Below are 284,966 nucleotides of genomic sequence, written 5' to 3' on the forward strand. Positions count from 1 at the left end.
GAGAACAAACAACACTCTGACAAACACAAGACAAACAACAAGGCAATATGTAGGGAAAGAGTAATGAGTAGCAGCTGGTGATCATGAACGTAACGGAGATGTCCACATGAAACAATCAGTGCTAATGCAAGACGCACACTCACTCCACCCACATAGTGCAAAACCCGAGGCCACGGTTTACCAACCGTGACAGTACCCTCCCCTCTAGGAATGCCTCCTGGAGTTCCCAGACAGGCCTACCTGTTGATTGTACTCATCAATCAGGGAGTGATCCAGTATGTCCCTAGCAGGTACCCAACTCCTCTCCTCCGGACCGTAACCCTCCCCCAGTCCACCAAGTACTGGAATCCTCGTCCCCTCCGCCTCGAGGCCAGAATACGGTCAACGGAATAGGTGGGTTCCCCATCTACGAGTCGCGGCGGTGGGGGAACCGGGGTAGGCGGGTTTATACGTGAATAATACATGGGTTTGATTTTGGACACATGGAAGGCGGGATGAATCCTCCTGTACGCCTGAGGTAGTTTGAGGGCGGACTGTCACTGGACTAATGATCTTGGTGACAGGAAACGGGCCAATCAATTTAATCACATGAAACGCATTTTGCCAGTCATGGAATTCCCTTCATTGTGCAAAGTGATAATGGTCCTCAGTATAGTAGTCGTGAATTCAGACTGTTTGCAGAACAGTATGGCTTTAAGCATACAACGTCGAGCCCCCTTTATCCAAAGGCAAATGATAAAGCAGAAAAAGGGTTGCAGATTGTAAAAAGGCTGTTGAAAAAAGCAGCTGCAAGTAATTCGGATGAATATCTGGCGTTGTTGAATTATCGTTCCTCCCCACTTGGTTGTGGGTTATTTCCTGCCGAACTACTGATGAACCGTAAGTTGCGTGATACATTGCCAAAGTTGTCTTTCAAAAGAGAAAACAAAAGTTTGACATTGAAAGAGATGCAACATCAGAAAAGGAAACAGAAAGAATCTCGGCAACTGATACCTCTTTCTGAGCAGGATGGGGCTTTAACCTCTTAGCCTGCACCCCGACGCCCTCATCCTCAAAGCCACTCAACTCGCACGTGTCAGTGTTTATGAATAGATTAAATTAAATGGGACAAATTTAATCTTGACAATCTATGTATCATTATAAAAATCTAAGCCTCAAGCATCGACAACGGATTGCTGTTTTTCAATGAAAAGCTTATAAAGACTGTATTTGCTACATTTGTGTAAGCAGTACACATACAAGCATGAACAAAGGGAACGCTGTACATACCAGATCTGTCGTAAAAACGAGTCATAAACACATCCACAGCTGTAAATCCCGGTTTACTTAGAAAGGTAAGGGTCCACTGAACGTCATTTCATGAAGCATGTTTAGTCCAACGAAGCAATAACGTTGTAATATGGATCATAATTCCTTTGTTTACGTTTCATTCCTTCAGCGACAGAACTGTTTGCGTCCATTATGAAATAACTCACGGTCGGAAACTGCGTCTTGGTAGTAAAAACACGGCATGGTTTTGCAGCGTACAGTGTCACAAACAGAATGAGGCGATCCACCGGAAAAAAGAATGAATGCAAAAATAGGTGAAAGATAGTTTATTTGAATTTGGCGCTTTCTCCTGTGGGCTCGTGACGCGCTCTGACGCACCTGTCAGCTGATGGAGGCGGAACTTACAGCGATCGCCTTTTCCTGTTTGTTTTATTTTTCAACAGTTTTTATATATGTGAGAGTGTGTTTTATGTTGAATGTCAATGTATCTACACGATTACCATCTGTTTGAGTGCAAATCAGCTCAAATCAGCTCGCCATTACTGTATGATCACAGCTATCAAAGTGAACGTGTGTATATGAATAGAGAGAGTGGTCCAAATGTGTTTGATAAATTCAAATGTTGAATTTAGCAAGAGACAGGCACGCTCAGAGCTGTCATATATCACAACTTTTCAGTGTTTTCAACCACATACTGTTTATTTTAGGTTTCAAACATATAAATTCACATAAGAACTAAAAAAACAATACATTTAGAGTTTGTAAAATATTTATATATATAACGGAAAACAAAATCAACAAACAAACCCCTCCTCCCAAGCTGTCTGACCCGGAGAGGGGTGGGTCTATGCTGACGTACACATCAACCCACACACAGTCTTAGCACTTTCCTGCTGAGTCACTTTTGCACTTTCTGCACATGCAGACATGTCAAAGGCAGCACGCGCACAGACCCGACCTTTCTAACAGACCTGGAATAACAGAGAAGTAAGAACCACTGGTTGTGGGAGGGGGTGTAAAACATTCAAAGTTTTTGCAAAATCATTAAATCTATACAAAACAATTCAAGAAAATGCTGTTATCATGGTTAACAATACAAATGCAGATCTGCTCATTCTACAGAACCAGGAACTCTCAATAAATTCACAATTAAATATCAGCTACTAGTAACAGTATTAGACCATTGAGACAATATCTGTTAACAGTTTATGATGCTCCTTCAGCTAACATACCACAAACTACAAAGTCTGCAAGTACAAGTCAACTTGTTCTTACACTAACCCTGATCAAGTCTCATTCTCTAAGAGTTGGCTGACATCTGGTTACAATGTTACCTTTAGTTACTAGAAAAAAAAACTCCCAAAAAGTTGGGACACTGTACAAATTGTGAATAAAAACAGAATACAATGATGTGGAAGTTTCTTGTCATTCTTGTCTAATACAGGCTTCTAGCTGCTCAACTGTCTTAGGTCTTCTTTGTCACATCTTCCTCTTTATGATGCACCAAATGTTTTCTATGGGTGAAAGATCTGGACTGCAGGCTGGCCATTTCAGTACGCGGATCCTTCTTCTACACAGCCATGATGTTGTAATTGATGCAGTATGTGGTCTGGCGTTGTCATGTTGGAAAATGCAAGGTCTTCCCTGAAAGAGACGATGTCTGGATAGGATTATATGTTGTTCTAGAACTTGGATATACCTTTGAGCATTGATGGGGCCTTTCCAGATGTGTAAGCTGCCCATGCCACATGCACTCATGCAACACCATACCATCAGAGATGCAGGCTTCTGAACTGAGCGCTGATAACAACTTGGGTTGTCCTTGTCCTCTTTAGTCCGGATGACATGCCGTCCCAGTTTTCAAAAAAGAACTTAAAATTTTGATTCGTCTGACCACAAAACAGTTTTCCACTTTGCCACAGTCCAAATTAGCCTTGGCCCAGAGAAAACGCGTGTGCTTCTGGATCATGTTTAGATATGGCTTCTTTTTTGACCTATAGAATTTTAGCTGGGAACAGTGAATGGCACGGTGGATTGTGTTCACCGACAGTGTTTTCTGGAAGTATTCCTGAGCCCATGTTGTGATTTCCATTACAGTAGTATTCCTGTATGTGATGCAGTGCCGTCTAAGAGCTGAAGATCACGGGCATCCAGTATGGTTTTCTGGCCTTGACCCTTACACACAGAGATTGTTCCAGATTCTCTGAATCTTTAGATGATAATTATGCACTGTAGATGATGATAACTTCAAACTCTTTGTAATTTCTCCTTTCTGATATTGCTCCACTATTTTTTGCCGCAGCATTGGGGGAATTGGTGATCCTCTGCTCATCTTGACTTCTGAGAAACACTGCCACTCTGAGAGGCTCTTTTTATACACAATCATGTTGCCAATCATGTTGTCATGTTGTCCTTATGTGTACATTTACCTTTTCTGGCCTTTTATTGCTACCTGTCCCAACTTTTTTGGAATGTGTAGCTCTCATGAAATCTAAAATGAGCCAATGTTTGGCATGACATTTCAAAATGTCTCACTTTCAACATGTTATCTATATTTTATTGTGAATAAAATATAAGTTCATGAGATTTGTAAATTATTCCATTCCTTTTTTACTCACAATTTGTACAGTATCCCAACTTTTTTGGAATCGGGTTTGTATACGGTAACACTAGAATACTGTTTCTTACTTACTGCATGACTAATTACTGCATAGAACTAACAGGTAATTATCAGTTAACACTTAACTCACTACTGTTAACTAAAAAAGGAAGATGTGTTAACTAATCAATATGTAATATAATATTATGATTGTGTTAAGTAATAATTCAAATTCAATTCAAGTTTATTTTTATAGCGGTTTTTACAATACAAATCATTACAAAGCAACTTTACAGAAAATTAAGTTTCTACAATATTTAGTAGTAGCTTATAAGTGGTGGCTGTAAGTTTGTGTACGTATGACAGGATTTGTAGAAAAATGTATACAAGACGTAGTCAGCCAGATGATTAACATTATTAACATTATTTATAATTAATAATTATTATATTATGCAGTCACACTTGTAGCAATATTTGTTAGTTCTGTTGTTGATTCAGGGTTAGCATCATCTGAGGTCCTCTGAGGGTCAGCATCATCTCTTCTCAGGTGTTCTGGATCCAGACTGGAGCTTGTGTAAATCCCGTGGCAAAACAGAGAAACAAATAGAGACATCATTAGCATAGCTGCTGATCCAACAAAGTAAAATTAATTAACCCAAGCTAAAGAATAAAAATGAGCATTTGCTCAGATGCAACTACACTCACAATTTAAGATACATTATTCAAATGCTTGGTTGGGGGGTTGTAGTCCGTAATGGTTAGTTTTATTGGATCTTAGTGCTGCGTTTGACACAATTGACCACAACATTCTTTTGCATAGACTTGAACACTTTGTTGGCATCAGTGGACCGCCATATGACCGCCATCAGTTCGTAGCAGTGAATGAAGATGTATCATATCGATCACAAGTGCAGTATGGAGTAACTCAAGGCTCAGTACTAGGGCCGCTACTCTTCACGCTTTATATGTTACCCTTGGGAGATATCATCAGGAAACATGTTGTGTTAGCTTTCACTGTTATGCTGATGATACTCAGCTCTATATTTCTTCGCGGCCTGGTGAAAAACCCCAATTTGAAAAACTAATGGAATGCATAGTCGATATAAAAAATTGGATGACGAGTAATTTCTTACTGCTAAATTCAGAAAAAACAGAGGTGTTAATTATAGGACCTAAAAACTCTGCTTTGTAATAACCTAGAACACTGTCTAAGACTTGATGGTTGCTCTGTCAATTCTTTGTCATCAGTTAGGAACCTAGGTGTGCTACTTGATCGCAATCTTTCCTTAGAAAGCCACGTTTCTAGCATTTGTAAAACTGCATTTTTCCATCTCAAAAATATATCTAAATTACGGCCTATGCTCTCAATGTCAAATGCAGAAATGTTAATCCATGCATTTATGACCTCAATTTTAGATTATTGTAATGCTTTATTGGGTGGTTGTTCTGCACGCTTAATAAACAAACTACAGCTAGTCCAAAATGCAGCAGCAAGAGTTCTTACTAGAACCAGGAAGTATGACCATATTAGCCCAGTCCTGTCCACACTGCACTGGCTCCCTATCAAACATCGTATAGATTTTAAAATATTGCTTATTATTTATAAAGCTCTGAATGGTTTAGTACCTCAGTATTTGAATGAACTCAGGCAATTTGATAATACCTAGAATATCAAAATCAACTGCGGGCGGCAGATCCTTTTCCTATTTGGCGCCTAAACTCTGGAACAACCTGACATTGTTCGGAAGACAGACACACTATTGCAGTTTAAATCTAGATTAAAGACCCATCTCTTTAACCTGGCTTACACATAACATACTAATATGCTTTTAATATCCAAATCCGTTAAAGGATTTTTAGGCTGCATTAATTAGGTAAACCAGAACCACAAACACTTCCCATAACACCCAATGTACTTGCTACATCATTAGAAGAATGGTATCTACGCTAATATTAGTCTGTTTCTCTCTTATTCCGAGGTCACCGTAGCCACCAGATCCAGTCTGTTGCCAGATCAGAGGGTCACTGCAGTCACCCGGATCCAGTACGTATCCAGACCAGATGGTGGATCAGCATCTAGAAAGGACCTCTACTGCCCTGAAAGACAGCGGAGACCAGGACAACTAGAGCCCCAGATACAGATCCCCTGTAAAGACCTTGTCTCAGATGAGCACCAGGACAAGACCACAGGAAACTGCAGCCTGGAATTGAACTACTGGTTTCGTCTGGTCAGAGGAGAACTGACCCCCAACTGAGCCTGGTTTCTCCCAAGGTTTTTTTCTCCATTCTGTCACCGATGGAGTTTCGGTTCCTTGCCGCTGTCGCCTCTGGCTTGCTTAGTTGGGGTCACTTCATCTACAGTGATATCGTTGACTTGATTGCAAAAAAATGCACAGACACTATTTAAACTGAACAGAGATGATATCACTGAATCAATGATGAACTGCCTTTAACTGTCATTTTGCATTATTGACACACTGTTTTCCTAATGATTGTTGTTCATTTACTTTGACACAATGTATTTTGTTTAAAGCGCTATATAAATGAAGGTGACTTGACTTGACGTCTGTCAGAATCACTCCACTCCGCTCATACTCTGCTCAGCAGCACGTCTCTGTGTCAGACTCGCTCCAGTCAGAATCACTTCGCTCCGCTCATACTCTGCTCGGCAGCACGTCTCTGTGTCAGACTCACTCCTTGCTCCAGTCAGAATCACTCCACTCCACTCATACTCTGCTCGGCAGCCTGTCTCTGTGTCAGACTCGCTCCAGTCAGAATCACTTCACTCTGCTCATACTCTGCTCGGCAGCACGTCTCTGTGTCAGACTCACTCCTTGCTCCATTCAGAACCACTCCGCTCCACTCATACTCTGCTCGGCAGCACGTCTCTGTGTCAGACTCACTCCTTGCTCCAGTCAGAATCACTCCGCTCTGCTCATACTCTGCTCGACAGCACATCTCTGTGTCAGACTCACTCCTTGCTTCAGTCAGAATCACTCCACTCTGTTCATACTCTGCTCGGCAGCACGTCTCTCTGTCAGACTCACTCCTTGCTCCAGTCAGAATCACTCCGCTCCGCTCATATTCTGCTCTGCAGCACGTCTCTGTGTCAGACTCGCTGCAGTCAGAATAACTCCGCTCCACTCATACTCTGCTCGGCAGTACGTCTCTGTGTCAGACTCACTCCTTGCTCCAGTCAGAATCACTCCACTCCGCTCATACTCTGCTCGGCAGCACGTCTCTGTGTCAGACTCACTCCTTGCTCCAGTCAGAATCACTCCACTCCGCTCATACTCTGCTCGGCAGCACGTCTCTGTGTCAGACTCGCTCCAGTCAGAATCACTTCGCTCCGCTCATATTCTGCTCGGCAGCACGTCTCTGTGTCAGACTCACTCCAGTCAGAATCACTTCGCTCCGCTCATACTCTGCTCGGCAGCACGTCTCTGTGTCAGACTCACTCCTTGCTCCAGTCAGAATCACTCCACTCTGCTCATACTCTGCTCGGCAGCACGTCTCTGTGTCAGACTCGCTCCAGTCAGAATCACTTTGCTCCGCACATACTCTGCTCCGCAGTACGTCTCGGTGTCAGACTCACTCCTCGCTGCAGTCAGAATAACTCCGCTCCACTCATACTCTGCTCGGCAGTACGTCTCTGTGTCAGACTCACTCCTTGCTCCAGTCAGAATCAGTCCACTCCGCTCATACTCTGCTCGGCAGCACGTCTCTGTGTCAGACTCACTCCTTGCTCCAGTCAGAATCACTCCACTCCGCTCATACTCTGCTCGGCAGCACGTCTCTGTGTCAGACTCGCTCCAGTCAGAATCACTTCGCTCCGCTCATATTCTGCTCGGCAGCACGTCTCTGTGTCAGACTCACTCCAGTCAGAATCACTTCGCTCCGCTCATACTCTGCTCGGCAGCACGTCTCTGTGTCAGACTCACTCCTTGCTCCAGTCAGAATCACTCCACTCTGCTCATACTCTGCTCGGCAGCACGTCTCTGTGTCAGACTCGCTCCAGTCAGAATCACTTTGCTCCGCACATACTCTGCTCCGCAGTACGTCTCGGTGTCAGACTCACTCCTTGCTCCAGTCAGAATCACTCCGCTCCGCTCATACTCTGCTCAGCAGCACGTCTCTGTGTCAGACTCACTCCTTGCTCCAGTCAGAATCACGCCGCACCGCTCATACTCTGCTCGGCAGCACGTCTCTGTGTCAGACTCACTCCTTGCTCCAGTCAGAATCACTCCACTCCGCTCATACTCTGCTCGGCAGCACGTCTCTGTGTCAGACTCGCTCCAGTCAGAATCACTCCGCTGCACTCATACTCTGCTCGGCAGCACGTCTCTGTGTCAGACTCACTCCTTGCTCCAGTCAGAATCACTCCACTCCGCTCATACTCTGCTCGGCAGCACGTCTCTGTGTCAGACTCGCTCCAGGCAGAATCACTTCGCTCCGCTCATACTCTGCTCGGCAGCACGTCTCTGTGTCAGACTCGCTCCAGTCAGAATCACTCCGCTGCACTCATACTCTGCTCGGCAGCACGTCTCTGTGTCAGACTCACTCCTTGCTCCAGTCAGAATCACTCCACTCCACTCATACTCTGCTCGGCAGCACGTCTCTGTGTCAGACTCGCTCCAGGCAGAATCACTTCGCTCCGCTCATACTCTGCTCGGCAGCACGTCTCTGTGTCAGACTCGCTCCAGTCAGAATCACTCCGCTGCACTCATACTCTGCTCGGCAGCACGTCTCTGTGTCAGACTCACTCCTTGCTCCAGTCAGAATCACTCCACTCCGCTCATACTCTGCTCGGCAGCACGTCTCTGTGTCAGACTCGCTCCAGGCAGAATCACTTCGCTCCGCTCATACTCTGCTCGGCAAATGCACGGGGGAGGGTTGAGCCCAACCGGAACTACGAGAGCCCTGAGTGGAGCATCAGTGGATGTTAAAAAGAAAGCCGATTTTCATTCAAACAAAATTATGTTAAGTAGATATTCGAGTTAATCGTTAAAATCGATTTATCGCCCAGCCCTTCTTGATTTCCTAATTTTTTTTAATATACTCTTTATTTGCCATTTTTCTTATTTACAACACAACATACAAGGACAAAAAACAAGGGGCACTATAAATTATATAGCAGTGAAATAAAGTATTAAAATAAAGTATTAAAATTGTTCTGCTTCTTTATATGCAAACCATTTTGACCAGCGCTTAATATATATATATATGTCCTTTTATACGTAGAAAGTATGTCATCTTCTCCATTGAGTGTATTTCCTCTACTATTTCTTGCCATTGTTCAGTACGCGGTGGGTCAATCTTTTTACCAAGACTGAGTGATAGCTTTTTTATATTCAATCATTAGAATTCTAAAAAGATAAGTGTCTTCTTTTTGGACCACCTCACCCGGTAGTAAACCTAACAAGAAAATCAAAGGGTCTTTAGGGATGACATAACCCATTATCCTTCCAGTAATTGGATACAGTCCCAGAATTGTTCTAACTTTGGGCACATCCAAAATATATGGGAGTGATTGGCTTTCCGAAGTCCACACTGTCGCCAGCATTGCTGTTGTTCACCCCTTTGTTTATTAATAATATGAGGTGTAATGAAAAATCTAACCAAACTCTTCCACCCAAATTCCCTCCATCTTTTAGAGCTAATAGATTTTCTTGTGTCACACACATCGAAAGCCAATCACCCTCTGACACTTCCATAAACAGTTCCTTTTCCCATTTCGACTTATTATACAAGATATTATTTCCATTTTGTTTCTGCAGTGCTTTATACTGTATAATTTAGAGACAGTTTTACTTGGCAAGAGCTCATAAGCATCACTAAAAACGTTAACAATGTCAATGCCCTCAGGAGAGATACCTTTTCTTACCTTTTACTGTTGTAGAAATGTCTCACTTGAAAATATTTTAAAAGATCTGTTGTCTACTTTGTATTGACTCTTGAGTTGTTTGATTTTTTGAATGTGCTTTTTTTTTTTAAACTAACATAGGGTCATGGGGCCTCGATCTTCCCAATTCAAGAATGAAGAGTCTATTTCACTTAGTCGAAAACTCGGGTTGAGGGAGGGGCTTTCATATAATTTAAAAAAAAAAAAAAAGCATTTAAATGGAGGTGTGTAAAATGTCAGTTCAAGATTTGCGTGGCGCGTGTGATGCTGGATGTGCAGCATTTATTCTTATTTGTTTTATCTAAATTAAGTTTATTTTGGATAATTAGCATGTACAAAATAATTTACACCCTCTCGATCACTTGATAATTTAAAATTGGGGTGTCTCACATATATGAGAAATATATCTACAGAAAGCTTGAAATTTCTTTTAAATGAAAATGAAAGCATTATGTACTCTGTGAAAATTGCATTTCTCTTTAAAGGTGTGTTCATATGGAGAGAGTCAGCACTGTGAATTTCATCTTGCAGCTGACAAGAAAACATTGGTTTATTAATAAATAATTAAAATGTCTCCTTTTTCACAATTATTAGGCTACTTCTGTCACGGTTTTCGCTGCCTGAAGGAACACGGAGCCGAGGATAAACGAAATAAGGCTTTTATTATATACAACACAGGAGATATCCAACATGGAGCACAGAGGTAGGCACACGTTAGTAGCAAATGAAGCATCAAGTTGCAAGTGAGGAGACCCGACAAAACAGAACTGAAAAGACAAGGCTTATGTACAAAATGATAATTGGGGAAACACAGGTGGATGGCATAACTAAATTAACAGGGACATGGAACACATGAGGAAGATAATAGACACACCTGGGAACTAATCAAACTAAACACGGAAAGACAGAAACTGGGTCACGGGCAAAAACACACTAAATGAGTCCAGGTGTGACAGAACTCCCCCCTCCCGGTAGGTGCGTCCTCGCACCGTAGAAACAACCGAGGGAGGCGTGGGTGGGAACTTGGGAGGAGGTTCCGGTGGAGGACGGACTCCCAGGAGGGGGCCAGCAGACAGGGACCACGGAGGAAGGAGCCAGGGAGGAGACAGGAGCAGGAGGAGCCAGATGGTCCACCAGAGACCAGCCAGGACGGAGATCCAAGGTGGAGTCGACGGCGGGAGGAGCCATGGTGAAGGAAGGGTCGACGACACCAGGGGGCCGACAGGCGGAGACTGCACCGGTGGGTGAGGAGCCCTAGATGGAGCAGCACAGCCGCAGAGCCAGGGTGACGACGAGGATCCGGGGGCCTAGGTGGAGCTGAAGGCTCAGGCGACCAAGGTGGAGGCGGGGTCCTGGCAGACCGCTGTGGAGCCGGAGTGACCGAGGATGGAGGTGGAACCGGAGGGAAGTAGGAGCCTGACAAAGCCGGAGGGATGGAGTGACGAGGTGGAACCAGAGGAGAGGAGTCCCGATGCAGCGGATGGTCGACGACTGACCAAGGTGGAGCCGGAGGGACGAGGGAGCCCGGTGGAGCAGGGGGGATGACAGGCCACGGTGGAGACGAGGGAGCTAAGAGCCAAGGCGGAGCCGCTGGGTCGAAGGACCGAGGAGGAGTCCAGGGCTCGGAGGCTGGAGGCGGAGACGGGGCCTTAACGCGCCAAGGCGGAGCTGGAGACTGGCAGTCCAGCGGCGAACCATCGCGCCCCGATGGCGCGGACTGAGGGTGAGCTGCGGGACTGACTGGCACCAGCAGGGATGGCGAGGAACTGGCTGGTCTAGGAGGAGGAGAGAGGAGAAGGATGGGAGGAAGGACAGGAGGATCAGGACTGGACGGAACCAGCGAAAGAGGAGTAGAGGGACCAGCAGGTTTGGGAGGAGGCGGGAGAGGGAGGCTGGGAGGCAATACAGGAGACACAGAAGATTCAGGGCTGGGTGGAACCAGCGGAGACACAGATGATTCAGGGCTGGGCGGAACCAGTGGTGAAACAGAAAAATCATGGCTGGGCGGAACCAGCGGAGACACAGAAGATTCAGAGCTGGGCGGAACCAGCGGAGACACAGAAGATTCAGAGCTGGGCGGAACCAGCGGAGACACAGAAGATTCAGAGCTGGGCGGAACCAGCGGAGACACAGGAAACTCAGGGCTGGGCGGAACCAGCGGAGACACAGGAAACTCAGGGCTGGGCGGAACCAGCGGAGACACAGGAAACTCAGGGCTGGGCGGAACCAGCGGAGACACAGGAAACTCAGGGCTGGGCGGAACCAGCGGAGAAACAGAAAACTCAGGGCTGGGCGGAACCAGCGGAGAAACAGAAAACTCAGGGCTGGGCGGAACCAGCGGAGAAACAGAAAACTCAGGGCTGGGCGGAACCAGCGGAAATGGAGCAGAGGAAATGACTGGAGGAGGTAGGAGTGGGAGACTGAGAGGGTATACAGGGGACTCAGGGCTGGACGGAACCAGCGGGGAAACAGGAAAATTAGGGATTACCTCCATAGACCAGTCCATCAGATCCAGAACTTGCTCCATATGATCTTCAGAGACTGCATACAGCTCACCCTCAGTCGCAGGAGTGTGGGCAGGGCTTTCCTCCACGCCCTCGATCTCCACGAGGACTCCCACGATGCACGGTGTGCCCGGCTCACACACCTGGTCAGTCGCGCTCTCGAGATCCTGTTCCCAGTCAATGGATTGCTCGGGCTCTGCGGCTGCGGTGGGCTCTGGCTCCGTGTAGCGAGTTGGTGGCTGGCTGGTCTCTGGGTAGGGAGTGGGACTGGCGAGATCCTCTATGGGGCTGACGGTGAAAGATGAGCCATTTCTCGCCAGAGTCCACTCCACGTATGCGGCGAAATCCTCCCGAGGACCATCTTCGGGCGACAACGCTCTGCACTTGGAGTTCAGGCTGGTGTTGTAGAAGGTGCAGAGCGCGTCGTCCGGGTAGCTGGTGGCATTAGCTAATAGCAGAAACCGTCTGGTGTGGTCCTCGAGAGAGCGTCCTTCCTGCTCCAGCATGAGGAGGAGGAATCCGGGGCTAGAGAGGGGATCCATCAAACACTACAAAACAAAAAGACTGAGAAAAAATGAAAGCAAAACGGAGGGAAAGACGCAGTTTTAAACTTTCTTTTTTATGGTCGGGTCTTCTGTCACGGTTTTACGCTGCCTGAAGGAACACGGAGCCGAGGATAAACGAAATAAGGCTTTTATTATATCCAACACAGGAGATATCCAACATGGAGCACAGAGGTAGGCACACGTTAGTAGCAAATGAAGCATCAAGTTGCAAGTGAGGAGACCCGACAAAACAGAACTGAAAATACAAGGCTTATGTACAAAATGATAATTGGGGAAACACAGGTGGATGGCATAACTAAATTAACAGGGACATGGAACACATGAGGAAGATAATAGACACACCTGGGAACTAATCAAACTAAACACGGAAAGACAGAAAGTGGGTCACGGGCAAAAACACACTAAATGAGTCCAGGTGTGACAACTTCTGCATGTGCTTTGTGGACAACTTAATGCCTGTACTTGAGTGTGGAATTTATTAAGACTTAATTATGTAAATTTAATATAATCTCTGATTACTTTAATAATGACAAATGAACGATTAGAACTAGAAAAATCTTACGTGGGGGCAGACGATTGTTTAGTGTATAAACAACATGACGAGTCCTATCTAAACCTGCTCAGCAAGTCTGAAACCGTCATAAGACACTGTCCATATGAAAGAACAAGAGATTCACACCATCTCGACCCCCACAAACTACCCCCAAAAAACCCAGCCCCCTCCAGGTAGACTGAATTCTGTGAATGTGCTGTGGCGCTGGGCCGGTGGCCATCTTGGGATCTGACGCTGGGCTGGCGGCCATCTTGCACCGTGGCGATGGGCTGGCAACCACTTTGTGCTGAGGCGCTGGGCTGGCGACCATACTGTGCAGTGGTGCTGGGCTGGCGGTCCTACTGTCTGTAGACCCCGGTCTAGAGTCGGCCATCCCACCGAGAGAGACAGATGTGGCTGAGTCATCCCATCAAATTCGATGCTATAGTTAACTGGTGAACTCCTAAAATTCCAGTATCTCCAGCCCCTTCATCTCCCACCCAGGTAAAGGGTCATCCAGGCAGTCGTGGAAAAGGTCCTTCAGGGCCTCATCGTTATACCCCATCCCCACTGCCACTGTCCAGAACATTTGCGCCAAGCCCCGACCTCACTCCCCTTTTGACGGAGAGTGGTTAGGTTAGAAAGTCTCCCCATCTGCTCCTCTATGGTGGCTGGGGAACGTATATGAAATCCCACACCACTGGATCTTAGCATGATGGAGTCCTTCTGTCACGTACGGGAACACAGGAGACAAGAGATCCAAGTGCAGTGTAGGTTTAATAGGGTTATCCAAAATCAGAGTGAAAACAAGCCGGGGTTGTAATCAAACATCAGTCCAAACAGAAACAAACAAATAAACAAACAAGATCAAGAACAGGATCTAGAATCTAGGCACACGAGGAAACTTGGTGACGGAAAGTAAGGAATCCATCCAGACAAATGGAAACAGCGCAGATATATAGGCAGGGTAATGACCGGCAAGTGAAGACACCTGAGTGCAATTAACAGGAGTGCAATTAGTGTCATGAAGGGACAAGGCTTGTGGGAATAGTAGTGCCTGCAGTGAGGTGCCAATGGGGAAGTGAGACCACTAGTGGACACCCAGGGAAACAGAGACCAGACAGCGTGACAGGCGGTGTAAAGTGCATTTGCAGCTTTTGACCACTGAGTGGCGCTTTAACCACAAGTTATCAAACAAGCGAATCAAAGCACATTTTCGCAAATAGACGTCAGTTTTGCCTCGATGATGTGTTACATTTCACTGCTTCAGTCACGGAAAATGAAAGAAAAAAACTATAGTTTAAATATTTAATATATTTAATATCCACAGATGAAAGTTTGGTATTGATGACATTATGTGCATTTCTTAGAACGAATTCAAGCAGGATAAATTGTCACGATCCTGTATTCTTCTCTTACTCTCTTCCTCCCTCTTCTGGTCACACTTATTATTACTTCCTTCCGCGCACACACATCCTCGCTCATTATCCCATTCATCCTCAGCTGCTTCCCATCATCTCATCTCCACACTCTCTCCACACCTGTTTCCTACCTTCTCTGATTAAACTCTCTATTTCTAGGCTTTCCTTTCCTCTGTTCTTTAGCCCTATTTGGACGGGACTAGTTTTCTAAACTACGTTTGAGTTTCGATTCTTAACACCGGATGTCTGAGATTTTAATGTACCAATTCGGACGGGACTACATCTCCGTGTTTATTACAGAGGTGGGAGGGTCTGATTTGTGCATCTGGGCGTCACAGAGATCACGCGCTCTGTATGCGTGCATTGCATTCATTCAGAATGATTGCCATTAGTATTATTACATAATAAATACTAAATGGCTAGTATAACAAAACCATGTTAATGTGTGATTTCTTTAGTTTAACTTGTTTTCCTTTTTTGTGTAGTAGGCTAAACCTACCGTATGTTTAATTTTCATAAAGGTACATATGTAATTAAAACATTATGTAACATTATGAGTGCATAAATGAACGTGAGTATTCTTACCAGATGCTAATATTACAATAGCCGGTATTAACAGTTTACGTGATCTTGCTCTTTTTATTCGTGATCTTGCTTCATATTTTATTATATGTATTATTTTTTTATTATTATTTCTTTGCCGGTAAGCAAATATATCAAACATGTGCGCGGTAAGAGCATCTACGGTAATTCACGTTGGCCAAAGCACACAAGGAAACGCGTTGTGAAATAAAATATCACCGGCAATCACAGACATTCGCATTCGGACGGGATTAGTTTTCTCAGAGGATCACTGAGTTTGCTGAAAAATGGTAGGTAATTTGCTCTGGAATTATCACAGAGGTTGTCACCTTTCAATCAATCACCTTTATTTATATAGTGCTTTAAACAAAATACATTGCGTCAAAGCACTGAACAACATTCATTTGGAAAACAGTGTGTCAATAATGCAAAATGATAGTTAAAGGCAGTTCATCACTGAATTCAGTTATGTCATCTCTGTTCAGTTTAAATAGTGTCTGTGCATTTATTTGCAATCAAGTCAATGGTATCGCTGTAGATGAAGTGACCCCAACTAAGCAAGCCAGAGGCGACAGCGGCAAGGAACCGAAACTCCATCGGTGACAGAATGGAGAAAAAAACCTTGGGAGAAACCAGGCTCAGTTGGGGGTCAGTTCTCCTCTGACCAGACGAAACGGTCTCAGGTTACGTATGTAACCATGGTTCCCTGAGTAGGGAACGAGACACTGCGTCCTCTAGGGGGCGCTTTGGGGAACACCTCGTCGTGACCCGTGTCTGAAGCATACAATGAAAAAACACCAACTTGTTGGCCGTCGACAGCCTCCGACGTCACTACCGGCGCGACTATAAATCAGCACCGGGAGAGCACGTCATTATCTTCTTCGTCTGAAGCTTGCGTCCGAAGCATGGCAGAGAGCTAGAGGACGCAGTGTCTCGTTCCCTACTCAGGGAACCATGGTTACATACGTAACCTGAGACCGTTCCCTTTCGAGGGAACTTCGAACTGCGTCCTCTAGGGGGCGCTTTGGGGAACAGTATACCCACGCCGCCATGCTGAGGGGAATGCAGGCCAGAATCATGGCGAACACTAAGTACCAACTCTACCATTACTATGGGAGTTGCCCCTGGGACGTTTAGACGGCTGTCTGTGACAGTACCCCTCATGGCCAAAAGGCCTAAGCTACATACCCAACTTAATTGTTAGGGCCTCGGCCCTGGGTAGAGCTGAAGGCTTGGAATCAGGAAAGATTCCTTTAAAGGGATACGGCTAAGAACCTAGCATTTGTACCAAGTCCTGCCTGTCACACAGGGGCTACCGCTAGCTTACGCATAAGCTTGCTGAAAGAGCTGTCTCAACAGTTCTCTAGTAGCAACACCCTGTTTAGATAGGTATCCGAGGATACATAGGTGGAGTGGCGCCCAAGATGAACGGGGCTTTTACCAACTCAAGAAAGGGCACGAAGCAACCGCGCGAAGCCCTCACCATATAGGATTTTAGAAAGAACGCAGAATACTAGCGTGCAAACTTACCACAGTGTGGATTTCAGAAAATGTGCAAAGACTACACGTGCACACTTACCATAGCATGGATTTTCAAATACTGTTCTAAGGAGGGGCTCTCGTGGCACTCGGATAGAGCAGCTCATAGATGGAATGTTGCATCTTAAAACAGTATGATTGAGAGTAGGGGTGCTCCGATCACGATCGGCCGATCGTTAATGCACATCTCGTCAGTAAAGCCGGTTTTCTAATCAGCGGTTAATTGCATCAGGTGCGTGGTTTCACATAGAGCAGCTGTTACTACACAGAGCCGTTGTTAATAGAAAAGATGCACCAAAAAACGCTAAAAATGAAGTGGATTTGCGCATCTTCTCTATTAACAACGGCTCTGTGTAGTAACAGCTGCTCTATGTGAAATCACGCACCTGATGGAATTAACCGCTGATTAGAAAACCGGCTTTACTGACGAGAAGCGCATAACGATCGGCCGATCGTGATCGGAGCACCCCTAATTGAGTCATCAACTCGATCTATGGAAACAATACTGGAGCGCTCTGGGAAAAAAAACAGAGAACTCCGTCTCGTACGAGAGGAGAACTCCGAGCTCAGAGTAGCGCACTCATAGGTGACCCATTTTTTGGAAAAAGGGGAGCGCTGCTAAATTACCACGAGAATCAATAGCCCCTCATGTTGAGAAAAGCGATGCTTGAGGTGTATAAACAAATACACACTGGCTGAATGGAGCCCAAGGAACCAAGGTCTAATCATCTCAAGAAAGGGAACAAAGCGTTACCCCTCATCGTACAAGATTTCAGAAAGTTTGCAGAGTCTTGCATGCAAACTTACCACTTGTGGATTTTTAGAAAGTGTGTTCACATACACACTGACCACCATGTGGTTTTGAGAAAGTACACAAAGCTTAGCGTGTGTACTTAAAGGTTCCTAAGCATCGTAGAGGAGCTGAATCTCACGGGAGAGGCAAGCTCAATTTTACAAACCTCGGGTGAGGGGAGCATCACCTGAGGCAGCATATACAAGAAGACTTCTGTAACTGCCACCTCCACTTCCCGGTAGATACGACAGCACCCCTAAGCGGCCAGGAGACCCCTCGGGGTGACCTGGCCAGACATCCATGAAATTCCCTGCAGTGCTGTGCCAGGCCTGATGATCAAGGAGGCTCCCTCAGAAACCTGTGATCTCAGCCGCCTAATACCGGAACATGAAACCGAATGGCTGCTGCTGACGAATGTTTAGTAAACACTGTAACTGAGCACTGCAAAGGAAACTCAGACAGAGTTTATTAGTAGACACGTAACCACCAGCAATTAAATACACATAAGTATATACAGAGAGGGTTACATGTACTCACTCACCCTCCTACGCCGGAGCCCCGCTCAAGGGGTACCTCCTTTTAACCTGGACCATCAGTTTCAGGTTGGTTGCTATGGACATAGAACCATAAAAAAATATTATAGGTCCAGCATAGGAGACTGTTATGCGAGAGGTTTCCACCTAACCTCGATCAGGTGGAGAGCTGGTGGTTACAGGGGAATTAGGAAGGGGAGTATAAAAGCAGAAGTTAACCTTTCGAAGTCGATTAACGCATATACGCGTTTGTCTTTTCTTTTAGTAGATACCTCGGTATCATTCTGATTTGGACGAGAACGCTGCCTCGTCTAGATCATACCTCTTAGGTTCTGCTTACCTCCTCATGACCCACGATTCCTCTAACCCCTGCCCGCAGGTGGGGGAGGAGCGCGAGTTGCGACACTAGCCTTCTGTGCCCATCTTTGATCCTCAGATCAAGACAGGCCAGGACCCCTATGTTGTTTGGGCTCAGACCTGGACCTTCGTGGGACGAAGGATCTGAAAGCAGCAGAGCGCGCCTTCGTCTCCCTGAACTTTTCAAATCGCCGCCTCAACGGAAATACCGAAAAGTTCAGAAGGCGAAACCTGAGCATCGGGCAGAAAGCATTTTCTTTCCTCCCGATGTCTGTTCATCCACAGATGTCTCTCCGCTGCCACCATGGCCGCCATAGTCCTGCCCCATGGCGGAGGCGGCCTGCTTGGTAGCATGGAGAGAGATCCATGGTGTGGCGCAGCTCAGCTACCAGATCGGAAAAAGGCCCCAGCCTCTATCCAGGTCTCTTAGCAGATCAGTCTGATATGCTTGAAGCACCAGCATTGTGTGTAATAAAGCCTCAGCCTGACCTGCTACTGCGTATGCCTTGCCATTTAAGCGAGATGATTTTCTGAAGGGGCTTAGATGGCAAGGAGGGAGAATAAGAGAGGAGGTTTCCCCTGCAGAAAGAAAACATTTTTCACATATAAAAATTTATAAATTATTTATAAAATTTTTAGCTCTTTCTACAGGGGCATTCCCTCCTAGCCGCTTTCACGCATCACCTCGATGTCGGCAGATTACTTTAATGCCGAAACCGATGGATGCAAAAAGAAAACGGCATCTTTCATTTCTTTTTAATCTCTGTATGGAGATCATGCACAAATGAAAGGCTCACCTGAGCTGGAGGGTTATGGTCAAAAGGTAATTTTCGCTCAATAACCTCCAACAGCTCTACATACGCAGGGCAGGAGAATTGAGAAGGCTCAGCCTCAGCTTCTTCACCATCCTCAAATATCTCCTGCTTTTCCTGGGTAAAAACCCAGCAGAGCACTAACCTCAGTATGAGAAAGTGTTAAAGATATAACATCATCCTCCCAAGGCTCTCTCTCGTCCGCCGCTCCTTTTTTTTTTTTTTTTACGATCTCGAAAGGGAAAGTCCCTCTTTAAACCATTCAGACAGATCCATATGTATTCTCACGAGCTCATTTTCTTTACTGCCTCAGCGTGGACAGATCCTGAACCGCGGGAAGCAGATGGCTTGCCTTTTTTTTTTTTTTAGAAGAGAGACGAACGAGAGCGGAGCTTTTTCCATTGAAAAAACGCTCATAGTGCACGCAGATTGCCTCCTCAAAGACATCGCGTGCGTGCTCTTCACCCAAACAAATGACTCAAAGGTGTCATCGGGTGTCAAATAACGCCGACACGGATGCACACATCGTCTAAACGCTTGCTAGTTGTCGCCATGATAAACAGAGAAAGATCGCCCTTACCGGTTCTTTCAGATGCACGCTTCAAACAAAACAGTCAGTTGAAGATGAAGAAGATAATGACGTGCTCTCCCGGTGCTGATTTATAGTCGCGCCGGTAGTGACGTCGGAGGCTGTCGACGGCCAACAAGTTGGTGTTTTTTCATTGTATGCTTCAGACACGGGTCACGACGAGGTGTTCCCCAAAGCGCCCCCTAGAGGACCCAGTTCGAAGTTCCCTCGAAAGGGAACCAGTAGTTCAATTCCAGACTGCAGCAAAGTCAGATTGTGCAGAAGAATCATCTGTTTCCTGTGGTCTTGTCCTGGTGCTTCTCTGAGACAAGGTCTTTACAGGGGATCTGTATCTGGGCTCTAGTTGTCCTGGTCTCCGCTGTCTTTCAGGGATGTAGAGGTCCTTTCTAGGTGCTGATCCACCATCTGGTCTGGATACGTACTGGATCCGGGTGACTGAAGTGACCCTCTGATCTGGACACAGACTGGATCTGGTGGCTACGATGACCTCGGAATAAGAGAGAAACAGACTAATATTAGCGTAGATACCATTCTTCTAATGATGTAGCAAGTACATTGGGTGTTATGGGAAGTGTTTGTGGTTCCGGTTTACCTAATTAATGCAGCCTAAAAATCCTTTAACGGATTTGGATATTAAAAGCATATTAGTATGTTATGTGTAAGCCAGGTTAAAGAGATGGGTCTTTAATCTAGATTTAAACTGCAAGAGTGTGTCTGCCTCCCGAACAATGTTAGGTAGGTTATTCCAGAGTTTAGGCGCCAAATAGGAAAAGGATCTGCCACCCACACAAAGGGCAACGCTTTTTAGCTTTGTTAACTAGATGTTAGGGCTGTGCAAAAAAACGAATGCGATTTTCATGCGCATCTCATCAGTAAAAACGCTCATGTTATTATAAGTACATCTCCAGCACGTGCGTTCTAGCCCAATCGCGTTACCAGGAGGTCAGCCTGCTCTAAGCTGGTGTCGAATCACAGCACAGGAACCACTGACACAATCAGAACTCGTTACATTATTTCTGAAGGAGGGACTTTATGGAACAAGGAAGTCATCAGCCAGTTTTTGTGACAGTGAAAACAGCGGTATACAGATGGGTGAATTGTTTGAAAAATATCTGTGATTTTTTACACGCGAAACATGAACACGTTACATTGCACACTGTAAACACAATCAAAACTTCAAAAAAGCGTGAAAAGTGGGACCTTTAATAAATATAATATTCTTGATATTAAGCTGTTTCAGTGAGTCTCTAAAACTGGCTCTTCTTCATCCCGGTAAGATGATATGGTCGCTCGAACACAACAATATTCAGATTAGTCTCAGTGGCTTGAACTTCTCCTGCTGCTCTCAATCCGGGAATAATAATATAAAATAAAATAATATAACTTTACTTTCTACTGTTTGAATTAAATCGACTTTATTCTCATAATATTTCGACTTTATTCTCGTAATATTTCGACTTTATTCTCAATGTATTTCAAGTTTATTCTCGAAGTACATTAAAGGCCATGTTGCAGGTTAACCACTTTCGATTAATGGGTACATCAATCACTCAAGATATGTATATCATTTTTAAAATGTCTCAAAAATGGTCTTAAAGACCTAGTTTTTAAGTTTTTGGTATTAACTTTTTTTTTACGCAACTCGGTGATGACGTCACGTTGGGGAGAAGTGGAGGAAAGGTAGCCTCATCCTAGTATGATGCCGTGTTCCAGGCAACCCGTAACCCGTGTTTTTCCAACCTTAAACCCATGAAAGTGCACTGGAACGGCAGTCAAACCCGTGACTTCCCACCCGTGAACTCGTGTCTCATACTAGATCGATGTACTCCGAGGTCACACAGCACGTGAAACAACGATGACAGCCCCTACGAATAATAATGCCTACGGATGCAGTGTTTATGCAAGTGGTACACGTTGAAAAAATGATTTTAGGTCAATGCAACATTGCATTAAAATAAATAATCTAGTTATAATTCCTTGCGCTCAGAAAGTTTGGCATAACTTGCCTGGAACGGTACAAAGTCGTTAGTAGTGGTATGAAATAGTGATTCCGAGCTCAAAAACATGCCTAGAACGTGCGCAGCATCAGAACTAACATTATAGAGTCTGACTGGGATGAGGAAGAGGTGGCAAGAGCAAACATGTATGATGGCCCGCAGCCATGTAATTTCAAACCAGCCAGACGTGAGAGGGCAAATGAGGAATTGCCAAGAACTGATGTCCGTCAAAGCCTATGCATGGTCCGGGGAGAATTAGTGGAGAGTTGGTGAAGTGTATTTATATATATTACTGTCATTGAGTAGTACCGAGTGGAAAAACAATCAACGTTTGCTTTATTTCTAGTGGCAGTGATCATGACGTTAGTTCAGATAAGTACCGATAACCTTGATCTAGAAATCGTCATCTAGAAATAAAAGGCGTCATGCTAGCTATATGGACGTTTCTAAGCGTTTATCTCTTCCTCCGGTGAAAATGTTGTTGCAAACGTAGCCGTGTGTGTGTCGCTGTGTTTGACAGGAGCTTGTGTGGGTGCTGTCCCATGGAAACTGCGCTGGAAAGCTTGTGCTGTAGGGAAGCGAGCCCGTTTGGGTCGATGTTGGTCGATATCTCTCTATCTATCTCTCTGTCTATTTATCTATATATGTAGTCTATATATCTATATATATATCTATGTATTTATCTATTTATCTATATTCTGCACTATCTGAATACTCTCGTCTACTACTCGTCTCTCTAGTCACTCTCAATGCTCTCAAGGCAGGCTTTGGTCAATTCTCTCCCCAACGTGACGTGATGCAATGCATTGTGGGGGAAAGGAGACCGCTGTAAGATAGTACCTACTTTTTCGTATTATATTCCGTTTTGTGATACCCAACAACATAAAATACAATGAATAACAGTTTAAATGTTTATTACCAACAAGCAAATTGCACAAATTCGTTAAAAAATGTACTTTGCAACACGACATTTAAGTACATTAAGGAATAAAACATTTACCGTTTTTTGTAGTATTGTTTTGAATTTATCTCATCAGTGTTTAAAACTGTGTTGAAGTGTGTATGTTCTTGACTGTTTGTGTGTCATATCTGAGAGCAAATTTTGTTTTTCAGCAAGATTGAGTTGTTTTGAGTGGAGAGCTTAATTTTGAACTGAATATAGGAATCTTGGTGAATTGAGTTTTTCATAACAATACACACACAATGAAGGACAGATTTATTCTGGTTCATCAGTGCTTGTGTGAACAGGTTTGAGCTATCAGCTCTTTTATTGACTAGAACTCAGCTTAGACTCATTACTAAAAGAATGAACAGTAAACTTACATAATAAAAAATGAATTTGAGATTCAAAAGTGTATAATTAAACTTAAACTCTGTGTGAATGTGAACTGCAGATTTCACATTCAGATACGGTGTATAATTTGGGCATTGAAACTGAAGCTAGTCTTGGGTTATGCCTAACTCTGTGTTTGTCTGGTTTTAGGGTTACACATCAATTTAATGCGGGAATCAGTTAATGTTTCTTATATTGTTCAGTTTCTCTTATGCAAAATAAAATCTGCATGACATAACTGAATATCTCTCAGCTATGAGCATATAACATTAATAAATAAATTACTGGTTTTGTATCTCTTTGAAATAACTTTTAGTATTTTCGGCTATGCTCATAAGTAAAAAGAGAGTTTTCTTTGCTTACAAAGGCAGGTGATAAGCTCATTCAACATTCTTCGAGCGAGTCCTAGATATGTGTCTGCACCAAACCAGACCTTGACGAGTTCTAGTGTTTATGCTCCACAAAATCAGATGAAATCAGTCTCTGTCCTCATGCTGTTATCAGCTGAAACGGGGGGGGAGGGGGGCACTTTTTGTCAAAGAGATTCACCCTGAATGCATGACACATTTCCACATGATGGGCTCTGGTGGGCGGGGCTATAGCTGTGAGGGCGGGGCTTGTTCTGAGCACCTGATGCAGGTGAAGGCATTCAGATATACTTCAGCCTTCTGAATTCTATGGATCCCCGCACATGGCATGCAGGAAAAAAATAGTAGGCTAAATCGTGTGCATGATTTACTAATTCATTACCTCAATTTGCTAAATGTGTGAGATGGAAAGTGTGAGTGTGTGTGTGCATGTAGATCTCACATGCACACTTCAGAAGAATTCAGCTATTAGATTTAATTAATTCAGTCATCATTAATTTCAGCTTTTTGTGTTTTCCCACAGTTCACTGGAGTTCGTCTCAGTGTGTCTGGACTGTGGATCCATCTGTGATTTACGTCCTACATTCCACCGGAGTCTGTTGGAACAGATCAGATTTCAGTGGAATGAAGAACATGACACATGGAGAACAACATTATGGAAAAACACAGCGCCCTTCCTGAAAGAGTCAGTCTGTGGACGAGAACACATTCTTGTCCTGTATGTCATTCAAAATCAGTTAATGTTCAAAAAACTGTTTGTGTAAACGTAAAGCCTGGATTACAAATAAAATCATCTGGAAATGAGTATGACAAAGATATTAATTTCCATACAGTTAGAAATTAAGTTAGTTTATTATGTCTGTCGCAGACACATACACCTGACAGATACAAGTACATTCCCTTACGAAAAATAACCATGGTTTTATTATAGTAAAACTGTAGTAACCCATGGTTTTTTGGCGTATTGACTGCCATTTGTAAAACCACAGATTTACTACAAATACCATGGTTAAACTATGGTAAATATAGCAAAACCATGGTTAATTTGTGGTTACCATGGTTTAACTACAGTAACCATGGTTTTTTGGTTTTATTTGTAGTAAAACCATGGTTAATTTTCGTAAGGGCATAGAAACCTAAGCGTTTGTTCCTAGCAGATGTGAACTGAAGCAGGGGCTCCTTATTAGTGTAAAGTCTATATCCCTCCATCTAGAAATGAATCTCTCTGTCCATAATGACAAAGGATTACAAAAAAAATTAAACAAGGGTTCATAAAAATCATTTAGTCTGCAACTGTCCATCACTGGGCTGAGCTGCGTCCAAGAACGTCTTTGGCTCTTTCCCACAATTCAACTGTTTATTGACTTTCCTGTTAGAGATGATGATCACAATGGGACTGAGGACAGCATACAGAGACGACAAGAAGATCCTCACATCTGTGATCAGCGAGGAGTCAAGCATCTTAGGCACGGTCAGCGTATAAACCCACAATCCATTGTCCACTCCATAAATAATCACGTAGATTGTGACTAGCGTGACGACGGTGAGGGCAGCACGGCGCTCTGCAGATGGACCCTGCCTCGCCGCACCGCCCTGCAAACCCTTCACCCGCCGTCTGCGGCGGAGCAGGAACACCAGCAGGACCAGGCTGGCCGTTGTCATCAGAGATATTGGCACCACGTCTCGTCCTAATTGCGCCCCGCCATTGGCATCCATCGCCAGCTTGGACGGGAAGCTCAGGATACAGAACTTGACGTTGATCCCATTCTGCAGGAGTCTGGAGTCGTTCTGGGCCCTTACAGCGTAAAGCAACGTGGCGGCAGTCGTGGAGGTGTTGATTAGCCATAGAGCCAGGAAGAGGACAGCCAGGTACTGGGCGAACAGAGCACGGGCGACGGCCAAACGCGAGCCCGGCGGAGCCACGCTCAGGCACTGATACACGCTCAGCAGGAACGTCAGCCAGATGGACAGAGATCTGGACGTGCGATAGATGAAGATGACCACCTTGCAGCCGGTGTCATCAAACACATTGAGGATCTCAAACGTGGCTAGAACCTCCAGCAGGCAGCGAACGCCCACCACCATCAAGTTAGAAGACGCCAGGTGCAGCACGATGCTTTCTGTGGGCGAGAGACGGCCCTCGTGATACACCACCGAGAGGAAGGCACAGATGACCACGATGTTGCCTGGAACACCAGTCACGGCCAGAGACAGGTAGAGCAGGCCACGCGTCAAAGTGTCCGAGTTCATCTCAACCGCTTCTGATCTCTTGCAGCTTCTCTTGAAAGATTCCCTTCCCTTCAGAATAAGCTTTCGTTTTATAGTCTGACTCGGGCCACTGGGATCTTCCTGTGCGGGACGGTCCAGCGACTTCAGAGCTGAGCTCAATTATCTGAATGATGTGCAGTTGACTGATTCTGTCACAGATGCAACACTCTCTCGTGAAAATATTCCAGTGAGTGTCAGTTTGTGCCTGAAGGACAGCGAGTGCTTTAGCTGAGACTCTCTCAGAAACACTTGACTCGATCCTGTAAAACTCAATATTGCCTCACTGTCTCTCGTTTCCATCTCTGATCAAGTCTCTATTTCTCTGAACAAATTTAGGACTTAAGGACTGTATTGTGAGTCATTCAGATTAAAATCAATAAATGCAAACTAAATCTTAATGTTTGAGCTTATTGGTTGACTTAATATGAAACCAGGGATGGGTTTGAGCTTCTGTCATTCAATTAGTCATGATTTATGAAATTGAGAAATAAGAGCGTGCATCAAATGATGGCACATGTTGACTAGAGGAAACTGTGTAGTTCAAGTATCAACACAGTTCTGTTGACGTGTGCGTCTGGCCCGAGGGAATCCTGGGTCACTGATATCACATACATGAAGAACTCATTAACACCACATGAGAAAACAGACCAGCCCAGACCTGCTGTAAAGCGTCCGCTCGTCCCAGACCTCCTCATTACAGACCGTGTTTGCAAAGATTTATCTATCTAATGCTCCTAATGTTTTCTAATTCTCTCATGAGGGACACCATTAGTGGAAAATTAACAGCTGCTCTCACAAACGAAAAACCTTAAGATTTTTTTGCTTCAGAAACAGTGTTAGTTGATTAAAAATAGACCATATTTTTCCACATATCTAAAATAGATAGACCACATTAACCAATCATCAGAAATATAAACATGAACACAATGAAAAACGCAAACATGGACAGAAACAGAAGAAAAACGGAGAAGAATATTCAATTGTGAAAAATGTAAGCAAAATCTAAATCATCCACTGAGGGGAATGTCTTCTGTTTTCTCAGCTTGCCATTGAAACACTAGCTCTTTTAGTCATGGAGTAATTAAGATGCCCCTCAGGTGGACACTTTGGTCTCCTTCGTGTCTTCTTTTGGGTTTTCGGGTCCCTATCGGCTACCACGGGGGCATTAGAGGCTTTATATTCAGACATGGACTTCAGAAAGCCCTTCAGACAGAGCATTCACACTCAATCTCTAAATGGATCTATGCGTCACCATCAAAGGGGTCTCGTTCCTGCTGCAGGCGGGTCTGGGGATCCGGGCCAACACGGTGGTCCTGCTGGCCTATGTCCACATCATGCTGACCGACGCTCAGCCCGTTCCTCATCATCTCGTCTAATAAGAAGGTCAAAGCCAGGATGGTGTGTGCGACCTCGTCAGACCAGGAGCGGCAAGCAGAGGATAGCAAGGACTCAAAAGCTGCCAAAAACTGAGCTTAACAAAGATTTGTAGTTTTGCAGTAAAGTCACAAATATGTGTCCCTGGAGCACAAAAGCAGTAATAAGTATCACAGGTATATTTGTAGCAATGGACAACAATATATTGTATGGGTCAAAATTATACATTTCTCTTTTCTGCCAAAAATCATTAGGATATTAAGTAAAGATCATGTTCCATGAAGATATTTTGTAAATTTCCTGCAATAAATATATCAAAACTTATTTTTTGATTGGTAATATGCATTGCTAAGAACTTAATTTGAACAACTTTAAAGATGATTTTCTCAATATTTAGACTTTTTTGCTCCCTCAGATTCCAGATTTTCAAATAGTTGTATCTCAGACAAATATCGTCCTCAGACACTTAAAGACTGTTTTTATGGTCTAGAGCAGTGGTTCCTAACCACGTTCCTGGAGACCCTTAACACTGCATGTTTTCCATGTCACCTTAATCAAACACACCTGATTCAGATCACCAGCTCTTTAGTAGAGACTCAAAGACCTGAAATGAGTGTGTCAGACAAAGGAGAGATGCAAAATGTGCTGTGTTGGGGAGCCTCCAGGAACGTGGTTGAGAACCACTGGTCTAGAGTAACATATTATAAAGATATTATATTACAATTTTTAAAAATTAGATATTGTATTCAATATAACAAAGTATCTGATATTATTAAGCCTGACCGTGTCTGTATTTGAGTGGCACCTAATAAATTATTTTGACGAGTTGTTGTTCAGTCGCCATCTTGGCTGGTTGTGTCTGGCTTCAGTCGCGCGCTGAACAGATCCGGAAACCTCTGTCCGAGATAAACTGACGGTGAGTTCGCATTTAATCTGGTTTTCTCTCGATTACGCTTTTGGAAGATCAGCGACTGTAACTACCCAGCCGGCATTTCAACGTTGATTCAACGTTGAAACAACGTCAGGTCCATGGTGAAATCACGACGTTGATTCACCGTTGAAATCGTGACGTTGATGTACGGTTGAAATCACGACGCTGATTCACCGTTGAAATCACGATGTTGAATCAACGTTGAATAACCTTTCGATTTTGCAAATTGGATCAACGTTGAAATCACGACGTTGATTCACCGTTGAAATCGTGACGTTGATGTACGGTTGAAATCACGACGCTGATTCACCGTTGAAATCACGACATTGAATCAACGTTGAATAACCTTTCGATTTTGCAAATTGGATCAACGTTGAAATCACGACGTGGATTCACCGTTGAAATCGCGACGCTGTTTCACCGTCTTACCTGCATTATGGGTGAATTAGGGTCGGGCTGCAGCCCTGGGATGAAAGCTGAATGAGGTGTTGATTTTGAAAAGTTAATCAGCGTTGATAACACAACGTTGTTTCCCCCGTCGTACCTTGCACCGTGTATAAATACACCTAGATTCTAGTTGGCATTTAGATCAACACGGTACATGCAAGGCTAAAAATCTAATGACTGGCAGCAATGGCTTTACAAATAACTTCAATAAACTACCACATGCTCAAAATTGTCAAACAGCAGTTAAATTTTGGAAACATACTGAATGAAACAGATGAAAATAATCCCACACTTTATTATGCAGAGTATGCATGGAGGTAATGCTAAAAACAGGTAGTAGAACAATCCAAATACAATAATATTTAAAGGTTTTTGTAAAATAATTTGGCACAAAAATGCATATTTTTTGCAGCACTTACAAGACAAACCCTTGTACCTTTAGGACTGAAACCAGTGGATCTTTTATTTTGGTGGAAAACTACAGTTTCTGTCAAAAACATGTTTTAGTAATGTGTCTCATTTCAAGTTGTGCACATTTGTGCCGTGAAAATGTGTTGCACAGTACGAGCAGGGAACCTTCAACCAGGTGATTTCTAACGGGAACCCCCCGGACTGTGTCTTCTTTACCGTGGGGAATGCAGAATGAGATTTCTACCGCAGGGCACTCTAAAATGTTAGAACCAGCAGCCTTAGTGTATACAGTGTGGTTGTGCTTCGGGTGATCCTTGAAAGTGTCCCAGCGCTAGGTTCATTCTGATGCTCCACTCTCTCCCACTTGTGCACTTTCTGTACCGTCCTGTATAAACATTTACATTTAATCATTTAACAGACGCTTTTATCCAAAGCGACTTACAAATGAGAAGAACAGAAGCAGTCAGGTGTACAAGCGAACAACAACAGTATACAAGTGCCATGACAAGTCTCAGTTAGTCTAGTACAGAACGCATAGCCAGGTTTTTTTTATTTATTTTTTTAATATGAAAGACAAGAAAAGAAGGAAAAGTGCTAGCATTAGTTGGTTAAGTTCTGGTGAAAAAGATGAGTCTTAAGATGTTTCTTGAAAATGAGTAAAGACTCAGCAGTTTGGATTGAGATTGGGAGGTCATTCCACCAGCTGGACACAGTCCAGGAAAAGGTCCGTGAGAGTGATTTTGAAGCTCTTTGGGATGGCACCACAAGGCGTCGTTCACTTGCAGAGCGCAAACTTCTGGAGGGAACATAAGATTTAACCAGTTTGTTTAGGTATGTTCACAATGTTTGACAATAACTTTGATATTGTGAAATATATTTAACTGAAAACTGAATGCAAAATAAATCACAATATTTTCACTTTACAGTTCAGTAACAGTGATGTTGGAAACAAAGTGGACAACACTATTCATTAAACACTTATTTAATGTATTCAGATGAAAATTTACAATATTAACAAATTATTCACAAGCAGTGTTTTCAGAACCCCCAGTTACACTGTTTTAAACAGAACACTAACATTACAGTGTAGTAAAACAAGTCAAATCAAATTCAGTACATTTTTAATAAACTAAGTACAATCAAAACCTATCACAAAAGGTCAAAGCATCTCTAGCAGAAGTGACAGTGCAATGTAGCAGAAGAACAATTTCTTACCAATGTTTCAAGAATAAACTGGATCCTCGATGACTCTACAAGGGGAAAGAAGAAATGGTTTACTGAAAAGTTCTTAAAAAGCAGGATTTCATATTATACCATTTCTTTAAACCACTGGTTCTCAAACTTTTTATACCAAGTACCACTTCAGAAAATATTTGTTATTAAATATTAAGTTGCACCATAATGACCAACATTACATTTCAGCAGCGTAGTAGGCCAAACTATTCAGCTACAGGTCTACAGTTAAAAAATGAGGCAGTTTTATTCTAATAAGAATATTTATTGTTGTCAGACACTTTACCATGTTTGAACATTAACACTACAACTGTGCTTACATACACAGGTAAATAAAAAAAAAGTTTAAATTAAAATGAAATTTTAAATGTAATTATGTAACTAAAGTTACAAAACTGTACTGTACTTTAACTGTAACATACTTAAATGTGCAAACTTACTCAAAGATTAAGTTAAAATATATTAACATTAATTAGTTTAATTTAGTGATTCACCTGCAACTAGAGGGGGCCTGACACTTTGAGAACCATGGCTTTAAACAATCCTTTTATTTATTTATTCATTTTCATTAATTCATTAAAATTATATTATTTAAATACCGACATTTGCACTTATATGTTTCAGAAAACATTTTGAAACTATTATAAGAATACAAACATATATAACACACCTAATGCATGGGATTCATATCAGGAAAATCTCTAAAAGACAGACAATAACACATAACTTACCAGCAACACATTAGGTGAGCATCTAACTTGATCATCTGTGATTGTTAGTGAGGTATTCTAGCAGGGCTAGTTCGTCAAGGGTTTTAGCCAGTAAACAGGATGGTGTATCGATCAGGACACAGGAATGAAGACGAGGAGATGTAATTTCTTTGATTAACTGTATTGAGATCCAGCAGTATTCATCAGAACATTCCAATATCCAGCATTGTCAATATAGTCTGATAAGAAACAAATAAATCACCATTAGGTACTGATTACAATGCAACATAAATAATAAATCCGCACAAATTATACAAATCAGGATCATCAAACATAAATATATCAATAAACATTGCTATGTCCCTTTAAACATAATATACAATTACATAATGAAGATATTACTTCCTTCACATAATAGCTTCACCTCCTATATCACTGACCAGTTTACCTAAACTATATTAAAAAGGGATTTACAGAAGGAGAAATGGCGACATCCTCTGGCCAGAAAGGCTACTGCACAACAGCGTCTGCAAGTGGTCTGCTGAGCACGATATTAACTCTTCTTAATTCAATGTTATAAATGTTACTATGTAATTTACACATCAGGAAGCTCACATCAGTTAAATTAGTATTTCCTACAGTATTTTACAGCATAAACATTGTTCTATCGCTATACATCTCACTCATCACGCTTGGCATGGTAATGCATTGTAATTCTACAGTGTAGAAACACGAACACAAAATGAAGTGACCACTTACTTTTTGTCATGAACTTAACACATAAATATTGGAAGCTGGATCGTTCAGAACAGATAAAGGAAACTACACAACACAGGTATGTAGGCTGAACTATGCTGCTGAACTTGAACACTTTCCCGAACTCACTATAACCACACTAACTACACACATCCTCCTCATAATCACCGAAGAAGAGTCTTAAAGCGGCAGGCACCCAGAAACATCAGAGCCTTTTATACAGTGATAAAGCAATGCAATAATAGACACACGGGTATTTATTTATCTGCAAGTTACATGTCCTTTAAACTACCCATTTGTAAACTCTGGTAATACTTTACTATTTTCAAAAGATAATAAAGATAACGTTAGCGATTTTCTTACCTCATTTTGCCAGGATGTTTTGACCCTTCTTGTGTTCACAGTTTGTGTTCTCCACTGACAATATCACGACTCAAATTCGCTCAAAATAAATAAAAAAAAATGTACAGGCAAATATGAAATAATTCGGGACCGACCGAGCAGTCAGTTATAAGGAGCAGCAGCTCACAGTTAGCCGCCTCACTCACAGAAAGACGACAATAACGGTCATATTTTTAAATGTAGAAAGGCGCGAACCGATTCATTGTCCAGTTTCCTGAATGACAGCCAGATTAACCAATCATGATAGAAGTAATAAAATACAACTACTAATGGGAGTTGTTTCAGTGTGATAAAGCAGCGAAATGTATATAGTTTTATTGTTGTTAATGATGATAATATTTAACATATACCTTTAGAATAGGTATCATGACTTAAATATTTTAAAATGCTATTAAAATAATAAATTAATTAATTTAAATAATTTTATATAAATAATTTAAAAGCTTGTTAACCTTTTTCTACCATTTAGCATTAAACATTTTTTATGTTGTTTCATTAAAACAACTGACCTTATTTCAACCATATTTCAACATTGAAAGTTGGTCATGTGCTGGATGTTTTTCAACCATTCAGCTTTAAACGTTGAATCAACGTTGTTTCAACGTTGAAACCACAACTGACCTTATTTCAACCATATTTCAACATTGAAGGTCGGTCATGTGCCGGCTGGGTAAACTTCCCTTGACAGACAAAGTCAGTCGGGCTCTTTCAGTTTGGGTATTTTGATTTCTTTAGCGAGAGGAGTCACTTCACTTCCGTTAGCCTGCTAACTGCTAACATTAGAATACATTCAGACTTTTAGAATCAGGATTGTTTTTATCTACAAAAGGAATAAATCTCTGAATGTCGTGATGATCACTGACTTCACTCTTCTGCTGTAAAAGCGTCTGTATTTAAGTTTTAAAAAGAGCTTAAAGAGTGTTCATGTTTATATGAAACTCTTTATTCGCGATTTAAAGTTTTGTATTACAGTTTTTTTTTTACGTTTCAGCATTTAGTATTTTGAGGTTTGAATGTAATGAAATCTAAATGATACAGTTTCACTGAACCCAGTGAAAATGAAGCTATTCTGAATTGAATCTCTGTAAGACACTTTTACAATTCAGTGTTTTATTTAGCTTTATAATCCGTTACTGTGAACACCGTTTAACGTAGACTAACCATGTTCCGTACACTTTTCGCTATTCACCGCACGCCAGTGACCACTCCTCCGTTGTAAAAAGACATACAAGCATGCTTGTGTGCTCATTCTCCGGGGGAATACCTATTACACAGTCTACACTTTGATTGATGTCTTTAGGACCAATAGTTTTTGAGAAAACTGGGGAAAAGTACCACCTCCGCCAGTGTACGGAAGATGATAGGGGTTAACGGTGTTCCGTACAGGCTCATAATGATGTTCCGTACATCGCTTATTACTTGATTTTATTGGCGAAAATGGACATTTAACTTATCAAAAGTGAGCTGTTTATTTATTTTAACTGCAAGAAAACATAATTCCAATAAATATCAAAGATTATTACCTTTTTATTTGATCAAAATACAAGTTAATGGCTGCTTTAATAAAGGGCGCATGCGAGTTTGGCATGATTGTGTCGTGATATTAATTATGACATGTGAGTTAAGCATGAACTATGTGAAAGGTTAGAGAACATAATTTCCTTATCTTTCTGAAGATGCAGAAAACGAGAAGGGCACTGATTAATTAAAAAAAAGGTTAACCAATGTGAAAACTTCATAAAGTAAGAGATCTCTGCCGCCAGTCTCAGGTGAAGGTGACGCTAAGTGGTTATCGCCCGCAATCGATGCTTAAACACACCCATTTCAAAGCATTTATTCAACAAAAAGTAATATATTTAATAATTTGTGATAACATAATTTTCATTTAATGAAGGCTGTAGTACTGTGAGAAACATAAGTGGAATAGAAATGTACATTTTCGCTGCTCTAGTTGTCTTCCTCCCAAGCTGAAGTTTTGAAGTAAATCTTCCCCACTGTCCATTTACAAGCGCGGTGGGCGCAACGAGCAAACTTACTCAAATATTACTGAAACAAACAGCGGATTGGTTTCTGTTTAGATCGGGAGTGAAAGAGAGAAACATAAGGATGACACAGATATATAGTTTATGTACGAACTGTAATTATTTATTCTGCAATCGGCGCTAAAACGTCACCTGTACGGAACATCGTTTTGTACGGAACATGGTTAGTCTACGTTACTTGTTTTATTTATGTTCTTTAATAGTTGATCTTCTCTTAACTTTTAATTATTATTATTAATATTATTATTATTATTATTATTTAGAAGCTCTTCATGAATTCGTGTTAATTATCTATTATTTGAATACATGAATCTCATGAAAACAAGACTGGCACATCATTTCATCCCAAATCTCTCAAAACATTTTCCAAACCGTGTTTTTAGCTTGTCCTGAATCACTAGGGTGCACCTATAATAAGTGTTTATATTCGGACTATTTTAGATTGCTTCGGGGGTACCGCGGCGGAGTAACCCAGTACCTTTGTGATTCTTCATAGACATAAACAGAGAGAAGTAGTTCCGGCTACGATGTTCTTCCGCAAGACGTATGTCCAAAAGAGATGGGTAACAGAGCTCTCTACAGATTTACACCGATCACATGTATGGGAAAGGGTTGGAAAAATCCTGTGTAATTTAGATTTTAAATGGTGCAATTTATGCATCACCTTAAATTGAATTAACTGATGCTTATGTCACGGTGTGACAAAAGAGAAGCGGAACTAAGTCCCGCCGGAATTTTGTGTTCCCCTCGGGACGGTGTCGCGGTAATACCGGTCCACTTCCGGGTTGCGCCCGATGTCACAATAACAACGCTAATGACAGATTGACATCTGGTGTGGGGAGTTTGATGTGGCGATCTGTGAGAGGATTATGGAGGCGGAGTAACCACATAAAAAGAGAAGTGCAGAGACCATGAGGAGGGTGGTGGATTCTATTTGGTCGTTCGTTCTCCCGGCTATTCTTCCTGGTTGGCTTGCCCCCGTATGTGGTTCTTCTCTTTGGATGTGTTCCCCTAGGAGAGGTGAATTCCTGGGACGTTTGGGCTGGCGTGTGGAGGTATTTGAGGACTATTGTGGGGTTTCGGCTATCTGGCTGTGCAACAGATATATCAGCGATCGAGTGGAGATATTCAGGACAGAAGGAGTGTGAACTCTGGAAAGCAAGTGAAGACCAGGCCGCGCCATCACTATCGGAGGGAAGTTAAGAGACCTGATCTGGGACTTCGATCAATTGTATACATCTGGACTGGGAGTGATAACGTTGTGAAGTGGACGGAGCCATCGTTGGGTGAGTGCTGGCTCTATTTGCACTAAGAGTGGGTATGCCGTGTCTGAAGTGGTGTGTTTGCACAATAAATCGTTTGAAGTGAAGTTACAGAGTGTGGGGAAGATATATAGAGTTAATGCCGGACGCTCACCACCCCGAGAGCCCACCACCGTCACCGTAATCCACCCCCAGGCACTCAACTGAAGTATCCCCCAGCCGTAAGCCCCACTACTTATTCAAGAACACATACTTACTGTTGATTACTTACTCTGCTGTGCAGATCGCAGGATCCTCTGGGCCGAACGCCGCATGTGATGTCCCTATGAAAAGAGGTGGACACAAGAATTATTCCTTTCCCGGTCACAACCGAAGCATCTCCCAGCCGTAAGCCCCATTACTTATGCAAGAACACATACTTGCTGTTGATTACTTACTCTGCTGTGCAGATCGCAGGATCCTCTGGGCCGAATGCTGTATGTGATGACCCTGTAGAAAGAGGTGGACACAAGAATTATTCCTTTCCCGGTCACAACCGAAGCATCTCCCAGCCGTAAGCCCCACTACTTATTCAAGAACACATACTTACTGTTGATTACTTACCCTGCTGTGCAGATCGCAGGATCCTCTGGGCCGAACGCCGCATGTGATGTCCCTATGAAAAGAGGTGGACACAAGAATTATTCCTTTCCCGGTCACAACCGAAGCATCTCCCAGCCGTAAGCCCCATTACTTATGCAAGAACACATACTTGCTGTTGATTACTTACTCTGCTGTGCAGATCGCAGGATCCTTTGGGCCGAATGCTGTATGTGATGTCCCTGTAGAAAGAGGTGGACACACGAATTATTCCTTTCCCGGTCTTAACCGAAGCATCTCCCAGCCGTAAGCCCCATTACTTATTCAAGGACACATACTTACTGTTGATTACTTACCCCGCTGTGCAGATCACAGGATTCTCTGGGCCGAATGCTGCATGTGATGTCCCTGTAGAAGGAGGTGGACACGAGAATTATTCCTTTTCCCGGTCTCGACCGAAACATCCACGAGCTCTACTTACCCGGATACCCCCCCTCACTCCGGGACGGGTGACAGACTATCCTGGCTCTTGCTGGCCCCGTACAGGCACGAATTGCCGACGACTCCACGCCTTCCCGGCGTCCGAGGTCTGGCTCCGTTCTGGTCGGGAGACACGGAAGGAACACTGAACTTTTAAATTGCTTTTAACCAAATAAAACCTTGTTCATTTTTTTATACTCTCGTCCGTCTGGTTCTTCTGGTACGCTCTCCGAGGTGATCCTGGGTTTCAGGGGTGGGTGCAGTCTGGCTTGGCTCCCCCGACCTGTGACAGATTTGGCGTAGTCGGCAGGGTTTCACCTCGGGTTGAGCGACCAGGGATTCTCAGATGGCCGACGACGAGGCACTGGGGGCCCCACCCCGAGTCATGCCAGTGTTCATGGGAAAACCCTGGGTCCAGAAATATGGAGGAGATGAGTCAGAGGTACGCCTCTCCGAATGGCGGGCTCAGATCGAATATCTGGCCGGGCTACAGGGACTGAGCGCGACCCAACAGCTACAGTTTGCCCTCAACTCCCTTGACGGGGAAGCACGGCGGGAAGTCCAAGCCGCCCCCGAAGCTGTCCGAACCACCGCCCAGTCTGTGTTCAGATTCCTGACGGAAAGGTATGGTGACGCCACTCCAACTGCGGTTCTCCGGGCCCAGTTCTTCAGCAGCAAGCAGGGCCCCCGCCAATCCGTCAGAGCTTTCGCCCTCCAACTACGGGAGCGAGTTACCAGGCTGCAGGGACGCCCAGACCATGGTCTCGGAGATAGTGAGACTCTGTTGAGGGACCAATTCCTGCTGGGGCTAAGGGAAGGCCCGGTACGCCAGGGACTTAGAGTCCAATTCAGAAGGGAGCCGGAACTCACCTTCGAAGACCTAAAGAAAGAAGCGGTGGCATTGGAGAACGATCAGGTTGAGGTGAAAGAACCCCCTGTGTGTGCGGCCGTAAGTAGCTCCGCAGGGCTGTCCCCGACATGGCAGAGTGGAAACAGACTCTGAAGCTCGAACTCCTAAAGGATGTCCGGGAGCAGATGGCGGAGCTAACCAAGACGCTTGTGGACGAGCTGCGTTCTGAGGCTACCAGGCCAGAGGTGAGGCCCATCTCGCGGGACCGGGTGTACTCGGACGGGAACAGGGACGCAGGGAGGCGACCTAACCGGCCCAACCGGCCCCAGTTTGAATGGGACGAGCAAGGACGACCCATCTGCAACCGCTGTGGCCAACCAGGCCATTACAGCCGACAGTGTGGTCCTCGAAGAGGTTCGGAGGGGGGTTTTTAGGTCGACCGGCCACAGTGGGTCGTGTGGTCGGGACCCCCTTAGATGACCCACCCATCGGAGCAGGCTCCAAGGACAGGCTGGTCGGGCATAGCCCAGTGGTGGAGGTCCAGGTGTGTGGTGTGAAGGTGCCCTGTCTCGTCGACACCGGATCCCAGGTGACCCTATTCGCGGAGAGCCTGTCGCAAGAGCTGTTTGGAGATCAGAGGATGCATGGGACGGAGGCTCCCTGGCTCTCCCTGAAAGGAGCAAATGGTCTGGACATCCCCTACATTGGCTACAGGCTGACGGACTTGGAGATCCACGGAGTGATCGTGCCCCAGAAGGGAGTGATCATCGTAAAGGACCACTGTCTGGGGAGTCACCGGGCCTTGCTAGGTATGAATGTATTATCTGCATGTTGGGAAGAATTGTTTCGGGCAATGCCCGCTCGAGGGATCTCGCTGGCCGAGCAACAGGAATGGGAACGTGTCGCCGCTGACTGCAGACGGATCCAGATGTCCCGGGCCCGGCAAGGCCGCGAAGGGACAGGTCGGGTAGCGTGCCGTTATGCCCTGTCCGTGCCAGCGAACAGCGAGGCCCTAGTATGGGTGCGAGTCCTCCAGCGGGACGTGGGAGTGGAGGAATGGGTGTTGGTGGAGCCCCACTGGGATGGCCAGCAGGTAGAAGTCGCCAGAGGTTTGGCCGTGGCACGAAGAGGACGGATCCCGGTGAGAGTTCGGAACGGGACGCCCCATGTTGTGCACCTACATAAACATCAGCGGCTGGTCAAGGTAACGCCGGTAGAATCCCATCAGGTGCGGGAGGACCAGGACGTGAGCTTTCGCCAAGTACACCCCGCGGTGGTGGAAGTGGCCCTTACCCAAGCGAGCTCGTCGCCCCAGAGTCTAGGGGAGGAGGTGCCCGGCCACTTGAAGGGAAGTTCCCTGCAAGGGGAGGAGCTGGGACCGACACAGGCCAGGAAGCTGCGAGACCTGCTGAGCAAGTGGCAACATGTCTTCTCGGCACACGAAGAGGACTACGGCTGCACCAACGTCGTGCAACATCGGATCCCCACCGGAGATGCAGAGCCCAGTAGAGAAAGGTACCGACCCGTCCCACCTACCCTGTACACGGAGGTCCGTACACTGCTGCAAGGTATGCTCAATCGAGGGGTTGTTAGAGAGAGCAGCAGCCCGTGGGCAGCTCCCATCGTGTTGGTACAGAAGAAGACTGGCGCATGGAGGTTTTGCGTCGACTACCGCAAGCTGAACCTGGTCACTAGGAAGGACGCGTTCCCCCTTCCCCGGATCGAGGACTCCCTGGCTGGCTTGACACGCTCGGCATGGTACTCCACGCTGGACTTGGCAAGTGGCTACTGGCAGGTACAAGTGGCCGAGGCCGACCGGGAGAAGACCGCCTTTACCACCCCGTTCGGTCTCTTTGAGTGGGACCGGATGCCCTTCGGCCTCTGCAACGCTCCTGCCACCTTCCAGAGGCTGATGCAGCGGTGCCTGGGAGGTCAGTTGATGGAGTCCGCCTTGGTATACCTGGACGATGTGATTGTCTATTCCCCAGATTTCGACTCCCACTTACAACACCTTGAGCAGGTCTTCGGGGCCATGGAGAAATATGGGCTGAAGCTCCAGCCGGACAAATGCCATCTGTTACGGCGGGAGGTCAAATTCTTGGGACACTGTGTGGGCGCGGCGGGAGTTTCGGTCGACCCGGAGAAGGTGTCGGCGGTGCGAGAGTGGGCTGCCCCGCAGACGGTGAAGCAGGTCCGGTCATTCCTGGGCTTCGTGGGGTACTACCGCCGCTTTATCAAGGACTTCTCCAAGATCGCAAAGCCCCTATAAATCAGTTGCTGGCTGGGACAGGACGCCCCCGAGGTCGCGGATCGCCGGCTATCCTATGGAGCCCCGAGTGTGAGGCTGCGTTCCGGCGACTGAAAGACGAGTTGCTGCAGGCGCCGATTCTGGCGTATGCTGACTTCTCCAAGCCCTTTGTCCTATACACGGACGCTAGCAACCTGGGTTTGGGGGCCGTGTTGGCCCAGCAACAGGACGGTGTAGAGCGGGTCGTAGCCTACGCAAGCCGGAGCCTTCATCCAGCAGAGAGGAACGACGCCAATTACAGCTCCTTCAAGTTGGAACTGCTGGCGCTGAAATGGGCACTCAGCGAAAAGTTTAAAGATTACTTGTGGGGTGCCCAGGTGACGGTAGTAACTGACAACAACCCCCTAGTACATCTACAGACGGCGAAGTTGGGGGCAGTGGAACAGCGCTGGGTGGCCCAGTTGGCCAATTACAACTACCAGCTCCGATACCGGCCAGGACGGGAGAACACCAACGCTGACGCCCTGTCCCGACTCCCGGAAGCTCAAGGTCCGAGGGACCCACCGGAACCCACGCCAGACCCCGAAGGAGAGGAGTATATGGTGGGCATTGTGGAGGCGCCGGGGACTCAACATGAGGGGATGCCTGTGAGTTGGGGATGGGACCCCTGCCGCTGGAAAGAGCGACAGCAGGCCGACAGGGAGATCAGTGGCTTGATGCGATGGCTGGAACGGGGCCGAAAACCGACGTTGGCCGAACAACGGGCCCAAGGGGGAACAGGAAGGAAGCTGTTGGGACAATGGGCCAGACTACAGGTGAAGGAGGGAGTACTCTGTAGGTCTGTCCGAGATCCGGGGCTGGACGAGGAACTCCGACAGATCGTTGTCCCCGAAGGCCAGGTACAAGAGCTCTTGATAGCGTACCATGATCAGCTGGGCCACCAAGGGCACGAGAAAACGGTCTCTCTCTTGAGGCGACACTTCTACTGGCCCAACCTAGAAGCAACGGTACGTACCTTCGTTCAGGCCTGTCCTCGTTGCACCTTGTTCAAAGCCAGGAAGGAGGCACGAGCACCGATGGTCCCCATCCAGGCAAAGGCTCCTCTCCACATAGTCGCAATGGACTTCTTGACTTTGGGTCGGCCGGCAGACCGCTATCAGAACATCCTTGTCATTACCGACTTGTTCACCAAGTACTCCTGGGCCATTCCTACTTTGGACCAGACGGCGAACACCACCGCCACTGCTCTGTGGAGAGCTGTCTTCCAGCCGTTCGGTTGCCCCGAGTTCCTACACTCGGACCAAGGGCCAAACTTCGAGTCTCGGGTAATCAGAGAGCTGTGTAAAGTGTATGGCTGCACCAAGACCCATACCACTACTTACCACCCCCAGGGAAATGGCGGATGCGAGCGGTTCAATCAGACCCTATTGAACTTGCTCGGCACGCTAGACCAAGAACATCAGAGCGACTGGGTGAGTGCGCTACCAAATTTGGTTCAGGCCTACAATAATAGTACGCACAGTACCACGGGCTACGCCCCCACTTATTTGATGTTTGGCAGGCATGTGCGGATGCCCACCGACTTATTGCTGGGGACGGCAGCAACCGAGGAGGAGGGGAACGTAACCGAATGGGTAGGGCGCCACCACCAACGCCTCCATTTTGCATACGAGCAAGTCTCGGGACGGATCCGAGCGGCTGGGAAGAAAAACAAGAGGCTGTACGACCGGACGGCTCGGGAAGCCCCCCTTCTCCCAGGAGAAAGGGTCCTGGTAAGGGACAACCGGCGACAAGGGAAGGGGAAGCACAGTGACCGATGGGAGAATACACCATACGTGGTCGAGGGCCAGCAGCGGCCTGGACAGCCAGTATATACAATTCGGCCCGAAGGAAAAGCCGGGCCCGCTAGAGTGGTCCATCGGAACATGATCCGCCCCTGTCCGAACTATCCCAGCCCCGTAGAGGAGGCGCCAAAGGAGCCTGAAGCTGTAGCCCCGTGGATAGCAGGATGGGCCGTGATCCCAGGAGAACGGGGAAATGTCCCCGCAGAAATGGCCCCCAGAGACCCGATGGATATGCCTGCGGACATCGACCCTGTCTCGCCACCACGACGGTCCCAGAGGGAGAACCGAGGTCGGCCCCCGGCACGCTATGGAGAATGGGCGACTGAAAGGCGTTCTAGGGACTAGAACGGTTTGGCAGGGGGGTATGTCACGGGGTGACAAAAGAGAAGCGGAACTTAGTCCCGCCGGAATTTTGTGTTCCCCTCGGGACGGTGTCGCGGTAACACCGGTCCACTTCCGGGTTGCGCCCGATGTCACAATAACAACGCTAATGACAGATTGACATCTGGTGTGGGGAGTTTGATGTGGCGATCTGTGAGAGGATTATGGAGGCGGAGTAACCACATAAAAAGAGAAGTGCAGAGACCATGAGGAGGGTGGTGGATTCTATTTGGTCGTTCGTTCTCCCGGCTATTCTTCCTGGTTGGCTTGCCCCCGTATGTGGTTCTTCTCTTTGGATGTGTTCCCCTAGGAGAGGTGAATTCCTGGGACGTTTGGGCTGGCGTGTGGAGGTATTTGAGGACTATTGTGGGGTTTTGGCTATCTGGCTGTGCAACAGATATATTAGCGATCGAGTGGAGATATTCAGGACAGAAAGAGTGTGAACTCTGGAAAGCAAGTGAAGACCAGGCCGCGCCATCACTATCGGAGGGAAGTTAAGAGACCTGATCTGGGACTTCGATCAATTGTATACATCTGGACTGGGAGTGATAACGTTGTGAAGTGGACGGAGCCATCGTTGGGTGAGTGCTGGCTCTATTTGCACTAAGAGTGGGTATGCCGTGTCTGAAGTGGTGTGTTTGCACAATAAATCGTTTGAAGTGAAGTTACAGAGTGTGGGGAAGATATATAGAGTTAATGCCGGACGCTCACCACCCCGAGAGCCCACCACCGTCACCGTAATCCACCCCCAGGCACTCAACTGAAGTATCCCCCAGCCGTAAGCCCCACTACTTATTCAAGAACACATACTTACTGTTGATTACTTACTCTGCTGTGCAGATCGCAGGATCCTCTGGGCCGAACGCCACATGTGATGTCCCTTTGAAAAGAGGTGGACACAAGAATTATTCCTTTCCCGGTCACAACCGAAGCATCTCCCAGCCGTAAGCCCCATTACTTATGCAAGAACACATACTTGCTGTTGATTACTTACTCTGCTGTGCAGATCGCAGGATCCTCTGGGCCGAATGCTGTATGTGATGTCCCTGTAGAAAGAGGTGGACACAAGAATTATTCCTTTCCCGGTCACAACCGAAGCATCTCCCAGCCGTAAGCCCCACTACTTATTCAAGAACACATACTTACTGTTGATTACTTACTCTGCTGTGCAGATCGCAGGATCCTCTGGGCCGAACGCCGCATGTGATGTCCCTATGAAAAGAGGTGGACACAAGAATTATTCCTGTCCCGGTCACAACCGAAGCATCTCCCAGCCGTAAGCCCCATTACTTATGCAAGAACACATACTTGCTGTTGATTACTTACTCTGCTGTGCAGATCGCAGGATCCTTTGGGCCGAATGCTGTATGTGATGTCCCTGTAGAAAGAGGTGGACACACGAATTATTCCTTTCCCGGTCTTAACCGAAGCATCTCCCAGCCGTAAGCCCCATTACTTATTCAAGGACACATACTTACTGTTGATTACTTACCCCGCTGTGCAGATCACAGGATTCTCTGGGCCGAATGCTGCATGTGATGTCCCTGTAGAAGGAGGTGGACACGAGAATTATTCCTTTTCCCGGTCTCGACCGAAACATCCACGAGCTCTACTTACCCGGATACCCCCCCTCACTCCGGGACGGGTGACAGACTATCCTGGCTCTTGCTGGCCCCGTACAGGCACGAATTGCCGACGACTCCACGCCTTCCCGGCGTCCGAGGTCTGGCTCCGTTCTGGTCGGGAGACACGGAAGGAACACTGAACTTTTAAATTGCTTTTAACCAAATAAAACCTTGTTCATTTTTTTATACTCTCGTCCGTCTGGTTCTTCTGGTACGCTCTCCGAGGTGATCCTGGGTTTCAGGGGTGGGTGCAGTCTGGCTTGGCCCCCCCGACCTGTGACACTTAGCATTAATAGAATAAGAATGAATACTGCTAAGGCTCTCCTCCCACACTTCAGTTCCTATCTGTATACCTAATTCTTCCTCCCAGTCGTTTTTTAAGAATGCAAAGCAAAACTAACTTTCTCAGAGAACACAATTATGAAATCTCAAATGAATCAGGTGACCCCAACAGTAGTCTATCAATCTTTCTTTCCTCCTGCAGAGATTCAAAACTAGGCACTGCATGATGTACACAATTTCTAATCTGTAAGTGTTGAAAAAAGTGTTCAGTGGGAAGAGAAAACTATCATTAATTTAATAACATTATAGTTTGTTGATACTGATTTCATTTGATTAACTTGTATTTATCTTTTTTTTGCTTTAGAGCTGCTGGTGCTTAAAGAGGAGAATCAAGATCTGAATGCAATAGAAAAGACAGATCAGTATGAGAAACACCATGCTTTAATAACTGGTGAAAAATCCACACAGACTAAAACAACATCTTTACGAAAAAGAGCTCAGAAAACCAAATCTTAACAGCTCTTTCACCTGCCATCTCTGTGAGAAAAGTTTCAATGAAATACATCAACTTCAAATGCACATGAGAGTTCACACTGGAGAGAAGTCATTTCCCTGTCAACATTGTGGAAAGAGCTTTCCTAAACCAGGAGCCCTGAAAAGGCACGTGAGAACTCACACAGGAGAGAAACCTTACACCTGCCATCTGTGTGGAAAGAGTGTTACACAGAAAAGCAGCCTTAAATCTCACATGAAGATTCACACTGGAGAGAAGCCTTATACATGCAAGTTTCCCTGGAAAACAAAACCTTAAAGTGCACATGAGAGTTCACGCTGGAAAGAAGCCATTCCCTTGCGATTATTGTGGGAAGAGTTTCACAAGTGCATACTCCCGTAAATGCCACATGAGAATTCACACGGTTCATTCAACATTTAACGGTAAGTAAAGTTATCCATGCAAAGAAAAAGGCTCAAAGCTAGTTCAGCACACAAAGCAAAAGAAAAAAATCGGCAGTTATGACAGTTTATGAACAACAGGTGCAACGTCACATAAATTCTGCCAAGTTTTTTAATGGTGGTTATTAAAACATGACAATTCGTCCAGTTTTTGCTAGTGAACTTTAAGAAGTTTTCTTAGTTGCTGTATCTCAGTCACTGCTCACAACCATCTTATGTGATGTGTACATGCCATGTTGTGACAGATTGCTAGATCAGGTACACGGGAAAAAGTTTCATTTGACATACATCCTGGAATATATAACAATATATAACTGCATGCACACTGTAAGAACTGTAAACGTTCATAGTCATGGGAAGGAGGCGCGAACCGGCCAACACCTAAATAAAACTTTCATAACAAAATAAACATAAAAAAGTGCGACAGAGCCTCGCGGACGACTGTCACGCACCAACTGAACCAAAACACCAAATAAAAAGGCCTGGTCCTCTCTCTTATCCAACACTGTTGACACTCCTCCTTTTATCCTTCCAGAGCTCCTCCGTGCTACTGGAGACCGATGAGTGGTGCAGGTGTCACGCATGCTCATTAGCTCCACTGGCCTCGCTCGACTCTCCACGGCTCTTAAATGCCTCTCTCGTCACACATTACATGTAAGGGATAATCCACATCTACCATATGCCTTAAAATATCTTAATATTGGACTTGAAGGTAACAGTAAAAAATACTGTAATTTTCATTAGTTATGGCTCGTTACCATTCTGCTATAAATCAGACACAGAGAAGATGTAGTGTGGTAAGATCACATTTATTTGAATTAATTATTTATTTGAAATAATTAGTGCATGTTAGAGAGCGAGGGATAAAAGTTGCACATTTACATTACCTGTATCTGCACATCACTCTCTACTAGCAGTAAAGCTTAGTTGCTTCAAAAACAGCAAATCCCATAATTGCTGAGAAATGTAATATAGCGAGTCATTCTAAAAGCTTTTATTACTGAAAGTTTATGTGCGCCACACTGTTTCTGTTTCTATAGGGAAGTCATGGCTTAGTGGTTAGAGAGTTTGAATCCTACCCTAGGGTTGTTGGTTCGAGTCTCAGGCCAGCAATACCATGATTTAGGTGCCCTTGAGCAAGGCACCGAACCCCCAACTCCTCCCCGGGCGCCGCAGCATAAATGATGGACACTGCTCCAGATGTGTGTTCACAGTGTGTGTGTGTGTGTGTGTTCACTGCTCTGTGTGTGTGCACTCTGGATGGGTTAAATGCAGAGCATGAATTCTGAGTATGGGTTACCATGCTTGGCTGAATGTCACGTCACTTTAAATGCTTTTATCCAAAGCGACTTAACAATTGGGGAATACATAAAGCGATTGTTCTTAGAGGAACACTCCACTTTTAAACAAATAAAAATAGGCTAATTTACCAACTCCCTTCGAGTTAAACAGTTGAATGCTACCATTTTTGAAACTAATCTGATTACATGGTTAGCATCTCACTCAAAATGACCAAAGAGTTTTGATATTTTTCCTATCTAAAACTTCTGTAGTTAATCGTGTACTAAGAATCTGAGAATTAAAATTGGTGATTTTCCCGGCCGAGTATAGTTCCTAGCCATATTTGCCGAGAAAATCACAACTTTTCATTTTCTGTCGGTCTTGGTACATAATGTAGCTACAGAAGAGTCAAGTTTTAAATAGGAAAAATATCAAAACTCTTTGGTCATTTTTGAGTGAGATGCTAATGGTCAAATCCGATTAAATGATCTATGCTAAGCTAAAAGTGTTACCTCCAGACCCAGAGATAAGCTGAATGGGTTCAAAAATGGTAAAAATTAAATGTCTAACTCTAGGGCAGAGTTTTAAATAAAAGTGGGCTTTAAACTGTGGTTAATTTATATTGATCTTTTTTGCTTTAGAGCTGGTGGTGCTGAAAGAGGAGAATCAAGATCTCAATGAAACTGAACAGACAGATCAGTATGAGAAACACCATGATTTCATAACGCGTTAAAGAAGACAGGCAGATTAAAGCTGCTTCTATACGAAAAAGAGCTCAGAAAACCACATTCAACAGCCATCACACCTGCGATCACTGTGAGAGGAGTTTCGTTGGAAAACAAAAACTTAAAATGCACATGAGAGTTCACACTGGAGAGAGACCATTCCCCTGCCAACAGTGTGGAAAGAGATTCACCCAAAAAGCAAACCTTCAAAATCACATGAGATCTCACTCGGGAGAGGAGCCTTACTCTTGCAAATATTGTGGGAAGAGGTACACTCATGCATACACACTGAACCGAAGCTGTTCACATGTGATCATTGTGGGAAGACCCTCACAACAGAATATAGCCTCAAGTGTCACAAGATCTTGCACAGTGGAAAGAAACCCTTTAAATGTGATCAGTGTGGAAGGCGTTTCATATGTAAGGTAAGCCTTAATTTCCACATGAAGAGCCATTCAGCTGAGGAATGCTGTAAATGTGCTCCGTGTGGAAGGAGTTTCAGGAATAAATGTACCCTCAGTGTTCACTTCAAACAACACACACGAGAGATGCCTGTGAGAAGAGCATCCCACAAATAGAAAATCTTAAGATTCACATGAAATATGTGTGGTATTGTTAAGAAACCCACAGGAGTTTTCATTCTGGGGAGAATTATTATGCCTTCATTGTTCAAAGGAAACCTAAAGATGTCATCTAGCGTCATTTAGCTACTTTTCAAACTGGTTTTATTTCCTTTCCATTGAAAGAAGTTGCCAATATTCATACACGATAGATGCACCTAAGTCATAAAAGTGAGACAGTATTTTTATGCTTTGTTGGAGAAACTTAAAATGATAAACCCGACTTAAAAATAACCCGACCCGCACATTAGGCTGCATGTGCGAGCACAAGTGATACTGTGGCCGGCGGTCCATGGCTGGTAGAAAAAGATGACGCTCAATAAAGATGACGCTCATTAAAGCTCACTGGAAGAAAAGGTTGCACAACTGACAGAAGAAGTTAGAATATCTGAGCTATTGCTGCTAAATTTTATTTGTTTTTTTTTTTTTTACTTGAATGGCATTGCTTAAATTGATATTTATCTTTTGACATTTAATCTTCTGAGTTCAGAAAACATTGTTTAATATAATCGCTGTTCATATTTTTATTCAAAGTTCAGAATAAAGATAAATTTATTACTCATGTTTCTTATGATAACTGAGATAATGCTGCTAAATGTATTTTTTCTTTACCTTGAAATGTCATTGCTCTATTTAATTTTTTATATTTTGATATTTCATATTTTGTTCAAATGTTTAATATATCTGCTGTTCATATGTTCGTTTATTAGTGTGTTATATGATTAGAATGTTGTCCCGGTTTTAAAATAAAGCACAGCAATGATATTTGAGAATGTATTTTCCCTTTTCAGAAAAAGTATCGAAAAAGTATCGAAATCACAATTCTTGACTAGGTATCGGTATCGAAACAATAATTTTGGTATCGTGACAACACTACATTACAGTAGACATGCTTTAATTTCGATTGTATGGAGACATTATGCCATTCAGTTTACTGGTAACATGGATCCAAAATATACAATTTCTGTTTTACTGCAAAATACCAATGTAACTGATTATTAATAAAATTGCAAACTGCATAATGAGCATTGCATTTAATTATTGATGCAAAAGCAGTGTTGGGCATAATTTGTTATAGTTACCCTCTCAAGGCAGGCGTTGCTGATTTGCAACAGTTAAAAACTAACTACCTTATTACTCCAGATATATATTTTATGAGTTTTTTTTTTTAATCAGAAGTACGTACCACTGCAGGACTTGGTTGTCCATTAGCAACAAACAGTTTCCCACTTGCTCACCAGATGGCAGTGTAGTCTCACTTCCAACATGTCTGTTTCCATGGGTTCCCTGAATCTGATTTTCTTGGCATCAATTTCGTGTAAGTATCACTATCAATCTCCATTAATTTGAAACTAAAACTTCATAAGAAGAATCGTAAGTAGGGATGCACGATAATATCGGCACAATATCGGTATCGGCCGATAAAAGCTTAAAATGACCATTATCGGTATCGGCCGATATGAATATTTCTGCCGATGAGCCAAACCGATATTCTCCAAGTGAAATAATTGACCTGTTTTTCAGATGTGAATGTCTGTCTACATTTGTAAAATAATAAATTTATGGTAGAATCAGTACAGAAGAGATACATGGATTTCTCTTCAGTAAAAATAAAGTTTAAATATATCAGTATATATTTGTATATATATCGATATCGGTATCGGCATCGGCCAAAATTATTTTGAAAATATCGGCATATCGAATATCGGCCAAAATCCAATATCGTGCATCCCTAATCGTAAGTGTATATAGACACAGTAAATGCCAATTAGTAGATTTTATCTTTTCTGGATTTTTCCCCTGGTGCAGCTCTATTTCAACGTAGCAGATTTGCAACGTGTGGCCAGATAGGGACCCCTGGATACCACATGCTTTATCTACTAGTTTGCCTAAATTTTGAGCAACAGTTTATACTAGGGTTATTTTCCTATCACCAGGAGCGTGTTTACTATTACTTTGAGGTGTCACTGAGGGTATATCATATGGAAAATGTAATAATTTGGAGTGAAGTTACAAACAATCAGAGTCAGATTTGATCAAAAGCAATGGCGCACAATACCATGTTCAATCGACTGTGCAGTGAGGAAAACTGATGTAGCCTAAATTCCATGGCATTTTTATTAGTACAGATCATTGTGTCAAAGTATTTTTTGGCAAACTTTTTTGGAGTCTGACTCCAGCTTTGATGATGATAAGCCACTGGCAGCAATACCAAAAGCAAATCTCAACCACCTTGATGTTGAAATTTATAACATACATGCAGACAGTGACACTGAGGTCCCAGATGACAATGAACCTCAGCCAGGCCCAGCTCCAGTCAACAAAGAGTTTTCTTGGAGGCAGAGGAAACCCCCAGCAGCTGACAGTGACTACGTTTACATGCTGTTAAAATTCGGGTTAAGGTCACTATTTGGGTTTCTTAAACATTCGGGATAACCCGTTTACATACGTGAGCAGAGAGAGTTACTCCTGTATACATGGAATGTGTAATCAGTTGCCAATATCCCAATGTAAACAGCGACGCACGGTTAGCGTCTGGACGTAATACGCAATATGCGTCATTTCCGATTCTTCTTCCTGTATCCAAAGACTCAAAAGACCAAGATTCCTTGTGAATAGAACATGCGCAGAACACACATTTTGATGGGGATATGCCGAAACGCGTTTACAAGACCAAATATTCGGGTTAGAAAAGGGGTACCCCAGGTATAATATCCCGGTTTTTAAAAACCGGGATATGAGCATATCCGGGTTTTTGCCTGTGTTTACATGGCCGTGCGCGACCGGGTTATTGCTAATATCCTGGTTTTGAACGGGTTATTGGCTGCATGTAAACGTAGTCACTGACTCTTCATTCCGAGGACCTGCATTCTCACCTCCCCCAGACGAAATTGTCACCGGGTGACTAATCCGAGCTGAACTTTTTTTTTTTTCGGGCGGAACTGAAGTGTGGGAAATATTTCCGCCCGGAAACACGAGTTCTGTTCCGGTTGGCCCAAGGCGGGGAAATTATCCAAGATACACATCAGGTGTGGGAAGAGGACGTGTCGGATACCGATCGGAGGATCGGGGAGGAAGCAGAGATATAAAAGGGGCTGGTTTATGAACAGGAAGCGGGTAGTTTGTTCCACTGTTGTTCCAGACGATACAGAAGTGGCTGGTGTGGCGTGGCGTGGATGTTGTGATTTATGGGCTGCAACGGAGAATCCAAGGAAAGTGGATATTGGAAGTGTGGAGGAAGTTAAGTGATCAACCTTTTTTTTTATGTTGTTTTTACATCTTTTTGTGGATTGAGTTGAAGGAGCGATCCTATGCTTGGAAGGCCCCTGAGTGAAGGAGATCATTGAATTCGTATTGGGAGAGGACAACACTGTACTGGTGGGTGAAGACTTTATGAACTTTCCTTGTATATTGTGGAGAGTGGATGACGGATGTGGAGGGAGACTAACTGCCTTTAAGAAAGGGTTCCGACTGCATATTTCTCAGTAGCCGTGGGTAATCCCCCCCCCCTCTCTTGTTGATCTAATAATCCTCAGTGCTTGTGTGTTTACTCCATGTTGATAGTAGTGCCTTGCGTTGGAGATCACTGGGAAAGACGGAGAGACTCTGGTGTACGATATATACGCCTGCTGTGGTCCGCCCCCTGCCTTAGTCCATCTGACACGCCCCGCCAGGACTCTGAGCCCGAAACGGGAATACACCACGGATCTTCTTTCACTGAGTGTGTGGAGTGCGGTGAGTGCTGTTATATTGAGGTGTACACACGAGAAGAATTGTAGTGCCTTTATGGTGTGTGGTGTTTGTCCGTGGCTGTGTCCCCGGTCGTAGGAAGAGGCCTGACGGAGAGGAGCAGTGTATTGGTGGCGACCACAGTCTTTACCTTAAGTAAGCTGGAGCTTGGACGTGTTGGAGGCGCCTCTGGAGGAGGTTGGATGACGTCGCACACGCAGCGATCTCTGTAAGCTTTAAAATCAAAGCCTTACCCTTCCATCCACGTGACGTTGTGTCATTTGCCTTGTCAGCAACCACCGGCCTTGTGCGTGTCGTCTGTGCTGTCTCTTCGACGAGGGAAGCGAAAGACAACAGCCGATCCTCCCCTGTGTGCCCCCTTGCCAAGCTGGGCAGGAAGCCCAGTATTGTTTGCAGTCTCACCTGTAAGGCCCACCAGCCGTCAGTCATCGACCAAACCCGTATCTGCTTGGAATACTGACCTCTGAATATCTTCAGTGGTGAGTAGCCAGTTAACAGCCCAGCCCTGTGAATACTCACCTGTGTATTGAACTCTGTACTTACCTGAGAGCTAGAACCCCTGCACGCTAACAGCTCGGCCCTGTGAATACCCACCTGTGTATTGAACGCTGTACTTACCTGAGAGCTAGAACCCCTGCACGCTAACAGCCCAGCCCTGTGAATACTCACCTGTGTATTGAACGCTGTACTTACCTGAGAGCTAGAACCCCTGCACGCTAACAGCTCAGCCCTGTGAATACCCACCGGTGTATTGAACTCTGTACTTACCTGAACGCTAGAACCCCTGCACGCTAACAGCTCAGCCCTGTGAATACCTACCTGTGTTCTGAACTCTGTACTTACCTGAACGCTAGAGCCCTGGTGAGTTAATAGCCCAGCTTGTGCTCATCCACCTGTGTATGGAACTTTGTACTTGCTTGAGGGCAAGGACCCCAGTAAGCCAACAGCCCAGCCTTGGGTCTTGAAGTCCAACCACCCCCCCCCCCCCAGAGCCAGAAAGTCCCTGCACGTCAACCGCCTAGCTCTGTGAGTATCTACCCATATATTGCGCTCTGTACTTACCTGCAATTGGAGTCCTAGTGAGTCTGCAGCTCCCGCTGTATGTGTGCATCCCCTTGTCCACTAGTGCTTTAAACTTACCTGGAGTGGAGTCGGCTGTAAATTAAGGGCTGAAGTGGAGTGTTGTCGAGGAAGGGCTGAAGAGGAGTGTTATCGAGGACTGGAATCCGTATCTGTGGACAAAAATAGTTTGAATCATTAGTAGTTTTAAAGTTTCTCTTTCCCCAAACTTTTAAATAAATAAAATTGTTACATTTTAACCTTGGTTGTCTGTCCGTTTATTGTGGTGTTGTGGGACCTCCTCGAGGTGGAAGTTAGAGGGAGGAGCGAGACACGTTAAATTGGTGGTCCGCTCTGACTTGCGACAAAGTACCAAGTCCAAAGTAGTATTTTGATCAGTTCATGGACAAATCTGTGTTTGAACATATTTCTAACCAATCTAACTTGTATGCAGTTATGAAGAATGGCCCAGAACCTAAAACAACCCCTTCTGAAATAGAGCAATTCATTGGTTTACACATCTTGATGACCGTAGTACGTATGCCATCGTACCGCATGTACTGGCAGACGGCAACCCGCTACGACCCAATTGCGACAGTCTTAGGACGTAAGCGATTTGATAATCTGCGTACATACATCCACATGAACGACAATAACAATGTGAAGCAAAAGGGTGAGCCTGGATACGATCCATTATTCAAGGTGCGTCCAGTTCTTGAGAAAGTCTGGGCCAACTGTTTGAAGGTTGAACCAGAAGAAAACCACTCCATTGATGAGCAGGTGATCCCCTTCAAGGAAAGATTGAAATGAAACATTATATCAAGAACAATCCGCATAAATGGGGAATCAAGGTCTTTACGTGTGCAGGTGTCACTGGACTAGTCTATGACTTTGAAGTATACACTGGAAAAGGGACCGTGACCAATGAGTGTGGACTTGGTGTTGCCGGAGAAGTTGTGCTTCGTCTCATATCAGAAATTCCAAAAGGACTAAACTACAAGTGCTTCTTCGACAACTGGTTCACTTCCCCTGAACTCATTGTGGAACTGAAGAAAATGGGAATTCTAACAGTTGCTACCATCAATCATAACCGTCTCTTTGTATGTACCCTCAAGAGTGACAAGGAGCTCTCAAAGGCCGGGCGTGGTGCGTATGAAGTGAAATATGAAAAGACAAGTTGGATGTCCATCGTGAAGTGGTATGATAACAAGGCAGTGTTGCTGGCATCATCCTTCATTGGCCCTGAACCTGTTGAGAGATGCAGAAGGTGGTCGAAAGAGAAGAAAGAATATGTGGAAATGGACAGACCCCACATTGTCATATTGTACAACCACAACATGGGAGGAGTAGACTTAGCAGATATGTTTGCAGCTCTATATCGCATTGACATGTGCCCACGTCGTTGGTATCTGCACATCTTGTACTACTTGATTGACCTATCACTGGTCAATGGTTGGCTCCTCTATCGCCGTCATCTCACCCAGAAGCAGAAGAAGAAGTATATGCCACTTTTTGACTTCTGTGTTCAAGTTGCAGATGCCCTCATCAAGGTTGGCAAACAGGCTGACTTGAACAGTAGGAAAAGAGGACGACTGTCATTGGAAGATGATCTACGTCCCATCGAGCTGCCCCACCTCCACCTCTGCACCATCAGTTAATGTCAGATTAGACCGATGTGATCATTTCCCCATCCATGCTGAGAAACGTGGACGATGCAGACTGTGCAAGAATGGCTACACGCAAATGGCCTGTCTGAAGGGCAAAGTGCTTCTGTGCTTTACAAAAGACAAAAACTGTTTCTTGGAGTACCACATGACAAAGTGACTTGGAAATATGCCCTACTCAATGAGGATTTGAGATATTGGATTTAGATCCCATATTGTTTTTGTTGTTGTTCTGCCACCGAAAAGCACTTTGTTACATTTTTTGAAAAGTTGTTTATAAAAAGTTATTGTTCATATCATATTCAGTCGTCAGTGTCTAATTACCACACTGGGCCAATGTTGCAAATCTGCAACATCCCAGAACGCCTTGCATGTGAAGGTCTCTCTAAAAAAAGTCAGGATTCTATTGTACTACCCCATATGATAATTTTCCCCAAATATCAGATTTTTCCTGTTACTTAAACTTAATTTGAGCTTGAGAGGGTTTTAATAGTTTCTTCTCATAAAAAGTAAATGCTAGTTACTGAGTTACACCATCATAAAAGTAACTAATATACCAGGGAAACTATTGTGTTACTTTTAAACATAATAATAATTCAAATGTCAAATAACTTGGTTTTCCCCGATATTATTTTTTTATTGTGGCATGTGATTATGTGAGGTGCTTCATTATATTATAATTTCTTGCCACTGATATGGATAGACTCAAATGAAAACGGTTTCAGTGAGCTCCATTATAGTAACACCATGTTTTATTATCAGTAATGGTAACAGTTTTGTAATGGGGGAAACAATAATTAGTTAAAAAAGTAACACCGTTAGTAACGCCATTTATTTATAATAGCGTTATACCCAAAACTGATCTTAACCTGTTAACTGTCACTCACGTTTTTGAAGATAGACTTGAATGTGCATGATACAAACCTAAATTTTTATAATTCATGACTGAAAACATTTTGTAACATGATTTTGATGTACCATTTACATGGTAATGCAATGTTTGATTTTAAAATGGGTTTTGAAGGATGAATTTTGAGATTTTATGTTTTCAAGTGATATATAACTTCTGATGATTTCTAAAAAGTGATAGGGAAAAAGGCAACGAGGAAGTCTTTTTTTTAAACAAAGGTTATGGCTCCTTTTGTAATGTAGATTTCTGAGGGTGCACTCTTGTCATAAATTCATCTATTACTTTTCCTAAGTAAGTAAATTTTATTTATATAGCACCTTTCACAGATATAAATCACAAAGTGCTTTACAAAGTGCAATAAAAGAACAATAAAACTAAGAGAATAAAAATTAAAACCACAAAATATTAAAAACATAAAACATAAAAGCCCAATCAACTAAAAGCTTGTTTAAATAAAAGTGTCTTCAGCTGCTTTTTAAAAGAATCAACAGAAACGTCCACTCGCAGTGACAGGGGCAGGGCGTTCCAGAGTCTAGGGGCGACTGCTTGGAAAGACCGGTCTCCCCGAGTTTTAAAGCGGGTTTTGGGGACCGTTAGAAGGTTCTGACCAGAAGACCGAAGAGCGCGGGAGGAGGAGTAAGGGGTCAGCAGGTCAGTAATGTACTGGGGGGCCTGTCCATGCAGGGCTCTAAAAGTCAAGACTAAAATTTTAAAATCAATTCAGAATTTGACTGGAAGCCAATGTAATGAAGATAAAACCGGGGAAATGTGCGCCCTTCTGTTGGTTCCAGTTAAAAGCCTGGCTGCAGCATTTTGCACCATTTGTAGTCGACTCAGAGACAATTTGTTCAAACAAGTAAAAAGAGAATTACAGTAATCAAGACGAGAAGAAATAAAAGCATGAATAATCATCTCCAAGTCAGTTTTAGACAATAACACTCTCAATTTAGAAATATTCCTCAAATGACAAAAACAGTTTTTGACCAACTGTCTAGAATGACTGTCCAGAGATATCGATTGGTCAAACAGAAAACCAAGGTTTCTGAGGCTCGACTGGACGGAAGAACCCATGGAAACAAGGTGTTGTTTGATTTGAGGTATTTTTTGGTCTGGTGCAAAGATTAAAGTTTCAGTCTTTTTTGTATTCAGCTGTAGGTAGTTATTGTATAACCAGTTCTTTATGCAAGACAAGCAGTCCAACAAATCAGTAAGTTTATGAAACTCAGAGTCTTTAAAAGAACAGTACAACTGAATGTCATCAGCATAAAAGTGATAAGAAACATTTTTAAAACCGTTAATTATTTCACCAAGAGGGCGAATGTACAATAAAAACAAAAGAGGACCTAGGACTGAGCCTTGAGGAACTCCATATGACAGAGGGGTCACTTCAGACAGAATATTGTTAATAGAGACACAAAATGATCTGTCATTCAGGTAGGAGGAAAACCACTTTAGAACTGATCCAGAGAAACCCGTTTCATTTTGCAGACGCTTTAACAATACATTTTGGTCCAGAGTATCAAAAGCAGACGATAAATCCAGTAGGATCAAGACAGTGTACTGCCCAGAGTCAGCCGCCATCATAATGTCACTTGAAATCTTCAGCAGGGCAGTCTCAGTTGAATGACATTTTCGGAAGCCTGACTGAAATTTCTCTATAAAATTATTTTCATTAAGAAACGCAGTCAGCTGCTCCGCCACCACTCTCTCCAAGATTTTAGATAAAAAAGGCAATTTAGAGATTGGCCTGTAGTTGTTTGGTTCAGAAGAATCCAAATTGGGCTTTTTCAGAATGGGGCTGATGACCGCTTGTTTAAAAGAGCTGGGCACAGAACCAGTTAAGAGAGAAAGGTTGATCAGTTTAACAACATATGGACCAACTAAATCAAATACATTTAAAAGCAGTGAAGTTGGCATTACATCTAGAGGGCTTGATGATGGTTTCACCTTTTTTAGTAGACCCTTAATGTCCTCTTCAGTGACAGGTGAGAAGGTGGACCAAGAGCTCTGAGGAGATAAACCCCAAGATGTGTTGACAGATAATGGGTTTATAGAGGCTCTTATATCATGCACCTTGTTCACAAAGGAATGTAAAAACCTGTTGCAGTCAGATTTTGAGTGGACTGGTACATGAGGAGCTGAAGGAGAGACAATTCTTGATATTGTGTCAAACAGGACTTTAGGATTTTTCTTGTTCATAACAACAAGATTAGAGAAATAGGCAGATCTGGCCTGTTTTATTTTATCATTTAGTGACACGATGAGGTCCTTCAGGTGCAGTCTGTGGACTTCCAAACTTGTGCATTTCCACAAACGTTCTATTTTACGACAGTTTCTCCTGCAAGATAAGATTTCCTCATTTATCCAAGGGCAGGGATTTTTAGGGAAGGTGCTTTTACTTTTTAGCGGAGCAACCATGTTTAAAACAGACAAACAGTGGTTATTAAAAGACTGCATAAAAGATTCAGGCTCACTACAGCCATCAAAAACACTGGGTTCAAATAACTCTGAAAATTTCTCCGCTGTGGATCCATTTATGATGCGTCTTTGTGACATCGGTTTGGAAGGAAGATAGTCCACATTGGAAGACAAGTTAAAAAATATACAACAGTGGTCTGTCACATTAATGTCTGTAACACTCAACTGGTCAATGTTCAGGCCTAAAGTGAAAACAAGATCCAAAGTGTGGCCTTTTGTATGTGTAGGACCAGAGCCATGCTGTGTCCGCGGTGTCCCAAACACAGAACAGTCCGGAGGGCACAGCTCGTTCAGATGAGTGTACTCCATTTCACGCTGCCAGGTCTCTGTTAAGAACATAAAGTCAAGGTGTTCCTTTGAGAATAATTCGCTGAGGAAGAAGGCTTTGTTTGCAATGGAGCGAGCGTTGAGTAGAGCAATCCGAGTCGGTTGTGCCAGATCCAAGGCCGGTGCGCGCTGATCATCAGGGCAGCGCTGCGGTGACAGGATCCGGCATGTAACAGGACACAGGACCCGCTCACGCAGAGGGAAATCTTGGAGCCGCCGAGTCGGAAAAATCCGGTCATATTGGAGGGACGGAGACGCTCCGGACGAGTTCCCGCCCGATTCACGGACCGGGACCGACCGCAGGCACCGCTCGTCCCAGACAGATCCGGAGCCGCTCGGACATGGTAGTTGCCCACGGTGTTTCCTCAGCCTGGCCCCGACTCCAGCCCTCGATCCCCGCTTCCTCCTCTTGCCGCGGGGCTTAGCTAGCAACAGGTACTCCGGTGATGACGTGGAGCACTCAAAAACTGGAGGGAAAAACTCTGCGTACCTGGCCCAGGTAACACAAAAGTCTTTCATCTGCTCATTGATTCGGAACAAAGTGTGTCGATCATATTTAAAAGTAGCTGAGACACAGCTACTAGTTGTAAGGGCTGATAAAGCAACAAACAGCACTAAAAAATCCAAAATTACATTTGATAACAGAGAAGGAGCAGAGGCAAAGCCGAACACAGGCGCCATCTTCATGTCCTGTATGTCCTACATAATTTTTAACAAAAAATATTGGTATAATATATATTTGGGAGTCTTAGACCTTTCCAACGATATATAGTTTGTCAAGATTAGATTAGATTTGATTGTAATATAGTATAGTCAACGTAGGTGTCCCGTATACGGGACGGGGTGACATTTAACAGGTTAAGTGAGAGAGTGAGAGTGAGCATGAGCTTTATTGCCAGGTACGTTTACACATACAAGTCATTTGTTTTTAGTGACAGAAGCTCCATTAGTGCAACAGAAAGACAGACATAATAAAGAGAATAATGTACAAATATCAAAAACACACTATACAAAATAGACAATTTTGTATGTACTGGTAAGTTATGTGCAAATTTGAAATGTAAAGTGTGTTAAATGCATGATAGTGTGTTCCTCATCTTATTGTCAAGTGTTTAAAACTGTTCCTGTGTCTGGTCATTCTGGTGCTCAGAGCTCTGTAGGGTTGACCAGATGGCAACTGTTCAAAGAGGGAGTGTGCTGTGTCATAACCCGGCTCAGGGTTTATGATAAAGAAATAGGACGGAGACATTTACTCAAAAGGTGCTCTATTTATTTACCAAACAAAAACACAGGTAAACGCAAAATGCAGGCAAAAACGAAAACATAAAGGAGAAGACACACCAGAGAAAGACACCTCTCTCTCTACCCTGAAGGCAGGAAGTAGGGAGCTTTAAACAGGAAAGGAACATCTGAACACAGGTGTCCTCCATCCACCCTCAGGTTCGCCCTATTGAAACACAAAATTACTAGAGACAGGTATGCAGGCTGTCACAGCTGGATGCCTGCCCTTTTACTCACTCTGGATATGTACAGTTCTTGGAGAGTGAGGAGGGTTGTACCAGTGATTCGCTCAAAGTCGCTTAAAGGTGGAAGTCATTTCCTAGTGGTTAGAGAATCGGACTCACAATCGAAGGCTTGTGAGTTTGAGTCTCGGGCCAGCAGGAATTGTGGGTGGGGGGAGTCCATCTCTCCACCCTCAGTACCACGACTTAGGTGCCCTTGAGCAAGGCATCGAACCCCCAACTGCTCCCCAGGCGCCGCAGCAGAAATGGCTGCCCACTGCTCTGTGTGTGTGCACTTCGGATGGGTTAGATGCAGAGCACAAATTCTGAGTATGGGTCACCATACTTAGCTAAATGTCACTTCACTTTTCACTCAACAGTCTGGGCTATCCTCTGTAGTCTTCTGAGGTCAGATGTGCAGTCATTGGTGTAGAGGAAGAAGAGCAGTGGGGAGAGAACACAGCCCTGGGGGGCGCCAGTGCTGATTGTACGGGTGCTGGATTGGATTTTTCCCAGCTTTACTGGCTGCTGCTTGTCTGTCAGGAATTTGATGATCCACTGACAGATGGAGGTGGGCACGGAGAGCTAAGATAGATTAGACAGGAGGTTTGGAATAATGGGCCGAGCTGAAAACCACAAACAAGTAACCATTTTTTGCATAGCAATTTTTATAATTCAGATTGTGCCAAAGCAGCTTTACAGTATTAAATGGAAACTGTGTGTCGAAATAGTGTGGCGTTCTCTACTGGCCAGAAAAAACCAGAAGTTTAATTCTAGGTTGCCACAAAGTCAGATTTGTCAGACAAATCAGACAAAATGCAGAGTATTTGGTTTCCTGGATCCTGATTGCCTTCTAGATGACGAGGTTGTCTTGAGGGGATCTATCTCTTGGGCTCATTTAGTTGTCCTGGACATTTAGGACCTGTAGAGGATGTCTCTAGGGACCAGTTGTTCAAAAAGTTTAATCTGGATCAAAATGATCCTGATTTGGAAATCCCTTTTTTTTTTTCATATTCAAGTTCAGGTAATACGTTTTACTTTTATGTCAGTTTTTCAAAGCAACATTGGACTGGATCACCCTGATCCAGAAACACAGTTTTCAAGATTACCAAAATGAAAGTGGCTGAGAGCTACACTTGTTATACAGTACTTATATATCTTAAATAATGTGTCATAATTATTAAATGAACAACAATCCAAACTGTTACATGTTTTTATATACACATCACCATTTAATCTCAGTGGGGGAAAAACAAAATCAGAGAATACAGTTCTTCATGGGAAAAACACAGTAGTATGCAAATCATACTGTAGTTGTATAACAGTTAAAAATTACTTGCATATTTATAGTGCATCAAAACTCTAAAATGAGCTGAAATATAATTTTCAAAACAGTAACTAGAGTATAGTTACAAGCCAAGGTCTCAATACATTACTACCATGTCACATTACTGACAGAATGCAGTGTTTTATAATCTAGATTGTAATAGCACAATGGATTAGAGAGCTGCACTCCCGCGAGACACGATGCAACAGAGTGTGAGTGCGGGAGAATAAAATTAATCACGGGACTCCCACAGGATAGAAATATCTGAACATAAAATATCTAAAACAAATAAATTGTTATTAATCTATTGCACAAAAGCAGCAAGAACTATAAAGAATATAAAATAAAAACAATTAACTATAAGTAACGCATGCAGTGTTGAGCAATGTTGATTTTGGGAATGCAATGGCCAGCAGGAGTGCAGTGCAGTGCTGAAATGTGTGTGCTCACGAATCCTCTCATTATAGCACACAAATTATAGACATTATGAAAAATTCATGCAAATATTAATTGTGTTATAACTGAGCTTTGTGATATTGCGATGAACTGAGGAGGCATCTTTTTAGAGATTATAAATGCAGTGCTATTTGCAGGTATTCTGCCGTGCCAAACCATGTACGCAGCAGCCTAGGCTTGCTTTGGTTACAAATAAGTGTTTTGTGAATGTTAATGCTTTAATAACAAATATTTATCAGGAGTGTTTATGCTGGGATTTCATGTAAATTTCATGGCCACAGATAAAAGTAATGTAACTATTTATGTAATGTAACATTACTTTTGAAATAAAGAGATCGATACAGTAACGTGATTACTTTTAAAAGGAATAATCAGTAATTTAATTACATTTTCAGAGTAACGCCCCAACACTGCTTATACTTCTGTTACACATCTTGGCGCGTGTGCTCAATGCATCCTTTAAAATCTACAGCTAGCCGTTAAAGGCCGATGTTTATAGGCAGACAACTGTTCTAAAGGGGAGTTGGATTTATTTATTTGGCTGTTTTGGAGAAGTTTTCATGACTGCTTAAGAAAGCCTGCAGTTATATAATATCATCATCATCATCTGTTTTTATTTGGGCATCAGAATTCCACAAAATCAACATAGTAACAACTAACAAGCCTCAACACAACAGGCGAAACCAAAAAGGATACATGTGCAAATGATCAAGTACATTAAAACAAATAAATAAAACCGTGGATCTGATGCTCAAAAGGAGTAGGCAGAAGCTTAAGCTTATTGACGCCTACCCCCTTTTTTACATTTAAACCGTAGGTATCTACTATAATCGATAAGACAGTTGCCACATATTAGTGTTGTCCTATTCCAGTGACAGTACAATCAACATTAACTCACAATCATTCTGCTAATTCCAAAAATAAGAATCTTCAATAAGTACAAAAAAAACACACACACAAAAAAAAAAAAAACACCTCATTGCCAGTAACAACTCGCTAGTCACCAATCTTTTAATTTGATCTTTTTGTTCCTTACTTGTTATGAGTTCAATACATTTACTGGCCACAATTGTTTATAATTATAAATAGTTTAATTATATTATCTTGATTAACTTATATTATCTTTTTAGTTTGTCAGTCAAAAAAATCCAACATAAATAGATTGCTCTGCAGCTAATTACATTTCTACACCTAAGGACATTCTTCTGTCCTGTACTTAGACAGTATAACTTGTTTATACTTTGATTTAAATTGATAAATGAATGGGCACTGCTTGAGTTGGGCTCTCAGGTTATTCCAGAGCCTGGCACCACACACAGACACACACATACTTTTCTTCGTCGTTCTGAAAGCCGGTACTTTAAAATGACCATAACCTCTCAAATTGTAACAGCTATCTCTTTTTATGAGTAGTTTTTGAATATTTGCTGGTAGTAGGATCCAATTTACTTTATACATTAATTGTGCAGTATAAAAAACGACTAAGTCCATGAATTTAAGCATATTAATTTGTAAAAACAGTATATTTGTATGTTCTTGGTATCCTACCTTATGAATAACTCTGATTGCTCGTTTTTGGAGAGTTACAAGGGAATGCAGGGAACTCTTAAAATATACCTGCAAGAGTAAATATTTTTAGTGGCAACTGAATTCAAATGTAGGCTAATGAAGCAAATAATTTAGTTTTATTATGTCAAATATTTAAACATGCTTTGTTTCGCTCCTAGTGATTCATTAATCTTACTCGAACAGCAGGTCTCATTGTACCTGCGGGTGATTAATGCCATGTTTGTGGACACAAGTAAAACATGGGTTATTTACCAGACTATATAAACATGGAAACATCTAGGGAGAAACAGTTCTGGTAAGCATCAGTGTGCATTTATATTTAGATTATTTAATGTAGCAGATCTACTTTAGTGTCACAACAGCCAATAATCACATACCAATAGATCTGTTGCATGCTAATCATGCTAGAAACATGCTAACGACATGTTAGCTACATGTTTATCATGTTAACAACCTGCTAATCATGCTAACATATATTAATTTTCAAACTTCACACTTTTACAATGCTTTTAAACTTTCAAGCTAGGCTTTCTCTAGCCAATCCTTAAATTTGTCTTGACGAACCTCTTTATCTAGTTCTTCATTATTGTCTTTTTTTTTTTTTTTTTTTTTTACACAATATTACACTCTTTATTTTTTTGTACACAGCCTTGATATTACATGTTCTAACTGCTATTATTAATAGATATTCACTTATTTATTATGGAATAATACATATATTTGCTGTTAGAAAGCTATTGCTCGCTATTATATTTTTCACTTTACTACAATTTGAACTGCATATACTATTTAATATTACATCTAATATGCACTGATACAGTACACAGAGGTGTGTCCAGGTACTTCTTATATCTGGTGGAATCATGAAATTTGTATTCGATCCAAAATAAAGTAGGTATGGAAAGTAAGAAAGGGAATAAATGGAGGAAACAAGTCATAATTAGTAGGTTGAGGATTGGGCATTGGCAAGACTCTTCATGTGTTGAAGGATCAGCTAAGGGAAATAGATATGGAAGAATATAATCTAAAACTACTGTAGAATGTGCAAGTGGTGACCAAGGAAGGACATTATTGATTCATTTCTTAAGAACTGGACTATAATAAAATTAGAGTATCAAGTTCAAATGAAAACAGCAGGTGGCAGTAATGCAACATTAAGGGTGTGTGCTGCCATAAAACACAGAAGAAGAGGACCTTTATTTTGATATGACATTGTGACGTAATATGTCTGCGCAGTACTCCTGCATCTGTTGATTCTGTTGAAGGTTTGTGTGTGATTTGTTTGTGTTTAAATCAATGCAAATCGTTCAGTCTGTTTTATAATTTTACAAGAGGTGTCAAGTTAATTAGTTAATATTAATTGTAACGTTGAAATACTTTATCTAACGTTAATATCCTTTATTTTGTGAGTAAAGTGCATCCACACGAGTAAAGGCCCCTTCACATGGGACATTGCCATATTTACAGTCATTTAATTTGTGTTTACTAAAACCTAAATAAAATGCAACGGAAATTGTGTTTGTGCCATTAGTGGAGTTGTTTTTAGAGCGTCGCCTGTGAGGTCAGGATTTCAGAAAATATTTGGGGGAAATACAATCCTAAAGGAACATTTAGAAGATTAATTGAACCTAAACGATGCATCGCAGGTTCAGGGCTTTGCTGGAAATGCAAAAATGTCTTATTGATGTGCTCGTGCTCAAAAGAAAAAAAACGAGGAAGATAAAATGTGTACATGAACTACCGAGAAGAGCAGGGGTACTATCATCATTTTGTTCTAGAAGTTTATAATGACCCTCTCAGCTTCAAGAGCTGCTTCAGGCTAACCCTTGAACTTTTTGAACTACTGAACGAGAAGGTGCCAACAAGGATCACAAACATGAAGAAACCCATCCATTCAAAAGAGCAGCTTTCAATCCGTCTCGGGTAAATAGAAGAACTTCATTACAGATTGATAACTCTTAAAAAAAAATTTTGTAAAATTTGTATAAATAATTTGTAAAAACATAACTATTTTTAACTATTTTCAAAAATCATGTTTTTTCATTGTGCATTCCAATAAATCTCTATCAAACTGCAGTTGGGCTATTTTGGTCGGGTTACATATAACAAATCAAAAGCAGTTGTTATATTAAACAAAACAAAATAATTATTAAATAAAACAGATTGATTATTCTTGATTTTCAAGCCTTTTTGAACCCTGATGCACTCCACCTTTCAAAAGCTTGAAAAAATTATCTTCTGTTCCCCAAGGCTCTGTTGATTTAATCGAAATTATTAACAGAAAAAAATGCTTATTTGCTGCTCAATTACACACAATCTTCCACATTCTGTATTTTTTTTATTCATGTCTCTGTATGATAAATAATTAAAATGTCTCATAGAGGCTCCGCCTCCACGTCACCAGTGAAACCACCCAGGTTTTGTCCCTTTCCGCATTTCTCATTCCGCATTGAAAGCTAACTAGATACTCACGCCTCAATGTCCTTTGTGAAATGGCCTTGACAGAATCATGAATCAGTTTATCATGAACACGAATTCAGTTATTGACAAGTAATGATGGACCAACAGAAACTGAGTCAAATTAATCAAATACCTCTGAATCCATAATTGTTTCAAATCGCTCGATTCACCGCTCGCTGATGACACACATGGATAAAACAGTGTAAATACTTGGGGTGCGACTATAAATCGATTTGTGGATCGATTCTGGGATTTTCAAGTAGGTATCGCTGCAGCCCGGAGACCTCCAAGTGGGAGGAGCTTTAGCCGCAAGTGGGCTGGACTTCAAGGAGACCTCCAAGTGGGAGGAACTTTTGCCGCTAGTGGGCTGGATTTCAGAAATGGGCGGGGTTTACACGGAAATCTAACACCACGTCATTGCCGGGATGCGCAGCTAATGAGGATGACAGGAAGTAGCGATACTAATGAAAACCACATTAAATGTTTTTCATCGTAGTTTAAATTGTATTTATTACCAAGAGGTTGTAATATATATTTTTTTGACAACTGTAAAAACTCAAGTATATTGCTGGATATTTATTTTATAATCAAATAAGTATAAGTATTAAGAAAATGATAATTACATAGAGCAATAAAATGTTTGCTTTAATGTAAAAATGTTGTCACCACCAACACCATAATGTATGTTTTTTTTCCTCTATCAATTGTCTTTTAATGAAAGTGAATGGCAGAATAAACATTCTTCCTTACATGGTACACAAGTTTGAAATCTGATAGTTAATTATTTTTCGTTTAAGATTGTTACAACCACCTTGCTCTAGGTGAAACAACATTATAAAGGGGAGGCCACACATGGAAGTAACTTTAACAAATAAACATTTAATCTGAACTAAATCAAATTGGAAATACAAGCCAACTTAAAACAAAACACAAAAAAATAATTCCAAGACTGAAGAGGAAAAGATTGATGGTACCATGGTCCAACTCCTTTCTCAATTCTGATGGATGGTGCAATGCATTCTCTATGTATATTTAAACTACTCATTAGCACATTTGGCTTGCATACACGAGAGACTGCAAAATCCTGGATGGAAGGCTTCTGAGTAGATCCCACGTAACTCACCTCTTCTGCCCTTCCCAGCATAACCTGGTAGATACACAAGCACATTAAGTATATGTTTACTTCTGCCGTTAAAGTAATACCTGACCCCAAAAATTAAAACGGTCTCTTCATTTACTTCCCACATGCCATCCTAGATGTATATGATGTATATTTCTCATGTTAAACATATTACACACAGACACACACACACACATATATATATATATATATATATATATATATTCAAGAACGATTTCTCAGCTCTGTAGGTTAATGCAAAGCAAGTGAATTGTGACCAGAAAGTTTAAACCCCAAGAGATGGCATGATGCCAAGTAAATTAAATTTTATATTGGAATGATATATTCCTTTTAAATTCCACAAGTAGACAGAAAGCTAGAGTTTATTTACCACCAATTTACACAAAACGTACCAGGTGTGCAGCTTTTGTAATCATCATAGCACTCCAAACAAGTGGAGATGGAGTACATTCTCCAGAAGTCTTGTTTGTACTCTGCAGTTTTATCTTTCCAACAAGCAACACCTGATTGGGGGGAGGTAAAAACCTTGTTCATGGAGAAACCCAAGACAAAACAAATGAAAATTTTAATGTCAATACTTACTTTGTAGCCACAAAAAGTGTGCCTGCTGTTTGAAGCTTTTTTCCCCAACTAGGTTTCTGAATCTGGTGCAAACCAATGCCAATTTCATGTAGGCAGCATCTCCTTCTTCAAGAATAACTTCAAGCAATATGTTCCTTAACAATGCTCCTGATAACTGATAATAACACTTAGCACAGGCATTAGAACAAAAAAAAAGTGTAAACTACATTACTGCAGTACCTTGAAGATGAAGCATGTTGGAGGGTCATCTTCTTTTAACAGGTCATACTTATGGGAAAAAAAGTGGATTCAAACCAATGGAACACATTTGAAATCATCATAGGTATTAAAAATGGATTATGCTTACCGTGCTAAAAACAGAAGGTACAATTGGTGATTGGGCTGCTGAATTGAAGTAATTTGGCACTGAAAATTAGCTGAACAATATTATTTACAAATTAAAATTCAAAACACAAAGTTCATAGTACACAACATACGTTCATATCCATGTTCTGCTTTCCTCTTGACAGAAGTTTCAGGTAGTACAGAGTTTTCTTCTTCTAGAAAAGGATAGATGAAACATCTATCAATGTTTAATTGTAGGGTTTGACAAAATATATCTGCAAACCAGAAAAATATGATACCAGCTACATCCGCTCTTTTTCTCTTCCTTCCATGTCTTCCAGAATTTGATTGTCATGCAACAAAACCAAATACAGTAAAAATAAATAAATATTAATGACAAATTGAAAAATGGGTTGGGGGCAGGGGTGTAAGTATGAAGCAGCCACTGCTTTGATAAATGTTTCTAGAGCATCAAATCAAAATATTAGAACGATTTCTGTAGGATCATGTGACACTGAAGACTGAGTAAAAAATTCATCTTTGCCATTACAGAAATAAATTACACTAAAACACAAGCAGAAAACTAAATGAAATATATTTAGAATTAACAATATTAAATACTGAACAAATAAATGAAGCCTTGGTGAGCATCAGACTTCAAAACCAGCCCAAAATGTACTGTAGAAAAGATATGTAAGGAACCCGAGGTTGAGAATACAAGTGTTTCATCTTGCTGATTTTTATCAGCATTGGAACACTTTGCTGCTGCTTTTCAACCCAACCCAATTTTTACTGTAATGAAGTGTCATTAGTCACTAAACATTCAGTACAATGACATCCTAAAACAATTCACTGTTGACGAGTTAACAGTCTTCACTTTACAGATTTTTTTTTTAAAGCTGCACTTTCATACTTATGGCGTTTATCAAATCACTTACTCTAAAGAGAAATTGTCAAGCAGTATGGCATACCACCATTTTCTTATGTTCCTCATGTTCAGCTGTGTAAATAAAAATGCATAAATTAGTGTAATATTTAATGGAAAATGTATACAGCTACAAACATCTATAAAAAAAAGAAAAAAAAAGAAACTTACTTCAGTGAAGTCAAACTTTTCTCCCAGAACAACATACAGTGCATACTAAAATATTCAAAGAAACAAAAATAAAATAGGTACTAAATTGCAATTGATCACACTTCCCTGTTAGTTATTTAAATATACTTGCCATTAAGACAAATATGCCACAGTTGTTTGACATCTTTTGTCTTGCATTGTCCTAGGGATGACATCAAATACACCACATATAATTTGCATGCAGTTATAGTTGTGTTTTTCCACAGCAATTATTAACTTTTAACATTTTAAAAGCAGCTGTGCTCATGGTCTATGTGGGATGTCTACAGAAAAATCTCACCGTAATGTCATCTAGGACAGTCTCTGACCATATTCCTGGTGCAATTTTTGGGGCAAGCGCTCTATCAATTACAGGGGGAAAAAGTGTATATGAACACAGAACAAAGACGAGCAAGAAATATCTTTCTTTAAGGTAATAATAGCAGTGCTTGCAAGGCAGTGTTAATGAATTAATGGCAATTTCACAACAGTGCTGGCTTGCAAGCACGCTAATGAATTAAACATTTTGGTTTAAACATGAATAAACAGAACAAAGAAAAAAAAATGTATGGCATAGAACAGAACTACCATACATTTTGATTTCAACATGAAATCGAATTGCCCCAGTTTAACTTTTCTTGTTGTGAGCAATTGATCAGTGCATTAAAAAATTATTTTTAGTTTTTAACTCGCATCCCAAAAGTAAATTGAGTTTAAATTCCGTTTCATGTTCACCTTCAAAAAAGTAAAGTAACATAGTATCATTGGTCTACTCCTTAAGGAGTAAGACAACAAAACAGCAGTAGGGTTTTAAACAGAACTGGCAACACTGCTGCTGAACATGTTAACTGTTGAAAGACCTGTACAAATGCATGTATCTGGCATCACTTAAACCAGAACCGCAGATAGAGTCAAGAAAGAACAGCTGTCTTTGCTTTGGCTTCATAATCTGAAAAATGTCCCAAAATACTTTTACCATACAAATTATTGCTTAAACGTTAACTTTAAAATAAAGCAAAATAATATGATTGAAACGGTGAAAAAAAAAAAAAACTGGTGACAAAAACATGGCTTTAAATATGATTACTTTAATAAACTTACAGCAATCATCCAATGGCCTTCTTTCCAAGATGGAAGTAAAATAACATCAAAGTTGGAAATGTCCACCTTTAAAGTATGAACAATTTCTCCACACATCCACCAACACACTTCAGTAAAAATCGTCAGAAACAAAGTATACATCTTAGGGAAAAGTGATCCATTGGGTTTGTAGAAAGAGGTGGTAACCAGGTCACTGAAACGTAACTTCTGGCCACCCAGACTTGAACGTTCTGTGACACAAAGTTTACAAAGAATGTTTTTGTTTAACAAATTAAATTCTGCACCTCATACTGTTAATATGTAGGGCATGGTAGTTGACACTGCAGTTACCCTCATAGATCCAATATGTGCAGTTACCCTAAGACAGGAATTCAGAATCTGCAGGACACACAAACATAAAATCCATGACCAAGAAAATTACACAACTGATATGAGAATGCATATTACTCCATTGTCTTACCATGGCCTCAGTGTCGTTCTGTAGTCCTAATGTCAAAAAGTCTTCACGGGTTAGTGTTTCACCATAAACACGTACAATGTGCTCTTTATGATCCTTGGCTGCATCCAGCACATGTGAAACCTGAAAAAAAAAAGAAGAAAAACATGACTACAACATGCATTTTATTAAAGGGGTCATATGATCAATTAAAATTTTTCCTTTTTTCCTTAATGTACATTGTGGAAAATAATTTTTTAAAAAGTTTTTTGAACCTTATACCACATAAAAATAGCATTAAACCAAATAATTTTCTTTTTAGCAACATCATATGAGCCCTTTAAGCACAATTATTTAATAGTCTATAGCATATCGCTCAGCCCTAAAAACGCTCAGAGTAAACTTTAAGACATTACAGACAGAATAATTTACTGAAAATCGTATTTGAAACTGTACAATATTGTGAATACTACTATACAAATAAAGCTGACTTGATTTAATACCTTTTCCTGTAGTTCAGCTCTTAATGGATACTGCCAGCACCTACAGGTAGCACTCACATTCTGTAGTTTAGTAACAGCCTCATCTTTGTGCAGATTATCTGCAAGTTCAAACTGTGACAATGTTAAGGTTCTATCTTGAGAATGACCTGAAAGAAAAAAGAAAAAGAAAATAGTACACTTGCTCTAGCACAAACATTTTTTAAGGTTTTAAACCAATGTGTGTTACCAATGACAAGCTGTCCGTCCTTGTTCATGGAGAATTGTCTGGCCCCCATTGACTTCTGTATTTTCTCTAGCCTTGATTGGTTAAGCAGAATGTTGTGATGGTGAACTATATTTCGAATAAGAAAGATCTGAGAGCTGGGAGACATCATGTTTAGAAAGTAATTGTTCTTCTCCATTTGGGCAAAAAATTGTTCTGCCACTTGTGTATTAACCTTTCCAGCCAGTTCTGGCACCAAAGCAGTTCTTCTTAAAAAGTCTTTGGGATCTTTGGCATTTGTTTCGTGCAGTTTGTCATAGAGCACATAATGCTCTGAACTCCCTGTTATAGGATGTCCATTGATATCTGGAGGATTTTGTGGCTCTGTTAACCAGGGAAGATTAACCTTGACCTTGCCTTCTTTGGCTAAAGAAATGTTTTCAACAGTAGGGCTAAGAAGTCTTCCCTCGTTTGGAGAAAATGTCAACTTTAATGGGTCCCTCAGATTTCCATGTGTTGCTAGACCTCTTGCAAAATCATAAATGGTAACATTTGGTAAATGTTGCCATGACTGTAAAATATCAATGTAGTCCCTTGGACTTTCCGCTCTCATGTTAAATTTAAGGGTGTATACCACTCCACATGGACACATAACTGTAGACCAGCCTCCTAAAAACAACAACAATAATAATAATAATAATAATAATAATAAGTAAATTATTTGAAGCTTCAATTGATTGACATAATTGGAGTATGGTTCCATACCTGATGCACCCCAGACTTTTTGAAAAATTTTATCATAGGTGCTCCTGCTCCTAATTTCATTATGAAGCCTGAGAATAAGGTCTGTTTTTGAACCACATGGATTAACCCCACAAGCTTTGCACAGGTTCTTGACGTCATCAACCTATACCATTCATACAATTTTCCATACTGTAAAATAAGGATACATAAAGCCACATAGACAAAATTAAATAAGTAATCCTAACCTTCATTTTCATGACTTCCTCAAGAAGTCTATCTTCAGATATATCCACATCTGCCTGCTCTTTTGGTTTTGCTGGGCGATGTACCTTTTCCCACTCTGTGTTTAGAACCAAATCAGATTTTCGAGTTTCTGGTCCAATCCATGGTGCCCAAAAACCGAATGTTGGCTTAACAACAAATGGATTCTCTTCTCCAACTACATGAGAAAACAATAAAGTAATGACAACAAAGCCTCAGTGACACGAGGGTGAGTACTTAATGACAGAAACTAAATTTTTGGGTGAGCTAACACTTTAATCACTTTTTAATTTTTAACTGGACTACAACATACCCTAGATATTGATTGAAAATGTTCTGATTCTTAGTTCAATGGTAAAGGAAATCCATGTCTTACCATTTACAAACCCGAGGGAAATTATATTTAAGGACACGGACTCCCAGAAGTCTTTCACATTAACTTTCCCAGTATACTCAGCTGGATCTGGTATCTCACTCACTGTAAAAGTAAAAGGTAACAAACCTTTTTTTTTCCGACACCATAAAAATCAATTTTTCAGAATAGCTTTTATACGTTGTCTTACCTGGCATGCTAAACACTCCCTTTTTATGAAGATCCATAATAACCACAGGAGGATGAGAGCCACAATTGATGCATGAATATTTGTAGTCATGTTGCACCAATGCTTCAAAATGTAGGTAGCCATGAAACAGACGGTTGTGTGGAGGTAGCTTCAAACCAGATGCAAGTTCCATTGCTTTGAAAACTCTGCCTGCTGCATTATGAGTCTATTGGCAAATATAAACAAGTGTTATAATTTGTTACAGGTATTAACATCAAACACTGAACAATTAACTTGCATGAAAATAATTCATTTTCACTGATGTATCAGTCCACAACATGAAGCAGAATTATATATCTGTAATAATAATAATAATAATTCAATATGCTGTAAAGTTCTGTGTCTAAAGAGATATTTAATTAGTTTAAGACCCAAAAATATTTGTGTTGAAATACTTGTCACTAATTCAGCATTTTGTGGAATAAAGGCTCATTTAAAATGTTCAAGTATCATACCTGGAGTGATGCCCTTAAATACAAACATAAGTGGAAACCCATGAGAATGTGATTGTCAAAGTTGTGGATTCCATCCTCCCAGTCTTGGTAACGGTACTCCATTCCACATCTTAGACATTTCTTGAAGTATGTGCTTATTCCTGAATAAAATAAAATTATTAGATACATAGATGGGAATATACCAACATGCTGTAATATTTAGTTAGAAAGATATATTTTACAATACTTACCTTCATAGACACATGTCAGTGTCACAATTTTAGCTTTTGCTGTGATCAGGATGGGGTCACTTAGAGGCAAATTATGACAGCATTCAGTGCAAAACTTCTCTGATGGCACAATGTGTTTTGGTGGGGGAGGATCAAACACTGGTTTGCAAAGATTTTCAGGAAGGTTTGATGGATACTGCTTCTTATCCAAGACATACTTTAAAATTCTTTGCAAAAGTTCTTTTCCAAGTCCAAACGGCTTTTCCTTGCTGTTTAATTGATGTTCATCCAAGTTGTCTTCATCTGGTCCAGTTGATTTAACAGATTTAAAAAGCAGTCTATTCGTTTGAAAGAGAAACCACTTCGCCACACACTTATGTGGACATGACATCCGTGCATTAACACAGGGACAATGCCAGCTGTTTCTCTGGGCATCATACATAACCATCACCCTTCCCAACCGACTGTAGTATGAAGATTTGTTCTCCAAGACAGACACATAATGCTTTTTGGGTGGTCCAATATCAACACCCACAGCAAGGGGGGCACTTTGGTCTGCTGCCTCCTTTAGTCGGGCAAGACACATTTCTTTCTTGTTTTCTGTAAACCATCTCTGCTTTACAAGCTCAGTCAATGTGTCTTCCTCAAGATGACAGGTGTTTGAGGGTGTTGAACAATAGTCAAGCGACCTTAGGTGAGAACATCTAAATGCTTGATGCCCACTCCTACCTGCTATGTCATAAAACAACGAGCAATCATCCACCTCACATTCATTTGGACCTCTCAGTTTTTGCTTTACATGGACAGGAACAGGTGGCCCACGAAAAGTTTTGGCAACTGCAAAAATACCATTCACTGCATCTATACACTGACTCGCAAGATGACAGTCAGCACATATGTCCATTTTTTCAGTTGCATGCTTTCTTTTTATGTGTCGTTGCAAATTTTTCAAGTATAGATTAACATTACATTTAGAACATGAAACTAATTTCTGACTTGTTTTAAGATGTCTCAGCTCCTGCTCCACAGATGGTAGAACCCAATGTTTTTGGTTCATTGTGGATGGCTGGTCAGTTGATACATGGGCCACAGTTGATGGCTGGTCCCCATGTTCGTAGTCCATGGTGGATGGCTGGTCAGTTGGTACATGGGCCACAGTTGATGGCTGGTCCCCATGTTCGTAGTCCATGGTGAATGGCTGGTCAGTTGGTACATGGGCCACAGTGAATGGCTGCTCCCCATGATCGTAGTTCATGGTGGATAGCTGGTCAGTTGATACATGGGCCACAATTGATGGCTGGTCCCCATGTTCGTAGTCCATGGTGGATAGCTGGTCAGTTGGTACATGGGCCACAGTGAATGGCTGCTCCCCATGATCGAAGTTCATGGTGGATAGCTGGTCAGTTGATACATGGGCCACAATTGATGGCTGGTCCCCATGTTCGTAGTCCATGGTGAATGGCTGGTCAGTTGGTACATTGGCCACAGTGGATGGCTGGTCCCCCAGTTTATTGGCCACGGTCAATGGTCTGCTGATGTGCTGCTGTTTTTCAGCCATGCAGGATTTATGGAACCCTGTTGCACTGGCCACAGTAGAAGGTTGTTGTTTATGTTGTGCGATTGTCCTGGTTGAATGTCTTTCTGCACTTATATTTGTGGTGTGTCTAAGGAGGTGTTTTTCCAAGTCTGTCCGACGTAATATTGGTTTGCCACAGTAACAACAATGATAATGTGCAGCTTTGTGACACAAGAGGTGGCATTTATATATTTTGAAGCCTAAAAAAAGTATTTTAAAAATATTACCTTTTGTCAATATTTACTGGCTATTAATGAACACCAATACATAATTATTGTAACAAATAAAATTATTTGGTCTACTTACGGCCATGTACAACCACCCAGGATAAATGGGACTGAAGATGGCCTGTTGCTTGGAAGCACTCCTCAAATTTTATTTTGTCCTTTGGACAAATGGGGCAGTGAAACTTTGTGCACTTGAGGCACTGGTATGCCTCAAGAGTGTCAAGCACATTTTTCACTGAAACGTGAACCTAAAAAACACAATAATGCGTGTTTAACATTTACCTCCAGTTTTCAGAGAAGGCTTAAGCTAGTTCTAGACTAAAATGTATATTTTAGTTGTCATAACTGAAAGCAAATCAGTGCAATTGTTTTGTCTCAAAATGCCCATTGGTAATGTTTTTTTTTTTCTAGGTTATGTTTTTAAAAGCTACTTAAATGTCCTAATAAGCCCCTTCCTGTTAAACCAAGCCAATTTACTTATTATTTAGTTATGAGTATTAAATTGGAAAAAAAAAGTTTCAACTGCATGACAAATTACATGTAAAAAAAAAAAAAAAAAAAGAGCAGGATTTCAAACAATGACCAGTTTTGTTAGAATCAACAATAATCAGTTAAGAGTTTTAACTAAGACTTTTACAAATTTACATCATTCTTTAGGAAAACTGTACCAAATCTATTAAAAAAGTTTGAATTTATCTCAGTGCAGTCATAACACATAACGTACTTTTTTTCTTAGTCACAATAACGTTAACTTACCTGCTTATGGTCTCCTCCGGTGTCCATTATCTGCAGCGTAGAAATGGATTGCAGAAATATTTTGCAAAAAAAAAAAAAAGGGTATTGTAAGACACTGTAATGCTGTAATTTGTCTGTATTGCCAATGCTGCAGTCACGTGCTGTCCGAGTAATCGTAAATATTACTTTCCTAGTTTAAAAAAATGGCAAATGAACGCCCTTCCAATGAGCTAGTAATCACGACTTCAGACGTGGAAATCATCAAATTTCCGACAGCACAAGAAGGCAGCATACGAACACACTTGTCTCAATCCTTTCAAACTACGTGAAAACTAAAACATCAACCGCCAAGATGATGTACTTTTTACAACTTGTAATACGTTGTACAAGTCTTAAGACTATTTAACAAACTTACCCCTTCAACTCATCGTACATGGAGCTGAAAATCTGTCTGGTTCTTCTTTGTTTTGGCGGTTCGCAGCGTGCATTACCGCTGTGACATTCAATAAACCAATCAAAAGCCTCTGAGGGTTTGTACAGCCCACTTGGAGCTGAAGTCCAACCCATTTGGAGCTGACCCGCCCATTTGGAGGTGGCTCCGACCTCCGTTTATACCTATCTCGGGATTTTCCAAATACATCACGATTCTCTCTGGAATCGATTCTGAGCTTAGTTTTTAACAGCAGATGGTGCTCTAGGCTAGTTTTTAATCTGCACACTCAGATCCTCATGAAGAATACTGCTTTTACTGTACGTTCAACTGAGTAATGTAAGTGGTTAATTTACTTGCACCTCAAACCCATGTTTTCACTTTGTCAAACTGAAAAGATTCATCGGACTGGTTTGCATTTATTTTTATTTCTGTTAATTCTTCTCATCTCAATCATGACAGAGTGTCCAAACACAGAGAAAGACTCCTGCTGAGATCCACAGACTATTATAAAGATAGCGGCCATTAAAGAGGAGAGTGAAGACGTGAAGATAGAAGAACCGTTCAGAGTCAAACATGAAGATACTGAGGAACAAACTGGTTGGTTTTCATTCGTATTTGATCCTTATTAAAAGGTCAATCACTACAGAAGTGTATGATGTTTATGAAGCATTTCCAGAGGTTTTAAATACTTAGAGAAACTTTGCTAGATTACTGTACTTATTAATTTGGGATATTTCAATACCTGAAAAAACTAAACAAAAACTCCAAATGCCCCAAATAAATAATTAAATGTCAATTTTTGTTTCAGACATGCATTGAATACATAACACAAAAAGTGGCGTCCCAGATGTCAGCATTGTGTATTTTAATGCTGTCACTCCTCAACGAACGAAAAACCACTGTGTGTTGAGTGTGGTGAGGTCTTAGCAAATGAGTCCATTGAAGCCACAGATTAAACATCCACACTATATGTTATTGAACCATACTACAGTAAAAGTAATAGAGTAAATTCAGGAGAAAAAAAACACTATAGTATTATTATATATTATAGTATTATGCATATAATAAAATTAGGTGATTTTACAACTTTTCCAAAGTCAAATTCAAGCTCTTTCAAGGTGCATTTTCAGGTTTTTCCAGCACTTTACAACTGTGTTAATTTATGTTTACATATTCAATTCAATTCAATTTTATTTGTATAGCGTTTTTTACAATACAAATCATTACAAAGCAACTTTACAGAAAATTACGTTTCTACAATATTTAATAGTAGCTTATAAGTGGTGACTGTCAGTTTATGTGCATATGACAGGATTTTTCAGAAAAAATATAACAAGATGTAATCAGCCAGACGATGAACATTATTAACAGTAATTATTATATGATGCAGTCACACTTGTAGCAATATTTGTTAGTTCTGTTTGTTGATTCAGGGTTAGCATCATCTGAGGTCCTCTGAGGGTCAGCATCATCTCTTCTCAGGTGTTCTGGATCCAGACTGGAGCTTGTGTAAATCCTAGTTACCACGGGATGAAGATCCCAGCAGAAACAGAGAAACACATAGAGACATCATTAGCATAGCTGCTGATCTAACAAAGTAAAATTAATTAGTTTAACCCAAGCTGAAGAATAAGAATGCACATTTGATCAGATGCAACTACACTCACAATTTAAGAGATACATTATTCGAAAGCTTGGTGAAAGATATGCGTTTTTAATCTAGATTTAAATTAAAATTAAATTAAAATTTATGCATTTAGCAGACGCTTTTATCCAAAGCGACTTACAGTGCATTCAGGCTATCATATTTTACCTATCATGTGTTCCCCGGGGAATCGAACCCCCAACCTTGCGCTAGCTTGCTTGCTAACGCAACGCTCTACCAGTTGAGCTACAGGAACACAACAGATTCAAACAGAGAGAGTGTGTCTGAACCCCGAACATTATCAGGAAGGCTATTCCAGAGTTTGGGAGCCAAATGTGAAAAAGCTCTACCTCCTTTAGTCCTTTTTCTATCCTATGAAATACCAAAAGTCCAGTGTTTAGAAGGCTAGTTGGGTACGCAGGAGCTAAACCACTGTAAAAGTTTTGACTCTAGAGGAAGTAAAAGTACATCCGTCTAGTTGCAGATTGTAATGTACAAGATCCTGTGTATTATTTTTTTTTTGGTCCAATAATTAATATCTCTGTCTAATCCGAATTTAATAGAAGAAAAGGATTGGTCATCCAATCTTTTACATTTTTAACACACTCTGTTAGCTTAGATAATTGGGAAGTTTCATCTGGTCTCGTTGAGGTATATAGCTGAGTATCATCAGCATAACAGTGGAAGCTAATCCCGTATTTTCTAATAATATTACCAAGGGGCAACATGTACATTGAAAATATAAGAGGACCTAGGACAGATCCTTGTGGCACTCCATATTTTACTGGTGATAAATGAGATGACTCGCCATTTAAGTAAACAAAATGGTAGCGATCGGACAGGTAGGATCTAAACCATCTTAGAGGCTGCCCTTGAATACCTGTATAGTTTTGTAATCGATCTATGAGTATGTCATGATCTATGGTGTCGAACGCAGCACTAAGATCAAGTAAGACTAGAAATAAGATGCAGCCTTGATCTGACGCAAGGAGCAGGTCATTTGTAATCTTAACGAGCAGTTTCTGTGCTATGGTGGGGCCTGAAACCTGACTGACATACATACTTGAGTTATTCACTTTAAATCATGTTATTGTGCTATTAAAACCCCCCTTTCTGGATTGCATTTAAGCCTCACATACTTAATTCAGGTGTGTTTAATTAGGGTTGAATCTAAATTATGCAGGAATTGAGTTTGACACTCCTGGTTTAGCTGGTCAAAGATATCTGACATGTATGCCAGTTTCACAAACGATTCAGCTTCCAAATAATGCTTTGCCAGGGGAGAGTGTTTCTCCTCCAGAAATGTGTGCAACTGCTTGATTCTGATGCATTTTGCTAACAGGCGATGGCTGCGTACAGTATAGTAGGTCTGGCAAAGCAATGCATTGTAAAAAGAGCAAATTAACATTACATAAAGAGAGTAAGACCTTGTCCAATAAGAGCCGTTCATGGCAGCATTAAATTATTGTGATAGGACAGTTTGGAAATAGAGTTAGAAAGTTACGGCAATAATTATTCAACATGCAACATTCGAAAATACAGTTTGTTGGATGTCACTGTTGCAATGAGCCTTTTGTGAAGTGCATTTACTGGCTGTGCTGCTGTCACACAGAGAACACAGAGAAAGTCTTGCAACCCTGTATAGAATGATCCACGACCCACTGATTAAGAAACATTGTTCAAAGCGATTGAGGCTTTCTATTGTTGGATGTAATAATGAACATAGCAATCGTTATTTACTCCCAACGTCTGAGCCGTTGAAGACAAAGTGGAATACATTTGTTTTTGAAGATAATGCACCCTGATCTACCCAAATGCATTTGTTTGCACGAATCATTTGTGATCCAGCTTTACCTACAGAAGAAATGAGTGTAGTTTTTGCTATTAATATGCTAGTTAGCAAGTTTTGTGGCTAAATGCAGTTAAAATAAACAGTCTCAGAGAACTGCTTGCCACCCCATGGAAGAAGGGCGGAGCTCATTAGCATTTAAAGAGACATGCACTAAAATGGCTTGCTTTTTTAACCAAAGTATGTTATAGACCAGTGATCCTCAAATCTGGCTCGCGAGATCCACTTTCCTGCGAAGTTTAGCTCTAACCCTAATCAAACACGCATGAGTTTGTTAATCAGTGTCTTCAGGATCATTAGAAAATCACAGGCAGGTGTGTTTAATTGGAGTCGGAGCTAAACTCTGCAGGAAACTGGATCTCGCGAGCCAGATTTGAGGATCACAGTTATAGACTTTTCATTAATTTCATTCAATTTGGGATAAAAACATACAGAAAACTAGCAACAATTCCCTATCACTGAAATGGATGATTTCAACACTTTTCATTCATTTTCAGATTTCATGTTAATTGCAACAGTATTAAAGGGGTTATATGATGCCGCAAAAAAAACATTATTTAGTATATTTGGTGTAATACATTGCGTTTATGTGGTTTAAGGTTAAAAAACATTACAAAAACACATTGTTGAGTTGAGTTTGGGTTGTCACGGTATCAAAATTTCAGTATTCGGTACCGATACCAGTGAAAATCCACGGTTCTCTGTACCGATTTCGGTACCAAAGCAAAACACAAAAATATGCTGATAAAAAAACACATACTTTTTATCACTAAAAATGAAACCAATGCCATTTTTATACTTATTTAAAATTGTTTAATTTTTTTCTACAATTAATATAATGATGAAAAACAGTAAACAAGTTTCACCCAAATTTAATTTGTCTTTTAATTTATTAAATTTAAACACATTTTATTTTTTGGTAAATAAAGGGGATTTGCTATTAAAATTAAAACATGGAAGAAATATTGTGTGATTTATCTCTTTAAAAAGTTTCATTAATTTTTTCAACAGTAGTAGCAGTTTCACATACATTCTACTAAATAATGGTAAAATATCTAGCACAGTGCCTTTATGTAAAAATTAACTTTTATTTTGACGAGATGCCGTGAATACCTTTAAATTGACACTAGTTTTACTCAAATGAAATGGTAAAATGCTTGTGAAATGACTAAGAACAGTTCTGGTGATGTTGTTTATGTATTTATGTCCATATTGAGATGGCAGATGCTGACAATACTGCAAGTGTCACGCACTTCAGTCAATGTAGTAAAAAAACCATTCATTCATTCACACAGAGACATGCAGAACATACAAGATTCATATTTCAACCAACTTTTACAAATACTGGTCCATATGGAGATTTGATTTGATTAATTTATGCTAACTTTGACAAATTCCTTGACTGTCCTTATTAAAATGTAAGTTTCATTTTCATGACTGGATTTTGAGATTCCGTCCTCGTTTTGTGCTTCATGGAATTCATAGCACTGTATGCGTCAAGAACCGGGTTTGAACGGGTACCAATTTTTACAAAGCTCATCATTCTGAAAAGCGAGGTGTGCTGTGATTGGCCAGCTATCTAGTGCATTGTGATTGCCTGAATGCCTCAAGTGTGTGATGGAAATGTTATGCCCCTTAACATACAGTGATGCGATCTCCCAGCACGAGACTCAGTCCAGCGGCTCTGATTGTGCACATCATTTTGTTGCTTTTTTCTTAGCAGTTCAGTCATTGTATTGTTAGGAGTAACTGAATAACTTAGGACATTGGTTTATTTCACTTCTGAGGTAGTGTAAGGCACGTTTCTAAACCGAATAACTTAGGATATTTGTGGAGTAGACACAAACAGTTTCCAACCATTCAGATATATTTCAGATAGAACTGGTTCGACCGGTATAAACATAAAACCATGTCTGCATTTGTAATCTAAGAAATAACAACTCATATTTGCTCAAAACTCATATTTGAATCATCAGTGGCAAATTATTTATATATAAAAAACGTACTTACAGGCTGTGAGTCCGAAGCACCAAACTGTCCTTGCAAAGTTTGAACTTTAATGTTTGAAGATCATGCAAATCTTCCCACATAATGATGTAGAGATGTGGGGGCGTGTTAGAACGAGGCATTTTAGGAGTTTGTGGTTGACTTTTGTAAAAAAAAAAAAAATTCTTTGAAACTTTACAGATCTTGTTTATGCACTAAGAGCTTGTAACACTTGAAAGAGAAAGGAACAAATGAAATTGCATCATATGATCCCTTTAAAAGATTAAGTTTAACTGAGCGGGGACATTTTGATTTAAGATTTTATATGGCTTGAAAAAACAGAATCTTCTATGGGGAAAAAAAGGACTCAAGTATTTAATTGGCTTTTACCAAAAAAAAAAGTATTTGTCATTTTCAATGCTGACTGAAGCAGCAACTGCTCTGCATGATTTTATCTCTGCTATGGGTTGCATTTCCCAAAAGCAACTATGGTAGCAAGTTCCTTCGTTACCAATATATTTCAATTGAACTAACTACCATAGTTAGCTAACAATGCTTTTGAGAAACGCACCCCTGTTCCATCTTAGGGCATACATCAATAAAGACCAGCAGATCATCTTATAATCACACCAGCTAACACGAGTTGAGCTGTTTTTGTTTTATACGAAGTAATTAGGCTTATTCAATGTAAAATTCTTTAAAGATGATTCTGTAAGAAAGCAAATTATTATAAAACCAATGCAACTGCATTTTCAAGCAGTTTCAAGCTCTTAATCCCAAATCCAAGCATTTTTAAACCTTGGAAACACTTCATTAATATTCATGCATTTTCAAGGAATCCAAGCACCCGTACGAACACATGCATATACTGCATGTACTATCTAGCATACGTTTGTTAATGTATTGATGTCTGTTAATCTGGAAGTGACTTTCATTTGTCTTTTTTCACCTTAGACTTGAAAGGGGAGTGCAAAGTACTGAATGAAATTGTAGAGGAAGAACAGTATGAAAAGAGCTTAAATGAATATGGAAATCTTAAAATCGACATGAGAATTCACTCTGGAAAGAAGCGTTTCACTTGCCAACAGTGTGGAAACCGTTTCACTCAAAAAGGCATCCTTAGCAGGCACAAGAGGATTCACTCTGGAGAGAAGCCTTTCACCTGCCAACAGTGTGGAAAGAGTTTCAATAGGAAAGAAAATCTCAATTTGCACATGAGAGTTCACACTGGGGAGAACCCTTTCACCTGCCAACAGTGTGGGGTAGGTTATACCCAAAAAGTAGGCCTTAAAAGACACATGAGAATTCACACGGGAGAGAAGCCCTACACCTGCCAACGGTGTGGAAAGAGTTTCAGTGAGCATGGAAGCCTTAAAGCTCACATGATGATTCACACTGGAGAGAGTCCATTTACCTGCCAACAGTGTGGAAAGAGTTTCAATAGGAAAGAAAATCTCAATTTGCACATGAGAGTTCACACTGGGGAGAACCCTTTCACCTGCCAACAGTGTGGGGTAGGTTATACCCAGAAAGGAAACCTTAACAGGCACATGAGGATGCACACTGGAGTCAAGCCTTATACCTGCCAACGGTGTGGAAAGAGTTTCAGTCAAGATGGAAACCTTAAAGTGCACATGAGAGTTCACACTAGAGAGAACCCTTTCACCTGCCAACAGTGTGGAATAAGCTTTACGCAAAAAGTAGGCCTTAAAAGACACATGAGAATTCACACGGGAGAGAAGCCCTACACCTGCCAACAGTGTGGAAAGAGTTTCAGTGAGCATGGAAGCCTTAAAGCTCACATGATAATTCACACTGGAGAGAAGCCATTTACCTGCCAACAGTGTGGAAAAGGATTCATTCAGAAAGTAAGCCTTAACAGACACATGAAAATTCACACCGGAGAGAAGCCATTTGTGTGTCATCAGTGTGGAGAAAGCTTCGACCAAAAAGGAGACCTTAGTTACCACATGAAGATTCACACTGGGGAGGACCCTTTCACCTGCCAACAGTGTGGAAAAACCTTTACTCTAAAAGGAAACCTTAACAGGCACATGAGAAATTTACACTGCATAGAATCCACACAATCTTAACTCATGAGGACTCGAAAGAGAACTGGTTTGTATGTTATCAGTTGACATGAACATTCACAGAGGAGAGGGACAATATCATTTTGCTTAATGTAATATAAATGGTTTTGCCATCACAATTTGAAGCATCCAAAATGTCATTCAATCTTAGTCCAGTTTTTTTGTCTTTTGTGATCTATATCTGCGGTTTTCAATTCCAGTCTTTGCACTGTACTGGCTAGGACCACGTCTTCTATGTCAGCAATAATTAGTTTTGCTGAAAATTATAATGAATTTGTTTGCCAGGCATCCAACAAAAAGAAGCACAACGTAATTTTGCAATTTCGCGGTTGCCTTGAGCTCCCCTGCTGGCCTGTACTCACATTGCACTTCATGCTGCCTTCAACTGATATCAGAACTATCATAAATATGAGTTTCATAACCAGAAATTGGACATGAACAAGCTTTTAAGTCGTATTTACTTCTGAGACACTTATTTTGATACTCGATATTCTGAATTAGGCGGGCCATTTAAACATAGTGAAGGGGACAATGATTGCTGCTATCAATGGTATTTATTAGTTGTTTTTTTTTTCAATAACTACATCACCTTGTCATTAAAGTAGTGCCTATATATATATATTTAGGGTGGAACGGTCCGCTGAAAAAAATCGACCGTATGGTTCTCCACACACTTTTCATCACGGTTCAGAACTTAAATCTGTCAATGCATTGGTAATATGGAAAAACAAACAGGGTTCAGCTAATGTATGTTCTGTGGCTTCCCAATACATTACAAACCATTCGCTCTTGTTTAAACGAATGTTGTATGCTGAAATATGAGCACTGAGCAGTCATTTACTCTGTCATCACCCGGGTGTTGATATCATAAGGTGAGACCTGCACAGCACACGTTAATATCTGGGTTTAAACCAAACTCATTTAAGCTTTGCCAGTTTAAACATTTAAGAGCCAGAGGATGTGAGCTCGCACGCGCAGTGAAAAGATTTGTGCGTGCACTCATCCGAAGCGTGTAAACCCACACCTCAGAACACGTGCATATATTAAGATCTCTATGAAGTTTAAACGGACAAATTCACACAAAAATTTTTAAAATCTTTTATCAGACATAGCCGACTGAACGTACTGTATCAGTGCATTCTCTTAAATAATTTCTTAATATTAATCAAACAGCAACCACAAAGAAATCACTCATTGCTCTTGATTGAATGGCTTTTGTAACTTTTAATAAAGACGTTGTTTTATTTATATAGTGCCTTTCCATAGCTCAAGGATACTTTAACATAAATGTTAACACAATTTGTACAGTGTCCCAACTTTTTTGCAATCAGGTTTGTAGTAAGGAACTTCCAAATTTGTGAGCACAGAAAACATTCGTCTATCCTACTGAAAAATAAATATACTAATTGTATATTGTAGTTGTATTTAATATACATTTATTTCATGAAATTATTCTGAAAATAGATTAACATGTTTATACTAACTGAAAATATAAACATGTAATGCGTACAGCTGCCTGGAGATACCTTCACAGTGTGTTTCCCGGAAAACAATTGCACACCTAACGTTCGACAGCTAATCAGTTTCAAGCATTCAATGGCCCCATAGTAAAATGCAAAAACACTAAGAAAAAAATACCATGGAAGTGTATGAGCAATCATAAATCAAAGAAGAAATTTCTTAGAAATATATTTTACCTGGTGACGAGGAACACTCGCTGTCCCTTTGTGTCAAACTCAAATACGGGGTTTTTAAACAGCGAATGTGTGCTAATGTGCATTTTGTCTGTCATTAAAATGGGGCATCACATTACATTTTCATCAAACGATTTCAAAGTTTGTTGTAGCTATATGTGCGCTCTCTTTTCCCTGTTGTAAAATACATTTGGCCAAAAATCTCATTTTATAAAAGAGAAAATGCTACTGTGCTCAGGCTGGCTATGACTAACGTTAGATGGCAAATGCTAGCCCTCTCCGGTCCCAAATGTCTCGGACCTCAAATAGGCCAACAAAACATGAGCCTTTATACACAGTGTTTCTTGCATAAGAAAGAAAACTCTGTACTTATTCAAACAAGAAGATCTTTATTGGCCCCTGCAACACTTCGTTCAGGGGGTGGAGATATGAGATTTGAGAGGATCCGACAAGATGTAGTCACAAGCTCTTTTTAATACCTTTCATTGGATAAATAGTTGTAAAACAGACAAACAGACTTGAAGTGTGACCAATAGCATTGATTTATTGAAGAAGAAAAAACCCCACCACCAAAAAAGGGCACTTCGGAGTGTAAGGGTAAAAATGGCATGAGGTTGAACTCTACAAGTGCGTGATCCTGCTTCAAATAGAAAGCTATGATACGTGAAAACGATTATTGGTAAATATGCAAGATGGCAACAAAAGTAATAAATAATAGGCTAAATGCACAAATCTTTATCTACTTTATTATCTAACATTTATTATTATTTCAGGAGGTACCCCCCCCCCCCCCCCGCCTATTTCCATGAGAGAGTATCTTATTTTGAAAGGCAAATTTCAGTTTTATAGAGCAAATTTAAATTTTAACAAAGTTTATTAAAGTTTCTACATTTAATCAAACTTCCAATCATATTTGGCATCACCTGAAAATGGGAATAATATGCGTATTATTTCTGCTAATCAAATTAATTACGAGAATGATGGCATCATACTTTAATGATGCTTTCACTGAATATATTTCCTTTCGAAGTTATAATATTACATGGCTAATTTAGAAAAGGAAACGTCATAAGAAAATAATTTAACAATCACTTCCAATAAATATATTATTGTACTATCATCATTCAAGATAAACTATGCTACTACTTCTACAACTACTTCACAGTTCATTAAAACTATATACTTTTGCTAATAATCTACTTTTATATTCTTTGAATCTGTTTTAAAGACTACTTTAAAGAGGTATATTACGGCTTATTACATGCAGTGTTTGAACTGGCTCTAGGTTTTCTCTCCTGATGAAACACCTCTCCACCTTGTCCTTTTCTCCAGCTTAATTTTCTGTCACTTTCCAGCCCCATGCTCTTCAGCTTTTTACTTATCTGGAAGACCAGCGAGGAAGAATCAAATTAAACCCAATAACAGCCAACAATGTGAAATAAGGGTAATATTGTTTAAAACGGTTGCCAGTGCAGTTAATTATTCAGAATTTGACAATGAAAGTGATACAGACCTCATTCAGAATGGCCGCCTGTAGTGAAGGATCATTCAGTGTGCATTTCCCAGTACAGGAAAATTTCAGTCTGACAATCTGGTTTTTGATTAACTTGTCATCTAGAGAAACACAGAGTTAATGTCATCCTCAACACAGCGGGGAGCTAAACAAATGAAAGCATGTCAGTTGTTGGTAATGTCTGTTTCAAGAGTGTCCTAAAGAGTGTTCACTTGTTTGAATGAAACTCGCCTCCATAGCAGATAAAAGGCTGCTGTGCATCACAGCTGTATTGAGCCCATTTTCCAGAATCGGCTAATGACATGCCGGTACAGTTACTAGATCCTGAACTCAGGGATGGTTGACCTGCTGCCCAGTGCCTGAAGAAGTGGCTCCATTGGTTAGACCATTCCCAAGAGTCCAGGAACAGACCGATCCAGAGCGATGATTCATGACCAATCAGATTCTGCTGCTCTGGCCTGATACTCGCCAAATCAGTGTGGTGTTGTCTGCAGTAACTCTGAGCATCTCTCCATGTGACGGCAGTCTGTGTAATCATCAAACCAGCGCTGTCTGTTCAGAAACACAAGCTAAAGATCAGCTTGAACAGATGTTAATGCAGTGTTTGTATCTTCCGTGTCTTAGGAGATCAAATGGTGACAGTGGGGACTCACCATTAAAACACACAAATGGGAGGACGGTGCTGCAGCTCTCATCATACCAGCTTCCATTAAAACTCCTCACACACTCTCCATCACCATTGGGTTCTCCTGGATGCCACATATTTTCCTGGGAGATGTCCCCCATAGACCAGACCCAGCGTTTCACCTCCACAGCATGGAGACCTATCCAGACTGAACCACTGCGTCCAGGAGTCACTGTATTTACCAGTCTGTTCACATCATTCATAGTTGTTACAGCGGCCAGATCAGTGAACCTCGCTCTGCAGTAACTCTGAGCATCCAGCCATGTCATGCTTTGATTCATGAACTGGTACTCGGGTACAACAGGCCCTTCAGGAGGGAAATTACAGAATTGTATAGCTCACAGACACATTAATTATGATTAAAGCCTTAAATACAAAATAATTTTGGGTTAAAACAAACTGCATTAGACATGCTCACTTCCATGGCAGATAAAAGGAGTCCGTTGTCTACAGCTGTACTGAGCCCATCTGCCAGAGTTGGTTCTGGACATGCCAACACAGTCCCCAGATGCTAATGGTGGACCTGCTGCCCAGTGTCTGAAGAAGCGACTCCATGTATCAGACCATTCCCAAGAGTCCAGGAACAGACCGATCCAGAAGTTATTAGAAGGTTTTATAATCCTAGTAATCTGGTCATTTTCCTCAGAGTTGTGGACGCTGGGCAGGTCTGTGTAATACTGTCTGCAGTAGCTCTGAGCATCGCTCTGGTTTTTAGCAATCTGTATTATGTATGTAGCATTTCCTATTGATAGAGGCGAAGACAAAAATCTGAGTTTGAAGCACTTGTTTCATTGCTAAACTGTGTATCATAATTTTACAAGAACTCACCCTTGTAGCATGTAAAATACCGTAAAGTGCTACATAGTGCATCATACCAATATCCGTTATATGTCGATACACAATAAGCACCCTCATTTGGCTGTCCTGGAGCCCAGTTGAAGTACTCAGAAGTTTTGTTTTCTCCATTAGACCAAGCCCAGCGGGTCTGTGTTGCCCTCTTCAGTCCAATCCAAACGGATCCATTGTATCCAGCATCCACTACATTTACCAGCCTGTTCACATCATCCATACTGTCTACAGTAGCCAGATCAATGAATCTCTCTCTGCAGTAACGCTGAGCCTCTGGCCACGTCATTGCTGTTTTTATATAGTAGTACTGACGAAAAATACCAGAAGCTCTGCATAGGAGCCCTGTTAAAAACAAGACTTATACCATCTGTATGTGAACACATCCTCATAAATCCAGATCACAAATGATCACACCAACCTGACAGCAGAAGCAGCACGAACACACTCCCATCCATGACTGCACACACAGATCCTCACTGTTGGATTATAGTTATATATCATTCTGTGTCACACTTCTGCAGGAAATTAATGCACACTCACTACGGACATTGAGCAACAACAGCTGATGGAACGACAACAGCGATTTGACATAAACTGTTAATGACTGCCGTAGCCAAAGAGCAGCAACCACCGAGAGGACGGTGAAACATCCAATCATTTATCATTAGTGTAATAAAAAATGTTGTAACGTAATAAGAAAGCGTGCATTTGACATTGAATGACAACTTATTGTAAGAAGAAGAGTTTTTAGTCTTATATGATCTAAAGACCTAGATTTATCATGCAAATATACTCACCTTTTAATCGGTCTAGTACGATCTAATCTGCTGCAACACAGGATCAAAAGGAAGATACTTTTATTCAAAGTGACTTACATTATTCAAACCACAGTATGCAGTACATCTGACCAGTGGATGCGTTCCCTGATATAGTCAAATATAGAAATACAGTCACTTGGCCATTACATACGATGCTAAACTATTTTAATAGCTGGATAAGTAGCATAAGCTGTTTTGGGAGAACAGGGGGAAAAAAGGCGGGCTTGGGTTGGGTTCAGGCCAGTAATTCTGATAAACTGTTGGACATGGGCCGGGCTCGAAGTCCTTCTACTTCAAAACTTTAGGCTTGACGCACTCTTTTCTTTCATATTAGCCTTAAACTGAAAGTGAACCACTATAGCAGCCATATTATTCAGAGTTCGGCGCACCTGAATGCCTAAAATGATACTTTTATTAACATTTAAACTTAAGAATGAGCATCAGAATGGAATGGGGCGTTTGGGATTGCACCGTAATATGGCTTTTGGCTTCACGCACTTTGAACACACACACACGCACAAACAAACAAATACATGCTGATTTTTGTGCTGGCAAGATGTGAATAATTTTCATATTCAAAAAGCTCATTTGCATGTCTACGCGTCTCATCTGGACAAACATTTTTTTGGGGAAAAAATATTATCTTGAAGATGTCTTGAGACTGGAGTGTAACGCAAAATACTAACAAAATAATTTGAACAATCACTTCGTTCCCCATGCCAGGCAATTCTTCAGCAAATTTAAGAGCATGCCATTATTATTATTATCATTAATATTTACCTTGTTGTTTGAGGTAGAAGTGTTGCAGCAGTTTGTGTCAAATGTCTTTAATGCACAGAGAGAAAACATAAATGTACTCTGGAAACCAATTTTTCCTCCCCATCACCACTCCTATTCAGTTTAATTCACTGTAGTAAGCATTGTAAATAATAACTGAACAGCATATTAGAATGATTTCTGAAGGTTGATGACGGCTGAATTTAGCTTTGCATCATGAATAAATCACTTTTGAAAACATTAAAATAGAGTACAGTTATTTATGCTGTAATAATATTTCACAACCGTATCATTGATTGAATAAATGCAGCCTTGGTAAGCATAAAGGACTTCTTCAGAAACATTCAAAGTCTTATTCCAGTTGTAATTTCTTACCTTTCTGTTTGTAAATCCTCATACGTTGAACTGTTACTGTCACGTCAGGAGAGTCCTATACATCTTAAAGAGTGATGATGCAACACTACTGTTATTTCTGGGTAACCCTGCCCATAAGCAAAACAAAACAAAGGATCTTGGGTCACTTGTACATGTTGCTTCAGTTTTTGTCTACAACAGAAAAACTGCAATATGGACCATACCTTTAGCCATGTAGTCTAGCAAATCCCATGCCCCTCATATGCGTGTTTATTAGAGGTGTTGATAATTACTTTAACATTTCCTGAAACATATGCATTTCATTGATTGATTCAGATTAACCTGGAAATGGAAATTGAACTGTAGAAACCTCTGACACCAAGTTTGACTCACCTGAAAACACCAAATTATACTTCCATTAATATGTACAATGCACCTGTTTTAACTAAATAACTACTGTATGAAATGCTTTTGCCTAAATGCACATGAAAAAAAAAGATCAAACGCTGATTTTTCATTTTCCTATTCAAATAGATCATTTTCATTACGTTGCTAGTCGATATACATTTTTTTTTAAGGTAGGTTATTGCAAACTAATTTTTTTGGCTACATTTAATATTGGTTATTGAGTGGGGGATACTTAATTTGAGTATTGGAGCCATACAGACTAGTTGGTTGCTCCGTGTGAGTCCTGTTTACCTCGTAGTTTGAACTAGTGTGTTTTTTATTTTTTTATTTGTATATTGTTGATTTGAGGATTTTTTTTTTAATATATATATATTAATTTGGTATTTTTATATGATCCCTATTTTTCCTGCCTACATTTTTTTTATTAGAGATGCGAATCTGTGTGACCCTCATAATACGTTTTGGGGTTATTTCTATTTTCCTGGATGAAACTCCCCCAGGTGGCATAATTGGATTTTCTACAAGTAGATGAACTTGGGGTTGTGTGTTTAATAAAATATAAAAGTTGCTCCATTTGTCAAACCATTCCCAATAGTCCCAAACGAGACTGATCCAGACCCTTCATCCTGATGGAACCCTACTGCTGAGCTGGCTTTGTTCCTCTGAGTTCTGGATGGTGGCAGGTCTGTGTAATGATTTCTGCAGTAGTTATTTCAAGCTTTGACGTATCCAGTGCTTTCTTTTACTTTAAAAAAAAATTAATAATAATTAAATCAGCTAAACATATATTTACACAAACTCTTAACTCACCACTGTAGCATGAAATGCCTGTTGGATGTGAGCATATATAACTTGTCCAAACTCCATTAACAAATGCACAATAATGTGGTTCACGCAAAGGTTCTCCAACATCCCAAGCACTGTTCTGTGAGTGGATCATCTCCATTAGACCAAAACCATCATTCTGTGTCCCTTTCTTCAGTCCAATCCACGCTGTTCCGTTGTATACAGTATCCAATAATAATTAATAGCTATTCCTAATGGATTCATATTTCTACAATTATTTTGATTATTGTTTCAGATTACACATAATTTAAATGCAATGAATTTAAGAAAATTGCAAGTTGCTCAATAAAAAGCTGCTCGGGTAGTTTTAAGTTGCCCTTTCAGGACTAGTGTTAGACAATTGAATACTAGGTTAGTTTGGCTAAGTCTAAAAAGTAGGATTAATTATTGTATTGTTAACTTTGTTAGAAAAATTATTATTACAAAAATACCAGAAATACTATACAGCAGACCGTCTTTTTTTAGTGCTGTGCATCAATGTTCAACTCGTCAGTCAACAGAGAGTCGCTTTTTGTTACGTCCGTGTCGAACTAACCTTGTGCAAAAAACAGTGCTGTATAGAGCAATGGTGAATTCTCTTCCGCAGTTTTTGATTTTGGGAATGAATGCAATGACTTTTCGTGAAAGATTAAGACTTTATTTATTTACATTAGAATAATTGTTATTATTTATATTTGTTGCTTTTTTTATATGAATGGTTGAAGAGAGGGAAACATTGTGAAAATTATGAACCCTATAGTAGTATAGCTGTAACTGTGCACTGTGATAATGAACAATGTAGAGCTGTTGTTTTGTTGTTTTATTTTTAGTATGTTGTTGTATTGTTATGTATGAATGTGTGCACTACATTTTTTTCTGTATAATGTAGGAAGAATAGCTACTGCTTTTGCAGCAGCTAATGGGGATCTTAATAAACTAAACTAAACAGAAAGGGAATAATTTTTGTGAAATTGTAACTTAAAGCTCAAAGAAACTAGCAACTTTTCCATGGTCTTTGCATTTGTTTTGCATAACTAAATGAAAAGTGCTACTCCCACACTACGTGCATAAGATTTCCCTCCAATTCTTCTGGGTGTTTACAAATATTTACATATTCCACATCACTGTATGAGTTATCAAAAGTTTACAAGATATTTAAAGCTCGAGCAATAAATGGTAAGATTCCTGAAGAAGTGTCTACTCTTGTAAGAAGGTTGATCTAGATTTATTAACGTAGTATCTGATCTATAACAAGTGTAATCCCACTACAACTAACTCCAAAGAATATGGATTTTATATTGGCTTTATAGGTCACTTTAAAGAAGTAAATTGATTATTACTGTCATTCTTTGAATTGTCTGCATGTTTGTTCTCCTGATGAAACACCTCTCTCTTTCTCCAGCTTATTTTCCTCTCACTTTCCAGTCCCATGCTCTTCAGCTTTTCACTTATCTGATAGACCCGCAAGAAAAAATCCATGAGACTAAATTAAATAATGTACTAAATATACAGAAATAGAAGTATAGGGGAAAAAAAGAAAATTGTTTAGGTAAATGTACAGGTATGTTATTAGTGTTCAGATATGTTAAACATTGTAATGTTTAACATATGTTCCGTCCAATGCTGAGTAAGCAAGGAAACGCGCCTGATGGAGGGGCTCTCACTGCGTCTGTAGGGTGGATGCAATTTATATTTCGTAGATGGAAGTAGGCAGACCGGGTAATGGTATTGATGTGGGATTGAAATGATAGTGTGCCGTCAAGGAAGACACATGGACTCTTAACCTGGGGGGATGGTGAAATGTTATCAAAAGGGGGAAAAATGATCAGTTTTGGATACAGTGGATTTGGTACCAATGAGGATAACCTCAGTTTTATTACTGATTAATTTGTGGAAGTTTTGGGTGAACCAGGTTTTTATTTCAGAGTGGGCGGGAGAGTGGACGAGGGTTTAGTGGAGAGGTAGAGCTGGCTGTCATCAGCTTAACAGTGAAAGTGAATGTTAAATTTGTGGAAGATAATGCAGAGTGGAAGGAGGTAAATGATGAAAAGTAGGGGCCCGAGGACAGAGCCCTGGGGCACACCTGTAGTGACGGAGGAGGGAATGGATTTAAAAGATTTTAGCTGAACAAACTGAGTGCGGCCAGAGAGATAAGATGTGAACCAGTCTAATGGAGTGTGGGTGATGCCAATGAAAGAAACCTGTTGAGGAGGGTGGTGTGACAGATGGTATCAAAGGCTGCACTCAGGTCGAGGAGAATGAAGAGGGTGAGGAGTCCAGAATCAGCTGCCATAAGAAGGTCGTTGGGGATTTTGATAAGTGCTGTTGTTTCAGTGCTATGGAGTGGGCGGAAACTGGACTGGAACTGTTCATACAGGTTATTATGTAATATGAGAAATGGAGTTGAGAGGCAACCTTTGTTTCAAGGATTTTGGAGATGAAGGGTACATTGTATATAGGACGTAAGTTATTGAAGTCGGAGGTGTCGGCACTAGGTTTTTTCAAAATTGGGGTAATGGCAGCAGTTTTGAAGGATGTAGGGACAGTTCCAGTGGTGAAAGAGGAGTGAATGATAGCAGATAGCGGATCAAGTTGACAAGTATATGGCTTGGTTTTCCGGATGAGTTCTGTAATTTCTAAAATAGCGGGGAGCTGGAAGGAGGAGAATGAGTGAATGAATGGTTGAAAGTCAGCTAAGATGTTTAGGTGAGGGATTGTTCCAAGGTGCTGGTGGATGTTTTTAATTTTTTCAGTAAAGAAGGACATAATGCAGTTGCAAATGGAGAAAGTCCTAGGGTCGGGTGATATTGTTAAGTAGGGTAAACAGTGACTTTGAGTTTCCTTTATTGGCAGTGATTAAACTAGAGTAGTAGTGGGTTTTGGTGCTAGCAATGGAGTCCCTATAACGTAAGATATGGTAATTGTAAATTTCTTTGTGAATAGTGTGACCAGTTTTTTGTAAAGACGTGCAAGTTATTAAACTTAATGTTGACCTCAGCATTTATTAATTTTGATAAGTTTTTAGTGGTAATGCTTATTTAAAATGTATTTGTTTGGATTAATTAATGTTCTGTGACCTGACATGAACAATACATTTTTTTATTAACTAACACCATCAAAGAATGCTTTAAAATATATTATTTGTTGTTAGTTCCTGTTACGTACAGTAATGCAGTAACTAATGTTATCAAATGAAACCGTATTTCCTTCTTGCTGAGAAGGTAGTATTTGCATGCTGTTTACAGCACGTGAGGTGTACAACTATATGATATCAAACTTCCTGAGCAGCTGTAATGTGCTAAATGTGATCACTGGATTTACATTGGTGTATTCTGCTGCATTCTGAACTCATTTGTTTCATTCATAATAATGCATTGAATAATATATAGTATATTAATCACATTGCTGTAGGCATGAACAAAAATGTTTTACACCTGTAAACAGAGACTGCAGACTAGTTACAATTTAAGTTAAAATATTGCAGTTATTTTGTGAACTTACAACTTAAATATACAAGACAAGTACACTATTATAACTAAAGATTGAACATGCAGGTACTTTAAATGTAAGTGCAATCAAAGAACGTAAGTACATAATTGTTAAGGACAGCTAATCTAAAGTGGAACCAGCGAGACAGTCCCTCAGTGTTTTTGTTTCCCCCTCCACCCCTGGATACAGCAGTGTCACAGTAAGGGTTAAATTCTGAGCGGAGGAGGTGTTTAACAAACTGAAACTAAGTTTTGCCTGCTCTCATTCATTTGGGCTAAAGTTCCTCTGTCATCGACAAACATGGAGCTGTATCTGGCCATTCTTACCTTCACTGCTTTTCTCTCAGCTCATGCTCAGTGTAAGTTCATACTTTGCATATAAAAATATTAACACTGTTTTTTTATATGAAAAGCCTGTACAGGGATTTATGATTTCATGTTTGCACTAACTCTTTAAGCAATCTACACTACCTGTTAAAAGTTTGGCATCAGTACAGTTTTTTTTAAGTCTCTTATGCTCATCAAGGGCTGCATGTATTTTGATAAAAACATATACATTTTAGTGGTCAATTCAGTTTATTTCTGTGATCAAATCTGAGTTTTCAGCATCAGTACTGCAGTGTTCAGTGTCACATGATCTTCAGAAACCATTCTAATCCACCTTGTTCTTTAAAGCAGAAGTAAGTGTTTATTAGCTGCTGTAGGGAAATAACCAGGACAATAACCACATGCAGTCAACTCTAAAACTGTTTGTATTACAAACCAGTGTGCTTTAATCATTAAGACAATAGACTTAAATAATATTCTAAGACACACCAATTCAAACATTGAAATAAGAGTTTTTGTAATGTTACATGTTCTTACATTAATAATGACAAATAATTATGCACAATTACATGCAAGTAACACTAATCCTAATGGTAACACTTTATATGAATGTAGATGTCACAGGCAGCTATTGTTACATGTTACAAGGACGAGTCTGTTACACAGCTATTTATGTAACCAGAATATTGTTACATATGTGTTGCAGACTTTATACAACATAATTATTAATGGAAGTACACAGAAATAAGCTACTTAAAATACAGTGTATCAAGATTGTAGTTAAGTGTATAAGTAGCTGTGTAACAGACTCATGTGTAACACACAGTAGCTGCCTGTTACAATTACAATCTGTAAGTAGTTCCATAACATACACTTACATGGTTACATGGTAAGTACATATTATTTCATGCAACCATATAGTTAGTGCATGTAGTTTATTAATATTACTCAGTACTTAAATGTTTAATTACACTGAAACAAGGACACCTTAAAATAAAGTGTAACCCTGCTGTACATTTATTTAGATCATCATGTGACTAGTTAGCTAACGGATGACTAGTTAGCTATAAGTGGTCATTTAGTAAATTGGGTGTTAACAACGGCTGTAAAGAACATCTGCTCATTTAGAAATGCCTGGTGCTTTGAATAATTGATAAAAAAGGTTTCGTGTTAACTCCCTAAACACATTAGTTATATCTGATGTGCAGTTTATTTGTCTGGGACTCTGTATCTCTAATTTGTCTTTTGATGTTTCTTCCATTTCAGTAGAGCATAACGATTTCTCAATTACTGGATGTTCTGGAACAGATAAAGAGTCTATGATCGGATCTGACGGGGAGGAGGTGTGGCACGCTGACTTCAATCAGGAGACAGGAGTCCTTACGTTACCTGATTTCGCAGATCCTATGAGCTTTCCAGGATTTTATGAAGCAAGTGTTGCAGACCAAGAAGTATGCAAACAAAACCTGGCTGTACTCATTAAAGTTTACAAGAGCCCACCAGAGGAGATGGGTACGACATGAATTTGCACTGTGGAAAATTATATTACTGTTAAACTCATGCAAAACTGTTTAAAGTACAGTTTTATAGTAATATATTTAACAGATAACTTTATGAGCTACATTTTATGAATTCAACTGTATTAAATATGACATTAGTGTTCTTATTCCAGTATTTTAATTGAAAGTGGTCAGATGTACTGCTGCAGAGTTCAACACAGTTATGTGTGTTCACAGATCCTCCGGAGACGTCCATCTATCCGAGGAACGATGTGCAGCTGGGTGTTGAAAACACACTCATCTGTCACGTGATGGGCTTCTTTCCTCCACCTGTCAATGTCTCGTGGGCTAAGAACAACGTGATTGTGACAGAAGACGTGAGTCTGAGTCAGTACCGGCCGAACAGGGACGGATCCTTCCACGTCTTCTCCTCTCTGAAGATCACTCCTGAAGAGAAAGACATCTACAGCTGCACAGTGAACCACCAAGCGCTCCAGGGCCAACCGCAGACCAGAATATGGAGTAAGAGCCGTTTACAGAGAGATGATTTAAAATCAGCAGCACTGACTCTGTGACAGATGAAACAGCGAGCGCTGAGAGGATTGCTCAGCAGCTGTCCTCACATTCATACACTGAATTCATCTAACATGTTCCTCTAATCCCCAGGCGTCCCGGCGGCGGCTGTCCTGCCCAGCGTGGGTCCGGCGCTCTTCTGTGGAGTGGGACTGACTCTGGGGCTTCTGGGAGTCGCTACTGGACTCTTCTTCATCATTAAAGCAACTGTGACTGACACGCCAGACATGGCCAAAAGCATCAAACATTTACTGCAGTGGACCCAGTCAAAGACCGTTTCTGCAGGATTCTGAAGACATGACATCAGCAGTTCATCAGTAATGCTACCTTCATGCTAAAAGTAGATGATTTTGTCATGAACTGAAATTGTGTCTCAGAGTTTTGAACATGTTTCAGATCTTTTACTATGATAAAGCTATATTAATGAAATTGAAATGTCTATGGCAGTGTATTGCTGTGTGTACCGTTGGAAATAAAGCTCGCAGGGACTGAGAAGGCACAGATGTGTAGAAGTGTATTTTAGAGTGATATAAAGCAGTCACTTTCTACTATTGTTTTTATCAGATGTCATCCACTGACTAACAGCTCATTGATTCACGTGCAGCTGAATGCTCAGAAACTGGCTGTTTAATCTGGTTAAATTGATTTACATATCAATGGCTTTTTTGTTTTGTCTTTACATTGTTATTTTAAGCACTTCATGACCATTGTAAGCATTCAAATGCACATTAACCCTTTCAGGCTTAAGTTTAATGTCTGCATCAAATAAAACCTAGAGTTTCCATACATCACCGTCCTGAAATAAAGTGGGCCGCAGCTTCCAGTTCACACAGAAAATATTTTACAAATGGTATGGGTTTTTCTCTAAATTGGCATCTCTCTTGTAAACACTGGATTTGCAGGTATTGTGTGGAAGATGCAGCTCTATCTCTGCCATGTTAATATATGATCTGTGTGACTCTCTAGTGTTGAGATGTATCGTATTCACTTAACAGCAGTGATGAGAGAATGCACTTGGCAAACAGCTTGGGGAGGAGAAATCAATCTACATAGAAAATATTGGATAATAATTACATAGAAAAGAACTAGTTTTTACCAATGCAAATGTTAAAAACAATGCATTGTGATATAACACACACATATAAAAAACACACACTTTTATAAATCAATGCATTGCATCGTTAACTTTACGCTGATGCTCCGATGTGATTCGGAGGACATGACCATCCCTAATAGGTATGTTTGGGCTGTTTTCAATATTTAGGAAAATAATTCATTTAATGTATATTAAACTTGATCTGCGGTGACGTCATAACCATGTTGCATTGTGGTCTATAGAGAGGCCTGAAGAGTGCATATTTTTGCAGGTGGTACACGGGCCTCTATAAAAGGGGACTGTATGATACCATTTAGACGTACCACCTTTGGACAAAATGTAATATCAATAATAGGTGGTACATTTTGGAGTAGCTTGCCCCTTGTGATACGCGAGTGTCCTTCATTCACCTCCTTTAAAACTCAATTAAAACAGTGGCTCTTAGACAATCAGACGTACTCACTTTTACACATACACCATGATGCACACACATGCATTTATTTATTTAGGAAATATTTACATGTATATACTGTATGTACATTATACATGGTTTAAGTCCATTGGAATACATGGATAAGTAAAGATCTTGAGTGTGTATGTGTGTATTTATGTGTGCGGGATGATTGTGCACGGTGAACGCATGTGTATTGTGCGGGCGCGGACTATTGTTTTAGATGCGGTTGGTCGCAATTTTTTTTTTTTTTTTTTTTCAGCACTGTTAGTCATTATTAGTCATAAATTTTCACTGTTAAGGTAGTTTAGTGGTGAATGTATAATGTCATTGTTATTATCAATTTTTGTCTTGTTTGTTTGTATTGTTGATGTATATTTTTATTTATGTGTATTGTTGTCATAGTGAATGAATGTTATATGATTGTTGGTTATTTATTTTTTTGTTAGTTTTTATGTCACCGGCCTAGGGACTGCAGATGAAAAATAGTATCTTTTTACTAATCCTGGCATATTTACATGGTGTATTTTCATACAACAATGTACATGAATATGCATGGTCCCTATTACATAAACTGATAAATAAAAATATAAAACAGACTCGCTCTTTCAGTCAAGGTCAAGGGGTCGAGGCTCTGTCCAAACAACCGTCCCTGGTTACGTTTAATGAAGTGAAACCCCTCAGAAAGGCGGCAGGATTCACCTGAGAGTACGTGCTTAGGGAAGTTCAGGAGTGTGTGGCTAACAGGGAAGTGAAACGCAGCCCGAGTAGTTACAGAAACTCAGTTATAGGAACCAGCTACCAATGCAGTTCCCACCAGACAAATAAATGTTCCTCTAGGACCTTGGTCACAGTTTAATGGTTTAATAATGAACAATAATAAATAAATAAAATAAAATAGAAAAGTGTTTGTCTCCTCTAAACCTGGACAGGTTGTCGGAAGCTTGCAGGTTTTTTCAGGAATGTAAGTAAAAGGACATCGAGTTTACAGAGTTAACCATTAAAGAGATTGTTTGTAGTGTGATTTTAAAATGAAAGCAGGATATTGCTCAGCAACACGTGACACATGAGTGAACAGCGTCTGATTGGACAGTGGTTTTAGACTCATCTGTTGATCATGAAGAGAGTATGGTCTGCTCTCAGTGGTGAAGATGTCTCTGCCAAAGCTCTGGAGTCTCCATCACATCCTCCTGCTGTCTGTCTTCACCGGCGCCGGTGAGAGCAACACACCACACTAACACACACCCAAGAATAATGTGGATACATTGCTGTTTGTGGTATTTACAGTAACAGATTCTTAAACGCTGTTACTTATGATGGTTCTGTTAGTGGACCTTTTCTATTAATAACAACAACTGGCTGATGTGTTGATGTGTCTGATTGTTTCTCAGCGAATGGATATTATAACTCTCATTGGCCACAGTGCATCTACAGCTCCAGTGATTTCAGTGATATGGTGTTCTTGATGGACTTTTACTTCAATAAATATCTGTACGTACAGTTCAACAGCACTGTGGGGAGGTTTGTGGGGTTTACTGAGGTTGGAGTGAAATTTGCAGAGAACTGGAACAAAGATCAAGCGTATTTACAGCAAATAAAGGCTGAAGTTGATACGTTCTGTAAACCTAATGCTGCACTGTACAAAACATCTATCCATGATAAAGCAGGTATGTGGCACATTTCTAAACGGTGTACTGGTAATGTGTATAGTCCTATGTAACTGTGGCTCTTCCTGGTTCAGTGGCTCCAGTGGTGAAGCTGAGTTTAGTGCAGCAGGGCGACAGCACACATCCATCGCTGCTGATGTGCAGTGCGTACGACTTCTACCCTGAGAAAATCAAGGTGTCCTGGCTGCGGGACGGTGCAGTGGTGACCTCTGACGTGACCTCCACTCAGAAGATGCCTAACGGAGACTGGTACCACCAGATTCACACTGAGCTGGAGTACACTCCCAAAGCTGGGGAGAAGATCTCCTGTATGGTGGAGCACGCCGGCTTCCAGAAACCCATGATCTATGACTGGAGTAAGAGACACCAGACTCTCACATACTAACAACACTACTCCTAATCTACTCCTGCACACAGTGTATATCTGCCAGTGCATGCTGTGATGATACAGTGCCGTGTGTTCCTCACAGACCCTCCTCTGCCTGGGTTCGAGTGGAGTACGCCGCTGTTATTCACTGCTGGAGCTGCTGGACTGATGCTGGGAACCATCACAGCAGCTGCTGGATTCATTTACTACAAGTCAACATCAACCGCTCTGTGAGAAGACATTGACATACCAACAATTACAGTTACACTATACACGTCACGGCATGTTATTTTTAACTCATTACTCTTTATATTTTGATAGATGACATCCTCGTGCTACATTGATGATGGTGAGTTTACACTCTATTCTGATAACTTTATTTCTGTGTGATCTATCATTAGAACGAATTGCTGAGTTATTCTCCCCTCATCCAGACTGAAAGACTCCTCATCATGGAGAAACACACACACACTCTTCACGACACGAAGAAGACAGAAGCACAGCATCATGTCAGATGTGTTACAGCTAATATTTCAGCATCTTTAGGCAGTATCGACAGTAATGATGCTAGAGGTTTGTTGTACACAACTCAGTAGATGCTGTTTTCTGTTGTTGTCATCCTGATTTAGAGATAATCAAGATATCATGAGTGCTGTATCACAGTATTGTATCAAATTTGTTTAAAAAGCTACAGTTGTTTTTGGAAAGTGTATGTGACAGCATACTTGGCTACACATCATGTCACTCTTTCTTTTTAACTTGTGGCCAAGTCTGAAGCAAAAGCAGATGACCGTGAAATATTACTATTCTGTGTGCTGAGAATAAAACTGTGACATTCTCTAATTATATCCAGTTGTATGTTACATTTTAGGCTACATATTCTCTGTTCAATATGCTTTAAACTGTTGGATTATGGTTCTATTTTTCTTGGACTTTTTAAGAAGATCTTTAAACTCAAATCAAGGAATTAAGCCCTATCTATTTTTTTTGGAGAATGCCAAAACATGTGTTTTAACCATTTTGCATGAAGAATGAGGAAAACTTGTCTGAACAGCCAATCGCTTTCAGTTAGTTTGCAAATGACCTGTATAATCTGGTTCAGGTGAGTTTCATTAGATTTGCAGCTAAACTATGCAGGGCTGTGACTCTGTCTTGGGACTTTTCCAAACTGGTTTAACTTGAATGTGACTTTGACACGCTGATCCTAATACAGTTGTTCACAAATTCCTGTAACACTGTCTGTATGTATCGTGTGTTTTAGTGTGTTTGGGTCTTTCAGTTTGTATTAGGGTTCAAATATCTAAGATCCAGATCCATTAACGGGGTCATCCCCCAAAAAACCAACGATCCAAACACCTTTGGCCTTGATCCACCATGAGGCATTTTCTCCTGATAACCCGGAGAAGAACTTAAATTACACTTTCAGTTTTGATCGTACAGATAAGAGCAATACATCAATCAAATCTGTAAAGGGTCTGCTTTATTTGTATACAGACATAATAACAACAAAACTTTGTGCATTTATAAAATAAAGATGACAAAAAAGGTGTGCAGCCATGGACTGCAGTTTTGATATTAAATACAACTCATTTTATTATGAGCCCAACATTTAGCAAGGCAGGAAAACATTCAGTCTACCTGAAAGAAAATATTTTAATTTTAAATATTATAATATGCTGTTAAATAGAGAGTTAAAATAAAAATAAAATAAAAAAAACTACTGTAGGCTTTTCTTAAAGGTGCCATATGCAGAAATTGAGGTAAAAATATCCATAACATGACCTACACGCATCAAAAGAATGAGAAGAAATAAGGGCGATGATGTCATTAAAAAAATGTCAAGTTATAGTGCTGCAGAGATATCAACCTTAATTAGCATTAGCATTACTAGCCCCGGCCCGGCAGGTGTTGTAATACCAGTTTCGTCCATGGGAGGCGGTATGCGGGCGACATAACCACCAGCCAACCTGCAACGAATACACGAATAACTCGCAGGGCGTACCTTGACCTGATGTCAATCGTGTGGAAAGTACAGCCCACTACTTTCAGTTTAGAGAAGAGAGCGGAAGGATAGCTGAAGCCCTTGGCATCTGATAAGAATACCAGAGTAAACATCGGCACTGCTTTTAATCGCTGGAGACAACTGATGGACCTGAAAGAAATGAGGTTCGACTCCGAACTTGCAACATTTCTTTTGGATTGGTAAGTTAGATGCTGTTAGTATTTCGCTAGAAGTTTGTTTTATAAGTTTGTGTATTTGTTTTCGGGAAGTTATAACATAGAAATGTATCGAAGGCTGTTCGATAAATGTGCTAATGTTAGCGATGGCTAACCGTAGCTGCGTTTGATAATTAGCTAGCTATAACTTAACGTTACCCATTTTATTATATAGGGCTGTGCATGTCTTAACTCATGTAGATCTCATCAGTAAAGACGCTCCAGTGTTCAGATCAGGATTGCCAGGTTTTCACAACAAATCCTGCCCAGTTGCTTCTCAAAACTAGCCCAATCTCGCTTCCAGAAGATTCCCCGATTAAACATTGCTTCCTGGGGTTAAAATATAGTTTTTTTTAGCAGGGTTGCCTTGGTATAATTCGCATTTTAGGGGCTAAATATCACGTTATTTGTATTGGGGTCGCTGTGACCAGCGGACATGAAAAACAACCACCACAGACTTGGCAACACTGGTTGGCATTTACTACACAGCCGTAATTCACTGACAATCTACACAACATCGATGTTAAAATCGCAGGCGATTCTTTGTCGATTTTGAAAGTGATTTTGTGTTAGTTGTCGGTAGACTAAGGCTCTGTGCAGTAACTGCCGCTCCACCTGAACCAGTGTTGCCAAGTCTGCGGTTGTTTTTCATGTCCGCGGTTTGAAGCAATCCCAATACCAATAATGTGATATTTACCCCCTAAAATGCTAATTTTACCAGGGAAACCCTTGCCAAAAATGTATATTTTAACCCCGGGAAGCAATTTTTATCTGGAAACCTCCCGGAAACGTGATTGGGCTAGTTTTGGACTAGTTTTAAGAAGCAACTGGGCAGGATTTGTTGTGAAAACCTGGCAACCCTGATCTGAATGCACATGCTGGAGATATACTTCTAATTACAGGAGCGTCTTTACTGATGAGAGGTGCATGAAAATCGCATTCGATTTTTTGCACAGCCCTATGTATCATAACTAACCTGCTCTGTCTAGTCTGTTGGTCTCCGTGTCCTCTTTGCTTCGTGGTTTTTCTGTGCGTGAAAAAAATTTGTGTGTGGCGTGAAAGCGTGTGAAAAGAGTCAATTGCGTGTGTCTCACGGTGAATGCTTGAGAGTTGGCACATTAGTTTCCAAGCAGAATAAAGGACAGGTTGATTATTGCTGTTTAGCGTTTGTATTAATCTATCATGTGTCCCTGTTTGCCTACAGGGACATAAAAAAAATAAATTAAAAGTGATACGTGGACCAAGGTGTCTGAGATTGTTCATTTTAAGTAAAGGATCCTAATATTTCGTCCACAACAATATTTAATGAGGTTATAACTCCTTGTGGTTAGTCTGCACGAGATCAACAAGCTTGTTTGCTTTGCGGCCGCTTTAAATACAAAATAAGCATTCGATCTACATCACAGCGTCTGAGCGCTCACAAATCTTTCTGCAGCGTCGTGAGCAGAGCGGCAAGAGCGATGTTTGACGCTCTCGACGCCGGCGGTGTGAACGCACAGTTAGGCTTCGGCTATGGCTGTAGTGTTGTTGTGAAAGTAGGGGCGGAGCATAGAGACTATGCCGTTTCTCCTTTGTTACTCTAGAGTAGACCAATTCATTTTATTGAGGCATACTGCCCCCATCTGTTATGGAATGTGGAGTATGACTTGATTTTTTTTGCCAAACATTACAGATGGCACCTTTAAACATGGAAGCTAATTATATTGAAACATCAATCCAAACACCTGAAACAACCTACACTCTCTAAGGCCCCATTTACACTGCATGGTTCAACTGACCCAATTCCGATTTTTTCCTCTCATGTGGCACAGATTGGATATGACCGGTGAACGTGTAAACAGGAAAAAAAACGCATGGATTCCGATGTTCTCAGATCGGATTACGTGGTAATAAGTCGGATACGTGCATTTGCGTGTGCCATGTAAGCAGACAAATCGGATATTCCCTAGTTAATGTGAGTCGTACGTCATTAAAAAAGTGACGTCAACTCAGGTGGACACCACTAACTGAGATCACATGACTTATTATAGGAGCAAAATTCGCCCAGGCTGCAAAAAGGGCTCTCCTCTTTTTTCACTGCCATAAGAGACCAATGTTTTGCTGATTTTTTTTTGTTGACTTTTCAAAATATTGTGGAAAGCAAAACGCTGTATAATTTTATTTGCATCTGCATCCATTGTATTTCATGCTGTTTTACTTTCTTTTCCGGGTCAGAACATCTACGTTTGGAAGTTTCAGCAGTGTAGTGTAAATGCAAAAAACGGATACGGGACACTTTTAAAGGATGATGTAAGCGGGTCGTCACACAATTTTTTTCAATTATTATTGGTAAGTTAATCTATTTTATATAGTCAATTGTTAATTGGGGGGTACGGGGGGTATCTGGAGCACCCTCCACCATTCTTTCAAATCGACTCTCTGCCAAGAGACCTGCCCTTCTCTGACTCTGATTGAACATGAACCTGAAACAAACCAAATGGACTGGCGGCCATCTTGCGCAGTGGTGCTGGGCTGGTGGTCCTCCTGTCTATAGATCCCGGTCTAGAGTCGGCCATCCCCTTTGACAGAGGGTGGTTAATTTCATGAATCTTTTCCTCCGCTCTTCCATGCTGGCTGGGGAACGGAGACAAAATCCCACACTGCTGGATCTGATTGGATGGAGTCCTTCTGTAACGATTACGATTACCATTACACCACCACCAGCAGCCTGCACAGTGGTAACAAGGCATTGATGGATCCATGTTCTCATTCTGTTCACACCAAATTCTGACTCTACCATCTGAATGTCTCAACAGAAATTGAGACTCATCAGCCTTTAACTGTCCAATTTTGGTGAGCTTGTGCAAATTGTAGCCTCTTTTTCCTATTAGTAGTGGAGATGAGTGGTACCCGGTGGGGTCTTCAAGTGAAAACAGCAGGTGGCAGTAATGCAACATTAAGGGTGTGTGCTGCCATAAAACACAGAAGAAGAGGACTTTTATTTTGATATGACATTGTGACGTAATATGTCTGCGCAGTACTCCTGCATCTGTTGATTCTGTTGAAGGTTTGTGTGTGATTTGTTTGTGTTTAAATCAATGCAAATCGTTCAGTCTGTTTTATAGTTTTACAAGAGGTGTCAAGTTAATTCGTTAATATTAATTGTAACGTTGAAATACTTTATCTAACGTTAATATCCTTTATTTTGTGTGAGTAAAGTGCATTCACACGAGTAAAGGCCCCTTCACATGGGACATTGCCATATTTACAGTCATTTAATTTGTGTTTACTAAAACCTAAATAAAACGCAACGTACATTGTGTTTGTGCCATTAGTGGAGTTGTTTTTAGAGCATCACCTGTGAGGTCAGGATTTCAGAAAATATTTGGGGGAAATACAATCCTAAAGGAACATTTATAAGATTAATTGAACCTAAACGGTGCATCGCAGGTGCAGGCCTTTGCTGGAAATGCAAAAATGTCTTATTGATGTGCTCGTGCTCAAAAGAAAAAAAACGAGGAAGATAAAATGTGTACATGAACTACCGAGAAGAGCAGGGGAACTATCACCATTTTGTTCTAGAAGTTAATAATGACCCTCTCAGCTTCAAGAGCTGCTTCAGGCTAACCCTTGAACTTTTTGAACTACTGAACGAGAAGGTGCCAACAAGGATCACAAACATGAAGAAACCCATCCATTCAAAAGAGCAGCTTTCAATCCGTCTCGGGTAAATAGAAGAACTTCATTACAGATTGATAACTCTTAAAAAAAAAAATTGTAAAATTTGTATAAATAATTTGTAAAAACATAACTATTTTTAACTATTTTCAAAAATCATGTTTTTTCATTGTGCATTACAATAAATCTCTATCAAACTGCAGTTGGGCTATTTTGGTCGGGTTACATATAACAAATCAAAAGCAAAACAAAACAAAATAATTATTAAATAAAACAGATTGATTATTCTTGATTTTCAAGCCTTTTTGAACCCTGATGCACTCCACCTTTCAAAAGCTTGAAAAAATGATCTTCTGTTCACCAAGGCTCTGTTGATTTAATCAAAATTATTAACAGAAAAAAACTGCTTATTTGCTGCTCAATTACACACAATCTTCCACATTCTGTATTTTTTTATTCATGTCTCCGTATGATAAATAATTAAAATGTCTCATAGAGGCTCCGCCTCCACGTCACCAGTGAAACCACCCAGGTTTTGTCCCTTTCCGCATTTCTCATTCCGCATTGAAAGCTAACTAGATACTCACGACTCAATGTCCTTTGTGAAATGGCCTTGACAGAATCATGAATCAGTTTATCATGAACACGAATTCAGTTAATGACAAGTAATGATGGACCAACAGAAACTGAGTCAAATTAATCAAATACCTCTGAATCCATAATTGTTTCAAATCGCTCGATTCACCGCTCGCTGATGACACACATGGATAAAACAGTGTAAATACTTGGGGTGCGATTTGTGGATCGATTCTGGGATTTTCCAAATGCATCACGATTCTCTCTGGAATCGATTCTGAGCTTAGTTTTTAGCAGCAGATGGTGCTCTAGGCTAGTTTTTAATCTGCACACTCAGATCCTCATGAAGAAGACTGCTTTTACTGTACGTTCAACTGAGTAATGTAAGTGGTTAATGTACTTGCACCTCAAATCTTATCGGATGACCCATGTTTTCACTTTGTCAAACTGAAAAGATTCATCGGACTGGTTTGCATTTATTTTTATTTCTGTTAATTCTTCTCATCTCAATCATGACAGAGTGTCCAAACACAGAGAAAGACTCCTGCTGAGATCCACACACTATTATAAAGATGGCGGCCATTAAAGAGGAGAGTGAAGACGTGAAGATAGAAGAACCGTTCAGAGTCAAACATGAAGATACTGAGGAACAAACAGGTTGGTTTTCATTCGTATTTGATCCTTATTAAAAAGTCAATCACTACAGAAGTGTATGATGTTTATGAAGCATTTCCAGAGGTTTTAAATACTTAGAGAAACTTTGCTAGATTACTGTACTTATTAATTTGGGATATTTCAATACCTGAAAAAACAAAACAAAAACTCCAAAGGCCCCAAATAAATAATTAAATGTCAATTTTTGTTTCAGACATGCATTGAATACATAACACAAAAAGTGGCGTCCCAGATGTCAGCATTGTGTATTTTAATGCTGTCACTCCTCAATGGATGAAATACCACTGTGTTGAGTGTGGTGAGGTCTTAGCAAATGAGTCCATTGAAGCCACAGATTAAACATGTTATTGAACCATACTACAGTAAAAGTAATAGAGTAAATTCAGGAGAAAAAAAACACTATAGTATTATTATATATTATAGTATTATGCATATAATAAAATTAGGTGATTTTACAACTTTTCCAAAGTCAAATTCAAGCTCTTTCAAGGTGCATTTTCAGGTTTTTCCAGCACTTTACAACTGTGTTAATTTATGTTTACATATTCAATTCAATTTTATTTGTATAGCGCTTTTTACAATACAAATCATTACAAAGCAACTTTACAGAAAATTACGTTTCTACCATATTTAATAGTAGCTTATAAGTGGTGACTGTCAGTTTATGTGCATATGACAGGATTTTTCAGAAAAAATATAACAAGATGTAATCAGCCAGACGATGAACATTATTAACAGTAATTATTATATGATGCAGTCACACTTGTAGCAATAATTGTTAGTTCTGTTTGTTGATTCAGGGTTAGCATCATCTAAGGTCCTCTGAGGGTCAGCATCATCTCTTCTCAGGTGTTCTGGATCCAGACTGGAGCTTGTGTAAATCCTAGTTACCACGGGATGAAGATCCCAGCAGAAACAGAGAAACAAATAGAGACATCATTAGCATAGCTGCTGATCTAACAAAGTAAAATTAATTAGTTTAACCCAAGCTGAAGAATAAGAGTGCACATTTGATCAGATGCAACTACACTCACAATTTAAGAGATACATTATTCGAAAGCTTGGTGAAAGATATGCGTTTTTAATCTAGATTTAAATTAAAATTAAATTAAAATTTATGCATTTAGCAGACGCTTTTATCCAAAGCGACTTACAGTGCATTCAGGCTATCAATTTTTACCTATCATGTGTTTCCGGGGAATCGAACCCCCAACCTTGCGCTAGCTTGCTTGCTAACGCAACGCTCTACCAGTTGAGCTACAGGAACACAACAGATTCAAACAGAGAGAGTGTGTCTGAACCCCGAACATTATCAGGAAGGCTATTCCAGAGTTTGGGAGCCAAATGTGAAAAAGCTCTACCTCCTTTAGTCCTTTTTCTATCCTATGAAATACCAAAAGTCCAGTGTTTAGAAGGCTAGTTGGGTACGCAGGAGCTAAACCACTGTAAAAGTTTTGACTCTAGAGGAAGTAAAAGTACATCCGTCTAGTTGCAGATTGTAATGTACAAGATCCTGTGTATTTTTTTTTTTTTTGGTCCAATAATTAATATCTCTGTCTAATCCGAATTTAATAGAAGAAAAGGATTGGTCATCCAATCTTTTACATTTTTAACACACTCTGTTAGCTTAGATAATTGAGAAGTTTCATCTGGTCTCGTTGAGATATATAGCTGAATATCATCAGCATAACAGTGGAAGCTAATTCCGTATTTTCTAATAATATTACCAAGGGGCAACATGTACATTGAAAATATAAGAGGACCTAGGACAGATCCTTGTGGCACTCCATATTTTACTGGTGATAAATGAGATGACTCGCCATTTAAGTAAACAAAATGGTAGCGATCAGACAGGTAGGATCTAAACCATCTTAGAGGCTCCCCTTGAATATTTGTATAGTTTTGTAATCGATCTATGAGTATGTCATGATCTATGGTGTCGAACGCAGCACTAAGATCAAGTAAGACTAGCAATGAGATGCAGCCTTGATCTGACGCAAGGAGCAGGTCATTTGTAATCTTAACGAGCAGTTTCTGTGCTATGGTGGGGCCTGAAACCTGACTGACATACATACTTGAGTTATTCACTTTAAATCATATGTTATTGTGCTATTAAAACCCCCCTTTCTGGATTGCATTTAAGCCTCACATACTTAATTCAGGTGTGTTTAATTAGGGTTGAATCTAAATTATGCAGGAACTGAGTTTGACACTCCTGGTTTAGCTGGTCAAAGATATCTGACATGTATGCCAGTTTCACAAAAAATTCAGCTTCCAAAAAATGCTTTGCCAGGGGAGAGTGTTTCTCCTCCAGAAATGTGTGCATCTGCTTGATTCTGATGCATTTTGCTAACAGGCGATGGCTGCGTACAGTATAGTAGGTCTGGCAAAGCAATGCATTGTAAAAAGAGCAAATTAACATTACATAAAGAGAGTAAGACCTTGTCCAATAAGAGCCGTTCATGGCAGCATTAAATTATTGTGATAGGACAGTTTGGAAATAGCGTTAGAAAGTTACGGCAATAATTATTCAACATGCAACATTCGAAAATACAGTTTGTTGGATGTCACTGTTGCAATGAGCCTTTTGTGAAGCGCATTTACTGGCTGTGCTGCTGTCACACAGAGAACACAGAGAAAGTCTTGTAACCCTGTATAGAATGATCCACGACCCACTGATTAAGAAACATTGTTCAAAGCGATTGAGGCTTTCTATTGTTGGATGTAATAATGAAGATAGCAATCGTTATTTACTCCCAACGTCTGAGCCGTTGAAGACAAAGTGGAATACATTTGTTTTTGAAGATAATGCACCCTGATCTACCCAAATGCATTTGTTTGCACGAATCATTTGTGATCCAGCTTTACCTACAGAAGAAATGAGTGTAGTTTTTGCTATTAATATGCTAGTTAGCAAGTTTTGTGGCTAAATGCAGTTAAAATAAACAGTCTCAGAGAACTGCTTGCCACCCCATGGAAGAAGGGCGGAGCTCATTAGCATTTAAAGAGACATGCACTAAAATGGCTTGCTTTTTTAACCAAAGTATGTTATAGACCAGTGATCCTCAAATCTGGCTCGCGAGATCCACTTTCCTGCAAAGTTTAGCTCTAACCCTAATCAAACACGCATGAGTTTGCTAATCAGTGTCTTCAGGATCATTAGAAAATCACAGGCAGGTGTGTTTAATTAGAGTCGGAGCTAAACTCTGCAGGAAACTGGATCTCGCCAGCCAGATTTGAGGATCACTGTTATAGACTTTTCATTAATTTCATTCAATTTGGGATAAAAACATACAGAAAACTAGCAACAATTCCCCATCACTGAAATGGATGATTTCAACACATTTTATATTCATTTTCAGATTTCATGTTAACCCTCTTGGCGCCACGGTCGAGTTTACTCGACAAGATGCGGCACTGAATAAAACGGCCGATTTTGTCAAATAGGGTGTCAAATTTCATGCAACCTCCCATGCACCAGATAGCAGACATGTAATACTTCATCTCTGACTCAAAAAAACGTCATGCTCCTATACGAAATCTTCGAGCTAGAGCGCATTGAATCAGTGTGAAAAAAAACGGAGCTAGTGTGAGAGTGAGCCATTTTATCTGACCAATATTGTCAACGTCAGCGAGTATTGGCATTAGATTATTATTATTATCATAATTATTAATATCTATTGGCATCAATAAAGCTTCAATAAAACCGAATTGAGGTGTTGGAACATCTATTCACGGACACTGATTCTGAAGGGGAATATCTGCATTCAGAAGATGCCGGTGATACTGAAAGTGAAAGTATAGCCCTACACCAAGCACAAACGGTGAATCCTTTGCCAAATGTCAGAGGTGTGAACAATGTTTGCAGGGGTCAGAGTGTTCATCGCGAAATTAGTAGGCGTGTTATTGTTGCGGGGACGAGGCGGGAGATTTTTATCACGCTAGACATGTATATTTGTCTTCTGACCACACCTCTCCGCAATCGCGGCGACAGTATTGTAGTGGAGACTTTGTCTAATGCCTCTGGGTATGTTAGATGAGGTTGAAGTATTCATAGGACAGTTAGGAGGCAAGGTGGGGAGTCGCAATGACACTGACAGTAGTCCGAGCTGTGCACACTCGGCGCGTGCGCGAGGCAGATCTGGCCACGCTGCTCCTAGCAGGAAACGGGGCATAGCTTTTGAACTAAACAGGTCTTGTCTACTTGTGTTTGTGTGTCATATGAATAATATATATCATGGAATCAGAGTGCCTGCTGCATGTAGTAAATTGAAAATCCCAACCGCTACATGCATTCGGTTTGTTTCTACCATTTATTAGTAATGATTTACACAGTTTGTTTACTACTTACTATTTACCTGAGCATTCATTATTGTGCAATATAGCACGCAGAAGGTGAGGGACATTTTGGGGGGGAAAGAAGTGTTGCATTTTATTATTTAAACATGTGACTTTTCATGAAAATTCTATAATTCAAGATGGCCACCCCCATATGACGTCATAATATGCAAATTAGATGTGAAAATAAAACATACATAAACATTGGGTCACCCTTAATATTTTTATAATTGACAGAAAGTCTCTATCTTTTATAAATTTTAAGATATAGCCTTTTGAAATTAAGATGTCAAAATCGAATGTTTTAGGAAAAAACCTCTGGCGCCTAAAGGGTTAATTGCAACAGTATTAAAGGGGTCATATGATGCCGCAAAAAAAAACATTATTTAGTGTATTTGGTGTAATACATTGCGTTTATGTGGTTTAAGGTTAAAAAACATTACAAAAACACATTGTTGAGTTGAGTTTGGGTTGTCACGGTATCAAAATTTCAGTATTCGGTACCGATACCAGTGAAAATCCACGGTTCTCTGTACCGATTTCGGTACCAAAGCAAAACACAAAAATATGCTGATAAAAAAACACATACTTTTTATCACTAAAAATAAAACCAATGCCATTTTTATACTTAATTAAAATTGTTTATTTTTTTTCTACAATTAATATAATGATGAAAAACAGTAAACAAGTTTCACCCAAATTTAATTTGTCTTTTAATTTATTAAATTTAAACACATTTTATTTTTTGGTAAATAAAGGGGATTTGCTATTAAAATTAAAACATGGAAGAAATATTGTGTGATTTATCTCTTTAAAAAGTTTCATTAATTTTTTCAACAGTAGTAGCAGTTACACATACATTCTACTAAATAATGGTAAAATATCTAGCACTTTGACAAATTCCTTGACTGTCCTTATTAAAATGTAAGTTTCATTTTCATGACTGGATTTTGAGATTCCGTCCTCGTTTTGTGCTTCATGGAATTCATAGCACTGTATGCGTCAAGAACCGGGTTTGAACGGGTACCAATTTTTACAAAGCTCATCATTCTGAAAAGCGAGGTGTGCTGTGATTGGCCAGCTATCTAGTGCATTGTGATTGCCTGAATGCCTCAAGTGTGTGGGAAATGTTATGCCCCTTAACATACAGTGATGCGATCTCCCAGCACGAGACTCAGTCCAGCGGCTCTGATTGTGCACATCATTTTGTTGCTTTTTTCTTAGCAGTTCAGTCATTGTATTGTTAGGAGTAACTGAATAACTTAGGACATTGGTTTATTTCACTTCTGAGGTAGTGTAAGGCAAACAGTTTCCAACCATTCAGATAGATTTCAGATAGAACTGGTTCGACCGGTATAAACATAAAACCATGTCTGCATTTGTAATCTGAGAAACAACAACTCATATTTGTTCAAAACTCATATTTGAATCATCAGTGGCAAATTATTTATATATAAAAAACGTACTTACAGGCTGTGAGTCCGAAGCACCAAACTGTCCTTGCAATGTTTGAACTTTAATGTTTGAAGATCATGCAAATCTTCCCAAATAATGATGTAGAGATGTGGGGGCGTGTTAGAACGAGGCATTTTAGGAGTTTGTGGTTGACTTTTGTAAAAAAAAAAAAAAAAAAAAAAAAAAAAAAAAATTCTTTGAGACTTTGAAACTTTACAGATCTTGTTTATGCACTAAGAGCTTGTAACATTTGAAAGAGAAAGGAACAAATGAAATTGCATCATATGACCCCTTTAAAAGAAATGCACCCCTGTTCCATCTTAGGGCGTACATCATTAAGGACCAGCAGATCATCTTATAATCACATCAGCTAACACGAGTTGAGCTGTTTTTGTTTTATACGAAGTAATTAGGCTTATTCAATGTAAAATTCTTTAAAGATGATTCTGTAAGAAAGCAAATTATTTTAAAACCAATGAAACTGCATTTTCAAGCAGTTTCAAGCTCTTAATCCAAAATCCAAGCATTTTTAAACCTTGGAAACACTTCATTAATATTCAAGGAATCCAAGCACCCGTACGAACACATGCATATACTGCATGTGCTATCTAGCATACATGTTTGTTAATGTATTGATGTCTGTTAATCTGGAAGTGACTTTCATTTGTCTTTTTTCACCTTAGACCTGAAAGGGGAGTGCAAAGTACTGAATGAAATTGTAGAGGAAGAACAGTATGAAAAGAGCTTAAATGAATATGGAAACCTTAAAATCGACATGAGAATTCACTCTGGAAAGAAGCGTTTCACTTGCCAACAGTGTGGAAACCGTTTCACTCAAAAAGGCATCCTTAGCAGGCACAAGAGGATTCACTCTGGAGAGAAGCCTTTCACCTGCCAACAGTGTGGAAAGAGTTTCAGTGAGCATGGAAGCCTTAAAGCTCACATGAGGATTCACTCTGGAGAGAGTCCATTTATCTGCCAACAGTGTGGAAAAGGCTTCATTCAGAAAGTAAGCCTTAACAGACACATGAAAATTCACACCGGAGAGAAGCCATTTGTGTGTCATCAGTGTGGAGAAAGCTTCGACAAAAAAGGAGACCTTAGTTACCACATGAAGATTCACACTGGGGAGGACCCTTTCACCTGCCAACAGTGTGGAAAAACCTTTACTCTAAAAGGAAACCTTAACAGGCACATGAGAAATTTACACTGCATAGAATCCACACAATCTCAACTCATGAGGACTCGAAAGAGAACTGGTTTGTATGTTATCAGTTTACATGAACATTCACGGAGGAGAAGGACAATATCATTTTGCTTAATGCAATATAAATGGTTTTGCCATCACACTTTGAAGCATCCAAAATGTCATGCAATCTTAGTCCAGTATTTGTATCTTTTGTGATCTATATCTGCGGTTTTCAATTCCAGTCTTTGCACTGTACTGGCTAGGACCACGTCTTCTATGTCAGCAATAATTAGTTTTGCTGAAAATTATAATGAATTTGTTTGCCAGGCATCCAACAAAAAGAAGCACAACGTAATTTTGCAATTTTACGGTTGCCTTGAGCTCCCCTGCTGGCCTGTACTCACATTGCACTTCATGCTGCCTTCAACTGATATCAGAACTATCATAAATATGAGTTTCATAACCAGAAATTGGACCTGAACAAGCTTTTAAGTCGTATTTACTTCTGAGACACTTATTTTGATACTCGATATTCTGAATTAGGCGGGCCATTTAAACATGGTGAAGGGGACAATGATTGCTGCTATCAATGGTATTTATTAGTTGTTTTTTTTTTCAATAACTACATCACCTTGTCATTAAAGTAGTGCCTATATATATATATTTAGGGTGGAACGGTCCGCTGAAAAAAAAACGACCGTATGGTTCTCCACACACTTTTCGTCACGGTTCAGAACTTAAATCTGTCAATGCATTGGTAATATGGAAAAACAAACAGGGTTCAGCTAATGTATGTTCTGGCTTCCCAATACATTACAAACCGTTCGCTCTTGAACAGCACACGTTAATATCTGGGTTTAAACTAAACTCATTTAAGCTTTGCCAGTTTAAACATTTAAGAGCCAGTGGATGTGAGCTCGCACGCAGTGAGAAGATTTGTGCGTGCACTCATCCGAAGCGTGTAAACCCACACCTCAGAACACGTGCATATATTAAGCTCTCTATGAAGTTTAAACGGATAAATTCACACAAAAATTGTTAAAATCTTTTATCAGACATAGCCGACTGAACGTACTGTATCAGTGCATTCTCTTAAAGGACTTTCTTAATATTAATCAAACAGCAACCACAAAGAAATCACTCATTTCTCTTGATTGAATGGCTTTTTTAACTCTTAATAAAGACGTTGTTTTATTTATATAGTGCCTTTCCATAGCTCAAGGATACTTTAACATAAATGTTAACACAATTTGTACAGTGTCCCAACTTTTTTGCAATCAGGTTTGTAGTAAGGAACTTCCAAATTTGTGAGCACAGAAAACATTCGTCTATCCTACTGAAAAATAAATATACTAATTGTATATTGTAGTTGTATTTAATATATATTTATTTAATGAAATTATTCTGAAAATAGATTAACATGTTTATACTAACTGAAAATATAAACATGTAATGCGTACAGCTGCCTGGAGATACCTTCACAGTTTGTTTCCCGGAAAACAATTGCACACCTAACGTTCGACAGCTATTCAGTTTCAAGCTACTATGAAAATGCTACTATGCTCAGGCTGGCTATGACTAACGTTAGATGGCAAATGCTAGCCCTCTCCGGTCCCAAATGTCTCGGACCTCAAATAGGCCAACAAAACATGAGCCTTTATACACAGTGTTTCTTGCATAAGAAAGAAAACGCTGTACTTATTCAAACAAGAAGATCTTTATTGGCCCCTGCAACACTTCGTTCAGCTGCTGTGGAACTTCAGATAGAGGGGGTGGAGTTATGAGATTTGAGAGGATCCGACAAGATGTAGTCACAAGCTCTTTTTAATACCTTTCATTGGATAAATATTTGTAAAACAGACAAACAGACATGAAGGGTGACCAATAGCATTGATTTATTGAAGAAGAAAAAACCCCACCACCAAAAAAGGGCACTTCGGAGTGTAAGGGCAAACATGGCATGAGGTTGAAGTCTACAAGTGCGTGATCCTGCTTCAAATAGAAAGCTATGATACATGAAAACGATTATTGGTAAATATCCAAGATGGCAACAAAAGTAACAAATAATAGGCTAAATGCACAAATCTTTATCTACTTTATTATCTAACATTTATTATTATTTCAGAAGGTACCCCCCACCCCGCCACCCCCCCCCCCCCCCCCCCCCCCGCCAATTTCCATGAGAGAGTATCTTATTTTGAAAGGCAAATTTCAGTTTTATAGAGCTAATTAAAATTTTAACAAAGTTTATTAAAGTTTCTACATTTAATCAAACTTCAATCATATCTAGGCATCACCTGAAAATGGGAATAATATATGTATTATTTCTGCTAATCAAATTTCTATCAAATTAATTACGAGAATGATGGCATCATACTTTAATGATGCTTTCACTGAATATATTTCCTTTCGAAGTTATAATATTACATGGCTAATTTAGAAAAGGAAACATCATAAGAAAATAATTTAACAATCACTTCCAATAAATATATTATTGTACTATCATCATTCAAGATAAACTATGCTACTACTTTTACAACTACTTCACAGTTCATTAAAACAATCTACTTTTGCTAATTATCTACTTTTATATTCTTTAAATCTGTTTTAAAGACTACTTTAAAGAGGTATATTACATCTTTTTACATGCAGTGTTTGAACTGGCTCTAGGTTTTCTCTCCTGATGAAACACCTCTCCACCTTGTCCTTTTCTCCAGCTTAATTTTCTGTCACTTTCCAGCCCCATGCTCTTCAGCTTTTTACTTATCTGGAAGAACAGCGAGGAAGAATCTAATTAAACCCAATAACAGCCAACAATGTGAAATAAGGGTAATATTGTTTAAAACGGTTGCCAGTGCAGTTAATTATTCAGAATTTGACAATGAAAGTGATACAGACCTCATTCAGAATGGCCGCCTGTAGTGAAGGATCATTCAGTGTGCATTTCCCGGTACAGGAAAATTTCAGTCTGACAATCTGGTTTTTGATTAACTTGTCATCTAGAGAAACACAGAGTTAATGTCATCCTCAACACAGCGGGGAGCTAAACAAATGAAAGCATGTCAGTGTCCTAAAGAGTGTTCACTTGTTTGAATGAAACTCGCCTCCATAGCAGATAAAAGGCTGTTGTGCATCACAGCTGTATTGAGCCCATTTTCCAGAATGGGCTAATGACATGCCGGTACAGTTACTAGATCCTGAACTCAGGGATGGTTGACCTGCTGCCCAGTGCCTGAAGAAGTGGCTCCATTGGTTAGACCATTCCCAAGAGTCCAGGAACAGACCAATCCAGAGCGATGATTCATGACCAATCAGATTCTGCTGCTCTGGCCTGATACTCGCCAAATCAGTGTGGTGTTGTCTGCAGTAACTCTGAGCATCTCTCCATGAGACGGCAGTCTGTGTAATCATCAAACCAGCGCTGTCTGTTCAGAAACACAAGCTAAAGATCAGCTTGAACAGATGTTAATGCAGTGTTTGTATCTTCCGTGTCTTAGGAGATCAAATGGTGACAGTGGGGACTCACCATTAAAACACACAAATGGGAGGACGGTGCTGCAGCTCTCATCATACCAGCTTCCATTAAAACTCCTCACACACTCTCCATCACCATTGGGTTCTCCTGGATGCCACATATTTTCCTGGGAGATGTCCCCCATAGACCAGACCCAGCGTTTCACCTCCACAGCATGGAGACCTATCCAGACTGAACCACTGCGTCCAGGAGTCACTGTATTTACCAGTCTGTTCACATCATTCATAGTTGTTACAGCGGCCAGATCAGTGAACCTCGCTCTGCAGTAACTCTGAGCATCCAGCCATGTCATGCTTTGATTCATGAACTGGTACTCGGGTACAACAGGCCCTTCAGGTGGGAAATTACAGAATTGTATAGCTCACAGACACATTAATTATGATTAAAGCCTTAAATACAAAATAATTTTGGGTTAAAACAAACTGCATTAGACATGCTCACTTCCATGGCAGATAAAAGGAGTCCGTTGTCTACAGCTGTACTGAGCCCATCTGCCAGAGTTGGTTCTGGACATGCCAACACAGTCCCCAGATGCTAATGGTGGACCTGCTGCCCAGTGTCTGAAGAAGCGACTCCATGTATCAGACCATTCCCAAGAGTCCAGGAACAGACCGATCCAGAAGTTATTAGAAGGTTTTATAATCCTAGTAATCTGGTCATTTTCCTCAGAGTTGTGGACGGTGGGCAGGTCTGTGTAATACTGTCTGCAGTAGCTCTGAGCATCGCTCTGGTTTTTAGCAGTCTGTATTATGTATGTAGCATTTCCTATTGATAGAGGCGAAGACAAAAATCTGAGTTTGAAGCACTTGTTTCATTGCTAAACTGTGTATCCTAATTTTACAAGAACTCACCCTTGTAGCATGTAAAATACCGTAAAGTGCTACATAGTGCATCATACCAATATCCGTTATATGTCGATACACAATAAGCACCCTCATTTGGCTGTCCTGGAGCCCAGTTGAAGTACTCTGAAGTTTTGTTTTCTCCATTAGACCAAGCCCAGCGGGTCTGTGTTGCCCTCTTCAGTCCAATCCAAACGGATCCATTGTATCCAGCATCCACTACATTTACCAGCCTGTTCACATCATCCATACTGTCTACAGTAGCCAGATCAATGAATCTCTCTCTGCAGTAACGCTGAGCCTCTGGCCACGTCATTGCTGTTTTTATATAGTAGTACTGACGAAAAATACCAGAACCTCTGCATAGGAGCCCTGTTAAAAACAACACTTATAACATCTGTATGTGAACACATCCTCATAAATCCAGATCACAAATGATCACACCAACCTGACAGCAGAAGCAGCACGAACACACTCCCATCCATGACTGCACACACAGATCCTCACTGTTGGATTATAGTTATATATCATTCTGTGTCACACTTCTGCAGGAAATTAATGCACACTCACTAGGGACATTGAGCAACAACAGCTGATGGAACGACAACAGCGATTTGACATAAACTGTTAATGACTGCCGTAGCCAAAGAGCAGCAACCACCGAGAGGACGGTGAAACATCCAATCATTTATCATTAGTGTAATAAAAAATGTTGTAACGTAATAAGAAAGCGTGCATTTGACATTGAATGACAACTTATTGTCAGAAGAAGAGTTTTTATTCTTATATGATCTAAAGACCTAGATTTATCATGCAAAATATACTCACCTTTTAATCGGTCATGTACGATCTAATCTGCTGCAACACAGGATCAAAAGGAAGATACTTTCATTCAAAGTGACTTACATTATTCAAACCACAGTATGCAGTACATTTGACCAGTGGATGCGTTCCCTGATATAGTCAAATATAGAAATATAGTCACTTGGCCATTACATACGATGCTAAACTATTTTAATAGCTGGATAAGTAGTATAAGCTGTTTTGGGAGAACAGGGGGAAAAAAGGCGGGCTTGGGTTGGGTTCAGGCCAGTAATTCTGATAAACTGTCGGACATGGGCCGGGCTCGAAGTCCTTCTACTTCAAAACTTTAGGCTTGACGCACTCTTTTCTTTCATATTAGCCTTAAACTGAAAGTGACCCACTATAGCAGCCATATTATTCAGAGTTCGGCGCACCTGAATGCCTAAAAATATACTTTTATTAACATTTAAACTTAAGAATGAGCATCAGAATGGAATGGGGCGTTTGGGATTGCACCGTAATATGGCTTTTGGCTTCACACACTTTGAACACACACACGCACGCACAAACAAACAAATACATGCTGATTTTTGTGCTGGCAAGATGTGAATAATTTTCATATTCAAAAAGCTCATTTGCATGTCTACACGTCTCATCTGGACAAACATTTTTTTGGGGAAAAAAGATTATCTTGAAGATGTCTTGAGACTGGAGTGTAACGCAAAAAACTAACAAAATAATTTGAACAATCACTTCGTTCCCCATGCCAGGCAATTCTTCAGCAAATTTAAGAGCATGCCATTATTATTATTATCATTAATATTTACCTTGTTGTTTGAGGTAGAAGTGTTGCAGCAGTTTGTGTCAAATGTCTTTAATGCACAGAGAGAAAACATAAATGTACTCTGGAAACCAATTTTTCCTCCCCATCACCACTCCTATTCAGTTTAATTCACTGTAGTAAACATTGTAAATAATAACTGAACAGCATATTAGAATGATTTCTGAAGGACACTGAAGGTTGATGATGGCTGAATTTAGCTTTGCATCAGGAATAAATCACATTTGAAAACATTAAAATAGAGTACAGTTATTTATGCTGTAATAATATTTCACAACCGTATCATTGATTGAATAAATGCAGCCTTGGTAAGCATAAAGGACTTCTTTCAGAAACATTCAAAGTCTTATTCCAGTTGTAATTTCTTACCTTTCTGTTTGTAAATCCTCATACGTTCAACTGTTACTGTCACGTCAGGAGAGTCCTATACATCTTAAAGAGTGATGATGCAACACTACTGTTATTTCTGGGTAACCCTGCCCATAAGCAAAACAAAACAAATGATCTTGGGTCACTTGTACATGTTGCTTCAGTTTTTGTCTACAACAGAAAAACTGCAATATGGACCATACCTTTAGCCATGTAGTCTAACAAATCCCCTCATATGTGTGTTTATTAGAGGTGTTGATAATTACTTTAACATTTCCTGAAACATATGCATTTCATTGATTGGTTCAGATTAACCTGGAAATGGAAATTGAACTGTAGAAACCTCTGACACCAAGTTTGACTCACCTGAAAACACCAAATTATACTTCCATTAATATGTACAATGCACCTGTTTTAACTAAATAACTACTGTATGAAATGCTTTTGCCTAAATGCACAAGAAAAAAAAAAAGATCTAACGCTGATTTTTCATTTTCCTATTCAAATAGATCATTTTCATTACGTTGCTAGTCAATATTTTTCGATTTTTTTTAAGGTAGGTTATTGCAAACAAAATTTTTTGCCTACATTTAATATTGGTTATTGAGTGGGGGATAATTAATTTGAGTATTGGAGCCATACAGACTAGTTGGTTGCTCCGTGTGAGTCCTGTCTACCTCTAGTTTGAACTAGTGTGTTTTTTGTTTGTTTTTTTGTTGAATATTTGTATATTGTTGATTGATTTTTATATACATATATATATATATATATATATATATATATATATATATATATATATATATATATATATATATATATATATATATATATTTTGGTGTTTTTATTTGATCCCTATGTTTCCTGCCTACATTTTTTTTTTATTAGAGATGCGAATCTGTGTGACCCTCATAATAAGTTTTGGGGTTATTTCTATTTTCCTGGATGAAACTCCCCCAGGTGGCATAATTGGATTTTCTACAAGTAGATGAACTTGGGATTGTGTGTTAAATAAAATATAAAAGTTGCTCCATTTGTGTAACCATTCCCAAGAGTCCCAAACGAGACTGATCCAGACCCTTCATCCTGATGGAACCCTACTGCTGAGCTGGCTTTGTTCCTCTGAGTTCTGGATGGTGGCAGGTCTGTGTAATGATTTCTGCAGTACTTATTTCAAGCTTTGACGTATCCAGTGCTTTCTTTTACTTTAAAAAAATAAATAATAATTAAATCAGCTAAACATATATTTACACAAACTCTTAACTCACCACTGTAGCATGAAATGCCTGTTGGATGTGAGCATATATAACTTGTCCAAACTCCATTAACAAATGCACAATAATGTGGTTCACGCAAAGGTTCTCCAACATCCCAAGCACTGTTCTGTGAGTGGATCATCTCCATTAGACCAAAACCATCATTCTGTGTCCGTTTGTTCAGTCCAATCCACGCTGTTCCATTGTATACAGTATCATATAATAATTAATAGCTATTCCTAATGGATTCATATTTCTACAATTATTTTGATTATTGTTTCAGATTACACATAATTTAAATGCAATTAATTTAAGAAAATTGCAAGTTGCTCAATAAAAAGCTGCTCGGGTAGTTTTAAGTTGCCCTTTCAGGACTAGTGTTAGACAATTGAATACTAGGTTAGTTTGGCTAAGTGTAAAAAGTAGGATTAATTAATGTATTGTTAACTTTGTTAGAAAAATTATTATTAAAAAAATACCAGAAATACTATACAGCAGACCGTCTTTTTTTAGTGCTGTGCATCAATGTTCCACTCGTCAGTCAACAGAGAGTCGCTTTTTGTTACCTCCGTGTCGAACTAACCTTATGCAAAAGACAGTGCTGTATAGAGCAATGGTGAATTCTCTTCCGCAGTTTTTGATTTTGGGAATGAATGCAATGACTTTTCGTGAAAGATTAAGACTTTATTTATTTACATTAGAATAATTGTTATTATTTATATTTGTTGCTTTTTTTATATGAATGGTTGAAGAGAGGGAAAACATTGTGAAAATTATGAACCCTATAGTAGTATAGCTGTAACTGTGCACTGTGATAATGAATAATGTAGAGCTGTTGTTTTGTTATTTTATTTTTAGTATGTTGTTGTATTGTTATGTATGAATGTGTGCACTACATTTTTGTCTGTATAATGTAGGAAGAATAGCTACTGCTTTTGCAGCAGCTAATGGGGATCTTAATAAACTAAACTAAACAGAAAGGGAATAATTTTTGTGAAATTGTAACTTAAGCTCAAAGAAACTAGCAACTTTTCCATGGTCTTTGCATTTGTTTTGCATAACTAAATGAAAAGTGCTACTCCCACACTACGTGCATAAGATTTCCCTCCAATTCTTCTGGGTGTTTACAAATATTTACATATTCCACATCACTGTATGAGTTATCAAAAGTTTTACAAGATATTTAAAGCTCGAGCAATAAATGGTAAGATTCCTGAAGAAGTGTCTACTCTTGTAAGAAGGTTGATCTAGATTTATTAACGTAGTATCTGATCTATAACAAGTGTAATCGCACTACAACTAACTCCAAAGAATATGGATTTTATATTGGCTTTATAGGTCACTTTAAAGAAGTAAATTGATTATTACTGTCATTCTTTGAATTTTCTGCATGTTTGTTCTCCTGATGAAACACCTCTCTCTTTCTCCAGCTTATTTTCCTCTCACTTTCCAGTCCCATGCTCTTCAGCTTTTCACTTATCTGATAGACCCGCAAGAAAAAATCCATGAGACTAAATTAAATAATGTACTAAATATACAGAAATAGAAGTATAGGGGAAAAAAAGAAAATTGTTTAGGTAAATGTACAGGTATGTTATTAGTGTTCAGATATGTTAAACATTGTAATGTTTAACATATGTTCCGTCCAATGCTGAGTAAGCAAGGAAACGCGCCTGATGGAGGGGCTCTCACTGCGTCTGTAGGGTGGATGCAATTTATATTTCGTAGATGGAAGTAGGCAGACCGGGTAATGGTATTGATGTGGGATTGAAATGATAGTGTGCCGTCAAGGAAGACACACGGACTCTTAACCTGGGGGGATGGTGAAATGTTATCAAAAGGGGGAAAAATGATCAGTTTTGGATAGAGTGGATTTGGTACCAATGAGGATAACCTCAGCTTTATTACTGATTAATTTGTGGAAGTTTTGGGTGAACCAGGTTTTTATTTCAGAGTGGGCGGGAGAGTGGACGAGGGTTTAGTGGAGAGGTAGAGCTGGCTGTCATCAGCTTAACAGTGAAAGTGAATGTTAAATTTGTGGAAGATAATGCAGAGTGGAAGGAGGTAAATGATGAAAAGTAGGGGCCCGAGGACAGAGCCCTGGGGCACACCTGTAGTGACGGAGGAGGGAATGGATTTAAAAGATTTTAGCTGAACAAACTGAGTGCGGCCAGAGAGATAAGATGTGAACCAGTCTAATGGAGTGTGGGTGATGCCGATGGAAGAAAGCCTGTTGAGGAGGGTGGTGTGACAGATGGTATCAAAGGCTGCACTCAGGTCGAGGAGAATGAAGAGGGTGAGGAGTCCAGAATCAGCTGCCATAAGAAGGTCGTTGGGGATTTTGATAAGTGCTGTTGTTTCAGTGCTATGGAGTGGGCGGAAACTGGACTGGAACTGTTCATACAGGTTATTATGTAATATGAGAAATGGAGTTGAGAGGCAACCTTTGTTTCAAGGATTTTGGAGATGAAGGGTACATTGTATATAGGACGTAAGTTATTGAAGTCGGAGGTGTCGGCACTAGGTTTTTTCAAAATTGGGGTAATGGCAGCAGTTTTGAAGGATGTAGGGACAGTTCCAGTGGTGAGAGAGGAGTGAATGATAGCAGATAGCGGATCAAGTTGACAAGTATATGGCTTGGTTTTCCGGATGAGTTCTGTAATTTCTAAAATAGCGGGGAGCTGGAAGGAGGAGAATGAGTGAATGAATGGTTGAAAGTCAGCTAAGATGTTTAGGTGAGGGATTGTTCCAAGGTGCTGGTGGATGTTTTTATTTTTTTCAGTAAAGAAGGACATAATGCAGTTGCAAAAGGAGATCCTATACAACTGAGCGGGGAGTAAGTCCTGGGGTCGGGTGATATTGTTAAGTAGGGAAAACAGTGACTTTGAGTTTCCTTTATTGGCAGTGATTAAACTAGAGTAGTAGTGGGTTTTGGTGCTAGCAATGGAGTCCCTATAATGTAAGATATGGTAATTGTACATTTCTTTGTGAATAGTGTGACCAGTTTTTTGTAAAGACGTTCAAGTTATTAAACTTCGTTAATGTTGACCTCAGCATTTATTAATTTTAATACGTTTTTAGTGGTAATGCTTATTTAAAATGTATTTGTTTGGATTAATTAATGTACTGTGACCTGACATGAACAAGATTTTTTTTTATTAACTAACACCATCAAAGAATGATTTAAAATATATTATGTGTTGTTAGTTCCTGTTAAGTACAGTAATGCAGTAACTAATGTTATCAAATGAAACCGTATTTCCTTCTTGCTGAGAAGGTAGTATTTGCATGCTGTTTACAGCACGTGAGGTGTACAACTATATAAAATCAAACTTCCTGAGCAGCTGTAATGTGCTAAATGTGATCACTGGATTTACATTGGTGTATTCTGCTGCATTCTGAAATCCTTTGTTTCATTCATAATAATGCATTGAATAATATATAGTATATTAATCACATTGCTGTAGGCATGAACAAAAATGTTTTACACCTGTAAACAGAGACTGCAGATTAGTTACAATTTAAGTTAAAATATTGCAGTTATTTTGTGAACTTACAACTTAAATATACAAGACAAGTACACTATTATAACTAAAGATTGAACATGCAGGTACTTTAAATGTAAGTGCAATCAAAGAACGTAAGTACATAATTGTTAAGGACAGCTAATCTAAAGTGGAACCAGCGAGACAGTCCCTCAGTTTTTTTGTTTCCCCCTCCACCCCTGGATACAGCAGTGTCACAGTAAGGGTTAAATTCTGAGCGGAGGAGGTGTTTAACAAACTGAAACAAAGTTTTGCCTGCTCTCATTCACTTGGGCTAAAGTTCCTCTGTCATCGACAAACATGGAGCTGTATCTGGCCATTCTTACCTTCACTGCTTTTCTCTCAGCTCATGCTCAGTGTAAGTTCATACTTTGCATATAAAAATATTAACACTGGTTTTTTATATGAAAAGCCTGTACAGGGATTTATGATTTCATGTTTGCACTAACTCTTTAAGCAATATACACTACCTGTTAAATGTTTGGCATCAGTACAGATTTTTTTTAAGTCTCTTATGCTCATTTTTTGATAAAAATATATACATTTTAGTGGTCAATTCAGTTTATTTCTGTGATCAAAGCTGAGTTTTCAGCATCAGTACTCCAGTGTTCAGTGTCACATGATCTTCAGAAACCATTCTAATCCACCTTGTTCTTTAAAGCAGAAGTAAGTGTTTATTAGCTGCTGTAGGGAAATAACCAGGACAATAACCACATGCAGTCAACTCTAAAACTGTTTGTATTACAAACCAGTGTGCTTTAATCATTAAGACAGTAGACTTATTCTAAGACACACCAATTCAGACATCGAAATAAGAGTTTTTGTTCATATTAAAATATGTGGACACAGATGACACAGAAAGCCCGATAAATAAAATTTAATTATTTGTCTCCTTGTTACGTGTTCTTACATTAATAATGACAAATAATTATGCACAATTACATGCAAGTAACACTAATCCTAATGGTAACACTTTATATGAATGTAGATGTCACAGGCAGCTACTGTTACACATGTTACAAGGACGAGTCTGTTACACAGCTACTTATGTAACCAGAATATTGTTACATATGTGTTGCAGACTTTATACAACGTAATTATTAATGGAAGTACACAGAAATAAGCTACTTAAAATACAGTGTATCAAGATTGTAGTTAAGTGTATAAGTAGCTGTGTAACAGACTCATGTGTAACACACAGTAGCTGCCTGTTACAATTACAAACTGTAAGTAGTTCCATAACATACATTTACATGGTTACATGGTAAGTACATATTATTTCATGCAACCATATAGTTAGTGCATGTAGTTTATTAATATTACTCAGTACTTAAATGTTTAATTACACTGAAACAAGGACACCTTAAAATAAAGTGTAACCCTGCTGTACATTTATTTAGATCATCATGTGACTAGTTAGCTAACGGATGACTAGTTAGCTATAAGTGGTCATTTAGTAAATTGGGTGTTAACAACGGCTGTAAAGAACATCTGCTCATTTAGAAATGCCTGGTGCTTTGAATAATTGACAAAAAAAGGTTTCGTGTTAACTCCCTAAACACATTAGTTATATCTGATGTGCAGTTTATTTGTCTGGGACTCTGTATCTCTAATTTGTCTTTTGATGTTTCTTCCATTTCAGTAGAGCATAACGATTTCTCAATTACTGGATGTTCTGGAACAGATAAAGAGTCTATGACTGGATCTGACGGAGAGGAGGTGATGCACGCTGACTTCAATCAGGAGACAGGAGTCCTTACGTTACCTGATTTCGCAGATCCTATGAGCTTTCCAGGATTTTATGAAGCAAGTGTTGCAGACCAAGAAGTATGCAAACAAAACCTGGCTGTACTCATTAAAGTTTACAAGAGCCCACCAGAGGAGATGGGTACGACATGAATTTGCACTGTGGAAAATTATATTACTGTTAAACTCATGCAAAACTGTTTAAAGTACAGTTTTATAGTCATATATTTAACAGATAACTTTATGAGCTACATTTTATGAATTCAACTGTATTAAATATGACATTAGTGTTCTTATTCCAGTATTTTAATTGAAAGTGGTCAGATGTACTGCTGCAGAGTTCAACACAGTTATGTGTGTTCACAGATCCTCCGGAGACGTCCATCTATCCGAGGAACGATGTGCAGCTGGGTGTTGAAAACACACTCATCTGTCACGTGATGGGCTTCTTTCCTCCACCTGTCAATGTCTCGTGGGCTAAGAACAACGTGATTGTGACAGAAGACGTGAGTCTGAGTCAGTACCGGCCGAATAGAGACGGATCCTTCCACGTCTTCTCCTCTCTGAAGATCACTCCTGAAGAGAAAGACATCTACAGCTGCACAGTGAACCACCAAGCGCTCCAGGGCCAGCCGCAGACCAGAATATGGAGTAAGAGCCGTTTACAGAGAGATGATTTAAAATCAGCAGCACTGACTCTGTGACAGATGAAACAGCGAGCGCTGAGAGGATTGCTCAGCAGCTGTCCTCACATTCATACACTGAATTCATCTAACATGTTCCTCTAATCCCCAGGCGTCCCGGCGGCGGCGGCTGTCCTGCCCAGCGTGGGTCCGGCGCTCTTCTGTGGAGTGGGACTGACTCTGGGGCTTCTGGGAGTCGCTACTGGACTCTTCTTCATCATTAAAGCAACTGTGACTGACACGCCAGACATGGCCAAAAGCATCAAACATTTACTGCAGTGGACCCAGTCAAAGACCGTTTCTGCAGGATTCTGAAGACATGACATTAGCAGTTCATCAGTAATGCTACCTTCATGCTAAAAGTAGATGATTTTGTCATGAACTGAAATTGTGTCTCAGAGTTTTGAACATGTTTCAGATCTTTTACTATGATAAAGCTATATTAATGAAATTGAAATGTCTATGGCAGTGTATTGCTGTGTGTACCGTTGGAAATAAAGCTCGCAGGGACTGAGAAGGCACAGATGTGTAGAAGTGTATTTTAGAGTGATATAAAGCAGTCACTCTCTACTATTGTTTTTATCAGATGTCATCCACTGACTAACAGCTCATTGATTCACGTGCAGTTGAATGCTCAGAAACTGGCTGTTTAATCTGGTTAAATTGATTTACATATCAATGGCTTTTTTGTTTTGTTTTTACATTGTTATTTTAAGCACTTCATGACCATTGTAAGCATTCAAACGCACATTAACCCTTTCAGGCTTAAGTTTAATGTCTGCATCAAATAAAACCTAGAGTTTCCATACATCACCGTCCTGAAATAAAGTGGGCCGCAGCTTCCAGTTCACACAGAAAATATTTTACAAATGGTATGGGTTTTTCTCTAAATTGGCATCTCTCTTGTAAACACTGGATTTGCAGGTATTGTGTGGAAGATGCAGCTCTATCTCTGCCATGTTAATATATGATCTGTGTGACTCTCTAGTGTTGAGATGTATCGTATTCACTTAACAGCAGTGATGAGAGAATGCACTTGGCAAACAGCTTGGGGAGGAGAAATCAGTCTACATAGAAAATATTGGATAATAATTACATAGAAAGAAACTAGTTTTTACCGATGCAAATGTTAAAAACAATGCATTGTGATATAACACACACATATAAAAAACACACACTTTTATAAATCAATGCATTGCATCGTTAACTTTACGCTGATGCTCCGATGTGATTCGGAGGACATGGCCATCCCTAATAGGTATGTTTGGGCTGTTTTCAATATTTAGGAAAATAATTCATGTAATGTATATTAAACTTGATCTGCGGTGACGTCATAACCATGTTGCATTGTGGTCTATAGAGAGGCCTGAAGAGTGCATATTTTTGCAGGTGGTACACGGGCCTCTATAAAAGGGGGGTGTATGATACCATTTAGACGTACCACCTTTGGACAAAATGTAATATCAATAATAGGTGGTAAATTTTGGAGTAGCTTGCCCCTTGTGATACGCGAGTGTCCTTCATTCACCTCCTTTAAAACTCAATTAAAACAGTGGCTCTTAGACAATCAGACATGTACTCACTTTTAACTGTAACATTAGTCATAGTTGTTTTGTGTATATGAATGCACACACATGCATTTATTTATTTAATGAATATTTACATGTATATACTGTATGTACATTTATACATGGTTTATGTTGTATATAGATGTAAATAATTTATGTATGGATAAGTAAAGATCTTGAGTGTGTATGTGGGTGTGTGTATTTATGTGTGCAGGATGATTGTGCACGGTGCACGCATGTGTATTGTGCGGGCGCGCAATTTTTTTTAGCACTATTAGTCATTATTAGTCATACATTTTCACTGTTAATGTAGTATAGTGGTGAATGTATAATGTCATTGTTATTATGAATTTTTGTCTTGTTTGTTTGTATTGTTGATGTATATTTTTATTCATGTGTATTGTTGTCATAGTGAATGAATGTTATATGATTGTTGGTTATTTATTTTTTTGTTAGTTTTTATGTCACCGGCCTAGGGACTGCAGATGAAAAATAGTATCTTTTTACTAATCCTGGCATATTTACATGGTGTATTTTCATACAACAATGTACATGAATATGCATGGTCCCTATTACATAAACTGATAAATAAAAAAATAAATAAAAATATAAAACAGACTCGCTCTTTCAGTCAAGATCAAGGGGTCGAGGCTCTGTCCAAACAACCGTCCCTGGTTACGTTTAATGAAGTGAAACCCCTCAGAAAGGCGGCAGGATTCACCTGAGAGTACGTGCTTAGGGAAGTTCAGGAGTGTGTGGCTAACAGGGAAGTGAAACGTAGCCCGAGTAGTTACAGAAACACAGTTATGGGAACCAGCTACCAATGCAGTTCCCACCAGACAAATAAATGTTCCTCTAGGACACTTCCTTGGTCACAGTTTAATGGTTTAATAATGAACAATAATAAATAAATAAAATCAAATAGAAAAGTGTTTGTCTCCTCTAAACCTGGACAGGTTGTCGGAAGCTTGCAGGTTTTTTTCAGGAATGTAAGTGAAAAGGACATCGAGTTTACAGAGTTAACCATTAATGAGATTGTTTGTAGTGTGATTTTAAAATGAAAGCAGGATATTGCTCAGCAACACGTGACACATGAGTGAACAGCGTCTGATTGGACAGTGGTTTTAGACTCATCTGTTGATCATGAAGAGAGTATGGTCTGCTCTCAGTGGTGAAGATGTCTCTGCCAAAGCTCTGGAGTCTCCATCACATCCTCCTGCTGTCTGTCTTCACCGGCGCCGGTGAGAGCAACACACCACACTAACACACACCCAAGAATAATGTGGATACATTGGTGTTTGTGGTATTTACAGTAACAGATTCTTAAACGCTGTTACTTATGATGGTTCTGTTAGTGGACCTCTATTAATAATTAATAACAACAACTGGCTGATGTGTTGATGTGTCTGATTGTTTCTCAGCGAATGGATATTATAACTCCCATTGGCCACAGTGCATCTACAGCTCCAGTGATTTCAGTGATATGGTGTTCTTGATGGACTTTTACTTCAATAAATATCTGTACGTACAGTTCAACAGCACTGTGGGGAGGTTTGTGGGGTTTACTGAGGTTGGAGTGAAATTTGCAGAGAACTGGAACAAAGATCAAGCGTATTTACAGCAAATAAAGGCTGAAGTTGATACGTTCTGTAAACCTAATGCTGCACTGTACAAAACATCTATCCATGATAAAGCAGGTATGTGGCACATTTCTAGACGGTGTACTGGTAATGTGTATAGTCCGATGTAACTGTGGCTCTTCCTGGTTCAGTGGCTCCAGTGGTGAAGCTGAGTTTAGTGCAGCAGGGCGACAGCACACATCCATCGCTGCTGATGTGCAGTGCGTACGACTTCTACCCTGAGAAAATCAAGGTGTCCTGGCTGCGGGACGGTGCAGTGGTGACCTCTGACGTGACCTCCACTCAGAAGATGTCTAACGGAGACTGGTACCACCAGATTCACACTGAGCTGGAGTACACTCCCAAAGCTGGGGAGAAGATCTCCTGTATGGTGGAGCACGCCAGCTTCCAGAAACCCATGATCTATGACTGGAGTAAGAGACACCAGACTCTCACATACTAACAACACTACTCCTAATCTACTCCTGCACACAGTGTATATCTGCCAGTGCATGCTGTGATGATACAGTGCCGTGTGTTCCTCACAGACCCTCCTCTGCCTGGGTTCGAGTGGAGTACGCCGCTGTTATTCACTGCTGGAGCTGCTGGACTGATGCTGGGAACCATCACAGCAGCTGCTGGATTCATTTACTACAAGTCAACATCAACCGCTCTGTGAGAAGACATTGACATACCAAACAATTACAGTTACACTATACACGTCACGGCATGTTATTTTTAACTCATTACTCTTTATATTTTGATAGATGACATCCTCGTGCTACATTGATGATGGTGAGTTTACACTCTATTCTGATAACTTTATTTCTGTGTGATCTATCATTGTAATGAATTGCTGAGTTATTCTCCCCTCATCCAGACTGAAAGACTCCTCATCATGGAGAAACACACACACACTCTTCACGACACGAAGAAGACAGAAGCACAGCATCATGTCAGATGTGTTACAGCTAATATTTCAGCATCTTTAGGCAGTATTGACAGTAATGATGCTAGAGGTTTGTTGTACACAACTCAGTAGATGCTGTTTTCTGTTGTTGTCATCCTGATTTAGAGATAATCAAGATATCATGAGTGCTGTATCACAGTATTGTATCAAATTTGTTTAAAAAGCTACAGTTGTTTTTGGAAAGTGTATGTGACAGCATACTTGGCTACACATCATGTCACTCTTTCTTTTTAACTTGTGGCCAAGTCTGAAGCAAAAGCAGATGACCGTGAAATATTACTATTCTGTGTGCTGAGAATAAAACTGTGACATTCTCTAATTATATCCAGTTGTATGTTACGTTTTAGGCTACATATTCTCTGTTCAATATGCGTTAAACTGTTGGATTATGGTTCTATTTTTCTTGGACTTTTTAAGAAGATCTTTAAACTCAAATCAAGGAATTAAGCCCTATCTATTTTTTTTGGAGAATGCCAAAACATGTGTTTTAACCATTTTGCATGAAGAATGAGGAAAACTTGTCTGAACAGCCAATCACTTTCAGTTAGTTTGCAAATGACCTGTATAATCTGGTTCAGGTGAGTTTCATTAGATTTGCAGCTAAACTATGCAGGGCTGTGACTCTGTCTTGGGGCTTTTCCAAACTGGTTTAACTTGAATATGACTTTGACACGCTGATCCTAATACAGTTGTTCACAAATTCCTGTAACACTGTCTGTATGTATCGTGTGTTTTAGTGTGTTTGGGTCTTTCAGTTTGTATTAGGGTTCAAATATCTAAGATCCAGATCCATTAACGGGGTCATCCCCCAAAAAACCAACGATCCAAACACCTTTGGCCTTGATCCATCATGAGGCATTTTCTCCTGATAACCCTGAAAAGAACTTAAATTACACTTTCAGTTTTGATAGTACAGATAAGAGCAATACATCAATCAAATCTATAAAGGGTCTGCTTTGTTTGTATACAGACATAATAACAACAAAACTTTGTGCATTTATAAAATAAAAGATGACAAAAAAGGTGTGCTGTCTGCAGCCATGGTCTGCAGTTTTGATATTAAATACAACTGATTTGATCATGAGCCCAACATTTAGCAAGGCAGGAATATATATATAGTGCTTTTAATAATACAGATCAAAGCAAAGCAACTTTACAGTATTAAATAGGAAAATAGTGTGTCAGTCAATAATGCAGAAGGACATTAGTAAACTCAGTTTTTAGTCAGTTTAAAGGCAGTTTATCATTGAATTCAGTGATGTCATCCTTCAGCTCGGTTCAGTTTAAATAGTATCTGTGGAATCAAGTCAATGATATCGCTGTAGATGAAGTGACCCCAACTAAGCAAGCCAGAGGCGACAGCGGCAAGGAACCGAAACTCCATCGGTGACAGAATGGAGAAGAAAACCTTGGGAGAAACCAGGCTCAGTTGGGGGTCAGTTCTCCTCTGACCAGACGAAACCAGTAGTTCAATTCCAGGTTGCAGCAAAGTCAGATTTTGCAGAAAAATCATCTGTTCCTGTGGTCTTGTCCTGGTGCTCCTCTGAGACAAGGTCTTTACAGGGGATCTGTATCTGGGCTCTAGTTGTCCTGGTCTCTGCTGTCTTTCAGGGCAGTAGAGGTCCTTTCTAGGTGCTGATCCACCATCTGGTCTGGATACGTACTGGATCCGGGTGACTGCAGTGACCCTCTGATCTGGATACAGACTGGATCTGGTGGCTACGGTGACCTCGGAACAAGAGAGAAACAGACTAATATTAGCGTAGATGCCATTCTTCTAATGATGTAGCAAGTACATAGGGTGTTATGTGAAGTGTTTCCGGTTATGCCAGGTTAAAGAGATGGGTCTTTAATCTAGATTTAAACTGCAAGAGTGTGTCTGCCTCCCGGACAATGTTAGGTAGGTTATTCCAGAGTTTAGGAGCCAAATAGGAAAAGGATCTGCCGCCCGCAGTTGATCTTGATATTTTTGAGTTTTGAGAACGTAGCGGACGTAGAGGAGTATAATGTAAAAGGAGCTCATTCAAATACTGAGGTGCTAAACCATTCAGGGCTTTATAAGTAATAAGCAATATTTTAAAATCTATACAATGTTTGATAGGGAGCCAGTACAGTGTGGACAGGACCGGGCTAATATGGTTATACTTCCTGGTTCTAGAACTCTTGCTGCTGCATTTTGGACTAGCTGTAGTTTGTTTACTAAGCATGCAGAACAACCACCCAATAAAGCATTACAATAATCTAACCTTGAAGTCATAAATGCATGGATTAACATTTCTGCATTTGACATTGAGAGCATAGGCCGTAATTTAGATATATTTTTGAGATGGAATAATGCAGTTTTACAAATGCTAGAAACGTGGCTTTCTAAGGAAAGATTGCGATCAAGTAGCACACCTAGGTTCCTAACTGATGATGAAGAATTGACAGAGCAACCATCAAGTCTTAGACAGTGTTCTAGGTTATTACAAGCAGAGTTTTTAGGCCCTATTATTAACACCTCTGTTTTTTCTGAATTTAGCAGTAAGAAATTACTCGTCATCCAATTTTTTATATCGACTATGCATTCCATTAGTTTTTCAAATTGGTGTGTTTCACCGGGCTGCGAGGAAATATAGAGCTGAGTATCATCAGCATAACAGTGAAAGCTAACACCATGTTTCCTGATGATATCTCCCAAGGGTAACATATAAAGCCTGAAGAGTAGCGGCCCTAGAACTGAGCCTTGAGGTACTCCATACTGCACTTGTGATCGATATGATACATCTTCATTCACTGCTACGAACTGATGGCGGTCATATAAGCATGATTTAAACCATGCTAATGCACTTCCACTGTTGCCAACAAAGTGTTCAAGTCTATGCAAAAGAATGTTGTGGTCAATTGTGTCAAACGCAGCACTAAGATCCAATAAAACTAATAGAGAGATACACCCACGATCAGATGATAAGAGCAGATCATTTGTAACTCTAAGGAGAGCAGTCTCAGTACTATGATATGGTCTAAATCCTGACTGGAAATCCTCACATATACCATTTTTCTCTAAGAAGGAATATAATTGTGAGGATACCACCTTTTCTAATATCTTAGACAGAAAAGGGAGATTCGAGATTGGTCTATAATTAACAAGTTCTCTGGGGTCAAGTTGTGTTTTTTTATGAGAGGCTTAATAACAGCCAGTTTGAAGATTTTGGGGACATATCCTAATGACAATGAGGAATTAATAATAGTAAGAAGAGGACCTATGACTTCTGGAAGCACCTCTTTTAGGAGCTTAGATGGTATAGGGTCTAACATACATGTTGTTGGTTTACATGATTTAACAAGTTTATACAATTCTTCCTCTCCTATAGTCTGATGTGATATGATAGATGTGATAGCTGACGGCTGAATGGTTGCAATTTTATCTCTAATAGTATCGGTTTTAGAAGTAAAGTAGTTCATAAAGTCATTACTGTTGTGGTGTTGGGAAATGTCAACACTTGTTGAGGCTTTATTTTTCGTTAATTTAGCCACTGTATTGAATAAATACCTGGGGTTATGTTTGTTTTCTTCTAAAAGAGAAGAAAAGTAATCAGATCTAGCAGTTTTTAATGCTTTTCTATAGGATATGCTACTTTCCCGCCAAGCAATACGAAATACCTCTAGTTTTGTTTTCCTCCAGCTGCGCTCCATTTTTCGGGCTGCTCTCTTTAGGGTGCGAGTGTGCTCATTATACCATGGTGTCAAACTGTTTTCCTTAACCTTCCTTAAGCGTAAAGGAGCAACTGTATTTAAAGTGCTAGAAAAGAGAGAGTCCATAGTTTCTGTTACATCATCAAGTTGTTCTGAGGTTTTGGATATGCTAAGGAATTTGGATACATCAGGAAGATAACTTAAAAAGCAGTCTTTTGTGGTAGAAGTGATGGTTCTTCGATACTTGTAACAAGAAGTAGAATTTACAATTTTGGCTATATGAAGTTTACACAGAACTAAATAATGATCTGAGATATCATCACTTACTATCACCTCACTATCAGCATCAATTCCATGTGACAGTATTAAATCTAGAGTATGATTTCGACAATGAGTAGGTCCTGAAACGTGTTGTCTAACACCAATAGAGTTCAGAATGTCTATAAATGCTGATCCCAATGCATCTTTTTCATTATCAACATGGATATTAAAATCACCAAACTATTAAAACTTTATCTGCAGCCAGAACTAACTCGGATGTAAAATCACCAAACTCGTTAATAAAGTCTGTCCTGTATACAGTAGCCAGTACAAACATAATCATTAACATTGGTTTCTCTGGATAATGTTATATGAAGCACCATTACTTCAAACGAGTTATACTTGAAGCCTGCCCTCTGAGAAATCCTGAAAAATGTTGTTATAAATTGAAGCAACTCCTCCCCGTTTGCCTTTTAGACGCGGCTCATGTTTATAACAGTAATCTTGGGGGGTGGACTCATTTAAAATAATGTAATCATCAGGTTTTAGCCAGGTTTCTGTCAAACAGAGCACATCTATATTATGATCAGTTATCATATTATTTACAAAAAGTGTTTTCGTAGAAATGGATCTGATATTCAATAAGCCAATCTTTATCATTTGTTTATCAATATTGCATTTGTTTTTTATTTGTTGAACCTCAATTAAATTGTTAACCTTAACTTGGTTTGGACATTTTTTGTATTTTCTAGTTTGGGGAACAGACACAGTCTCTATAGTGTGATATCTAGGTGAAAGAGTCTCTATGTGCTGAGAATTAACTGACCTCTGTGACGGGAGGCAGCTAGCAGGCTAGCAGACGGTTGGTTTAGCCAGTCTGTCTGTTTCCTGACCTGGGCCCCAGTTAGTCAAGTATAAACACTAAGACTATTTGCCATATTTCTAGACAGAAGAGTGGCGCCACCCCAGGAGGGATGAAGACCATCTCTTTTAAACAGGTCAGGTCTGCCCCAAAAGCTCGTCCAATTGTCTATGAAACCTATGTTATTCTGTGGGCACCACTTAGACATCCAGCCATTGAGTGATGACAATCTGCTATGCATCTCGTCACCACGGTAAGCAGGGAGGGGACCAGAGCATATTACAGTGTCTGACATCGTGCTTGCAAGTTCACACACCTCTTTAAAGTTATTTTTAGTGATCTCCGACTGGCGAAATCGAACATCATTAGCGCCGGCATGAATAACAATCTTACTGTATTTACGTTTAGCATTAGCCAGCACTTTTAAATTTGCCAAGATGTCAGGCGCTCTGGCTCCCGGTAAACATTTGACTATGGTGGCTGGTGTCTCTATATTCATGTTCCGTACAATAGAATCAACAATAACTAGAGCACGACTACGCTGCCTCACCGTCACCCAGTTGCCCTGCTGCAGGGGCTCTGTTTCCGGAACCGAACAATGTACAGGAGTCCCTAAGCAAGACGCATCCAAAGCCGTATCTAGAGCCCTAACATTCTTACTGTCCTCAATTAAAGTTTGGATGCGTGTCTCTAATTCTGAAATCTTCTCTGTCAGCCTAACTATTTCCCTGCATTTATCACATGTGAATCCCTCATCAGCGACAGAGATAGATAAACTGTACATGTGGCAAGAGGTGCAAATAACGATAGTAGGCGAAGCCATTACTCACAGTGCTTGATGAAATATTCTTACTGCGGTTGTTTGATGAACTTGTGAAAAACTGCAGCGTGAGAGAGGAGAGGAGAGGAGAAAAGAAAAAGCTAACGAGTGCTAACGCTTTGCAGGTGTACTGCAGTCACGGAAGAGTGAACGATCAAAGTTAATCTGATAAGATTGATCGATAATATCAGAAATATGGTGTGAATTAAGTTATATTTTACAACTTAAAAAACAAACAAACAGACAGAATCAGTAAATCATACTTGAACATGGTAAATCAAGGTATACTATGCTAGAAACATGCTAGCAACATGCTAATCGTGCTAGAGACATGCTAGCGACATGCTAGCAAACATGCTAAACATGCTAGAAACATGCTAGTTGCATGCTAGTCATGCTAGAAACATGGTAATCATGCTAGAAACATGTTAGCGACATGGTAGCAACATGCTAATCATGCTAGCAACATGCTAGTCACATGCTAATCATGCTAAAAACATGTTAACAACATGCTAGCAACATGTTAATCATGTTAGCTAGTCGCATGGTAATCATGCTAGAAACATGCTAGCAACATGCTAGTCGCATGCTAGTCATGCTACAAACATCCTAGCAACATGCTAGTCGCATGCTAATCATGCTAGAAACATGTTAACAACATGCTAGCAACATGTTAATCATGCTAGAAACATCCTAGCAACATGTTAATCATGTTAGCAACATACTAGTCGAATGCTAGTCATGCTAGAAACATTCTAATCATGCTAGAAACATGCTAGTGACATGTTAGTCACATGCTAATCATGCTAGCAACATGCTAGCAACATGCCAGTTGCATGCTAATCAAGCTAGAAACATGCTAGCAACATGCTAGTCATGCTAGAAACATGCTAACAACATGCTAGCAACATGCTAATCAAACATTCTAGCGACATGCTAATCATGCTAGAGACATGCTAGCGACATGCTAATCATGCTAGAGACATGCTAGCGACATGTTAATCTTGCTAAAATCATGCTAGTCGCATGCTAATCATGCTAGAAACATGTTAACAACATGCTAATCATACTAGAAACATGTTAGCAACGTGCTAGTCAAATGCTAATCATGTTAGAAATATACTAACAACATGTTAGTCATGATAACAATATGCTAGCAACATGCTATTAGCATGCTAATCATGTTAGAAACATGCTAACAACATGCTAGTCATGCTAGAAACATGCTAGCAACATGGTAGTCATTCTAACCACATGCTAGTAACTTGCTAAGCATACTATAAACATGCTAGCAACATGCTAACAGCATGTTAATCATGCTATAAACATGCTAGATACATGGTAGCGACATGGTAGTCATACTACAAACATGGTGGCGACATGCTAACAACATGCTAGTTACTTGCTAATCATGCTAGAAACATGTTAGTCGCATGCATTCTTTCTGTCAAACTAATCTATCATTCTTTCATTTGAGCTAATATATATCATTCTTTCTAACTAATCTATCTGTCATTCTTTCTAACTAATATATCTTTCTTTCTTTCAACTAATCTATCAATCTAACTTTAAACTATAAACTTCTAACTTCTTTAAACTTCTTCAAACTTTCTGGTCAGGCTTTCTCAAGCCAACTTAAAGTTTGTCTCAACAAACTTTTTTTTCTAGTTATTATTATTATTGTATTTGTCTTATATGAAGTATACGGAAATATTAATGAAAAGTATATTAGTCACCTGTCCCTTTAAGGGTTGTGTGAGAGAGAAAGAGACAGAGAGAACTGATTGTGAGAGAGCGCTGTTCTGTTTTCTCTGCTACTTTAAGAGAGAAAGAAGCATGATCGTTTTTCAGCTTTGCACTGCGCTCGTTTTAAATAGAATTCGGTGCATTTTTGACGATCTGTATTTGACCTGGTCTCGCGGCGATGACGTCACCGCTCATTCAGTCGCGTCGAGTCTTCTGAGGAGAGGCGAGCAGCTCACGGTATTTCTCATATTTACACAAATATCAGACACTTTTCTGGGGTTTCAGCAACACACACAGGCTCGTCAGTGTATCGAGTTCATTGGGTTGAGTGTTTGATGAATTAAACACTCAGAACAGCAGACAACAACTACGTGAGGAAAACATGTTGAGCTCGGTTGTGTGTTTGTATCGATGTTTGCTCTGATAATGTTGCTGTTTCTGCGAGCTTTGTTGTGTGTTCGTGTGTTAATAATAATAATTAATGTTAATGGTGTTAATAATGTTCATATTAATTAATGTTAATAGTGTTAATAATGTTTATGTTTCTGATTGTCTCTGGAGAGTGTTGCTGCTGCGATTTTATTTATAACCTTATTTCTCTGACGTTCATCTTTGGGGATCCATTTCTTTTTACAAGCATGTTTTACAAGCATGTTAAAATGAAAAATAGATACTGCTAAATACTTAATATCGTGGGATATTTATATATCTGTACATAAATATTAATTATATAGACAGGAAACATTCAGTTGTTGTGGTACTTTATCTTTAAAGATTTTATGATAACTCGTTTTCTGCATGTATAAAACTAAAACATGTTGATAAGTGAACTACTTTATTTTCATAACTACGTTCGTACAAATTATCAAATTATATTTAGATATTATGTGATCTAGTGTAGATATTCACCTGGAGAGATTAAATTCTTCTCTATATTTCTATGCAGATATATTATTTTATATTAATACGGAGTAGGGTTGCTGCTTTGAACAGATTTAAGCCATTTGTTTATTTTTGTATATAAACTGAAAGCAAATTTCTATACATTGGTTTGGTTTCTTAAAAAAGGTAAAATTATTTATTGTATAATAATGTTATAAAATATTTTTAAATATCTCAATGTCATAAAAATGGTCTATCAAAACTATATTTCATTTAATTTAAATATAATGTGAAATTACAGTAACATTTTACAGTACAATTTATAGTATCTGGGTTCCAGACTAACAATCGAGAGCAGTGGCACCAGCACCTGATTTGGTAACACTGAACATGTCATAATAATATTACAAGTTTTGTCTCTTAGAAATGCACATTAGACAGGAGCTTGTATTGGGATGCAGAAGTACATTTATTTTCATTAACAAAAACAGTACAACACTTAGGCTGTGGTACCTTCAAAGATAGAAGTTGCAGTGCATCTGCTTCACTTACATATGCTTAAATATTTAAATTAATTTAAAAACACAGTCAGATTTATTGATCATTTTTGCAGATCTTCTGCTTCCACACACAAATTCATCTTCAATGAAGCTCCTCCCACTCTGGGATCATCTGTAAAGCTCCTCCCACTCTGGAATTCATCATCAGTGAAGCTCCTCCCACATCAACCACACCGCCAATAAATGCTGGAAGACCAACATCAGAACATCATGAAAGAGCTGAAATCTGAGTTTATTAAAGAGGAAAGTGAGAACATTAGTGATCTAGAACACTGCAGAATCAAACACACTGAAGAAGAACTGAGAGGTTGGTGTTTGTTCTTGATACTTCATTCGTTCATGATGCTGAAAAACATTAATGTTGTTAAACTTCAAGCAGTTCATCAGATCTAGATAAATGTTTAAACTATACATTTTGTGAGACTTGTGGTGGCAAGTGATGTCACATTAATTAGCATATTTATGACATCTCGCATTGGGTTTTTGTTCAGACGAGTTTTGATATTTCAGATCTGTTCTAATCTCTGATCTCTACATACTTTATTATAACTGAATGCCCAATAATGCTGTTCTCATTTACATGTTATCTGTTGTCAAAAATAGTGACTAAACACAACCCATTAATACTACGTTAACCAGTAGTCACTCTCACTATACTCCATCATGATTTATTATTGATCTGACTATCAACATCTAATGATGAGCAGCTAAATGTGATGCTTATTGTTAGATTACAATAACAAACTATATGGATATTAACAAACGCACTATGTTCATTTTTAAAAGTCTAAACAGTCAGCAAGCAACAGCAGGTGCTTTATTGTACTCATTTACCGATCATCCTGCTGCAGTATGGGCAATTGACCATTTGCTAAGAGCTTGATTGACAGGTGAGCTGACCAATCAGAACACCGATATTATGCACTGCCATTGTTATCTGCCATTCCTTCCATAGAAATCCATGTCAAAATGGGGTAAAAAAGATTGACTGAATTGAAACATTTTCAATGTAACTAAATATAAAAGTGTGCGAAGGGTTAAAGGAACACTCCACTATTTTTGAAAATAAGCTCATTTTTCCAACTCCCCTTGAGTTATACAGTTGAGTTTTACTATTTTCAAATCCATTTAGCTGATCTCCATGTCTTTAGCTGGACCACTTTTTGCTGTAGCTTAGCATAGATCATTGAATCTGATTAGACCGTTAGCGTCTCGCTCAAAAATGACCAAAGAGTTTTTCCTATTTAAAACTTGACTCTTCTGTAGTTACATCGTGTACTAAGATAACTTTGCTGCTGAAGCATGGGTGCAGCAAACGCAATGATATTAAGCAGCTCCTGAAAATGGTCCTCGGCATCCTCCCTGAGTAAGCAGATGGTCACGTTGGTTATTTTGATGGAAGTTAGATTATTTTCAGTCGCTGCACAATATGATTGCACCTGCTGAACCCGCGGTACAGAGTTCCTGGATTATGAGAGGGTTTCTGCGGGGTTGTAAAAGGTAGTAAATTAAATTATGCCAAATTAATGCCAGTAAAAAGTAATAAAAGGTAGTAAATTTTTGCATCCCCATCTAACCGGGTTCTATATCATGGGTGTCCAAACTATGGCAGTTTTTATTGGCCCGCAGCCAGGGTCCGAAATTAACACCCGCCAAGTGCGGTTAGATTATCTGTTTGGCGAGTAAATCTCAAAAGGCTATCCGCCACACTGGCGGGTGAATGTTCATCATACCAAAATATTAATAAAAAAAATTACAATTGCCTTTTGTAATGTTATGATGTCTGGAAATTAGTTAAAATCTCCTGCGAATCTAGAGCGAGCGAGCAAAAGCGCGCATGCAAACCATGTAGCGAGCGCACGGCAGAGAGGGAGAGACCTTGCGTGTGTCTCTCTATCATGCAGTGATGACGCGTTCATATAAACGGCACCTAAACGCTGTAAAAAAAAAATTATATTTGAATTGTTTATTAATAAACAAGTGTTTCTGTGTCAGCTGCAAAGATGAAGTTGACACTGACTCGCGATCTTCGCAGTAGTGAATGCGCCGGAGAAAAATGCATTTCTTACGGATTAGCTTATAGCCTACTTTTATTTAGTTGTGAATGGTTCTGTTTAAAAGTAAAAATTTCAAGCTTTCTGTAGATAATAGATATAGGATATTTCTAATTTGTTTAGGTCTGTGAGGCGAGTAGCCTAGGCTACCTATACGTTGAGTTTCGGTTCATGTCTGAACGTGTTGTGATTATACAAAATAATGAAACATGGATTAAAATTAAGATAAAATTAATACAAAATTAAATTCGTTTCAAAGAGAGGCTTTGTGTTTTCTGTTTGATGTCTCTGTGAAAGTTTTAAAAGCATCCTTAATGGAGAACGAACGGTTAGGCTACATAACATGTTTTTTTCCTCAAATGCAAAGTCCTCAAATATAATCAGTTTCGCTGATTATACACTGGGCAACTTTTTGCCATCAATGGGCAACATGGGGCTGTTTCATAAAACTAGTTTACCAAATAAGTCAGGCTTATTTCAGTAAGTCTGACTTATTGTCAGTTGATTTGGTTTTCAAATGGGTGACATGTCCGATGAATATGCTGGCCATGCAAGAACTGGGATGTTTTCAACTTCCAGGAATTGTGTACAGATCCTTGCAACATGGGGCCGTGCATTATCACACTGCAACATGAGGTGATGGTCGTGGATGAATGGCACAACAATGGGCCTCAGGATCTTGTCACCATATCTATATTTACATTCAAAATGTAACCTGTGTTCGTTGTCCATGACATATTCCTGCCCATACCATGACCCCACAGCCACCATGGGCCACTCGATCCACAACACTGACATCAGCAAACTGCTTACCCACATGACACCATACACACTGTCAGCCATCTGCCCTGTACAGTGAAAAAGGGGATTCAACACCTCTCCAAAGTGCTAGATGACTCCAAATGTGAGCATTTGCCCACACAGGCCAGTTACAACAATGAACTGAAGTCAGGTCAAGACCCCGATAAGGACGAGCAGCATGCAGAAGAGCTTCCCTGAGATGGTAATTCTTTGGTTATGCAAACCGATTGTTGCAGCAGCCATCCGGGTGGCTGGTCTTAGAGGTGAAGATGCTGGATGTGGAGGTCCTGGGCTGGTTTGGTTACACATGGTCTGCGGTTGTGAGGCCGATTGGGTGTACTGCCAAATTCTCTGAAACACCTTTGGAGACGGCTTATGGTAGAGAAGTGAACATTCAATTCATGGGGAACAACTTCCTGCAGTCAGCATGCTAATTTCACGCTCCCTCAAAACTTGCGAAATCTGTGGCATTGTGCTGTGTGATAAAATTGCACATTTTAAGAGTGTCCTTTTATTGTGGCCAGCCTAAGGCACACCTGTGCAGTAATCATGCTGTCGAATCAGGATCTTGATATGCCACACCTGTAAGGTGGATGGATTAGCTCGCCAATGGAGAAGTGCTCACCAACACAGATTTAGACTGATTTGTGAACAATATTTGAGAGAAATAGGCCTTTTGGTGAAGAGAAAAACTCTTAGATCTTTGAGTTCAGCTAGAAACACTAGACTACATAAGCCTGTAATGATTTAAAAAACAATAATTAAAAGTTCAATATCTCATTCATGTAAAGTGTAAGGGACAATTAATTACAAAAAATGCATCAAAATAATTTACTTTTTTAGTAATACAAATTTTAGTCTTTTTTAAGTTGTCTGTTTTCTGCTATAACATCAGGGCTCACTTTTATGGAGTTTCAATAAATATTCCTGTCTTTTGGTTTATTGAAAATACAAATTTTCCCTTTCATTTCAGACCCCAAAGAAGAGAATGAAGTGGAGAAACATCATGTCAAACCTGTAGAAAAACCTCTGAGTCACTCGAATCCTAAAATTACTTTTTTAAAGGAAACAAGAACTGAAGAATCTTCCACCTGCCTTCAGTGTGGAGAGAGTTTAAAAAACGGACAAAGTCTTGAGAATCACATGAGAGCTCACACTAAAGAGAAGCCACATTTGCAAAGTTTAAAGTCTCATCAGAAAACACATACTGGTGTAAAAGATCATGTGTGCTTTGAGTGTGGGAAGTCATTTACTTGGGCAACACATCTAAAACAGCACCAGAGGATCCACACTGGAGAAAAACCTTATAAGTGTTCACACTGTGATAAGAGATTCAGTTGGATAGCACATCTGAAAACACATGAGCAGATCCACAGCAGAGAGAAAACACACACATGTGATTTGTGCGGCAAGAGCTTCACTAGCAAAAAACATTTGAGAGTCCATATGAAGATCCACACTGGAGAAAAGCCATACACATGTGATCAATGTGGAAAGAGTTTCACTCAATCATCAAACCTAAAAGGACACATGAGGATCCACACTGGAGAAAAACCATACACTTGTGATCAATGTGGAAACAGTTTCTCATTAAAAAATTGTCTTGATGTTCACATGAGAATCCACAGAGGAGAAAAACCACATGCTTGTGACCAATGCGGCAAAAAATTTCTTAGGTTGGCTGCTCTGAAGAAACACCTGACAGTTCATACAAAGGAAAGGCCACATTTGTGTTCTTTATGTGGTAAGAGTTTTTCACTGCTGCAAAGTTTAAAATCACATCAGAAATTACACAACACTGTGAGAGATCATGTGTGCTTCAAGTGTGGGAAGACTTTTACTTTGGTAAACCATTTAAAACAGCACCTGATGATTCACACTGGAGAGAAACCTTACAAGTGTTCACACTGTGACAAGAGATTTGCTCAGTCAGCAAATCTGAAAAGACATGAGCAGATCCACACTGGAGAAAAACCTCACATGTGTGATCAGTGCGGAAAGAGTTTCTCAGTGAAAAGCAATCTTGATGTTCACATGAGAATCCACACTGGAGAAAAGCCGTATGCATGTGACCGATGTGACAAAACATTTCTTGTGTCAAGAGCCCTGAAGAAACACCTGGCAGTTCATACGGGGGAGAAGCCATATTCATGTTCCTTATGTGGAAAATGTTTTTCACTGCTGCAAAGTTTAAAATCACATCAGAAAACACATGCTGGTGTGAGAGCACATGTGTGCTTTGAGTGTGGAAAGACTTTAGCAAGCTATTTAAAACTGCACCAGAGGATCCACACTGGAGAGAAACCTTACAAGTGTTCACACTGTGATAAGAGATTCATTCAGTCATCAAACCTGAAAACACACGAGAAGGTCCACACTGGAGAGAAACCTCACAAGTGTGATAAGTGCGGAAAGAGCTTCTCTTTTAAAAGTCGTCTAAAGCTACACATGAAGATCCATACAGTACAGACACTGAGCAATAAAGTCACTTCTGTGTAAGACAGTTTCCTAACAGCCACAATTAGTGACAGAACATTTTGTTGGTTATTTGGAAAGTATGTTATTATTATGAGCTACTAAGTCATTATTATTATTATTAGAAAGTTTCTCTTTATAATGACTCACATCAAATCTACGAATGGTTTTAACAGGTGTTATTCAATGATTAAAGCTTCTGTTAATGCACAACACTTATGCAGGTATAAGGTTAGGCTCAGGTTTGGTGTATGTGTGATTATAAGCTTGGATATGGGGTCAACAAGTGTACAGGGGTCAATTTGAATACCATAAGGGAACACGATTTAATTTGTTTATATTGCATTGCTTTGATAAAAGAAGTATTTTAACCTCTTGATGTTTGTCTCAAGGAATATTCTGTTTAATGATACACAATGCTATACTAATGTGTGGAGAAGATAAACTCATGTTTTGCACCCAAATTGCAATGTCTGTTATGTCTTTACCTAGCATTTAGCTAAATTCAAGTAACTAGCCTTCACTAGGTGTCACAAACCAAGATAAAGTCGGAAGGTTTAGTGCAAGTGAACAGTTTACTTACATGTGGATTTGTGACAAGGTATTGTTGAATTGTTGGAAGGATCACTCCCAGAGCTCTGAAGATTAACACACAGAATGTCAGCATAAGAATGTCACTGGAGATTGTCGCAGGGTTATCTGAGGACATAGAAGAGACCGGTTAGTAGAGAGTGGTTGAGCACCAGTTAGGGGTAGTGAACTGTATACCCGACCCTGGTATTACAAGATATCCTCAGGTAAGCCTAAGTTGCGTAAGTCATGATTGAATAGGTTCAGTTCAATTCAAGTTTATTTTTATAGCGCTTTTTATGATACAAATCATTGCAAAGCAACTTTACAGAAAATTACGTTTCTACAATATTTAGTAGTAGCTTATAAGTGGTGACTGTCAGTTTATGTGCATATGACAGGTATTTTCAGAAAAATTAATACAAGAAATAGTCAGCCAGGCAATGAACACTATTAACAGCAGTTATTATCTGACTTCATAGTAAGTAGCAATATTTGTTAGTTCTGTATGTTGTTTCAGGGTTAGCATCATCTGAGGGTGTAAGTAATTATAATTTGTAACTGATATGGAAATTAATAGGTAGCCAGTGCAGAGACTGTAAAATTTGGGCAATGTGATCATATTTTCTTGACCTGGTAAGGAATCTAGCCGCTGCATTTTGGACCTGTAGCTTGTTTATTGAAGATGCAGGACAACCACCTAGAAGTGCATTACAATAGTCCAGTCTAGAGGTCATGAATGCATGAACTAGCTGTTCTGCAACAGAGACAAGTAGCATATTTCGTAGCTTGGCAATGTTTCCAAGATGGAAAAATGCTGTTTTAATAACATGAGAAATATAGTTTTCAAAACACAAGTTGCTGTCTAATATAACAACCATATTTTTGACTGTAGAGGAAGTAACAGTACATCCGTCTAGTTGCAAACTGTAGTCTACTAGATCTTGTGTACTGTTTTTTGGTCAAATAAGTAATATCTGAATTTAACAGGAGAAAATTATTAGTCATCCAATCTTTTACATGTTTAACACACTCTGTTGGCTTAGTTTAGAAGTTTCATCTGGTCTCGTTGGATATATAGTTGAGTATCATCAGCATAATGGTGGAAACTAATCCCATATTTTCTAATAATATTACCGAAGGGCAACATGTATATTGAAAATAGAAGAGGACCTAGGACAGATCCTTGTGGCACTCCATATTTTACTGGTGATAAATGAAATTACTCCCCATTGAAATAAACAAAATGGTTGCAATCGGACAGGTAGGATCTAAAAGTAAGTGAAATTTATTTATATAGCACATTTATCACAGCAAAGCTGACCAAAGCGCTGAACATAGTCAAAGATAAACATAAAATAAACAGAAAAAAAAACAGATTATACAGTAAAACAATGAAACATAGATAAAATTCAATTTAAAAAAATGCCTGGGAATAAAGATGTGTTTTCAACTTCATTTTAAAAGTTATGATAGATGGTGCAAGGTGAATGTCCAGTGGAATTTGGTTCCAGAGACGAGGGGCCGCAATAGAAAAAGCCCTATCACCCTTCGTTTTTAAGCGTGAACATCTAAACCATCTTCAAGCCTGCCCTTGAATACCTGTATAGTTTTGTAATCAATCTATTAGCATGTCATGTTTTATGGTGTGGAACGCAGCACTAAGATCAAGTAAAACTAGCAATGAGATGAAGCCTTGATCTGATGCAAGAAGCAAGTCATATGTAATTTTTAACAAGTGCAGATTCTTTGCTATGGTGGGGCTTGAAACCTGAGTGAAATTATTCATACAGATCATTTTATTGCGGAAAGGAGCTCAATTGAGCAAGGACAACTTTTTATAAAATTTTAGACATTAAATGGGCCTATAATTTGCCTAGGTGTAGGTAAATTGGTGTTCAGCTGTTTCCAGGGCAGTTGGTAATCCTGGGAGGGGAATTAATTTACAGGCCTTAATGAATCGATCCACAAGCACCAAGATGTGTTACCTTCAGAGTTGGGCAGGTCAGTCACAAAGTCAATTCCCAAATGGGACCAGGGCCACCGAGGAACAGGTAGGGGTACCAGCTTGCCTGCCGGGAGCTGACATGGAGTGGAAGACATGCCACAGACTGAGCAACTGCGGACATCCCGAGACATAGTGGGCCACCAGTACCAAGCTTAGAGAAGTGAGAGGGTCCGTTGGCTGCCTGTCGCTGGGATTGGGGAACATAAATCCTACCTTCCTGGGCCAAAGTGGGCCAGCTGGGGCTTAAGGAGTGGTTATGAGGCTATTAGCCCCACCAGGCCTGAGGCTATTAGCCCCACCCAGCCTGTTTTAAGCCCTTGCTCACACTGGCCAGACAGTGGAAATGCGGCTAATGAGTAGGAGAGAGCATCAGCTTTGCAGTTGCAGTTTCCAGGGCGGTGGGTAATGTGACATTTCACTGCTGGTTATATATGCTCTATATAATAATGTATATGAAAAATAAAAATATTGAACCTCTATGGTGAAATCGAAGAACAGGGCCCAACGGGCTTCCCAGGGATTTAGTCTATATGCTTCACAGAGATATTGAAGATTTTTATGATCTGTGATAACCGTAAAGAGGTGGTTAGCTCCCACCAGCCAATGCCTCCATTCTTTCAGAGTGAGCTTGATCGCTAACAGCTCCCTGTTCCCAAGTACGTATTTCTGCTCCACTGGGGTCAGTTTCCTGTAAGAGTAAGTGTAATGCTGGAGGTATGGAGGCTCACCAAACTGCTGGGATAGAACGGCTCCAACGCTGGTGGTGGAAGCGTCTACTTCGACCACAAACAGAGACTCAGGATTCGGGTGGCGAAGGATGGGAGCCATGCTTAAAGCATTCTTCTTGGAACAGAGCAGGGACTTGGGCTTACCTCGAAGGAGAGAGGTTAATGCCGCAATATGTAGACTGAAATCTTGAATAAAGCGTCGATAGAAGTTAGCAAATACTAAGAACCTCTTTAGTTCCTTCACGGAACTGAACCGTGGAGCGGTGGAACTCTCATTTCTCCAGCTTCAGAAAGTGATGGTGTTTTAGCTTCTGTAGGACCTTCTTCACGTGATGGTGATGTTTGGCCAGGTTCTGGGAATATATTATGAAATCGTCGATGTAGATTATGACTGACTTGTGGAGGAATTCTTGGAACACCCCATTCATGAAGCCTTGGAAGATAGAGGTGGTGTTAGATAGTCCATACAACTTAATGCTGTACTCGTAGTGTCCAGAAGGGGTGATGAAGGCCATCTACCATTCTTTACCTTGACTGATTTAAACGAGGTTATAGGCAATCCACAGGACCAGTTTGGAGAAATTGTGGGCTCCACGGAGTTTCTCAAGGGTGGGTCGATAATGGGGCATAACCCTTTATAGGGCACTCATTGAAATACTTGGATAATTCAAAATTTCAACTCTGGAGTGTTATTAGACGTTATCAATATACTTCAAAGCTTTTGTGACTAAAAAAATCAAGGGAAATTAAGGTTATATATATGGTTCCTTGCCAGTCTATCATAATTTATTTTTTCCAAGAAGCATATACATTTAAAATATAAGAAACATATATTAAATATAAATAATTACAGGAAACATATAAATTTGATTTAATTTTTATTTTTGCATGCTTCATGGGACTTTATGAAGCAGTTGCGTTCAGCATTGAGGCACAGATGTACCTTGAAGACCCTGCTGACCATATTTCACCTCAAATGTTACCCTTCTTTGCTGCACTATTTGCAGGTCTGGCTGTTGGTGTAGACGGGCATGGAACAGGGACATGTCAAACCGCACAAAAGCATCTGGGGTGTGGCTGTGGTGTCCCCAGACAGGTATGGGGACATCAACAGAGGTGCTAAGGGCACATGAAAATTATGAACTCCTTCGGAGGCAAGACATAACTTGCCTCTGGCTGCTGCAACTCCTAAACTCCTGGATCCAGAAGTTCTTTAACAATAGCCCATCCACAGCAAGAGCCTTGATGTCCCGTCTGTACATGATCCAGGCATTCATGAGGCTGACATCTATTGCATATGCAACCATCCGCATGTACCACCTATTGGATTTCATGTGCATGCAGTAGAGGTGGACTGGCATGTCACTTTTGTTAATGCCCCCCATGTTGGCGTTGTAGCTCTTGATGACAGCAGGACAACTTATTGGTTCCTTCCTTTTGGTGTCACTGCAGTACCGGCAGACTGAGTATATGGGCTCCCCTCCCATGTATGTTGACAGCAGAGTGACGACCCTATTGTCCTTCCACCTGAGGGCCAGGGTCCCGTCATCACTGATGATGTAGTCATGCACACCACAAGCGACAGCCTTTTTCTCCATATCCTTGATGGACTTCAACGGAGGCTTGCCTGTTCTGATGTCCCTGGCTGTCCCCGTGTACCTGCAGTTCTTATCTTTGAGGAACCGCACTCCAGGCTGGTGAAAGAAGAAGTCCGCAAAGATGGCTGTGATGGTGGAGGACATGGTGCTGGCCAGGACGGACACTATCTGGCTGGTGTCATCCATGGCTTGTTGTTCAGACGTCATGGGGACACCATGGGACTTCAGCATAGTTTTTCCCCAGTATAATACCAGGTCACATGTATAAAGCCATCTTCTGAAACCCTGGCAAACAACTTAAATCCCCATTTGTCCAGCTTGTTTTTGATGTATTATATCTGGTTCCTTTGGAAGGCAACCATAACTTAATCAACAGACTGCTTGAGGGGTCTGTGGCTCACTCCTGAAGGCAGTAACCTTAGAGGTTTAATTGTGGCCGGACTTTGAATAATCTGTCGATGGTGTTGTAATTAAAGTGGACAAGCCTTCTCATCAGTCTGAACCTCTTAGATGACATGAGGTTTGAAACTTAAAGGACCCTTGTCTGCATTGCCCAGTAGTCATCAAAGGAGGGCAGCTCAGAAATCCCCATATAGAGCAGGATGGCCACAAAGGTCCTCATCTCATCTTCAGTGGTGGTGAACGTGATATTGATGTCCTTCTGGGTTGCATATACGTTTGTTTGGTATGTTATATGCTTGGTGACATGAGGGCTGAAGTACTTAATTACATGGAGTCTCACTGAAATCGGGGGAATGTGCTCTAGGCTTTGTTGTATACGTGTGTTTCAGTATCGATGGAAAAAAAATCATAATTAACAATATGTGGAGTAAGTGGATCGCTGCTAACGCTGAATGTCTGGTTAACAACTGCTGTTTCCATTGAAAATGTGCACGAGACACCAGTGCGATCAAACAGCTGAAACAGAAAATACAAAATTTTTGGACACACATAAGGCATAATTAAAAAATGCAAAGTGTTAGTAGTTTGAAAAAATCAAGAATGATAACAAGAGTTAATAATAATTATTTTTATTCTCGCTAAAACCATGGTAAATTTTCATAAGGGAACCTGGAATGTCACAGAGAATATTAGATGCATTGGTGGTGGTGAAATTATTTCACACATTAAAACACATTATTAACGAAAAAAAAAGAAGATAAAAATAACAGGAATGTGCCTGAAACGAGCCTTGTTTCTACCTAAGTGATTTATAATTTATTTGAATAAATCTTGAAAATGTATAAGGTGTACATTGTAGCTGACACCTACAGTTGTGTTCAAAATTATTCAACCCCAACTGAAATTGATTGTTTTGGCTGGTTTTACATTGATTTTGATCATTCAGTCATCCTGCTTACAATTAAATCAAAGAGGCACGTGTAGGTCAGACAAATATAACATAACATTTATAATGAAATAACCACAAATGTCTTGTCTGTGCTCACATCATTATCAGTTTAATTCAACCCCCAAGTGACATTCAACCTTAGTACTTAGTACAAAATCCTTTTACGGTCAAAACAGCTTTTAAACGTGAAGCATAGCTTGACACAAGTGTCTTGCAGTGATCTACGGGTATCTTCGCCCATTCATCATGGGCAAAAGCCTCCAGTTCAGTCACATTCTTAGGTTTGCACACTACAACTGCTTTCTTTAAGTCCCACCAGAGGTTCTCAATCGGATTTAAGTCTGATGACTGTGATGGCCACTTCAAAATGTTCCAGCCTTTAATCTGCAACCATGCTCTAGGGGACTTGAAGGTATGCTTGGGATCATTGTCCTGTTGAAATGTCCAACGTCTTCCAAGACTCAGGTTTGTGACGGACTGCATCACATTGTCATCCAATATCTCCTCGTACTGAAGAGAATTCATGGTACCTTGCACACGCTGAAGCTTCCCTGTATCTGCAGAAGCAAAACAGCCCCAAAGCATGATTGACCCCCCGCCATGCTTCACAGTAGGCAAGGTGTTCTTTTCTTCATAGGCCTTGTTCTTCCTCCTCCAAACTTAGCGTTGATCCATGGGCCCAAACAGTTCTAATTTTGTTTCATCAGTCCACAGAACACTATCCCAAAACTTCTGTGGTTTGTCCACATGACTTTTGGCATACTGCAGTCGACTCTTCTTATTCTTTGGAGACAGCAAGGGGGTGCGCCTGGGAGTTCTGGCATGGAGGCCTTCAGTACGCAGGGTGTGCTGTATTGTCTGAGCAGAAACTTCAGTACCCACATCTGACAAATCTTTTCTCAGTTCATCAGCAGTCACACGGGGACTTTTCTCCACTCTACGCTTCAGGTAGCGAACATCAGTCGAAGTCAGCATCTTATTTCTGCCACGACCAGGTAGCGTTTCAACAGTGCCCTTTGCCTTGAATTTGCGTATGATGCTTCCTATGGTGTCTCTTGGTATGTTTAACATCTTTGCAATCTTCTTATAGCCATTGCCCTTCCTGTGAAGAGTAATCACCTCTTCTCTTGTTTTCTTGGACCATTCTCTTGACTTCACCATGTTTGTATCCACACCAGTAAATGTTTAGAAGGAGCTGAGTATCACAGTCATTTTAAAGCTGCCTAACTGGTGCTTATTAGGCTTTATTGCTGCTCCCTGACATCCACAATACCTGATTGAAAACACTTCAATGAACCTCTGTTCTTCAGAGTGGTAGTCTTTAAGGGGTTGAATAATTGTGTCAATGAAGAATTCACAAAATAAATATTTAGTACTGTTTTACAAAACCAATTGATTTAATTTTAGTAGCATATGGTTCTTTAAGAAGTCCTTGTAGGATTTCATTCTGAATACAATTACAAATGTACACTAAATTCCCTAAAACCCTTTACAGCATTGGGGGATTGAATCATTTTGAACACAACTGTAAATTAACACATTATGTTTGTTTTTATGACTGTACTGTAAGTGTTTCTCCACAAATACTATTGAGCTTCAAATTTGCATTTGAGCCCATTCGGTTGTGAAAAATTAGCATTTACATATAATTGCATAATGTCCATTAATCAATTATGAACATTCGGCTGCAAACGAGCGATATCATTGTGCAGTATGTGCTAGAGATGCGAGATCGTCTGGAGCAGTACAGAGAGCAAGCCAAAGAAAACCTACAAGAAAAGCAACAAGTGCAGAAAAGATGGAATGACCAACATGTCAGACTATGACAGTTTCAACCTGGGCAGAAGGTATTACTCCTGTTGCCAACTTCAACAAGCAAGCTACTGGCTAAATGGCAAGGGCCATACATCGTGGTCAGCTAGATGGGGCCAGTCACATATGAAGTTCAGCATCCAGTCAAGGGCAAGACCAGGCAGACCTAACCAAGTGAACCTGCTAAAGGAGTGTAAGGTACCACTCGGTAAGGAACAGAAAACATCACTTCTTGTGAGGAATAGTGAGATAAACGAGGAAGAGGCTTCAGAGGATGCAAAAAGACAGCTGTCTGTGGTGAGTCTAAATCACCCAGAAGGCTCCAAAAGAAAAGAACTGCAGCACCTCCTGAGCCAGTTTACTGCTTTGTTCTGTCAAGAGGCCTGGACAGATTGAGATGACCCAAAACACCATCCACCTCTCGGATCCATCACCATCATGCCAATGTCCTTACTGGGTGCCTGAGAGGCTGGTGGAACCCTTGAAGGAGTAGATCAAGCTTATGAATAAGCTAGGAGTAATCAAGCCTTCAATGAGCGAGCAGTCCAATGGTGATCGTCCCCAAGAAAGATGGATCCCTGCGTGTCTGCATCAACTGAATCAAAGCTCAATGCCCAATCTAAGTTTGATGCATACCCCATGCCAAAAGTGGATGATCTGCAAGAAAAGATTGGAAGAGCCCAGTACATTACCACACTAGTCCTGTGTAAGTTGTACTAGCAGGTACCCGTTAACGCTGAGTCCAGACCCTACACTGCATTCCGTACACCTCTAGGACTATTCCTATTCATGGTCCTTCCTTTTGGCATTCATGGGGCAGCAGCCACATTCCAGAGGCTGATGGACAAGGTACTCCAAGGCTGTGAAGACTGGTCTGTGGTGTACATGGATGACGTGGCAATCCACAGCAATTCTTGGGCAGAGCATCTTCAACATCTCCAACAAACCTTAAAGAGAATAGAGGAAGCAGGATCCATTTCCTGGGCATTTCATACAATTACACTGCACTTGTCATGTCGTTTCATTCCTGGGATGTTTGTCTGTGTGGGTGTAGTCAGTCTTCTGGCGGGAAATACCGTGCACTGTGTGTGTGTGTGTGTGTGTGTGTGTGTGTGTATATATATATATATATATATATATATATATATATATATATATATATATATATATGTACAGGTCCTTCTGAAAAAATTTGCATATTGTGATAAATGTTCTTTATTTTCCATAATGTAATGATAAAAATTGAACTTTCATATATTTTAGATTCATTGCACACCAACTGAAATATTTCAGGTCTTTTATTGTTCTAATACTGATGATTTTGGCATACAGCTCATGAAAACCCAAAATTCCTATCTCAGAAAATTAGCATATCATTAAAAGGTTCTCTAAACGAGCTATCAACCTAATCATCTGAATCAACTAATTAACTCTAAACATCTGCAAAAGATTCCTGAGGCTTTTAAAAACTCCCAGCCTGGTTCATTACTCAAAACTGCAAACATGGGTAAGACTGCCGACCTGACTGCTGTCCAGAAGGCCATCATTGACACCCTCAAGTGAGAGGGTAAGACACAGAAATAAATTTCTGAACGAATGGGCTGTTCCCAGAGTGCTGTATCAAGGCACCTCAGTGGGAAGTCTGTGGGAAGGAAAAAGTGTGCCAAAAAACACAGAAGAGGTGACCAGACCCTGAGGAAGATTGTGGAGAAGGACCGATTCCAGACCTTGGGGGACCTGCGGAAGCAGTGGACTGAGTCTGGAGTAGAAACATCCAGAGCCACTGTGCACAGGCGTGTGCAGGAAATGGGCAACAGAGAAGCAGCACTGGACTGTTGCTCAGTGGGCCAAAGTACTTTTTTTGGATGAAAGCAAATTTTGCATGTCATCCGGAAATCAAGGTGCCAGAGTCTGGAGGAAGACTGGGGAGAAGGAAATGCCAAAATACCTGAAGTCCAGTGTCAAGTACCCACAGTCAGTGATGGTCTAGGGTGCCATGTCAGCTGCTGGTGTTGGTCCACTGTGTTTTATCAAGGGCAGGGTCAATGCAGCTAGCTATCAGGAGATTTTGGAGCACTTCATGCTTCCATCTGCTGAAAAGCTTTATGGAGATGAAGATTTGGTTTTTCAGCACGACCTGGCACCTGCTCACAGTGCCAAAACCACTGGTAAATGGTTTACTGACCATGGTATTACTGTGCTCAATTGGCCTGCCAACTCTCCTGACCTGATCCCCATAGAAAATCTGTGGGATATTGTGAAGAGAATATTGAATAAAAGACCTTATTCCTTATTCCAAGAATTCCTTGTTTGGGAATCACAAATATTTTTTTTATCCATAAAAAGTGTGCTTTCACTTTAATTGACCGTGAGCAGCACAGAGACCGGACGCCGAAACCCCCGCTGCACTGTTGTTCACGCGACGCTCCTGCTTGACGCTCACACGCTGGTCCTGGTCCCAATGTGAATGCACTCATTGATTAACATCAACACCGTAAAAAAAATATGCGCTGCTTACGCGCCGCTCATGCTTGCGGTGTGAAAGAGGGGTTACATACCACCGCAAAGCAGATGATATTCCAGCTTTAAGCAGAACCCACACACACCAAGGGTGGAGCTAGCAAATGACACATCCCAGGTAGCCTAATTGCAGCCTTTATTTCAGCAGTACCATGTTCTGATAGGCTGTCATTCTAATTACAAGGGAGGGAACTTACCCACTCTGCCACACCTTTGTTAAATTGTTTGCATAAAAGTTTGTTCGCAACATCAAAATGCCTTGCAGGTCAAAGGGGTTGAATAATTTTGATTGCAACGGTGTGAAATATATATATATATATATATATATATATATATATATATATATATATATATATATATATATATATACAGGTGCTTCTCAGTCAATTAGAATGTCAAGGAGAAATTCATTTATTTCAGTAATTCAACTCATATTGGGAAACTCATGTATTAAAGGGAGGGTTTAATCTTAAAGTTAACCTGAATTCAATGTAAGCATCTGCTAAATGCATAAATTTAAATTTCATTTAAATTTAACCTGTTAGCCAGCACCCCTCATTATGGGTTTCAGCTGAAAGTGCCCTGCCTAACTTAACATTGTTACAGTTCCTTACTTCAGTGTGTTACACACATCATTCTTTGGAAAGAAGACCCTTTGGGCTTTACTTTTTATCAACCAGGATCAGTGTTGGGTATAGTTACTTTGGAAAGTAGGTAGTTAGGTTACAACGTTACCATCAATTAAAAGTAATCAGTTATGATACAGCGTTACCTATTCATAAAAGTAACGCGTTAGAGTACTCATGCGTTACCAAAAATTAAAAGCCGTTTGCAGCGGCTCACACATAACAGACACAGCCCCCGGCCCCTTTAAATGCACCTAGAAGTCGTGACTCCCGACAATGAATAACGTCAGTCATCCGACTAAATTAACACTGCAGGATATCAATAACAGGAAAGACAGTCAGCAATAGGCTATTCCGCGTGGCGTTTTATTTATTTATTATCACAGAACATATTATTAATCAAAATTCGCACCTAACGTTACCCAGCCCGGGTAGCCTAGGCTACTGTATATTATGAGCACCACAATATAACTCCTGATTTTTCTTTAACTTTAAATAATGCAGTTATCAAAGTACAAGTATGCTTACTTGTAAACACAACCTTAAACAGGCTTGCAGATTTAAATCCATTTAGAAATGATGAACAACCAGCCAGCCAATGATCTAACAGAAATTAACAGCTGCCTGTCAAACAAAAATGATAACAAACCGAATTAAATCCTTCATTGCCACACAGGCAAATGACAAATCGCTTACTAGCCGAACTAATTATTATTAAAGTGTCACTCACAGTCATAAGCCTAAATTCGCTTTAACACAGTCCTCTTACATTTACTATGTACATTTACGTAGCGTTAAATTTGAGGTAGAATTTTTGGCGGTCGACAGAAGCTTTTCACCAAAGCAGAGTGTGCATTTTACCGTTATGTTCTTTTCTTTTTCGTTGACAAATTGAAAATAATGTGCGTACTTCCATAAACCAAACGCTGTCCTCTCTGCTATCTTGCCGGGAGTTCAAAAAAAAAAAAAAAAAAACCCACACACACACAGGGTCAGGCGCAGGGCACAGACGCATCACAGCCATTGACTTTACGATCACAGAGCTTCGGCTCCGCTGATACTGTACATCCGCAGGTGGCACAGTAGACCTAGGACTACTGTCTGACAAAAAGCAGGCTGCAGTCGGGATTTTCCTTTCCTTAAAATAACGGATTACTTTTTTTTTTTAAATAACAAGTTACTGATTACTTAAGCACGAAACGAACGCGTTAAGTTACAAATTTCAGGAAAAAAGTAATTACAGGGTCCCCGCGGGTCCTTAAAAAGTCTTGAAATGTCTTAAATACAATTTTCGATTTTTAAGGTCTGAAAATGTCTTGAATCCTGGAATTTTCCATATGAATGTCTTAAATTTCATGTGGGATCTTAAATTTCATGTCCGACTCGTCATTTTTATTTATTTTTTCAACCGCAATTTGACCAGCGTAACATTTGGGGGCAGCACTTCGTAGGTGCAACCTGCATCATTCCATAGGTGACATACGAGTAAGTGATTGATGAACGCGTTGCGTTGATGGTTCGCCACCACGGCAGTTTGCGAAATGGCAAGCATGGGCAAAGACGATAAAGCTGTGGACAAGAACACGATTGTCAGGTCTCGCTATCTTGGTTCTCAGTTTTGAGCCCCTCAACGGCAGAAGACTTGCTGTAGCACTTTAAGGTAAGACTCTAAAAGTAACATTTAAAATTATTTGAATATGTTAAAATGCTTCATGTGTTTTTGTTATTTCCTAATGAATATTTGGGACAATATATCGATGCGTCACAATTCTTGGATTGATTTAAATTTTTCCGAATGCATTGTGAATTGATTCTGAGCTTAGTTTTTGCACATTGCGCTCTAGGCTAGTTTTTAAAAGAACACTCAAATGCTCACGACGAAGAGCGCTCGTGCATTCTGCTGAGTCTGATTATGTAATTGATATATTGCTTTTATGACGCGAGATTAATGTAAACGCGCCACTGCAAACACCCTTGTACTTCGCTTCAACCTTTTCGAACTTTATTAATTATTATTTTATAGTAGGTTCAAGTGGTGTGTGTAAGGCATCTAAAGCACGCAGTGGCATCTGCTGTTAAAAACTAAACTAAGAATTGATTCGAGAGAGAATCGCGATGCATTCAGAAAAATTGGAATCGATCCAGAATAATTTCTCGATTCAAAATGCATCGATATATTGTCCCAGCCAATCAGTTAAAAAAATGTTGTGGGTGGGTGACATCTAGGCATAGGACTACTGCATTATGGATGGAAGGCAGTGCTGTAAATAACTTTATTATATAAAGCATTCAATATGCATTATGCTTCTTGCATTTTTTTTTATGTGAAAAGTAAAATTGAATTGAATTAAATAATGTAGCCCAGTTCATAGTTAGACTCCAAATATCTGTTTTGTGCTTCTCAATTTTAGGTTAACAACGTTGACACTGAACCCTATCACATAGGCCCAATTTGTGAGCATTCACTATTATGGCTTAACTTGTTTCTCAAACATTTTTTCTTTCAAATCAAGGACCACTTAGCCAATAAAAAAATAAAATAAAAAAAAATTGACATATTTGGCTTAATGATCATCCCTAATCCATGTAAAAATGTAGGCCATTTTAGTCTTCTGAAACCATGGCTAACTTCACCTGCTAATAATGTGCATGATTAGAAAACAAGTCATGAGAAGTGAATTGGAAATGTTCAACGGTGTCACAGTCCATGTCAGTCATTTTGGTTGATGACTTTTGCTCACAGACCCTCCTTGGTAATCTGGCATACGTCCAGTGGTCCCCAGACCACAGTTTGAGAATCACTACTTTAGACAAACCATCTAATCTAGTGTTCCTGTAGCTCAACTGGTAGAGCACTGATCTAGCAAGCAAGCAAGTTTGGGGGTTCAATTCCCCGGGAACACATGATATGTAAAAATTGATAGCCTGAATGCACTGTAAATCGCTTTGGATAAAAGCGTCTGCTAAATGCATAAATTTAATCTGAGTGAACATGAATGAAAATGTTATCATTCTTGAGGTGGACTTTGTTTCGATTTTATTTTTTTTATAATTTCAGGAGGGCACCAAGGAACTTAATTTAAGGAACATGCTTTCTGTGTCAATGGATGTATCCACAGTAAATTGGAAGTCATGGATCTCCTACAACTGGAACATGCAATACATTTCTGATCCTGATCTTTCCTACAATTGTCTGTCATTCATTAGGTCTATGCATAGATTATTGAATGTGCTTGCATTTATCGGTGTCTGAAATGACATAGAAAACACTAATCAGACCCTGAACAACATTTTCTTGGGGGAGAACCCCCAAACCCAGCTCAAGGCTATTAGGCAGCAACATTTAACCATAATTTAGATCAAGTATGATGAAATGGGCTTTTGTGATGTCCTGGGGCTGTCTTCCATGTCTTTTTCAAACTGCTATGAGGGGCCAGAATTTAGAAATTACCTGAAGTACCTTAAAGGCTGATAGTTTATACATAGTCAACCATGTCAGGGTTGTAAGGTCAATCAGCACTTGGTATAAAAGTTTTTGCGCCCCTTTGACCTGTCTTGAGCGTGGTTGTGATGAGTTGTGCCACACTAATGCTTCGCCACATCAGTCTGTGTTGTCGGACTGAACATTTGCCCTTTTTTTGTTTTGTTTAGATAAAGTCTTAAATTTTCCTTTTAGAGGACTTAAAAAGGTCTTAAAAGTCATTAAATTTGCTGTTAAAAAATGTGAAGAAACCCTGAATTAGAGTACTCTAACGCGTTACTTTGTAACGCGTTACCCACAACACTGACCAGGATTAAGTAGACCATCAGGAGGGTGATTGACAGGCTTACATTGCGCACATGTGGAGCAGGCCAACACAAACTGTCTAACATCAGCGGCCATAGCAGGCCACCAGAAGCGTTTTTGGATGCAGACTAACCTGCATGTGTGACCCCACTCAGTAGACCAGTAGACCAGTGAAGCCGGCACCGCCATCCTGCCCGCTGGGCATTCTCCTGGCACCTGCACCCCTCGACCGGCCTCCCTAACTGGCTGCTCAATACCCCACGAAAGGGCCCCAACCACCACCCCCTCTGGAAGGATGGCTTCGGCCACAATCTCCCTCCCTGGGGCCTCAAACAGGTGAGAGAGGGCATTGGGTTTGGTGTTCTTCGATCCCGGGCTGGTACAAGACGGTGAAGTTAAACCTGGCAAAGAAGAGCCTCTTGGCCAAACGGATGTATTCCAGGTTCTTGTGATCTGTCCAGACCAAGAAGGGCTGCACTGGCCCCTCCAAGCAGTGACGCCACTCACACAAGGCCAGTCGTACCACCAACAGCTCTCTATTGCCAATGTCGTAGTTATGTTCTGCAGGGCTGAGACGACGAGAGAAGAACGCACACAGGAGCACCTTCCCGTCATGGAGGGAACGCTGAAACAGAACTGCACCAACCCTAACGTCCAAAGCATCAACCTCGACAATGAACTGGGCCTCAGGATCTGGAATCATCAGAACAGGTGCAGAGACAAAATGAGACTTTAAAATGTCAAAGGGTACCTGTGCCTCCCGGTTCCATCTGAAGGACACCTTAGTGGAGGTTAAGGCTGTGAATGGTGCAGCGATCTTACCAAAATTCCTGATGTATCACCAGTAGAAGTTGGCAAACCCCAGGAAATGCTTCAGAGTCTTATGGGAGTTAGGGACCGGCCACTGGGCGACTGCTTCTATCTTAGTGGGGTCAGGTTTAATTTCTCTCGTAGAAATGATGTGGCCAAGGAACGTAATAGACTCAGTGTGGAATTCGCATTTCTCCGCCTTGACAAACAACTGGTTTTCTAGCAACCGCTGGAGAACCCGTCTGACGTGCTGGGTGTGTAATTGGAGAGAGGGAGAGAAAATAAAGATTTCATCCAAATACACAAAGACAAATTGCTTAATCATGTCACCCAACATGCTGTTGACGAGCCACTGGAAAACGGCCGGAACATTGGTAAGACCAAACGGAAGGACCAAGTAATCATAGTGTTCCGAAGGGGTGTTAAACGCCATTTTCCACTCATCCCCCTCGAATGCGTGGAGAAGAGCCCGGGAGAAGGTCAATGGCACAGTCATAGGGGCAATGCGGAGGTAGTGAGGTGTCCTGGGCCCTACTGAAGACCGCCCAAAGATCATGGTACTCCGCTGCAACACCAGTCAGGTCAGAGGAATCCCCCTGTGAAACACAAGACACAGAGACAGGAGGAAAAGCAGCACCCAAACACATGTGATAAGACTGATTCCAGGCTAAAACTGAATTACTAACACAGTCAATGTGTGGGTTGTGCTTAAGTAACCATGGGTGCCCTAGTATTAAAGGACCCTTCAGGGAATCAATGATAAATAGTTCAATCTGTTCACAATAGTTGCCAGCGATGTGAAGATTAACCCTTAATGTGACATGGGTGATGATGGTAAGGGAACCGTCCTGATAATGACCATGCCGATACGGGACTGGCCAGAGGAATGAGTGGGATGTTCCAACTGTGGGCAGTCGCAGCATCGAGGAAGTTCCCCTCAGCCCCCGAATCCACAAGGGCGAGACCAGTCTGAGAGTCACTCTGAAAAGAAAGTTGAAACGGCAGCTGAGTGCATGCTGCTGGAGATCTTGAGCCATGAACAGTTCCCACCAGGACTCTCCGCCTCACTGGTGGGCCCTGGCTTTTGACGGGCACTGAAGGGCGTAGTGGCCTCGCTTGCCACAGTATAGACACACCCCAGACGACAGATGTTCTTGCTTCTGATGCGGCATAAGCTGTAGGCGATCCAATTGCATGGGCCCCTCCTCTGAGAGCTGACGACCGGTTACACTGGCTGAAGAGGACTCCAGGTGGTGCCATGGAGCGGGATTTTGCCATTGTTTGCGGCGGCGGTTGAGACAGCCCTCTATATGGAGTGCGAGATTTATCAGATTATCCAATTCCAGCGGGAGCTCCATGGCAGCGAGTTCATTGGAAATGGCAAAGTCCAGCTCCTCAAAAAACATGCGCGCTCTCGTTCCAGCCACACGCCATGGTTAACATCTGGAACTGGACAGCATAATCCGTGACTGAGTTCCTCCTCTCTGACAGTTGCGATAACTGAGCCGCCGCCTCATCATCCTGAGCAGAGCGATCGAACATCTTGGCCATCTCCTGACTGAAATCCTTGATAGTGGCACAGCAGTAAGCTTGCGATCTCCATACAGCAAATCCCAACTCGCGGGCATGGCCCGAAAGAAGTGTAAGGATACAAGCCACCTTGGCTTCTTCATTAGGCTAACATCTGGCTGCAAGAGAGAACACCAGCAAACACTGGGAAAGAAAGGCTTGACGGTCATTAGGATCGCCATCATAGACCGGTGGATTGTTGGCATGGGGTTCAGAATACTGGGTCATACCGGTGCGAAGGGCAGAACCCCGGCTCGTCGCCCCTTGCTGAAGGCTTTCCACCTGTCTGAGGAGTTCAGTGACACAAGCGCTGAGAGCGTCCACATCCTGCGCGGTGGTGTAGAGCTGGGTGGCATGCTGACCCAATAAAACTCCCTGCTGTACAAGAGCCGAGTGAAGTGGATCAGATCCCGCTGAATCCATATTTTGGTCAGACTGTTCTGTCAGGAGAAACAGGCTGGATTCAGTTGCAGATTTACACTGAGCTTAATTGAAAGCAGTTGAGACAAAGCAGATGACTAACGTTCCACAGTTTAACTCGTATGGTCAAGGAATGCCGGAACCCGAGCGAGAGAATGAGAGGTACACCGAGCGACAGCTCTTTCGACAGCTGAGAACCAGAGAAATGAGAGCTGGAATCCTCTAGGAGTACTGCATTTGTGAGAACAGGAGACAGAACAAAACAGCTAAAGACACTGGAGCCTGAAGACAAGACACGACAAGGTGAGTACACAGACCAGCTAGTAGATCGGAGCTATTGGTACGAGTAACAACAGTCTGACAATGGACAGAGAAATACAGAGAATTATGAAGGGGAGAAATAAAGGAGAAATGGAGACCAGGTGTCAAACAATTAAGTAACAAATGGAGAAACAAGGAGTGCGGGGAAAACTCAAACAGACTGACGAGGCGAACTGTCTAACCATCCAAACACACAACACACACACGCAACCCCAAAGGCAGGTGATTAGCCCCGAGACCCGACGGTGTTAGTAATTTGTCATTGGCAATTTATGTTAACCAATGAATTAACTAATGTGAAAAATGAGGCCCTGATGTAAAGTGTGTATTAACAATAAAAAATCAAAACATTTTCAAACTATATCTATGGCATGTTGTAGTCCAGATTAAAATAACCTATTAAGTCTTACTACTTAAATATTTGGCACGGTGATGAACATCATAGCAAATACACAAATCTGAATGGCTATTTAAATTTATTTTAATATGTTTCAGAAAGTAGTCCAGCTGGTTTATTTACAGGGTTTCCAGGGTAAGGACATTTTCTGCAGTTTAGCGCCATCTGCTGTCAGAGAGTGAATGTGCTTTCATTCAGCTCGTCCCTCACGTGTTCCTCCATGTGCTTCTTATATGTGCTTTTTTACATCAGAGCACAAAGAGTCTTTCAAGCAGCATACAGCAGTGTTGTGCATTTTGACCAGTTGATGGGAATAGTATTCTTAAAATGCATTCCAAATTCTGAATAATTTGTATTATAATTATCAGCTGTATTTAGAATTGCCCACGATAACAATATCATGCATTTTCATTAATGTATTATATCGCATTAACGAATACTGGCACAAGTCTACCCTGGAGTAGGTGCAGAAAGTCCTTAGCCTGGAACAAGCAAGCAAAGGTACATGGGAATGAAGGTTTGCTCACCGGAGCTTAACCTTTTAGCAGATGTCTATATGTCTACTGTCTCTCTGGGCTAGATCCTCAGAACTTGGTCAATCCGCTTGGTCTCTCTATGCTGGAGACTTAGGACATGCTGCATCTGTTGATGTCTCACTGGACGAAGACTCTGAATGAAGTCTGAACATAACCAATTGCCTTTGGCAATATTACGAACACATAAGTCCAAGTCCAAACATGATGGAAAAACATTGTACTGTCATGCATGCATTCATTAGTCCATTAACAGCTGAGTTTGTGTAAGATGTTTCACTTCACATCGCCATCACTGTGAATACTTATTTCTCTGAATAAGTATAAAATGTGTGTGTTGTAGTTTCCATCAGTTTAAGGTTTGAGATTATGTTATATTGAGTTATGAATGGATTTGGATGGAACTCTGTGATCCCTTTTTGTTTCACTCACTGTTGCTGCATCCAGATATCCTAAGGACTTTTTATGGTAGTCACAGACCAAAACCTGCGCAATCAGTGTGTTGGTGGGTAAAGGGCAGAAACTGCATTTTGACCAATAAAAGTGACGTGACATTCAGCTAAGTATGGTGACCCGTACTCAGAATTTGTGCTCTGCATTTAACCCATCCGAAGTGCACACACACAAAGCAGTGAACACACACCCGGAGCAGTGGGCAGCCATTTATGTTGCGGTGCCCAGGGAGCAGTTGGGGGTTCGGTGCCTTGCTCAAGGGCACCTAAATAGTGGTATTGAAGGTGGAGAGAGAACTGTACATGCACTCCCCCCACCTACAATTCCTCTTTCGATTGCAAGTCCGACTCTCTAACCATTAAGCCACGATTGCCCCTCAAAAATAGGAAGTCCTGTCCTTCCTGGGCTTTGTACTAAAGGTCTTCTTCTAGTTCTCTAAGAGGTGTCTGGCTGTTGTTCTGACATCTTTATCTGATGGTGTGGGACAGTTTGCTTATGTTAGTCTACCAAGATCCAGTCAAATTGTAGCAAACCTTTGTCCACTATTGTGGTCAGAGAAAGGCCCAGCAATAAACCAGGCCTTGTAATGTGCTGGCCACTTCACTTTACATGTACTCAATACTTGGTAGGGGCTCCTATCACATTAATTACTGCCTCAATCCAGCGTAGTGTGGAGGTGATCAATTTGTAAATGGTAAATGGACTGCATTTATATAGCGCTTTCAACAGACCACATGGCCATCCAAAGCGCTTTACAATTTGCCTCACATTCACCCATTCACACACCGACTGCGGTGTCAGCCATTCAAGGCGCCATCCAGCTCGTCGGGGGCAGCTGGGGTTAGGTGTCTTGCTCAAGGACACCTCGACACTTGGTCAGGTGGAGCCGGGGATTGAACCACCAACCTTCCAGTTTGTAGACAACCTACATAAACCACTGAGCCACTGACGCCCCAGTTTGTGATACTGCTCAGTTTGTTGCACTGCTGAGGTGGTATGGAAGCCCAGGTTTCTTTGACAGTGCTGCTCTGCATTTTTTTGTCTCTTGTTTCTCATCTTCCTCTTGACAATAGCCCATAGATTATCTCTGGGATTTACACAATGGACCCACACCGGTAGATGACATTGCACCACAAATCACCACAGACTGTGGAAACTTAAGACTGGTCTTCAAGCAACTTGGGCTATGAGCTTCTCCAGCCTTCCTCCAGACTCTAGTACCTTGGTTTCCAAATTAAATACAAAAGTTGCTATCATCTGAAAAAAAGGCATTCGACCAATGGCAACAGTCCATTTCTTCTCTTTAGTAAGGTAAGATGCCTCTGACGTCTGTGGTACAGGAGTGGCCTAACAAGAGGAATACGACAACTGTAGCCAAATTCCTTGACATTTCTGTGTGTTGTGGCTCTTGATGCCTTGAACTCAGCCTCAGTGCAATCCTTGTGAAATTATCAAAAATTCTTAAATCCAGTTTGCTTGGCAATAAGGCTGTGGTTCTCTCGGTTAGTTGTGCATGATTTTCTTCCACATTTTTTCGGTGTGGAACGTGCTTGGACACAGCACTATATACAGCTTATTGGCAATGAATTTTGTGAAGGGTGTCAATGATTGTCAGAGACCATCTTGAAGGACCGGGAAATTTCGGCCCCAGGCGAACGGTGGCGACTCCTCCACTCCCTCATGGACGGCAGCCGTCCCTCAATATTCCCATTATTGGTTATCCAATTTTTTACACTTTTAACACATTCTGTTAGCTTAGATAATTAAGAAGTTTCATCTGTTCTTGTTGAGATAGTTAAGCATCATCAGCACAACAATGGAAACTAATCCTTTATTTTCTAATAGCCTGTATCTGGTTGCTACAGTGACCTTGGAATAAGAGAGAAACAGACTAATATTAGCATAGATGCCATTCTTCTAGTGATGTAGCAAGTACATCGGGTGTTATAGAAAGTGTTCCCAGTTCCAGTTTATCTAATTAATGCAGCCTAAAAACCCTTTAACAGAATATTAGGTATTATAAGCATATTAGTATGTTATGTGTAAGCTAGGTTAAAGAGATGGGTCTTTAACCCTCTGAAGCTGATTAACGTGTATACGCGTTATGAGGCATTTTCTCCTCAGAACCCCAAAAATAACTTAAATTACACTTTCAGTTTTGATCATACAGATAAGAGCAATACATCAATCGAATCTGTAAAGGGTCTACTTTTTTGTATACAGACATAATAACAACAAAAATTTATGCACTTTAAAAATAAAGATAACAAACAAGGTGTGCTGTCTTCATTTAGACACGTATCATTAAAATGAACTGTAACTCAGTGAATACTCAACAAAGAGACATGAGAGATATCTATAGAAAGCCTGACATGTCTACTTTTAATCTAAACAAGTTCTGCTGAAAACAAATATTCTGTGATACAGTAATACATATGAAAACAATGCGATAACTGTTTTTCACATCTCCCTTCATTGTCTTCTAATGCGACCACGCCCCTGTGCTGAATGCTCTATTCAGATTCTAATGTTTCACTGAAGCGTGCGGCTTGAATACGCCCACATAACAGAAGACAACGCAACGAGACTGTTCTTCAAGTTCTTTTATTTTACCGTAAAAAATAAATGTAACTGTAACAAACAATGCTGTTCTTTAATTTATCCCCCCTAAAAAACCTGTAAAAATATTCTCAGCTCTTTTCAAAATTAATAATAATAATAATGATAATAATAGCATTAAATGTTTTTTGCAGAAAATAAGATTGTTAAAAGGATTTCAGAAGCATGGTGTGACTGATGTGATGCAAAAAAATCAGTTTGAAAGTCAGCTTTGATTGTTCCTAATAAACTGTTTAACTGCACTCCCAAGTGGATGTTAAATGATAATGTTGGATAATTAAATATATTCTAAATAAACTACAAACATACAATTATATACATTTATTTTGTCCTCACATTCTTTCTTGTAACTCCTCCCTCTCAGTGGCACAGCTGACTGAAAGGCTCATTATGCAGCTTATTATGCAGGCCTTTGTCTTCTCATGTGTAAATCACAATGATATTCATGATAGTTGATGCCTACTCGCATGACTTGTACCAACAAAAAGTGTCTTCGAAAATTTTAATCGATATATTGTTTTCTGTAAGTGAGTAAACAAGATGATTTTCACATAATTTAGAAAGAAAAAAATCTAGGCTACAAACTCTCATAAACAAAGTTCTCACAGATCCCGGGAACCAATGTTCTGTATGTGTTTTATTGCCTTATTCAAGTGATTTAACATTTTTAGTTTATCACTAACCACATATAACATTTTTTTTCTCAAAAACACAATCATGTACATACATGCTGCTCACAGATTATTTTAGCCCAGTTTGTGCTGGTTAAAGTGAGATTAGACTTTAGCTGTTTAGCTATTTATAAGAATACTTATACTTCTCCAGTTCCCAAAAATACCCTTAGACTCCAGAGGGTTAATCGAGATTTAAACTGCAAGAGTTAGTCTGCCTCACGAACAATGTTAGGTAGGTTATTTCAGAGTTAAGTCGCCAAAGAGGAAAAGGATCTGCCGCCCACAGTTGATTTTTATATTCTAGGTATTATCAAATATCGAGTTTTGAGAACACAGTGGATGTGGAGGATTATAATGTAACAAGAGCTTGTTCAAATACTGAGGTGCTAAACCATTCAGGGCTTTATAAGTAATAAACAAGACATCTAAGACATCTTAGAGCCTTACCTTGAATACCTGTATAGAGTACCAAGGGCGGTGCTCGACAGATGGGGTTTGGGGTGGGTCAGAGGCAAGTTAAATACACACAAGTAAATATGTGATAGATAATTATTAATTAGAATGAGTATAGGGAACTGAAACAACGTAATGTCTGGTAGATATTTAGATGATCAAGCATAACACACTGCATTGAGCAATACCAGGAATATATAGTAAGGTTCAAAGGAATACATCATACTTTTATCACACAATGTCCTTTATCACAAGATGTTCACATACTCGAGCAGAATCTCACAATGGCCACTTTAAGACAGTCGAAGACATGTCTTACACAACCGTGAACAATCTTGGGCATATCTTATGTTTCTTGAATATACTTTCATATACAGTAATCAAATGTGATATATATCTTCAGTTAGTATTCATTTCTGTTATACAATTTTCAGAATAGGAATAAAAAAATGGTTAGTTTATCAGAATCAGTTTTCAGGCTCTAACTCATAAGTGTGCACATAATCATCTCCAGTAGAGCTATCAGCATCTGTTGGAAAATCCTCAGCTTCAATCACATTCATCTCCAACTGCTCTGGAACCCTAACAAAGGTTGATACTGGATTGGATACATGTAGCATTGCTTGATAGGTATTTCCTGTAGTGAGCGCTGTAACAGAACGCATTATAGAAGTACTAATACATTGCATAATACAGAGTGCTATTAGCAGAAGAATCACTATGAATATAACAACAGGTCCCAATACATTTCACTTCTGTATGCGTCAAAGATTCCGTATTTTCCAGTAAACAACCAAAAGGTAGTTCTGTTTGGAAATAACCTGTGCAAGATTAGGTTTTCTATGTTAGGATTTGCTTCTAATGCAGCCTCTGCTAAGCATACAAATTCTTCGTTGAAATCAGCAGCTGCTTCAGCTAGTGTACGCAGAGTAAAACTCTCTAACGGTGGTATGTCCATCAATAGAATTTAGCCCTTAATGGTAACAGGGTGGTTTAAGGAGTTAACACTGTTTTGACTCAATGGGCCAACTATCTTCTTGCTTTGGACAACCCCCACCTCACTATAATAGTTCCTTCCTTCGCTTAACCAGTGCCTTTTCCTCCCTGTTAAACAGAAAGGTGAATCCCCGTTCGAGATTCTATTTAAAATTGGAGCTTGCCTGCTCTCCTGTAGAGTAATTCTTCAGGCGTGAGGCGTGTATCCACTGCGGTTGATAATCTGTCAGCACTCCCGTCCGGGTTACTGCGATCACAGTGGCTGGTCCAAGATATCTTGGTTCTCCCACCTTCGTTTGCTTCAGGTTTTTGATAAGCACACTCTGTCCTGGAACAAAGGGGTGAGTAGGCTTTTCTGAGGGAAGAGGAAGACACAAAGAAACATCAGCACATATGGAGTTAAGTTTCTCAATGAGGGAAGTCACGTAGTCCTCCTGTATCACCTCCAGATCACCTAAGGAAGTGAAGCCTGCGCGACCTTTAACCCATGTGGTCGGGAAAGGTCTACCCATTAGTATTTCAAATGGTGAAAACTTAGTGGTGGAAGATGGAGTCATTCTTAGTTCTGTCAAGACAGCAGGTAGCAAATCTACCCATTTATTTCCCGTATCAATAGAGGCCTTAGTGAGCCTTCATTTGACTGTTTGGTTAAGTCTCTCCACATTGGACGAAGACTGTGGATGGTAAGGTATGTTCAGGTGCCAATCAATCGATAATACTTTAGCGAGTAGCTGTGTTACCTTTGATGCGAATGGTGTTCCATTATCACTCTCAATAGTGTTAGGTATCCCAAATCTTGGAATTATTTCTTTAATCAAAATCTTTACCACTGTTTTAGCATCTTCCTTTGCACATGGAAATGCTTCTGGCCACTTTGAAAATCGATCCACAATAACCAAAAGATATTTCAAATTACCTATTGGCGGCATGTGTGTGAAATCAACTTGTACATGTTCAAATGGTGCTTCTGGATGCGGTAATGCGTCGTGTTTAATAGGTTTGTGCGGGTTTACCTGTGCACATGTGAGACATGAATCTAAAATCAGCTTTGCTGTCTTGTGTACATCTGCAATGCAATACAATTGATTAATAACTTGTACTACTTTTGCACAACTTGTATGTGACAGTCCATGGTAATGTCTAATAAGGACAATTAGACCTAATTTTGGTAAGGCTATTCTTCCTTTCAAATCTCTTAAGAGTCCATCTTTGTCTGGAACACAGTTATGTTTACTCCAGTGCTCTAAATCAACTTTTGTAGGTTGATTCTGCAAAATTTTAATGTCAATGTCAGGAACATTAGTCACATGCATAGTCATAGCTACCTGTGTTTTGTCACCCATATTAAATGGTGATTTTATCTGGGCTTTGGCTGCTTCTTTTGCAGCTTCATCGGCTTTTCTGTTTCCTACAGCCTGTTCTTCCTCACCTGTTGCGTGACCTTTTACCTTTACTATGGCCACTTCGGCGGGGTAGCTGTACTGCTTTGGTTAACTGTCCTATAAGGTTTGAATGTGCTATGGGTTTCCCATTTGCAGTTTTGAAATCTCTTGCTTCCCACTTTTGGCAAAGTGGTGTACCACTCCCGATGCATATTTGGAATCAGTATAAATAGTTACTCTTTTTCCTTCCATCAGCTCACATGCTCTTATTAATGCTACTAATTCAGCAGCTTGAGCTGAGTTAAAATCTAAAGCAAATGCTTCAATTGAAAGAAAAGAAAGGTATGCTAATGGTCTGTATGTGGAACCATCATGTTGCAGTAGGACACCTATGGCCACCCCCTCAGTTTCACGGACATGCAAGTGAAAGTCTTTGCTGTAGTCTGGTAGGCCCAGAGTGGGGGCCTTGGTGATCGCCTGCTTCAACGCAGTGAAGTTCAGTTCTGCCTCCTCAGTCCAGTTCAAAAGCGTGCTTGGTGGAGCTTTGTGATCAATCAGGCTTCTCAGGTGCCTGTCATGCACTGCACAGTCAGGTATCCAGGATCTGCAATAGTTAACCAGTCCCAGGAAACTTTGAAGCTATTGTATAGTTCGTGGAGACTTCATCTTCCTGATCAGCTGGACCCAGTCTGTAGAAATCGCTCTCAGACCTGGCATGATGATGTGTCCCAAATAGGTCACTTTGGATTGGACCCATTGGAGCTTGTCTTTGGAGGCCTTGAATCCTGCTTGGGCGAGCACAGAGGCTGAGTGTCTGGATGTACAGGCACAGAGAAAAAGGCTGCACACAAATAAATGACTGTGAAATATTTGTGCGTACATGGAATAGAATTAATCACAGTCAGTACATCAGGCACAATTGGAGCTAATGGTGTTATCAATTGATTTATAGCTCTTAAATCTTGAGTTAAACGCCATGTTTTGCCATCTGCTTTAACTATGGGGTTAATTGGCGTGTTGTAAGGTGAGTGTATCGGTACGAGGACACCCTGCTGGACAAAATTCTCAATCAATGGCTTTATGCCCAGTTCCTTATCTTTAGACAAAGGATATTGCTTAATATAGACAGGTTTATAAGTTTTCAATTTTGCTTTATATGGTTCCATGTCTATAAATCCTGTGTCATCTTTATACTGTGACCATAATGCAGGGTCTACCAGAGTTTCCACTGCTGGTGGTATGTCAGACCTGGGCTTACATGTGCTTTGCTGTCTTCCCAAATTCGGCAATGGGTTCACAGAGACCTGTAAGCTAGACAGGAAAGAGAACGTGACCAAATCATCAGTGAATTTAATGTCCATATTTAATTTGTGCATCAAATCTTGTCCTAACAAATTTAATGGAGCTCCTGGATTGATTGTGAATTTGTGAAAGAATGGAATTAATCCATTAGCCCTTACCTCTAGAGGAGGCGTTACAGGACATTGAATGTCAGTTCCTGAAATTCCTACAGAGTTTAATATTTGACTAAAAAGAGCACCCTCATAATGTGCAGCAGTCATTGAAGTTGCGTCAGCTCCAAAATCTAGGAGGAACGTCTGTGGTTGACCGTGCACTAACAATGTAACATATGGCAAATCTTTATTGTTATTAGTAAATGTGAGGGTCGTCATAGATACATTGGAACTGACTTCACTCTGTAGGCATCCCTATTGTGGTCCTTGAGGCTTGTGCCAAGAAGTAGGATAAGGGGAGTTAATTTTTTCTCTGTCTCTCTGCTGAGAGTGATCTATTCTGGGCTTCCACTGAACTGAATCTCCCTGAGGACGATTCTGACTTCTCCCTTTTCTGCAATTTCTTTGGACATGACCTTCCTTTCCACAGAGATAACAGACTATTCTTGATCTTTTTGGAACACTTGATCTGTGCTTTAGTTCTGCTTTTAGGTCATGTTCACCTCTATGTGGTTTTTGCCCAGTGAACATAGCAGTTTCAGTTTTGACCACAAACCCTCCAGAAATATCTAGTTCCCTAACTGGCTTCCCTAATGCTTCTATTGTCATTTCTAACAAGTTGGTTGTTGTGATTCTAATCAGTTGTGCTTGTTTTCCATGCATATTATTCAGAAATGTGTTGATGAATAACGCCTTTAAGTTATCATCAAGTGGGAGTTTAGATTCCTCCACCCATGCTTTCTTAAATCTCAGATAGAAATCTGAAGCAGTTTCTTTAGACTTCTGCTTTGTGTTTGCAGCAAATGATAAATCTTGTTTATTGCCTAGACGTTTCTCTAGGAATGCTCTCAACTCCTTAAAGAAAGTAGTATGATTTTCCTATTTTTCCCAGAAAAATACATGTGGTTCTTTTGATGTAGCTAAACCGGATATATGATCATTTTCATACGCCAGTGTTTTGCATTCACTAATCAGCATTTCCTCAGTGACATCTCCTTCCATTGTCCTTGCCAGAACTGCTCTGTAATCAGCACCTGTAAAATACCTGTTTTGCTTAGCCACAAAGGCAAGTACCTTTTTCTTTTCTGGTCCTTGATCCCAGACCTTTTTCAGATCCTTCCAAACATTATAACTTTTAGTCATATATTTATAATCCCAAGTGGGATCGCCCCATCCTTCAAAGATTAGACTTTTAGCCAATTCCATACCCTCATCTGTGAATGAACCCTCTCTAGGTTACGGAGTTTAAATTTGTGGTTTCATGCACTCTGACCATCCTGCTATATCACTAACAAAAGGTTCCGCATAAAACCCTTGATTATTTCTGAACATAAAATCAACTGGTGTCTCTCCTGGTAATGGTCTTGACTTTGAACCCCCCCCATCTTCCACTTAATAGCAGCGTAAATTGTAGTGTTTTTAGGCTGTGATAAGCAAGAATATTTGCATTTCAAAATTATTCTATACTATTTTGCCCAACTTTAACTGTGATTCCATGTATCGTATTGTGACCTTGGGTGATTTTTTAGGTTTTGACGTACACAAAGCTTTGCCCTGATCGTCACTAGATCACCTTCTTTTGTTTGGTTGTTTCCTAGTTTTGGGCTCTCGCCAAACCAAGTTCGGGTCGCCCCTAAAACACCTTTTCTTTTGGGTCACAATATTTCAACATAATAACAATTGTTAATTGATTTCCACAATATGGATTTTGATTAAAATTCAATCCCCAAATTAAATCAATTTCCACGATGGTTAAAATACAGCAAAACTTTAGAATTCACAGTATGCAATACGCAACCGTGATCAAAAGTACAGTATGGCCAGTACTGCACATCCAATCACTCTACGCTAATAGTCAATTGACTACTGTTGCCAGCCTTAGTGTAACAACAATGTAAAGCTTAATTCCACTAGCAATTAGTGATTACAACTCCTTCCCGTGTCTTTACGGGGAACGCGGGATAATTTTTACATTAATCCCCTACTAGGATTCTACAGCGGTAAGCGCTATATTTCTTTCAAGAAATATACGAAAACACTTACCCCCTTTTTATGTAGGTCCGCCTGATTCACCGGTGCGTCTTTTTCCCACTTGATCTCTTGATCTCGGGATGTTTCACTCCCTGGTTCTTAGTAGATTCACCCCTATCCCGGACGAGCCCCCAGCTGTAAGAATAAATTGTATATTCTTGCCTTCGAGATCGTAAATTTTATTTTGGTTCAGGTTGGGTTATCTGAGCAGAGAAGAGCAGGTACCCGGGAACAAAGAATGAGTCACACAAGTGGTGCTGTCATTCTAAGCTCAGCTTTATTGTACAAGGGGTGTTACTTTTATAGGGAAATGAAACAACGTAATGTCTGGCAGATATTTAGATGATCAAGCATAACACACTGCATTGAGCAATACCAGGAATATAGAGTAAGGTTCAAAGGAATACATCATACATCATACTTTTATCACATCATACTTTTATCACACAATGTCCTTTATCACAAGATGTTCACGTACTCGAGCAGAATCTCACATCTTTATTATAACAAATTTTATATTACATAAAAGGAAACGCTGTGGTGCATGTAAAACATGTAACAAAAAATGATCTACTTGAAGTACATAGAAACGCCTTCATGTTAAAATGCTAGGTAACATCTTCATGTTAAATACATGAAGTACTCATGTATTTAACATGAAAGTGTTTCCTAATGTTTTTTACATATTCTTACTTATAATTGTAAGCAGAAGACTTTGCTGCTATAAGTACCCCTTGTCACACACACTCCAGGATCCAACACCGCCCAATCACAGCGCACTCCCTCACCTGGGTACTGATCACACTCACCTGCCCCTCATCAGCTTGCCAATCTCCCAGCACATAAAAGACACGCACACACACAGTCACTGTCCGGTTTCGTTCGCAACTAGGTCAAGCCTACCTGCTAACTTCAAGGACTAACCATGTTATATACTTACCCGTCTCCAGTGATCTATAGTTACCTCCTGTGTCCATCGTGTGTGTGTGTGTCATCGACCTCCATCATCTCAAGCAACCACCTCTCGGATCTTCACTCGTCCAAGACACCAAGGACAGTATCAACACCCATTTAGTCACTCTGCAACACTTCATCTTCAGTTTGATTCACCTTTGTTCACCATAACCTTTGCTTGTGTCAAATAAACATCCTTCCCTGTGATCCTGTGTCTCCGGTCCCTATGTACTGTAACAGAAGACTGGACCACCCTCTTCACCAGCGAGCACTTCCGCAAACAACACCACCTCTTCTTTACCTTCTGTGCATGCCAGTCCCATGGCCAAACCTTCTCTGGTTCGGCGGAGGATTGCAGCGGATTCCTCTTCCAATGCTCGCTGGTCCTGGAGATGCAACCGCACCTGTACCCACCGAACGATCAAAGGTAGCCTTCCTAATATCCCAGTTACAAGTTAAAGCACTACAATGTTCTGATTCCATTTGGACCCAAAATAACTCTGTCTTCCAGCTTTGTTGACCATTTCAGAGAAGTCTTCGGTAGACCCGCCTGGGATTCATCCATTGGTGAGAAACTTTACAATCTGTAACAAGGAAAGATGACTGTAAATGAATGTGCTCTTAAGTTCAGGACTCTCGCAGCCACAAGTGGATGGAATGAACAAGCCTTGTTGACCACCTACCGTCAAGGATTGGACACACGAGTGCGGTTGCATCTCACTGCATATGAGGACACCATCAGGCTTGAACGCTTCATCCAACTCTCCAGTATGCAGTCGTATCTCAATGAGCACCAGGGCCAGTCACAGTACAACTTCCCCCTCTGCCACCCAGAGACCGTCAGCTCCCCAGAACCAACCCACGAACCCATGCAAGTCGACTCGACTCGTCTCACGGTGACAGAACGGCAGAGAAGGATATCCCAGAATCTGTGCTTATACGGTGGATCTCTGGGGCATATCATCTCCTTTTGCCCCATCCGTCCTTCTCGTCCCATGGTGAGTGCCATTTTCCCTTCCAAGTATCAGATGAAACCACTCACCACTGTTGTAACACTTAGTGCTGCGGATGTTTCCCTTCCAGTCCATGCACTCCTTGATTCTGGGTCAGCCGGCAACTTCATCTCCGGCACCCTCTGCCATCAGCTCAACCTCACTACCACGGCAACGCCGTCAGCCTATCATATCCATTCAGTAACTGGAAGGCCGCTAAGCAGGAGACAGGTTCACCATAGTGTCAGCCCTCTATCTCTCCAAATCGGTCTGCTTCATGTGGAAATAATCCATTTGCTGTTTCTGGAGGAATCCACCAAAGACGTGATCCTAGGGCCCCCATGGTTGGAGCAGAAAAACCCGGTCATCTCGTGGAAGGCGGGCAAAGTCCTGAAGTGGGGTGACACCTGTTTCCAGGACTGTCTGTCTGGGTTTCCGTTTCCATCCTCTCCTCACCTGGAACAGCTGTCTGTCTGCACCACCTCCATTGAGAGCCCAGTTGAAAAACGGTCAGTAAATAACCTATCATGTTATGCCCCTTCAGTGACGTCTTCTGCCCCAAACGAGCCTCCAAGCTGCCTCCACCCTAGCCATGGGACTGCGCTATAGATCTGCTTCCGGGTGAATCAGTGCCAAGGGGAGGGATCTACCCACTTTCCATCCCGGAAGAGAAGGCTATGGAGGAATACATCAAGGTGGCGCTGGCTCAAGGCTACATCCGTCCATCAACTTCACCTGCTGATTCGAGTTTCTTCTTCGTGGAGAAAAAGGATGGAGGCTTGCGGTGTCATGTATCGACTATCGCTCCCTCAACAACATCACTGTTAAATACCGATATCCACTTCCTCTCGTCCCAGCGGCTCTGGAACTCCTCTGTGGTGCCACTGTCTTCACCAAGTTGGACCTCTGCAGCGCATATAACTTCATCCAAAATCGGCAAGGGGAACGAGTGGAAGACAGACTTTATAATCCCTACTGGACACTATGAGTAACTTGTAATGTTGTATGGCCTGATCAAGGCCCCCTCCGTATTCCAGGATTTCATACACGAGGTGCTCCGGGATTTTCTCCACAAATTCATCCTGGTCTACATCGATGACTTCTTAATTTACTCCCAGAGCTTGGCGGAACATCGACACCACGTTGCGGAGGTCCTGAAACGCCTGAGGAAATCCCAACTCTACCTGAAAGCAGAACAGTGTTCCTTCCATCAGCCCTCAGTGCAGTTCCTTGGCTATAACATCAATAGCAGTGGCATCCGGATGGACGAGGGTAAGGTGGATGCCATCAGGAACTGGCCAACACCCACCAACATTAAAGAACTACAACGATTCCTTGGCTTCGCAAACTTCTATCGCCACTCCATCCAGGGTTACATCTCCATCACCAACCCTCTTACAAGTCTTTCCCGTTAAAAGCCCAAGTCTCTGCCCTGGACCCCAGCCACCACAGAGGCTTTCAATACCCTGAAGGAGGCCTTAACTACTGCTCCATCCCGATCCCAACAGGCCTTTCGTCGTAGAGGTCGACGACTTCACCACAGGGGTAGGAGCGGTACTTTCCCAGCAGCAGGTGAGACTCCATCCCAGCAGACTCCATTCATGTGCCTTATTTTCCCACAAGCTCAATCCGGCGGAGGCAAACTATGACATCGGCAACCGAGAGCTTCTAGCCATCAAGTTGGCCCTTGAGGAGTGGAGGCATTGGCTGGAGGGAGCTAGACATCCTTTCCTGGTCTTTACAGTCCTCAAGAACCTAGAGTACCTGCGAATGGCCTAGAGGCTTAACCCCACACAAGCTCAATGGGCATTATTCTTTACCCGCTTTAATTTCACTATTTCCTATCGACCCCGGATCCAAGAATGTCAAGGCTGACGCTTTATCCCGTTGTTACACTCCTGAAGAAAACCTGGAAGAGCCTGAAGCCGTGCTCCCTGAGAAACTCATAGTCAGCCCGATCACTTGGCCCACGGAGACTCTACCCTCCAATTCCTCCACTAACGCTCCGCCGGGTTGCCCACCTGGCTTGCAATACATCAACAGGACACAGCGCACTCCACTCATCCACTCTGCTCACACTTCACTAGGCACTGGCCACCCAGGTGTTAATGAAACCCTCTCGTTGCTGAAGGAACACTTCTGGTGGCCCAGCATGGCATCTGACATCAGAAGGTACGTGCAAGGATGTAGGGAATGCGCCATCTCAAGTCCACGTCATTACCATCCAGCAAACTCCTTCCTCTGCCCATTCTTAAGTGACAATGGTCTAGGGGTGGATTTCATTACTGACCTGCCACCTTCTAAAGACTGTTCCAGTATTCTTGTAATTCTTGATAGATTCTCTAAATCATGTCATCTGATTCCTTTAAAGGGACTACCCACGGCCATGGAGACCGCAGGACTCATATTTAACCACGTCTTCTGGTACTTTGGCATCCCTGAGGATATCATATCCGACAGAGGTCCCCAATTCATCTCCCGAGTTTGGGACGCCTTTCACTCCCTCCTAGGTGTAGTCATCAGCCTGTCATCAGGATACCATCCACAGTCGAATGGGCAGACGGAGAGGAAGATCCAAGAGATCGGTTGCTTCCTCTGTACCTTCTGTCATGGCCACCAGGACTCTAGGAACCAGTTCCTGGGGTGGGCCGAGTATGCACAAAACTCCCTGTGCCAACCCTCCACCGGACTCGCACCATTCCAGTGCGTACTCGTCTACTGGTTCTGAGAGAGTGAGAGGGTCTAGGACTCTACTAGGCCAACTACCAACTACAATGGGCCCTACATAGACGCAGGATGACAGCAGACCTTGAGGGATCTTGGATTCCCAAAGCCATGGTGGACAGCTCGAGTACCTTGTGGACTGGGAAGGTTACGGTCCAGAGGAACGCTAATGGGTCCCATGCAACGACATCCTGGACCCGGACCTACTGGAAACCTTCCACACTAATCATCCCAACAGACCTGGCCCACGGGGAAGAGGAAGACCACTTCGACGTCGGGTCCTCGGCCCTCAGGAGTGGGCCGTGGGTAGGGGGGTACTGCCACAGACACTCCAGGCTCCAACACCACCCAATCTCAGCGCACTACCTCACCTGAGTACTGATCAAACTCACCTGCCACTCATCAGCTTACCAATCTCCCAGCACATAAAAGACATGCACACACATGCAGTCACTGTCCGGTCTCATTCACAACTAGGTCAAGCCTACCTGCTAACTTCAAGGACTAACCGTGTTATATACTTACCTGTCTCCAGCAATCTCTAGTTATCTACTGTGTCCATCGTGTGTGTGTGTGTCATCATCCTCCATCGTCTCAAGCCACCACCTCTCAGATCTTCACTCCTCCAAGACACAATGGACAGTATCAACACCCATTTAGTCATTCTTCACCACTTCATCTTCAGTTTGATTCACCTTTGTTCACCATAACCTCTGCTTGTGTCAAATAAATATACTTCCCTGTGATCCTCTGTGAAACTGAGAAATGTAGATTTTCATTAAAGTGAATTTTGAAAATAATGTGAAACGTAATTTATTCAATGTATTTATACAAAATGTTGCAATTTATATATATATATATCTATATATATATATATATATATATATATATATATATATATATATATTATATATATTATATTAAGTGCATATTAAAAGTCTATATCTATATATATATATATATATATATATATATATATACATATATATTTTTGGGTATAATATGTCACAGTTCACTTTATTTTTCTATACTCACTTGCATAAATGTATTATGGTGTCCTGCTCCTACTAGTAAAAAAGAAGAAAATTGTATATATATATATATATATATATATATATATATATATATATATATATATATATATATATATATAATTGTTGTTTTGACTGTGCATTAATATATATATATATATATATATATATATATAATTGTTGTTTTGACTGTGCATTAATTCTTGTTAAAAACTACAAAGTAATTTAGTCAAGAGCAATTAGCGATTTTCTTTTCATTTTCTTTGATTAACATCACAGCAGCTAGTAACTAAATTAGGGGTGGCCACTTTAAGAGACAATGAACGCATCCAATATAATACACATCAATTTTTTTCTTAACCGTTTACTTTCACTTAAGACATAACCAACAGTTTTCTCGAACATACTTTCCAAGATGGATATTTTGACATATTTTTTATGTATTTGTCCGTAAAAGAGCAAAAAGATGCAAATTTGGTGTTCAAGCGTTTTGAGACTCCTCTCTCTGCGTGAGCCCTGAACACCAGAACACTGCTGGTGCTGAATTGGGATCTTTCACATCCTTTTCTGTTTGTTTAAATTGTGATTTGTATTAGTTCGTTCAGATGCAGGAGGAAGTCCGAGGAGAACTTTGCAAAGGAGAGCTTGGTTCAGTGTTGCTGTCTATCAGACGCAGCCCTATGCGTGCGTACCAGGTTGAGTACTCAGTTGAGCATTTCCGCGTCTTGTGTTTGAATGCTTTATGCTATAATTGTCACCACCATTCACCCCACTAGCGACATCTCTGATCGCGGGTGTGCCCATTTGTGCCTCTTCAGCAGGGGGTTTTATTGTGTTGAATTACATCGTTTTCCCCACCATGTCCGATACTGAAATCAGTGTGACATACTTTGCAAAAAGTGTGGGAATTGTTGATGCTGCTTTGTAATATGAAATTAAATTCTTCTGACCAGCTGTCGTTATATTTGCAGCTATATTTACTTTTTCTTCATGGTAGCACCACCTGAGCTTTCTGATGCCATTTTTAGTGAAGCTTGATTCAAATTCCCCTGTCTATCTTCGCAGATATCAACTGCGCAACAGAGCTGTAGGTTGCCAGGCTGAGGTCAGAAATGGGTTCAATATTATATGATGTATCTATTTAGGGAGTAGGATGTGTTTCACACCAGATCTGGCAACTGGACAACCTTAGAATAATGTATTGATTTGATTATTCCTATAAAGAGGTAGGGTCATACAAATTACGTGAGTTTCCCGGGAGAAATAACAAACAAGAGGGGGGTGGGAGATGGATGTGAAATATGGGAGACTCCTGGGAAAAACGGGAGTGTTGAGGTACTGTGTATTTATGAGAGGAAATCTGTAAATTATTTTAGGAATTCTGTATATTAGTGATGTGTCGTTCGTGAACAAATCGTTCTTTTTGAACGAATCTTTTAGGTGAATGAATTGCTCTCGTTCACGTAATCCACTGACTCATATTTCTCGTTCAGTGAAGTTCCTCCCTCCACAGTAGCGCGGCGCTATTAGTAGCGCATGCGCAGCTCAGTGAACCGGGTAACTGAACAATTTAAGAATTACTCAACCTCGAGCCAATAGCCTTCGAGTATGATATGTGACAGAGTATGTGATTTGTTCAATGTAGTGAACGAATACGCCCTTCAATGAACGAGTTTCATATGAGTCTGAACTAGATCTAGAAAACTTATCGTTCGTGAACGAAATGACTGAACTGATACCCATGTCGCTCTTGCATGAGTTGAATGATTTAGTACATCTCATTCGTCAATGAAATGACTGAACTGAAACACATGTCATTTGTGAACGAGCTGAAAGAAAGGATACATGTCGTTCATGAATGAAATGAACTGGTACATAGCTTATCTCGTTCGTGAACGTAATGAATGAGAGTAAACGAGGTTAGTCTGCCATTTAGCATGTCAATCTCTGAAAATGCAAAGGTACAGTACTGTGCACATACGCTTGTTTTGATATTTAGCAACTTTACATTTAATCCCCGATTTATGAATGTGAATATATAATATACAAACGGTCTGACCAAACAATTAAAATGCTAATTAGGCAAGAAAACCTTGTGCTTTGTTCATCTAAACAACTTAATTAGACTTTATATATTAAATGCGATTATACACACATTTTAATAAAGTCAAATCAGTTTTTGTAACTGTCAGAGCCTTTGTTTTGCAATGTGTTATTTTGGCCACTAGAGGTCCCCAATGTGCACTCACGTCAACTTTGTGCCTTTTGTAATCAGTGTTATTGTTTTCACATGTTTCTCATTCTGGGCTGTCTATTTATGCTGATCACTTCCTTTGTATCTTTGCTTGGTTATTATTGTTCCTAAGCAAGTTGCTGCCGTAAGTTTGCTCTAGTTCCAAGATCTATTCTTTTAAAGTATTTTTTTAATTGTTTTCCTATGAATAGTTTTGCAGTTTTTCTCTGAGTTTTTGTTTTGAAGACTATTTTACTATTTTTGACCCTTTCTGGTCTGAGGATTTTTCTGTTTTGTAACATAACTCGATACAAAGGATATTTTGTTCCCTTTTGCTGTTTTTGTTGAATGAACTCTTCTGAGTTAAGTTAACAAGGCGTCTGACTATTTGGTTCAACTACCTCCTGTGGCTCAGCGGTAGAAATTAAGACTGTGGCATCAGAGACCCAAGTTCGAGCCCCGGTCCTGACAGAATAACCAAGCCACATTATGAACCCAGAGGCGCCAAATCCTCAAGAACTCCTTGCCACAGTTGCTGAGTATCACAGTCCACAGTCCAACGCCATGAGTCAGCAGGAGACATTGATGGACACTCCCAGTTGCTGTCTGATCTCATGACTTCTGTTCGTCAGATCTTTGACCGGCTGCCCTCTACCTCAGTTATTGCCTCTCCTGCTGCCTCTGTACCCCTTCCAGATTCTCGAGTGCTCTCTCCTTTAAGTAACCCCGCCTACCTCCAACACAACATTTCTCAGGTGACCCTAGTGCATGTGATGGGTTCCTGACTCAATGCTCTCTCATGTTTGAACTACAACCATCGTCCTTCCCCTCAGATCGAGCCAAGATACGTTATCACCCTCCGTTCTGGCAAAGCTCTTTCTTGGGCAACCGCGGTCTGGAAGGCACAAGCCCCCTTCTGTACAAGTTATTCTGCATTCGAAAAAGGAGTTCAAGCGAGTCTTCGATCACCCCATCAGTGGCCGACAAGCCTCAGAGAGACTTCTCACCCTCCGTCAAGGTAATGGCAGTGCAGCTGAGTATGCCATTCAGTTTCGGACCATTGCAGCAGGGAGTGGTTGGAACAATGAGGCCCTCATGGTGTGTTTCCTGAATGGTCTATCAGAGGCAATCAAGGATGATCTGGCTACCAGAGAACCTGCTGTTGATCTGGAAACTCTTATGGATCAAGCAATCTGGCTGGATAATCGCCTGAGAGAGAGAAGCCGGAACCGCCCATCTGTTTCCTCATTGTCTGCCAGTCCAGCTCTTGCTCAAATGCTACCAGTGCCCCAAGATTCTTCGGAACCCATGCAGTTGGGTAGGGCTAGGCTTTCCCCCTCGGAACGAGACCGTCGTATGAGAGAGCACTGTTGTCTATATTGTGGATTGTATGGTAATTTTCACTCCACCTGCCCCGAGCTTTCAGGAAACGCCCAGCCCCGTACAGGCAAGGAAGGACTGTGACGGAGGTTACATGCACCACTTCACCTTCCAACTCTGGGCTGTTCCTTCCTATCACACTCACTTGGAGAGAACAAAAACTCCAACTCGAGGCATTGATTGATTCTGGCGCTGCCGGGAATTTCATGGATGTTTCTCTTGCTAAGAGTCTTCAGATCCCTACTTATTCTCTTCCTGCACCCATAACTGTGACAGCCTTGGATGGAAGACCATTGTCTCCCGGGAAAGTAACCCACCTCACCTCTCTCCTTGGTCTCACCACTTACCAGCACCAGGAGAGAATGTGCTTTCACCGTATACAGTCTCCAGAGTTCCCTATTATCCTCGGTCACCCATGGCTTCTCCAGCATAATCCACACTTTGACTGGTCGACTGGCACTGTTCTCAGTTGGGGTCCCACCTGTCAGACTAAATGCTTGGCTCAGAACCCCCTTGACCTTATTCTCGAGTCCCAAGAAACTCTCAAAGCAGTGTTCAGTAAAAGGAGGGCCACCTCCTTACCACCTCATCGGCCTTATGACTGCGCCATTGAGTTACTCCCGGGTACCTGTCCCCCCAGAGGTCGTATATTCTCTTTGTCTCCCCCTGAACGAACTGCTATGGACAGATACATTAATGAAGCTCTTGTGGCAGGCATCATCCAACCATCCTCTTCCCCTGCTGGAGCTGGATTCTTCGACCATGTATTGATTACAGAGGCCTTAATAAGATAACCATACGAAACTGCTATCCCTTGCCACTAATGACAACTGCATTTGAAATTCTGCAAGAAGCCTCCATCTTCACTAAGCTTGACTTGCGCAATGCCTACCATCTTGTTCGCATTAGGCAAGGAGATGAGTGGAAAACTGCCTTCAACACGCCCACTGGGCACTATGAACATTTAGTTATGCCCTTTGGCCTCACTAATGCCCCCTCGATATTTCAAGCTCTCATCAATGATGTTCTCAGAGACATGTTAAACCAATTTGTTTTTGTCTACTTAGACGATATCTTCATTTTCTCGAGGTCCCTCCAAGAGCATGTAAAACACGTCAGTAAGGTTCTGAGACGCCTTCTTGATAACCATCTTTATGTTAAACCTGAGAAATGTGAGTTTCATGTGACCAAGGTTCAGTTCCTTGGGTTCATCATCAAGCCTGGCCAAATACAAATGGATCCTCAAAAGGTTCAAGCTGTTGTGGATTGGCCCTCCCCCTCATCGGTAAAAGAGGTACAGCGTTTCCTTGGCTTTGCCAATTTTTATCGCAAATTTATCCAGAACTTCAATACTGTGGCGGCTCCTTTATCTGCTTTCACCAAGGGGAACACAACCAGTTTTTCTTGGGGACCTGAAGCAGAGTTGGCTTTCAACAAACTGAAGAAATATTTCACCTTTGCACATATTCTCATTCTCCCTAACCCAGATAGACCATTCATCGTGGAAGTCGATGCTTCAGATGTAGGGGTTAGAGCTGTATTATCCCAGAGAGGAGAGGACAACAAGCTGCATCCATGTGCATTCCTTTCCCACCGCCTTACACCAACTGAGAGGAACTATCATGTAGGGGATCAAGAGTTACTGGCAGTCAAGTTAGTGCTTGAAGAGTGGAGACATTGGCTTGAGGAGGCCAAACACCCATTCCAAGTACTCATGGACCACAAAAATCTGGAATATATTCAGCAGGCAAAGCGACTCAACCCCTGCCAGGCATGTTGGTCCTTATTTTTCAATAGATTCCAGTTCATCTTGTCCTACCGCCCTGGCTCTAAGAACCTAAAGCCTTATGCTTTGTCCTGAGCATATGTTAAAACTTCACAGGAAGATTGTGTTGCACCAATTATCGTAAGTTCCAAGATATTAGCCCCTATCAGGTGGAATCTGGAAGTTACAGTAAAACAAGCCCAAGTAAGAGAACCCGACCCAGGAGGGGGGCCAACCCACTGTCCGTTTGTCCCTAAAGCTGTCCACTCTCAGATCCTCCAGTGGGGACACTCCTCTCGTCTCACCTGTCATCCTGGTACCTCACGCACTCTTGAGTTCCTCCAAAGACGATTTTGGTGGCCAACTATCAAGGAGGATGTGACCGCATTTGTGAACGCATGTCCCACATGCAACCAAAATAAAATGTCTCACCGCTCTCCTCAAGGGCTATTGCATCCCCTCTCCATACCTCGTAGACCTTGGTCCCATCTTTCCATGGATTTTATCACTGGTCTTCCACTATCACAAGGCAACACCACTATCATGGTCATAGTAGATAGATTTTCTAAGGCCGCCAGATTTATTTCTTTGCCTAAACTACCCACCGCAAAACAAACTGCTGAATAGGTTATAAATCACGTGTTCAGAGTCTTTGGAATTCCTCAAGACATCGTCTCTGATTGAGGACCCCAGTTTTCCTCCCGATTCTGGCGGGCTTTTTGTCAATCTCTGGGGGCTACAGTGAGCCTGTCTTCTGGGTTTCACCCAGAGTCCAATGGACAAACAGAGTGGCTTAATCAAGATCTTGAGACTACACTGAGATGTATGGCAGCTATCAATCCTTCCTCCTGGTCTTCATTCATCATGTGGGCAGAATACGCACACAATACCCTTCGCTCCTCTGCAACAGTCATGTCCCCTTTCGAGTGCCAGTTCGGGTACACCCCTCCACTATTCCCTGAACAAGAGGTGGAGGTTTCAGTTCCCTCTGCTCATCAATTTGTTAAATGCTGCCGCCAGACATGGAAAAAAGCCAGACTCAAGCTCCTTAGAGCCTCTCAGCAGTACCAGCGCCAGGCTAATCGCAGATGCAGACCTGCCCCCTCTCTGCGCCCTGGCCAAAGAGTCTGGCTCGCCACTAATCAATCAATCAATCAATCACCTTTATTTATATAGTGCTTTAAACAAAATACATTGCGTCAAAGCACTGAACAACATTCATTTGGAAAACAGTGTCTCAATAATGCAAAATGATAGTTAAAGGCAGTTCATCATTGAATTCAGTGATGTCATCTCTGTTCAGTTTAAATAGTGTCTGTGCATTTATTTGCAATCAAGTCAATGATATCGCTGTAGATGAAGTGACCCCAACTAAGCAAGCCAGAGGCGACAGCGGCAAGGAACCGAAACTCCATCGGTGACAGAATGGAGAAAAAAACCTTGGGAGAAACCAGGCTCAGTTGGGGGGTCAGTTCTCCTCTGACCAGACGAAAACCAGTAGTTCAATTCCAGGCTGCAGCAAAGTCAGATTGTGCAGAAGAATCATCTGTTTCCTGTGGTCTTGTCCTGGTGCTCCTCTGAGACAAGGTCTTTACAGGGGATCTGTATCTGGGGCTCTAGTTGTCCTGGTCTCCGCTGTCTTTCAGGGCAGTAGAGGTCCTTTCTAGGTGCTGATCCACCATCTGGTCTGGATACGTACTGGATCCGGGTGACTGCAGTGACCCTCTGATCTGGACACAGACTGGATCTCGTGGCCACGGTGACCTCAGAACAAGAGAGAAACAGACAAATATTAGCGTAGATGCCATTCTTCTAATGATGTAGAAAGAACGGTGTTGTGTGAAGTGTTTCCGGTTCCGGTTTACCTAATTAATGCAGCCTAAAAATCCTTTAACGGATTTGGATATTAAAAGCATATTAGTATGTTATGTGTATGCCAGGTTAAAGAGATGGGTCTTTAATCTAGATTTAAACTGCAAGAGTGTGTCTGCCTCCCGAACAATGTTAGGTAGGTTATTCCAGAGTTTAGGCGCCAAATAGGAAAAGGATCTGCCGCCCGCAGTTGATTTTGATATTCTAGGTATTATCAAATTGCCTGAGTTTTGAGAACGTAGCGGACGTAGAGGAGTATAATGTAAAAGGAGCTCATTCAAATACTGAGGTGCTAAACCATTCAGGGCTTTATAAGTAATAAGCAATATTTTAAAATCTATACGATGTTTGATAGGGAGCTAGTGCAGTGTGGACAGGACCGGGCTAATATGGTCATACTTCCTGGTTCTAGTAAGAACTCTTGCTGCTGCATTTTGGACTAGCTGTAGTTTGTTTACCAAGCGTGCAGAACAACCACCCAATAAAGCATTACAATAGTCTAACCTTGAAGTCATAAATGCATGGATTAACATTTCTGCATTTGACATTGAGAGCATAGGCCGTAATTTAGATATATTTTTGAGATGGAAAAATGCAGTTTTACAAACGCTAGAGACGTGGCTTTCTAAGGAAAGATTGCGATCAAGTAGCACACCTAGGTTCCTAACTGATGACGAAGAATTGACAGAGCAACCATCAAGTCTTAGACAGTGTTCTAGGTTATTACAAGCAGAGTTTTTAGGCCCTATGATTAACACCTCTGTTTTTTCTGAATTTAGCAGTAAGAAATTACTCGTCATCCAATTTTTTATATCGACTATGCATTCCATTAGTTTTTCAAATTGGTGTGTTTCACCAGGCTGCGAGGAAATATAGAGCTGCGTATCATCAGCATAACAGTGAAAGCTAACACCATGTTTCCTGATGATATCTCCCAAGGGTAACATATAAAGCGTGAAGAGTAGCGGCCCTAGTACTGAGCCTTGAGGTACTCCATACTGCACTTGTGATCGATATGATACATCTTCATTCACTGCTACGGACTGATGGCGGTCATATAAGTACGATTTAAACCATGCTAATGCACTTCCACTGATGCCAACAAAGTGTTCAAGTCTATGCAAAAGAATGTTGTGGTCAATTGTGTCAAACGCAGCACTAAGATCCAATAAAACTAATAGAGAGATACACCCACGATCAGATGATAAGAGCAGATCATTTGTAACTCTAAGGAGAGCAGTCTCAGTACTATGATACGGTCTAAATCCTGACTGGAAATCCTCACATATACCATTATTCTCTAAGAAGGAATATAATTGTGAGGATACCACCTTTTCTAGTATCTTGGACAGTAAAGGGAGATTCGAGATTGGTCTATAATTAACAAGTTCTCTGGGGTCAAGTTGTGGCTTTTTTATGAGAGGCTTAATAACAGCCAGTTTGAAGGTTTTGGGGACATATCCTAATGACAATGAGGAATTAATAATAGTCAGAAGAGGACCTATGACTTCGGGAAGCACCTCTTTTAAGAGCTTAGATGGTATAGGGTCTAACATACATGTTGTTGGTTTAGATGATTTAACAAGTTTATACAATTCTTCCTCTCCTATAGTAGAGAATGAGTGGAACTGTTCCTCAGGGGGTCTATAGTGCACTGTCTGATGTGATACGGTAGCTGACGGCTGAATGGTTGCAATTTTATCTCTAATAGTATCGATTTTAGAAGTAAAGTAGTTCATAAAGTCATTACTGTTGTGGTGTTGGGAAATGTCAACACTTGTTGAGGCTTTATTTTTCGTTAATTTAGCCACTGTATTGAATAAATACAGTGGCTAATAACATTCCCTTGCAGGTGGAGTCCCGCAAACTTTCCCAGAGATTCATCGGCCCCTTCAAGATTGCCAGGAAAGTGAACCCAGTTACCTATCAATTGTACTTGCCTAAGTCTTTGAAAATTAATCCAACTTTTCATGTTCCCCAGTTAAAACCTGTTTTGTCTTCTCCTTTTCTTGCGACATGAAGACCTCCTCGTATCATTGGGGGCCAGCCAGCTTACACAGTCCACAGAATACTAGATGTCCGTCAAGTACGTGGGTCCCGGCAGTATCTTGTGGACTGGGAAGGCTATGGTCCCGAGGAGTGCTCCTGGGTTCCTGCCAAGGACATCTTAGACCCCAAATTAGTGCAAGAATTTCGCTCGCAAGCCCAATTGTCCTGGAGGGAACGTCAGGAGCTGTACCTAGAGGGAGGGGTCCTGTCAGAGCATTTGTTTTGCAATGTGTTCTTTTGCCCACTAGAGGTCCCCAATGTGCACTCACGTCAACATTGTGCCTTTTGTAATCAGTGTTATTGTTTTCACATGTTTCTCATTCTGGACTGTCTATTTTAGCTGATCACTTCCTTTGCATCTTTGCTTGGTTATTATTGTTCCTAAGCAAGTTGCTGCCATAAGTCTGCTCTAGTTCCAAGATCTATTCTTTGAAAGTATTTTTTGAATTGTTTACCTGTGAATAGTTTTGCAGTTTTTCTCTGAGTTTTTGTTTTGGTGACTATTTTACTATTTTTGACCCTTTCTGGTCTGAGGATTTTTCAGTTTTGTAGCCTGACTCTATACAAAGGATATTTTGTTCCCTTTTGCTGTTTTTGTTGAATAAACTCTTCTGAGTTAAGTTAACAAGGCGTCTGACTATTGGGTTCAACTACCTCCTGTGGCTCAGCAGGAGAAATTAAGACTCTGGCATCAGAGACCCAAGTTCGAGTCCTGGTCCTGATAGTAACAAGTGAAAACGTTCGTTGACTAAAGACATAACACATAATACACTCTTTCTTGCTACTTGCTGGCGTATTTTATGTAATACGAAGAAATGATAACTGTACAAGTCATTGAACGATTCTGAACGAATCATTTTGGTGAACGAACTGAAAATGAACGAATCTCTAGAAAGAATCATAATTTCCACCACTACTGTATATGGCCCTGGTGGTCTATACAAGTTGCCAGAGCAAGAGATACATAGATTTCTTTTGAATATCTGACAGAGTAACATTAGGCAGAAGTATTTTGAGTATTTTCAGCATTTTAACATTTTGAGTTAATCTGACTGTTTCTATATATGTATCTATCCATTTATCTATCTATCTCATACTTCTTATCTATCTATCTATCTATCTATCTATCTATCCTAACAACATGCTAATCATGCTAAAATCATGCTAGCAACATGCTAGGCTAGTCTGGGTGCTAATCATGCCATCAACATGCTAGCAACATGCTCATCATGCTAGAAACATGCTAGCAACATGCTAATCATGCTAGAAACATGCTAGCAACATGTTAATCATGCTAGAAAAATGTTAGCAACATGCTAGTCGCATGGAAATAAAAAAAGTGAAAAAAAATCATACTATAAACATGCTAGCAACATGCTAATCTTACTAAAATCATGCTAGCAACATGCTAGTCGCATGCTAGTAATGCCAGCAACAATGCTAACAACATGCTAATCATGCTAGAAATATGTTAGCGACATGCTATCAAAATGTTTATCATGTTAGAAAACATGCTAGCAACATGATAATCTTGCTAGAAACATGCTAGCAACATGCTAGTCATGCTAGAAACATGTTAACAACATGCTAGCAAAATGCTAATCATGCTAAAAACATGCTAGAAAAATGCTAGTCAAACGTTAATAATGCTCGAAACATGTTAACAACATGCTAGCAAAATGCTAATCATGCTAGAAACATGCTAGCGACATGCTAGCAAAAATGCTAATCATGCTAGAAACATGTTAACAACATGCTAATCATGGTAAAATCATGGTAGCAACATGTTATGTGGGGTGGCACAGTGGATAAGACACATGTCTTTGGTGTGAGAGACGCGGGTTCTAATCCACTGTGACACACCCACGTTTCCCTGAGCAAGACACTTAACCCCTAGTTGCTCCAGAGGTGTGCGACCTCTGACATATATAGCAATTGTAAGTCGCTTTGGATAAAAGCGTCAGCTAAATGAATAAATGTAAATGTAGTTGCATGCTAATAATGTTAGAAAAAATGCTAGCAACATGGTACTCGCATGCTAGAAACATGTTAATCATGCTAGAAACAATGCTAGCGACATGCTAACAACATGCTAGTCGCATGTTAATCATGCACATGCTAGCAACATGTTAATCATGTTAGAAACATGCTAACAACATGCTAGCAAAATGTTATCAACATGCTAGTCGCATATTAATCATGCTAGCAACATGCTAATCATTGCTAGAAAAATGCTAACAACATGCTTATCGCATGGTAATTATACTAGAAACATGTTAATCATGCTAGAAACATGCTAGGGACATGTTAACAACATGCTAATCATGTTAGAAACATACTAGGGACATGCTAATCATGCTAGAAAAATGCTAACAACATGCTAGTCGCAAGCTAATCATGCTAGAAACATGTTAACAACATGCTAGCAACATGTTAGTCGCATTCTAATCATGCTAGAAACATGCTAGTGACATGCTAGCAACATGCTAATCATGCTAGCAGCATGCTAGCAACATGGTAATCATGTTAGAAAAATGCTAGCAAAATGCTAGTCACGTGTTAATCATGCTAGAAACATGTCAACAACATGCTAGCAACATGCTAATCATGCTAGAAACATGCTAGCAACTTTGCTAATCCTGTTAGTGACATGGTATTCACTTGCTTGTAATGCTAGCCATATGTTAATCAATGTCTTTTTTAAATTTATTAAACTTAAATCTTTTTAAATGTTTAAATTTTTCACATTTTCAAACTTTCTAAACTTATCAAACTTTTTGGTCAGGCTTTCTCAAGCTAACTTAAAGTTTGTCTTGACAAACTTTTTTATCTAGTTATTATTATTGTAGTTTTCTTAAGTACTCGGAAATAGTAATGAAAAGTATATTTGTCACCTGTCCCTTTAACGGTTGTGTGTGTGTGTGTGAGAGAGAGAGAGAGAGAGAGAGAGAGAGAACTGATTGTGATAGAGGGCTGTTTGTTCTGTTTTCTCTGCTCCTTTAAGAGAAAAAGAAGCGTGATCGTTTTTCAGCTTTGCACTGCGCTCGTTTTAAATAGAATTCGGTGCATTTTTGACGATCTGCGTTTGACCTGGTCTCGCGGCGATGACGTCACCGCTCATTCAGTCGCGTCGAGTCTTCTTAGGAGAGGCGAGCAACTCACGGTATTTCTCATATTTACACAAATATCAGACACTTTTCTAGAGTTTTAGCAACACACACGGGCTCGTCAGTGTATCGAGTTCATTGGGTTGAGTGTTTGATGAATTAAACACTCAGAACAGCAGACAACAACTACGTGAGGAAAACATGTTGAGCTCGGTTGTGTGTTTGTATCGATGTTTGCTCTGATAATGTTGCTGTTTTTGCAGCTTTGTTGTGTGCTCGTGTGTTAATAATGTTAATAGTAATATTTAATGTTAATAGTGTTAATAATGTTTATGTTTCTGATTGTCTCTGGAAAGTGTTGCTGATGCGATTTTATTTATAACCTTATTTCTCTGACGTACATCTTTTGGGATCAAATTTGTTAGTTACTGCGGTTAAAATAAAAATTAGATACTGCAAAATATTTAATAACGTGGGATATTTTAAATCTTTTCATGAATTATTAGAATACAGACAGTAAACATTCAATTGTTGTGATACTTTTTAAAGATGTTCTGATTACTTGCTTTCTGCATGTATAAAACTAAACGTGTTAATAATTGAATTACTTAATTTTTACGAATGTAGTTATTAAAATAATAAAACTATATTTAGATATTATGTGCAGATATTCACCTGGAGAGATTAAATGATCTATATTTCTATACAGATATATTCTTATAAATTAATACGGCGTAGGGCTGCACGATTATGAAAAAATAATAGTAATTGCGATTATTAATAGTGATTTTCACAATTTCTATTGAACGATGTTTAAAAAAGATTTATGACATTTGTTTATTTTTATGTAAACTGAAAATACATCAACTATACATTGTTTTGTTTTCCTCTTACATTTACATTTAGCAGATGCTTTTATCCAAAGCAACTTACAAATGAGGACAATGGAAGCAATCAAAACTAACAAAAAGAGCAATGATATATAAGTGCTATAACAAGTCTCAGATAGCTTAAACGCAGTACATGTAGAGAAGGCTTTTATATAATATAATAAAAATGAATAGAATAGAAAAAGAATAGAGCAAGCCAGTGTTAGAGGTTTTTGTATAATAAATGTTAGAATTAGAATAAGAAATAAGAATAAGAAAATGGATAGAATACAAAAAGATTAGGAAACTAGTTAGATTTTTTTTTTTTTAAGAATAGAATTAGAATAGTGAGTGTTAAAGTTAGAGGGTCAAATAAAGATAGAAGAGATGTGTTTTAAGGGGAGGTCATTACACCAAGAGGGAACATTTAATTTAAAAGACCGTAAAAGTGACTGTGTTTCTTTGGGATGGCATAATCAAGCGACGTTCACTTGCAGAACGCAAGCTTCTAGAGGCACATAAGTCTGAAGTAACAAATTTAGGTAAATGGGTGCAGAGCCAGTGGTAGTTTTGTAGGCAAACATCAATGCCTTGAATTTTATGCGAGCAGTTATTGGAAGCCAGTGCTAATTGATAAACAGAGGTGTGACGTGTATTCTTTTTGGCTCATTAAAAATTAATCTTGCTGCCGCATTCTGAATTAATTGTAAAGGTTTGATAGAACTGGCTGGAAGACCTGCCAAGAGAGCATTGCAATAGTCCAGCCTGGACAGAACAAGAGCTTGAACAAGGAGTTGTGCAGCATGTTCAGAAAGAAAGGGCTTGATCTTCTTGATGTTGAATAAAGCAAATCTGCAGGTTTTAGCAATGTGGTCTGGGAAAGTCAGCTGATCATCAATCATAACTCCAAGGCTTCTAGCTGTTTTTGAAGGAGTTATGGTTAATGTGCCCAACTTTTATTTTATTCTTAAAAAAGGTAAATTTATGGTAAAATAATGTTATAAAATAACATTAAATTGTAATGTTTTAAAAATGGTTTATTGAATCTATATATTTCATTTACAATTGAACAGACTTAATTTCTAATTACACAGCAACATTTTACAGTACAATTTATATTATCAGGGACCTAGACTAACAATCGAGAGCAGTGGCACCAGCACCGGATTTGGTAACACTGAACATGTCATTATAATATTACAAGTTTTGTCTCTTAGAAAATTTTTTTCGATTTTTTTCGTTATCTTGGTGTCCATAATCATAATCGCAATTAGAAATTTGATTAATTGTGCAGCCCTTATACGGAAGCAGAAGGGAAAAGTATGCATGATCCTGAATGAGCAAATGTTAAACTGATGTGCTCTTGTGTCAATGCTGTAAACTTTACTGTAGTAATATAATGATTTACAGAGAGACAACACTTAGGCTATGGTCTTTTCAAAGATAGTAGTTGGAGAGCATCTGCTTCACTTAATAAATGCTTAAAAATTTTAATTAAAAAACAGTCTCATTGATGATTTTTTGCAGATCTGCTGCTTCCACACAGAAATTCATCATCCCCGAAGCTCCTCCCACTCTTGGATGTCATCAATGAAGCTCCTCCCACTCTGGACAAATCATCAGTGGAATAATAATAATCATGGAATAATCATCCTCCTACATCAACCACACCGCCAATAAATGCTGGAAGACTTCAGCATTTCACAATTAGTTCACAAGTGAAGACGAGCATCAGAACATCATGAAAGAGCTGAAATCTGAGTTTATTAAAGAGGAAAGTGAGAACATTAGTGATTTAGAACCCTGCAGAATCAAACACACTGAAGAAGAACTGAGAGGTTGGTGTTTGTTCTTGATACTTCATTCACTCATGATGCTGAAAAACATTAATGTTGTTAAACTTCAAGCAGTTCATCAGATACTTAAACTATGCATTTTGTGAGACTCGTGGCAAATGATGTCACATTAATTAGGATATTTATGACATATCGCATTGGGTTTGCATTAAGATGAGTTTTGGTACTTCAGATCTGTTCTCCTCTCTAAACTTTCAGATACTTTATTATTACTGAATGCCTAATAATGCTGTTCTCATTTACATATGTTCTGTTCTCATAAAGTGACCTAGATTACTTAAATAGTTTACTTAAAAACAGTGCTATATATTACAGAAAGCTTGAAATGTCTACTTTTAAATGAAAATATTCAAACCAAAATAAATAGGCTTTTCTCTAAATATATAATCCATATGAAATGTGCATTTCTCTCTGGTGTACACAGTGAGTCCTCATGGTTAACTTCATCTCAGCAGCGACACAAAAAACACCAGTTTATCACTAAACAATTAATAGTCTCCTTGCTAATTAAGAAACATTCATAATTATCATTATTTTTACTGGTTCTTTGTGGCAAGATTATTCGTGCGGTCATAACACCTATTATCCTGTAGGCTATAGCCAGTAAAAGTAATTAAATTAATATAAAGGGATGATTTGTCCACGAATGGCTTAAATGAACGACTACTAGTAGACTAGAAAAAAAAAATTAATAATTTGGAGGCAGCCCTTATTCCACATATGTTCGAACCAGCAGGCCATTCTGTGTTGAGCGAGCGATCTCAAAGAATGAATGAGCGGAGCGGAATATTCAGAAAATATTCTCTGATCAGAACAAACTCAAGCCTCACTGTCTGCTGACCTTGCAGAAACATCAAAATAAACATAGCCAGACTAGACCATTTTATTACAAATCATGAGTTTATTGACTATTTTTTTTTATTTTTTTCTTGTCAAGATTATAATGTATTAGTATTTTTATTTTTTGCCTAATTCAGTGACGCAATGATAAGCATTTACTACTTTTTAAAAATGTGGGTCAGGAAGCGGGTCGGGTACATATTTTATTATTCTTTTTTTGCGGTCCGAGTTGTGTGCGGCTTAGTTGAAAATGTCGGTTGGGTGTGGGGTTTATTTTTTTTAAATATATACATTGACCCGCGCGTGCATCACTGGTGTGTATTGTAGGAGCCAGACGATGTTATGATGACGTGTGATGGCATATTAGTGGTGTCCCAATCTATAGAGGAATATTTTCACCCCACACCTCTTTTTCAAAGGACAAAGGGGATGAAGGGGTATAAAATAGAATTGGGATTGGTACAATTTATATTATCAGGGCTCCAGGCCAACATTCGAGAGCAGTGGCACCAGCACCTGATTACACTGAACATATGATAATAATATTCCAAGTAGACAGGAGCTTTACAGGAGCTTGGGTAGGGAATTGTATACATATATGAAATTATATTCTATGTCATTCCAAACCAGTAAAAGCTTTGTTTATATTCAGAACACCATTTAAGATATTTTGGCTACGTTCACACTGCAGGCTGAAACGACCCAATTCCGATTTTTTTGCCCCATGCTACCTGTAGCTGATCTTTTCATGATAGTCTGAACTACACAGATCCGATCTTTTCAAATTTGACCCAGGCCACTTGGGTATGTGGTTCTGAATCCGATACGTATCCGATCTTTTGAAATTCAACCTCCATCTGAACTGCCAGGCCACATGTATCCGACCCGTACGTCATTGATACGCTACAATGATGTCATGATTCTGCGTTGAAGTAGGTGGGAACGAGAAGGCTGTGACTCCGCACCTACAGGTTTCTTTGTACCGACGTTGCTAACACTGCTCCACAAAACGCCATGGCCAAAAACCTTTTTTTAAATTTTCTTCTTAAAACGAGAAGATTGTAATTGTGCTGGCTCCGTTGGGAAAATAACTTTAATATTGCAAAAAGAGCTCCGATGTTGAGTACACTGTTGTTGACATCCATGTTTAACGTTAGCTACTTCCGCAAACAACGAGTGACGTCGTTCACTGTTGAGTACTCTTCTGCGCATGCGGGTCACTTCTGGGTAATTTCACGTTCCTACAGGAGATCACAAAAGGTCGCATTTAATTGGAAATGTGAACGACCTTGCAAAAAAAAATCTAATTTTTACAAAAAAATCGGATTTGAGCATTAGGCCCTGCAGTGTGAACGTAGCCTTTGAGTGAAAACAGGGAGGCTTGTGACTGTCCCATAGACTGCGAAGTAAAATACACTGACGAAGTAGAGAAAAGTATGAAACACATTGTCAAAGTAGTCCATCTGCCATCATTGGTTCAACCGTAACATTATAAAGTGACAAGAATACATTTCTTTTTAAGTCTTTATTGACTTTATTCTAAAATTTTGCTCTGTAATGTCACTTTAGCGCCGCGATACAAGCATATATTTCCCATGTGGATTTACGCTTTGATTTGAATGCAAACAGCACATTCTTGTGTCGTGGCTGACACAGAAGAGCGTACACATTATGTGTCCACTCCTGACAGCCAAATTGATATTTTCATTACTTTCTAACATTTAAAGTACAATACAAATTTAAACCGTACAAATATACACAATTTGGTCCATGATCGACATTAAGGGCTTTTTAAGAATAAGCATGCACATGAAATGAAATGCAGAGCAAAAGTGGCCGTTTATCACTAGGGCTGCTCCGATCACGATCGGCCGATCGTTATGCGCATCTCGTCAGTAAAGCCGGTTCTCTAATCAGCTGTAAATTCCACCAGGTGCGTGATTTCACATAGAGCAGCTGTTACTACACAGAGCCGTTGTTAACAGAGAAGCTGCGCAAATCCACGTTCATTTTCAGCATGTATTTGCGCATCTTCTCAGTTAACAATGGATCTGTGTAGTAACAGCTGCTCTATGTGAAATCACGCACCTGATGGAATTTACAGCTGATTAGATAAGCGGCTTTACTGATGAGAAGCGCATTAACGATTGGCCGATCGTGATCGGAGCAGCCCTATTTATCACCTTGTGGATGTTTTCAAACTGCTGGGTGTTTCTAAATCATGCAATCTAAATGATCCCCCTTACCCAACCCCACCCCTAAACCTAACGTCACTATGACGTCAACCAATCAGGTATCATGGTGTAAAAAGACCCTGATCTGGTAAGTCCCATTACTTCCCCGCAGAGACCTATACTTGCATGAAATTATCCTGACTAGTGAGATTGCGTTAACTCTCATTTATGAAATTGTTTTAGTCACGATTGATTTGTTAAGTTATTTCAAGTGAGGTTTTGGACTTAAATCCCTTCTTTTCTTAGCATCTAGATCTTATTACAGAAACACTACACTACATTAGTCTGTAATGTTTTAAAAATAATATTTGGAAGATCAATATATCTCATTCAGACAAAATGTCAGGAACAAATAATTTATAAAAATGCCTCAAAATAATTGTAAAATCTTTTTTTAAGTTGTCTGCTTTCTGCTATTACATCAGAGTTCACTTTTATGGCCTTTCAATTCATATTCTTGTCTTTGAGTTATTTCGGTTAATTGAAAATACAACTTTTCTCTTTCTTTTCAGACCCTAAAGAAGAGAACGAGGAGATTGAAGTGGAGGAGAAACATCATGTCAAACCTGAAGAAAAACCTTTGAGTCACTTGAATTCAAAAAATATATTTTTAAAGGAAACAAGAGCTGAGGAATCTTCCACCTGCACTCAGTGTGGAGAGCATTTCAAAAACGAACGAAGTCTTGAGAATCACATGAGAGTTCACACTAAAGAGAAGCCACATTCAAGTTTTAAATCGCATCAGAAAACACATACTGGTGTAAAAGATCATGTGTGCTTAGAGTGTGGGAAGTCATTTACTTGGGCAACACACTTAAAACAGCACCAGAGGTTCCACACTGGAGAAAAACCTTATAAGTGTTCACACTGTGATAAGAGATTCAGTTGGATAGCAAATCTGAAAACACATGAGCAGATCCACAGCAGAGAGAAAACACACACATGTGATTTGTGCGGCAAGAGCTTCACTAGCAAAAAACGTGTTAGAGTCCATATGAAGATCCACACTGGAGAAAAACCATACACTTGTGATCAATGTGGAAAGAGTTTCACTCAATCATCATACCTTAAAGGACACATGAGGATCCACACTGGAGAAAAACCATACACATGTGATCAATGTGGAAAGAGTTTTATTCAATCATCATACCTTAAAGGACACATGAGGATCCACACTGGAGAGAAGCCATACACATGTGATCAATGTGGAAACAGTTTCTCATTAAAAAACAGTTTTGATGTTCACATGAGGATCCACACTGGAGAAAATCTACATGCTTGTGACCAATGCGGCAAAACGTTTCTTAGGTCAACTGCTCTGAAGAAACACCTGACAGTTCATACAAAGGAAAGGCCACATTTGTGTTCTTTATGTGGAAAGAGTTTTTCACTGCTGCAAAGTTTAAAATCACATCAGAAATTACACAACACTGTGAGAGATCATGTGTGCTTCGAGTGTGGGAAGACTTTTGCTTTGGTAAACCATTTAAAACAGCACCTGATGATTCACACTGGAGAGAAACCTCACAAGTGTTCACACTGTGACAAGAGATTTGCTCAGTCAGCAAATCTGAAAAGACATGAGCAGATCCACACTGGAGAGAAACCATATGCATGTGATCATTGTGACAAAACATTTCTTCTGTCAACATCCCTGAAGACACACCTGGCAGTTCATACGGGGGAAAAACCATATTCATGTTCCTTATGTGGAAAGAGTTTTTCACTGCTGAAAAGATTAAAATCACATCAGAAAACACATACTGATGTGAGAGCACATGTGTGCTTTGAGTGTGGAAAGACTTTTACTTTGGTAAACCATTTAAAACAGCACCAGAAGACTCACTCTGGAGAGAAACCTTACAAGTGTTCAAACTGTGATAAGAGATTCAGTCAGTTAGGAAATTTGAAAAAACATATGAAGATTCACACCGGAGATAAACCTTACAAGTGTTCACACTGTGCCAAGACATTCAGTCAGTCAGCAAATCTGAAAAGACATGAGCAAATCCACAGCAGAGAGAAACCTCACAAGTATTAACACTGTGATAAGAGATTAATTCAGTCATCAAATCTGAAAACACACAAGAAGGTCCACACTGAAGAGAAACCTCAAGAGTGTTCACATTGTGACAAGACATTCAGTGTGTCATCATTTTTAATGACTTAAGTTAAATGTATTTTATATGTATTACTGTATTAGCATTTCATGGAAATTAAAATTCTTGCAAATATCATTAAAAACTTCTAATTCATATGATCAAGCACATCTTGAAAATTTAGAATGGTTTTACCAGGTGTTATTCAATGATTTAAAGCTTGTGTTAATGCACAACTCTTCTGCTATTGAGGTGTGAAGCAGGTATAAGATAAGGCTCAGGTTTGGTGTATGGGTGGGTTTAAGGTTGGGTAAGGGGTCAACAAGTGTACAGGGGTCAATGTGATTACTGTCAGGGAACACGATTCAATCTGTTTATATTGCATTGTTTTTATAAGTATTTTCTTAAAAATGTGTTTTCCCCTTGTGTAGATGTATGCCTCAAGGAAAATTGAATGAGTCACAATAGTATATTAATGTAAGTGTTCAGGTGATAAAAATGTGGTTTGCACCCAAATTTAAATGTGTGTAATGTCTTTACATTTTGCCATTAAAATGACTGCTTGTATGATTAGTAAATCTTTATAAACATTTACAATTGTTGAATAGTTTCCAATTTAAATTGGATACTGCAAAAATAACAAATGATTAATATATGATTTAAGAAAAGCAAATAGTAGGAGTCTACACAACAAAGGCCAAATATATGATATTTACATGATATGATATGTATTATGATAAGTGCCTATAACCTTATATTTTCATAATAATAATGAATTCATCAGAAATGAAGGGAAAGTTAAGAAATAAAATCATAATAGTGATAGTATTAGTTAGTAATAGTAGCAATAATAACTATTAACAATAAACTCATTCATCAGGAACAAGTTTCAAATGGGACATTGGAGGATCAGAAAGTGGACAAATAGCAGTAGTAAAAATAACAATACCAAAAATAACTACAATAATAATTGTAATAATAATAAATATAGAAGTAATAAAGGTATTGTAAGACTATACCTGGGCATTAGCTAGATCCCTGCCCATGTCACACTACGATGGGCCATGAAGGAGGTATGCTGCAAGGCACAGGACCCCAAGTCCCACCCTCGGCTGCCGCATACATGCACTTATTTTTATTATCAGGTTGGCTTGCAGTGCTCTTGCATGATCATGCTGTAACCCCCCCCCCCCTCTCTCTTGTTGAGAGCTGTGTTTATGCTCCCTCAGCTAGGTAACCTACTGCTAGCCATTCCAGCATTGGAACTTGCTGTAGGTGGAACATGCGGAAGGTCAAGCTTTCATCTCATTTGAAAACTGGGTGCTTGCCCCTCCCCTCAGCTGGACATTTACTGCTACTTCATTGCTACAGCTACAGCATTACCATTGATCGAGTTGATGACTCTCAAAGATATTGGTTTTGGGATGTATCATTCCATCTATGAGCTGCTCTTTGAGAGTGCAACTAGAGGCCTTTCGAATGGTATCCTAAAATTCATATTATGGTAAGTGTGCACGTGAAGTCTTTTGCAAACTTTTCTAAAATCCACATTGTGGTAAGTTCGCATGCTAGTGCATTCTTTTCTAAAAACCTACATCGTAAAGGTTGCTTCGTGCCCTTTCTTAAGCAGGTAAAATCCCTGTTCATCTTGGGCGCCACTCCACTTATGTATCCATATCTATTTAAACAGGGCATTGCTACTTGGGATCTGCTACATTGTAGCGTAGTCGCCAGGGTCTCTTGCACTGGTGTAGGACAGAGAGGTGAATTGTATATAAAAAAAAAATTTTTCCTTCCGACTTTGGTTGTGTGATGGTATTTTGTTTTTTTAAATAGGAATAGGACAACGGCGACCCTTTGCGATTAGTAGTGCTCTGGTGATGAGGTCGTCTTCTTTGATTTTGGCTTTGGCCCATTCTGGTAACTTAAAAAAAAAAAAAAAGTGCCTGGTATGGAGGAAGATTTGCAGGAGCTGCCGGCATTGGTGGCCCAGCTGCGGACTGATAATGATCAGTTGCGTCAGGGGCCACCAGCTGTATTCCCAGCTTCTAGTGCTGATCCTTCTAATGCTGCAACTCCTTCAGCAGTTAGTCCCTAATTTCCTGATACTGGCCCACCCGAGCGATTTGTGTTTATTCCCAGGGATTGTATGTGCCTAAAATGTAATGGCATTTAATGGTTGTACGCGATCGTATGTAGCGTTACAAGAACTGTACTTCTCTAGGTGGCAGCAGGAAGGGGAGACTCTTTTGGAATTCTCCCTGGCCCTGATGAGCCTATGGGAGAAAGTTGAAGAACAGGCTCCACATGAAATGTCCAATGTTAGTGCCCTATTACGAGATCAATTTGTTGAAAATGTGAGCTATAATACACTCAGTCGCGAGTTAAAACAATTAGTTCAACGTAGCCCCAATAGTACGTCACTTGAACTATGCAGTGAGGCAATTCATTGGGAGCAGGAGGGGACCCCGGGGGGTGCAAGGGGACGCAGCCATTCCGTTCCAACAGCACACTGTATACAATATGGGGTGCATGGACAGTCACAGCCTGGTGGTAACACTCCAGGAGGGTCATCTGAATTGCGGGAATTAAAAGAGATGATGAAAATGCAGCAACAACAATTAAATCAACTTACTTAAAGTTTAGCCCATATTCAGAGAACCCAAATGGGGGGTGGAGTACCGTGATCTAGTCACATTATTTATAGGCGGCAACCGAAACATTATGCAAGAGAATGCGAGGTGGAGCATAGAGCTACTCGGTTTCAGCCTACTTTTCCCCACCGAATGGTCACTTGATTAGCCCAGACTCACTTGCTCGTCTGGTGTCGTCCTGTCCACAGCTCGTCATTCAAATGGGAGGTGTTCCCGTGTCTTGTTTAGTGGACACTGGCTCACAAAATTGTTTTACTACTTATTTTAAGCCTTGGGGACCAGAACGCCTCCTTTCATGCCAGTGGTTGCAACTGAGAGCGGTAAATGGTTTGTCAATTCTGTATATAGGGTACCTGGAGCTGGATATTGAACTTTGCTGTTGGTTGCTCTCTGGGTGCGGGGTGCTGGTGGCTGGAGATGAATGTATTGGGCCGCTGCTACCAGGAGCTCTTTGGCCAACATGGTTCAGCTCTCTTTGAGCTACCGGCTGTGTCACAGGCTCCCTCATTCATTACGCAGGCATTGCAACACTGTCATCAGGTAGGCATTAAGCCTGTCTTAACTGTGAAGGGTCAGGTCAGGGTGCGGGGTTGTCAGGTGAACCGTATTCCCGGGGGTACGTTAAAGCTAGTAGCTGCTATCTGTTCAACCCATTATTGCAGTGGAACAGTCTTATTTGAACCCCCTGATGTAGGTCTTCCAGCATCTCCTGCCTTGGTGAGAGTGGTTCAGGGAACTGTATGTATACTAGTGGTAAATGTTGGTACAACCGATATTGTTCTGTATCCACGAGTTACTATTGGTAATTTAAGATACATGGATGTGGTAAGTTTGCCCTCTGAAGTTAGCGAGGTTCAGCCGGTGGCAGTGTCCGCAAGTGTACAGGCGGCTCGAGTTACTCCAGTGCAGGATCAGATTGATTCTCTTGATCTTTCTGTATTGCCAATGGCAGATCAGGTGAAAGATCAGGCCTTGCTGTTGAATTATGAGTAAGTGTTTTCCACATATGAGGGGGACATTGGGTGTACAGGCCTTATCTCTCAAGACATACCCCTTGTAGACCATACTCCCACTAGGCAGTGACATCGGTGGACACCTCCGTCCAAATATGAGGTAGGATGTGATGGTGGTCTATGCTTGTGCGTAGACTACTGCCGTCTGAATGCGAGCACAAGAAAGCATGCTTTTCCATTACCTCGTATCAAGGAGATCTTGGACTCACTGACGAGTGCCCGATGGTTTTCAACCATGGATTTCGCCAGTGGGTATAACCAGGTACCTGTACTCCATTTGGCTTGTTTGAGTGGAACAGGATGCCCTTAGGACTGTGTAATGCTACTAGCACCTTCCAGCAGCTGATGCAAAGTCTGTTTGGTGATAAACAGGGACAGTCTCTCCTTTTGTACCTCGATGATAAAGTGGTGTTTTCGGCCTCAGTAGATCAACATCTCTCTTGGATGGAGGTGGTACTGAATCGGCTGCAGAGGGAGGAATTAAAAGCTAAATTGGGGAAATTTTCATTTTTCCAGCAAATGGCAAGGTATTTGGGTCATGTGGTCTCATCTGAAGGGGTCGCTACAGACCCAAGTAAGATTGAGGCGTTGTCCCACTAATGTTGGTGAGGTACGCTCCTTTCTGGGATTTGCCAGCTATTACCGTCGTTTTGTGGAGGGGTTTGCTAAAGTAGCTGCTCCGTTGCATGGTCTAGTATCAAGACTGACAAATTCAAATCGTCGGAGGTGTTCAGAGCAGGACTTCGCTGACACCTGATCTATACAATGTCAACACAACAATCAAGAGCTGAAGCGGCGACTGTTTGTGGCCCCGGTGCTGGCCTATGCTGATTTCTCCTTGCCTTTTGTCCTAGAGATTGATGCCAGCTATGGGGGTTAGGAGGCAGTCTTGTCCCAAGAGCAGGGAGGAAAGGTGCAAAAAATAGCATATGCTAGTCGGGGTCTTCGGCCCACTGAGCGCCATATGGACAGTTATAGCTTTATGAAATTGGAGTTTCTGGCGCTCAAGTGGGCCGTGACAGAAAATGTAGGGAGTACCTGTTGGGCCATAAATTTGTAGTATTCATGGACAACAACCCTCTCAGCCATGTTCTTACAGCCAAGCTGGGTGCCACCGAACAGTGCTAGGCAGTCCAGTTGGCTAATTTCGATTTTGAGATCAGGTATAGGTCTGGTCGCTGCAGTAGGAATGCGGATGCCTTGCCCAGGGGTGACCAGTGGCCCAGGTGAGCCAGGTAATGGTGTTCCCAGGTCCGCCCTTTGGAGATATGCGTTCAGGTCAAAGGACTGATCCACATATTGCAGGACTTTTAAGGTTCTGGTGACAACAAGCACTCCAAACATCGTAGGAGCGCAAGCAGTTGGCAAAACCAGTGGTCACGATGCTTCGGCAGTGGGACCGCTTGGTGGAGCAGGATGTGGTAATTGGGGAAGAAACCCTGCAGGTTTTATTGCCTATGAAGGAGGAGGTTCTAACACAGTTACATCAACAGCATGGGCATTAGGGGGTGGAACTGACCCTATGGTGCTATTGGCCAGATATGTCCTCTGAGATTGCACTTTGGTGCCAGCAATGCGAGAGGTGCCAGCATGCGAAGGGCCCTCCCTCAACACAGTAGTTTTTTGGGACACTTGATGGCTTCCCGGCCAAATGAAGTTCTAGCCATCGATTTTACAGTTCTGGAGCCTTCCCAGTCTGGCATTGAGAATGTTATGGTCATGACTGATGTGTTTTCTAAATACACATGGGGTGTGGCTACCAGAGATCAGCGGGCAGAGACGTTGCCCCATGTTCTGGTATCTGAATGGTTTTGTCGACTTGGTGTTCAGAGTCGTATCCATTTAGATCAGAGTCGGAACTTAGAGGCCACCCTTATCCAACAGCTTTGCCGCTTGTATGGTGTTGAGAAGTCTCGCACTATTCCATGTCGTCCAGCTGGTAACGGACAATGCGAGTGGTTTAATAGAACTTTGCATGATTTTTTGCGTTCTCTGTCCGATTCTCATAAGGGTGACTGGCCGCTGTGTCTTCCCCAGGTGTTATTTTCATACAATAGTACCTCTCATCAGAGTACTGGGAAATCCTCCACTTTTTGATGTTTGGCCAGAACCCACGGCTCCCAGTCGATTTTCTGCTTGAGAGAGTCCAGGAGCCGGAAGAAGGCTATGTGCAGAGGTGGGTCTTAGATCATCAAAATAGGCTCAAAGTAGCTTTCGATGGAGTGACAGAGCAGCTAAGAACTGCGGCTGAACATCGCAAGGCCCGGCATGATGGAAGGGTCCTAGAGAAACCTTTACGGGAGGGCCAGTTGGTGCTTCTTCGAGCTTTTAATGTGAGATGTAGACACAAGATACACGACCTCTGTGGCCTAGCACTATACCAGATTGCAAAAGCAGGTGAGCAGGTATATTCTGTTGCTCCAGTAGACAATCTGGGTAAACTGAGACAAGTACATCCCTCTGTAATAAAGCCGTGTGTTGGTAAAAGTCCTTTGGTTGACCCCCCTTCGTGTAGTATGTTGGGATCAATAGCACCGGCTGAGGAAAAAGAGGAGATTGGAGATTGGTTTGTAGTGGTACATCAGACCCCTCAGGAGTGGCAGAGGTCAGTGCCACTAGTGGAGGTCGGGTCGATGAGGAAAAATGTCGGGGTAGATTGTGACCAGATACTGTCCTCCCAGGTTGTTCACTAATAGAAATGATTAAATTGATTGCCCTTTGCTGCTGACCAATTTCCTTTCCAACTTTGTGACACATCATTTCCAATATAAATAGCCCCTTTTATTTCCATTGAGACATGTTACTTCCAAATGACCCGGGGGTTCCCTCTTGTTTCCAACGTACAGGGATTTTGACTGCGGATGTGCTTCTGTAAAGGCGATTCTTCTCACTTGTTTAAGGCATAGGTAAATCAGTTTATGCGACTCTGCGAGATCAAAATGAGCTCAAGCAATCTAGAAGTGTTACAGTTCAGAGTGCATGACTGAGTTTATTGTCTTGTAAACCTTTATCATAGGAAGTTATGGGTACTGCATGTTTGGGCATTAATCTGGACAGTGGGTATTAATTTATTTTGTTTCAGGTAAATGCAAACCAGTTCATGCCGTGCTGCGGGATCAGAATGAAACCAAATGATCTCAAGCGGCTTGTTCAGATGTTTAATGCGAGGAATCGCCGTTGTCCTATTTGTTTTTTGTTTGTGCTATTTATTTGTTTTTTATTATAGTTTCCAGGTAAGTGTTTTTTCGGTTTATTGTTTCTTTTTGGTTATTGAATTGATCTACTCTATTTCTTATCGTGATTTTCGTTTGTGTGAGTGATTGCAAACTTCTTTTGCCAGGTGCTGAGGGCTTCAGCCAGGGATCCTCTCTTGTTTTCTCAGAGTCTTGGTGGTGGTTTGAACACAGGGTGCTTGGTGCAGTGAGATGCACAGATTTTGTGTGTGAGTGATAGGAGTTTACTCTAGTGTGTGGTTGTATTCCTTGTTCTTTAGCCCTTAGCCAAAGCTTTTGAATTTAGTGTGGTTTTTTTGTATGTAAATTTTTTAGTGACTGACTGTCGCAAGACCATATTTCTTCTGATAACATTCTTTTTGTGGCCAGATGGTGTGGCGCCTCTTGCCTGGAATGCTCAGTTTATTTTAATGTGATTTTAGTATTAATAAAGACCTTTGTGTATGATTCATGTCTCTGTTCCTTACTAGTGCAACTGACTTGCGTGCCTTGATATAAATTATATCAATTATTCTCTGATGTCAGAGTGGCGTAGTCGGTTGTTTTAAAGCTGTATTTATTCTGTTCTAAGTATTTAGGCCCTCAGCACCACTAACCATGGTCGCGTCTTGTCACATATGATATAAAGCTGTAAATATCTAGCAGAAGGGAAGGGCAAACCCCCAGCTCTCAAAAGAGAGGGGAGCTCCAGCAGTAGGTTAACTAGCTGAGGAAGCACAAACTCAGCTCTCACTGAAAGAGGGGGCTTAACCTACAGCTTGATCATTAGAATCAGAAGGGTAAGTAAACTGCAAGCTAGCCAGGTTACCAGGTACTCTGGGAAGACGGTAAACTCAACTCACACTTGAGAGGAAAACTGAATTCAGGAAAGAGTAGCATGCTCATAGGCAACACTTTTTCTTGTAAAAGGGAGCACTGCTAAATTTCCATGAGAACAGCCCACGGAGCGAGGAATTCAGTGCCTCAGAATGGGAAAGAACTCAAGCGCTTGACAGGAAGCACCATGATCACAATGACCCTCCAACCTGAGTTGAGTGAAGCTTGAAAGTGCATTAATAGACACACTAGTTGAGTGGAGCCCAAGGTAATGGGGTCTAACCAATTCAGAGAAAGGGAACGAAGATGAACGTGTAACCCTTTAGCCCTTTGCGTTCAAGCATCGCCGACAGCTCCAGTTTATTATTGTTTCAATTTCACAGCACGTTAAACATCACTCTCTTACTTAATCTGGATAAACTGTGCATCAATTGATACTTTAAAGACTCTAGCTTCAATATTTGACCAATGGTTTGATAAAACGTTGCAGTGACATTTATTAATTTATGTCAGGAGTGCAAAATAATAAATCTGTATTATGCCACATTTTAAATAGAAATTCACCTCTCATTCATATTCAGTCACGTCAGCAGCGGTTTATTTGTGTTCACATAGACTCACTGAACAGCGTCAATAAGGATTTATAGACCAAAGATGCATATCTGTGGAGATATATGGATATATTTACTGATGTTTACTTCATATTTCTTCACACAGAATCATCATTTCTATTCATTTTCCACTGATTTATGCGATCTGATGATAAATAGCCTGGGGGGTGACTGGTAAGGGGTTAAAGAACCTGTTGATGATTTTGGATGAGGCTTGGTGGCAAACAGTTCGTCAAAGGGATGTCTGGCAGTCGTCAAAGGCTTTGATACTTGTCAGAAATACAAGCATGATAACACCTAACCAAGTGTTTTTTTACAAAACACACAGGCGACTGAGCCAGGGCACACTATGGGAGTGGATTTGATAGGACCTTTCCCTTCCAGCAAAAAACTTAATGTTTATCTCCTCATTGTAGTGTATTACTACACCAAATGGGTAGAGAGTTCCCGCTCAGAAACAGCAAGACGCAAAACATTTTGAAAATTCTTAAGCAAGATATATTGGTGGGGAGTGCTGAAAAGCATCATCTCCGACCGTGGTGCACAGTTTACCTCCAAGCTGCTGGCTGAGCTGTGTAAAACCTGGGGAAGTATACAAAAACTCACAACCAGTTACCATCAACAGACAAATCTGACAGAAAGAGTAAACCGGACATTAAAAACAATGATTGCTTCATATGTGGGTCAACATCATTAGTTTTGGGACCAATGGTTACCTGAATTTCGGTTTGCATTAACACTACTTACCAAGAGACCACTGGAAAAACACCACCACTTGGTTTGGCTTTTTAATGTGGCTTGTGAAAGAAAAAAAGAAAGTGATGTGACATCCAGCCAAATATGGTGACCCATCCCGTCTGGCCCGAGACTAGAACCCACAACCCTTCGATTGCAAGTCCGACTCTCTAACCATTAGGCCACGACTTCCCAATCTGATCGTGCGATCTCCTTTATACACGCGTTCATCCTCCCTTTGTTTCATTAGTGTAGTTCCCAAGCTTTGCGGGGAATTGTTACAAGCTTAGCTTCCAGCGATCGCGTTACCTCATTAGCTCTCTGAAAAGAAGTCAATATCGGAAAAACATGCTATAATTTGAGCATTAAGCATAAACAACAAACAATGTCAATAGTAGCTGATCAGCTGCCTTGTTTATAAAGGTATGAAAACACTTCTGCTTTGCTTCTCCCTTCTTTCTTGGCGCCAAGTGTATTCGACCACACGTCACATCCTGATGATCACTTGTCAATACGGGACCTTAACGGGTTGTGTGTGAACACATGCACATATTCCGGGAATGAACCAAATCTAGTGACCCGGGAACAATTGCTGGTACACATTGTCTGTGTATTTTCAGGAATCGTTGTGTGAAAGGGGCTTTAGTCACATTTTAGTCATTTGAATCTTTCATAGTTTTAGATTAGTTTTAGTTAAAGAAAAACATTTTTGTCAACTTTTATTAATTACTTTTACTCATTATTTAAGTCAAACTGCTGTTACCAACATTTATTTTGGTAGCTACTGTGTATGTAGTTTTCAAACAAAAATAGTAATTAGTTCTTCTCTCTTTAGACCAGGGGCCTGTACCATGAAGCATCTTAGTTTCCGCCAACCCTGGGTTTTAAGTACTATGAAAGTAGCTCGGCTTTAATCTGTGTTCTTTGCCATGGTATCTTATGCTGCACGGCTAACGTGCTCCGGGGCAGGTTATGTTCTGGATTCAAGAGCTCAGACTGAAGTTTGACCAATCAGCTGTGAGCAAAGAAAGATATAGGTGACGTAACTAATTCCCAGCGTCTGTTCACTATTGCAATGGCTTCAGCTTTTCTCCCAAATCCTGTGGACATCTCCGCGCAAATTGTTAGACCAGCACTTCGTAGAGAAAGAGTTTTTAGGGACAGACAAAATCCATTTGACTGTCCTGATACTTACTTGTATGAAAGATACAGATTTTCCGCAGAAGGAATGTCTTATCTTTGTGAACTTCTTGAGCTGCACAAAGCAAATGTGACTCGTTGAAGTCATGCCCTTACTGTACCACAAATGGAATGTATTGCGTTGAGTTTTTTTGCAAGTGATACATACTTGTATGCGGTCGGGGATGCAGAGAATCTAGGGAAAAACACGGTCTGTCGAACCATTCGAAAGGTGGTCCTCGCACTGCAGGGGTACATAAACAGCTTCATTGTGTTCCCTGGACATTTATCGACCATGTCCATAAAAGAGGGCTTTTATAAAATTGCCGGTAAGATATCTTGATAGGGTGACATCACATGAACAAATTTAACATTTCACACTCAGTTTTTTTCTCTTCAAAAAAGCATATTTCACACTTAGAAATCTTATATGCAGTAGTCAACAGTAGCTACCTGTTAAGAATGATTTTAAATATATATTTTTAATATATATCTTATGATAGGATTCCCTAGAGTCATAGAAGCAATAGACTGCACACATGTTGCAATCTCCACAGCTCTCGGAGAACATGAGGCAGATTATGTGAACAGAAAGTCCTTTTACAGCCTTAATGTTCAGGTAGGGCTACTATATAGCCTATGTGAATTTTTTTTTTTTTTTTGCATTGAGATCAGTCTTTAAATAAATAGTAACTAACAGATCGGACAATTATTTACTGTACATTTCATCTGTAGAGGACTTGTGATCATGAATGCATGATCACAAGTTTGCATGCCAAATGGCCTGGCTCTGTGCATGACTCACAAATTTTCTGTGAGTCTATTTTGTGTCAGCACTTTGAGGAAGGCAAGTTAAATTTGGCACAGTACACTTTAAAGTTTTAATTTTAATAGCAAAACTTACACAATTTTTCCCTTTTCTGTTCTATGACAGGGCTTTTTGATGGCCTGTTGGTTGGAGATAAAGGTTATGCATGCCAGAGGTTTTTGCTAACCCCCTATCCTGACCCTCAGACAGGGCCACAAAACCACTTCGATGTGGCCCTCAGTAAAACCAGGGTCAAGAACGAGATGACCTTTGGCATCCTAAAGGCACGTTTCAACTGCCTTAGGCATTTAAGAGTGTCACCAGAGCGGGCATCACAGATAGTGGCTGCATGTGCCATTCTGCATAATATAGCCACTATCAGAAAGGTGCGAGTACCACCACAAAACCAGCTTCTCCCTGATGAAATTGACCCCATCACACTTGACCACCCAGCTGGTGCAGCTGTCAAAGATGCAATCACAACACAATATTTGACTTAATAAAAGCACACTGACACTGCAGATATGTCTCAAACTGTTTTATTGGTCATCATGTGGCTGGGGGGGGGGGGTAATTTTTTAAAGAAAAATTACATTAATAAACATTCATAGTGTTCATAAAAAGGGTTACTTGGTTAAAAAAAGTTCACATACTGAGATCTGCTTTTTGCAGCTGTTTGATCTCCAGTTTAATTTTTTTAATTTGAAGCCTCCTCAGCTCACATTCCAGCTCCTTTAGTGTGCAGTCTAGTTCTAGACTCCTTTTGTAAAGGGCCCTGACTGAGTCTGTTTCCACCTGAAACGATTCCACCACAAACAATCATTACACGTTTACTGGAGGTTGATCAAATCACAAAAAGTGGCATGACTTTCTACAAACACAGGACTGACTGTAATTTATGTCAAGGGTTTAAAGCATTACCTTGTTCACATTCCTTCTATAGCCCATTGAGGTAGAGGCTTCAGCTTCTGGGGCAGGTTGTGAAAAATCCTACAAAAGAGATGTGTAAGGGCCAGTCCCATACACAAAAGAAATATATTTGAAATATTTTCAGAATGTGTTTTGGAATATATGCACATATTTGAAATTGGCCCAATAAATATATTTCACACTTAATGTATTTTTGTTATATTTCAGAATATATTTCAATGTATTTTTTTCTGTATGGGTCCCCAAAAATGTATATGTGTCATATTCCAAATACATTGAAATATATTCTGAAATATAAAAAAATATATATGATGTTAAGTGTGAAATATATTTATTATCAATAAAGAGCCCTTCTCTCTGCAGTACTGAGTACCTGACAGTATAAGAGAAATGAATTAGTGGAGCGTGCGAGAGAGAGAGAGCACTTCTATCAGCACGATTCTGATGATCCTTTAAGTTAATTGCCAAATTAACAAAAACGGGATGTCTGGTCACCTTACCTCTTCAGGTGCTGAGGCCACTGTTTCAAATCGCTAGTTTGCATTTTGGTAGTCTATCTATCCACTGCGGCTGCCATACTGAGACTAGATATACATACACCCCCTTTCCCGATTGCAATCCAATGACAGGGACGCACATTATTATTATTATTATTATATTGTGTCAGAAAGTGAGTCAAATAGAAAACTTACAGAGCAGAACCTATGATGGGATTACACAAGGAAAGCAGAAAACAAGAAACACATTAAAGGTCAAATATTGCAGTGTATTATTTCTGTATGGATAAACATGCACTGATCAACTTTGTACAGACAATAGAAACTATTACAACACGTTTTGAACATCATTAGAGGATTCATGTTTCCCATCTTTGATCAGGCCCTCTAAAGGACTTTGTTCTGGACCTTATGCGCTCTGTCCCATTTTCCCACAGCAGTGACGCCCCTGAGAAGGAGGCCTTATAGTTTTTGCTCACATCCACATGTAAATATGTCGTCCATGTGGATCAGTTATTCATTGTGAGTGAGGCAGACACAAAGTTCGCAATTTTAATACAATATTGACTGTTTTGGCTCAGGTTCCTTGTGAAGTTTCCGTCAAAGCCACAGCATAAAAAAAAAGACAGCTCATTAAAATAAATTCACCACCATCTAATGGTGAGTTGTTTTTTATATTTAAAAGAATTCAGCTTCTGTTTAATGAAGCTGAGGTCCCATAAATGCATTTACATTACAACATTTCAAATGCATAAATAATTTAATAAGATTCATGTTTTAAATATATTTTAACGTACAAGTTAAAAATGTTGGGAAAAATGCAATTAATCTGAGGTGCCATTAGATGTATGCACAGACTGTTTCCTCTCCAGTGTAAAGATGGAGTTTCTTTGATACTCTAAAGTGGACATTAAAATTAGCAAAATCAAATTCCCTTAATTATGTTGAGATTTTATTCCTACTCTTAGGATTTCTTTGGACTGATTTTCTTAAGGTAAAAATATACTGGAACGATACTGATAAATACATCACATTGAGCTTATAATGAGCAATGTGAAACATTTAATATGTACGTAAATGATAATATATGAGTATAGTTTGATGATGTAAATACTAGTACTCGGGTGCAATTTGTATTGCTGGACGTTTTATGACTGTTGTCGGTTTCTGCACACAAAACTAACACAAGATATAATTACTTTATTCAAATGAGTGAACTTTGAAAATCAAACTATATTTAGGCTAGATTCATATGGACATGCTGCTGTAGTTATTTAGCTGTAGTGGTGAATTAAGACGAGCTACTTTAGTGTTTGTTTTTATATTATAACAGTATTATCTTTTAGCAGAACACTTTTAGCATCCATCCTAACCCAAATAATGTGTTTCTAAGAGCAAACACTCAGAATAAAGTGAGATGATCTGCTGATGACCCTGAATGTCTTGTTGATTGAGGCTCATCCATATTAACAGAGCTGCTGAAACACTCTTTATTTCATGTCAATAGATCCTGTTCTTGCCTCATTTATTATGCTGATGTCTTCTGATCTCCTGTAAATTGCCAGTTAAAGCTCATTTCATTGGTGTCAACAGAAGGTATGCAATCGTTCCTTAAATGTGTACATTTATTCGTGTCTTTATGCTTCCAAAACGCTTTTCACACAGTTCTTTACTTTTTTCTATATAGCTATCATTATTTTAATGAAGAAAGAGAATAATGTTAAAATTAAAAACACAAATGTTTGATTTGTCTATTAGTATATGGGTCAAAGACAAAAATGGCATACTTGCAACAACGATCATTTTATGTCATATTCAAACACTAAAAATAAGGCCCAAAATACTCATTATTTGTCATGTTTAATCTTTATACTTTGACATTTTCCTTCATTAGTCAGCAAGAACTTTGTAATCATCTAAAGTATAATAAATTCTAATATGATCCCTTTTTCTTCTATATATTTAATTAAGTAAGGGTCATAACGAATAACTGCTGTTTCATTTTTAAATAAATATATATTACGCACTGAATTATGATGGAACATTTTGTTTTCACAAAAGTTATTTAAAACATTAAAATATAAACAAGTCTGCACTTAAAGGGTTTTCTATGTATGTAAAATTACGTTTTCAAAATTATTTCGATGCAGACACTAAAATTTGACATCTGACCCTATAAAAACAAATTCAGTGACTGCTATATTTTATTTTGGCAGATCAGTTCCTCCCACACTGGCATTCATCATGAGTGAAGCTCCTCCCACACTGGAATTCATCATCAGTTAAACCCCTCCCATACTGGAATTCATCATGAGTGAAGCTCCTCCCACACTGGGATTCATCATCAGTGAAGCTCCTCCCACACTGGAATTCATCATCAGTGAAGCTCCTCCCACACTGGAATTCCTCATCAGTTAAGCTCCTCCCACTGCTGTTCAGCAATAAATCCTGGGAGATTCCCATCAGTTTAAGTGAAGACAAGCCTCAGGAAGAGCTGAAATCCTCTCAGAGACTGAATTTATTAAAGAGAAAGACAGAGAGAAGATGAGAGATCCAGAGCCCTGCAGAATCAAACACACACAAGACACTGAAGAACTAACAGGTTGGTGTTTATTCTACATTCATGATTAGGGATACATAATTCTGGGAACTTTAATGTTCTATTAGCCTATGAACGGAAAATTAAATCTAGCATAATCTAGGTTAAATCTACCATATTTAATGCAATGAAAATTGACCAAGTGCATTCTTCAGTACAAGAGTGAACTGAAAAAAATAATATACATAAGCAAGACCACATATTCATAGAGCGGGATATTGATCAGTGCATCACACCGCGCAGTGACGACAGCTACAGAGAATGAGCTGAATACTTTTGGGCTGTTTAATGTATATTCTTGGCTGAAAACCCTTGTCATTGCTACTATTCATGATGGTGAAGAACTTTCAAGTTAAAAAGCTTCAAGCACGTTCATCAAATTAAGATAAAGATAAAATACATAGTTTGCAACATTGTGTTTTTCTATTTTTGTTTTAAAGCTAAAGGGATAGTTCAGCCAAAATTACTCATCCTCAGGTTGTTTCATATCTGTATAAATTCATTTGTTCTGCTGAACACAAAGGAAGATATTTGGAAGAAAGTCAGTAACCAAACAGATATTGCTCCAGATATTTTGGTTAATTTAAAGTTACTTTTGTTTTCAGAGCTGATGGAAGAGAGCGAGGAGAGTGAAGAACTGAGTGAAGTGGAGGAGGAGCATCATGACAAACCTGGAGAAAACCCTTTGAGTCGCTCAAAGAATAATAAAACCATTTTAAAGAAAGGAAAAGCCAATAAATCTTTCGCCTGCACTCAGTGTAGAAAGAGTCTCTCAACCAAACAAAGTCTTGAGCGTCACATTAGAGTTCATACCGGAGAGAAACCATTTACGTGTGATCAGTGCGGAAAGAGTTTCACATCCAAATTATATCTTGAATGTCACTGGAGAGTTCACACCGGAGAAAAGCCGTTCACCTGTGATCAGTGCGGGAAGTGTTTCACACACAAACCCTATCTCGTGTCTCACATGATCGTTCACACCGACGAGAAGCCGTTCACATGTGATCAGTGCGGGAAGAGATTTAAAACAAAAAAAACCCTTGAGCATCACAGGAGAGTTCACACTGGAGAAAAGCCGTTCATGTGTGATCAGTGTGGGAAGAGTTTCAGACAACAAGGAAACCTTAAAGGACACATGAGAGTTCACACCAGAGAGAAGCCATTCACATGTACTCAATGCGGAAATCAATTCACAGGAAGTGGAGCCCTTAAAAAACACATGACAATCCACACTGGAGAAAAAACGTTCTCATGTGATCAGTGCGGGAAGAGTTTCTCAAACAAACAATGTCTTAAGCTTCACATGAGATTGCACACTGGAGAGAAGCCATTCACGTGTAATCAGTGCGGGAAAAGTTTTACACAATCAGCACATCTTCGAGTACACATGAGAATTCATACTGGAGAGAAGCCGTACTCATGTGATATATGTGAAAAGAGATTCACACACACAAATACTCTTGAGATTCACATGAGGATCCACTCCGGAGTGAAGCCGTTTATGTGCGAACAGTGTGAAAAGATATTCTCAAACAAAAACAATCTTGAGGTTCACATGAGAGTTCACTCTGGAGAGAAGCCGTTCACGTGTGTTCAGTGCGGGAAGAGCTTCAGACAAAAAACACATCTTAATGCACACATGCAGATCCACACCGGAGAGAAGCCGTTCACATGTGATCAGTGCGGGAAGAGTTTCAGAAGCAGACCTCATCTTCATGTTCACACGAGTACCCACAACGGAGAGAAGAAACACAAGTGTGATCAGTGCGGCAAAACATTTCTTAGGTCATCAAGCCTGAAGTCACACCTGACAGTTCATACCAAGGAGAAACCACATTCCTGTTCTGTATGTGGAAAGAGTTTTTTCACAGCTGCAGAGTTTACATTTACATGAGAATATACACACTGGTGTGAGAGAGTACACTTGCTTTGAGTGTGACAAGACTTTTACTACAGCAAGACATTTAAAACTGCACCAGAGAGTTCACACTGGAGAGAAACCTCACAAGTGTTCACACTGTGACAAGAGATTCACTCACTTAGGAAATGTGGAAATACATGAGAAGACCCACAGCAGAGAGAAACCGCATACCACGTGTGATCAGTGCGGAAAGTGTTTCTCTTTTAAAAGTCATCTGAAGTGACACATGAAGATCCATACAGTGAAGTAACCACATCACTGCTGTCTATTTGTGACCAATCAGTTTATGCCATGTAGGAAACATTTTCTGGGATTGATCTCAGAATCAATCAGGATGATGGGGACCTATTAAGTTTGCTAGGATCAGTCCCAGAACATGTTCTGTGTGAACAAGAGTCCGGACCAATAGTGTAAGGGCTGTGTCGTAGAGACGCAGATGAAGTTGTGATTGTTCACCAGCATAGTGGAATGGTGCACAAGTATGTGATTAAATCAGAGAAAAACTGCATAAGGGCTGTTTCTTGAGAGATGTTGAGTGTTTAATGGGATCTTTGCGGGATGTGTATGTGAATGGTAACTTGTTATAGCACCCGATATCATTGCTCTTTTGTCTGTTTTAATTGCTTCTATTGTCCTCATTTGTAAGTCACTTTGGAAAAACGCATCTGCTAATTGACTAAATGTAAATGAATGCATGCACAGATTCTAGAAAAACACTGGCACTGGCAGGTAATAAACATGACGAAGAAACATACCATTTTGGCTTTTAGTCATTTTGAATTTTATTGTAAAATACTGTATTTCTCTAAATGCATTAGCAGTGTGGGTCATCGGCACAATGCCCTGAAGAATCTTAAAAGTTTTAATGTAAGCTGTCGTAATTACCTCAACAAACAATGTATCGTTAACCCTTTCCCTGCCAGAGCAGAATTTTCCGTGTTTCCTTGTTCTTGCAGTTGATGATCAGAGCGATATTAAGTATGTCATGAATGAGTCTAGTATCACTTGATCAAAAATAGTGTGATCATCAATAATAAACAGCATTTAAATTAAATCTGCCTAATGTTACCATGTGAAATTTGGGTCCTGGATGTGGTTAAGGACTGTGCAAGCTTTAGATATGCTGATGGAAGTTATCTAATGCTTCTTTGCTGTTATAATAGTACTGAATATGATCCAGATGTAGCATTTGATAAAAAAAAAATATTTTCTCAGCTTTTTACACAATATTTTTTTTTTAATGAAACCTACCCACATTCACATATTTATAAAAAAAGAATGTTTGATGATTTAATAAAACTGTTTCTTTTGTTTACAAGTAGAGGGTCTGTTCTTTATTTTGATATATTGCATGTTCAGATATTTATACAACAAAATATTCTGGGGACCATGACATTTTGTGAAAATACTCAAAATTTGTTGTGGTGGATGTTTTTTTTTTTTTTTTCAAAAGAGTTAAAATAATCCAAGACACAAGCTTCAATATTTTCTTTTTTTTTTTTTTTAATAAAAAAAGCTTTTAAACAATAGCTTGGTCGAGCTGCAAGCCATGAGATTGGGGAATCTCAATCTTCTTTCACAAACTTAAGAGAGTGACATTTATGTGGAAATCAGAGATGAATGTGATGATATTACTTTATTTTGAATTATGTTTGTATTCTTGAGTGTGATTTTGAATTGTGTTTGTATCTGTGAGGTGATTAAGGGTCTGACTTATGTCAGGAATGCAATAACAGTGTTTATTCGTTTAGCCCGGCTTCCAGAACAAATATAATGTTAAGTGTGTAGTGAAAGTATAACCAGTAGAAATGAATTTTTATGTTTTAGTGATCAATGAATGATAAAAAGGGGGAAATTGTGGTGGAAAAATTAATTTAACATTGCTTCTGTATGCATGTACATGCATGTGTTTTCTTAAAATCACTGTGTAGGTTCAGAAGGGTGACACCTGGGGGGAAACAGATGTCTGAGAATGATCTGAGAGGGTCTCAACCTTGCAGGGCTCAGACTCAGAACTAGGAGTGTCTTTGGGGAAGGTACCTTTCATAACTTGCTGGCGCCGATACAGGATGGCTGCCTCCGTGACGTGCTCTGCATATGTTTTTGTTAGTTTGTCCTGTCTTTAGTTATATTCCTGCCATCAGTTTCACCAGGGATGAACTGCTGAACATTCGGCAGAACGCACCACAAGATGTTTTTCTAGATTTCAATTATTCAGACGTTTTAGTGAACGTTGTTATCGGAGGAGCGGCGGCGCTGATCAAACGCTTCAGGACGCGCAGATGGGGGAAGCGAGCGGGAGCGCTTGTCAGACTCAGGAAGCGCGGATTTCGAACGCCGTTGCCTAGCACCCATCTGGCAAATCTCCGCTCTCTACCCAACAAAACAGACGAACTCCTCCTGCTTTCTCGGACAAATAAGGATTTCACACACTCTGCTGCTCTGTGTTTCACGGAAACCTGGCTGAATGACACCATACCGGACAGCGCGCTCCATCTGCCGGACTTTCAGCTGTTTATAGCGGATCGCGACGCAGAATCAATGGGGAAATCGCGTGGTGGCGGGACATGCTTTTACATCAATGAATGCTGGTGTACAGATGTATCTGTGTTAAAGAAGACGTGCTGCTCAAATCTCGAAACACTCTTCATTAACTGCAAGCCGTTCTATTCGCCGCGGGAGTTTCACTCGTTCATTCTGGTGAGTGTTTACATCCATCCGCAAGCGCACGTGAGCTCAGCTTTACAGAAACTCGCTGATCAGATTACAGAGACAGAACAACAACACCCTGACTCTGTTTTAATCATTCTCGGGGACTTTAATAAAGCCAATCTGTCCCGTGAACTGCCAAAATACAGACAGCATGTTACATGTCCCACAAGAGACAGTAATATATTGAATCATTGTTACACCACAATAAAGGATGCATTTCAATCTGTTCCACGAGCAGCTTTGGGACGTTCTGATCACCTTCTGGTTCATCTTATACCGTCCTACAGGCAGAAACTAAAATCAGCTAAACCTGTATCAAGGACTGTAAAAAGATGGACTAATGAAGCAGAGCAGGATTTACAATCTTGTTTTGACCTCACTGATTGGAGTGTTTTTGAAGCTGCTGCCACCGATCTGGACGAACTCACAGAGCCCGTAACCTCATATATCAGTTTCTGTGAGGATATGTGTATTCCTACAAAGACTCAACTAATTTACAATAATGACAAACCGTGGTTCACTGCAAAACTCAGACAGCTCCGTCAGGCCAAAGAAGATGCTTACGTGAAGGGGGACAATGTCTTGTATAAACAGGCTAAATACAAACTGGAAAAAGAGATCAAAGTGGCAAAGAGGAATTATTCTGTAAAAATAAGGACTCCAACGACTCCGCATCAGTGTGGAAAAGTCTAAAGAAAAGATCACCAATTACAAGACACCAACCCCCCAGCACTGTGGAGAATCAATGACTGGCAGACGATCTGAACGAGTTTTACTGCAGGTTTGAAAGAACACCCATCACCTGCCCTGAATGCCTCCCCTCACAACCGTTCACAGCATTAACAGCTCCTGCAACCCATCCTGAACACCTCTCCTATCACGCACTCTTACCATTCACACCTCCTGCATCCCCCCTCTCCCCCACACCTACAATTCAGATCAGTGAGGATGCGGTGCACCAGGTCCAATCAGGTGTGATTGGCCTCTTGTGTTGCCCACCCTAGTGTGAAACTCATTTGCATACAATGGAGTACAAAGTTAAGCAGTGTCTTTAACATTTCACCCATGCAATATTTCTTTACCAAACCTCTTTCGAACTATTACCAAGCTCATGGGGAGTAAAAAGAGTCCAAGGTAAGATAGGAAGAGAACCAAGACGATGCAGCACCTGAAACACCTATCTCTGAAAGGCGAGAGAACATTAACTTGTGACAGACAGTATCAATTACTGAGCAAAGGTCAAGTAATAGAAGAATGGAAAGATTACCTCAGTCACTGGAAAGTAAGAGATCATTGACCACCTTTACAAAACGGTTTCATTACTGTGATGTTTCAATCTGGTTACCGCTAACGTCAAACTGTTCATTGAGAGCAAGAACAGACTGTTGCTGAGGCTGTGTCCACATGAAGCCAGAGCTTTCCCTATCCTTATTTTGCCCTCATCTCAAGAAATATCTGTGTTGATACGAAAGCATGAAACCAGCACAAAACGATGTAGTATACATGCCAGAACAACACAGAGATACACTAAAAACAGAGAAGACGACATGGAGCATGAGCATAAACTTTGCACACTGTATTTAAACAAAAATGGAACACTTATTAACTATCATTAACACAATTAATCTGTGTTAATGTTAGTTAATAAAAAGACAACTCAGAGTTCACAGTTTGTTCATGTTTTTGTTGCTGTTCAGTGGTTCTTGAAAAAATGTTGATTCTATGCATTTCTCTAGACATCTACGAAACAAAGCCAATCTATAGTCATGAAGAGCTTCTAAATGTTGGTTTAAGTTGCCAAATACAGAACTTTAATCAGACCCCCACTGGATTAAACAGACCCTCTGACTCTCCATGGATGACTCTGCCGAGTTGAAGATATTGGCAAAGAAGAGAATGGAAACAAAAGAGGGGATGCCGAGCTGGTTGCGACGGGTGTATTTGATGAATGAATGAATGAATGAATTCTTTATTTGCCATTGTGATAAATAACAATGAAATAACATTATTAACTCCCACAATACATATGTGATAGTCCATAAAGTGCGAACTGTTATATCGCTAGTCCACAGGGAATAAAGATTATTGTTTTTAAGAATACTAGTTCAACAGTCTCACTGTACTGAGATAAAACCTGTGGGCCAATCTGGTGGTTCTTGCTTTGAAGGCCCGGTTTTGTCTCCCCGAGGGGAGCAGGTCAAACAGGTGGTGCGCTGGGTGCGATTGATCTTGCAGGATGTAATGCACTTTCCGCAGGCAGTGGGTGGTGTGGAGAGTGTTAGTCTCCAGGAGGTTAGTTCCGATGATATTTCCTGCTGTCCTCACCATCCTCTGGAGTGCCTGCTGTTTGGACTTAGTGCAGCTGGAAAACCACACCTACAATTCATAGGTCAGCACACTCTCAAGTGCAGTGGTAGAAATTTACTAGGAGCTGCTTAGGGAGTTTAGCTCTTCTCAGCTTCCTCAGGTAGAAGAGGTGTTGCTGTGCCTTTCCCACAGCTGAGGTGGTGTTAATGCCCCAGGACAGGTCCTCAGTAACAGTCAGTCCCAGGAACTTAAAGCTAAGAACTCGCTGTACCTCATCACTTCCAATGAAAAGTGCAGTGTGATTAAGTTGTCCTTTTATCCCAAAATCCACAATTACTCCCTTAGTCTTCTTGGTGTTAAGGACTAGGTTATTCTCCTTACACCATGTTGCCAGGTGTTCAACTTACTTTCTGTATGCAGTCTCATCATTATTGGTGATAAGTCCTAGCACTGTAGTATCATCTGCAAATGTAACAGTGAAATTAGATGACAAGGAGGCTAGGCAGTCATGAGTAAAAAGCTTGTAAAGTACTTGACTGAGCACACATCCTTGAGGGGCTCTGGTGTTAATAACTAAAGTGGATGAAGCATGCCCACCAACTCTCACATGCTTGCTGCAAGGGATTGGTTAGAAAGTCCATAATCCAATTGCACAGAGATGTGTTTAATCCTAGTAAATGCAGTTTTGGTATACGTTTGTTTGTATTAAAGGCTGAACTGAAATCAACAAAGAGTAGCCTCTCATAGGTGTTCTTGTGTTCTAGATGCTGAAGCAGGGTGTAGAGCGCAATAGCAATGGCATCTTCTGTTAACCTGTTTTCCCTATAAGCAAATTGATACTGATCCAGTGTGGGTGGTATGGCATTTTTGATGTTATTCATCACCAGTTTTCCAAACATTTTGCCAGTATTGGTGTAAGCGCCACAGGCCTGTAACCATTCAGGCATACTATCCTAGATGTTGTAGGTACTGGAACTAGTGTGGCTGTTTTAAGGCATGTTGGGACCCAGGGTGAGGACAGTGAGATGTTAAAGATTGTGGTGAAAATTTCTGCCAAATGTCCCGCACAATGCTTAAGCACCTTCCCCAGTACAACTCCGGGCCGACCACTTTCCTGGGGTTGATGTAGCGCAGAAAGATTCTCCCCTCATGTTTGGTCAGAACTGGGGCAGTGTCACTGGAGGGCATCAAAGGTTTTATCGGTTCATTATCGTCGCGAGTATAGAACAAATTTAAGTCCTTAGCTAATGTGGCACAAATATCTGCTGAGGGAGATTTGTTCTTCTTATAGTCCATTATTGCCCTGATGACCTCCCACCTGTATTGAAAGTGTAACAAAGGCCCCAGGCTGGACCATCAGTCAAGATAAAACACATCCTTGTCACCACCTGTTTGTTCTGCTGCTCTCGGGAAAACGCTACAGAGCACTTTAAGACTGAGAGACCATTTCTATCCCAGAGCAAGAATCAAACTGAACGAGCACTTTCTCTCTGCTGCCATATGAGCATTTCCTATTAATAACTGATACACTGTAATGTTGTATTTATTTGTCAATATCTAATGTATAATTAAAAACATCACTTATGAGTATGGGTTTGAGTATGAAAATATTCAGGTACTGCACAGCAGAATTTCCGTTGCAATTCTTGTACAATGACAATTAACTTGAACTTGTACAATTCAAAATCTTTGAGACAGTGGCTGCGTCCGAAATCGCATACTTCTCTACTATAAGTATGGAAAAAGCAGCATGCAACAAATTAGTATGTTTGAATCTTTTGCGTTAATAAAAGAGTAGGCGAGAATTGCAATAACTCTCACGAGATTCATTGTATGTATACTTAATTTGCATTCTAATATGCTACTCACCTACTATATAGTAGGGGAAAGAGTATGTGAAGAAAGAAGTACGTTCGAAACCAGTAGGCAAGAAATCCACAGATGTCCTACTGCTTCAGGGAAGATTCTGAAGGGTTCATCGATGGATACTTTTCAATCCCAGAATTCCATGCGGAAAGGATAAATCGCCATCAAACGTGAAGGAGAGCAGAATAGAGGGTGTTTACAAAGGTGAGTGTTATAGAACAAAACACGGTTCCCATGTGATAAAATCGTATTTGTTGAGCTACTGTAGAGTAAACTGTTGATTTGTTAAGGTGTAAAGATGCTAGCCAGTAACATTATAGTATATTTGTAATAAAAAAACAAGAACAAAACATGTTTTATTATGTAAAATGAACAGCGGATCTCCAGTAAGCACATGTACGTCTCCAAAGTGGATTTGCATGAACCATATACATCTTAAAGATGATTAATTGTCTGTTTAATATGAGACAGAGAAATGTTCTAAGAGCATTGAAAAATAGCAAATCACATGAACAGACATCTGAGTGAGAGATGTGTGTGTGTTATTATGTAGAATCAACTATCTACATTGCTTTAGATGAATGTAAGTAATGTAAATAAATACATCTACATTAAGTAAACATAAGTTATCCATTTCATTTGACCATTAGTATTGTTGATAAATTGTGGAGCTCTTGTGTTGGATAAAGTGAGTGAACACATCAGCATCTATCTCAACATGTAAATGCAGTATATCACAGATAAATGAAAGAGGAGACTGACTCTTGTCTGGATGTTACAAGGACAGATGAGACGCACGTGTTTATCATTTTGTTACTTCTAATACAGAAATTAAATAACACTGTGCTGTTAAAATGACTGCTTTTGTTTTGTGTTTGTGCATCTTTATAGGATCTGAAATGTCTGCAAACTGCTGTATGCTCTGAGGATGGAGAAGATGTGTGCCATGGGTGAAATGCTCCATCACTGCATCTCCCCTTGTTTTCTCATCAAAACCAGATGTTTCTGTGGTCTCTTCATCTTCAGTGACCCCAGAGCCAGCGAGAGCATCTAGAGAAAGACTAGAAGACACTGAGGATGTGATTTTGTTCAAGTTTGTTCTGCTGGTTTCTGTTCATACAACGTCAGTCAATAAAATGTCTTGGTTACGTATGTAACCCTCGTTCCCTGAAGGAGGGAAAGGAGACGTTACGAATGGGATCTCGCCCGAGAGCACAATCACCTTCGAGTGGTACAAAACGAGGCAATGGTACACAGTGTACCAAGATGTTCCCTTTCAGTCGGTCAAGTTCAACGTTACGAATGGGGTCCCTTACAAAACGCCACATGGCTGTCTTCCAGCGACCCGTGTGAGTGATAGCACCCTGTTATGAGGCCAGCACGAGTGAGGACCTATAGCTCACACAGAATACACTGGGTAGCATATTCTAGTTGAACATATGCTAGCAGGCTGCCTGCCCGTGGGAGGACTTACAGAAGGCAGGTGTGGAAGCCCGCAGGGTGGAAGGTTCAACGACAGAGCTGGCAAGGGGCTTGCCAAGGGAAAGACACATGCTGCGGAGAGACTTACTATGGACATACACACGTGGGATTACCCAGAAAGGGGAATCACGACAAATGGAGGCACCTAGTCCCACACAGGGCTGACCAAACAAAGGGCAAGTACGCAAGTGTTGGACATTAACAGTGCCAGGGTTCTGACTGATGAACTCACCTGAGGGGAATGGCGCATGCATCAGTCCGCGGAGTGGAATGGCACAGCAAGCGGATTGACACCGAGCAGGTCCTTACTGGCCCGAAGGGGTGAGTACCTGGGAGGACACGGGCTCTACACGGAGATTATAAAAAAATCTGTGTTAGGTGTCGCCCAGCCCGCAGCTCTACAGATGTCTGCTAGCGAGGTGCCATGCGCCAGCGCCCAGGAGGAAGCTACGCTCCTAGTTGAGTGAGCTCTCACCCCTAGGGGGCATGGCAGGTCTTGAGCCTGATAAGCCAGGACAATAGCATCCACTATCCAGTGGGATAACCTCTACTTGGAGACAGCCTTTCCCTTCTGCTGGCCTCCGTAACAGACAAAGAGCTGGTCTGAGGTCCTAAGGCACCGAGTTCTGTCCACGTAGGTGCGGAGCGCACGTACTGGACAGAGCAGTGCCAGGGCTCGGTCTGCCTCCTCCAGGGGCAGCACTTGCAAGTTCACCACCTGATCCCTAAAAGGAGTGGTGGGAACTTTGGGCACGTACCCAGGCCGGGGTCACAAGATAACTTGAGAGTTAGCCGGCCAGAATTCCAAGCACGCTTCGTCACCTGAAAATGCCTGCAGGTCCCCGACCCTCTTCACCGAAGCCAAAGCTGTCAGGAGCACAGTTTTCAAAGATTAAAACTTTAACTCTACTGAGAGCAAGGGTTCGAAGGGAGCTCTCTGCAGTGCTGATAAAACCCAGGTCCCAAGAGGGGACTTGCTGAGGGCGAGGTGGATTGAGCTTCCTTGCTCCTCTCAGGAACATGATGATCAGATCGTGCCTCCCAAGAGACTTACTTTCAATAGGGTCATGGTGAGATGAAATGGTGGCCACGTAACCCTTGAGAGTGGAAGGAGACAGCCTTCATTCTAACCCCTCCTGAAGAAAGGAAAGCACTGACACAATCGGACATTTCCAGGGGCCCTCACGCCGTGAAGAACACCAAGTGATAAAGAGGTTCCACTTCAAAGCATAGGCATGTCTGGTGGGCATGGCTCTAGCTGAAGTGATGGTAGCTACCACCTGTGGTGGCAAGGTACCTAAACCTTCCATGACCCGTCCGGAACCCACACATGTAGGATCCACAGATCGGGACGTGGGTGCCGTAGGGTGCCCCGTCTCTGAGAAAGAAGGTCCTTCCTCAGAGGAATTGGCCTGTGAGGGGCTGTCGCGAGGAGTACAAGTTCGGGGAACCAGGTCCGGGCGGGCCAAAAAGGCGCAACCATGAGGACCTGCTACTCGTCCACCCTGATCTTGCACAACGTATTTGCAAGAAGGCTCACTGGGGAAAACACATACTTGCGCAGGCCCAGTGACCAGCTGTGTGCCAGGGCTTCCGTGCCGAGGGTGCCCTCGGTCAGGGAGTAAAACAACTAGCAGTGGAAATTTTCTGGAGAGGCAAACAGGTCTACCTCTGTGTCTCCGAGGTGTTCCAAAATCAGCTGAACTGACTGGGTTTGGAGTCTCCATTTCCCGGGGGCGAGACTGCTGCCGTGAGAGCTCATTGGCTGCACGATTTAGCCTGCCCAGAATGTGAATGGCACGAAGCGACCTCAGATGCTTGTGACTCAACAGAAGGAGATGGGCAAGTTGCGACATTCGGCAGACCACCCTGACGGTTGATGTACGCTAAGGTTGCAGTGTTGTCCGTACGGACCAGAACGTGCTTGTCCTTCAGCAGGGCCTTGAAGTGGTGCAGAGCAAGATGTACTGCTAGCAACTCAAGGCAATTGACATGCCACTGAAGTCAGGGGCCTGTCCAGGAGCCAGACGCAGCATGCCCGTTGCACATGGCACCCCAGCCCGTGGCAGAGGCATCTGTTGACACAACAACATGTCTGGACACCGGTTCTAGGGGCACGCCGGCCCGTAGAAATGAGGAGTCCAACCACGGGGTGAAGTATAGGCGGCAGGCCGGAGTGATGGTCACTCAGAGCGTGCCCTGTTGCCATGCCCATCTCGGGACTCGGGACTCGGTTGTGAAGCCAGTGCTGAAGCAGTCTCATATGGAGTAGCCAGAGCGGTATGACCGCCGCCACGGACGCCATATGCCCCAGGAGCTTCTGAAACAGTTTCAGTACAACTGCTCTCTTGCCCTCGAATTATCTCAGGCAATTCAGCAGTGACTGCGCATGCTTGTTCGTAAGCTGCGCGAACATGGCAATCGAGTCTATCTCCATACCGAGAAAAGAGATCCTCTGCACAGGGGAGAGCTTGCTCTTTTCCCAGTTGACCTGAAGACCCAGTCAGGCGAGGTGTCTGAGCACCAGATCCCTGTGCTCGCACAACTGCTCTCGAGAGTGAGCTAGGATCAGCCAGTCATCAAGGTAGTTAAGGATACGGACACCTTGTTACCTAAGAGGAGCCAGGGCCAACCCGAATGGGAGAACCTTGTACTGATATGCCTGCACCTCGAAAGCAAACCGAAGAAATGGTCTGTGTCGAGGAAGAATGGAGCCATGAAAGTACGTGTCCTTCAGGTCAATCGCTGCAAACCAATCCATCGGACGAATGCATTCGAAAATGCGCTTGGGCGTTAACATCTTGAACGAGAGTCTGTGCAGAGCTCGGTTCAAGGCACGCAAGTCCAGGATTGGCCATAACCCACCTGTCTTCTTGGGTACTATGAAGTAAGGGCTGTAAAAATCAGACTTCATATCGGCTGGAAGGATCGGCTCTATCGCGACCTTTGCCAGCAGGGTCACGACATCCGCGCGCATGACAGGGGCATCTTTGCCCACCATCGTCGTGTGGACACCCCGAAACCTGGGGGGACGCCAGGCGAACTGAAATGCATAGCCGAGCCTGAGCATCCGGATGAGCCAGTGGGAAGGCCTGGGGAGCTCTAGCCAGGTTCTCAGGTACCGAACCAGCGGGGTCAAGGGGACTACAGGCGTACCCACAGTGGGGCAGCGTGGTGGAGCAGACAGCCCCAGCATGGGAGGCATATCATCCCTTAGCGGGGGCGGAGTACAGGCACTCATCTGACTCCAAGTAGCAAAGGGGGCATATGAAGGCGAAGCGTTCTTGAGCCGGCTTTGCGTGGAAACTGGCAAGGGGAGAGGAGAACGAGAGCAGTGAGGAAGCACATCGCCAACTGTCGTTTGTGGCCTCTTGGGACCTGGTGGTAGAGGAAACAGCTCTTTTAGTGAAGGTTTGGGTACCACCGGCTGCAGGGCCAGTGGCGGAACAAAAAGGAAATGAGAACAAAGGATTCTCCCCCGGCCCTCCTCCGGGGGAAGGAGTGGTCCTGCTACCATCTCCTGATGAGCTGACGTCTCCAAATCGAGGTTGCTGTGGCCGGGGTGAAGGCCTATGCTGTGGCCGAGCGGGAGTGGAGGAGTCCGCAGTTGGGCACCCTCGGCGAGGAGCAGGCTGAGGCGGCTGCGCCAGCGGCGTGGTGGAAGCAGCAGTGGGCCGCCAGAGCAGGACGTGTCTGATGGCCTCAGACTGCTTCTGGACGGCAAAGCTCTCTACCGCATCGCCGAAGAGGCCATCCTGGGAGACCGGGGAGTTGAGGAGCTGAGCCCGATCAGACTCCCTCATGTCTGCCAGGTTCAGCCATAGGTGGCGCTCCTGGACCCCCAAAGTGGACATCAACTGACCCAAGGAGTGCGCAGTGACCTTCATCGCCCGGAGAGCCCGGAGCCCGTCCGGAGAGCAGTAGGTTGCAGTGCGCGCCTCCTGCAAAATCCCTGGGTCAACACTGCCCATGTACAGCTGCCGGAGCAGCTTGTCCTGATAAACGTGAAGTGAAGCCATGGCATGCAGGGCACAAGCGGCCTGGTCCGCAGCTCTGTAAGCCTTGGCCACAAGCGTGGATGAGAACTTACAGGCCTTGGAGGGCAGCTTGGGACCACCATGCCAAGCGGAGGCACTCTGTGGACACAGTTGCATCCACTGGGGGAATCCCAGCACACCCCTTGGCCGCCCCGCCATCGAGGGCAGTGAAGGCGGAAAAAGTACCAGAACGGTTTCGGGCATTTAAAGGTGCCTTCCATGAACTGGTTACTTCCTGATGCACTTCCGGGAAGAAAGGAACCAGAGGGGGGTGCTAGCCATCTGCAAGAGCAGCCCCCAGGAACCAATCATCCAGCCTCGAGCGCTCGGGACAGGGCGGAGGATTCAACTCAAGCCCAATGCTCTCCGCTGCCCGGGAAAGCACGGCCGTCAGCTCGGGATCGGACTCGGACAACGCTGGGAGGCAACGCAGCCGAACCCTCATCTCCCTAGGACTCAAGCCCGCCTTGTGATATAGGGATCAACATACGGTCCTCTTCGCGAGCCCAGAATGAGATGTCAGGAGCCTGAGAGGGTCCAGCAAACTCATCCGGAAACTCATCTGGCTGCGGCGTATGTGAGTGGGGTGTGGCACGAGGAGGTTCGCTCGTCGGGAATGCCCACACAGTAACCCTCAGATCACCCTAGCCACCAGCTGAAGCAGCCCTCTTACGAGAAGAAGAGCTAGAACGGGGTGTGGCAGATGGGACTCTATACCTTTTAAGGTAATCGAGTCTCTATGTCCCTGCAATGAGAACATGAGCCTTCTACGAACGCAGTCTCAGCGTGCTGGAAGCCCAGACATGTGACACAGCGATCGTGACCGTCACGAGGAGCGATGTATCGACCACACCAAGAAACACAGGTGAAATGACATCTTTAAAATGACGCAAATCGGACCGTATCTCTTTTGTATCTCTTTTCAGAGGTGTTGAAGCGCTCAGTCCAACGCAGGAGCTGTCGCAGGAAACCCAGACGAACTGCTAAATCGTGCCGTCACACCAACACCAGCTCTCGCTTGTAACACTCCAGTGATTGCAGCAAGCGATGTGCTCGGCTCTGAAGCGAAAGCTTGAATGCGGGTTGCTTGCGTTGCTCCTTATATACCCGCTCTGCGGGGCGGAGCTAGATGCAAATTCCGCAGACCAAGGTACTCTGTGTACCATTGGCTCGTTTTGTATAACTTGAACGTGATTGGGCTCTCAGGCGAGTTCCCATTTGTTACATCGAAAGTGACAGATTGAAAGGGAACCTAAGTTTCAGAAGTTTCTTAAGTATCATCAAATGATGTCATGAAGAATCTGAAAGTCGGGCTCCATTGACTGATAGTGTATGAACACAAACCAGCAGGAGAAACCTGACCAAAATCATCTTTTGTGTTTGGACAAAGGATTGAACGGAATGGAGGCAAGTCATTAATGACTGAATTTATATGTTTAAACAAACTGACCCTTTAAAACCCCAAATAGAAACTGTATTAAACGAATGCATGCATTAATATTATAGTGGAACATTGAAGAAAAAAAGCTTTAAGAAATAAGCAGCTTTATTGAGCATTTTTCTGCCCAAGACACAAAAAAGCAATCACAAAATTCACATTTACATGTATTAATTGGCCAGACACTTTTATCTGAAGTGACTTACAGTGCTGTTATTACAGGGACCTCAATCCCTCTGGAGTCACTGGGAGTAAAGACACACCGGTGGAGATTGATCCAACAACTTTCTGCTGACCAGTCCAGTTCACTACACCACATAAATAAATGTGGCTATAAGAAATTAACATGCAATTGTAAAAATATCAAATTAAATTCAGCATTAAAAAGAATGCTGACAACATGATATAAAGTGTTTTACTCGGTATAAATGTTTTCCAAGTTTCTCATAGTGAGCAGACACAGATGTTTGGAGGAGACACAGCAACAGTCAGATCGTCCCACACGTTCTCCTGCTCATGGTCTTCCTGATCCTCTCTGTGCACTCAGACAAGGACTTGATGTCCCTCTCTCATCATGATCATTTTCAGTCTGACTGCAGCAGTGAGGGACCCGATGGACGGATGTGGGTTCACCATCTGTAAACATTCAAAAACAGAACAATTTCTGAATAAAGTTGTCACCGGGGTGGGCCCTCGGGCGACCGGCCACCCCTATAACTCCGACCCCACCGCAAGGAGCCGACACCACATGTCCGCAACAGATGGACAACGCAGACGAGAGGTAACTTCAAAATGAATAACAATATTTATTGAACACAGTGCATCAATGAGCACATGTGTGATAGACTTCAGTGTCCTCTAGGTCTTCAGCTATGGGTAGATACTGATCGTACGTCACAGTTTCGCCTTGACGGCGACTCACCAATGGGGCGGCTCACTTCAGGACTCGGGCAGTGAGAATTCAGGGAAGGATGCCTCTCCGTCAAGGATACTTGCGTCGATACGCAGTAAAACAATGGTTTAAAAATCTTACTCCACTAGCAATGCTGCATTCTTCCAGGACTCCGACAGTGAGTAGACAGGCAAGGATCCTTCGCAATACAGAATACTTGCATCAGGGCACAATGGAGACAGTGTGATTTAAAAGCTTTCTTCTTCAGCAATGCTGCGTACTTCCAGACTCAGACGGTAAGTAAGGGGGGGTAAGAAGTCTTCTCAGTACATAATACTGGTGTCGGTACACGTGAGTGAGACAGTGGCTTAAAAGCTTAATTTGCCAGCGATGCTGCATACTTCCAAGACTCAGACGGTGAGTAGACTTGTAAGAATTCTTCACAGTACAGAATACTTTCATCAGGACACATTAGAGAAGGAGTGATTTAAAAGCTTACATCTTCAGTGATGCTGCGTACTTCCAAACAGCAAGACTGCATGCTTCCAGGACTCAAACAGCAAGTAGACAGGTAAGGGATTTTCTCCACAGCCATATGTTCCTTCCAGCTCAGCTGTATCATTCTGGGATTCCGACGGTGAGTAGGTATCATAACTTTGCACAAACTTATAAACAAGGGTCGAGACCCCTTCTCAGCAAAAGCACACCACACTCGTGTTCACCACAAATCCACAGCAATGAATCCATGTGTACAGTAAGGCAAAAGCACTGCAATTCACTCACACGGTAGGGCTGATCAGAGGCCTCAATCCATTCGTTACACTCCCAATGGGGGATATTCAATCCTCAATTCCTCTTCAGCACACTCTGAAACACATAGCTTCCCCAACAGTCAGATCTACATTCACTGTCTCCTCTTCAAGCTTTTCGCAATGTTTGTAAGATGAAATCAATTCACTTATCTTTCTCTCTCCTTTATCAGCGCAGATCTAATCAATAAATCAGTCCAGCTAATTCCCACAAGCGAACTCGGTTCCAGCAGACTTCAATGGGCGGCCTTCACCCCAATGAGGGTTCACCACAGCCCAGTACACTCCTAATGCAGACATCTTCAATAGGGAACCTTTTACCCAGAGACTTCATCAGGAAACCTGCACACCCCCATAACTTCCCAGAGCAAGCTTGTGTCCCACTCTGCTCCCGGGAAAGAAACCAACTCCCTGAAACTTCTCTGAATAGCCCTTTTATCTTTAGCTTGTAAAGCAGGAAGCCTATGTGATCACCGCTCCTCTCTCTCTCACACCTGAAGTGCATTCGCACTAATCAGACCGGAATGGTGATTTCTGCCACACCCGGAACCGGAGTGGGATGCGTCGCACAAAAATCATTCCCTCTGGAAACTCGTGACTCGTCAAGAGGGTTCCGCTGGTTGATCGTTTTTGTTACCCGTGACAGTTTTGTTTCATTTGCTGTTGAATTGTATTTTATTTATTGTGACGGTTACTTTTATTTATTATTTTACTTGTTTATTCAATTCATTTCAAGTTTATTTGTATAGCGCTTTTTACAAAACAAATCGTTACAAAGCAACTTTACAGAAAATTATGTTTCTACAATATTTAGTAGTAGCTAGTAGTTTGTGCACATTTGATAGGATTTTAGAAAAAATTAAAATAATAATAATAATAATAATAATAATACAAGACGTAGTCAGCTAGACGATGAACTATCAATATTATTTATTAAGTTATTATATGATTCAGTCACACATATAGCAATAATTGTTAGTTCTGTTTGTTGATTCAGGGTTAGCATCATCTGAGGTCCTCTGAGGGTCAGCATCATCTCTTCTCAGGTGTTCTGGATCCAGACTGGAGCTTGTGTAAATCCTAGTTACCACGGGATGTAAATCCCGTGGCGAAACATAGAAACAAAATACAGACATCATTAGCATAGCTGCTGATCCAACAAAGTAAAATTAGTTTAACCCAAGCTAATGAATAAAAATGCACCTTTGATCAGATGCAACTACACTCACAATTAAAAAGATACATTATTCGAATGCTTGGCGAAAGAGATGTGTTTTTAATCTAGATTTAAACCAAGAGAGTGTGTCTGAACTCTGAACATTATCAGGAAGGGTATTCCAGAGTTTGGGAGCCAAATGTGAGAAAGCTCTACCTCCTTTAGTGGACTTCGCTATCCTAGGAACGACCAAAAGTCCAGCGTTTTGAGACCTTAGGGTGCGTGATGGGTTGTAACGTGGTAGAAGGCTAGTTAGGTACGCAGGAGCTAAACCATTTAGGGCCTTATAGGTAAGTAAAGATAATTTGTAACTGATACGGAACTTAATAGGTAGCCAGTGCAGAGACTGTAAAATTGGGTTAATATGATCATATTTTCTTGACCTGGTAAGGACTCTAGCTGCTGCATTTTGGACTACCTGTAGCTTATTTATCGACGAAGCAGGACAACCACCTAGAAGTGCATTACAATAGTCCGGTCTAGAGGTCATGAATGTGTGGCGGGAAGTTAATTGGGCAAACTGTAACTCAGCTGACTACGCCACCCTGTTAACAGGGAACATTATTGTAGATCAATTACCTACTAAAAGCACACAGGAATGTGGTTTCCAAAGACAGAGGCAAGAGACATGGATACCAAAAATACAAAATGTTTATTTCAACAATAAATATGAATATTAATCTTAAAACGTCACTATGGACGGAAGTAGAGGAGGCATACAAAACCAACAAAACAAAAGGAAACCGAGGCTTACCTAAGGCAGGTAGGCTAGCTTAATGAGTATGTGGCTACTATATTGCCAGAAGCATAACACCAAGTGCACAATTCGCACCACACACACACAGTAAGATCAAACGTGAACACACTGCACTCTTTGACAGAGACCCACCACCGCAGACAAGGGCCAACTAGCAGTCTGCCTGAAGCCTCGGTTCCTATAACAAAAGACACAGTTAATCAAATTTAATTCTCAAAGAAAAATAAAGAAATAATAATAATAATAATAATAACAATTATAATAGAATACTTAGCAGTTGAATGAAATACAATGAACACAAAGACTTAAACCAACCAAATCAAAACACCTGGGAAGTTGTAAAGAAATAACTCAGCTGGAGGTGAATATTCACCCCAGTTTCATGGCCAGGTGCCAATTAAATGAAAACAAACTGAAAAAAAATTGCAAATTTCACAACCCAATAAGCAGAATGCAGAAAAGTTGGTCCAATGGAGAGGACCAATACCCGCTCCAACTCACGCCTCTGCGTTAGATTGCAAAACAGACATGAAACAAACATAAACAAAGCAGCAGCATCAAAATACGTTGACCCGCAGGCTGCACTGAATGAGTCCTCCTTAAAACTATTCCACCTAAAAAGGATTACGTAGAGCATTTATTCTTCGCACCAAACACCTCAAATATCAACAGGGATGGCTACACATACCTTTTTATTGTAGCTATGATCACACGTCCAGCCGCACACGCAAACAGACATCAAACTGGCAAGAAGGCATGGGAATGCAGCGGAAGTGCATTTAAAAGCAGTCGCCAAGCAACATGAGACGGTTATATGTCGGAAACTATGATTCAAAATAAAGCTGGTTACCACAAGCGCACCACTGATTTGCATTCGCTAGCAAGCACATACAGTATTGTTCAAAATAATAGCAGTACAATGTGACTAACCAGAATAATCAAGGTTTTTCGTATATTTTTTTATTGCTACGTGGCAAACAAGTTACCAGTAGGTTCAGTAGATTCTCAGAAAACAAATGAGACCCAGCATTCATGATATGCACGCTCGTAAGGCTGTGCAATTGGGCAATTAGTTGAATTAGTTGAAAGGGGTGTGTTCAAAAAAATAGCAGTGTGGCATTCAATCACTGAGGTCATCAATTTTGTGAAGAAACAGGTGTGAATCAGGTGGCCCCTATTTAAGGATGAAGCCAACACTTGTTGAACATGCATTTGAAAGCTGAGGAAAATGGGTCGTTCAAGACATTGTTCAGAAGAACAGCGTACTTTGATTAAAAAGTTGATTAGAGAGGGGAAAACCTATAAAGAGGTGCAAAAAATGATAGGCTGTTCAGCTAAAATGATCTCCAATGCCTTAAAATGGAGAGCAAAACCAGAGAGACGTGGAAGAAAACGGAAGACAACCATCAAAATGGATAGAAGAATAACCAGAATGGCAAAGGCTCAGCCAATGATCACCTCCAGGATGATCAAAGACAGTCTGGAGTTACCTGTAAGTACTGTGACAGTTAGAAGACGTCTGTGTGAAGCTAATCTATTTTCAAGAATCCCCCGCAAAGTCCCTCTGTTAAAAAAAAGGCATGTGCAGAAGAGGTTACAATTTGCCAAAGAACACATCAACTGGCCTAAAGAGAAATGGAGGAACATTTTGTGGACTGATTAGAGTAAAATTGTTCTTTTTGGGTCCAAGGGCCACAGGCAGTTTGTGAGACGACCCCCAAACTCTGAATTCAAGCCACAGTACACAGTGAAGACAGTGAAGCATGGAGGTGCAAGCATCATGATATGGGCATGTTTCTCCTACTATGGTGTTGGGCCTATTTATCGCATACCAGGGATCATGGATCAGTTTGCATATGTTAAAATACTTGAAGAGGTCATGTTGCCCTATGCTGAAGAGGACATGCCCTTGAAATGGTTGTTTCAACAAGACAATGACCCAAAACACACTAGTAAACGGGCAAAGTCTTGGTTCCAAACCAACAAAATTAATGTTATGGAGTGGCCAGCCCAATCTCCAGACCTTAATCCAATTGAGAACTTGTGGGGTGATATCAAAAATGCTGTTTCTGAAGCAAAACCAAGAAATGTGAATGAATTGTGGAATGTTGTCAAAGAATCATGGAGTGGAATAACAGCTGAGAGGTGCCACAAGTTGGTTGACTCCATGCCACACAGATGTCAAGCAGTTTTAAAAAACTGTGGTCATACAACTAAATATTAGTTTAGTGATTCACAGGATTGCTAAATCCCAGAAAAAAAAAATGTTTGTACAAAATAGTTTTGAGTTTGTACAGTCAAAGGTAGACACTGCTATTTTTTTTAACACACCCCTTTCAACTAATTGCCCAATTGCACAGCCTTAAGAGCGTGCATATCATGCATATCATGCATATCATGCAAAAAATATACTAAAAACCTTGATTATTCTGGTTAGTCACATTGTACTGCTATTATTTTGAACAATACTGTACCTGCAAGACAGGAAGAGTCTAAGTCAGGAAGGGGCGGGCCTCGGGCAATGACGCACAAGAGGTGAGCACAACACGGTGCATTAAAAGTCCCCTTTTATATAACCGTGAATGTGTATGATTGGACAACTGATGGAACAAACTTAAAGAGGAGACACCCAAGTTCGTCCCACTACAAATGCATGAACTAGCTTTTCTGCATCAGAAACAGATAACATGTTTCGTAGCTTGGCAATGTTTCTAAGATGGAAGAATGCAGTTTTTGTAACACTGGAAATATGATTTTCAAAAGACAAATTGCTGTCTAATATAACACCCAGATTTCTGACTGTAGAGGAAGTAACAGTACATCCGTCTAGTTGCAGATTGTAATCTACAAGATTCTGTGTAGTGTTTTTTGGTCCAATAATTAGTATCTTTATCTGAATTTAATTGGAGAAAATTATTTGTCATCCAATCTTTTACATTTTTAACACACTCTGTTAGCTTAGATAATTGGGAAGTTTCATCTGGTCTCGTTGAGATATATAGCTGAGTATCATCAGCATAACAGTGGAAGCTAATTCCGTATTTTCTAATAATATTACCAAGGGGCAACATGTATATTGAAAATAGAAGGGGACCTAGGACGGATCCTTGTGGCACTCCATATTTTACTGATGATAAATGAGATGACTCCCCATTTAAGTAAACAAAATGGTAGCGATCGGACAGGTACGATCTAAACCATCTTAGAGCCTGCCCTTGAATACCTGTATAGTTTTGTAATCGATCTATGAGTATATGATGATCTATGGTGTCGAACGCAGCACTAAAATCAAGTAAGACTAGAAATGAGATGCAGCCTTGATCTGATGCAAGAAGCAGGTCATTTGTAATTTTAACAAGTGTAGTTTCTGTGCTATGGTGGGGCCTAAAACCTGACTGAAATTCTTCATACAGATCATTTTTATGAAGGAAGGTGCTATATTGAGCAGACACAACTTTTTCAAAAAATTTTGACATAAATGGAAGATTTGAAATAGGCCTATAATTTGCCAGTACACTAGGATCTAGTTTTGGTTTCTTAATAAGAGGCTTGATAACCGCCAGCTTGAATGGAAAAACAGTATGTCCAGCTATAGACAGGCTCTAAAAACTGCTAGGGCAGAGCATATACACAAACTCATTGAAAATAACCAAAACAATACAAGGTTTTTATTTAGCACAGTGGCTAAGTTAACAAATTACTAGACGCCACCTGATTCAAATATTCCACCAACGTTAAATAGTAAAGACTTAGATAACATTAGAAATACAATAGCGAATGTAGATTCTACAGCATCTAACACTTCAGTTTCATCCATCGCACCCAACCATAGGACAGGAAGAGCTAAATAAACTTATCACTGTATCTAAACCAACAACATGTTTATTAGATCCTGTACCCACTAAATTACTGAAAGAGCTGTTACCTGTAGCTGAAGAACCGCTTCTCAATATAATTAACTCGTCGTTATCTTTAGGTCACTTCCCAAAACCATGCAATTCTAAAAACTTCTAAGTTAGTTTTTCTCCATTTGCGTTCAAGACTACGAGTTACTTTCTTGAGAGAGTGAGTATTACTGTTATACCATGGTACAGTACGTTTTTCTCTAACTTTTTTTAATTTGATCGGGGCAACAGCTTCTAATGTAATAAAGAAAATAGTGCCCATGTTGTCAGTAATTTCTTCTAATTCATGTGTATTTTTGGGTACAAATAGCAGTTGAGATAGATCAGGCAGGTTATTTGCGAATCTTTCTTTGGTGGCTGGAACAATAGTTCTGCCCAGACGGTATCGCTGCGACATATAGTTAATATCAGTTATACGCAGCATGCATGATACAAGGAAATGGTCTGTAATATCATCACTTTGAGGTACAATATCTATAGCAGTAAGATCGATTCCATGCAATATAATTAAATCTAGTGTATGATTAAAACGATGAGTGGGCCCGGTGACATTTTGCTTGACTCCAAAGGAGTTTATTATGTCAGTAAACGCAAGTCCTAATGTTTCATTTGCATTATCAACGTGAATATTAAAATCTCCCATGATTAGCGCCTTATCAACTGTAACTAGAAGGTCTGAGAGGAAATCTGGAAATTCTTTTAGGAACTCTGTATACGGCCCTGGTGGTCTATACACAGTAGCCAGAGCAAGAGATACATTAGATTTCTTTTGCATGTCAGACAGAGTTTCAAAAGAGTGAAACCTGTATCCTGTTTTCTGGGTAACAAAGTTTTCTGGGTTTTCAAGTCTCCTGTTGTTGTCAGTAAATAAAATATAGCCTAAGTGTTTCATTAACACATGCATTCATTCATTACTTGACTGAATATTTAGATGTATTCATCTTGGCTGCATTTGTCTAGTGTTAAGTCATACATATATATGAAAAAAATAATTACAATTTGTTTTACAAAAAAAAATATATAATTATTAGTCACCATTTGATAAGTGTTGGGGTGGGCTAGAAATGCTTTCTAAGATAATCTTAATTTCTAAGTAGTAAGTCTTACATTTTTCAATTGTAAAATCAACATTCTTCTCCAAAGGCGAGATCTTCAAGCAAATGATCAACGTCTTATTTGTGCATAAATAACAAATACTGCAAACGCTGAGCAAAACCGTAAGAGGTAGGGTCGTGGAGTTATTGATGCTATGAAGGGTTAAATCTTCAAGGATTAAACTGCGGGTCATTTCAATAGAGTTAAAACATAAAAACAACACAAATATATTGGTTAAACTACAATAATAATAAAAGAGCATTTGTGTATTCAATAAGACCACAAAAGGAGCAAATTGCATCAACATCAAAATATTTAGATAGTAAATATTAAACCTGTAGCAGTCAGTCATATATTTGAAGTTGTTGCGCTTGTTATAACGCCATAGGTCACATGATAACATAAACATGGCGGACCGCATTCATACTCAACGAGATTTGGCTGTAGAGTACATACTCTTTTAGCGCTCGTTAAGTAAATACTTATTGAAATTAAGTACCTACTCGTTAAGTATGCGATTTCAGATGCAGCCAGTGCTAAAGTTCTTCTGGATTCAGTCTGTCTCAGTTTGTTCTGTTTCTAAGACACTTGAAGAAACCTACCTCAGTTTGTTCTGTTTCTTTATGTAATCGCAGATGGACTGGATGATGATTAGATCATCTAAGTAGATTATGTAAACTGATATTTGGGTTCTAAATCTTTTGAGTGCTCCTCAAATAATGTCAGCAAAGAGCTCTGTCTTCTATTAGCAGGTTATTAATAGTGACATCCCTTGACACCTTCTTGTTTAACTGTGGTATAAAGTATTAAAAGTACATTATAGACACCCGGACAGTGATAAAACACTTGAGTGACTACAAATATTTAGTTAAATGATAGCAACATCGGTAAATCCTCGGTACTCATCTTACTGGACCTGTCTGCTGCTTTTGACACTGTTAATCACCAGATTCTCCTGTCCACCCTCAGAAAGATGGGAATCTCTGGAACTGCTTTCCTGTGGGTTAAGTCCTACCTCTCTGACAGATCCTTCAGTGTGTCTTGGAGGGGTGATGTTTCAAAGTCACACCACCTTGCTACTGGGGTTCCTCAAGGCTCAGTACTTGGACCACTTCTCTTCTCCATCTACATGACATCTTTAGGATCTGTCATTCAGAAGCATGGCTTTTCTTATCACTGCTATGCTGATGACACCCAACTCTACTTCTCATTCCAGCCAGATGACCCGACGGTAGCTGCTCGCATTTCAGCCTGTCTGAGTGACATTTCTAGCTGGATGAATGACCATCACCTTCAGCTTAACCTTACAAAGACTGAACTACTGGTCATTCCAGCTAACCCATTGATTCATCACAACTTCTCTATACAGCTGGGCTCGTCAACCATAATTCCTTCGCGGACAGCCAGAAACCTAGGAGTTGTGATGGATCATCAATTAAGCTTCACTGACCACATTGCTACAATGACCCGGTCCTGCAGGTTTGCCTTATACAACATTAGGAAGATTAGACCCTTCATGTCAGAGCAAGCAACACAACTTCTTGTCCAAGCTCTTGTTCTCTCCAGACTGGACTATTGTAATGCTCTCCTGGCGGGCCTTCCTGCATGTACTGTCAAGCCTCTGCAAATGATCCAGAATGCAGCAGCGAGGGTTGTCTTCAATGAGCCAAAAAAAGCTCATGTTACTCCTCTCCTCATCAGGTTACACTGGCTACCAGTAGCCGCTCGCATCAAATTCAAGGTACTGATGCTTGCCTACAAGACGACCACTGGCACGGCACCAACTTACCTAAACTCACTGGTTAAATCCTATGTGCCCTCCAGAAGTTTGCGCTCTGCAAGTGAACAACACCTTGTGGTGCCATCCCAAAGAAATTCAAAATTACTCTCACAGACCTTGTCCTGGACTGTGCCCAGCTGGTGGAATGACCTCCCAATCTCAATTCGTACAGCTGAGTCTTTACTCATTTTCAAGAAACATCTAAAGACTCATCTTTTTCGCCTGCACTTAACCTACTAACACCAGTACTTTTCCTTTTCTTGTCTTTTTCATTTAATAAAAAAAAATATATATATATATATATATATATATATATATATATATATATATATATATATACCTGGCTATGCGTTCTATACTAGACTAACAAAAAGACATTTGAAAATGGATACAATTTTCAGATAAAATGTAGATTAATGGATACATGACTCTCGACTCTCACGCATATCTGATAAACACAACAATGATTAAATGATGAAGTGTATGCAATCTAGGTGTGAGACGGGCACCAATGGTCAGAATATTATAGACAAAAGAATAATGATTAGCAGCAGTTCAGAGTCAAGTATTATGTTGGCAATACAAAAGAACCAGAATCAGTCCTTAGAAGTGTGAATGTCTCATAGTCTGTAAACTTAAACTGCCCGGCAGCCATATCACCCTGGAGCCCAAGACCGGTTGCCCACTGAAGCTAAGCAGGGCTGAGCCTGGTCAGTACCTGGATGGGAGACTCTTGGGAAAACTAGGTTGCTGCTGGAAGAGGTGCTAGTGAAGCCAGCAGGGGGCGCTCACCCTGTGGTCTGTGTGGGTCCTAGCGCCCCAGTGTAGTGATGGGGACACTATACTGTCAACAAGCACCGTCCTTTGGATGAGACGTTAACCCGAGGTCCTGACTCTCTGTGGTCATTAAAAAATCCCAGGATGTCTTTCGAAAAGAGTAGAGGTGTGACCTCGGCATCCTGGCTAAATTCGCCCATTGGCCTCTGACCATCATGGCCTCCTAACAATCCCCATATCTGCTGATTGGCTTCATCACTCCACCAGTAAGCTGGTGTGTGGTGGGCGTTCTGGCGCAATATGGCTGCCGTCGCATCATCCAGGTGGATGCTGCACACTGGTGGTGGATGAGGAGATACCCCCTGACTATGTAAGCCCTTTGAGTGCCTAGAAAAGCGCTATATAAATGTAAGGAATTATTATTAATTATTATTATTATAATGTGGAAAAAATATTGAAGTCAGCTTGTTACTTTAACTTATTAGTCATTTATTTTATTAAGCTGGATAAATTGTTACATGTTTATTATTAAGCAGGAGTTTACGTACAGTTAATGGATGTGCGTGCGCTCGTTGTGGTGTGTGTGTGACTGACAGACAGCCTCCGCGGGGTGCATGAGAGTACACGCAGATCTCACGGACAAACGTCTTAATATGATCACACATTAGAAATGTTTGGCGAGATTAAATGTGCACAACAACATTATTAAGCAAAAATACATAGTACATTATTTTTTTTCCGCCAGTACCGAAAACAGAACTGATACCGTCAGATCTTACTGATACTACGGTCTTTCATAATTTAGCCCCGGGGCCAGTTCAATACCTGGTTTCGGGACCCATCCCTAGCAGTATGTGTAACATTTATTTGAAACACAATGTATTTGGTGACATTACTTGCTATCTTATATCTCTACTCTTTCATTTCATTCTTTTCATGGCTTTGGAAAACTTGTCTCGGATGTTACTCTACGTGCTTTTTGCATAACTCCGGGTCATCAACACCAAGCTTCATTGCAATTTTTTTTTTTAGGAATTAAATGCTTTCTCTGAATATTTAAAGTCTCTCCGCGAGCGATCGTACAGGTGTGGATATATCTGTGCCGCTCAGCTATTCCACATCGGGGCTCGTGGTGCAGCCTTTTTGTCTCATTTTCTCCCAATATTTTTTATTTTGTCACCACATGTCGGAGTATGCTTAACTGTTTGTCTTCCACTGGCATCAAACATAGAAATGTAATATCTGTCCCCTGTGTGGAGAATAAATCATTGCCATCTTCATCGAATAGACGGGTGCATGCTGCCTTGTTTAATGCCTGCTCTGTGAATAATAAGGCACTGCTTTTAGCAGATCTCATCTCATCCTTGCAGTCAAGGATCGTAAGTGGCCCCAGATTATTATTTTTTCACTTTCACAGCACGTTAAACGTCACTCTCTTATTTGATCTGGACAAACTGTGCATCAGTTGAAAGTTTTGTTAGGGAAATTTATTAACCAGGCATCTATGATGTAATGTGCATGATATGTGCATGTGTTATGATGTGATGTGCACTGAGCAACATGATTGGCTCAAAGGTCCTAGTCTGTCCTTCAATGTATCTTTTTACATACTATAAAAATTGGTCTGTGTGTCTGTGTGTTATCTCTTTGCACACAGACTCAGAAGCTGTGTGAAAACCAGATCATTCTCTGGTTTTTAATTCCTAGTCTCTATTGAATTAGAATTTCCACAACAGTTTAAAGACACTATCTTTGATATTTGACCAATGTTTTGATAAAACATGGTTGCAGTGTCAGTTATTTAGTAATTTATGTCAGGAGTACATAATAATAAATATGTATGAGTCATTTTTAGAATTGAAATTCAACAAGCATTCATATTCAGTCATGTCTACAGTTTGTGTTCACATAGATTCACTGAACAGCGTCAACTAGGGATTATAGACCAAAGTTGCATATCTATGGAGATATATAGATAAACTTGAGCATATTGTTGCTTCTCATTTGTGTAATCATCTTACAGTGAATAATCTTTTTAGACCTCTTTAGTCAGGTTTTCATGAAATTCACAGTACTGAGACGTCCTTGGTCAAAGTCCCCAATAATTGGTTGATGGCTTCTGACTGTGGTGCAACATCTATTCTTATTCTTCTTGATCTAAGAGCCACGTTTGATACTGTGGATCACCTTCTATTACTAACTCGTCTTGAAAGAGTGTTTGGTGTGTCTGGGACTGCAATAAGGTGGTTGGGGTCTTATTTTACTGACCGCTCCCAGTTTGTGGTTATAGGTCTGAGATCAGCTGTGTTAACTGGCATTCCTCAGAGGTCTGTTTTGGGCCCTTTGCTTTTTAACATTTATTTGTCACCTTTAGACCACCTTTTGAGATTGCTTGGCCTGGATTACCATTTGTATGCAGACGAAATGCAGATTTATATACATTCAAAACCTCATGAGCGCCTTGACGTTGATTATTTGTCTGACTGCATAACTGAGGTTAAAATATAGATGGATAATAATTAATTGTTTTTGAATAGTGGTAAACAGTGAAGTTATGCTCATTAGATCCTGTTATCAAATTTCTAAAGCTGGTTGTCTGTCCCTGACTCTAGACAGCTCTATCTTGGAAATCCAGTGTCGAGTGAGGAACCTTGGAGTTATCTTTGATGCAAATATGTCTTTTGATTCTTTTCAGAGCACTGTTGAAACCTTTGCCATCTCACAGTTGGACTATTGTAATGCTCTTTTATTTGGATTATTGTTAACACTAGCTGGAGCTTCTAAATCTACACTTAATAAAATGCAATACACCAGGATCTTAACTGGGACTAGGATTTGCAGTCATATTACTCCAGTATAAGAATCTCTCCACTGGCTCCCGGACAGATTTAGAGTGGATTTCACAATTATGATGCTTACTTTTAAAGCACTACATGGTCTGGCACCACATAACCTTACAGAATCGTTACATCCATGCACTCCTAGTCGTAGATTGCGTTCCTCTCAGTCAAACTTGTTGGTTGTTCCTCAAACATGTCTAAGATCTATGGTTGATAAGGCTTTCTCTTTCTATGCTCCTGTCCTTTGGAAGTCCCTGCCTCTTGACCTTAGGGAAGTTCAGAATTATGATGGGGTTTTTTTTGCATTGGCTGGTTGATTTTGTATTGTTTTTTTATTGTATTGATTATATTGTGTTCAGCGCCTTGAGAAGCTGCTTTTAAGAGTACTTTATAAAATAAAGTTTATCAATTATTATTCCTTGTGCGAATAATGCATCTTGTGCTGACAAAACGCATCACAATAAGCAATTAAAAAAATTGGTGGGAAATTTACATTCTCAATTAAAAGACCTGTAAAATGTTTTATGATTGGCTGGAATCGGACAAAAATTGACAGTCACCCATATGAAGTCGATAGTAAATTCCTCCATTTTTTCTTATTATTAATTACTATTTTTTGCTGTATTTACTATTACTATTTTTTTTTTCCTTTTTCTATTATAAATAAGAACAGATGCAAAAGCAGTTCAATTAAGTGCAGCGAGTGATTCCCTGTTTTCCTTTATTGTTATATTAACATTATGATAATGATATAGATGTCCTGTACTGTAATGCATGGATCTAATATAATGTTACACAACATATGTTTTTCCCAGCAGTACCAAATTGTTGCAGTTTTAATGACATACAGAATGCAGTGCCTAAGAAAATCTGATTTGATTTGTGAGAGTGACATTGGCACATATCTGATTTATATTCAACTTATTTCCACATATGAATCAGGCCTGAAACCGATCTCCAAATATCCGAATGCATTCGCCTTTTTCCTGTTTACATTCATAGTACAGATGAGAAATCTTAGATTCTGCCTGATTTTGTTTGAAATAACATAATTTCAGTTAGTTCTCAGATTTCTTTCAAGTATATTGGGATCTTCCAACACCCCGTGCTGCTGAAGCCGGGTGTAGATTAATGTAAACGTGTCACGACTCTTACGCGTCTGCCCTAAACACAACAACAATGAAATAATGAAGTGTAGGTATTATAGGTGTGAGACGGGCACCAATGGTCAGAATATTATGGACAAAAGAATAATGATTAGCAGCAGTTCAGAGTCAAGTATTATGTTTGCAATACAAAAGAACCAGAATCAGTCCTTTATGGGAAGTGTGAATGTCTCAGTATGAAAACTGTAGCATGATGTGGAAAAAATATTGAAGTCAGCTTGTTACTTTATTTTATTAGTGATCATTTATTTTATTAAACTGGATAAATTGTTACACCTTTTTATGTGGTGTCATGATTTACTTTTGATAGAATCAAAGGTTTATTATTGTATGTTCATTTGGCATTTCATTTATTGTTTACCCTTTAAATTCACTTATTTAAAGAACAACAGCAGCAACAGCAGTATGGTGTAACCCTTATTTGAAACACATGTATTTGGTACTTTCTACCTTATATCTTAACACTCTCCTTTCATTCTTTTCATAGCTTTGACCTCTGTTGAATGAGAAACGAACCGGGGAAAAAACTCTCACGTCAAAGAAGGTGGAGTCTCAGATCACACCCACCGATTGTGTAACCACCACTGACCAATAGAAACTCAAAGGTGTTTAGGAGCCAAAGAAACTACCCTAGAAAGTTCGCCTTGTTCAGCTGTTTCGAATTGAGGAAATGAACCCTGAACTAACTTCGGTTCTGCCTGAATTTGTTTGAAATAACGTCATATCAGTTCGTTCTTCGATTTCGTTTGAAGTATATCGGGGCTTTAGGGCCTCAATGAAAAGTCTATAAAATACTTTGTTTTACACTACCATTGAGAAATCATACTTACAGTGCAGAAACAACTAACTACCTGTTTTAGAAGTGTAAAAGTTAAAATAAATGATCAGTAACTAATCAATACGTTATGGTCTGAAGTGGATTTTGATCGTAAATTGTGTCAGAAAGTGAGTCAAATAGAAAACTTACAGAGAGGAACCTATGATGGGATTACACAAGGAAAGCAGAAAACAAGAAACACATTAAAGGTCCAATATTGCAGTGTATTATTTCTGTATGGATAAACATGTACTGATCAAGTTTTTACAGACAATAGAAACTATTACAACACGTTTTGAACATCATTAGAGGATTCATGTTTCCCATCTTTGATCAAGCCCTCTAAAGGACTTCGTTCTGGACCTTATGCGCTCTGTCCCATTTTCCCACAGCAGTGACGCCCCTGAGAAGGAGGCCTTATAGTTTTTGCTCACATCCACATGTAAATATGTCGTCCATGTGGATCAGTTCTTCATTGTGAGTCAGGCAGACACAAAGTTCGCAATTTTAATACAATATTGACTGTTTTGGCTCAGGTTTGCTGATGAAGTTTCAGTCAAAGCCACAGCAGAACTGTTTTCTCTCAGCAAGACACAGCGGTGTTTCGTTACCGAATCCATGTTTATGAACGAATCACGTGAGTCAGTGATTCAGTAATCCTTTCATAAAAACACATAAAAAAATAAAAGAAATTTACAGCCATCTACTGGTGAGTTGGTATTTATGTTTAAAAGAATTGCATTTTTCCCAAAATTTTTTACTTTCAAAAACAGTACGTTCAAATATATTTAAAACATTAATCTTATAAAATTATTTATGCATTTGAAATGTTGTAATGTAAATGCATTTATGGGACCTCAGCTAAACAGAAGCAGAAGCTACATCTGAAGTGACATTAGATGCATTCACAGACTGTTTCCTCTCCAGTGTAAAGATGGAGTTTATTTGATACTCTAAAGTGGACATTAAAATTAGCAAAATCAAATTCCCTTAATTTTGTTGAGATTTTTTTCCTACTCTTAGGATTTCTTTGGACTGATTTTCTTAAGGTAAAAATATACTGGAACGATACTGATAAATACATCACATTGAGCTTATAATGAGCAATGTGAAACATTTAATATGTACGTAAATGATAATATATGAGTATAGTTTGATGATGTAAATACTAGTACTCGGGTGCAATTTGTATTGCTGGACGTTTTATGACTGTTGTCGGTTTCTGCACACAAAACTAACACAAGATATAATTACTTTATTCCAATGAGTGAACTTTGAAAATCAAACTATATTTAGGCTAGATTCATATGGACATGCTGCTGTAGTTATTTAGCTGTAGTGGTGAATGAAGACGAGTTACTTTAGTGTTTGTTTTTATATTATAACAGTATTATCTTTAAGCAGAACACTTTTAGCATCCATCCTAACCCAAATAATGTGTTTCTAAGAGCAAACACTCAGTATAAAGTGAGATGATCTGCTGATGATCCTGAATGTCTTGTTGATTGAGGCTCATCCATATTAACAGAGCTGCTGAAACACTCTTTATTTCATGTCAATAGATCCTGTTCTCGCCTCATTTATTATGCTGATGTCTTCTGATCTCCTGTAAATTGCCAGTTAAAGCTCATTTCATTGGTGTCAACAGAAGGTATGCAATCGTTCCTTAAATGTGTACATTTATTCGTGTCTTTATGCTTCCAAAACGCTTTCCACACAGTTCTTTACTTTTTCTATATAGCTATCATTATTTTAATGAAGAAAGAGAATAATGTTCAAATTAAAAACACAAATGTTTGAATTATCATCAGTTATGTTAACACACAGACAGATATAAATGCTTACATTTGTCTATTATTATATGGGTCAAAGATAAAAATGGGCTTATATAGAAAAAAAACTGGCATATTTACAACAACAATCATTTTATGTCATATTCAAACACTGTATTTAAGGATCATAGTGCAGCCCCAAAATACTCATTAATTGTCATGTTTAATCTTTATACTTTTACATTTTCCTTCATTAGTCAGCAAGAACTTTGTAATCATCTAAAGTATAATAAATTCTAATATGATCCATTTTTTGTCTGTATATTTTATTAAGTACGGGTCATAACGAATAACTATGCTGTTTCATTTTTAAATAAATACACAATTTGTTTTCACAAAAGTTATTTAAAACATTAAAATATACACAACTTTGCACTTAATGGGTTTTCTATGTATATAAATTAACTTTTTCAAAAATAATTTGAATGAAGTTTGACATATGAAAACAGACATATAAAAACAGATTCAGTAACTGCTATTTTTTATTTTGACCCTATAAAAACAGATTCAGTAACTGCTATTTTTTATTTTGACCCTATAAAAACAGATTCAGTAACTGCTAGTTTTTATTTTGACAGATCAATTCCTCCCACACTGGAATTCATCATGAGTGAAGCTCCTCCCACACTGGAATGCATCATCAGTTAAACTCCTCCCACTGCTGTTCAGCAATATATTTTGGGAGATTCCCATCAGTTTAAGTGAAGACGGCCCTTAGGAAGAGCTGAAATCCTCTCAGAGACTGAATTTATTAAAGAGAACAGAGAGAAGATGAGAGAAAAGAGAGACAGAGAGAAGATGAGCGATCCAGAGCCCTGCAGAATCAAACACACACAAGACACTGAAGAACTAACAGGTTGGTGTTTATTCTACATTCATGATTAGGGATGCATAATTCTGGGAACTTTCAAAATTGGAAAACGTTCATGCAAATTAAAGGGAATAAACTGGGATTTTCTGTTAAGATAAAAGTGGAAAATTAAATCTAGCATAATCTTGGTTAAAACTACCAGATTTAATGCAATGAAAATTGATCAAGTGCATTCTTCAGTACAAGCCTGAACCTCACTGTTGTGTTAACTGTATATATGTGACTAAATTGTTGTTAAAGGTATAGAAACTCATACAGGTTTGGAACAATATTAGGGTGACAGACTGGTGACAGAAATTAACTTTTTGAGTGAACTATTTTCTGTTGAACACGAACACAAAAGTTATTTTTAAGAATATTGGTAACAAAACAAATGCTGGGCCCCATTGACTTCCATGGTATGGAAAAAGGGAGTCATTGGTTTACCAGAATTTTTATTTTCTTGGTTACAAACAAATATTCTTCAAAATAACTTTTGAGGTCAGGAGAAGAAAACAAATAAATATTGGTTTAGAACAACTTGAGGCAGTGTAGGCTATTTTATAACTTGCTCGTAGCCTTTATCTTAGAAATAACTTCTAGTCACAGTCCCACTTTATATTGCGTCCCTAATAGCTGTGTATTTACATAGTAACTGGATGTGTATGCAGTATGTAACCACAGTGTAAGTACACATTGGTACATAATATCTACAGCTGTGATGTTTGTGTAACTACACACATTTTACAAACCACTGGATGGTATGTGTACAAATGTGTAACAGGACTAACAGCACTTTTTTGGTAAAGAAAGTGTTAAACTGTATATTAGATTTATCATGTAATTACTGTGATGATACACAGCAGTGGCCAGTAAGTTAGGCCTTTAATATAAATTGTGGTTGGTGTCCAGAATGTCACACTTTATATTAAGACGATAGTTCCGGAGGAGTTACCATAAGTACACTGGTATTACAGCAGCACCAATTCCAACTCGAGAACCAACTCCTCTTACTTTACACATCCCTAATCCTACCCATCTCTACCCCCTGGATCCCATTTCACCACTAATCCTACCCATCTCTACCCCCTGGATCCCATTTCACCACTAAACCTAACCATCTCTTCCCCCTGGATCCCATTTCACCACTAATCCTACCCATCTCTACCCCCTGGATCCCATTTCACCACTAATCCTACCCATCTCTACCCCCTGGATCCCATTTCACCACTAAACCTAACCATCTCTACCCCCTGGATCCCATTTCACCACTAAACCTAACCATCTCTACCCCCTGGATCCCATTTCACCACTAATCCTAACCATCTCTACCCCCTGGATCCCATTTCACCACTAAACCTAACCATCTCTTCCCCCTGGATCCCATTTCACCACTAATCCTACCCATCTCTACCCCCTGGATCCCATTTCACCACTAAACCTAACCATCTCTTCCCCCTGGATCCCATTTCACCACTAATCCTACCCATCTCTACCCCCTGGATCCCATTTCACCACTAATCCTACCCATCTCTACCCCCTGGATCCCATTTCACCACTAATCCTAACCATCTCTACCCCCTGGATCCCATTTCACCACTAAACCTAACCATCTCTTCCCCCTGGATCCCATTTCACCACTAATCCTACCCATCTCTACCCCCTGGATCCCATTTCACCACTAATCCTACCCATCTCTACCCCCTGGATCCCATTTCACCACTAATCCTAACCATCTCTACCCCCTGGATCCCATTTCACCACTAAACCTAACCATCTCTTCCCCCTGGATCCCATTTCACCACTAATCCTACCCATCTCTACCCCCTGGATCCCATTTCACCACTAATCCTACCCATCTCTACCCCCTGGATCCCATTTCACCACTAATCCTACCCATCTCCATCCCCTGAATCAAATGGTTCCAATTACTCTTATACATATAAATGTTACAAATTGTAATTATATATGTCCTGTTACAAATTTATACTTACACAAACCAATCGTAGGAGTTTTACTTGTGTTTAGCTACAGAAATGTCACAGCTGTAGATCCTATGTACCAATAGCTGCATTTTTGTGGGGCCAGTGCGAGCCAGGGCTTAAAGCGGGCCGGGCCCCCGGGCCAGTAGCACCGAGGCCAGAATAGCGCAGGGTTTCCACAGTGGAGCCTGAAGCACCGCCGCATGTCACTAAAACACGCCCTTTAAACGCCTCTCAGAACAACGTCATGCAACCTCAAAATTTCACCATCAAAGAGAAGTTATCAGAAAACTAAGAAATAAGTCATGTGCGATCACAAAACGAACATGATAAAAGCGCCCGTTTGTTTGCATGCTTTGTTATATATTCAAATTCAAAAGCATCGATGTTTTAACTATAGAATAAGTGATACATTGATCATATTGATTTAATTGATCAGGACTCAAAATTAATCACACATAAATACACTTATTTCTATTTTATTTATTTATTTTTAACGCTCATGAAAATAACCTGCTTATTCAGTCAAGTCTGTTTCTGTTTATTAGCCACAGTAGCCGTCATATTTAGAATGAATGATAATATCTCTATTTTTATAAAAGCTCCCAAACAAAAAACATATATTCTATATTCTTTTATAATAGGCAACGTGAGATAAACTCTCGAGACGAGGCTTGAGACAGATAATATAAGATACTTAATAAATACACAATTGTAATATAGAATAAGAAGCTGACGTCTGATTATGGTAACATGTTTAGCGTGCATATCTTTTTCATCGCTTATAAATATTTCAGCCTTGTATGGTGATTATAATCCACATTGGATCAAGTTATTTCAAACACTCACTGACTGAAGGAGAGTTTTGAGCTCGACTTATTTAAAAAAAGTGTTTAATGCTGGTGTTAAAGCTGTTATCTTTCTGAAATGATCCGCAGCGCAGACTCTCTCTTTTTATAAAAGCTCCCGAACAAAAATCATTATTATATTTTGATGATATGCAACGTGGAGCTAAACTCGTGAAACGAGACGACAGATAAAATGTTAGCTACTTAATAAATACACAATTGTAATAGAGAATAAGAAGCTGACGTCTGATTTATCCAAGCGGTCATATTTACCATGTTTACTATGGTAACGTTAATGTTTAGCATGTAGTCTTTTTCATCGCTTATAAATATTTCTGCCTTGTTTAGTGATTATAATCCACATCGGATCAAGTTATTTCAAACACTTGCTGCTAACTAAGAGTGAGTTTTGAGCTCAACTTATTTTAAAACGTCTTTAATGTTGGTGTAAAAGCTGTTATCTTTCTGAAACGATCCGCGCTGACGCTCTCTAGACGCGGAGAAACTCCGCCTTTGTTCATAACCCCTCCGCTAGCCCCAGCTGGCCCGCTTTGGCCCAAGGTTTTCGTCGGGCCCAAAAACCCTGGCCGTTGGCCCCGAGGAAAGACCCGGCGAGGCACGATCAAGCCCCGGAAGTGACAGTGGAAACGCGACTGGCCCTGGCACGCACTAGCATGCCCGGTCTTAGCTCGATAGTGGAAACACGGCTAATATGTACTTACAAAGTAGCTAAACGTGTATGTAGTATGTAACCAGAGTGTAAGTTCACAGATATTAGGGACACTTAATATAAAGTGGGATTGACGGAAAATATATTAATATTGAATATCAGTGAATTGGTTATTTGGTTCTATGTAACAGAATCAAATATAACAGTTTTTCTTTTGTTGTTGTTTGACCACTTAATGTACAGTAATGTCCCAATAATTTACAGCTCTATAAAGCTATTGTTATCAGAGCATGTCAGCAGAACGTAGCGGGAGAAGATCAGTGAACAAGAGGGTTTTTGCCAGCACACAGTAGCACTACTGCAAACAGAATCAACTATACTACATAGAAATGTCCTCTTAGCATGTTATTTGAGCAGACTACATATTCTTTGAACAGGATATTGAGCGCAGTGACGACGGCTAGAGAGAGAGTTAAACCTGTGAGCTGAACACTTTGGGTGGTGAAACATATATTTTCGGCTGAAAATCCTTTTCATCAATACTATTCATGATGGTGAAGAACTTTCAAGTGAAAAAACCTCAAGCACTAAATTAAATTAAGATAAAGATAAAATATATAGTTTACAACATTTTTTTCAGCCAAAATTTCTCACCCTCAGGTAGGTTCAAACCTGTATAAATTCCTCTGTTCTGCTGAACACAAAGGAAGATATTTGGAAGAATGTCAGAAACCAAACAGATATTGCTCCAGATATTTTGGTTCATTTGAAGTTACTTTTTTTTCAGAGCTGATGGAAGAGAGCGAGGAGAGTGAAGAACTGAGTGAAATGGAGGAGGAGCATCATGACAAACCTGGAGAAAACCCTTTGAGTCGCTCAAAGAATAATAAAACCATTTTAAAGAAAAGAAAAGCCAATAAATCTTTAACCTGCACTCAGTGTAGAAAGAGTCTCTCAACCAAACAAAGTCTCGAGCGTCACATTAGAGTTCACACCGGAGAGAAACCGTTCACATGTGATCAGTGCGGAAAGAGTTTCACATCCAAATTATATCTTGAATGTCACTGGAGAGTTCACACTGGAGAAAAGCCGTTCACATGTGATCAGTGCGGGAAGAGTTTCCTACACAAACAAAGTTTTAAGCGTCACATGGAAATTCACACTGGAAAGAAGCTGTTCACGTGTGATCAGTGCGGATATGAATTCACAGAAAAAGCCAACCTTAAGAAACACATGACAATCCACACTGGAGAAAAGCCGTTCACCTGTGATCAGTGCGGGAAGTGTTTCTCATACAAAACTGCTCTCGTGTCTCACATGATCGTTCACACCGATGAGAAGCCGTTCAACTGTGATCAGTGCGGGAAGAGATTTAAAACAAAAAACAGCCTCGAGCTTCACAGGAGAGTTCACACTGGAGAAAAGCCGTTCACGTGTGATCAGTGTGGGAAGAGTTTCAGACAACAAGGAAACCTTAAAGGACACATGAGAGTTCACACCAGAGAGAAGCCATTCCCATGTGATCAGTGCGGGAAGAGTTTCTCACACAAAACAAGTCTTGAGTGTCACTTTAGGGTTCACACCGGAGAGAAGCCGTTCACATGTACTCAATGTGGAAATAAATTCACTGGAAGTGGAGCCCTTAAAAAACACATGACAATCCACACTGGAGAAAAACCGTTTTCATGTGATCAGTGCGGGAAGAGTTTCTCAAACAAACAATGTCTTAAGCTTCACATGAGATTTCACACTGGAGAGAAGCCGTTCACGTGTAATCAGTGCGGGAAGAGCTTTACACAATCAACAAACCTTCGAGTACACATGAGAATTCACACAGGAGAGAAGCCGTACTCATGTGATATATGTGAAAAGAGATTCACACACACAAATACTCTCGAGTTACACATGAGGATCCACTCCGGAGTGAAGCCGTTTATGTGCGATCAGTGTGAAATGAGATTCTCAAACAAAAATAGTCTTGAGGTTCACATGAGAGTTCACTCTGGAGAGAAGCCGTTCACGTGTGTTCAGTGCGGGAAGAGCTTCAGACAAAAACCACACCTTAAAGCACACATGCAGATCCACACCGGAGAGAAGCCGTTCACATGTGATCAGTGCGGGAAGAGTTTCAGAAGCAGACCTCATCTTCATGTTCACACGAGTACCCACAACGGAGAGAAGAAACACAAGTGTGATCAGTGCGGCAAAACATTTCTTAGGTCATCAAGCCTGAAGTCACACCTGACAGTTCATACCAAGGAGAAACCACATTCCTGTTCTGTATGTGGAAAGAGTTTTTCTCAGCTACAGAGTTTACATTTACATGAGAAAATACACACTGGTTTGAGAGAGTACATGTGCTTTGAGTGTGACAAGACTTTTACTACAGCGAGACAATTAAAACTGCACCAGAGAGTTCACACTGGAGAGAAACCTCACAAGTGTTCACACTGTGACAAGAGATTCACTCAGTTAGGGAATATGAAAATACATGAGAAGACCCACAGCAGAGAGAAACCGCATACCACGTGTGATCAGTGCGGAAAGTGTTTCTCTTTTAAAAGTAATCTGAAGCGACACATGAAGATCCATACAGTGAAGTAACCACATCACTGCTGTCTATTTGTGACCAATCAGTTTATGCCATGTAGGAAACGTGTTTAATGGGATCTTTGCAGGATGTGTATGTGTTATTGTTAACTTGTTATAGCACCCGATATCATTGCTCTTTTGTCTGTTTTAATTGCTTCTAATGTGCTCATTTGTAAGTCACTTTGGAAAAAAGCATCTGCCAAATGACTAAATGTAAATTAATTCATGCACAGATTCTAGAAAAACACTGGCAATGTGAATGAACTGAAATGTTCTTTATTTACAAAAGTTTTAATGTCAGCTGTCGTAATTTCCTCAACAAACTATGTATCATTAACTCTTTCCATGCCAAACCAGAATTTTCCGTGTTTCCTTGTTCTTGCAGTTACATGATCAGAGCACTATTGCGCTATTGCATCCTGAATGAGTTTAGTATAACTTGATCAAAAACACAGACAAGGAAGATGCAGAAACGAGTGATCTAGTAGTAAGCATATCCATATGAAAAATACTGTGTTCATCAATAATAAACATTGAATGAAATCTGCCTAATGTTACCATGTGAAATTTGGGTCCTGGAAGTGGTGAAGGACTGTGCAAGCTTTAGATATGCTGATGGAAGTTATGTACTGCTTTTTTGCTGTTGTAATAGTACTGAATATGATCCAGATGTAGCATTTGATTAAAATTAGTTTTTTTCAGCTTTTTGCTCAAAATGTTTTTTCTTTATGAAACATACCCACATTCAAGTATTTATATAAAAAAAAGAATGCTTTAAGCAATTGCTTATTTTGTGTAAAAGTAGAGGGTCTGTTCTTTATTTTGATGTAATGCATGTTCAGATATAGAGGTGCTCTGATCACGATCGGCCGATCGTTATGCGCATCTCGTCAATAAAGCCGGTTTTCTAATAAGCGGTCAAATCACGCACCTGATGGAATTAACCGCTGATTAGAGAACCGGCTTTACTGATGAGATGCGCATTAACGATCGGCCGATCGTGATCGGAGCACCCCTATTCAGATATTTATTCAACAAAATATTCTGAGGATCATGAAAATCATATAGAGTTAAAAAAGATCCAAGACACAAACTTCAATATTTGACCTATTTTTTATATAAAAAACTTATAGTGGAAGTAATGTCTTAAAAATAACCTAATTGTTCCCTTTTTTAAAGATGTAAAATAAGTCTCTGATTTCCCTGGAGTATGTATATGAAATTTTAGCTTAAAATACCTGTAGTGGTAATGGATTTTATAGGACACATCATGTGACGTTGCCCCCTTGTGGTTAGGTGGGGGAAGTGGTAAAATAAGCACTTGAATAAATTTAGGCTTAGAGAGCACATGTTGGACTTGTGTCTCTGTGTTTATTAGTTAAGTTCGATCCACTTAACTCTACATGGTGTCAGAATACTTCAGTTTCTCGAGTCAGGTAAACATGAGATGTGGATTTGCTGATCGAACTGGAGAGAACTCACGGTAACTGTAGTTTGTAAGTCTGAAGTTTAGCTAGCTTGCAAAACTAACATTGCTCTTAATTTACATTCGAGGTGGACGAGAAGGAAAGAAAATGGAGTGATTACAGATTCCCCCACCACCTAAGTTTGATTTCACAAAGCCAGAAGAGTGGCCCAAGTGAATTCGAAGGTTTGAGAGATTCGGGATTGCATCGGGTCTAGAGCTACAGCTGGAGGAAAACCAGGTGAACACTTTAATCTATACTATGGGGGACGAGGCGGAAGATATCGTGATGACGGAGGAGGAGGCAAGCGTGTACAACACTGTCAAAGAGAAGTTAGAGGGACATTTCGTGGTGAGGAGAAATTTTATTTTTGAGCGAGCAAAATTCATAGCGAAAGTGTGCACAAACAACAGGATCTGTTGAAGAGTAACTTTAAGGAAGAGGCCACAGACGTCGACAGCATTCTAACAAAACATAAATTTGACAAAGGCAAAGGAAGACTGCAGAAAATGCAGGCTGGAACAAAGTGATCAGACACAGCCAGGTAACCAGACACGATGCATGTGGTGTGGTAGAATGCCAGCAAACAGTAAAAATCAGTGCCCAGCTAGAGAAGTAACATGTAACCAGTGTCAGAAAAAGTGTCACTATGCAAAAGTGTGCAGGTCAGGGGCTCTTGATGAAGAGTCAGATAAGGAGGAAATAGCTTTCCTAGGCACAGTCAGTTCAGATGGTGAACCATGGTTAATAAACCTTATCAGAAATCAGAAATCAGAAAGAGCTTTATTGCCAAGTATGTTTGCGCATACAAGGAATTTGTTTTAGTGACATAAGCTTCCAGTACACAGAGACACCAACACACAGACAAAAAATAAAATAAAATAAAAAAAATAAAATAAATAAATAAATAAATAAAAAATAAATAAATAAAATAAAAAAAAATTTAGCCAAATAAATAAGTGTATAAACAATTGTGCTATAAATGATAATGGGATAGGATTGAAAAAGATGCAGGGATGTACTAGGATGGAGGGGTAACAAATAAATATAAGGATGTTTCAATTTTGTTTGCATAAGTGGGGAACATTTAACTGTTCATGAGGTAGATTGCCTGGGGGAAGAAACTGTTTTTGTGCCTTGCTGTTCTGGTATTTGCGGCTCTGAGACGCCGGCCAGATGGCAAAAGTTCAAAAATGGGGTCACTTGGATGTGAGGGATCCAGAGTGATTTTATGAGCCCTTTTCCTCACTCTGGATGTATACAGTTCTTGAAGGGTGGGCAGGGGAGCACCAATAATCCTTTCAGCAGTCCGAACAGTTCTCTGTAGTCTTCTGATGTCTGATTTTGTTGCTGAACCAAACCAGACAGTTATTGAAGTACACAGTACAGACTCAATGACGGCTGAGTAGAACAGTTTCAGCAGCTCCTGTGGCAAGTTAAACTTCCTCAGCTGGCGAAGGAAATACAACCTTTGTTGGGCCTTTTTTACAATGGAGTCAATGTGATTGTCCCACTTCAGGTCCTGAGAGATGGTGGTTCCCAGGAATCTGAATGACTCCACTGCAGTCACAGGGCTGTTCATGATGGTGAGTGGGGAAAGTGCAGGGGGGTTTCTCCTAAAGTCCACGATCATCTCCACTGTTTTGAGCGTGTTCAGCTCCAGGTTGTTAAGACTGCACCAGACACAAAGCTGCTCAACCTCTTGTCTGTAAGCAGACTCATCACCATCCTGGATGAGGCCGATGACTGTAGTGTCATCTGCAAACTTCAGGAGCTTGACAGAGGGGTCTTTAGAGGTGCAGTCGTTGGTGTAAAGGGAGAAGAGCAGAGGGGAGAGAACACATCCCTGAGGGGCGCCAGTGTTGGTGGAGCAGCTGTTTGATGTGAATTTCCCCAGTCTCACTAACTGTTGCCTGTCTGTCAGAAAGCTGGTGATCCACCGACAGATAGAGCTAGGAACAGAGAGCTGGGTCAGTTTGGTCTGGAGGGTTGTTGGAATGATGGTGTTGAAAGTCCACAAACAGGATCCTCACATAAGTCCCTGTTTTGTCCAGATGTTGCAGGATGAAGTGCAATCCTATGTTGATTGCATCATCCACGGACCTGTTTGCTCGGTAAGCAAACTGCAGGGGGTCCAGTAAGGGTCCAGTGATGTCCTTCAGATAACCCAGAACCAGTTTTTCAAACGACTTCATGACGACAGACGTTAGAGCCACAGGCCTGTAGTCGTTAAGTCCTGTTATCTTGGGTTTCTTTGGGATGGGGATGATGGTGGAGCGTTTGAAGCAGGAAGGCACTTCACACAACTCCAGGGATCTGTTGAAGATCTGTGAAAAGATGGGGACCAGCTGGTCAGCACAGATTTTCAGACAGGCTGGTGTAACGCCATCTGGGCCTGGTGCTTTTCTTCTTTTGTTCTTCTTGAAGACCTGGCGCACATCATCTTCACAGATTTGAAGAGCAGTAGGTGTGGAACGGGGGATTGCAGGAGGTGTTAATGGTTGTGCAGGGAGATGGTCAGAATGGGTGTTGGGGGTTTCAAATCTACAATAAAACTCATTCAGGTCGTTAGCAAGCCGTTGATTAGCCTCAGTGCAAGGGGATGGTGTCTTGTAGTTTGTGATGGCCCTCAGTCCTCTCCAAACTGAAGTTGAGTCGTTGGAAGAAAACTGGTCTTCCAACTTTTTAGCATAGGTCTTTTTAGCCGCTCTGATCTCTTTGTTCAGTGTGTTCCTGGCCTGATTGTACAAGACCCTGTCCCCATTTCTATAGGCATCCTCTTTGGCCTGACGAAGATGTCTGAGTTTTACTGTAAACCATGGCTTATCGTTGTTGAATGTTAAATAAGTCCTGGTAGGAATGCAAACATCCTCACAGAAACTAATATAGGATGTTACGGTCTCTGTGAGTTCGTCCAGATCGGTGGTAGCAGCTTCAAAAACACTCCAATCAGTGAGGTCAAAACAAGATTGTAAATCCTGCTCCGTTTCGCTGGTCCATCTCTTCACAGTCCTTACTACAGGTTTAGCAGATTTAAGTTTCTGTTTGTAGGATGGTATAAGATGAATCAGACAGTGATCAGAATTTCCCAAAGCAGCTCGTGGAACAGAGTGATATGCATCCTTTATTGTGGTGTAGCAGTGATCCAATATATTACTGTCTCTGGTGGGACATGTAACATGCTGTCTGTATTTTGGCAGTTCACAGGAAAGATTGGCTTTATTAAAGTCCCCAAGAATGATTAAAACAGAGTCTGGGTGTTGTTGTTCTGTCTCTGTGATCTGATCAGCCAGTTTCTGTAAAGCTGAGCTCACGTGCGCTTGCGGATGGATGTAAACACTAACCAGAATGAACGAATGAAACTCCCGCGGCGAATAGAACGGCTTGCAGTTGACAAACTGCATTTCTAGATCAGGACAGCACATCTTCTTTAACACAGTTACATCTCTACACCATCGCTCATTGATGTAAAAGCATGTCCCGCCGCCGCGCGATTTCCGAGTAGACTCTGATTCGCGATCCGCTCTGAACAGCTGAAAGCCCGGCAGATGGAGCGCACTGTCCGGTATGGCGTCATTCAGCCAGGTTTCCGTGAAACACAGAGCAGCAGAGTGAGAGAAATCCTTATTTGTCCGAGAGAGCAAAAGGAGTTCGTCTGTTTTGTTAGGTAGAGAGCGGAGATTTGCCAGATGGATGCTAGGCAACGGCGTTCGAAATCCGCGCTTCCTGAGTCTGACGAGCGCTCCCGCTCGCTTCCCCCGTCTGCGCGTCCTGAAGCGCTTGATCAGCGCCGCCGCTCCTCCGATAACAACGTTCAGTAAAACGTCTGAATAATTTAAATCTGGTAAAAGATCTTGTGGTGTGTTCTGCCGAATGTTCAGCAGTTCATCCCTGGTGAAACTGATCGTGTTTGTTAAACAAAAAACAGGAAAAACGAACAAAAACAGTACAAACACTGGAGAGCCAAGCACTGAAGCAGCCATGCGCGGCGCCATCGAGTGATAAAAGCTGTGTGCTTAAAGTGAATGAGCACACAGCTGTATTAAAAATAGATACAGGGGCAGATGTAACCATGTTATCTGAAGATGTATTTCAGAAAGGGCAGTTTCCGGAGCTAGAGAGAGCAAAGAAAGTGCTGCAGGGTCCAGGTCTGACGCCCATCACGGTGAAGGGGAAATTCACAGCCACTATAGGAACAGACAGTAGAAGAACCACACAGGAAGTGTATGTAGTCCCGGGTCTGAAGTTTAGCCTACTGGGACGTCCAGCTATACAGGCATTATGACTAGTCGCTAGAGTAGACACAGTAGCACTGTATTCAGTCGAGAGAGTCAAGGAGCAGTTCCCCACACTGTTCAAAGGGCTAGGCAAGATGGAGGGTGAATACAAGATAGAGCTTAAAGCAGACGCTAAACTATTCTCCATATCAACCCCACAACAAATCCCCACTACCTCTCATGTCTTAAGTAAAAAAAGAACTCACGCGCATGGAAGAGATGGAGGTAATCTCAAGTGTTGAACAACCCACAGACTGGTGCGCCGGTATGGTCACGTCCCAAAACCAGGCAAAGATGAGGTGCGCATTTGCTAGGATTTCACCAAATTGAATGAGTCAGTTAAGAGGGAGAGACATATGCTCCCATCAATCGAACACACACTTGGACAGCTAGAGGGTGCCAAAACTAATGCGCTCTCCTCACAACATTCCTCACTCCCTTTGGGAGGTTTTGCTTTAACCGCCTCTGCTTCGGCATATCTTCAGCACCTGAACACTACCAGAAGAGAATGTCTCAGATACTGGAGGGACTTGATGGTGTCCTGTGCCAAATGAACGATGTGCTCGTGTACGGAGACACACAGACCCAGCATGACACACTACTGCTTGGGGTACTGGGGAGGCTGCAGGAGGCAGGCATCACGCTGAGAGGAGAGAAATGTGAATTCTAAAAAGGGCATGTCAAATTTTTCTGACAGATCATAGATGCAGCTGGCATGAGAGCAGATCCTAACAAAGTGAGGGGAGTGATTGACATGGAGGAGCCTGAGGATCCGAGCGGAGTGAGATGATTCCTCAGAATGGTGAATCACCTGGGAAAGTATTTACCACATCTGGCAGAAAAGACACAGCCACTCCGGGACCTGTTTCAGTGGGGGTATGATCAACACAGAGCATTCAACAGCATCAAAGCGGATCTGAGCACGCCACCTGGGCTGGCGCTCTACAAGGCAAAAGCGGAGACTGTCGTCTCAGCTGACGCTTCATCATTTGGACTGGGAGCTGTGCTACTCCAGAGACAGGAGGATGGACACCTCAAGCCAGTCGCATATAGTTCCAGAGCACTCACAGACACTGAGAAAAGGTATGCACAGATTGAGAAAGAGGCGTTGGCAATCACATGGGCGTGCTAGCGTTTCTCAGACTTCCGGGCAGGCATCACATTCCACGTTGAAACGGACCACCAGCCTCTGGTCCCATTTCTAGGCTCCAGGAGCCTGGATGAGCTCTCGCCACGCATTCAGAGACTCAGAATGAGACTGATGGCTTTCAGTTTCTCCATCTCCCATATAGCCAGCAAGAAGTTGGCCACGGCGGACGTGCTATCAAGGGCACCGTTGCAAGACAGAGGGCAGCCGGAGCAGGAAGAGGAAGTCAACATGTATGTAAACATGATCATGACAACCCTCCCTGCTACGGAAAAGAGGCTACAAGAAATAAGGGAACATCAAGATTGTGATGAAATACTGAGCCAAGTGAAACGGTACTGTACTGAGGGCTGGCCAAACAGATCCGCAATAGACAGAGCTTACCTACCATACACACATGTCGTGGAAGAGCTATCAGTGGAGAACGGCTTATTACTGAAAGGATGTAGACTAGTTATTCCCAAGCTGCTACAGACAGACATCCTTCAGAAACTGCACCCAGGACACCAAGGCATAGCAAAGTGTCGTGAAAGAGCCAAGCAATCTGTCTGGTGGCCAGGACTGTGTACACAGCTTCAGAAAGTGGTCGAGGGCTGCGACATATGTGCAAAAGAAAGAATCAACCCCAAAGAGCCACTGCTGCATACAGAATTCCCTGATAGACCATGGGCAAAGGTGGGTGCTGACTTGTTTCAGTGGAACGATAACCAGTATCTATTAGTGGTAGACTACTATTTTCCATGTTTCATTGAGGTAGCTAAACTCACATCTACAACTTCATTAGCAGTAGTGGAACATTGCAAGTCTATCTTCGCCAGGCATGGCATACCGTCCGAGGTCATGACAGATAATGGACTCCAGTTCTCATCTGAATGCTTCACTCAGTTTGTAAAACAGTTTGGGTTCACACACACAACTTCCAGCCCCAGATACGCTCAGAGCAATGGAGAGGCAGAGCGAGCTGTGCGGACAGTTTAAGGCCTCCTCCAGAAAGAGAAAGACCCATATCTGGCACTCATGGCTTACAGAGCCACACCACTCGCTAACGGGTACAGTCCAGCTGTCGATGGGCAGGCAGCTCAGAACAACAGTTCCAGTCACTCTGTCATCTCTCGACCCATGCTGGACTGATATAACCAAACTCAAAGAGGATGAACACAAAAAGAGACTGAGATTGAGTTGGAACTTCAACAAAAGACAGAGCTCAACAGCTCACAAAACTGACTCCAGGTGACCATATCTGGGTAAAGGACACAAAGGAGAAGGGGACAGTGATAAGACAGGCGAAAGCACCAAGGTCATACATCATTGACACTCCCAGAGGAAACCTGTGCCGAAACCACCAGCAGCGCAGACCATCCTACCAGAGCCAGAGCAATCTACTGGTCAACCAGTGAAGCCAGAGCATGCAGAGCAGGGCCCAGTTCAACCATGTAGTCCTGAGCCTCTGGCACGTTACCCTGCAAGAGAGAGATGACCTCCAGGGTAACTGAAGGACTTTGTGGTTAAATAGCGGGTATCCCTGGTGAGACTGAGTAGTTTCTACGGGGAAGAATAAACCCCCACACTCAGTAGAAGGATCGGGTAGTCTACCCCACCTTCTTAGTTTAGATGTTCAGTTAATGTTCATTTGCTTATTGTTCATAAGATACCATTTGATTTACAGTTTTACAGGAATATCTGAGAAAAAGACAATGAGTTATGATGTCTTATGCATAGTGCAACAGTTTGTATTGGGAACAGTTAACTTTTGATATAGTCAGTTTAATCTTGAGTTATATATCAGTACTACTGATCTTAGAAAGGGGGATGTAGTGATAATGGATTTTATAGGACACATAATGTGACGTTGCCCCTTGTGGTTAGGTGGGGGAAGTGGAAAAATAAGCACTTTAATAATGGTATGCTTAGAGAGCACACGTTGGATTTGTGTCTCTGTGTTTATTAGTTAAGTTGAATCCACTTAACTCTACAATAACCACAGATCATTTTTATAGCTTGTTTAAGTTGACATTTTTCAGCACCGAGACTTGAAGCTGCGACCTTCCGGTTACAAGTCCAACTCTCTAACCATTAGGCTACAGTTGCACCCTTTTTTATTCGTTGTTGTCTCATACTTTCAGATAAGTTGTAATTTCTAAAAGATACTGCTTAGAAGGGAAATTTATTAAATAATTACAATTTATATGTGCTGCCAGTAGTAACTGTAGCAGAATTAAATTGCCATCAGCTAATCTGTTCATCCAGCGAACATTCAGATTAAGTTTATATCAACTCTAAGAAAGGATATTTTCATGACAACAGAAAATACTTTCCTACAATATTAATTCATAGATCATGTAGCTAGGATCATAAAGGCAGAATCAGATAATCAAAAAAATCTGAATCAGGTAATAACTTAATCATATTCACACAACCTATGTATTGCTAGATGGACAGGACCTGACAATTATCTGCAGCCAAGATGGCTGCCCAAGGACATACAACAAGAAAATTATTCAGAGATCAGATATAATGTTTTATGTTTTTTTACTAGTGGGTGCAGGACACTATTTGTTCATTTATGTAAGTGCGGAAAGCAAAATAAAGTAAACTGGGATAAATTATAAGCAAAAAACACTGTGGACTACCAGTAAAACTGATACAAATTTGGTACCAAAAATTATTCAGACCAAGTCAGGTTTGCATGAAGCTGGATGATGATCAAGAGACTACAGGCAGTCATTAAGGCTAAGGTTTGCCTGATAGTTGTGTAAATACTATCATGCTAACAGTTGAATATTTTTGGTTGATTGTAATTCATTACATACCATTCTATCAAAGTTATCTAACATTATCAAGATTGTTCCGACACGGTTTAACTATTCTTGTCATATTTTATTACCATCTTCTAAACTATAGAGAATAAACTGTGATAATGTGAAATGTTGAAAGTGTCTGAATAAATTTTGGTTTGACTGTATCTGTTTAATTAAGTTAACCAGCTAACATTATACATATTCTTTTGGTTTCTGTACCCAATATTTAAAAAATGTACAAATGCAATAAAAATATTGGTATTGATTCTCATTATCGGCAAGTTACAAAATAAAAGTATCGGTATTGGGCGAGTACTAGGTACTAACGAGTACTATCAAACATTGTATAGATTTTTAAATATTGCTTATTACTTATAAAGCCCTGAATGGTTTAGCACCTCAGTATTTGAATGAGCTCCTTTTACATTATGTCATCATCTCAGTTCAGTTGAAATAGTATCTGTGCATTCATTTGCAATCAAATCGATGATATCACTGTAAATTAAGTGACCCCAACTAAGCAAGCCAGAGGCGACAGCGGCAAGGAACCAAAACTCCATCGGTGACAGAATGGAGAAAAAAACCTTGGGAGAAGCCAGGCTCAGTTGGGGGGTCAGTTCTCCTCTGACCAGACGAAACCAGTAGTTCAATTCCAGACTGCAGCAAAGTCAGATTGTGCAGAAGAATCATCTGTTTCCTGTGGGCTTGTCCTGGTGCTCCTCTGAGACAAGGTCTTTACAGGGGATCTGTATCTGGGGCTCTAGTTGTCCTGGTATCCGCTGTCTTTCAGGGCTGTAGAGGTCCTTTCTTGGTGCTGACCCATCATCTGGTCTGAATACTGTTATGGCCCCGGTCTCAAATGGTTCCGACAGAACTGGTATAGGATGAAGAGGAGCATTAGGAATTCCTTGATTAGGTTTACCAGCTAACTGGCACACATGACACGAATGACAGTATTTGGAAAAAATGGTAATTATCATGGTAATTATCAGGGACCACTACCTGAAATACTGTTTTCCAGCTCAGATCCTTCCCTACTGGAGACCATTTATGCATCTTCCTGCACAGCCACAGCAACACACTTGTCTAGTGACGGATCAATTATTTGCATGGCAGCCAGTTACGTCCTCCCTGTTCCCAGCAGAGATTCAAGCCGGACTGCAAAGAGATAAAGAGCCATTCATAATAAATGGACAGTATAAATAAGTAGGTGAACTAGAACATTGAGATGGCATGGAAGCAGTATGGACTAACGCAACTCCTTTTGGTTTCTCTGGAGATTTACCATTATTCCTGCACTTACTGTCTATAATTAAATGTCCTGGCTCATGGCAAAAAAAAAAAAAAAAAAACACACCCATCTGACAAAATCATTTGCCAAAACAGCGGCATTTGGTACAGACAATACCTTTTGTTCATTTAAGTATACAACAATATCCTCCGAAAAGCAGCTTTTAAAATCCTACAACAGAAAGAGTTCTCGTAACTGCTCGAATGTGTTAACTCTGCTTGCTGTACACTATTTATCAAACAACACTGTCTTCTCACGAGCAAACTCACTAAATGTTTGACTGGATATTTTCTGATGGTTTCGGAATCTTTGACGATAAGCTTCAGGTACTAACTCGTATGCTCGCAACACAGCAGCTTTGACAATATCATAATCCAGACTCTGCTCGATAGGTAAACCTGTACACACTTTCCTGAGCTTTACCCACTAACTTACACTGCAAAAGCAATGAACATAATTATTTTGGCCAACGTAAAGTAGCTGTAATACGCTCAAAAGCAAAGTAGTAAGAATCTACCTCAGTCTCTCCAAACTGGGGAGCAAGTGTGACATATTTACTCACATCAAGACTAGCTACGGACTCACCAACAGATGAAGTAGCACGTGACGGACTTTGCTCTGGCACAGCTGAAACTGGCACATTCACTGGGGAACGAGGAGATGGAGGTCTCGATCTAGGCATAGACACAGGTGCATTAAATTGCTCTGTGGCTTGCAGTTTCAGTTTACGCTGTTTAAAGTTACTATCAACCTGCAACTCCAAAGTTCGAAAATGAAGAAGCTGTGCATCATAATCCTGTTTCTTTAACTGTAGATCGCACTCCTTCAATTTAAATCGCTAACATAGGATCAAAACGCGGATGGCTAGGATCTATATTAGGAAAAGAAAGAGGTTCTCCACCTACCTCAGTTTCAAGACTCTGTGGTAACCCTTCCACAGATTCATCCGGTAAAATTCCAGCCTCTACCAACTTGTTATACAACTGCTCTTTAACTACCTGTTTAAGCCCCTCCCTAGGAACAGGAAAATTAAAAAGACTGCAATCTGCAACAAATCAGCCTTCCGAAACGTATTAAATTTCTCCGTAGTAGGAGATAACAAATGACGTTAAATGAAATTCCAAATTTGACCGTAAACTCATCCCACACCTCAAGAAAATTACCAGGCAAACAAACGCATGGGTAATTTGCCAGATACCCTCATTGATACCTACTGAATGAATCCACAACATCCTCCAAAGTTTATTACCAGCACCAAACAAGTCCCAATAATTTATGTTATCTGTAACAGACAAATTACCAATTTAGACCATCTGTGACAAACAAACTGTAACGACTCGTATGGAAGACAGGAGGCAAATGCAAATGAACAGTTTATTGTAAAGAGGTGTGATGGATGAAGGTTGGAGAGTGACGCAAGGACCTCGATGGCAGCACAGACTGGTGAGTAGGTGGGTTGAGTGCGCTGGTAGAGATGATTGTGGTGGTAGATCCGTGAGAGGTGAAGATAATCCGTGAGTTAATGATACAATCCAGAGACGGCCGAACAGGAGACAAAGCAAGGGCAGGAACACGAGAGACTGTACAGACATCAAACACGGAGGACCTCAAACAACAATCTGACAAACAAGAGACGAAAGACAGGGCATGAAGTAGGCTGTTATAATGAGCTGCACCTGCCATTGATCAGACGATCAGTGGCAACACCCACATGAAACAATCAACATGACGTAACATGAATACAGCGGGAGATTGTATAGTCTAGGTCAGAACCGCAAAATAAATGACACCACAATGATTAGCTGTTTAAGTACTTTTATTCTCTTAGTTGATACTTGGATCAATCTGATGTGGTAGCAATTTTGTAGAAATGAGAAGAAACTGTGGCAAATGATCAGGGGTGAGCAAATGTCAAAACAATAAACAAAACAACTCTAACTTCCCATTAAGCATCCAAAATAAAGAAACCAAAATACAACAATCTCACCTAACTCTTTACCTACCCTACGGCCTCATGTGTGGGATAACAAACAAACACTGAACTGTTGGGGTTCAAGTCATAAAGCTCTCCAAAAACATGTGGTTAACAGCACTCTGTTAACTACTTAAGATCTAACAGCAATTTCACTACAACTAAACACACAGGAGTCAGCATGTCTAAACAAAGAGATACACACAGCACATTGCTCATGGCTGACAACAACAAAGGTAAGAGCAAAAAGGGAGAGCACCCTCCAGCGAGATCCAGGGGAATTAATAGTACTGGTCCCGTCTCTGGTCCAACCACTGGCAGTCCCTCATTAAGCCTTGGACAAATCCTGTTAGAGAGGAGACAACAAGGAACACATCCACAGCATGCGATACGTCCTGGACATAACAATACGTACTGGGTCCGGGTGACTGCAGTGACTCTCTGATCTGGATACAGCCTTGATCTGGTGGCTATGGTGACCTCGGAATAAGAGAGAAACAGACTAATATTAGTGTAGATGCCATTGTTCTAATGATGTAACAAGTACATCGAGTGTTATTGGAAGTGTCAAACGCAGCACTAAGATCCAATAGCACTAATAGATAGATACAACCACGATAAGATGATAAGAGCATTTGTAACTCCAATGCGTTGAGTTCACACCAAACGCGAACAGAGTATCTGGCACTAATGATTTCAATGTTAAGTCAATGTAAAGACGCATTTACGCGCGTTTGGAGGTTTTGCGGCACGAATGAGGCATTTAGCGTGGCATGGAAGATAAGTGTTGAGCGCGAATGGTGCTTTTTGTACATAAACTTGTTTGACGCGAATTCGGGTCTGACGCACGAGTTGAAAATTATTACATTTGGCATCAATTCGCACTGCGTTAACCAATCAGGAGCCTGCTTGTTGCTGTGGCAGCAGGCCCGCCCGGAGTCACTCATTCAACATGGAGCAACGACTGATATTATCAGTGAGCAGTCACCCACAGATATATGACACAAGTTCATATTTCTATAGACACAGGAATAAAAAGGACCTCGCTTGGAAGAGTGTCGGTGAGGAGATTGGGCAACCTGTTAAGTTGTAAATACACATTTAACTTTTGAGTCACATACAGGTTTACCGAACCGCGGCCTTCACACCGTTTATTACAACTATTTTCCCCCTATTATACAGCTACTTTTCACTAACAAGATAATATGTATATTCAGATGACGTGTGCAGGAAAAAGTGAAAAAGCCTCAGGAAGAAGAGGAAGGAGATGGAAAAGAGGCGTGGGTCAGCAGCAGGGTCAGTGAACAAGTGGAAGTACTCACAGATCCTGGGACCCTTCGTCACCCCACGGGAGACCACCAGTTACATGGGGGGGTGGGGTTGAGGCCCCGGTCATAGAGTACAACCACCCCAGGGACCAGGAGAGGGAGAGGCTGAAGCAGGGGATACGGAAACAGGTGAGTTTTCCAATTAAGCCAATTTACAAGGCATATATGCTGTCATTGTTTAGAGATGAAGAGTATAATGTAATCTCTCTATGACTGTTGTTACCAACGTGTTGTATTAACATTTAATATATTCTTGACAGAGCCTCCAGATAATGAAGAAACTGATCCCTGCTCCTTCGCCCCCTGCTGCTGCACCCACAGGTCTGTGAAGGCAATACTACAAACAATATCTGAACATGTTACATGCAGAAAACATCAGTACAGTATCCACTCATAGATTTAATATTCACATAGTCAAAATAATTTGTGTGAATTAGTACCGTTACTAATAATCATTGTATTTGTAAATGCAGACTCAATTATATTGCAATGTATGCCACCAGTCATTTGCATACATCTTCCTGATGTTTATATGTCTGAAGTGTAACTTTAATTATGTAAAATGTTAAAGCAAGTTTAAAACAATTACTTGTATTTAAGCACTGGCTATGCCACTCACTCAGGCACATATATTATTCTCCCAATATCTAGACAATTTTGTTATTTAAATTATAATTTTTCTGTCTTCTCATTGCACTGTGTTGTATTTTTGATTTCACAGGCCAACAGAGGAAAAGCACCCGGTGGCCTCACGGTGGTCCGTCGGAAGTGGAGCAGACGCTGCTCGAGCTCCTGAGGCATCCTCCAGCTCCACCACCACCGCACTTCCTCCTCAGCTTTCTGCCTTTTCTGCAGAGCATGAAATACAATAAAAATTATCAAATTTAAAATGTACAAATTGGTGATGGAAAACAGCACCGTTGTGCTAAATTTGTGAATGAACAGTGCTCTTAATAACCATAGCTGAAGTGACCTTGAGCAAGGCACTGAACCCCCAGTTGCTCCACGGGCACTGGATATATAGCTGCCCACTGCTCCGGGTGTGTGTTCACAGTGTGTGTGTATGTGTTCACTGCTCCAGGGGTGTGTTCACAGTGTGTTCACTTCTCTCTGCTGTGTGTGTGCAATTGTATGGATTAAATGCAGAGCACCAATTCTGAGTATGGGTTACCATATTTGGCAAATGTCACGACTTCCACTTTACTTCACTTTTCCAAGCAAGGTCTTTTTTATTTACATTTATTCATTTAGCAGATGCCTTTATCCAAAGCGACTTACAGATGAAGACAGTGGAAGCAATCAAAAACAACAAAAAGAGCAATGATATATATACAGTTAAAACCAGATATTTACATACACTTCAGAACAAAACACAAAAACTTTTATTTCTTTACTATCATACATTAAATCAGAGTAAACTTATTCTGTTTTTGATCAATAAATATTAACATATTTTTTGCATTTGTTAAATGTCAGAATCGAGCGAGGGATAATTTGTATGTATTTTTTTATCACTTTCATCAAAGTCAGAAGTATACATACACCTCCTTAGTATTTGGTAGAATTGCCCCGAAACGGTTACACTTGGGCCAAACGTTTTGGGTATCCTTCCACAAGCTTTCTACAATAGTTTGCTGGAATTTTGGCCCACTCCTCTTGACAGAACAACTGGGTCTGGTTTGTAGGCCTTCTTGCTCGCACTTGCCTTTTCAGTGCCGCCCACAAATTTTCTATGGGATTGAGATCGGGGCTTTGTGATGTCCATTTCAATGCCTTGACTTTGTTGTCCTTAAGCCACTTTGTAACATATTTGGAGGTATGCTTGGGGTCATTGTCCATTTGGAAGACCCATTTTTGCCCAAGCTTTAACTTCCTGGCTGATGTCTTCAGATGTTGCTTCAATATATCCACAAAAATTTATTTTCTCATGATGCCATCTATTTTGTGTAGTGCACCAGTCCCTTCTGCAGCAAAGCATCCCGACAACATTATACTACCACCCCAATACTTCACGGTTGGGATGGTGTTCTGAGGCTTCAAAGCTTCGCCCTTTTTCCTCCAAATATACAATTATATGCCGAACAGTTCAATTTTTGTTTCGTCAGACCACAGGACGTTTCTCCAGAAATTAAGATTTTTGTCCCCATGTGCAGTGGCAAACTGTAGTCTGGCTTTTTTATGGTGGATTTGAAGTAATGGTTTTCTCCTCCCAGAGTAACCTTTTAGCTCATGGTGGTACAGGACTCGTTTTACTGTGGATAATGACACGGTCTTACCAGTTTCAGCTAGCATCTTTACAAGGTCTTTTGCTGTTGTCTTGGGTTGATTCACAGTTCGCAACAAAAAAAGTTTCCTCTCTGGGACTCAGAATCCGTCTCCTTCCTGAGCGGTATGATGGTTGTACATTCCAATGTTTTTTATACTTGCGTATTATTGTCTGAACATATGAACGTGGGACCTTCAGGCATCTGGAAATTGCACCTAAGGATTAGCCACACTTGTTGAGGTCCACAATTCTTTTCCTGATGTCTTGGTTGATTTCTCTTGATATTCACATGATGTCAAAGAAAGAGGCTCTGTGTTTAAGGTGTGCCTTTATATACAATTAACTCAAATGTGCCACCAATTAACTCAAATGGAATCAATGAACCTATCAGAAGGTTCTTCAGCTCAGAATGGTATCATCTGGAGTTTTCTTTTTTGTTTAAAGACACATTAAACTTAATGTATGTATACTTCTGATTTTGATGAAAGTGATAAAAAAATACATAAAAATTCTCCCTCGCTCAATTCTGACATTTAACAAATGCAAAAAATATGTTAATATTTATTCATCTAAAACAGAAAAAGTTTACTCTGATTTAATGTATGACAGTAAAGAAATAAAAGTTTTTGTGTTTTTTTCTTAAGTGTGTGTAAATATCTGGTTTCAACTGTAAGTGCTATAACAAGTCTCAGTTAGGTTAACAGTACACGTAGCATGGGATTTTAAATAATATAATAAAAAGAAAAGAGATTAAAAAAATAAAAGAATAGAGCAAGCTAGTTAGAGGTCTTAACACATACACACACACACCCGTACATATACAATAGCATAATAAATTAAAAGAAAATAGAATACAAAAAGATTAGAGAGGTAGTTAGATTTTTTAAAGAATATAATTAGAATTGTAATTGTTAAAGTTAGAGGGTCAAATAAAGGTGGAAGAGATGGGTTTTAAGCCGATTCTTGAAGATGGCTAAGGACTCAGCTGCTCGGATTGAGTTGGGGAGGTCATTCCACCAGAAGGGAATGTTTAATTTAAAAGTCCATAAAAGTGACTTTGTGCTTCTTTGGGATGGCACAATCAAGTGACGTTCACTTGCAGAATGCAAGCTTCTAGAGGGCACATAAGTCTGAAGTAACAAATTTAGGTAAATGGGTGCAGAGCCTGTGGTAGTTTTGTAGGCAAACATCAATGCCTTGAATTTAAAAAATTAATCTTGCTGCCGGGTTCTGAATTAATTGTAAAGGTTTGTTATAATTGGCTGGAAGACCTGCCAAGAGAGCATTGCAATAGTCCAGCCTGGACAGAACAAGAGCTTGAACAAGGAGTTGTGCAGCATGTTCCCAAATAAAGGGCTTGATCTTCTTGATGTTGAATAAAGCAAATCTGCAGGATCGGAGAGTTTTAGCAATGTGGTCTGAGAAAGTCAGCAGATCATCAATCATAACTCCAAGGCTTCTAGCTGTTTTTGAAGGAGTTATGGTTGATATGCCTAACTTGATGGTGAAATTGTGATGGAACGATGGGTTTGCTGGAATCACAAGCAGTTGTGTCTTGGCAAGGTTGAGTTGAAGGTGATGGTCCTTCATCCAGCAAGAAATGTCTGTTAGACAAGCTGAGATGCGAATAGCTACCGTCGGATCATCAGGATGGAATGAGAGGTAGAGTTGAGTGTCATCAGCATAGCAGTGGTATGAAAAGCCATGTTTCTGAATGACAGAACCTAATGATGCCATGTAGACAGAGAAGAGAAGTGATCCAAGAACTGAGCCCTGAGGCACCCCAGTAGCTAGATGTTGAGACTTGGACACCTCACCTCTCCAAGATACTTTGAAGGACCTATCTGATAGGTAAGACTCAAACCATTGAAGTGTGGTTCCTGAGATGCCATTTGCCAATAGGGTTGATAGGAGGATCTGGTGATTAACCATGTCAAAAGCAGTGGACAGATCAAGCAGATCAAGTACTGAAGATTTGGATTCTGCTCTTGCCAGTCTTAGAGCTTCAACAACTGAGAGCAAGGCCGTCTCAGTTGAATGTCCACTTCTGAAGCCAGATTGGTTGCTGTCAAGGAGATTGTTGTGTGTGAGAAATGTAGAGACTTGTTTGAACACAGCTCGTTCAAGTGTTTTTGCAATAAAAGGAAGAAGGGAAACTGGTCTGTAGTTCTCTAAAAGAGATGGGTTGAGGTTGGGTTTCTTAAGTAGTGGAGTTATACGTGCCTGTCTAAATGATGAGGGAAAAACACCAGTGTGGAGGGAAGTGTTGATGATGTGAGTGAGTGCAGGTACAACTTCAGGAGAAATGGCTTGACGGAGATGAGATGGAATAGGATCAAGCGGACAAGTTGTAGGGTGATTAGAAAGGATGAGTTTTGAGACTTCTGCCTCAGAGAGTGAAGAGAAGGATGTAAATGAGTGTAAGTTTGCTGGTGATATGAGCTTGACTGATTGTGGTGTGGAAAATTGTGCACTAATGTGTTTAATTTTATTAATGAAAAACGTTGCAAAGTCGTCAGCTATTAGAGATGAAGCAGGTATGTCTCCGTATGTAAATAGTTTGAACATTATGTATTTTTTTAAGTTTATATTGTTATTTTAAGTTTATATTCAATTTATTTTATGTTTGGCCTGAATAAATTATTTTTAAATATGACTAAATGCCTGGTGTGTTTCTAATGCACAACAAAGCAAGTGTTTTATCACATAAAAACTTAATTTCAATATATGACACATATTCATTTTGTAATGAATGCTATTTATTCCATATGTAAATCTTGATTATATGAAACGTATTATAATGTAAAGTCAAACAATATCTTTAGTGTGTCTGCACAGTGTTGTGTGAGGAAAACAAAGAAATCACAGGACAGATTAATTACTTTTGGAGGCTGGCTCCATTTATCATCAAAACAAAAATAAATGACTGATTATTTTACAGTAATAACCTGAACAAAGAAATGACACAGACCCATATAATAAGTATACATCAAATGAGGAATGACCTTGTTCAACTATGTTAACTATGAATGTTTTTAGCATTTTACCTTATATACTGACGTGGAATACCTACCATTTGGAAAAGTTAATGAGTCAGGGTCTAAAATTATTAAAAGTGTATTGTTGTGGTGGACCTGACAGCCTGGAACTGAGCCAGCAGGAGTAGAGCAGACAGATAGACCAGACACAGTGCATCCCTGACCTGCAAACAGAGAGGATATCTATTTGTGTGTGTTTGTGTGTAATAATAATAATAAATAATAATAAGTTTATTTTATATAGCGCCTTTCTCAGACCCAAGGTCGCTTTACATAGAAATAGAATAACAAACATAATAACAGAATAAACAGATTAACATTACATAGGAAACATAAGAATTAGTGATACAAACAGTAATACAACAAAACATACAGTAAATGGATTATAAATTGTATGAGGAGAAGTGATCATTAAACAGAAATGTCTTGAGATGCGTTTTGAAGAAAGGAAGAGATGAACAGTTACGAAGAGGTTGTGGGAGGGAGTTCCAGAGTTTTGGGGCCAGGGCACTGAAAGACCTACCACCCACGGTGGAAAGTCTAGTGCGGGGAATAACAAGAAGGTTTTGGTCGGAGGATCGGAGTGAACGGGAGGGGGTGTATGTAATCAGGAGGTCACAGATGTATGGAGGAGCGAGGTTATGGAGAGCTTTGAAGGTGAGTAGTAGTACTTTGTATTTAATCCGGGACGGGACTGGTAGCCAGTGGAGTTGATGGAGAATGGGGGTGATGTGAGCAGATCGTTTTGTATGTGTAAGGAGCCTGGCTGCCGAGTTTTGAATGTATTGCAATCTTTGAAGGGATTTGGTGGGTAGACCAAGGAAAAGTGAGTTACAATAATCTAAGCGGGACATGATGAAGGAGTTAACCAAAGTCTCTGCATCACTAATAGAAAGGAAAGGTCGGAGGCGGGCAATGTTACGGAGGTGAAAGAAGGCAGTTTTAGTGAGTGATTTGATATGATGATCAAAACTGAGAGTGGAGTCGAATGTAATGCCAAGGTTTTTGACAACCGGGGTGGGGTGAACGGGTGAATCATCAATATTAAGAGTAAAAGTGTACGGTTTGGAGAGCATGCTTTTGGGGCCAATCAGTAGAATTTCAGTTTTATCCGTGTTGAGTTTGAGAAAATTGTTTTCCATCCATGTTTTTAAGTCAGAAAGGCAGTCAGTGAGCGAGTGTGGGGGGGGGTCAGAGAAGGAAGTAGTGGTAAGATAGAGTTGAATGTCATCAGCATAGCAGTGGAAATTTAGACCGTGGCTGCGAATAATCTGACCAAGAGGGAGAATGTATATGAGAAAGAGGAGTGGCCCGAGAACCGAACCCTGAGGGACACCAATAGTGACTGGGGACATAGAAGATTTATGTGAGCCAAGTGCGACAAACTGCTTTCTGTTGGTGAGGTAAGATTGAAACCAATTTAGGGCTGTGCCTGAAACACCAATGGTAGACAGACGGGAGATTAAGACATTGTGATTTATTGTATCAAAAGCAGCACTAAGATCGAGAAGGATGAGAATGTTGAGTGAGCCAGAGTCCACAGACAGAAGGAGGTCGTTAACTATGCGTAATAGGGCAGTCTCTGTACTGTGACACGGGCGGAAGCCAGATTGAAAAGGCTCGTACAGGTTGTGATGGTGTAGAAAAGTGTGTAGTTGTAAGGCCACCACTTTTTCTAATACCTTAGCCAGAAATGGGAGGTTGGAGATTGGACGGTAGTTAGACAGTGATGTAGGGTCAGAATTAGGTTTTTTGAGAATGGGTGTGATTACAGCAATTTTGAGTGCAGCAGGCAGATCACCAGAGTTGAGACAGGCGTTTACAATCAATGTAATGGATTCAGTTAAAGATGTGACACAGGCCTTGAGTAAAGAGGTGGGGACAGGATCGAGCTGACATGAGGAAGAGTTAGACTTAATAATGATGTCAGTGATAGTGGTAGAGTCAATAGCAGTAAACTGGGAGAGCTGTGGGCCCATGGGAGGAGGAGTAGTTTGAGAGCTAACGTGGGTGTTAAAAGTGTTGTAAATTTGGGTAATTTTGTCTTCAAAGAATTTTAAGAAGGCATGGCACTGTTCAGGGGTCTTAGGACAGGCAATGAGAGGGGGTTTGAGAAGTTTGTCTACAGTCCTAAATAAGGTTTTTGGCCTGGACATGGAGGAGGTGATGAGTGATGAGTAGTAGTTTGAGCGGGCAGCGTTAAGGGCATCTCTATATGTCTGGGTGTGTTCAGTATAGAGCAAAGAGTGAATTGTAAGGCCAGTTTTTTTATATAGCCGTTCAAGACGGCGGCCAGCGGCCTTTAGTTGCCTGAGCTCAGGGGTAAACCAGGGACATCTACGGTTTGCTGGTACAAGCCTAGACCTGACAGGGGCTAAGCTATCAAGCAGGTTGTTCAGGGAGTCATTGTACATATCAACCAGGTTATCTGGGGATGAGTTCTCGTCCAGCTCAGATAACGGTGAGGCCTGTATAGAGGCAGCAAGCATGCTACGGTCAATTGATCTGGTATTACGACCTGTGATAGTTATTTTCTCAGAGGAGGTAGGAGTTGTGACCGTATGAAAACAGCATTCAATTAACTTATGGTCAGATACACCAGAGATGGAACCAGAAACAGAAATGTCATCCAAGCCAGAGGAGCAGAGCAGATCCAGAGTGTGGCCATGAGTGTGAGTAGGAAAGTTAACATGCTGTGTTAAACTAAAACAATCCAGTACAGAGTTAAACTCCGAGGTGTAAGAACAGTTTATATCCACATGTATGTTAAAATCCCCTAACATAATCATGGCAGAACAGAGAGATGAAATTACTATGAGAAGTTCATTCAATTCAGACAGAAAATTTGCAGATGGTTTGGGGGGGCGGTAGATTAACAGTAATAGTAAGGGTATAGTAACAACCTTTACAGCAATGTATTCAAAAGATGTCACTTCAAAAGGCCTGAGTTCTTTAACAGACAGGTCAGAGCGGTGTACTACCGCCAAACCGCCTCCTCTCCCTACCAATCTTGGTTTGGATATATAACAATAGCCAGGGGGAGTCAGCATATTTAAATGAATACAATCGCCAGGTTGCTGCCAAGTCTCTGAGATACAAAACAAATTCCACTTTTTGTCAAGGATAAGATCATTCATTAGGGACGTTTTGTTTGCGATTGATCGCACATTTAGATGGGCAATATTAAAGTTCTGATTTGACGTCGAGGCAGAAGCAGACAGTCTGGAGGGGTGACGGAGATTTCCAAAGTTAATTCCCCTGTTCTTATGCTGGGGTCGCCTACAACAATCGGGCGTGTATGTCGTTGGAATGAGCGCATCATGTCCGTAGATAAGAGTCGGTCCTCTTTTGCCGCGATGAATATAACGTGGACGACGAATAATACCGAGCGAGCTGCAGAGTTTATACAGCGTCGAGTCCAAGGGGGTGTAGCAACGCAACAGTTTGAGAGTAGCAGGGGTGTAAACATGCTCCATTTCCAAATTGTAAAAAACATACACACACAGTATAGAGCAAGGTAAGAGGACTTTAGTACAGCTGCCAGCGGAAAACATGACAGCGACAGTGTCGACACAGTAAAGTTTCCACACGCAACAACAGCAAAGCGACAGAGTAAAGTTCACACAAGCAACACAGCAACACCCCGCTAATGCTACATGTTAGCCGACCAGGCTCACAACACAAACCAGTCCGAGATGTAATCAGCGTAGTGCAGTACGCAGACCACAAAACAGACTAGGGACAAAAATGAGGCAGGTGGGTAAAAACACACTCACCACAAGTAGTCGCAGTGAAGGGAGCGAGGAAGAAAGCTCATGCAGGAAAGGAGCCGGTGTGCTGGGCCATAGCAAACAGAACAGAAGGAGCAGTGTGTATCAACGTTTGTAGCAATAGTCCACAGATGGAGAGTTTGTAGCAATAGTCCAAGGATTGAAAGTTTGTAGCAATACTCCACGGATGGAAAGTTTGTAGCAGTAGTCCACGGATTGACACAACAACAACGGAGATTGTGGCAAAGTTTGTAGCAGTAATCCACGGCAAATTGTAGCAAAGTTTGTAACAGTAATCCACGGGTTGGCACGACACACGAAAAAAAAAAAAGAAAAAACGACACAAAGAAGTCCAGCAGGATAGATTAGAATAGAGGAGACCCGGTGAGTAGCGGCAGACACACACGCACGGCGTTCACTCAACCGGAACCGGAACCGCTTCCGGTTGTCATGAAGTGTTTTTTAATAATAGAGTGTGTATTAATAATAGAGGTAAAACTCTAAAGATAGTTATGCTCTTTATAGGTTTCTGGGTGGCTCTTAAAATAGCCGTTTTGGGGAAGTCGTGAGTAAGACTTCAAACACTACTCTGTCGGCTGCCATTCTACTGCTCCCTTCACGGAAAAACGAGCCATGTAGATGTCCCTCACCCGGACTGCCTCTCTGTAGGAGTAGTTTTGCTGCAACCCAACCCAGACCTGGCAGCGGTTCCTCTCCAACTTGTCCCGTGCCCCTCACAGCAGGTGCCTCTCTCCCCTCCGAACACCTCATTAGGTTGTGGAGAACACATGTCACCTTCACACACTTCTCCACAATTTCAGGGTGGACCTCGATGAGCCGCCGGTACATCCTCCACTGTGAGGTGAGGGTGACAAAAGCATTCTCCACCACCAGCCGGGCTCTGGATAGACGGTAATTGAAGACACGCCTCTCTAGAGGAAGGGTGCGTCCAGGGAAGGGCTGCCTGAGGTTCCCTTCGCAGCGGGAACGCCTCATCAGCCACGAAGACAGCGGGCTGGGGTCTTCTTTCTTCAGCACCAAGTAGAGGCTGGTCAGGAGGCAGATGAAGTGTGCCAGCCAGGGGACCCTGTCCAAAGGCGGAGTTCGCCAGAATCCCACCGTCACTGGTCCTGCCATATCCCCCAACATTGATCACCCGGAAGTGATACTTCGCATCCACAACTGCAAGGAGAACGATGGAGAAGGTTCCCTTGTAATTGTGGAAATGGGAACGTGAGTTGGGGGGTGCCTTCATCACCACATGCTTCCCATCCACCCCTCCACAGCACAGAGAGAAGTTCCACCGCTCCTGGAATCCCTCTGCGATGGACCTCCAGTGGGAACAGCCATGTAGTCCTCCACAAGGCAGTACCAGATGGCAGTCACTACGGGGGTGATGATCTGGCACACCGTGGAGACACCAACCCTGTTGCTGGATGCTATGGTCCTGAATGAGTCCCCAGTGGCAAGAAACCTAGAAAACATTGTTATAAATATTATTATAATTTTATTATAATGATATATTATTATTAGAATATTATTATAAGTACACTGCAATAGAACCACTTCATAGAATTTAAAGGAAGCCTAAATCCCAAATTAACAAAGAATAAACTGTGACTGAAAAACCACGACAAACCTAGGACTCAACCAGGTCTAAACCACGATTATACCAGAACAAAATCAGGTCTAAATAAAACTAAATCAGGACTTTACAAAGACCTACTGATTATCACTAGAAAGAGTACCAACAGTGGTTTCCGTAGTTTGAGAAACATTGATAGAATAGCGTATTTAGCATACTGTATTTAATATATATAATATACTAAATTTAAAATACCTACACATTCACTAACCAAAGAAAGATGGACAGGCGCTCCGCACCTGTGATAGAGCGCCTGTAGTTGGTGTCCTGGAGGGTGATCCTTGCTCCGACGCGGGACAACAGATCATCAAATTGGGCGCGAGACAGGCAGAAGTACCGCTGAAAGCGCCCGTCATCCAGACGCAGCTCCTGGAGCAAATGATGAAAAATTAAATGGTGTAAAATTACACCATTTTTTTCTGTTTACGCTCTTTTAAATTTAGGTATGCCTAATTATCAAAAAAAAAATCCAAAATATGTTGCAGAGCTAGAGTGGGTAGCTCTTCTGAGGGTACACAAAGGGGCGGGTCCTATGTTCTGCAGCGACCATTGCTGATTTTAGAATGAAAACAAATAACTGATTTCTTTGTTTGTTTTTGAGAGTTTTCCTGCGAATGATATACAATCATTGATCAAAATAACCAGTCCAATAAGACCAGAATGACCATCCTCATTGACAGTGGCAGAAAAAAACAAAAACAAACCACACACATGCATACACACACACACAGTCTCTTTCTCTCTTACATACACACACTGTCTTTCTCGCTCACACACACACTCTCTCACACACACAAACACACACACTGTCTCTTTCTCTCTCTCTCTCTCTCTCTCTCACACACACACACACACACACACTCTGTTTCTCCCTCACACTGTAGAGTGTAGAAAGTACACGTTTTTTTAAAGACATTGTGGCTCCATTTTCCTTATCTTTCCTGGTTTTAGGAATCGTTGCATTCCCTAAAAAATCTGATTGCGCTCAATTCCGATAACACAAGTGTCATGAAAGGCAGGCACAGCTCAGTAATAAGTAGGGTTAAAACAAACCAGCCGTATGTGCAAGATCTCGGCTGCATCTGCACCTAGTCCAGCTGCAAAGCTGCCGTGTGTAAGACACACTGGAGGCCATATACATCCACTTTGACAACAGCTAAAACTCATACATGTAGACATGCACCCTTTTCTCTCACTCACCTGTATAACTGTTATCGTGTTAACTGACAGTAAAGGCGATTATGGATGTCCCTCTCAAAGAAGTGAACTTTGGAGAGGGACATCAATTGGCAGACGAGGACCTCTTCATTTGGGGGGACACAGAGTTCCCTGTTCCAACTAAAAACAAATTCTTTCAGTAAGTGATTTATTTTGTACAATATAATTATAATGTTCATCTTCTGTTCTAACCCACATTGAAATAAATGTCTAACACAAATCCATGTTTTTTTTTAAATCTATTTCATGTAGAACTGTGAGAGCTTTCTGCGAAGAAGTTTTACGCAAGATGTTGGTTTGTTTTCCAGTTGATTCCCAGCCACTGAAGGACTTGAGAATACTAGACCCTGGATCTGGAATGGAGATAAGTCCAGACACTGGTAGGGATAACGTATTTTGTATGGTAAATCTGAATTTCTGAATGTTTTAAACTAAGAAATCAGAGATATTAAGCTGGCAGGATCTACCTTGAAGGTTATGATAAATGAATTTGTTTTCTTTCTCTGTGTCCCACAGTTTCTCATGAATGAGGATAGGCTCAGAGAGGAGCTAATTGATAAAAGCTCAGAAAGGGAGTTTAGCATGGTGAGCAGGATAGTTACATCCAACCGAATGGCACTGGATTCCAGCACTGTGTGTGCAGTGCTATCTTGTAAAATAAATCACACTGGTCAGGTTCACCTATACACTCCATCACAGAAAGTGTTAAGAAATGCAAAATCAGCTACGTATGTATACAATAGGGCTCATGCTTCACACCAGGAAGGGTGACGAGGTTGTCTTTACTGTCTCTATCCATTTGTCTCTTACACACTGTCTTTCTCTGTTTCTTTCTCACTCTTTCTCACAACATTAAGCTAAAACACGTTCTAGCAAATGAAAATGCGTAAGTAACCTGAGAACCCCGTGGTGAGGAGCAGAGAGTTTGCTCAGTGTTGTGCTAATCACTCCACAGAAGTAGCAGTGCTTCACCTTCTGAGAATATAGTTCCCAGTATGTATACAGTTAGAAGATGGCTGTGTTTTTATTGGGAGCAGTATGCTAGCTGGAGCCGTTTACCTCCAGTCTTTGTGCTAAGCTAGGTTAGCGGTGGGTGTATGGACAAATCTAACTCTGGAGGATACAGCGAATAAGCTAAAGTCCCAATAAATCGGCATGTTGCTTTAACAATCTTGGTGTACGGTCTCTTTTAATATCATATTACTATCAGTTTGTCAACATTGCTAGACAAACCGTCACCTGCAGTTTTCTTGGCTGATCCAGATTGTTTTTTTGAAAGTTGGAATTTTCTTTCTAAAACATTAATGCACCCTATTCAGCACATTGCCATGACGGGTATAAAAGCGAGGCTGTGAGGGTTAGGCTTACCGTGTGGCATCTGCTGTAAAAACCTGTATGAAGTTTGTAGATCACCAATAATGTAAAAAATCAAAGATGGCA

The 284,966-nt window shown here is 40.8% G+C and overlaps 13 protein-coding genes, 3 long non-coding RNA genes and 2 pseudogenes across 26 annotated transcripts; 11 read left to right on the forward strand and 7 right to left on the reverse strand.

Moving 5' to 3' along the window:
- Positions 1–16,120: 16,120 nt before the first annotated feature.
- On the reverse strand, positions 16,121–25,946 carry LOC127953048 (olfactory receptor class A-like protein 1). Its single transcript, XM_052551941.1, has 3 exons — positions 25,001–25,946; positions 18,292–18,317; positions 16,121–16,469 (listed from the first exon to the last, which is right to left on the reverse strand). The coding sequence occupies exons 1-3, from the start codon at positions 25,944–25,946 to the stop codon at positions 16,320–16,322; spliced, it is 1,122 nt and encodes a 373-aa protein (XP_052407901.1). The 3' UTR covers positions 16,121–16,319.
- Positions 25,947–28,165: 2,219 nt separating this feature from the next.
- LOC127952730 (gastrula zinc finger protein XlCGF49.1) lies at positions 28,166–116,347 on the forward strand. 3 transcript variants are annotated; one of them, XM_052551436.1, is made up of 4 exons: positions 28,166–28,254; positions 44,186–44,757; positions 107,479–107,616; positions 114,111–116,347. In XM_052551436.1, the coding sequence occupies exons 3-4, from the start codon at positions 107,532–107,534 to the stop codon at positions 114,830–114,832; spliced, it is 807 nt and encodes a 268-aa protein (XP_052407396.1). In that variant the 5' UTR covers positions 28,166–28,254; positions 44,186–44,757; positions 107,479–107,531; the 3' UTR covers positions 114,833–116,347. The 3 variants fall into 3 exon arrangements, with proteins under 3 accessions (XP_052407396.1, XP_052407397.1, XP_052407398.1); XM_052551437.1 differs by lacking the exons at positions 28,166–28,254; positions 44,186–44,757 and adding an exon at positions 63,663–63,708; XM_052551438.1 differs by lacking the exons at positions 28,166–28,254; positions 44,186–44,757 and adding an exon at positions 105,727–105,772.
- On the forward strand, positions 34,960–37,594 carry LOC127953049 (uncharacterized). The gene is made up of 3 exons (XM_052551943.1): positions 34,960–35,556; positions 35,816–35,867; positions 36,366–37,594. Exon 3 carries the CDS (start codon positions 36,938–36,940, stop codon positions 37,592–37,594), a length of 657 nt encoding a protein of 218 aa, XP_052407903.1. The 5' UTR covers positions 34,960–35,556; positions 35,816–35,867; positions 36,366–36,937.
- Positions 65,831–66,993, reverse strand: LOC127952749 (uncharacterized). The gene is made up of 4 exons (XR_008153046.1): positions 66,846–66,993; positions 66,627–66,780; positions 66,437–66,547; positions 65,831–66,050 (listed from the first exon to the last, which is right to left on the reverse strand). It is a non-coding gene; the product is annotated as an uncharacterized LOC127952749 (long non-coding RNA).
- Positions 67,095–68,073, reverse strand: LOC127952751 (uncharacterized). Its single transcript, XR_008153048.1, has 4 exons — positions 68,047–68,073; positions 67,889–67,950; positions 67,250–67,284; positions 67,095–67,165 (listed from the first exon to the last, which is right to left on the reverse strand). It is a non-coding gene; the product is annotated as an uncharacterized LOC127952751 (long non-coding RNA).
- Positions 69,315–69,747, reverse strand: LOC127952753 (uncharacterized). The gene is made up of 3 exons (XR_008153050.1): positions 69,626–69,747; positions 69,496–69,543; positions 69,315–69,395 (listed from the first exon to the last, which is right to left on the reverse strand). It is a non-coding gene; the product is annotated as an uncharacterized LOC127952753 (long non-coding RNA).
- On the reverse strand, positions 69,978–74,135 carry LOC127953050 (uncharacterized). Its single transcript, XM_052551944.1, has 10 exons — positions 73,659–74,135; positions 72,599–73,142; positions 72,369–72,508; positions 71,875–72,079; positions 71,688–71,789; positions 71,296–71,489; positions 71,072–71,213; positions 70,331–70,975; positions 70,162–70,250; positions 69,978–69,983 (listed from the first exon to the last, which is right to left on the reverse strand). Exons 1-10 carry the CDS (start codon positions 74,133–74,135, stop codon positions 69,978–69,980), a joined length of 2,544 nt encoding a protein of 847 aa, XP_052407904.1.
- Positions 81,987–85,930, forward strand: LOC127952719 (gastrula zinc finger protein XlCGF8.2DB-like). The gene has a single exon (XM_052551423.1). The coding sequence runs from the start codon at positions 82,075–82,077 to the stop codon at positions 83,119–83,121; it is 1,047 nt and encodes a 348-aa protein (XP_052407383.1). The 5' UTR covers positions 81,987–82,074; the 3' UTR covers positions 83,122–85,930.
- Positions 86,058–88,166, reverse strand: LOC127952714 (macrophage mannose receptor 1). Its single transcript, XM_052551414.1, has 6 exons — positions 87,839–88,166; positions 87,429–87,752; positions 86,979–87,317; positions 86,557–86,877; positions 86,326–86,426; positions 86,058–86,194 (listed from the first exon to the last, which is right to left on the reverse strand). Exons 1-6 carry the CDS (start codon positions 88,143–88,145, stop codon positions 86,060–86,062), a joined length of 1,527 nt encoding a protein of 508 aa, XP_052407374.1. The 5' UTR covers positions 88,146–88,166; the 3' UTR covers positions 86,058–86,059.
- LOC127952733 (H-2 class II histocompatibility antigen, A-U alpha chain-like) lies at positions 94,774–97,369 on the forward strand. Its single transcript, XM_052551440.1, has 4 exons — positions 94,774–94,888; positions 96,123–96,368; positions 96,593–96,877; positions 97,022–97,369. Exons 1-4 carry the CDS (start codon positions 94,831–94,833, stop codon positions 97,219–97,221), a joined length of 789 nt encoding a protein of 262 aa, XP_052407400.1. The 5' UTR covers positions 94,774–94,830; the 3' UTR covers positions 97,222–97,369.
- Positions 99,537–101,357, forward strand: LOC127952734 (rano class II histocompatibility antigen, A beta chain). 2 transcript variants are annotated; one of them, XM_052551441.1, is made up of 6 exons: positions 99,537–99,690; positions 99,867–100,142; positions 100,217–100,498; positions 100,613–100,739; positions 100,831–100,858; positions 100,944–101,357. In XM_052551441.1, exons 1-5 carry the CDS (start codon positions 99,627–99,629, stop codon positions 100,832–100,834), a joined length of 753 nt encoding a protein of 250 aa, XP_052407401.1. In that variant the 5' UTR covers positions 99,537–99,626; the 3' UTR covers positions 100,835–100,858; positions 100,944–101,357. The 2 variants fall into 2 exon arrangements, with proteins under 2 accessions (XP_052407401.1, XP_052407402.1); XM_052551442.1 differs by lacking the exon at positions 100,831–100,858 and having other exon boundaries at positions 100,613–100,790; positions 100,911–101,357.
- A 901-nt stretch (positions 116,348–117,248) lies between the features above and the next one.
- Positions 117,249–121,187, reverse strand: LOC127953051 (macrophage mannose receptor 1-like). The gene is made up of 10 exons (XM_052551945.1): positions 121,008–121,187; positions 120,625–120,669; positions 119,822–119,851; positions 119,442–119,499; positions 119,003–119,365; positions 118,593–118,916; positions 118,143–118,481; positions 117,721–118,041; positions 117,515–117,615; positions 117,249–117,383 (listed from the first exon to the last, which is right to left on the reverse strand). The coding sequence occupies exons 4-10, from the start codon at positions 119,476–119,478 to the stop codon at positions 117,249–117,251; spliced, it is 1,620 nt and encodes a 539-aa protein (XP_052407905.1). The 5' UTR covers positions 119,479–119,499; positions 119,822–119,851; positions 120,625–120,669; positions 121,008–121,187.
- Positions 121,188–126,051: 4,864 nt separating this feature from the next.
- On the forward strand, positions 126,052–128,697 carry LOC127952732 (H-2 class II histocompatibility antigen, A-U alpha chain). The gene is made up of 4 exons (XM_052551439.1): positions 126,052–126,163; positions 127,448–127,693; positions 127,918–128,202; positions 128,347–128,697. The coding sequence occupies exons 1-4, from the start codon at positions 126,106–126,108 to the stop codon at positions 128,547–128,549; spliced, it is 792 nt and encodes a 263-aa protein (XP_052407399.1). The 5' UTR covers positions 126,052–126,105; the 3' UTR covers positions 128,550–128,697.
- Positions 128,698–130,890: 2,193 nt separating this feature from the next.
- On the forward strand, positions 130,891–132,715 carry LOC127952736 (rano class II histocompatibility antigen, A beta chain-like). The gene is made up of 6 exons (XM_052551443.1): positions 130,891–131,043; positions 131,224–131,499; positions 131,574–131,855; positions 131,970–132,096; positions 132,189–132,216; positions 132,302–132,715. Exons 1-5 carry the CDS (start codon positions 130,980–130,982, stop codon positions 132,190–132,192), a joined length of 753 nt encoding a protein of 250 aa, XP_052407403.1. The 5' UTR covers positions 130,891–130,979; the 3' UTR covers positions 132,193–132,216; positions 132,302–132,715.
- A 7,153-nt stretch (positions 132,716–139,868) lies between these two features.
- LOC127952711 (gastrula zinc finger protein XlCGF57.1-like) lies at positions 139,869–202,211 on the forward strand. Of its 8 annotated transcripts, none has more exons than XM_052551412.1 (4): positions 139,869–139,992; positions 141,251–141,504; positions 145,026–145,728; positions 200,854–202,211. In XM_052551412.1, exons 2-4 carry the CDS (start codon positions 141,381–141,383, stop codon positions 201,584–201,586), a joined length of 1,560 nt encoding a protein of 519 aa, XP_052407372.1. In that variant the 5' UTR covers positions 139,869–139,992; positions 141,251–141,380; the 3' UTR covers positions 201,587–202,211. The 8 variants fall into 8 exon arrangements, with proteins under 8 accessions (XP_052407372.1, XP_052407365.1, XP_052407364.1 ...); XM_052551405.1 differs by having other exon boundaries at positions 145,026–145,318; positions 200,360–202,211; XM_052551404.1 differs by lacking the exon at positions 200,854–202,211 and having other exon boundaries at positions 145,026–146,991.
- A 9,446-nt stretch (positions 202,212–211,657) lies between these two features.
- LOC127953052 (putative nuclease HARBI1) lies at positions 211,658–213,193 on the forward strand (annotated as a pseudogene).
- A 3,392-nt stretch (positions 213,194–216,585) lies between these two features.
- On the forward strand, positions 216,586–219,748 carry LOC127952713 (gastrula zinc finger protein XlCGF57.1-like; annotated as a pseudogene).
- A 31,342-nt stretch (positions 219,749–251,090) lies between these two features.
- On the forward strand, positions 251,091–258,155 carry LOC127952706 (gastrula zinc finger protein XlCGF57.1-like). The gene is made up of 2 exons (XM_052551397.1): positions 251,091–251,224; positions 255,506–258,155. The coding sequence occupies exons 1-2, from the start codon at positions 251,140–251,142 to the stop codon at positions 257,320–257,322; spliced, it is 1,902 nt and encodes a 633-aa protein (XP_052407357.1). The 5' UTR covers positions 251,091–251,139; the 3' UTR covers positions 257,323–258,155.
- Positions 258,156–284,966: the final 26,811 nt, after the last annotated feature.

This window comes from Carassius gibelio, chromosome B3 (assembly GCF_023724105.1).
Source record: "Carassius gibelio isolate Cgi1373 ecotype wild population from Czech Republic chromosome B3, carGib1.2-hapl.c, whole genome shotgun sequence".
Classification (NCBI taxonomy): domain Eukaryota; kingdom Metazoa; phylum Chordata; class Actinopteri; order Cypriniformes; family Cyprinidae; genus Carassius; species Carassius gibelio.

Excerpts from the sequence above, each read along its gene's own strand:
- LOC127953048 (XM_052551941.1), bottom strand. The coding sequence starts at position 25,946 with ATGAACTCGGACACTTTGACGCGTGGCCTGCTCTACCTGTCTCTGGCC. Across the intron at positions 18,318-25,000 it reads CTTGGACGCAGCTCAGCCCA|CAACCAACCTGAAACTGATG; the intron begins GTGATGGACAGT and ends CTATGTCCATAG. Across the intron at positions 16,470-18,291 it reads ACCTGAAACTGATGGTCCAG|TACTTAGTGTTCGCCATGAT; the intron begins GTTAAAAGGAGG and ends TGGTAGAGTTGG.
- LOC127953049 (XM_052551943.1), top strand. The coding sequence starts at position 36,938 with ATGGCCGACGACGAGGCACTGGGGGCCCCACCCCGAGTCATGCCAGTG.
- LOC127953050 (XM_052551944.1), bottom strand. The coding sequence starts at position 74,135 with ATGGCTGAAAAACAGCAGCACATCAGCAGACCATTGACCGTGGCCAAT. Across the intron at positions 71,790-71,874 it reads GGGAGTGTTTAGCATGCCAG|TGAGTGAGATACCAGATCCA; the intron begins GTAAGACAACGT and ends TTACTTTTACAG. Across the intron at positions 71,490-71,687 it reads TTCCCTCGGGTTTGTAAATG|TTGGAGAAGAGAATCCATTT; the intron begins GTAAGACATGGA and ends TTTCTCATGTAG.
- LOC127952719 (XM_052551423.1), top strand. The coding sequence starts at position 82,075 with ATGAGAATTCACTCTGGAAAGAAGCGTTTCACTTGCCAACAGTGTGGA.
- LOC127952714 (XM_052551414.1), bottom strand. The coding sequence starts at position 88,145 with ATGACGTGGCCAGAGGCTCAGCGTTACTGCAGAGAGAGATTCATTGAT. Across the intron at positions 87,318-87,428 it reads TCCTTTTATCTGCCATGGAA|GGCCTGTTGTACCCGAGTAC; the intron begins GTGAGCATGTCT and ends TCCCTCCTGAAG. Across the intron at positions 86,427-86,556 it reads GCCTTTTATCTGCTATGGAG|ATGACAAGTTAATCAAAAAC; the intron begins GCGAGTTTCATT and ends GTGTTTCTCTAG.
- LOC127952733 (XM_052551440.1), top strand. The coding sequence starts at position 94,831 with ATGGAGCTGTATCTGGCCATTCTTACCTTCACTGCTTTTCTCTCAGCT. Across the intron at positions 96,369-96,592 it reads GAGCCCACCAGAGGAGATGG|ATCCTCCGGAGACGTCCATC; the intron begins GTACGACATGAA and ends GTGTGTTCACAG. Across the intron at positions 96,878-97,021 it reads ACCGCAGACCAGAATATGGA|GCGTCCCGGCGGCGGCTGTC; the intron begins GTAAGAGCCGTT and ends TCTAATCCCCAG.
- LOC127952734 (XM_052551442.1), top strand. The coding sequence starts at position 99,627 with ATGTCTCTGCCAAAGCTCTGGAGTCTCCATCACATCCTCCTGCTGTCT. Across the intron at positions 99,691-99,866 it reads GTCTGTCTTCACCGGCGCCG|CGAATGGATATTATAACTCT; the intron begins GTGAGAGCAACA and ends ATTGTTTCTCAG. Across the intron at positions 100,499-100,612 it reads ACCCATGATCTATGACTGGA|ACCCTCCTCTGCCTGGGTTC; the intron begins GTAAGAGACACC and ends TGTTCCTCACAG.
- LOC127952730 (XM_052551436.1), top strand. The coding sequence starts at position 107,532 with ATGGCGGCCATTAAAGAGGAGAGTGAAGACGTGAAGATAGAAGAACCG. Across the intron at positions 107,617-114,110 it reads AGATACTGAGGAACAAACAG|ACCTGAAAGGGGAGTGCAAA; the intron begins GTTGGTTTTCAT and ends TTTTCACCTTAG.
- LOC127953051 (XM_052551945.1), bottom strand. The coding sequence starts at position 119,478 with ATGGATGGGAGTGTGTTCGTGCTGCTTCTGCTGTCAG. Across the intron at positions 118,042-118,142 it reads CCCATTTGTGTGTTTTAATG|ACAGCGCTGGTTTGATGATT; the intron begins GTGAGTCCCCAC and ends GTTTCTGAACAG. Across the intron at positions 117,616-117,720 it reads GCCTTTTATCTGCTATGGAG|ATGACAAGTTAATCAAAAAC; the intron begins GCGAGTTTCATT and ends GTGTTTCTCTAG.
- LOC127952732 (XM_052551439.1), top strand. The coding sequence starts at position 126,106 with ATGGAGCTGTATCTGGCCATTCTTACCTTCACTGCTTTTCTCTCAGCT. Across the intron at positions 126,164-127,447 it reads TCTCTCAGCTCATGCTCAGT|TAGAGCATAACGATTTCTCA; the intron begins GTAAGTTCATAC and ends CTTCCATTTCAG. Across the intron at positions 127,694-127,917 it reads GAGCCCACCAGAGGAGATGG|ATCCTCCGGAGACGTCCATC; the intron begins GTACGACATGAA and ends GTGTGTTCACAG.
- LOC127952736 (XM_052551443.1), top strand. The coding sequence starts at position 130,980 with ATGTCTCTGCCAAAGCTCTGGAGTCTCCATCACATCCTCCTGCTGTCT. Across the intron at positions 131,044-131,223 it reads GTCTGTCTTCACCGGCGCCG|CGAATGGATATTATAACTCC; the intron begins GTGAGAGCAACA and ends ATTGTTTCTCAG. Across the intron at positions 131,856-131,969 it reads ACCCATGATCTATGACTGGA|ACCCTCCTCTGCCTGGGTTC; the intron begins GTAAGAGACACC and ends TGTTCCTCACAG.
- LOC127952711 (XM_052551404.1), top strand. The coding sequence starts at position 141,381 with ATGCTGGAAGACCAACATCAGAACATCATGAAAGAGCTGAAATCTGAG. Across the intron at positions 141,505-145,025 it reads CACTGAAGAAGAACTGAGAG|ACCCCAAAGAAGAGAATGAA; the intron begins GTTGGTGTTTGT and ends CTTTCATTTCAG.
- LOC127952706 (XM_052551397.1), top strand. The coding sequence starts at position 251,140 with ATGAGAGAAAAGAGAGACAGAGAGAAGATGAGCGATCCAGAGCCCTGC. Across the intron at positions 251,225-255,505 it reads AGACACTGAAGAACTAACAG|AGCTGATGGAAGAGAGCGAG; the intron begins GTTGGTGTTTAT and ends CTTTTTTTTCAG.